The 288358-nt window shown below is 43.8% G+C and overlaps 1 protein-coding gene across 1 annotated transcript; it reads left to right on the forward strand.

Moving 5' to 3' along the window:
• Positions 1-116203: 116203 nt before the first annotated feature.
• CYRIA (CYFIP related Rac1 interactor A) lies at positions 116204-217756 on the forward strand. The gene is made up of 12 exons (XM_069494237.1): positions 116204-116246; positions 158549-158698; positions 186171-186250; positions 202967-203088; positions 204329-204434; positions 206279-206415; positions 206889-206966; positions 207144-207260; positions 207353-207432; positions 208823-208949; positions 212744-212814; positions 214886-217756. Exons 3-12 carry the CDS (start codon positions 186181-186183, stop codon positions 214947-214949), a joined length of 972 nt encoding a protein of 323 aa, XP_069350338.1. The 5' UTR covers positions 116204-116246; positions 158549-158698; positions 186171-186180; the 3' UTR covers positions 214950-217756.
• Positions 217757-288358: the final 70602 nt, after the last annotated feature.

Here is a 288358-nt window from a genome sequence, read left to right on the forward strand (position 1 = left end):
GGAGCAGCAGCCACAGCACAAAGGACTCAAATGGGAAAATCATTTAGACAGGTCTGGCGTCCTGCCCCTAACAGACTGGGGCCCAGCATGCGCTGCACTTGTTGTTCCAGAAGGAAGGAAGGAAGGGAGGGAGAGGGAGGGAGGGCGGGAGGAAGGAAGGAAGAAGGGAGGGAGGGAAGGAAGGAAGGAAGGAACGAACTAAGAAAAGGCTGAATTTTTAAATAAAATAGTGCAGAAATTAAATGAAAACATATATACTAAAACAAATAAATAAACCACCAACAAAAAACTATTTAGAAACAAGTGTGCTCATAAAAGAAGTAAATAAACAAAAATGACTAAAATCTTAATGTTTATAAAAATTGATGCTGGAATTTCAAAATTGCCTATAGGATGACAAATGCCACACAGTCTGATTCTCTCAAGACTGTGTTGTAGAAATATCTGAGGTTTAATCTCAGCCTGTGTATAATTTTATTTTATATGAATTTATATTTTAGTTTTATTTCATTCCATTCCTTTTAAATAAATGTCACATGGTTCTGTAGTTGATATTTGTTGTAAACTAGTGTTATTGTATTTGGTAACTCTCTCTGCAACACAGACACAGACACACACACACACACACAAACACGCGCGCGCGCAAACCCCCCCCCCCCCAAGTTATTTATGCAAGACAGAATGATAGACAAAGGCTGAGTTTGAAAAGTCAAACTGGTCTACATTTGCTTCCTGGCTTTTCCCTTGTCAGTCTCTCTAAAACTAAGTTTCTCATTTACAAAATTGGGAACATAGTATTTGTGTTATGAGAAAGTCCTAAGGAAATACTTATTAATTCCACAAATATACACAGGTGCATCCCAGGTACCAGGCCCCATGCTAGCAGCTCAGGCACACAGAAGAGCCTTACCATTTTGGAGTTTACATTCTAGAGAGGAAGAGACAAAGCAAAAAGGCAACAGATAAATATTGCAAATAATTACAGATTGTACTTAATAGTCAGAACAAAATAAACAAGACGTTTCGATAGAAAATAATAGAAGGGTCTACTTTATTTTAGATAGTGGGGTCGTGAAAACCCTCTCTGAAGAGATGACATGGAAGCTGGATCCTTAGGTGTGAGATGGCCCCACTAAGGAAAGACAGATTCAGGCAGGGAGAACGGGGACACCAAGGCCCTGGGGCTGGAGAATTCCTGACTAGGGCTGGGTGCCGAAGAACAGAGAGCAAGGAGAAGCAGCAAGAGGCGAGATAGGGAAGAGGGTCCGAGTCAGCCCAGGCAGAGCCTTGTAGACACAAAAAGAGTATGGATTCTATTGTAAGGGCAAAGGAAGGCTGTTGAAAGTAACAAGCCTGGGAATGGCTTTATCTGATCTATATTTTTGAATAATCTGGCTTCTGTCCAGAGTATGGACAGCAGAGGAGCAAGAATAGTAGTGGGAAGACAAGTTAAGACACAAATTATATCAGATTAGGAAGAGAAGATGAGGACATGAGCTAGGAAGTTGGCACTGGTGGAGACAGATGCATGCATTTGTCACATACGGTATTTTGGACACAGGATGGGTAGATCTTTAGGATACAGGATGGACAGAACTAGATGAAGGATTGAGTATTAGAGGTAAAAGAAAGAGAGAATCCTAAAATGCCCCCCAGTTCTGCTTTCGTGGATAATCTGGCCATTTACTAAGAACACCTGAGGAGGTGCAGGTGATAGGTGCAAATGAGACAATGCCTACCTTGTAGGAAAAGCACTTAGCGCCGTTCCTGACATGCAGTGTGCTTTCCCCAGTGGCACTCAAAGAAAATGCTCCTCTTGTCTTATAATTCAGGCCCATTAGTTTCCCTTGACAACCCATTACAATTTAAATAAAATCCTCCAAAAGCATTTTCATTTTCATGTTTCTCGGGTTTCATTGTTCACTTTTCAATAACTAAATGTTCAAAACCTATATATTCCTTATTTTAAATCCCATGTTGTAATGAAGGCAAAATTTTTCATTGCTGTCCCTCTCTTTTCATTTTAAACAAATACTACACGCTACATGCTGCAGTGCTTATTTCCAGCTATTCTTACCTTTCCAAGATGACAGTGAGCTTCTTTAGGCATCTGCAATAAAAATACTTCCCGGGCCAACAGTTCCTCTAGTCCAGTGACCTGTGACTGGGGAGGTCAGAACTTGAGCAATAAAATCATTAACACGTACAGGGAAATCGCCGCAGGCTGGACACTGTGCCTCAAGCACCTTACAGCAAGGGCAGTCTCTAGAGTGGGCAAGTTGTGCATGGCATAGCTCCAAGGGATTTCATAGTCCTTCCGGATTTATATAGCTATTATACCAATTATCTAGCAGAGGATAATAAAAAATTTTACAGAAGGGGGATCTTTTACTAAATCGTGAAACTGCTATTGGGCTAGAGGTTGGGCATGCATTAGAGACTCATAACCACTCCATCCTTATCACTCCCATTGTGCAGATGAGGAAACTAAGGCTTAGAGTGACAGATTGCCCAAAGTCAACCCTAGAAAATGGGAGAATTGGGTTTTGATTCCAGGCCTGTCTCTGCTCAAAACTCATGATCTTAATTTCTATGCCATACAAACTCCCCAAAGACATTTCTGATTCCCTTTTATTCTCTCTCATACTGTGTAAGATATTTCTTGAATATAATTTTAACTGTTTTATACTTTAGAATAATATTAAGTGTAATTTAATGCCTGACATAAATATGAAGGATTATTAGAGTAGTAGTGGCTACTTCATAATTGATATCTAAGCCTACTTTAGTTGGTACATAACATAATGATGGATTAATTTGGCGATTCTCTCTATAAAATAAACAAAAATGTCATCTATCATTAGACTCAAAGAATCACTCTTTTTTTTCAGTTATTAATTTTAGAGATTAAACTCTTGCAATAGGCTTTGACCTAAAATAAAGTCATAATCAGGGCACATTTGTCTCCTTCTCTATTATTTTACTTCAGATGTATTTAACATTAAGTACTGATCAGACGTTCTGCAAATGATGTTTTGATCAAGCAACACAGCAGTGGAAAAAATAGAATTTTAAAAGAAAACTGAATTCACTTCCCCTTATTCAGCAGATACGAAGGCCCTTGTGATGAAGGGATATGTACACCGCTATTGCAATTTCAGGAAAAAGGCAAAACATAAAAGTGGGAAGCAATGTAGTGTGGTGGAATGATCTGATCACAGGTTTTTGAGGACAACCTATTTCATATTCCACATCCATTGCTGAGCTATTCCCAGTAGAAAAAAATTCACAGTACTAAAGAAATATGCATATATTTTTATTTCTGATAAAACAATATCCGATAGAGCCCAGCACAGTGAGGGCAGCTGAGGGAGGAGAACTAACAGCCCCGTGTGAGCTAAACTGTCCTCAGGCAATTCATTTTTCATAAAAGTCATAAATCCAAAATTTCAGAAATACAAAAACTACAGCAAACTTAAGAGAAACTTGCTGTACACGTGTGCCTTGTAACAACAGCTTTGCTTCTTTGCGCTTGTTTTTCTCTCTTCCCGTAATTTTCTTTTCTACCCAGGGAATTCCTATTCATCTTTTAAGGACCCAGCAAAGAGATAATCATCATTTCAAACAAAATGAAGACGTAGATAGACAAGAATTGTCCTATAGTCCAGGAACCAGACACTCGAGCTGAAGCAGGTTAAGAGAAAAGTCTAGAATATGGTCACACAGTAAATAGTGAGATAGATGAGATAGTTCAATGGACTAAGGAAAAATCTTGGGCTGCCTTTGTCAAATAACAAAGTTTCAAAAAATTGAATTCAAAGACCTAAGTAGCTTTCATTAGTGCTTCCTGAATCCAGCACTATTTCTCCTGCTGAGCAGAGGCAGTGGACTTTATAAGCAGAAAAAGGCTGAAGAAAATAGAAATAAGGAACAAAAAGCAGACTGGTTAATATCAGGTTACTGCAGGTTACTTTTCTTGTGTGGATTAAAGCAGAGGAGACTTCCATATCATGTCAGCTCAGGTTAACTGGGCCCCTTTTTATTGGTTGCTGAGAATCTCCTAGGTTTTGTTTTTGTATGGTTTGGTTTTGTTTTGTTTTGTTTTTGTTTTGTTTTGAAAACTGGCCTGTTCGGGGATTTGGCCATCATCTCTCTCCTGATTTCTCAGAAGGTCAGATCTGACAGGTAAACAGCTTCTGTTTCAGTTTGGTGACGTGGAAACTTGACATGAGTGAATTCATTTTGGGTTGGTCTGTTGGGACAGAAACTCAGTCCAAATCAATGGCCTCCCATAAATTTTATTTAACACCTTCAACTCTTTGAAGGACTGCTGGGTGGAAAAAAAAGAAAGAAATATATATGAATAATACTACATATATTAATAGAATACTATATAATATATATACTAAATATATAGAGTACAGTTTTATATAGAAATATGTAGATGATCTGGGCATCTAAAAGTTCTGACCCTGGCAAAGAGTCATGTTGCATCACTTCTGATGGTCTTCTAGGGGAAGACCTGTCATCAGTTTTAACTCAGTTTTCTTCTTGGGCTTAGTCCCTAGGCTGTTTGTGGTGCGTGGCATGTAGCAATGGGTGGTTGGGATTTGAGGATTAATTCTGGTAGGCCTGGGACTAGCTTAGATGGTTTGCTGAGTAAAATTTTTATCTTCATAGTACTTACCCATGATCAGAACAAAAAAATGTACTGATTAATACTATTACTTATAAGCATGGGTCCAACGGACAGTTTTTACCAGCTTGTTAGTATTGTTTATTGATAACAGCAAGACGGATGATTTGCACCAGGTGTTGGTGAGATCCTCCCCTCAGTGCCCCATCCAGAGACTTTGGGGCTGGTTATGTAGCAGGAATATGCCTGTGTAACCAGTAGGGTATAAGAGGCTGTAGCCAAGACTAAATTTTGGTCTCCCTTGTTTCAAGGTACTAATTTTATGTTCCTCTAATTTTGTCTCAAAGTCTCTCTCTGAAGAGGACCCATAAGCCAAGATAGCCACTTTCTAGGGGAGCCCTGACCTGGAAAAGAGGTTCAGGTGGGTTGATCAGGTAAGACACAGAGGATGCAGCACAAGAAAGCTGGTGAAACAGCAGAAGCAGTTTTGTTGCTGACAGTTACCAAGGAGGAGGCAGCACACCTCACAGGGCCAGCAGGAGGTGGGAGCCGGCCAGGACACTTGCATTCAGCCAGCAGGTGGGGAGGAAGAGGAAGAGCGAAGGACCTGTGAGCCAAAACCTTTTCGGAGCCCAGGGCGTTACCCAAGCAGGTTCCCCCTGGGAGTTCTAACCAGTGGGTTTGAAACAAACAGGCGTGAGTTCCAGGTCACGCTGTGACTGGGAAGTGACCACTGTGGTGCATCTGCATAGTCCATGCAGGGCGTAGGAGGCAGTGGGCCAGTCAGGAAGGCTGTGCTCCTCTGTCCCACGTGGAGGAGGTCACCAGGAGGCAGCTGTTCAAGGCAGATGTCTGGGTCGGCCACACCGAGGAACTGGCAGGGAGGAAGAGCTGGAAACCCTTTCAAGGGTGACTAAGCCCCGCTTCTGGTGTGAGAAAGTTAAACTTATATCCAAAATGGATGCCAAGGAAGCATAAAATTATAAAAATTCCCTATAGTGCTGTGTACACTTGTCGGTGGCTCTCGGTCTGAGAGGAAGCCTGTGTGAAGCGGCCCTGCAGAGCAAGGACAATTAGAGCTTGTGCTCAGCCTCCCCAGACCCTTGTCAGAAGGCAGCCTTTGACGGCGAGGCGCGCCCTCACTTTGATGCTGCTGCTCCCTGGCACCCTTTCCTGTGATAATCTGCACCCTTTCCTGCGACGCCCTCCAGACGCACGCCACTGGGACTTTTCATCCTGTGGATCTTCCCTGGCAATTAGCCTGTCTGACTCCCACCACTCGTGATGGATGGCACTCTTACCAGATTCATGGGCTCCCGTGAGCCTGCTGAGAGCCGTGCAAAGGTGTGGTAGGTTGAATAATGGTCCCCAAAGATACCCATGTCCTAAACCCTGGGACTTGGCCATGTTAGCTTATATGGCAAAAGGGACTTTGCAGATGTGATTAAGTTAACAATTTTGAGATGGGGGATTATCCTGGATTCTTTAGGTGGGCCCAGTGTAATCACAAGAGGCCTTTAAAGAGAAGGCAAGGAGAGATCTCACTGCAGAAGAAGAAGAAGGCGTTGCGAACGTGGACGCAGAGGGGAAAAGACAACCTGAGGCAAGGAAGGGACAGGCCACGGGATGCAGGCAACTCCTAGAAGCTAGAAAAGCAAGAAAACAAATTCTTCCCTGGAGCTTCCAAAGGAACTTGCCCTGGGGACAGATTTCAGACTCATTTCAAACTTCTGGCCTCCAACTGTAAGAAAGTAAATTTGTATTGTTTTAAGCAGCTAAGTTTGTGGTGATTTGTTACAGCAGCTGGAGGAACCTGCCCCACGAGGCTAACAGGCAGCCGTGTAGCAGTTGCTTTGTTAGACTCCGGAGCGTGGTGTTACCGTGGGGTGGCGTGACCTTGTCGGCAGGACTTGGAGCTCTGGAGACCACCATTGAAATTCCTGTGTGTGCTGGCACAGATGCACTGCTGACCCAGCAGAAAAAATGGCCAAGGGCTGAAACAAGGAACTCAGAAAGACATTTTAATAACCAACAAGCAGAGGAAGAAATATTCTACCTCATGATAATCACCAAAAAAATGTAATTTAATTACTAGGAAAGTATGATAATATCCCCAATTAACTGGGAAAATTAATATCTGTTACAGCAAGCCTTGGCATGGATGAGGGAAAATAAGAATGTTTATACTTTGCCAATGGGAATGTAACTAAGTACAAACAGAGTAGTTTGCTCTGGGAATTTCACGTCTAAGTGTCTAATGTGCAGGTGTATTTGTACATGAGCACAAGTGGCATATTTGTACACATTTCATGTAGCTTTGTTATAATTAAAACAAAGGTGGAAAAATCACAACAGTTCCTCAATAAAAGAATGTATAAATAAGTTGTGATTAATTTGTACAATAGAAATATTATGGTTACATTTGAAATTGACATTTTAGATTAAATTTATCAACAAGAATAAATTTCAAAAATGCAATGTTGAGACAGCATGGGTGGTGATGGATTTGTTAATGAATTTGATTGGGGCAATCATTATACAATGTATACACATGTCAGATCATCACACTGTACACCTGGAATATATACAATCTTTTTCATCAACTAAATATTTTTTTAAAAAGAAAAAATAGGTTAAATGAAAAATCAAGCTATAAATTATATGTACTTTAAGCAAGGCAGAAGCACTATCCATAAAACACTGATAAATTAAATTTAATTAAAATTAAAAATTTCTCATCAAAAGATAGAACTTCAAAGAGTGAAAAGATTTCACTGACTGGAAGAAGATATTTGTAATGCGTATAACTGACAAAAAAATAGTGTCCAAACTAGATAAATATCCTTACAAGTCAGTAAGTATAACAGCCCAACTTGTTAAGGGGCAAAATCTTCTACCAAGCACTTCATAAAAGAGAATATCCAAGTGGCTACTGAGCCCATGAAAAGACACTCAATGTCATTAATCATCAGGAAAAAGCCAATTAAAACAGTGTGGTGCCACCACATATTCACCAAAATGGTTAAAATTAAAAAGACTGACAAGACCAAGTTTTAGCAAGTATGTAGAGCAACTAGAACTTTCAGACGTTGTTGGTGAAATAATCAGCTAATGTTTAACATAAACCCCCTCTAGGACTCAGAGATTCCACTGCCAGGTCTGTACCCAAGAGAATGAGTATGTCTGTAAACACATGCAAGCTATCCATGTGGAAACCACACAAATATCCGTCAGCAGTAGAGTGGATATATAAGTTGTAGATTTTCTTATGATGGGATACGGTAAGCTGTAAGAAGTATGAACCACTGCGACTCACAACATGATATAACGTCCAGTAAGAGAAGCCAGACGCAAAGAGTTATGTGCTGAAACAAGTTATGTTTCTTGTATGAAGTTAAAAGCAGGCAAAACCTTATATGTTGTGTAAAATATCAGAATAGTTGTTACCTTGAGAAACGGAGTGGTCTGTGAAGAGGCACGATGGAACCTCCTTCATTAATGTTTCCCACATGCGAAAGGTATTGTGCACTCAAGATTAATGCACTTTAATACATGAAAATTACAATTTAATAAAAAAAACTAAAGAATGTACAGAATAAGATACCATTTATGGGAATTTTAAAACTTAAAAACAACACTAAATATAATATATGTAGATGTAAACATGTAAAATTACAAAACATATGCATTAACCATTCACATCAACTTCAGGATAATGGTAATTTCTGGGGAGGGAGGGTAAAAAGTTTGGTCCAGGGAGAGAAGACTTTAATTTTATTTACTTTAAAGAGAAAAATCTGAAGCATAAATGTCCAAGAGTTAACATTGTGATCATTCTTTTTTTTTACATTTATTGCACACTTTATTTCTATTATTATTATGTTGTAGTATATAATGAAATAATTATACAACTCACCATAGGTTGGGAACCATCGATGTACATTATATTTTCTTTTGGACAGTTTTATTTATTGTTTGTACAAATTTATGGACTGCATGTGAAATTTTGTGACATGTATATAATGCGTAGTGATCTAATCAAGAGTATTACGGGTGTCCGTCACCCAAGGACAACACATTTTTGCTAAGTGTGGTCACTCTGCTACCAAACGGTGAATTTTTTTTTTGATCATTCTTGGTAGTGAATATATAAATGGTGGAATGTAATATGCTCTATTTTAATGTTTTGCAATATTTCAAATATACAAACTTTCATTTTAATGAAAATGATAAGAAATTACTGTCAGTTAAAAGGTGAAGGGCAAACACATAACCAGTAGTTCTAATTTGCATCAGGTGGAACTGCACTTCCCTGGTACCCACAGGTGCAGCACCTTCTCCAGAAGGCCTTCCCTCCTCAGGTGCGTTCAGCCCAGTTTGTTGTCGTCAGATCTCCCTGGAGGGGTCCACTGCCAAAAGACTGTATCAGCAGGACAGAAAGCTGTATCTCCTGTTTTTCAAGTCCATCTCGGGCTACAAAATCATGCCAAGCATGGGGTGTCTGGGCCTCCAGTTTCATACTAGAAATGCTGAGACTTTGCCAATGAGTTTAGAATTGGAACCTTCCAGCTCCCGGAATTGGTTGTGCTGGAGAAGCTATTCTGCCACCTCATCCTGCTGTTCTTTTCTGTCCCCGTTCAGCTGAGCAGCATCTTGACCCACCATGTGAGCAGCGGCTGCCGGGCATCACTGATTACACGGTCACTCAGCAGCCCTGGAAACCTCAGGTCAAGCAACGCTGGCTTCCTTTTTCATCTCTTTCATCCTCCAGTGCCAACCTGACATAATGGAAAATGATATAGGAACATATTTTTTCCCTATTGTTCCTCACGTTTGCCTTTTAGGACTTAGTCCCTTGAGGGGAAAAACAATTGCCCAGAGATGTTTAAAAACATATTGATAATCTTTTGTTGTAAAAATCTTCTTTGAATGCTCCTGTACAAAAAGCCCTTCTGTTCAAAAATAAGAAAGATATTTGATAATTAAACCGAGGAAATAACTTCTGCTTTTTGAAACAATTTACTTTCAATGTGATTCAAGTTGCTAGAACAGGAATGGTGGGATAATGAATGGAGAAGAGGACACTCAGCATCGGGAGCAAGTTTTTGCCTGCAGCCGCTGAACACGCGTGACAGTGATGTGGTTGTATTAAAAAGCCCCAACAGGTACACAGATAAAAGTTTTCTCACTATATGGGCTTTAAAAACAGCTTCATTGGAGTATAATTTGCATAACACAGAATATATAAATGATGATATTTAGTAAATTTATAAAGTTGTACAATCATTATCACAATCCAGTTTTAAAACATCTCCATCATCCCAAAAAGTTCCCTCTTGTCCACGTGTAGTCAATCTCTGCTTTGACCTCGTGCTCAGGCAACGACTGCCCTGCATTCTGTCTTTGTAGATTTGCCTCTTCCCCAAATTCACATAAATAGAATCATACAGTATGATTTTTGTGTATCTAGTATCTTTCACTTACCATGTTTTTCAGATTCAACCATGTTGCAGCATGTATCAGCAATTTGTAGTAATATTTCATTGTATTAATATATCATATTTTGTTTATCTATTCACAGTTGATGGAACTTTGGATTATTACCAGTTTTTCACTATTATGAAAAATGATATGAATATTTGCACACAAATATTTGTTTGCACATATGTTTTCATTTCTTTGGGGTAGATCTCTAAGAGTGGAATTACTAGATATGATTGCATGTGTAAATTTAATTTCTTAAGGAATTATAAAACTTTTTTTTTCAAAATGGCCATACTATTTTACATTTCAACCAACAATGTAAGAGGGTTCTACTTTTTCTGTGTCTTTGCTAATATTTGATATTATCAGCCTTTTTACCTTATAGTCACTGTAGTGGTTGTGAAGTGGTATTTGATTGAGGTTTTGTTTTATTTTCCAAATGGTGACAGAAATAGATGCCCATATGTGGGTGATCTCATGCTGGCCCCACTCCATAATCACAATAAGAACCCGGAGCCTGCATCCTTTCCTCTCAATCTCCAGCAATTTCAGATCTCCTCGAGGAACTGTCCTGCTCACCCATGATCTCCAGCTTTTTTTTTTTTTTCATTCTTTTACTTTCTATCTATTAATATTTTGTATCTTTCAATCTGAAATCTGTTTCATGTAGATATTATATATTTGGGTCATGTTCTTTTATCCAATCTGACAATCAGTATTTTTTGATTGGAGTATTTAATCCATTCACATTTAATGTTATTATTGATATAGTCAGAATTATGTCTGCCATTTTACTTTTTGTTTTCTACATGTCTCATATCTTTTTTGTTCCTCTATTAGTCCTCTACTGCTTTCTTTTGCATTAAATTGGCCCTTTTAACTTTTTGCAGTTATTTTTCTCTCCTTGTTTAATTTTGGACAGTTTCTATTGCTGTATCTTCAAAATCACTAGTATTTTCTTCTGTGATGTCTGATTTGTCATTAATACCATTTTGTTCATGTTTTCATATAAAGCACTGTATCTTTCATCTTTAGAAGTTTGATTAAGTTGATCTTATATCATCCATTACTTAACTTTTTGAACATACGGAATACAGTTATTATAATTGCTTAGTGTCCTTTTCTTCTAATTCTGATGTTTTATCTGCTTTGGGATGGTTTCAATTAGTTTCTTTTTTTCCTTGTGATAGCCATATTTTCCTGCTTTTCTGTGTATCTTTTATTTTTTTTTATTGAATTCCTGTATTATGTATTTTTACTTTTTGGGGTATGGATATTTTTGTATTTCTACAAATATTCCTGAGTTTCATTCTAGGGTTCATTTAAGTCATTTGGAAACAGTGTTAGTTTTTGCTTCTTGCTTTAAAGATTAGGTGGAGCAAGAGCACTCTGGGTATTTTGGCCAATGTCCCATAAATTATGAAGTTTTTGAGACTGGTTGGTGAAAACAAGGCATTATTTCTGGTCTTGTGTGAGTGCTGGACACAGTTTCCTCTAATCCTAATTTCCTCTAATTTAGTTGTTCTTTATCCAGTCTCAAGTTGTTTCCTCAAATAATTGCATTGATTGCTATTAAGAGGAATATTCAAGGGCGATGCTCTGCAGGTTTCCAGAGTTCTCTTTCTGTTTATTCTTCTGTTTTCCAGTACTTCATGCTGTGCACTCTACCTACCTCAGTCTTGGGTTCCCCTTCTCTGTGCCATGGTCCAGACACTCTCCCAAGGCAGGAAACTAGAACAGTTGCACAATTCATCTAAATAGTGTCCCATCTCTGAGGTATCACTGTCCTTCAGTGTATATTCTCCAGTATCTTGAAAACAGTTGTTTTGTATATATGGCCCAGAATTTTATTTTGCTTTGTTTTGTCATTTCAAATGGAAGAGCAAATTTGGTCCCAATTATTCCATTTGGTCCAGAAGTGGAAATCTGTTGATTTTTTACCCCATTTTTGAGTTATTTTCTTACTGGTTGCCCTGGGGGTTATAATATGCCTCCTAAATTATCACAATCTAATTAAGGTTCATACTGATTAATTCCAGTTAAATATAGCAATTTTGCCCCAATATAGCTCCATTTACTTTTTTGTGTTTGCTATTATTTTCATATATACTACACATACATGTATGAAAAACCCAACAATACAGAGTTATAATTCATGCCTTCTATAATCTATTTCTTTTAAAAAATCAGAGAAAGAAAGAGAAAAAATCTTCATAAAATCTTTTATATTTACATATATTTATCATTTGAGGGACTCTTCATTTCTTCCTATAGATTTATCATCTGATAACTTTTTGCCTTGATGACTCTCTTTACTATTTCTCTTAAGGCAAATTCATTAGCAACAAGTTGTTAGTTTCTTGGTTTTGTTGCTATTGTTGTCTGTTTTTAATTCTGGAAATCTCATTATTTTGCCTTTAAAACAAAAATATAAAATTCTTATTTTTTTTCTTTCAGTACTTGAGCCATATCATTCCATTTTCTTAGGACTTTTATGGTTTCTGATGAGAAATTAAACATTAATCACATTTTTTGTTTCCCTATATATTATGGGTAATTTTTCTCTTATTGCTTTCAAAATTTTCTGTCTTTGGTTGTCAGCAGATCATGATATGTCTAGGTGTAGATCTCTTTGTGTTTATCTGACTTAGGGTTCATGGTGCTTCTTAAATCTATGGATTAATATTTTTCATCAAATTTGGGAAATTTTCAGCCATTATTCCTTTAAATCTTCTTTCTGCCTCTTTCTCTTCTGGCACTCCCAGTATATATTGCATATAGTCCATATACTTGATTGTCTGTATATACCACATTTTCTTTATCCATTCATCTGTCAATGGACATCTAGGTAATTTCCATATCTTGGTTATTGAGAATGAAGGTGGAATTACAAATATCTCCTTGAGATTCTGTTTAAATATTTTGGATAAATACTCAGAAGTGAGATTCCTGGATCACATGGTGATTCTGTTTTTTAATTTTTGAGAAAACTCCATACCATTTTCCACAGTGGCTGCATTTTACACTCCCATCAACAAGGCATAAAGGTGCCAATTTCTTTACATCCTTGACAACACTTGTTATTTTGTTTTGTTTTATTTATTATTTTTTATGTCCATACTAAAGGTGTAAGGGCTCATTGTAGTTTTGATTTGCATTTCCCTGATTATCAGTGATGTTAAGCATCTTTTCATATACCTGGTGGCCATTTGTATGTCTTCTTCAGAGAAATGTCTATTCAAGTCCTGTGCATATTTTTTTAACCAGGCCATATTTTTTTGCTATGGAGTTGTAGAAGTTCCTTATATATTTTGGATATTAATCCTTTATCAAATGTATGGTTTACGAATACTTTCTCCTATTCAGCAGGTTGCCTTTTCTTTCTGGTTATTGTTTCCTCTACTGGACAGAAACATTTTAGTTAGATATAGTCCAACTTGCCTATTTTTGCTTTTGTTGCCTATGTTTTAGATGTCTTATACAGGAAATCATTGCAAAAGTCAATTGTGTTTCTATAAACTAACAATGAATAATTTGAAAGTAAATTAAGAAAACAAAACAAAAAAAAGAAAACAGTATTATTTACAATAGCATCTAAAAGAATAAAATATTTAGAAATAAACTTATCCAAGGAGGCAAAAGATGAGTCTCAAAATGAAAATATTTTAAAGAAAGGAGAGTTTGGAGGGTGTGCCAGTCCCTGGTTCTGCCTCTGCCTCCTGCCACAAGAGAAACTGATTGCAGAGGTGATAAGAGAACAGGCTATTTTTTAGACTAAAGCAGGAGACACGCTGACAATGAGAGGACATCAAGATGGAAGATTTTGATTACAAGAGCTGGGAGACAGGATTCATTCATTAAGAACTTTTCACTTGACAGCAGCAATTTTAATCACAAAGTTTGCTGACCCAGGAACACAACTAGGGCTCTTGTGTGAGTGTGTGTGTGTGTGTGTGTGTGTGTGTTTTCCTTGCAGTGTATAGTACTTGACTTTTAAACTCCTTCACTTTAAGAAAAGAAATCCTGATACACTGGAACCATTAGATACTTTAACTGAAGTTTTTAGTTCAAACCCTAAATATGAGTTTATTAAACTTCACTTTAAAATGCATGTGAATTTTTCAGCTTATCTGCATTACTTGAGTTCTATATTCCATTAAGCATGTTGCTGTGTGAGAGGAGTAAGCCTCAGTTCCACTTTCTTTAAAAAGACTTATTACAAATGGAGAATAAGATATCTGTAACACAAAGCAGACCTCAGAAGCCAGAAGACATCCACAGAAATAGAATTCAGAAGGGGGACTCACCGAGAGAAGTGCAGGGGCGGAAGTATTACTTTTCTTACCTATCATTAGGTTCATGGCTGAGACAACCATAACAAGATTCAGATTAATAAAAAAAAAAAGCATCCAAATGTATTTAAGTTTTATATGACATGAGAGCCTTCAGCAATGAAAGTCCAAAGAAACATGAAACCTGTATCTTATGCTACATTTGATGGAGAAGTGGATAGTTATGGAGAAGTATGATTGGACAAAGTGAGTGTGATCTAATGGTGATAAACTGAGGGGAAATATTAGCAAGGTCTGTTAGTTCTGATTCTCCTTTGGGTTCCTGTACCTTCAGAGTTAGGACTTTCCTTTCCTCTGGGAATAGGGGGAGCACCTCTCACATGAGGGTCTTATGACCTACTTTAAGGGAAGGTCAGAAAATTCTTTCCTAGAATTTTATGGCCTGCTTCAGGGGAGAAGAGCAGGGAAGATCAGAGAGTCTTCAGGCTTCTGTGGTTTTCTCAAATGCCAAGGGATCATATTTTGGGGTAGCATGTCCTGAACCCCACCAGGAGGAAATTAGAAATAATGCTTCCAAAAAATGATTAAGGATGACAAATAAGGTGCATTATTTTATATTAGGAGCAAAACGTTGTCAAATTTGATGGCTGGATCCTGCAGGCAAAGTAGAAAACTTGCCTTCCATTTTGCAATTATCTTTTCAATAAAGGAAAGTGAACACCAAATGATTAGAGGGTGACAAAAATAGATACAGGAATCATATGTCAACGTCTCACATGAGACCCTTGAGGACAAGACAAAGATATATAGGCAGGTGCTGGTACAATCTCAACGACTGCTTCCAAAGGATACTAATGAGTAAATTAATATCAATCTTGAGCAAAACAATATTGTCAGGAAAGAGCTAATGAATTTAGGGTTTGGGACTATGCAAATTCTATTCTGTCTCAGTGTTTAGATGTTTAACATTTACCTGCCACAAAGTGGCCACTTGATGAATGATTTATTAAATACAGAAAGAACAAAGCTAATCATTGTGGTGTGCTTACCATCCTAGCCATCATGCACTATGGAATATTTACTCAATATTATTCTATGCTTACCTTACTTTCTGATTTGACTGAATTAAACCCTTACTCATTAAATTAGGTTTTTATATAGTACATAAATAATAATTTTCTCAAATATAATATTTTATACATCTTTTTATTTGATGTCACAACAGTTCTATGAGGTAGATAGTGATTATTGCTCCTGTTAAATTAAACTGAATTTGGCCTCAGGACCCCTCTATACTTTGAGCACATAGCCAACTGCAACCTAGTTTAGTACACAAACTAACCATCAGCCTGAATTAGGAGTATAATTTTGTAACAAATCGTAACAAATTACAGTAGCCAAGCTTCAGTCAATCACAAGAGGCCAACTGATCAGACCATGTAACGTCAAGCTGCCTTTCCTGCCTGCCCAAGATTTATGGAAGGGAGGTCTCTAAATGTCTTCTGGTTCTTGGTGCTGCCTGAATCACCAATCATTCTTTGCTCAATTAAACTTTACTAAATTTAATTTGTGTAAAGTTTTTTTTTTAACACTCCTATTTCACAATTTAAGAAACTGAGCTTCAGACTATGCTATACACAAGCACAAGGCTACACAGCTAACAAGTATTTGAGCTGGGATTTAAAACAAAAGGAAAGAATACAGAGGTGAGGAGATTAGGTACCTTTAAGCAAATGTTGCCAAGTGTCAGGACTTTTGCAAAAGAGTTTCGGTGGAAGCTGAGCCTACAAAGTCTCTTGTCTTCTGGCCCTTGTTTTGCTCTCTGATTTCATCTCCTGCATACGATATTCCCCCTTCCACTCTACTGGCAGATCCTGAAGTAGATCTTGCTTTCTGGCTTCCACACATGCTGACCCCTTGCAGTGTTCACCTGATCACAAACAATGGACTTCCATTTCTCAGCTCAGGCAGCTCTGAATCCCCACAGTACTCTGGGTTTCCAGCCCTTGGCACTCCTCACATGAGGTGTGAGGGTCCATTTTCTTGTCTGTCTCACCACAACTATGAGCCCCTGGAGTACAGGGCTGTGTCTTCCCATCTTTTTTCCCCCATGTTTGCCCCTTTAAAAGTTTGCTTGCTTAAATGAGTGAGTGAATCCATGTCAAGCATGAAGGAACACTCATTTCTGCGTTGCTCTTGTTAAAGTCTTGCAGGTGTCTTCATAAATCCTTCATGCATAATGCAGTACATGATGAAGTCCTGTCCTCAGACAAGACTCTATCCAGATTATTCAATTAAATAAAATAGTATTTATAAGTGATGAGTGAACAGTATTTATATACTATGGGGATTGTTATTATGCACCTGCAATAGGAACTATTGAGAAATAAGCACAGCAACTATAACTTCATTGGAAGATTTTTACAAGGCCATGCTGGGACTCCTCACTTTACTCCCTCCCCCCTTACATTCTTCCTCCCATTACCAGCTCTTTCCTCACTTAAGTATCTCCTCTCTCTCTCTCTCTCTCTCTCTCTCTCCCCCCCTTCTTCTCCTCCTCCTTCTTCTTCTTCTCCTTCTCTTCCTCCTCCTCCTCCTGCTTCTCCTCCTCCTCCTCCTCCTCCTCCTCCTCCTCCTCCTCCTCCTCCTCCTCCTTCTTCTTCTTCCTCTTCGCTCCCTTAGACCCTGTTCCTCCCTGTCCCTCTCTTTCTCTCTCCTCCTCTCAGTCTCTCCCCTTCCTGTCTCTCCCCACACTCCCCACACCCAGCCTGGAAGTCACCCATCCAGTGCCCCAGGAGGGAGCTGTACCTCCAGTAGTTCTGGTTCCACTGGGGGCTTCTGGGCTGTGGAGTGAACCCTCAGACATACACAGGGCTGCCTGCTGGCTTTTACTCAGAGGTACTTTCATAATTGATCTGTGATCTTACCTTCAATGCCCAGGAGGAGACAGGCTGAAGAGGAAGGAGCTCCCCCTAGCACAGAGGCGGTATGAAGCTGCCATTGGATTCACACCCATATACCTTCTGGCATTTCTAAGAAACCTTTACTAAATGAGATACTTGTGAAGGTATGTCATAGACTTCTAACCAAATACAATGTCACTATTATTTTTCCACTAAACTGTAAATCTCTTTGCAAGTAGGGCCTTTAGTTTATTAATTTTTGAACCCTTAGGACTTAGCATAGCACCTGGATCAGAGTAAATTATACTTAAAACATACATGGAATGAATGAGTGAATGAGAGCATGATGAGTTAACAACTAGCATGAGTAATGAGTCATCAATAGGATTTAAATGCACTTGAACACTTTGCCAGGCATTCAAGGCCCTGTGTGATGACAATGGTCCGTGGGTGTTGTGTGCAGGTGGGGCTCCTGAAGCTATCCTGGGGATTTTTGTTTTAATTTCATTAGAAAAGGATTAGGTTTGATTATCTTGTTTTTAGTTAAATATCGGAAAAAATGAAAATCACCAGAAGACAGAACTAAAGAGTATTTTATGTTCTCTTATTCTAAAATATGTATTTTTTTGAAACAGGATTTCCTAGAGTTTGGTACTAACCTGCTCTAACACACAGTGATGAAGTGTCTACACACAGCTGGGTTTCGAGGAATTTGCCGCAGCAGCTGAGTGGGGTCCGTGAGCCTGTGCACTTGTTTCATGGTCTCACTATAGTGAGCACTGGGGTTTGTTTCAGAAAAGACAAAGCAGGATAGAAGAGGAATGGCCTTGTTTCCTGAGCTGCACAGACAAGCCTCCCTGGCCTTGCCACTCAGGGTCCTGGGGCTAAAATCACAGATTCATAGTGGCTGTAAGAAACTCCCTGCAGCTTTCTGGGAGCTGAGAACATCCTGGCACAATTCTGATTGTTCATGACAGAGGAAGAACACCCCCTTAAGAAGTTGGATTAGGGATGGGGAGGAGGGCTTCCGTCTGACATTTCCAGGTTCATGAGAATCATGGACAAAATCTACAGCCAGGAGATCCTGCCTTGAGCATCTACTTTCTTGCCAATTTGAATAGCAGGTTACCAATTATGGGTTCTTTGCAAACCTCCTTAGACCACACTGTGTCTCTGTAGGCATTTATATTTTATTTGATGGCAGTGACATTGATGCATAATAGTTTCCACCCCTGCAAATGATTACAGATTCTATAGCTGATAGAGTAGAGTGATATTGCTGCAAAATTTAACACTGTACACTAAGAAAGAAACACTCTCTCTTGTGTGCAGTTTGTACATTCAGGATCTTATGCCTTATTCCTGCATTTCATTCTCTTTATTCTATTAAATGATCAGTATTTAGGGGAGGTCTCTCAGGGATTTTGCTAGAAATTCTATTCATCCTCTCTTAATCCAGGATAGAGACCAGAAACAGTGTCTGAGAGTCACTGAGCAGGTGCTCCCTGCCATGGTCCACAACGCAACACAGAAAGTTGAACATTTCCCAAACTGCATTGCTAGAGGTTGATGGAGGCTGAGATCAGAATGTAAGAAATTTGTAACCATTGCACCATGGTCCAACAGGAGGGACAGGGAGAGAGCTGGGAGCCAGAACTCCTAGCATGTAAGATTAGAGCCCACCCTAATGACCTCACTTAACCTTAATTATCTCTTTAAAGATGCTGTCTCCAAATACAGTCACATTCTGAGCTACTGGGGCTTAGAACTTCAACATATGAATTGTGGGGGAGACATAATTCCCCCCATACCTCGGGCTGCAATCGATGCGTTGGCAGGGCCGAGTTGCCCTCTGCAGGCTCTAGGGTGGAGTTTCTGTGCCTTTCCCAGAATCTAGAAGCATCTACATTCCTTGGCTGGTGGCCTGTTTGCATCTTCAAAGTGCATCATGTTAACCACCACTTCCATCCTCGTGTCACCTCCCTCGGCCTGGCCTCACTGCTCCTGCCTTACAGGGGCCCTGCAATTTTATCAGTCCCACCCAAATAATCCAGGATGATCCTCTCATCCCAAACCCTTAAGGTAATTACATCCTCAAAGTCTCTTAGTCTCTTTTACCATATAACATAGCATATTCACAAGTCCCGAGAATGGGTGTGGGGAGCAAAATTCAGCCTGTAATAACCACTTGGTGTTTCCAGGCCTTTGCTTGTAAATCTATAAAATGTGAACTAACAGTCTGCCTGATTGTCATGCAGGGCTCCTATAAGGATCAAATAACACATTTGGTATAAAAGTGCTTGTGGATGTCAGGGCCACCACAGATACAAGGCACAACCAATCACAGATGTTTATATTGTTCATTTCTTACTCCCTAACCGTACTGTACCTTTGTAGTATGAATATGTACAGATTAGAAACACAAGTATTCAGTAAATTAAAGGCATATGCTGTTATTTCTTTAATTTATTTATTCTCTGAACATTCAAAACAATTTAACAAAAGCAATATAGGGATTCCATAAAAATTTGTTGATTTGGCTCACGTACCCTTTGTTAGCAAGGACTTTGTTTTTGTTCATTTGTAGACAGTAGGCACTCTTGTCTATGGAAGTCTCCAGCAAGCTCGCCACTTCCAAACACAGTGGAGAATCAGAAGAGAAATGAACACAGCCACTGAAGAGCCACAACGTGGATCACAATTTCCAAGCACTTTATCCAGAGAATGTATTTAAGTGACCATTTGAGGCTTGTTTAATCCTGTTTCATAATCTATGCTGTTTTGCTTTTCTATTGCCACATAACAAACTACCCTAAAACTTGGTGATCTAAAATAACAATTGTTTTGTTATATTGAATGATTTTATAGGCCAGGGATCCTGGCAGGGTGTGACTGGCCAGTTCTGCTGCCTGTGCCGTCGACTGGACTCCCTGGGCAGTGTCCAGCTGGCAGCCTGCCTGCCTTGCTGGGTCCAAGACAGCCTCATTCTCTGGCCAGAGGCCATGGTGAGCCGGCTGATAGGCGGGGCTCAGCTGGGACCCTCTCACCCCCCAGGCAATCTCACACGCTCTCCTCGTGTCTCTCCAGCAGGTAGGTGGGCTTCTTAACTGATGTTCAGGACTCCAGGAGAGCCACACGGAGCAGAAATCTCTTCCAGTCTCAAGCCTGTGCCTGGAAACTGGCATGGCCAGGTCCACCGTATTCCACCGGCCAAAGCACTCATGGAGGCTGCCCAGGCTTAACAGGTGGGGAGAGAGACCCATCTCTCCATGTGACAGGTGTCACAGAATGTTCAGCTTTCTTTAATCTGCCACAAATGCTAACAAACTTGTGTTCCTCGTCCTCTACCCACAAGCGATCAAAAGCAGACAGTCAGAAAGGAAAAAGATACTGTCACAGGCAAAGCTGTTAAATATTTTGATCATTACTCCTAGCGGGCAAGCGAACTGCACAGAAAAAAGACATGACTAGAATTATCACGGGAGAAGCAAGAAAAACATGAGATGGTGACACAGTAATTAAAAAGGGATAGCAACCAGGAGCTAACGTGCATAGGGTCAGCTAGCCAAAAGGCTGAGCAACCTTGAGGGCTTCGACGGTTATAGCACACAGGGCAATAAGGGACACTCACCCACCTATTTATTCAACTTAGCACGTCCTGGGCATCCACCATAAATGAAGCACTGAGCTGGTCATGATAGATAGGAAGTTCCCTGACTTCCAGGGGCTTAGAGTCTCCTGGGGAAGAAAAATGTGACAATTGTTAAATGTAGCATAATATGATAATGCTAAGAATTATATTCTCAGTAATGACTTTGAATTAGCAAAGTTAGATTGTATTAACCCAAATTATTTAGGGAATGAAAATAAATAAATAAATAAATAGATGAATTTTACATCTATTTGATTTTCTTTGCAATTACTCCTTAAAATATATTGATCCAAGGGAACTTGATTGGTGAGTTCCCCCGATATTCTGAAAAACTCTGATATCAGCAATTACTCATTTGCAGAGGATATTACTATTTTCCGGTGGCATTTCCTGACCGAGCCGTTCTCCAGTATTGGATACTGGATACTGTGACATTCCAGGCACAGTGCTGGGAGCTTGTATTACGCGGACAGCGCAGTCCCGACCCTGGAGAGCTTCTCGTTCTATTTGGCAAAAGAGACACAAGGAACTCCTCACCCATCGCTCTGCTGGAACAGAGAATGCAGATTTAAAGATAATCCTGTGAGTACTGAGTTCATTTGCTGCAAGCTGCCCTGGAGGGCTGGGCTACCTCTGACTTTGACATCCAGGGAAACTCTGAGAACATGCTCCAAAGCTCTCTAGTGTTTAGGTTGGAGGGAGTGTATGGAAATGCAGCGCCTAACGAAGGCTAGAATGGATGTGCGATATTAGTAAATCCTTCTGAGCACTATTCCTCGGGACTTTATCTCACACACACACCTATAATGTTCTCTCTCTCTTTAAATTTGTGCAACTGGTTCCACACTGCTTGTAGGATAGTCTCCCTCCTTAGTATGGCATTCAAGGCTTTCCCGGATTTGGCCCTACTCTCCTCCCATCCCCATCTCCCATGATTCCCTAAGCTCTGTCCAGCAGCTGAATAGCCGGCACCTCATTGCTTGAGCATGTCAAAAATGCAGCCACCTTTAACCATCTGTTCATTTAGCAAATTTTAGGCAAGTCAATTAATCTCTCAGTCTAAGTTTCCTTTTTGGTAACACCTATCTTGTCAGGCTTTGTAAGGAAAAGTACTTTAAATATAAGTAAATATTGTTCTTATATTGCCAAGCATACTGTCAACACTTAAAAAATAGAAGCAGTTCTTATTTTTCTTATTATTTTATTAACAAAATTGCTGTTATTTCCAGAAACTTTTGCTTATTATGAATATTAGGAAAATATAGGAAAGAAAATTAAAATGCCCCCAAATTCCATCTCTCTAAAATATTCTGTTCATTTCCTTGATTACATATCTAAAGATATCTATGCACAAATTTATGAATTCAAACTGTATATGATTTTGTTTCCCAATTTTTCCACACAGCATTATGTCACAAATTGTCCTCGTGTTACTAAAAGTTTCTCAAAAGTAAGACTTTTAGCTATATATTATTCTACCTAATAGATTTACAGATGTACTTCATCAATCCCCAATTGTTGGCTATGGAAGCTCTTTTTAAAATTTTCTGTTATAAATAAACTGAAAAAAGCTTCTTAAGCTTTTATTATTTCCTTTGGATGATTCATAGAAATTGAATTAGTGGCTTCACACATATGAACATTTGAAGGCTCTTTATACATATTGGAAACTTGTTTTCAGAGAAGTGGTACTGATTTTGCACCCTCTCCCTACCCCTAGCAGGGTTTAAAGTTCCCTTTTGGCCACCTCTCCTCCAGCCCTGCAGCTTTGGGAGGACATATATTAATGTCTGCATTTGGAAACCATAACCCAGAGCCTTGTCTTTTCCAGTGAGTGGAGACTGGCCCCTCCAGATGCATGGACAAGGGCACTGACCTAAAATTCCTAAGTCGCTGCTCCCCACCACCCCGCCAGCCATCCTTCGTCCCCCAGGGGCCTGTCTGCGGTTGCGTGGCTGATGCTAGACCCTGGTGCACATGTGATGGTTAAGAGGGCAGGCTCACGGCCAGATGGCTTGGATCAAATACTGCCAGCACCAGTTACTCACTCCGTGTCCTCTGGGCAGGTTACATGATCTCTGCACTTCAGTTCCTCATCCGTAAATGGGGATAATAGTGCGACCTACCCTGTAGAGTTTATGGTAAGGATTAAGAGAGCAAATAAAGTGCCTAGTTTGAATATGGAATGATTAGAACAGCTGCATTTTCTCGAGTTCAGTTCTGTTATTGCTCTGTTGATGCCCCTGAAAATTGCCACAACAGAATGACTTTCTGACAGCACACCCCTGTCACAATAGCTACAGCAGGTAGAAGAATGTCACAAGCAAAGCAGACTCCACAACTGATGAATACAAACTTTTCCTGCATTGGATTGTGCAGTCCTGGAAGGAGAGGAAGGTAGAGAGGTCTAAGACAAGCTCTGTTCTAATGTTCTTTGTTCCAAGACTCAGATTCTAAAATTAAACCCCATCTCCAGTACCCCAAACTGCCTTGTGCATTTGAGTGTCGCCTGTATTAAGAAACGTTTTTCATCTGATCTCATTACCATGGTTACATTTCCAAGAGCAAGAAATATATGGCTACAGTTTTTGTCAAATCAGGCCCACTTTCGTGTGACTGCAGCCCCTTGCTGCAAAGTGGCTGACGGCTGCTCCCCAGAGGAGCTCGCTGAGATGGCACGAGAGGGACTGGAGATGAGGAGGGCGTGCCTGGTCCCGGGATGCACAACAGCTCCCTGGCTCAGAGATTGAGCTCCGACTTGCAGTGAGCCCTCTGATGTGTCAATCAGTTCATGGTATGTTTCAAAGTGGAGTCATTTGGAGAGATGGTGTCATGGAGAGATGGTGTCATGGAGAGATGGTGAAGCCGAAGCCGTGCAGGTGTCCATCAGCCGGGCCCAGAATGCAAGCCCTGGCCACGTGGGGCACCTGCCCCAGAGTCCAACAAGGTCACAGACACACAGAGCAAATGCAAGAAGGAAACAGAAAAAGCTGGGGCTTTAGGGGCTCAAAAAGAACACTCACCTTCCCCTCTCAGTCTCAGAATCGCTAAGATACAGAAATAAGAATCAAGCAGACAGAGAGCAAGGTAACACCTTTTTTTGAAGAAATGGTTTGGAAAGTTTGACTTAGGTCTACAGAAATGTGGGCTTGCCAATATGTCATTAGACAGACTGATGTCATCCCTGTAACAACTGGAGACCACAGGCCCCTTCCTAGCTGGGCAGAGACCCCTCACAAGCAGCTCCCTGCAGGCAGGCAATCTAAGCAGAGAGAAGGGGTGGAGTTGAATACGTATAGCTCTGTCTTCCACACTCAACATTGGGAAGAACTTGATCTTCCAATGGAGTTTAGTAAGAGCCCAGCAGTTTTACTTTAATCCAGGGGTCTGCAAACTTTTCTGTATAGGTCAGATACTAAATATTTTAGGTTTTGTGGGCCACATGTGATCTGTGGCATATTCTTCTCTTTGTTCCTCCCATGTCCCTTTAAACATGTTAAAACAAACATTGCTAGCTCCTGAGCCAGACAAAAACAGGCGTTGGGCCAATCCTTCTGCTAGCCTCTTGATACTCAAAGTGCATTTTCTTGAGTTCAGTTCTTTCATTGCTCTGTTGGTACCCCTGAAAATTGCCACTTTCTACTGGCGCACCCCTGTCATGACAGCTGCAGGTTGTGGAAGAATGTCACAAGCAAAGCAAATTCTACGACTGATGAACCAGTAGCAGCAGCACAGCACAGGTGATCAGGAATTCGGAGTGCAAGGCCCCGTTCCAAACCTACTGAAGCAGAATCTGCATTTTTAACTTGAACTCAAGTAAACTTTGAGAAGCACTGATATGGAAAATTCCACATGAGTAGTTTGGAACAAGTGTCTTTTCTTTTTTTCTAATAGCAAAAACAAGAAACAAAAAAAACAAATAAAATCATGGAAACCTGTAGGTACTGAATGAAGTTCCCCTTCAGCAAGTTATCCATGTATTACAATCTGCCCTGTGGTAGAGTTTCTCTGCATTTCTCTCTCCCACCACCCCCCTTCTCACTAGACTGTGAATTCCCTGGGGACAGGGGACCTGAACTTGCCTACCTCTGAGCTCTCAGTGCTTCCATGCACAGGGAAAGAGCAGCACAGAGAATTTGTTTGCCTTACTGGGTGAGAAATCCCCTTCTACCACTTGCTATGATTCTTTTGAAGCCTTAGTTTCCTCCTTTGTAAAATGGGGCTCCAAATGCCTTCCTTCCAGGTGTTGAGAGAATTAGGTTATGCACAGAAAGGGCCTCTTCCTGTGCCTGGCTTGTAACTGGTACTTAGCAAACAACAGCCATTGCAAGGGTGATGGGTCCTGCTTGCAGGGAAAGCCCTGAGAAGGTCTGTGGCCTTACACTGGGGGCAGGTCTCCAGCAGAAGGGGACTGCAGAGCAGCTGGGCTCCGAGCACCCCCCAGTGCACATTCTGGCCTGGGATGGGCAGCTGATGTCGGCAAAGTGATGATCTCAAGTCCTTCTCCGCAGGTAGGAATTCCATGGGCGGGATCATCCAAGTGGCAGCACAGCTGTGTCACACGACGGTACCAGAGCCATCAGCAATCACTCACACAACAGAAGCAGCAGCATTCTGTGAGTACCCAGAATTTGAGATGCTCTGTGCTGCACCTGCTATTGAGTGACTTGCTGGGAATGAGCGCCATCTCCTGGATATAATTAGAAATACTTTGAAGATTATCTTAAAATCATTGTATCCCAGATCTCTAAGCCAATGTTCATTAAATATTTTTCTCCAGCACTCGTCATTAATGGATGAGATGAAAAATATTAATGTATGTGCTTGGAAGTTCTAATATTTTCTTTTCACACCCCAGTGGATCACGACAGCATTATAGAGATCCAGGAAACAAAAAAAGATGAGTATCCACCTAACAGTATGTCTACTGTGTTGCTAAATCATATACATATAACTTCAATATTGTATTCTGCACTTGATGTAAAATATAGCCATTCATTCAATCAATTCTTCAACAAATATGTATCAAATTGATTGAGTTTCTATGATGTGCCAGGCACTGTGTGAGGGAGGTGGGTAATGAGGGCAGGTTGATGAAATAACACTTAAAGGAGAGCTGAGAAGGTAAGAGAGTTGAGCAGGACGATGTCTGGGGTTCAGGCACCTGGGTCAGAGGCACCTGGGTCAGAGGGAACTGCCAGTGCAAAGGCCCTGAGGTAGGGGTGTGCCTGGCATGTTTGCAGAGCAGAGAAAGCCTCTATGGCAGGAGTGGAGTAAGCTGCGGAGAGTAGAAGGACAGAAATCAGAGAGGAAACTAAGGGGTGTGTCCAGTTGGACCTTAAGGACTTTGACTTTAACTGGGAAAAATGACAAATCACTGGAAGACTTTAGGAAAGATGTGACTTGACCTTACTGACATTTAAAAAGTATCATTTGAGTTGCCAAAAGGAGACTAATACATTGGGGCAAGGCCAAGGGCAGAAGCAGAGTCCATCAGGAGCCACTGAGTCTATCCAGGAGAGAATGGGAGGAGCTCAGAGCATGGGGATTACTGTGGTGACTCCACACCCAAAATTAAAACTTGAAAACCATCAGTGGATGAGATAAAAGAAATATGTAATTAAAAGTTCTATTATTCTCATTCTACACCCTAATAAATCATGACAGCAAGTAACATTGAAAACCACACATCCAGGCATAGGGAATTGATTCCTTTGATCTAATATTATCTGTCAATGGATAAGGAAAATGTGATATATACACACAATGGAATACTATTCAGCCCTAAAAAGGGAAGAAAATCCTGTCACTTGTGACAACATGGACGACATCATGTTAAGTGACATAAACCAGGCACAGAAAGATGAATACTGCATGATCTCCCTTATATGTGAAATCTAAAATGGTCAAAGTCACAGAAGCAGAGAGCAGAATGACGGTTACCAGGGGCTGGGAGGTGTGGAGGGGTACGGGGAGATACTGGTCAAAGGATACAAAATTTCAGCTGGACAGGAGGAAAAGATCATGAGATCTATGGCACAACATGGAGGCTATAGTTAACAGCAACGTATTTTAACTTGAAAACTGTGGAGAGAGCAGAGGGTACATCTTAAGTGTTTTCACCACACAGAAAAAGAGAAGCATTTAAGGTGGTACATACGTTAACTAGCTTGATTTAGCCATTCCATAATGTATACATATTTCAAAACATCACTTTGTACACCATAAATATATGCAATTTTATGTGTTGATTTTTTAAAAAAATAGTTAATAAAATGAAAAAATATTAAACACCTGCATATCAAATAGTTAACACCTGTGTCACAAACTTCTTGTGCCTAAGCATGAGACCCCACCTTGGAAATTCTAGCTCAGGAGGTCTGCAGTATAGGGTCCAAGTATCTCCACTTTTACAAGCTCCATAAACCCCTCTGATGTAGGATATCTGAGGACCACACCTAGAGAAAAAAAAATGCAATAGAACACACGAGTAGAAGAGATGCTCCCTAAGAGTCATCAGATTCACCGGGTACAGAGTTGGAAAGGTTTTGCTTCTATGTCAGAGTTCCTACTGCATCCTAGATCAATATCCTGCCAACTGCTGGTTCAAACTGGAATAACTGCCCAAACAGGCTCACCAAGATCAGCAGAACAAAACCGCTCCCTCAATGTGTAGACTCATGAGCAATAATAGTTGGGTATTATTTTAAGACATTGACCTCTGGGGTGGTTTGTTATAACAACAGTGTTAATGTGGTAACAGATAACTAATATAGATGCTAAGAAATGCTATTGGCTTTCTTTGATATTTTGTCTCAGATATAACTTAAAATAACATTTTAGGGAGATTAGAAGAGGAGACAAGATAAGAATCTGCTTAAATTCTCAAGCATTTTATGTGTCCCAAGTTTTTATATGTGTTGGATTTGGCCTTCTGGAATAATCTTTCATGCTCAGGCCTCCAGAAAACCCACCTCATACCAGAAGTGGGTCACAGTAGTGTCACCCTGATGAATGGGCAATTAACTTATATGTTTGAGAAGCAAATATCTGTGCACATAGTTGCATAATAGGCTTACAGTTTAGATCAATAACACACGTTTCTTTAACAGTGAACACCTGTTCAACAATCCATGTGTGTGTAACCCCAGGGCATTTTTATCTCTGACAATGGTAAGTGAAAGGAGTCCAATTTTGTCTTATGAATGTATGCTGTGAGCTTAACATTGAGTAATTATTCATGCTTGTTTCCCTTCTGTCAGAATTCCTGCAAATGCCCCCGTTTTATGAAGTAATTTTAGTGAAATTAGACTTGAACATCTCAAAGTTGTGTAATTAATTATATTCAGCTTCAATAAAGATCACTAATTGATTCAAGACACCAGCAGGACCCCTGGAAGTGTCAGTTACACATTACAAGTGGCCTCATGGGGCCTAAGTATGATAGCTAATTAGATTTCCTCATTTTTTAATTAAATTCTGTTTGACTAGGGTCAGACACTTTACATTTAGTCCACAGTTGAATGTTTAATGCCCAGTTTTAAGTTAATATTCATTGAAAAACTTGAGTTATTATAGAACCAAAATATAATTAAGAGCTAAAATGTATTAAGTGTATTTCCAAATTTGGATAATAAGGAAAAACAATAATTGTGTGACTTTTCAATGCCATCTAGAGCATTTTATAACAAGCCTGTCTAAGGGTTATCTAACTGTCTTAGGAACTGTAACTTTGTTTGACTCACTCCCTGTTCACAACTGATTAGGGCCCAGACTTTACCAAGTCAGAGGTTAACTCATAGAAAATTGGCAAAATCAGGCTTTGATTGGATTTGTTGTCCTAGACATTTGAGGAGGAGGATGGGCACCAGAGGGTTGGGAAGAAGACATCGTGGAGAATGTGGGCTTTGAAACGTGAACAAACTTTTGAAAGTCAGAATGAAAAAAGAGGGGGCTCCCACAGAGGGGTCACAACATGAGAAGTGGCATGGAGGTGGGAATGATCTTCTGAGGGCATGAGTTAGGGGCCTTGAGTCACCATATGTCTAAATCCTCCGTGGCTTTAAGCTCATGCTAAGAACCCAAGTCAGTGCTGAATGAATGATTGCTCTGAGTGAAAACCACAGAGAATGGGAGATGTCTGGGTGGGAGGAGGACCACAAGCAAAGATCCACTTAGGCCACACTTTGCTGCAGCTGTGGACTGAAGGAGGGACCATGTGACAGAGGATCAACACATTATGACAGCACCTTGGTTTTTCATTTGAGGAAATGGTAATATTTTTCACTTCTATATCATTCCATGCCTGTAGAAGGACGTGCTAGGTTTATTTAAAAAACTCACAAAGTGGAAATAATTTACCTAAAAGTTTCAAAAGCATATTATTAATTACCTACTGCTACATAACAAATTACCCCAAAACTTAGAAGCTTAAAAAACACACATTTATTGTCTCACAGATTCTGTGGGTCAGGAATCCAGGCATGACTTAGCTGGGTCCTTTATTTCAGGGTAGTTTGCAAGGTTGTATTCAAGTTGTCAGCCATGGCTGTGGTCTCCTCTGAAAGTTCATCTGTGGAGGATCCCAGCCAAGCTCGCTTATGGGGCAGTTGGCAGGATTCAGCTCTTTGTGTCCTTGTGGCTGTGAGTTAAAAACCTCAGTTCCTTGCTAGCTGTAGTCTGGAGGTTGCCATCAGTTCTTTGGCAGGGGGGATGCTCCAATATGATACTTTATTTCATCAAAAGAATGCAAGCTGAGAAGGCAAGAAATAGTGCAACAAGAGAAGGAACTAGACTAAAGACTAAATCATAGTCATTTTTAGCATAGTCATGGCAATGGCGTCTCACCACGTTTGCCTTATTCTGTTCCTTAGAAACAAATCACTAGGTCCAGCCTACACTTGAGGGTGGAGGGAGTTCCACAAAGGGTCACGAGTCCCCTTGCCCTCACAAATACTATGAAGACGCGTGAGTGCCAAGAGGCAAGGATAATTTGGCCACATTAGAAGTCTGCTGAACACAAAAAAGGCTCTGATAAGATGGAACCCCTCATATTCTCCCGATAAAATTGTAAATGTGCACAACTCTTTTGCAGAGCTACTTGACAATATGTGTTCAAATGATAAATGTGCATATTAATATTTTATCATCCAAATATTCTAATGATGAGACTATCCTAAAGACATGATCAGAGCTACATAGCAAAAATCTGAGTACAGAGAACTTAATTAGGGCCCTATTTGGAGAGATGAAACCTAAGAAGCCACATAATTGACTCCCACTAAGGCTCAAGATAAGTAAAACTATGTTTAAATTTGGGGATCAAGGAATTGAAAATGAGCTTTATTCACTTACCTATATATCTTAGGGATAGTCATACAGAGGAACATATAGGTCCACTCGTCTTACTAATTATCTCAGACATTATAATGATATCAATACAGTCAAATGTTACTTAACACTTGTCTGTATAAATATGACATAATTATTTAACCTAACATTTAAGTAATTAAATATTTTGGTTGTTCTCAGTCTTCAGCTTTCACAAACATCTTTTTAAATGAGCTTTATGTGGAGTATAAATTCCTAATTATGAAATTTCTTGGGCAAAGAATTTATGTATTTTGAATAGTATGACTAAATTAAGTGTATGGTAATAATATTAATATTGTGCACATCTACATAGAGCAGGGTGAGGACAAGCATCTACTGTGATAGCAACTTGAGGCCATTGTTTCCTTCCCAGTCCACCCAGATCCCTGACAGGAAGACTGAGGGAGGCTGTGCCACAGGGAGCCAAGCACAACTGGGCAGACTGCAATCGCCCATGGAGTGTGGGTGCAGAGGGACATCTGTGGGTGCCTGGACTTTTCGTGTTTGCTGAACCACATGGTGCCACCAGTTCTTGGGCACAGGCTCACAGGAGAAGGATGTGGCCTTCCAGATAGGAGTGGGCAACAAATCATCAAGTTTCTAATGGTTCCCAAGTGGAATGGCAGACAGATGCTCTGGGGCTGTGGTCCCCAACCCTGGGAACCGTGGACCAGTACCAGTCTGTGGCCTGTTAGGAACTGGGCCACACAGCAGGAGGTGACAGCGGGGCCAGTCAGTGAAGTTTCATCTGTATTTACAGCTGCTCCCCACCACACCCATAAGCTCCGCCTCCTGTCGGATCAGTGGTGGCATTAGATTCTCATAGGATCGTGAACCTTACTATAAACTGCACATATGAGTGATCTAGGTCGCGTGCTCCTTGTGGGAATCTAATACCTGATGATCTGAGGTGGAGCTGAGGCGGTGATGCTAGTGCTGGGGAGCAGCTGCAAATGCAGACTATCATTAGCAGAGAGGTTTGACTGCACAGTAAATGTAATGTGTTTGAACCATCCCCAAACCATTGCCCCTCTAGTCCATAGAAAAATTATCTTCCATGAAACCGGTCCCTGGTGCCAAAAAGGTTGGGAACCACTGCTCTAGGGTTCTGTAGCCTGGGTAGAAGGCACACAGAGTAGATGGGTGTGGGGGTCTGAACTTTGCCAGGTCAGAGGGAAGCTGGCACTGTGCAGCCAGGTGGGACTCAGACTGACAATTCACACCCATCTCTCCAAGGGATCCCAGATGCCAAGGGAGCTACACAAGCCAGCCCTGAAATGACTGAACCTGTATGCCCACCCCCGACTCCACCCCCACCCCAGTTCCACACCCACCCACCAGCGGCCTCTGCTGTATGACACACAGAAGACTGCGAATGCTCCCTACCTCCTCTGTTAGCAGGACAGAGCACACAGTACTGACAGGGCCAGGAAAGGGATGAAGAGAGCAGAACTGTCCCTTTGTGCTCTCACACACCTGCAACCAATATTTCTGGAAGAACATAAAAGGAACTGGTCTCATTGAATGGGCAGGACTCAGTAGGATAAGCTGGGGAATTATTTTTTTCTCTCCATTGTCCCCTCCATCTGCCCTGTGGGTGAGGTCTTTCCCTGTCCCTGGATGAAAACTCAGGCAGATCACAAAGCTTTTCTGGTCACATTCACAGAAAGAAGTGCCCTCTGGTCACTTTCACACATGAAAACAGTCTCATTTTGATCATTAAAAAGCTCATCCCAAGTACTAATGAAAACATCAAATTCTTATCCATGTTTGATATGTCCTTGTGTCCCTGTGCAGATCTGACCCAGACTTAGAAACCTTAACTGGGTGAAGAAGGGCCATAGACATATACATACAACATATACACACACATATACATATATGTCCACACGTGTATGTACCTGTGTGTATGTCTGAAGAAGGGTCACAATTGCCTTATGTGGATATAGATATAGATGCACATATGTTTTGTTTTATTGTGTTCACTCCTCCAGCTCTTCCACCTCCCACAGGCTGCTATCCGGGTCCACTGGGGTTGGAGGCCCTGGAGAGGAGAGAGGCAGCAGGAAAGGTCTTAGCGGGCTGTGACCTGGTGCTGAGCCCTCTGTGCATGGCAAGTGCCCCTCCCTCTTTGGTGGGATGCTGTGTGGCTTCTTAGTGATTCCCCAGCTGAAGACCTCCACCCGCGGTTCTCTAGATGTGGGAGATGCCTCTGTCCCTACCACTGTGCTGGGCCATACAGTCCCCACCTCCACCACCTGGCATTGTCCCTGCACGTAGATATTCCAAAGGACTCCAGCTTCTCCATCCCATGAGTCCTGCTGGAGCCTTGGCAAGTTCCACCACCTGCGCCGCTGCCAGGGTGGGGAGCAGCCTGCTCCCGGGCAGTCTCGGCTTTCTCACCCCTGCTGCTTCAGGGACAGACTGTCACCTTTGCTCTTAGCTTCTCAGGCATGTTACAGACCCTAGGCCCTTCCTGTCCCTCAAACCTCAGGGAACACAAATAAAGTTCGTCAATTAGACCCTGAAGCCGAAGGCTCTCACTTGAGGGGAGGGAAATTTGCCCCCTTTCCTCTCTCTGGGGCAAGTGGGGAGGGTGATGTTTGCTGCTCTCTGACAACTCTCTCCACCCTTGCACGTGCCCAGAGCAAGTCTTCCCAGGGACTGGGGGCTGGCACTGGCCTGCCTTGGCAGAAGTGGTTTCACTCTCTCTCAGCACGCCCTGCATGGTGATCTCACACCTGGTTTTAGGGGGAGAGGTATTCTGCTCCTACAGTACTGCTATCAGCCTGGGACCTCTGCTAAAATGGACAAAGACCCATTTTAGCATTGTGTTCATCAGCATCAATACCTTATTCACCATAACTTCCTTTAGATGCTATAAGATTTAAGAAAAAACCATCCATGTACTATTTATTTTTAAATAAAACAAAGAAAAATAATCTTTATAAAGAATAAGCATTACAAGGCCAAAAGCTTTGGATGCAACTGTAATTTTTTTTAATTTTAAGTAAATTTAAAACAGTAAACTTTTGAAAAGATAAATGCAAAAAGTTTCAACATGCAGGAAAAAAAACTGTATTTACTATGTAAAAAAAACTCACAAAATACAAAGGAGAAACCATCTGTGATGTTCAAGTTATGGTTTTTTATCTTAATATTTTCTGAAGATGGAAGAATTTTATTTTGTAGGTTTCGTAAAGTAGATAGTTTATTTTCTCATTTTTGTACTTATTAGAAGTCTCTAAATTTTGTTACTCAATAAAATTTTCTTTTCTTATAACCAGAAAATCTAGGTTGCAAAATGTCCATGGCTTGAGACAGAGCCCAGGCTACTGCTATCACCCAAGGGACATATCAGAATATGTAGGCCAGAGCCAGTCAGCCAAGATTGGCTTCATTCTGAAATGATGATGCGTGACAAGACGGTGCCCTCTCCCACTGGGCCTGCAGGCAGATGTCTGCTCCCCTCTGCCGTGACAGAGCGTCGGTGCAGCTCCTGTGGAACATCTAACTGAATACCCCTGGGCCGTATGTGCAGATCATGAACAAATTAACGTCTGATTCAGACTCAGTGACGACTCTTTCAAGCTGGGGAACTTTGTCACAAGATGATGATCAGGGCTTTGGTGAAATTCCATTTAAACTGTTCTCACCAAAACATTGAGCAGGAAAAGTTCTACCAAACCTGATCTGGGAAGGAATATCTTTATATAAGGTTAGTTACAACCTCCTTCTAGGAAGAAATTAGAATTTCCGGTAAATGGTTAAATAATTTTCTGGTAAACTTTCATAGGACTGAGAACCAAATGATCTTTAACCAAGAATTCTTTTTTCTTCAATCTAGTTTGACAATAACTAGCTAACCACTTACATGTTCCAAACCTCTTTCAACAGGGTTACTAGAGGTCTCCACTCTTTCAGCAAATTCTCTGAAATAAAAATATAAAGCTCACAACCTAAGTGTTCAGAAACTCTATTTAACCAGCTTTAACCTTTTCGTAAGGTTCTCTCTGAATCACGTTCACGTGACATGCTTTCAGTGCGGAGAAGAACTGGTGTAACTGCTGTACCAAGGAAGCGACCTCCATTTTGGTGGAGAAGCGCAGTGATTGGGTAACTGAGGGGTAAACAGGACAGAGACAGAAGAGGAGGAAACAGAAGAAGAAAGTTTAGGAAAAGGAAAGAGAAGGAACAAATTGTTCCTATTCCCAGGAAACCCTGGAACCCTCTTTTTTGCAGAGGTTCTTAATCCTTATAGAGGGGAATGGAGTGAGCAAGGAGGGAAGGATGAAGAAATCTGATGAGTCCCCCGAGTCAGATCACACCGGGCCCTAGAAGCCTGCGAGGGCCTGGGACTTTCCTCAGCTCCTGGGCAGAGAAGAAGCCGCAGAGAGGCAAGCGTGGACACAGGGAGACCAGGTAGCAGGCAGAGGAACAGCCCGTGAGGGCGCGACAGTGGCTGGACCCAGAGACTGCATCAGAGGCAGGGAGACGGGACCACCTGCGGTTCTATTTTCAACTCGGAGACACCAGCCATATAATTTAAACTCAGGAGCTACAGGAGTGGAGCAAGGGCTTTTCTCCCGGAGTTTCAGGGCCACTTCATTGTTGAGATAACATTCAACTCTCCTAACAAACTAGCCGGCCCTGCACAGTAAGCACCATGTAGGAATGAAATACTGTTTCTTCTTTACTTTGCTTGTTTTTTTTTTATGTTTGTTTTATTTTCACTTCAAAGACTCTTTCATCATTTGTCCCCTGGCATAATTTCGTCTCTTTCTTAATAAGGTTTCAAATCACTCTTTGCAGGAATAATAACGACAAAAACAACAACCCTTAACAAAAACTGCGGGCCAGGTGCTCTTGTAAGCAGCATCAGTAACCCAGCAGCCAGGTACTATTAGGATCCTCACCCTACAAAGAGCAAATGGGCACAGACAGTTAAAGAACTTGTATAACGTCAGAGATCTATTGACGGAGTACTAGGGGTCAAAGCCAATCCCTGAACCTCAGGGCCCTGTCACCTTCCAACACAAACCTGCCTGTGTCTGCATACTTGTAATCATGAAGAGGTCAAATTATAAATTGAAAAAGTATAAACAAGCTCTAGTTTTAACACAATAAGGGATAGCTTGATAGACAAAACTACAATGTGAATTTCAGTCTTCAATCTGTTTCTGGAAATATTTCTTTTTCAACTGCCTTTTTTTTTTTTTTTTTTGTATTTATCCCTGTCACATTCTAAATTTAAAAGACTCGAAGGTGCCCAGGTTCTTTTCTGATCTGAGAGCACCCACCAGAACCTGTTTGACCATTGTTAACAGCTCCGGGGTCTTAGCCCTCTGGAAGGTAGTGGGGACAGTTACTTTATTTGGGGTCAGGGCCCAAAGAAAGACATCATAATCCCATCTTTGCAGTGTTGCCACCAAGAACTTACAGCCCACACCTGTGCACCCAGAAGCCCGGCCCCCAGCAGGAAGCTGAGCCCGACGTGGAGCCGGCCGATGGCTGGTGGGAGGACTTCAGACACCAACGCGATCACTTAAGGCAATAATTTGCTATGCTGAGGGCAGCTGCTACCCATGCATGGTGCCGTGGGGTGGAAATCAAAACAAAACTAGAAAGAACAACACTGGATTTGAGAGTCAAACAGACTCTCAGATGTTGGTTGCATCACGTCCAAGGGAACCACGGAGAGGCGCGTCAGCCATGTGGCACTGCACAGGGTGGCCTCGGCAAGGAAGAGGCAGAGACGCCGAACAGGGTGCAAGTCATGGCCCTGATTATAATCCTGGTCCCTCGGCAGCTCCCTGAGACCATCAGTGCAGGAGGCCACTGCTACATGTTGCAGATGAACAGCCTGAGGCCTTGAAAGATGACAGGAGATTTAGTCTTATTTACTGATGTTGGCTAAAGGAAACGACCAAGTAACCAAATCATCCTTTTTTCTTCATTCATGTCTCCTCCAGCCCAGCCCTCCTACCTCAGGCTTATCTTGCTCCCTAATGGGATCCCCTCTCTCCTGAGTGTCCCCATTCAAAGAGTAATGCACATCACTGCCAAAGACCCTAAGAGACTGGGACCAATGCTATTAGTAGCAGGCCTGAGAAAATACCCGGGAATGATATCTACTATTTGCAGGGTAGTTATGTAGAGTCTTCCATTGTTATGCGATTTTTTTACATATATTATTTATTCATAACAAAATCCTATGCAGTATGTACTATTAGCGCCATTTTGCAGATAAAGAAACTGAGGCATAGGGATACTGAATGAGTTGTGCAAAGTCGCACTGCTACTAAGTGGTAGAGTGAGTCTCTGCATGTAGACAGCTGGTTCCAGATCTGGACTCTCCATCACTGTGTCTCTAAATGTAGGATCTACTTTCTGGTGAATTTAAAAGAAACACAGTTGGTTGGAAAGCAAGGTGGTTGGCTCAGTGACAGAGACACAAAGATGTTCACACCAGGGCCCAGAGGAGGGACACCTCCCCCGACTTAGTGGGTGAGGAAGGACTTTCTGGAGGAGACAAGGTGGCATCACGGCAGGAGTTCTTAAGCAGTGACGCACACGAGACTCACCTGAGGTATAAATAAGGTCATGCCACTGTCTTACTTAAGCCTTCTAGTGACTGCCACTGCAAGCAGCGTACAAACCCAGCTCACACCGATCAGCCTCCCCTGACTTCTCTGTTCCCATCATGTTGCTCCTCCCTCGTCCACTAGTCGACCACCTCTCTTGCCTTTCTGCCCCCTGGACCTGCCAGCCTTTTTCCAGGCTCAGGGCCTTTGCACTCACTGCTCCTCCCGCTTGCAGTGTTCTCCCCTCCTAAGTGTCCCTCTCTCATCCCCCTCGGCAGCTCAGCGCTCTTCAGAGCAGCCCTGCTCAGGCCTCAATCGCAGTCACTCTTTCTCGTGTTGCCCTACTCAGCATCTTCAAAGCACTTGCTAGGACCTGAAACTCTCTCCCCATCATCTGTGCACCTCTCTGTTTGTCTGTCTGTCTCCTCCGCTGCAGTGTAAGCGCCCGAGGCAGGGCCGTGCTGTGCAGGCTGCAACCAGGTCCAGGTCGGGCCCATCCAGCCCTGGGTGAAGGCTGCTGCCCGGGAGCGCCAGCAGGGTGATGTCCAACCGCTCGGGGAAGACCCCCTGGAGGACAGAGGACTGGCGCGGGGACCCAGTTGACAGAAACTTGGAAAAGAGGAAGGAGAGTCATACTGGAGTGGAGGCTGCTGCTCTTTTCTTCTAAAGCAGCAATTCAATTTTTTTTTTAAAGTACATCACTGTGAGGTGTTCTGAGGTGCTAGAATGAATGAGCATCAGCAAGGAGCCCGGAAACCTGCGTCTCGTCCTGCCTCGCCACCCAGTTTATTGCAAGACATTGGCAAACTCCCCTCCTCTCTCTCAACCGCAGTTTGCCCATCTGAGAAACCAGTGGGTGGGACTTTCTTGGTCTCTAAGCCACCTTTCAGCATCCTTGCCCAGTCACTGCCTCTGGCTGTGGGCACACACACTCAGCCCTGCCACCATGGAACAGGTGTCTCAGGGGCAGCGGGGCCTATTCTGAGCCTCACCTGGGACGTGAACCCTGCAGGAAGCCAGCGCACTCCCTGCGTCTCTGGTCTGAGAGTGTGGCTACAACTCCATGTGGCCACCAGGTGGCGCCCCGCTCCAACGTACTGTGCGTGCACTGGAAGGTCGTTTGAACGCCCTTGGAGCTCAACCACTTGCAAAAAAACAACCGTGGCTGATGTTTAGTAAATATGCTGGGGTGCTGGCTCCCCGGGGATGAGAAGGCATTGACACATAACTGGATACAGAGAAAAAGTGAAACGTGGGAAAAGAGCTGAGGAGAGCCCTTCTCTCGGGAGGAGGTGGGCAGGTGGGAGCTGGGACTCCCCCTCCGGGCTCAGTCTGGCCTCCGTGGTCCCCACGTCCCCACCCACGCCCCCTCGGCCCCACCGTTACCCCATGCAGCCTCCTCCCACAGCTGTGAACTCAGGGCCATGAGGATGTTGCAATCCTCATTTCTGGAGAAAACACAAGACAGTTGTTTCCCTGACCCAGGGGCTTTGGCCTGTGGGCCCTGCAGCTGTCTCCACATGGGGCAGAGCAGGCCGGGCTGGAGAGAGCACTGAACAGGGACCACCTCAACTGAGATTCGTTCTCGTTCTCTGACAAATTCAACAAACATCCCCTGAACCCTTCATCTGTGCCAGGCCTCCCTGAGACAGCGCTGACCCGGCCTCCAGGAATCTCCCGTCCAGCAGGCAGGCAGATGGATAGATACACAGAGAGGGGGGACAGGGCTCTGCAGATGACGGAACACCTGGTCTACCGAGGGGAGAGCAGCTCACCCTAACTCCACTAGGGGCACGGGCTGTGCAGGAAAGGCTCACGGAGCAGTCGTGGACTGACACTGCCGGAAGCCACCAGGAAGATGAGGCTCCAGGCAGGGGGAAAGTAGGAGCAGAGGGGGCCAGAAGAGAGCCTGGTGTGGAGGGCTGGAAGGGTGCTGGCATACCTGGGCTTCGGTTTTAAGGGAAGAGGCAGGTAGCAGACAAGACCTGCATGTGAGCAGCTCATCATGCGAGGGCCACGCGTGGCCGGGCAGGGCTTTCACAGCTGACCGGAGCGGTTGGACAGTTGAGCAGAATGGCCACGGCTGTGGCTGGATGCTGGGGTTGTGGGCGGGCTGCGTGGGGCCAGCCCCAAGCCGGGCTCACAGGTGGGAGCTTTGCAGCAAGGTGGTGAAATCTGGCTCAGGGCTGGGGGCTCAGACAGAAAGGAGGCAGTGAAGGGAGATCGCCGCCTGGCAGCAATGTCGGCCATAGAAAAATAAGCCCCCATAGTGGGTCCAAATCTTCCTTTTGATAAAGCCACAGGAGAGGAATCCTCGAGATGTAATTTATGTGTAAATCAGCTTGTGTTTTCACTGGCTAACAGCAGAGGATATTTGAAGATCTTGTCATCCTCGTTCTTTGCTCACTGATTTTTTTTCTGATGAAACTGTTTGAAAATCCCAAGTTTAATATGACTCAGGATTGTCCAAACCTCAGCTCTATGTGTAGCGTCATTTCCCATTTCTCAGGAGTAGCGTGGCCTCAACAAAGTACCAAAAACAAACAGATGAGATGAAGCCAGAATCAAAAGGCAGAAAAAATGTGATTATGAAGCAGCGTGGGTCATGGGACCAGTTTCCCTTCACAGTTGTTTCTACTTACTGTTTACATCAATTCTGCAAGCAGTGAGGATCGCTCCCCTCCCGCCCACACTCGCCCTAACCAGAGGCAGCTCGGACGCAGGGAGGCAAGCCAACGCCTGGACACTTTGGAAGGGCTCCTTCCAAGTCCCTTTGCTCTGCGTCTGCTGGATCCATCTGGGCCTGAGCTCTTTATAAGACCACTGCATGGGCAATGGCTGCGCCTCCGCCAGCAGAGCCCTTCTGGGAGGGAGGGCAGTGCCCGTCCTGCAGGATGGATGGTGATACCCACCCCTCTCTGCAGCTCCATCGGACGTGGCCACATCCACAGCTCAGGAAGGGACAAAGAGCTGAGCCTGGCCCCTGACACCTGGCTCTGTTCTTGGCAGGACCCCAGAGGTATCCATGGGTAACATGCCACTGAAAAAAGCCCCCCAAAACTAGGTGACAAGAAAAGGGGAATATGGTCTTTGAAAAGCATGAATAGGGAACTAGTCTGAGCCCCAGGGGCTTCCCTGTCATGGGCTGGGAGCCAAGCCTGTCGCCCGGTAGTCCTGAATGGATTGCCACCCAGCCGTGCAGACGTCAGCCTGTTACTTACATTCTCTGAGGCTTGGGCTGGTTTTTACCCATGCCCCCATGCAAGTGAGGGGGTTTAAGTGGATGGTCTCTAAACTCCTTCTAGCATAGGATTCTCTGATTCCCTGAGGAATATTACAACTTACTGATTCAGTGTGATTGTTGGGCTGAGGACAGGTCAGGTTCTGATCAGCACATCAGTGAGCGTGCAGGGCCTCTCCCGACAGTCTTCTCAGTCCGGCTCGGGAGGACAGAGGGCGGGACAGTCCTGAGCCTATCTATACCAGGAGTGATTTAACCAGGGGTCACACGACTGGACCCCAGAACTCTGGAATTCTAAGTTCCAGAAGGAACCAGAACACTCAACGCTCACCATGGCAGGAGACTAACACCTGGGGCAAGTGGTCACAGGTGGTGCAGCTCTGTGAGGTTGGAGGACAACTTGTGAGTGGTGAGAGGTGACCCTGGGGAGAGAAGCACTGAGCAGCCCGGGAAAAGCCTGCACATTAAGGAGGGGAGAGCTTCTCCTCAAAGGGGTGTGACTGAGGAAATGTAAGTGGGAGAGACAGGGAAATACCTGCTCCTTAGGATCCTGGCTCCAGCTGAAATGTGGGGCAGACTGGTACAAGTGGGATCAGATACAGGCTCCCTCTGTAGCCCACATGAGACGGCTGGTAGTGACAACTGATGCTTTTAGACCACTTACTGTGCTAACAACACACCATCTTAAGTGTTTTGCATCTATTACCTGTTTACCTTTTAACAACCTATGTTGGCGCAATTATTAAAGGACAAGGAGACTAAACACTGCAATGTTAAATAACTAGCTGAACTGAAAGCTGGCCACCCAGGATCACTAACTCCAGAGCTCAGCCCTTGGACCTGGAGCTGTGACATAAAGGTGGGAACAAGACAGTCCGGCTGCAGAGAGCAGATGAACCTGAGCATTCTACAGCCTTATGTGAGGAATCAATGCTGGGAAATCATAAATCTTCAGTAAGGGGGTGGAGGAATTGCCCCCGAGCACACATGTGGGGACAAAGAAAAGAGGATTCGGGCAAAAGAGACATGTCACATTAGGGCCAGGAGAAGAACAAGGAGCTTATAAAAATCCTGAGAAGAAATGGTGCAAGTGGCTTGAGACTAACCCAGGAGTGACACAAAGGAAGAGAGGGGACCAGGAACAAAGGAGTGAACATGGTGACAAAAGCCACAGAGCGGCCAGTGGGAGACGTCGGGAGAAGTGGCTGCAGGATTTAGCTCCACTGAGACATCTGGAACCTTAGTGAGCACGGTTTCAGATGAGGGTTGGGGCGAAGCCCACGTGGTGTAGACAGAGGGAAGAGAGGCGGGTGTGTACAGAGGTGGACAAAAGATGGACATACTTGGAGCTGAAGGCAGGGAAAAGGTTCAAAGGACAGCCAAAGAGAGCGCAGCGGGCGGGCGAGGAAAGTGCAGGCGTGAGCGAGGGAATCGGATGTCAGGCAGAGGTTCTAGACTTGCGGCACCAGAAGAACAAGGTTTTCTTCTGGCTGCAGAGAGGGAGTGTTAGAAGGGTGGGGACGGGTGTAAGCAGTCTGTAGGTGTGAAGGCAGGAAGCAGAGAAAGACGGTATCGGTGCCACCTCTCTCCCCTGTGCAGTAGGGAGAAGGAGGTCTGCGGGAGGGGGTGGGAAGCGGTGGGTGGGAACTCTGAGAATCGAATCGTCAAGAAGGTTTTAAATAGCTACTATGGCTAAGAAAGTTGACTCCGGAAGCAGATTGCTTGTCAGCGCCTGGCTGAGACGGCGCGTGTGCCCAGGCTGCAATCTGCACAGTGTGTGAATCTCCCCAGCGGTCCCTGTGGCTCAGACAGTGACACCAGCGCAGTGTCAGGGATCCTGCGGAAAATACGACAAAAAGATGACAAGGAAGAGACTTGAGGACATGACAAAGAAGGTTGCTGAGATGGGCCCTAAAGCCGGGTTGAGGTAGGAAGGCAGGAAGGGCAGAGTGGGCTTGACACGGGGTTGTGGCAGCACCAGGGCCCTGGTGGGTTCCCTGCAGGCAGGGGTGAGGCTGGGGAGAGAGGGAGCTCTGGAGGCCGTGGGCTGAGAGCTGTGTGTGCAAACTATGCATCAAGGATGGCCACAACCAAGTGTGACAAGCTGTGGCCCCACAGAGCAGGGAGGATGCTGTCCTAGCCAGGTTTCCTAGAAGCAGAGCCCGAGACCAGCTCGCAGGTGAGAGTGATTTGCAGAGCAAGTGCTCTCAGGGAAGAAAGTAGGCACGTGTGTGGTCTTGCCTGGACACTCGCGTCAGCCCGGCCCAAGGGCTCTCTGGACCACAGATTGTGTCTTGAAATTGGCACACCTGGCACTGAGGCCAGGGCCAGCCTTTGGTAGCCCTTGCCAGTCCTCCGGTGGCCCTGTTTGGTCAAAGGAATTTCCAGAGAGAAAGGGCAGCTGTGAGCAGTCGGCGGCCCACCTGTACACACTTAGGGACTGTCACCCAGTGTAAATGGGGGATCTAGGCCAGGCCCCGGCCGCATCTACCCCAGATGGATACAGCCCCACCTCCCAACCCGACTTCAGGGAAAGTCAGAACTGACACAAACGAAAGCAGCTGAGGCTGTTGTGTCTTAGGGTTAGTCAGGTTTCCACCACTTCAGGAGATGGAATTTTCCGTGAAGAATCGGGAATTGTTTCTCACAGAGCAATAGCTCCAGAGGGCAGAGGGACACAGCCCAGCAGGAGAAGGAGTGGTCAAAGCGTGGAGCACCCAGACCACGTGTCAGGACAAGGGAAGCCCAGAGTAGGGGGTGCATCTGAGAGAGGATAGGTGACTCGGAGGGTTTGAGCTTAGACAAGGAACACAGAGCTAGAAGGGCCTGCTGGTCCATCTGCTGCAAAGTCTCGAGCTGAATCCGGCCTAGCTGATCTGGTGGGAGAAGGGGCCTGGCCCTGTGTGAAGATGCTGTGAAGACGTCTGTCCACCCAGACTGGGTCATGCTCCGAGGGAGGGAACACTCACCCTGGTGGGCAGGACAATAAATCAAGGGATTGGTCCCAGAACTGCTGCCCATGATGTTTTGTTGCTAAGGACCACTCCAGAGCCTGACACTCCATCCTGGACCAACAACTTTCTTATGCTGGGACACAGTCCTCTGGAGGAAGCTACAGATGGCTCAGGCCACACAAAGGAAGCTACTGCTCACACTCCATCTGCCCTACTTGCCAGCCCATCTCTCCAGCTGAGCCCAGGCAGGGCTATCTTCCCAGGGTCGAGTTACATGGCTGAAGATCTGTGTTCTAGTCCAGGTAATCAGAGGAGGCAAGAAGTTGGCCTGAGAAGCCCACAGTGCACCAAATGGCAAGAGTGCCATTGGATGTACCAATCCAGTACACTTCATGCCCCTGGGACCCAGCCAGGCATGGGGAGGGGCATGAGAGTGGGTAAACTGTAGGTGTTTGGGGGTCTATTATAGTTTTTCTCTTTGCAGCATGTGAACTTGTCTCTAGTATTTGTGAGTGAGCAAATCTCTAAATCATAAAATAGCTCCATAATCTCTAAGTGCTGGGCTGAAGAACATGCTCTCCTGCTGCACGTGTGGCTGTGGGTTTGGTCCTCACTGGACTTCCGTACCAGCCTCAGCTTGGCCTGGTCTCTGAGGAGAACAGGCTTATTGCAAGGCACTCTTGCAATCACCCAAACCAAGCCTCATCCCCAGTCACTTGGGAATGCAGATTATTTTTCCTAGAAAGTCTTTCCTTTTAGAAGCACTTTTTGGACCTAGAAAGGAATTGCTTGGGAGAGCTCATGCAAAGATAGCAATCCCATCCATTTGCACATCTCAGCCTCATGTCATTGGCTCATTTGCGGTTGTTGGGTGAGTGAGTAGAGGAAGGGGTGGGGATCTTGTACCAGATGTCATGGTGATGGACAGAGCAGGCTCTGTGTCTCCTCCCAGCTCCAGGCGTTGTGGGGAGACATGAGGAAACTCCAGGAAAAGCATTTTCAGAATCGGTGAGCAAGTGAAGAAGGACTTTGCTTTGCCTTTGGTCAGGCTTGGTGGCCAGAGGCTTGTCTATCTTCCCTGAACTACGACAGCGCAGGCAACCTCCTAACTCACCTGCCACCATGACCTTCCTGGGCACTGATTTCCAGGCCTGAGATCCAGGGGAAAGACCATGAACCCCTACATGTCTGAACCCAAGGTACCAGAACAGCCAGGGTCCCAGAACCTGTGATGCAGAGAAACGGGAGTCGATTGTGACCAGCTCTGACTCAACAATAGATCAAAACTGGGGAGTGGATTGAGGGGGAAATAGATAAATGGCAAAACCCCAAGTCCCTTTTCAGACGAGAAGTAATCTTTGCAAGACTACTTGGGGGGCCACCCTTGCTCCAGGCCAATGCTGCAGGCAGCCAGACTCTCAAAACGATCGTAGCCGTATAGCAGCTTGCTAGGGCTGCCGTAACAAGTACCGCAGACCGGGTGGCTTAAACATCAGAAAGTCTCCCACAATTCCAGAGGCTAAAAGGCCAAGATCAAGGTGTCAGCAAGGTTGGTTTCTCCGGAGGCCTTTCTCCTTGGCTCGTAGGTGGCCGTCTTCTTATGGTTCCTCACATCGTCTTCCTGTGGGCGTGTCCTCCTCATCTCCTTTGCTCATAAGGGTACTAGTTACACTGAATTAAGGCCCACGGATGTGACCTCATTTTACCTTAATTCCCCCTTTAAATGCCATATCTCCGTACACCTTCACATTCTGGGGTACCAGGGGTGACAACTTCAATGTATAAATTTTGAGGGGACACAATTCCTCCCCTGACATGCCATCATCAGTTTGCTGAGTGAGCCGGCACAGCAAGGCACAAACCCAAAGTCCTTTCCTTCCTTCTCATCACTCCTCCCGAGATGCTACAAGTCATGACATTTAGTGTCTCCAGGTTTCCCTCCTACCCTGGGTGAAGTATCAGGCTGGTCTCAACTTGTGTAGTCTCCCTCAATAAATCAATCAATAAAAAGTCCATTTCAGCCTAAAATGAAAGCCCCCAGACTCTGCTCAATTTCAAGCTTCTCTCCTCCCCTCCACCTTCCTTCCCCTCCCAGCATTCGCCACCCACCCCCCCTCCCCCTGCCCCACAGGCTGCAGTGACACTCAGCAAACCTAAGTTCTCTCCAAAGAAATCTTCCCTGACCCCTCCCCTACCTCCTTTCAGGCTACGGACTGAAGATCTGATTTTGCAGTTTTTCACATGCCTTGCATGGTTGTCTGCCACCTAGTTTATTGGTGTCATCCTTTGGGGCCTCTGCAGAAACTGACACAGAAAGTCGCAGTTTTAGGACTGTATTTCTCTGCATAATTTCAGAGCCCACAGACATCTCAGAGAATCCTATAGATATAAGGCAAATCTCTGGGAGAAGTGCCTGGCCAGAGGGTTCCAGGAGGTGAGTGACTGAAGCAGGTTGACAGTCCTCATGTCATAGATGTCAAACCTCTCAGGCTGGCTGTGGTCTTGCCAATACCACACAATTATACTGTAACTGAATTGACGCAGTTTCAGACCCTTGCTTTTCAAGTTGAATAATACATCGTTAAAAATATATTAACGCAAAAGCTTATGTTTAAAAAAATGCCTCCAACTCTGTGTTACAGAAAGCTTTTTTCTCCATTTCCCTAGGAATGCTGTTGTCCCAAAGTGTCTGGCTGCAAGGAGAAGAGGGGGAATAAATCACTCTTAAGGTCAAGATGAGCTTGGCTCATTAGCAAAAAACCATGCTTTGCAGTTTGTCCCCAACATTTTAACCCCTCCTAGGTTAAGGATTGTGTAACTTTTCCCTCCTCTCTAGCTTGCTTCCCTCTCCTTCCCTCATTCTCCACCTACCTCCCCCCAACACAAGGATGTTTAAATTCTGCAAGTAGAGCTCCCATCTGTTCACGTCTCCTCCTATCGCCATGGTTACTGGGCCCAGAGTGGTCTCTTTGGAGACAGAGGCAGAACAGTAACCAGGGACGACTACATGGAAAGAGGCTATAAAAGGAGGGGTTTTTAACCCCCAGTTATACTGGCATACCCATACTCGGGAGATTATTATTATTTTTTTTTTTGAAGTGACGTGTCAGATTTTAAAATCCTTTTTTAGACAAAAAGATAAAATAGGATGTGGTTCTATAACTCACTATGACTAAATGTTTTTTTAAAAAAATCAATACTTAGGGTGTGCTCCATCTGAAATTCAGGGGTGAACCGTGCGGATGGTGGGAAGGTGGGGGCCAGATATCAGGCCACACCCCATGGAAGGTGTCAGAGATGTGGCAATCCAGGGTCCAGGTAGGGCCAGAGAACGGGGGAGGGGATAAATTTAATACAAAGGACAATGAAAAAAGCCTTTGATTATAATGCCTGATCTTCAACCATTTGATTGTGCAACCCGGAAGAGCCTCAATGACACCCCCAGATTCTGTATCTGCCGTGGACTGAATGTTTGTATTTCTCCCCCGCCCCCCCCCGCAAATCTGTATGATGAAACCCTAATCCCAACGTGATGGTGTTAGGAGGTCAGACCTCTGGGAGGTGATCGGGTCATGAGGGTGGAGGCCTCATGAGTGGGATTAGTGCCCTTATAAGAAGAAGCCAGAGAGCTGACTAGCTCTTCTCAGCACGTGAGGACACAGTGAGAAATCATCTCTGCTCTACGGCTCAGAGGAGCCTGACCATGCCGGTCCCCTGATCTCAGACTTCCAGCCTGCAGAACAGTGAGAAATAAATTTCAGTTGTTGATAACCCCCTAGTTCAGGGTACTTCATGAGAGCAGCCTGAACCAAGTGTCCACAACTGTGCTTTGGGCTCAGAGGCCACAGGTGGAGGGAGAATGTCGACCCTGATGTGACCAGAACGTCCATACAGCGGGGATGAGCGTGAGCCTCAGAATGCCCAGGGTTTCCCCTCCAGGCGAGGCTTTGCTTCTGACTACGTGGGGACTCACACCGGTCATTTCTCTTTCTGTGAAGCGGGGTGGGGTGGTAGGATGTCGGATCACAGCAGAGCATCCCAGCCCGGGCTGCATGTCGGAACCAGCCGCGAGTGTGTGAAAAGTGTGAATATCCTGGCTGATCCCCCGACCCATTAAATCAGGTTCCCTGAGAGAGCAGCTTAGCCGTATCTTTAAAACTTTCCCAGAAGAGTTTAATGGATCAGCAGTTAAAGTCACAGACCCAGCATTGCTCCAAGATGCCTTCCAGCACTGTAATTCTAAAGCAAACGAGATGGGTCTTGTGAGCAAGAGGAAACGCCCAGGGTGAGCCACACACAGGTGTGGCCAGCTGGCGGGGATTCCCCTGACTCTGCCACCAGCTCGGCACCTCCGCATGGCACAGCCAGGGCTGAGTGAAGACTGGGCTGGCACCAGGAGACCTGGGCTCTGGCCTGCTTGGCCGTAAACCAGCTGTGGGGCCTTAAGCAAGGCTCTTTCCGCTCAAGGGCATAGTTTCTTCAATTACAAAAACGAGGGAGGCAATATTTTGAAAAGGTTAAAATGCAGATTCTGGAGCCTGTGTAAATTCAGACACAAGATGTACTAACTCACTGTATGGCCTTCAGCAAGTTACTTCACTTCTCTGGGCTTCTGTTTTCTCACCTGGAAAATGGAAAGTATAATAATCATACACAGCTTGAACCATTGAAGGATACCCTGAACTAATTCATGCAAAGTGCTTATCAATGCCTGTCTTCCGTAGGTACTCAACAGATGTTGAAATTTACAAATCAACATTATAATATTACCAATTAGAGAGGTTGGACTAGATGGTGTCTGAGGGCCTTTCTCTGTCACTGATGCTAAGCCCTGAGGAACAGACCTTGGCCCCTGGCAGGTAGTGAGGGATGAACATTGCAGAGAGGAGAGAAGCCAAGAACACTGAACAGGCCTGGGACTAGCAAACGGGGTGCACAGACGACTGGGAACATGGGCTAGAGCCGGGGGGAAATGGGATTTACCATGGGACAAAAGCGTGGGGAAAAGTTATAAAGACCCTCAAACATTAGGGTGTGGAGTTGAGGCTTCTCATGTACCCTAGTGATTCCAGTATTCCTAAGTAGTGAGTTTCAACTTCAAACAAAATCTTATAAGGAATCTGATTGTGTACTACAAGTCAATGTAGACATTTATGAGTTGCAGCCCAGATGGGAGTCAGGATTCCCTGGTCTTGCCGTCCTCGTATCACGGCTGGTCCCTCAGTCACCCTCTGGGGCTCCAGGATTCTGAGGAGCACATTTAATATTCACCACGATAATGAACTAGGAGTTACTTGGACACAGGAACCTTTTTTTTTTTGGATTCCCCATGTTCTGTGCTGTGTGCATTCTGTAGGTTAGTTAGTAAGGGTGAGGAGCATGAGAATAAAAACCCAATCCAGGCCGGGCATGGTGGCTCATGCCTGTAATCCCAGCATTTTGGGAAGCTGAGGAGGGAGGATCGCTTGAGGCCAGGAGTTTGAGACCAGCCTGGGCAACATGGCAAGATCCTGTCTCTACAAAAACAAACAAACAAACAAACAAACCACCAACAACAACAACAGCAAAAAAAAAAAAAAAAAAAAAAAAATCCAATCCTTGGGATCTTTATAAAGTCAGACACTGAATCTTGAGCTGTAGAGTCCTTGAACCTGAGTAACTGATGTGTTTTCATGCTGGTTTCTGTCATGAGCCTGTCCCCCCCAGAGCAGTTAAGGGGCTTCCCGAGTTTACCTTGATTGAGGGCAACGATGTGTTATGCAGATACTGCTGCAAGCACGCTGGGTACACGCAATCCCAAATGTCTCACTGGCTTTTTGAAACAAACACCACGTCACATGCACAGGTGGACAGGCTAGCTGTGACACAGCTAGCATCTGCTGGGATTGGCTGAACTTGGCCCTAGAAAATGGATTGGGTTTAGGTCCACTGAACGTGTCTGCTCATCCTAGGACCAGCATCTATCCAGGGCATTTTTCCTCTTATAGTGAAGAAGAGGGCTGAAGATAACCAGAGTCTTGCCAGGACTCTCAAAGCTTCAGATCAAAGTGGCACTGGTCACCTGCACCCACATTCCATTGACCCAGACACTTCCTATGACCAAGGTCAAAGTAGGTGAAGCAGACAACATTCTGCACATGGAGAAGACTTGGCAATAGAAATAGAGAAAGGAAGAATGGTCAAGAAATAGTACTACCTAGCACAGTTGAAGGTGATGGGGGGGTAGCTTTTTTACTCTTCTCGTTCTTCCACGTCCAACCCATATTCTACTCCCTCCAGTAAGCCTTCCCTGGCCACCCAGGTTGAAAGGGAGCTTTGATTCTCTGACCTTCTCCAGCCTTGATTTGACCCCTCTGTTAGCTGTCTCCAAGCAAGACCATCAGGTGGGTCCAAACGTTGGGTGCCTAGCACACTTGAGCACACAGTAGTTGCTTAGTCATGCAAACTGCTTGGTGATGGATGGAGACAGGATCCAGGAATCCTCCCTGGGAGAATGAGGTTGGATGATCAGTTCAGAGGGCCCCAATCTCACTTTTCATACCACCAAGAGCTGCCTTTAAACATGGCAGAGTGATGGAAAAAATAAAGGCTTTGGAGTAAAGAGAATCAGATTAAAATTACAGCTCTGCCATTCACCAGTCAGTCCCATGACCTTGGACAAGTTGCTTTGCCTTACAGGGCCTCCTATTTCTTATCTGTAAAATGGGAATAATAGCAATTATAATACTTTGCAGGATAGTGATTATTTTTCAAACATACTACTCACTGTCCTGCCTCAGGACCTTTGTACGTGCTGTTCCTCCTGCCTAACACACAGTTTCTCCATTTATCTGTGTAGACCAATCCGTCATTCCAGGGAGGTCTTGGCCAAAATGCCATCTGATTGGAGAGGCCGTCCTTTATCATTTTGTACAAAATAGTATATACTCCACTATCATACTCTATCTCCTTGCCCTGTTTCGTTTCTTTATTATACCTACCAACACTCAACATTTATTTGTTTGTTTGTTTACTTGCTCAATTATTGTCTGTTTTTCATCCCAAACATAAATGTAGACTGTAGAAAACTAGGACCTTGTGTTTTAATCATTTTAATAATCTCTGTATCTACATTGCCCACAATGATGACTGGAAGCTGTTTATTAAATATTTCTTGAATGAAAGAACTGTGAAGATTGAGTGAGATTGTGTGTGTAGACTCCAGCACAGCGCCTGGCACTCTCAGTTAATAGTAGCATCTATTTCTCAGTGGCCTCTGCTATCCTGTCCCCATGGAGCCCAGCCTGTGTCTCCTGCTCTGGGCCAGAGGGCACAGCTGACAGACGGAGAGCGCTGTGCATCTGGGCACCTGCCTGGGTGCAGACTTGGGCACATATTTAAGAATTTTCAAGCCCTTGCACTCTTCCTCCTTCCTTAGGAAGCAGAGGAGCCTTGATCTTGAGGGGCCGAGAGTGTCTTCTACCATCTCCACTTCCTCTGCGGGCCTGGACATGTCCTCACCCAGACTCACCATGTGAATCACAGGCATTCAGCTCACTCCTAAATGCCTTCCTCTGTGTGAGGCAGACAAATCAAGCCAGAAAACTGAACTCTAATTAAACACATGCACGATTCCATTTTCTTCTATTAGAAAAGCCTCCATAGTAGAATATATTGACATGAATCGTGTGCCTGAAGCTATTTTACATGCAAACAAAAAAGTATCACCCTGTGGCGATGCCTTTGCCCCCTACAATATGAGATTCATACAACCTCTGATGAAGTGTGATAATGCTGGGAAAATGAGGTACGAAAGCATAGACATTTCTGTGAAAGAAATTGAAATTCAGCTCAAAGTTCAAAAACTCTGCTTCGTTCGTGTTATTTCAGATTTGGGGCACTTTGCTTAAAACAAGGAGTAATGAATCCACCCTGTAAAAAATAAACTGAGCACAGACATAAATGCTTTATTGAGTTAAGCTTAGCCTGAATCCTGTGTGCTGGCGCTGGCCTGGATCCTGGGGGGACACTTGTACAGAGTCCATGTCCTCAAGGACCTGCCTTCCATAAAGGCCCAGCTGTGCTCACAGCGGGGGACCCAGCGAGGGCCCTGTCATAGGAACTGTGCCTTGTCACAGCTGTGACCCAAAGGAGGGGGTGAGTAACCGCTGGAGGGAAGAGAAGTGGGAGAACCTTTATAGAAGTCCCTTGAGTTGCATCCTGGGCAACTCAACATGCAAGCCAAGGAGGGAAAAGTATTTTGGGAAAAGGGAACAGAATGCACAAAAGCACGTGGGGGCAGAGGACAGCAGAGCCATTTCAGGGAACTGTGCACTATTTAGTAGGGTGGGGAAGCTAGGGCTTCTGTATGAGGTCGTTTTCTCTCTGCTCTCTTGAGAACAGTACCGAACATTGTCACATATCATGTCACAGGACAAAAGTCTTTCAACTGTGTATTTTTTTTCACAGGAGTTTTGAGAGACTGTACTGTGCAGCCTCAGCTCCTAAAACTGACTTTTTCGGAGGCTGTGCCTTTCAGACACATGGGACATCCCTGGGAGAAAGTCTACCGGCCTTCAAAGAGACCCCAGGGGAGAGAATAAGCCCTCCAGCCTCTCCTGGGCTGAGCACCACAAGTATACACACACACACACACACACACACACGTCTCTTTCTTGCCTGGTTCAATTTATACATGTATTTTCCCATCTTTCTAATCTGAAATTGGATCACGCTATTCTCATTTTTCAAGTCCCTCCGTAGCTCCCTGCTGTTCATCCAGGACAATGTCCACACCACTCGATCGACCTCTGAGGCTTGTTGCCACCTGGATCCACCTACCTCCCCAGCCCATTTCTGACCACTCCCGCCTGGGACTTCCTGCTCTCACACGCACAGCTTCTAGTTTTCTGCACATAGGCTCCCACTTCTTACTTCGTCATTTCCCGTGTTGCCTGCTCTTCCCAAAAGCACCTGCCCACCTCTGCCTGCTCAACTCCTGCTCAGCCCCAACACTTGGCTCAAGCTTCACCTCTAACTGCCTTTCCTGGGCAGGATAGCATTACTCACTGACCCCCCAAGCCTTGTGGAAACAAGAAACCCTGCTCCAGGTCCCAGAGAGCACCGTGCACCCCCAGTGCTTCACGGCTTCCGCTGATACAGCCCCTCTCCCCTCACCCAGGGCTGGCTTTTCCACTAGGTATGGTGGCTGGGCCCATGATACTTTCAGGGACTGACAAAAATGTTTCGGTCTCCTTTAAAATCAAAAGACAAGCTGAACAGAGTGATAATGACATGTAGTAATGCATCCAGCCCAGATTGTTTTCATCTTTTATGGCTGTGCCAATGCAGTCATAAAATAGATGGTAATTTTCAATGTTTAAATGTTCATCTTAACAGGAGAAGGAGCCCATGAAGGCAAAGTGCCTAGGGCCTTGCCTCCCCCTCCCTGCCAGACCATAAGGTCTTGGAGACCCTGTTCTGGTAGCTCCATTTCCCCCCAGCATCCAGCTCAGCCCCTGGGCATGTGCCCATTCCAGGTGTGTTGGAGAAACTGGGCTGTCTGTGGGAGGGGAAGAAGGGAAAGCTGCCGTCAGCATCTCCATGTGGGCATGAAGTTCTAGGAAATCGATCCCTGTGACCCTAACACTCTATAAGAGCTGAGGGAGGAGAACTGAGGACAATCTGAGATATTGGGGAAGTCCCAATACAACAGGCATCCAGACCTAGTCTGTTCCTGGGCCTCAGAGTCAATCGAACGGTTCTATATTGTGATTATGTGGAAGAATTCGTTCTGGCTGGGTCTCCAAAAAAAAAAAAATCACGTGGAAATGCATGCGTCATTCCTAAGGCTCAGTAGTAGACTGAGCAAAGGAGGCAAGCCTGTATGTCCACAGGAAACACGAATAATGGGAGAGATATTTCTATTTTGATGTGATTTTTCAAATGTGTGGCTCGTGGAATAATAATGACCAGTAATCAAAGTCCTCCTGCTGTCTACAGGCAAACCACTCAATAACAGATACAAAAGACACAGCTACGTTAGTTTTAGTGGGGGATCAAGGATTCCCATCACCTTACTGGAAATCTTTCTGGCAGTTTCCAAAGTAGGAGATAAATTGTAGCCAATAGTAAAATCAGGAATAAAAAGTTCCCCATCACACAATCCTAGACTTTTACACTGAAACACACCTTAGAGAAAGGACATTCTACACCCTCCCCCACTATACAGATGGAGAAACTGGGATCTCCAGTGGGGAGCGACTGGCCCAGGGTTGCCAGCAAGGCACCGAGCGCGGCAGAGCTGAGAGTGAGCGTGGTGGCTTCAGTCCCTGAGCGCCTGTGCCGCAACCGCTGTGTCACGCAGCATCTCCAAACAACGCAAATGAGAGAAGGACCATGCAAATGTCCATTTCCCTTTTGAAGTTTTAAGCTGTTTAGATTCTTTTGGTTGAGGGTAGCTGTGGGAGAGTAGAAAGCTGTTTCTGATTATTACAACGTGAAATCAGGTGAAGGGGGCTTGCAGCTCCGTGGGGGTCCCTCTGTGTCCAGTAGTTCTGGGATTAATGCCACCAGGAGAGTCTCAGGCAGAACTGCTCTACAGTCCACAAATCAGTTCTGGCTGCCAGCTCAGAGTCCTCTGATAAGATTGCAGAGAAAGGGAGGCTAGCAGCGGAGGCAGTTACGTCCCGCACCTCAGGACAACACCAACAGTGCGGGCAGAATCCAGCAGGGCTCCCCCTTGCTCCAGGCTTCCCCCCAGTGCTGTCTCACAGGGAGGCCCCGGCCCCCGCTAGCACCTGCCCAGCAGACTGCAGATCCTCCCTGCCTCCACCTCGCCTTGCTGCCTTTTGGGAACATCCCTTGCCACACTTTCTGCATAGTCCCTCAGGGCACGCAATCGCCAAACCAATGAGCTCTGAGTACCCTTCTAGACCCCATAAATCTGCTAGCAATTTCTGAATCTCTGAAAGAAGGACACTGTCTTGCTTTAAGTATCCAATTTATAGTAATCTGCCTGGGATATCAGGATGACCAAGTTCAATACCTTGGTTCTGTTGGGGCTGGGGGGAATCTCCAGTTGCTGGATTACTGGTTTTAAAAGTATATTATATTGTTCATGCAGCCTGTTTTGATCAAGTTCCTACTTTGTGTCAGGCACTGAAATTAAAGGATGAAGATACCATAGTTCTTGCTTTTAAGAAGCTCTTGAGAAGAATCAGACAAGTAAACACAACATGACAATTGTTGTGATGAGTGTTAAGACTGGAAGAATTTTCAGGGTGGAGATCCTATTTCTGACGATATGATTGACTACGCACTTACAGAAAAATCTGCAGTAAAGCAGGGTTTAAATGAACTTAAAAACCTGTTTTGATGTGTGCCTGGGGTAGAGGGAAAGGAAATTCCTCAGGAGCCATAAATGAGGAGGAAGCATAAAGCATGAAAGCCACAGGCTGGACCAGTCCAGAAGCCAGCGCGCTCGGGGTGTATGCTGATTTCTGGGAGCTTAGAACCTGGGTTTTAATGAGCAAGAAATGAGATACAAGACAAATCTGGGCCTCTGGCAAGTTAAGTAAATCAAAGATACCCACAAAATCCAGACCCCTTTAAGGAGAAACATGTTAAGTGGGAAAACAAAGAGATAAAGCTCTCCCCCCAAAGTATACAGTGAGGCCATGTTCTGATTAAATGGGACAAAAATAATTAATTAATTTTAAAAAATATTTTTTCTATAATACCTAAACTTGAGCTTATGCTCCTATAGATTTGTGATCAAAATTAACTTATCTCTGTAGCAAAAAAGAAAAAAAAATCCAGAAGAAACAAAAACAAAAACCTCCAGGCTTTAGCTTTTAATGATCCTAGATTGTTGCGGTTCTGAAGAAGCAAAGGGCAAATCCTCTCTGTAGAAATATATCTTAAGCCAAGTCCTCAAAGAATTCACAGAGATAAAGAACTGAAGAGAATGAGCTCACCATCGAAACTCGCTAAACGGATGAGGAGAGATGCCACCATCGAAGTCAGCATAAATAATAGAATTGGATCAACCAAGACTGCAGGTACTCCAATTATAACAAGGAAATATGAACCAAATATCTTTAATGTTTCTAAAACTAAAAAAAGAAATCAAAAGTATAAGGAAGAAATAAGATACTATCAAAACTGATCAGGCAAAATAGAAAAAAAACAAGCAAATTTGACTTCTGGAGCTAAAATGTGTATATGTGTTTAAACAAATGGCTACATTTAATTGAAGATTGTATTGAAGAGAAAATTCATGAGCTAGAATATTTATCTTAAAAAATTATCCAGAATATGTACCCAAAAGACAATAGAAAAAAAAAAAAAAGGAAAGTTAAGAGATATGAACAATATGAGAATGAGAAGGTATTAATATGTCTAATTAGAGTCCCCGAAGGAGAAAGGAGAAAGACTGGGGGGAAAAAATGGCTTAATATTTCTCATAACTGATGAGAAGCAACAATTCTCAGATTCAAGAAATCAAACAAATTGTAAGCACTATAAATAAGTAGAAATTCACACTCGGATATTTTTCAGTCAAATTGCAGAACAACAGAGACAAAGAGAAAACCCTAAGAAGAGATATAAAGAAAAGCCAAAATACTAATAAAGGAATTCAATTAGATTAAATCTGAGTTTTCAATAGTAATATTTAAAATCAGAACAGTATCTTCAAGATTCTGATAGAAAAATTCCTGCCAGCCTAAAATTCTATATCTAGTTCTTTAGGAAAAAATATAATAATTCCAAAAGGAAAATTGGAGAACAAAAATGGAATAGTAAGCAAAGAAAACGTTAAACACATGAGTAAATATGAAAATATTTACTGCATTAAACTATTATAATATGTGTCATTTGTGCAGCTAAATAAACAGGAAAGAGCCAAAACCAGGACAATAGCATATTATTTAGAATTGGAATGGTCGAAGTTAACGTATCACAAAGTTACCTTATTGTTTGGAAGAAGTTAAAGATAGTAACTAAGTTTAAACTTTAAATTAAATACATACCTCCATTTATGTATAACTTCCACAGTAGTTGAAAAAAATCGAAGTATGGGGGAGATATGTAAATCAACCCAAAAGAAGGCAAGAAACAAGCAAAAAGGCAAAAAACCTGAATACTACAAACAGTAGTGAAGGAAGGATAAACTGGTATATTTGCTTTTGAAAAAAATTTTGCATTGCCTAAAGGATTGAAATGTGCATTTTTTGACACACCACAGCCATTTCCAAGTTTATAGTTTAAAAACACTTGCACTGTATACTAGGAGAAATGTTCAAAAATGTTTATGAGCATTTCTTATAAAAACAAAAAAACTGTGCACTATGCCGATCAGGTGTCCGCACTAAGTTCGGCATCAATATGGTGACCTCCCGGGAGCAGGGGACCTCCAGGTTGCCTAAGGAGGGGTGAACTGGCCCAGGTCGGAAACGGAGCAGGTCAAAACTCCTGTGCTGATCAGTAGTGGGATTGTGCCTATGAATAGCCACTGCACTCCAGCCTGGGCAACATAGTGAGACCCCATCTCAAAAAAACAAAAAACAAAACTACTCTATCACTGGGAGAATGGATACATAAATTGTGATGATTTATACAGCTGAGTCCTATATAGAAATGAAAGAACGTGTGGACTTTGTCCTTAGGCATCATCATGGATGAATCTCAAAAATATAATGTTGAGTGGGGGAAAAAAATCAAAAGAAGGCAAATCATTTGATTCATGTTTATAAAGTTCAAAGATAGGCAAAACTATGTGCATGGAAACAAATGGGGTCGAACTCTATGGAAACAAAAAAGATGATTTAAAATTCAGAAAGTGGTGACTTTTAGGAGGAGAGGAAGGGAATGAATTAGGGAAAGGCACACAAATGTTTCCAAAGTTTGGCACCTAAGCCGGATGACGGGTATCTGGGAGTTCACTTTATTATTATTCTTTAAAGTATACGGATATATCGTAAATTTTAAAATTTTTTAAAAAAACAGTAAAATAAAGGGAATGGGAGAAAAATGGATGCCAGGGGGGAAATGTGGGAATCTCATCCTGAATAAGCAGCAGTGTTATCTAGGTTTCCCCGAGGACAGGATGCCTTTTTTGAAGGATGAATGGAAGATCCCCAGATCGAGTGGACCCAGCTCAGGGGCACTGCAGAATGTGGCCGGTGGAAAAGTACAAGGGACTGTGTTTGTCTGAGGCCTGGGGTGCTCCAGGAGCCCAGGGGAGGCCAGGCTAGAAAGTGAGGCAGGCGCCGGGGCTTGCTTGGAGCCCTGGTCATGTGCTCGTGTCACGAGCAGGAAGGCATTTAGCAGACTTGGAATTTCCTCTCAGTGATGGCCTGAGATGTAATATTTTATGTGGGTGACAGGGATGAGATTCATTTTAAGTGAAGCACACATAAATCTTTATTCTGAACGGCCTCACAGCACTCTCTTGCTGCAGGATAGGATGTGAGCCGCAACCCAGAGGGGACGGGAAGGGTCTCTGGGGTAGGAAGGAGATGAATGTCTCAATAGACACACTGTCAGCATTTCAGCAAAAACAAGCATACAAAACCTTTTTCCCTAGGTTTGGAAAATTATCATGATGATATTAAGTCCTTATGCTTGAAATGTATTTCTGCTTTCAAGTGCAGTATCTTATTTGATGCTTAAAATTCAGATGGAGAAAGTGTGGCCAAGGAAATTACCCGGTATCACTCATAGTCAACTAGAACTCAGGACTCTTGGAAGCTCTAGGATAGATTAAGAATCTGGAAAAGAAAAGTCAAGAAATGTTGAGTGTGAACATTAGGGCTGACCCTCTCTGCACTGTGAGGTCGCAGGCAGAGAGAGGCAGATCTTTCATTCTGGGATCATTGGTGCTTGTCATACGTGGAGGCCACATTATACGGTGACTTAAAGGAGGAAGGAGAACAGGGTCCCATAAGAAGAGAAGATTGGGAGAGAACATGACATGGCTCACAGTCTTTCCAAGTGGAAAATGACCAAACACCAATCTCTAAGGGTCTAAGGTACCAACTGCCTTAAAGAGAGTTCGGGATCATTGTGCAGCACCTGTGAAAGCAAATTTCCTCCATTTACCCATTTGGACAACCCATGATCAACTTTCCTCTGGCACCTTAGTAATGAATGAGTACACTTCAATGTTGAATGCTCCTTCCCTCTGTGGGCAAATAAAGAAGCAAGTGGTGCCCATTTATTTTCCTTCTAGACATTCTGCCCAGGAATCACATTCACTTGTGCTCAAACTAAAGATGCCCTGAGCTGAATTTTTCTCTCCTTTGTGGGCCACAGGTGGTCTCAGATCTGTTCTGGCTTTGATGTCTGTAGTTCTTTTATGTTACAAGAAAGGTGGCTACATGTGCAAAAGAGACTCCCCCCCCGCCCACACGCTGATGCAGAGCTAGTATTTACTGCTGCATCATTCTGCTGGAGGTCCTCAGGTGCAACAAAGTCAGACAGAGACCCTTAAAATAGCTCATCGACTCAGAGTGAAACCCTGGTGAGACAAAGTCACAAGGAATGGAACGACTCCCAGACAACTGGCAGAGCACTCTGCAGAGCGCAGTGCTTTGCAGTAAGTAAACATGCAGGAAACAGACACTTTTATTGCCTCTAACATCTCAAAATCATGACAGGAAAGAACCTGCCTCTGAAGTTTAAGAAAAACAAACAAAACCTGAGGTTTTATGAAAAAGCTGATGCTCATAGACAGTATTTGCAGGATTTATCCATACTTACAAGGTGTGAATCTCACAGGAATTCTGTGGTTTTGTTTTTTGCTGATTTATTTTCCCTGTTCCATAAAAAAAAGTGATCAAAACAGACGTACTTTGAGAAGAAACACAGTTAGCTTAGTTGTTGAAGTGCCCCTCAAGTTCTTGTGTCGGGATGGAGACGTACGTCTCAGACGCTCACACGGGCCATTGTCCTCGGAAAAGCACTTGTGAGTCTGGGAACAGATGGCTGCTTAATCCCAAGCACAGTGTCGCTGGGACAGCCACAGAATACGTAAGTATTTCAAAGACGGCTGCGATGCTGGGCCTTTTGACACTAGGTATTTGCTTATATAAATGCCATTATTTGTATTATCTTGAAATTAATTTAATGTTAAAATTATTCCTAAAAGGAATAGGATGTATGAAACATTTTTAGAAAATACATTCTCCTCTCCTCTCCCCATTGGTAGAAGCACTTTCCTATATTCCTCACACCCTTGCCGACCTCCCAAGTTGAGTGCTGTCGTAGGATTCATTTGTGGGATCTCTTGTGCTTTAAATAATTGAGCAGGATTGCCTTCTCCAGCATGACTTGGTCCCAATTACTAATCGCATGTGGTCACTCTCACTTCCATTCTCCACGTTCGTAATCATTTCACAGTCTTTCTCTTGGACAAATTCCTACCTTCTGTCTTCTGGGCATTCCTTTTCCCCAGCTCAACAATCCTGAGTACTCATATTTTGATTTTTTGGCAGTTTATGATCTTTCCCTTGGCAATGTTGATATGAAGCAATTCCAAAACAAGCAAATCCTAGTATGGCTCCGTGTTCCCGGAAAATATCACGATGCACTCAACAACCTGTGTGTGTTTTGTATCCGGCAAAATCCAGCTGACGACTTTCATTGTCCCCGCATTCTTGGAAAGTTGGAGGTCACCCTAAGGAGAAGTAACTCTCCTTATGTCACCCAATGAGCTAGAAGAACTCTTGACTCCCAGCTATTGCCACACAGTGGTGCTAAGATTATGGGTATTTGATGAGGTATCTGTTGGGTGTTGGACAAGAGAGTTTTGACTCAATTCTCTCTGGTCTCATCAGGTCCTGATGTTAAATGATCCACTGTGCGGACTTTTGTCACTCACGGCTCCCTCCCCTCCCTGCTTCCAATAACTCTATGTCCTCCATTCGGAGCAAACCCTGTATAGGCACATGGGTGTGCTTGTGGTCACACACACTCATCATCATCATCGTCGTCACACCTTCCACCCCTTAGACCCTGCTGCTCTCCTTCCGCAGTATCAGGGGAGCATCAGACAGATACGTGGGGCTTCTTGGTGTCCCTTTTCCACTGATCACTTCCCATTCTCCCTCTTGCTTTCAGGGCTCCACTGAATTCAACCGGTATTTGCCGGAAACTGTACTCAGTCTTGAGAATACAAATTTGAGCGGGATATTCACCTGCCTTCTGGCTCTTCACAGTTTAGTAGGAGAGGCAATCGCGAAAATAAATAATTAAAAATGCAACATGACCAACGAGAAAACTGAAAGATTATGTGACTTCTCTGAAGCCACAAAACCAGTGGCTAAAAGAGAAAATAACTAGAATCCAGGTTTCTTGTATCCTAGCCAGGGACTTTAGCAAGGTTTTGCAGAAAAAAAACCAAAAAACCAAACACATTAGTTTTCACTATGATAAAGCAAAAGTGACTTAGTGAATAAATGTAATTGCTAGTATCTGTGAAGAGCTTTAGAATGCTTTGAGGAATAGACAGGGGCAGAAGGATGAGAATAAGGAGAAGGAGGAGGAGGAGGAGAAAGAAGAGGAGGAGGAGAGAGAGGAAAGGGAGAAGAAGAAAATAACTTTAAAAAATAGAAAGATATATATTCCAGTAATCTATTTTAAGAAGGCGGATACCAAACAGTGCTTGCCAATTATTCTTGCTCCAAGCTTGGAAGGAGGCAACAAAGTCATCTGGGGTCAGCGTGACTTCCGGAAGAGAGTTGGGAAATGTGGGGCATGGGAGGTCAGGAATTGGGCCTCTCAGAAACAGCAGCTCCTTGGGGATCTTTCAGACAGGGAAAGTGGACTCTTTCCAGAAGAATCAGAAGAAGCAGGGGTCAGGTATTAGTCGTGGTGTCCTCCACCTGGCCCCAGCAGAAGAAATATCGGACAAGTCCCCAAAGACAGAAAGGGAATGTATACTGGGTGGAAAAGATGAAATGTGATGAAATAGAAAAAGCCCAAACTTGGAGTGATAGTACCTGGCTACTGGTCCTAACTCCTCCACCTGCTAATGGCAATGTCAGTCACATCACTTTACTCTCAAGTGCCTCAGCTTCTTGTGTGTAACAGGAGAATAACGATACCTCCCCTGTTAGCCTCCCAGGATGGCGGTGCAGTCAGGATAAGACAAAGAATGTGACAACCAGGAATTGTGAAATGCTCCAAACACAGGAGGAATTATGGAAAAACCACCACAGCATGCAACAACTCATGCATCACAGAATCATAAACCCCTTCATTCATTCATTCAGTCTGTAGGCTTTTACTGTCTGCCTTCTGCCACGCACCATGCTAGATACTGAGCTTCAGAGATGACGAAAACATGCCACCTGTTCTCAGGGAGCTCACAGTCCCATGGAGGAGGCAGACACTCAAACAGATAATCAAATAGTGAATGCAAGGGCAAGGGCTGCACACTGAAGAGATTATAACCTCAGCTGCACGAGGCAGGCTAGTGTCTCACATGAAGAAAAATCTACAACTGACTCTTGAAGGGTGTGTAAGGGTTGAGACTAGGTTTAGGATTAGAAGGGCAGAGGCAGGGCAGGAAACACAGCCTTATGCAGAAAGATGAGTCCAGGCTGTGCTGGAACTAGAAGACAGTGAGCCCCCCCGGGGTGCCTGCCTCCCGGAGGGCCTCCCGCTCTCCCTTCCCCAGTTTCTGACTCCAGCACTCGGGGATGTATGCTCTCCCATCCTCCCACTGACATGTGAGATGCAGAATTTAACTCTCTGCCATTGATCTGAGTGTGGTATACCCTTCAGGAGTGTTGAAATGGTGAAAGTATTGTGAGAGCCACTGTGCGTGGTACTTGGGCAAAACATCTGTGAATGTATTTCTGTATAAGCTATGAATGGCTACAGTTTCATCTACATACAAAACCCAGCAGTGTCATCAGCCACAAAGAAAGAGCATGGAAACTGTGTGGTCATGTACTGAAAAGTTAGGCATCACATCCCGTGCCGGGTCCCAAGCACAGGCTGTGTCTGTAATTACCGAGATAAAAGAAGAGCTTCTTAAATGGCTTATGTTCCTAATCCCGGTGTCTTTATTCAGGAACAGACCTGCAATTTCCAGGCTGCCTTACTGATGCTCTGAGAAGGCAGGCTCCGCGAGCTCCCAAGAATGGCTCGGTAGGAAGTATGTCTGAAACCAAGCTATGTGCAAAGACGGGTTTTAACTCCAGCTTCCAACCGCCTCTAACTTCTTCCCTGCTTCAGTGTCCTCTTCTCATGCAAAACACTGTCTGTGCCCACTGCACACACACACACCCCACTCGTGTGTCCTGGACAAGTCTTACCTCTTTGGGTGAATTCCTCCCAGCCACCACCCCATGGCCACCATTCTCCTGGCGTAGAGCCAACCCTTGCAGTTCTCACCGTGACATTTGTCCCTCTTGCTATCCAGACCAGTGCCCAGCAAACATGTGTCTTGTTCTCCTCTCCCCACCTCAAGAATTGTCCTGAAGTTCTCAGTGGGACAGCTCTGCCTGGCCAGCCTCCCTCGGTGCCCTCTTGGTCTGTCTCTCATCTTCACCCAATCCATTGGTCCTCATCATCCTCACCTACACACCTTGCCTGTGCCCCCTGAGGTTCCGTGCAACCCGTGATGTGCTATGTCAGGATGTCCTCCTGTCATCAGAAGTGCCATATCCTAGTCTTCCTCAAAGGCTCAGCTGGAGCTTCATAACCACAAAATGTTGCCCCAACTCCTGGTGAACTTCTCCGTGGCGTGACTCCCTGCTGGTTTGCCAAGTGGAATTATTTCTTAGTTACTTCCTGGGCTTATACATCAGCTTTTTAGCAGGCTAATAAATTTCTCCAGGATAGGGATAATAAATTATAGGTGTGTCCCTCTAGGCCTGGCACCTAGAGGACACTTAGCAACTGCCTTTGACAAGTTTTTTGACAACCAGTTTAAAATAGATTTTTTTAAGAAAAAGAAAAACGTACATATCATCCTACAAATTGGGGAATTATGCTATTAAAATAATAGAAATTATAACAGATTAAAAAAAATGTAGGCCTCAAAGCTCATTATTGTGAATACTTTATCTTACAGATAAATAAAATGAGGTCCAGGAAGAGGTTAATGGTTTCAAGGATTATTATAAAACATTTACAAGGTATGATGTAGAGACAAGGGTGGGGGCGATTAAGTCTGAATGTGCTGGTCGGAGAAGATGTCACAGGGGTGGTGATGGACGGGCATGGGAAGCCCGTGCTGTCCTTGCAGCAGAAGCCATGCTGACCCACCCACATCCCTTAGGCTCACCCTGGTAGTCTCAAGAGAGGGACCTGGATGTGCAAAATGTGAGAGTCTGAGAAAATACTGCCTATTGGGAACAGCTTTCAAACTTCATTTAATCAGAAACTCAAGTTAAATTTCTACACATCTGCTTGGATCCTTTGTTCTGCCCTATTAAAGAGAATCTCAAGAGCGCATCTAAATTGCTCCTCTGTAATGCAGAATCCTGCAATGCCTGAAGAGTTTCATAAAGTGTCTTCGTCCAGGCCCAGGGAGAGAGCTGCCCACAGCCTTGCCTCCTGCCTCCCGCCAGTCACACTCGAGTCGTGTTCTTGATGCCTAGTAGTTTTCTTATTGCTGTTGGGTTCCTTCTCGTTCTGGTTAATGAAGATATGGGACCTGATGCTCAAAAAGAGGAGTCCAAAGTTCACAGCCTGGTCAAGCTACTACGGCGAGATTAGTTGCCTACTTCTTCATATAAACAGGTTCTTATGAAGGTGCCATGAGGGTGTGTTTTTCTTACTCACAGAGTGAGCGCTCTGTGAAATCTTGGAGCATGTGGAGGAGCAGAGTATGAGCAGAGAAGGAAGCCCATGCAGTCCTTGCGGCAGAAGCCATGCCGACCCCCGCGTCCCTGAGGCTCCGTGTGGGAGGGCGTCAGCAGCTTGGTGGCCGGTTCCCTCAAATGCAAAGCACTTCCTACCTTGAGCACCTGCACTTCTCCATCTGAGAGCCCTCCCTCCCCCCAGGAGCAAGCTGGCTGGGCCAGGAGCAGAGCAGATGTGGCGGGAAGTTAATACCCCCAGAAACAAGTCTTCACCAAAGAGGAACGAGCATTGGAGAATAAATGCCTTAGCTGTCTTGCCTCTAAGTGGACAATTTTTGAACTCAAAGCCTTACCTCATGGTCTTCTCTGGGGACAACCTAAGCTAAGACAACTCTGTAAGCCATACTAAAGAGTTTCAATTTTACCTTGCAGAACTAGGAAACCAATGAAAAATTTTAATTAGGGAAGTGACATGGTTACACACACACACATATAAAGTATATAAATATTTTAAATAGATGTCACTTTGATGGCTGGGAGGGGGAGGAATTGTAAAGGCAGAAGAAGGAACCCCAATCGGGGACTCGTGGCCAAAGTCGGGGGTGGGCTCCAAGGTGGTCACGACACAAAGCCTGAGTTCCTGAACTTCCGGTCCCAGCCTGTGTAGCCACAGCTGCTCATCTTTGCCTATTGGTAGTGACTTATGTTTCCAGAGGGCTGCACACCCACTTTTACTGGAACCTCTAATTGCAGAATTACACATATGTTTTCCAAGTAGAACATGCTGCCTCCCCACTGACTCATGTTCATTTATCCCAGGCAGAATAGTAATATTTTAGCACTCTTTCCACCATTCTCATCCCAAAATGTACCCTGGGCCTCTCACAGAGCCCAAGCATCTTGGTTTATTAGGAACAAACATCACTTGAGGCTAGAAGACGTTATTTCTAATCTTGGCTTTACCTCTTACTAGCCCATATGAACCACAATTTTCTCATCAGGAAAATGGGTATAAAAATCCTCACCGAGGCTTCTGTGTGGATGAAAGGAAACAGCTAGTTGCTCTGGGTGCTCCCTGCTGGCATGAACCCAGTGAAAATGTGGCTGTCCCTTCCTCAGCTCCGGGCCGAGCTCGTCAGGCCTCCTCAGGCCTAGTAGGGGATTCATTCATTGACGAGCGTCCCAAGGTCCACGTGAGAAGGGACAAGGCCCACTCACCTCTGAACTCCCCAGTGCCCACTGGGGGTCTAACATGTACCAATTCTCATTAAATGAGCAAGAAAAGAAGGGTCCAAAGGAAGGAGACACAGAGCCCGGCAGCAAGCTGAGGCTCCGTGTCCTCAGAGGCTCTTGAGAAGAGGAGGGTACAGGGAGGCTTGGAGGGCCAGGACCTTGCTTGGCGAAGCATCCCAGGACAGCAGGCCAGGTGTGCCCCGCAGGCTGAGAGGCTGGGAGCAGCCCTGAACGGGCTCCAAGGTACCTGTGATGCACCTGTACTAAGCCGGACGGTCCTGAGGGAAGAACATAGAAACAGGCATCCCTGGTCTTCCTCAGGGACCTGCTGGAAGGCTGGATGACACGACCCATGTATGTGAGGACACTAATGATCCCTCGGGCTGAGAGATGTTGGCGAAAGTGGTCAGGTGGGTCAGAGGGGACTGCCTAGATGTGGGACACCTTCAAGAAATGCCTGCAGATGACATTGCCTCCTCTGCTCTCTCACATTCCCGATGTCCTGCACTCCCACTTCTAGCTTTCTGCCTGGCAGTTGTCATCCGGGCCCTATTCTTATCCCTCTTGCTCAGCTGTGGGTTTTTGACACACAGCACTTACAGAGTACCCATGGGTTCTTGCTCAGCCCAGGATGTGACACTTAAAACAATTTGACGCCTGGTGTTATAGGGGCTATTGACAAGAACCCGCAAGACCGGTAAGACAAATGCTTTCATAATCCCCAACTTACAGATGACATTGATGGACACAGAGTTCTAAAAAGTCCTCCAAAGTGACGCCACTTATCTGTCGGGGAGTGGGGGCTTGAACCCAATCTCCTGATCCTACCTTCTATCAAGAGGTTCTCAAATTGCTGATAGTTTTTCAATAGTGAGATCAGATTAGGATACAAGAAACTCCGCTGGCCACTGTATAGACTTCAGATGGCAAATTAGGCCATCCCTTGTCAGAGAGGCTGAGCAGGACATCTCCGTACCAAGTGGGCAGTGGAAAGGGTGACCTCAGAGCAATTGGTCTCTGATCTAAAGAGCGCATGAGCTCAGAGCTACCAGCTCAGTTTAGCTCATGGGAATCCTGAATCCAGCTCTCCCTGGAGAAGGCAGCCAGCACGTCCCAACGATCCAGTGGTGACACTTTGCATTGCAGTGGAGTTTCACATCCGAAAGGTCTGTGAGCCTCCCACACCGTCCCACAACACCCCTGCAGGGTGTGTGCTGAGCATTCTTGGCACCATCTCTAGCTGAGGACGCCAAGATGCTGTGATAAGTGACTTGTCTAGCAGGGAGCTGACAGCTTTCCAGGGCTCCTACCCCCACTTTCCAAATTATTTTCTTTGACAGAGAATTATCTGGAAAAAAATTAAATAAAAAAATGCACACACACACACACACACACACTTGCACACTCCATCCTCCCGGGAGTGCACTTGCTGTGTGACAGACGGATTCTATTTCTGTTCCTGAGAACACGCGGCACAGTCAGCAAGAACACGGCCCGAGCGGCAGCGGCGCCCGCTCAGCCTGGCCTGTGTTCACATCACGGAGCAGGTTTTGGGGATGGGCTTGGAACTCCCCGGTTGCCAGTCATTTCTGATGAGCTGACACTTCACAAATGCTGTTTCTTTCTGATTCTGGGAAGTTTGTGTAGCTACAAATGTCCTTATGGCAAGCTCACAGTGTGGGAGAAGGTGTGATTTTTTTTTTTTTTTTTTGTTAAAAATAGATCCACCAGAGGGTCAGAATTTAAAGGTACCTTTCAGCCTTTCGGTTAATGATTTTGCAATAGGACATCCAGAGAGACCAAGGATTTGGCCAAGGACACACGGGAAGGAGCCCACAGAGCAGGTGGGAAGCACACACGGCCCAGCACAGGGCTCTGTCCAGGGAGCTACAGCCCCTCTCGGTTTTCTTTGTGAAGGGAAATAGGTGCCTCGGTGGAGCAATCACAGCCACTGCAGCCTGCTCTTCCCTTGATTGCTTCCTGCAAGGTTTCTGATTCCGTACAGAAAAAAAAAGTCTATAAAACAAAACCATCTTTTGTTTCTACCGAACACATCTTTGTGTTCAGCTTTGTGAAAATTCTCTGTCTTTGCCTCAGTCTCCCTCGTCTCCGTTGTAACTTTCCCAGTGGCTCTGTTTCTCTGACTCCTCTTGCTTCTGGAAGTTCCCACCCGTTATTGATCTATGCAGTGATGAGGAATATGGCTCACAACTCAGTCCCCAGGAGACCCTAAAATTACGGGCACTGCCCCCTCCTGTGCAGAGCAAGCCTGGGACAGAGGCCTGTGTGTAGGGCCCCAGACCTGTTTCGTAAGCGCCTTCTCTGATGTACCTGCTCCGGGAAGCTTTGTTTGACTCCAGGAGAGGTGATCCTTTTTACAAATGAGCATCCATGTTATATTCCAGGCCAGCTTCCTCATAAGGAACCTTGGGGACACGCCCGCTTCATGGCGCTGCCTGAGTACCGGGAAACACACAGCACCGCCGGCCCGAGTCAAAGCCAAGTCCACGCAGGAGCCTGTCTGTGACATTATGCCAATATAATCTCTGTTTGACCTTCTCAGGGTCACCTGCTAGCCAGACTGAGACAGCATTGGCCACTTGGCAACTCCCATGGCCTTGGTCTTAACGCTGTTCCCAGCCTCTGGGTTCCATCACATTCCATAGCCTTCCCCATTTCAGAGTCTCAGCCTCTCCACCCTCCTCTTCTCCCATCCTCAAAATATCCAGCTCCCAGGAAGGGCCACAGCTCTGACACTGTGCAGAAGCCATGAGGCAGGAGTTAGGAGCAGGAGAGTCAGAGTGTCTTTCTGGACACCCTGAAATTGCCCAAGTGTGTAGCCACCTCCTCCTGTAGCCCGTCAGCCTGGAAGGCAGCCTCAGAGAGTGGCCAAAGTCCCCAGACTTGAGGTCCAGCCGGAGGGCAGAGCCAGCCCCCCAGGCAGTGGTCGAGGGTGAGCTCCTGGCATTGGGGGGAGGGGAGACCTTTCACACCAGGCCCTCTGCGTGACCTCGGGAACATGGGAGGAATCTCTCCAGTGACAGAGCTATTTGAGGAGGGGTGTCACGTCTCATGGCTGTTTCATCACATTCCACAGAGTCTGAATTCAGGGGCTCAGGGAGTGTCGTGGTGAGCTCGCAGCAGCGTGACTGCTGGCCCCTCTGTGGAGAATGGAGCCTCTGTCCTAGAACAGGGCCCAGCCCCAGCTTCTGCCCTCTGAATCCCTCGATGCCAAATCATCCCTTTTGACCCCCACAGCGGGGGCTCTCCCTTGTGAGAGGTCCCAGAGGGGCACCAGGGGTCTCGGCCCCACTGAACCCAGGCCCACTGTCCCACTGGGTGGAGGTTCTGCTCTCGAGAGTGTTGGGCAGGTTCCCAAGGGCACAAGTTTGGGGCCCAGAAATGCCCTGAACACAGAGACGGAGCAGAGCCAGGGCTCTGGTGCTCTTGCTACCTTCGGAGCTTTACACGGAAGGTGGGCAGCCTGGAAAACCAACACAGAGATGAGCTCTCATAGATGTTGGCGGGAAACACACAGAAACCTGTGAGCACAGGTGTGTCTGCACGCACGGCACATACGACCCCTGTACACACAGCCCACACACGCGTGAACACACACATACACAGAGGCAACATTTAAAACACAAGCACAGGAGGCAGCAGCGTCCCAAGATCTAAGGCTGCCAGTGCAGAGAAACCAAACACGCTGGTAAGAAACAGGGAAGCAAGTCGCAGGGAAAAGTCGATTTCACACACCCTCTCTGACTGTTCTGTGATGTGTCACCCAGGTCCCCCGTGGGGCTGAGTCACTCACTTCCCCAGCTGCTGGAGTGTTGGTAGCAGGCGGCTCTGAGTTCCTCTGAGCTCAGCTGAGTTCCTGTCCCTGAATCCCTGAACTGCACCTCCTTCAAGAGGATCACCTTGCCCAAGGTCACACCCTTTCCTGGAGGCAGTTCACATCCAGTGACTGGTCAGCGAGAGAGTAAAAGGGCCTGGACCCCTTCCCTCTAGTTAACACAAGTCCTCAGGCTGTCCCAGCTCCAGCGCTGCCCGTGCCATCAGCTGAGGCCTTTCCTGCCACCGCCTCGCGGCAGTTCTCCTGCACAGTCCTGCTGCTCTCATGCCCCCACAGGGGCTGGGCCTGGAAAGATTCCCCAGTGATCTTCCTGTTCTAGTTTCAGAGGCTGGTTCCTGGGGAGACCACCCCTACACACCAAGCCAGACCCCCAGCTCAGTGGCGAGGACGCACCAAGGAACAGGGTAGCTTCTGCCCTTCAGGAGCTCCTCATCTGCGGGGGAGGCAAGAGTGTGACAAAATAACTGTACTCAAGTTGGGAATGACCTGGATTTGAATCTTTAGTTCTGGTTTTGCATATTACTATCCACCCCTTGGAGCTCCAATTTCTCTATCTTTAGAATAGTTTTAACAATATGCGTTGCGTGGGGCATGTGAATATCACACAAAAGAGTAAGCACACGTCAGAGTGCTGGTGAGCTGCAGAGTGCTGCAGGATGTGCTGTGGAGTGAAGCCTGGAGAGTTCCAGGAGCCCAGGGAGGCGGGTCAGGAGCGCGGTGCTCCAGGACAGATAGGTCAGGAGCAGGGTGCTCCAGGAGCACACAGGTAGGTCATGACGACAAAGTGGTGACCATGCAGTCGTGTATTCATTACTCTCGCACACAATAGTTGAACAAGGCTGAGGAAGAGCTGGCCATGCGGATGGTAGGCAAAAGACTGAGAAACTGGTGCCAGGGGAGCTGCAACTCTTCAAAGAGCACTGTCAAAGCCCTGTGTCACTCAGGTTGTTTTGTTGCTCTACTTTCGGTGGAAAACGAGAGTTTTTTGTTCAATGGTACATACAAACAATTGCATGTATGACCACCTTTAAATTGCTCAAACACAGCGATACAAACCAGGTATCAACTGCAAAGGGTGGAAGAGACCAGTGTTCAGGGAGACCAGTCTCCTCCTTCCCCATTTCCAGACCCATAAAAGAAAGCTGGTTCAGTTCAGAGTAGCACCAGGAGTACGTGCTCATCATGGCAGGCTCGCCGGGAGGCAGCAGGCTGTAAAGCACACTCTCAAACTGATGTCCCCTTACCACTTTAGAAATGCTGAGACAGTAGATTTTAAATATTTTCACTACCAAAATAAAAAAATATATATAAGAATATGAGGTGGTAGATTTGTTCACCAGCTCGATTTAATCATTCCACAGTGTAAACATAGATCACATAGTGCCTCACACACAGGTAACACGCCCAATCCAAAATAATGCTAATAAACAAAAACTCAAATCCCTTTCAAATATTATATGTTACTTAATACCACTTTACGAGGGAGGAAATGTGTCAAAAGTAATGATCACTCCTATTTTATAAAAGACTCTGGCTCAGAGACGCCAGGGAACTGCCCTCAGATCGTGGCTCAGAGGGAGCATAGCCGAGTTTTTAATTCTCTGCCACAATGTGAAACCTAAACTCGTTACACAACAATATACAGTTTCCCCCACACTTCAGGTCATTTATTACAGGAGTGACAGTCAAACATGACATCAAAGAAAGTAAACACGAAAAATCTGTGCTCTCAAATAATTTTAGTTTGGGCCATACTGATTCATACTGGTGACAGGAAATCAGAATCTGGTGGGGCTGGCAAGGCACTTGGAGGCCTCAGACACATGAATTGGTCACGTTGAATTCTGTCATCAGATTCCGGGTGTATCAGTGGTGCTTCATTTGCATTAAATGAAAAGGAGTCCAAAAATACACACTGTTGCTAAGGCTACATCTTGCTAGATGCAAATGAAGATGTGTTTGTTCAGACCAGTTAAAAATATCCTGGCACTAGCTAATTTCCCCATTGGCATAAAGGGAATTATCAGCAGCCTATAAACTGAGAGGTTAGGTTTACCTTACTCAGCATGAGGGATCTGGGAAGAGCATTGTTTCTGAGTAATATTAATATTTTTTAGAGCTTGCAGAAACTACTGTAGCCTTTTTTTTTTATTAATTCAAGTAATAAGTCTAGTTTCAGTAGGGCTATAAATATCATCTAATAACAGGACCTGCTACTGCAAAGATATAGATATGCTTTCCCCAGGTTCCAAAAAAGCCATCTGCATTGATATTTTTGGAATCCAGGAGGAAGTAGGAACAAGCAGCGGTAGGGATTGCAGTTCGGCAGGTTAGGTAAAGGAGGATAATTTTCACCTTGCTGAATCTTTTATGTGCATTATTTTACTTAATTCTCACAATAATCCTGCAAGGCAGCTGTTATTATTTCTCTTTTTAAATTTGGGAAACTGAGGCTCAAAAGGCATTCAGCCACTCTGTAGTAGGTAGAAGGGCTGAAGGTTGAATTTAGATTTAACTCTGAACTCATGCTCTTTTCCCTGTATCACACTGCTTGCATAACCTAAGATGAATTATGAGAGAAAAATTTAAAATCTGAATTAAAAATATGAGCCAGAAAAGCAGAAGTTTTGACAATTTTTTTTTTAAAAAAAGGCATTATTCAAAATTGAAGTGGTTTTGATTTCTTAACCCAATTTTATAGCCTTCCTAAATATGTCTCAGCTTCCTGTGAGTCAAGAACAAATACTTCTGTTCCCCTTTACTCCTGGGGATAGCCCACCTCGAAAATCATTGTCTCACTAGTTATCAAATCCTAAAATGTCAGAGCCAGAAGGGACCTCAGAAGTCATCCCACCCACTTCCTTGAGGCAGAAATCCGTGTTACCACATCCTGGGAGGAAGGTCCTCTAGCTATCTTCCTGCGATCCTGAATATAGATATCAGCTCACATTTATTGATTGCTAACTCAGTATTGGACACAAGGCATGCTTCTAAGTACTTTCCCCATTTTAATTCACGGGATCCTCATGACAACCCAGGGAGATAGGTATTATTCCCCTCATCATAAAAATGAGGAAAGATACACATAGAAAGTTTAAACACAGTGCCCAAGTCCACATAGCTTCTAAGTGGTCAAAATGGAATTAAATCCCACCTAATATTACTCAAGAACCTAAACTCTTGATCACAGCATTTTACTTTCTCAAAGTATTATAACTCCCTACTTCACGAAACAGCCGGTGCCATTGTATTTATAGAAAGGTATTGCCTACATGAGTAATACCTCTTGTTTGCTTTATAATTCTTTGAGATCTAGAAAACTGGCCAGGTGTAGGAAGAGGAAGCCAAAGGAGGGAGAAAAGAAAATGTTGGGAGATAAATGGTAGCCTAGAAATTATGGGCTTCAAAAGGGGACACTTCGAAAGGAGGTATTGGAAGTATCTTCAACTCTTTTCAGGGCTATTGTAGGGAAAAGAAGACCAACCTAATAAGTACTTCAATTTTTCCAGCATAACGTATAATGTGCATTTTTACTAAACTTCACAAGAGCCCTGCAAAGTGTCACTATCTCATTTCACAGTGAGGAAAATGAAGCTCACAGAGGCCAAGACATTTTTTCCACAGTCACACAGATAAGAATTGGTGGTCCCAGGATTCAAACCAGGAGCAGGGCACCTACAAAATGTGTTCTCTTTCCACCATGCAATCTGTTTGTAAAATTTCCTTTGACCTTTTTTTTGCATGTTTTCCAGAATTAAGAGCTGATACCAGTATGTAGAAGTAATATAGAATCAGATTTAATTTTAGATGTGAGAAAGAATTTCTATAGTTACTTAACTTTCTTCTAAAAACACTTTCTTCCTGTGTCACCATGCTGGAAACTTTTCCTCCTACTTTTTTGGCATCTCCTTTTCTGGTCTTCTCTCTCTGTTCTCTAAGCATTTGAGTGCCCTGTGATCTTTCTGGGGCATATTTTCTTCTCTATCCACATTTTCCCCATAGTTAAGCTCTTTCTAGTCTCACGCCTTTGTGTATTTGATATCTAAATGTTGGCTGTTGCCAATTTATATTGCCAGCCCTGGTCCCTGGACTCACTTATCCAACTATCTATTCAACGTGTTCACTTAAATGTCTAATAAGCATTTAAAATATAACAAATAAATAAGTCCTGTGATTCTCATGTCCCTCAAAACATCCTATAATTCCATCTCAATTCCCCACAAAGAGGACTCTGTATCCCACTCAATGGCCCTACAATCCATACAGTTACTTAAAGCCAAAACCTACGCCATTCTCCTCAGTCCCCAAGTCTTTCCTCTCACAAGTCATAATGGCTCCACCTTTGAAATACACCCTGAATCTCTCCACCCTTCTCTGCTGATGCTACTTATCACCCTGGCCCCAGCCATGATAGTGAGCTTCCCAGATCATTTCAAAGTTCCATCATTGCTCTCCTACTCTCCACTCTTACTTTTCAGAGCAAGCAGAGTGATTTTCCTAAAATGTAAATCAACTCTATTCTTTGAAAAACTCCAATGGCTTTCAACTGAATTTAGAATAAAATCCAAACTCCTTCCCTTGTCTTAGGATTTCTCCCTTGCATTAGCCTCATTCTGTGTCACTGTCTATGTAGCCCACTCGTCTCCAGCCACATTTGCTTCTGTGCCTCCCTGCAGCGCTCCAAGGTATTTTTACTTGCTGTCCGTTCTGTGTGCAAGACCTTTCCCGCTTATTTTCATATGGATGGTTATTTCTCATCTCTTGGATCTCAAGCCCAATGCCCTCACCTCAGATGAGCTTTTATTCACCATTCAATCTAAAGGCATATTCTCTGTAACACTCTATCACATTACTCTGTTTTCTTTCAAAATACTTACCAATATCTAAAGCTATGTTTTTGTTTACTAGTAGCTGTCCATATCCCCTTCATCATCTGTAGAGTATCCTCAGCCCTGCCTGCCAGATAATATCCTCCTTTGTGGCACACAGAACTTGCTCAATAAGTATCTGTCTAACAAATGAATGAATGATGAATACTACATCTCTGTAATTTTTCAAGCAGATGTTGAATGAAAAACAGGACAAGGATTGGGGACATTTCCTGGATCATATGAATTCTATTAATCTATTAGTCTGTGAATTCCAATTCATAATCCATGCATTTTTACACGAGAAAATCAGAATAAAAGGATACTGGTCATTTGTTCTCAATACCTGTCTTAGGAAAGGCTGTAGAAAGGATTAGTCACAGGCCCAGAGGGTGGAGCATTAACCCACAGAGGATTATTTCCAGACCTTAAAACTTAATGGAATCTGCCTTGCCAGATTTTGAAATTGTTTGGAAGCAGAGAACCATTTTTTCCTTCTACTTTCCACTTTGGGGGATGGGAATATCTGTAACAACTGCAAAAATCGACCCAAGAATCGACCCAAGTTCCCATCAATTCACGAGTGGATTAACAAAATGTGGTATATGTATACTATAGAATACTACTCAGCTATAAAAAATGATGAATTAATGTCTTTTGCAGCAATTTGGATGGAACTGGAGACCACTGCCCTAAATGAAGTACCTAAAGAGTAGGAAAAAAAAAAAAAAACCACCACATGTACTCATTACTAAATTGGAACTAACCAATGAGCACACATGTACATAGAGGGAAGTAAAACTCAATGGAAATCAACCTGGGCTCGGGTGAGGAGAGGACAGGTGAAAACCTATCTAATAGGTACAATGAATAATATTTTGGTGACAGATACTCTTATAACCATGACTCAAGCATTATAATAGCTATTCATGTAACCAAAATACCAAAAGTATTTGTGTCCTATAATATTTTGGAATAAATAAACCAATATCCCCAGAAGGAGAATAAAAGATGTTGCATTCTTAGAATACAATGAAAATGCTATAAAAAGGAATATTCTCCAAATAGATATTAGAAATTAAAAACATAATAATGCAAATGAAAAATTCAAGGAAAACCTGACAAAATAGGAATTTTGAAGGAAGAATAAAAAGAGAGAGAGAGAAATTAGAGGATTAGTTCAGAGAGTTCAACATACGAAGTATAAGATTTCAAGACAAAGTTAGATGGAAAAAAATTATCAAAACATAATTTTAAAAATTTCCCAGAACTGAAAGCCTTGAGTTTTTGAAAGAGTTGACTGTGTACCCAGCACGATAAGTCTCAAAGGACCAACACAATGTAAAGGATCATAAACTTTGCCACACTGTACATGAACACAATCCTAAAAGCATCAAGAAAGGTGAGGGCAATAGGGAAGAACATGTTTAATCTAGGGTCAAAATTCAAAACTTTATGACAGAATCACTGGAAAGGAGACAATAGTTAAGCAATGTCTTCAAAACTAGGAGGGAAAACAATGTTTCCAACCTGAAATTTTATGCCCAACCCAATGTATAGGGAAGGAGGGAAAACAAGCAGGTCTACATCAATTCACATAAAATTGCTAATTCTTTGCCAGAAATAAGTTCTCCTTACTTTGGAGCCCCAGGCATTGAGGACTCCCAGGCTTCTGAAATGAAGACTGTCAGTGGATGCTGTTCACCACACACATGGCCTCCGGTCATGCCTCCCATCCCAGGCAGAAGTCCACTAGAGAAGCTGACCTCCTCCAATCCACAGAGAAAGCCCATGGCAGCTACAAAACCAAATAACCTACCTAGGCTTTCATTCATATTTTAAAATGGCAAATCAAAGATCAGAAGATGATGGCCATCATGAATGGAAAGTCTAAGAGCAGGCACACAGTAACTCCAGAGAAAACAGATAATTTAAGAAAGAGAGAGAACATATGAAAAGAGATAAATTAATATCCTCGGAAGGCATTGCATTTATAAAACAAGAACCAGTACTACGAAAAAGAACCTATTGGAAAATAAGAAAGGGTTTTGGGGAAATTAAAAACATGATTCCTGAAATTAAAATTCCAATACAAGGATAGAGTAATGGACAGGAATGAACATGGACAATAACCAAATCAATGACTAAAGATAAAGTTGAGAAAATGTCTCAGCGTGCAGAGGAAGAACTGGCTCCAGAAGAAGAAATGGGCTGGGTGCATAGTTAGCCAGTCTCTGCCACAGGAGGGGCAGCAGTTTTATAACATGCCGGCAACTTTTTTGACACTTCTTTTGAAAGGTGGGCCTCTGTCTCCTCCCTTTAAATCAAGGTTGACCTTAGATTTATTTGCTTGCAGTCAGGAAAGTTCAGTGAAAGCGACACTATGTGACTTCTGAGGCTAGGTCATGAAACTCAATGGAGCTCCTTCCTCGTTCACTAAGACACTGGCCTTGAATCCCTAAAGCTCCGTGTACAAGGTCCAACTACCCGGAGGCCTCCATTCCGGGTGGAAGTCATGTACTGAGAGGCCACATGTAGGCATTCCAGTCAGAAGTCTCAGACTTCAAATCCTCCAGAGTAGCCACAGGAGAAAATAAGCTGTTCCAACTACTATGGCTTGTAACACATTACTCCAAAATTCAACGATATAAAACAACCGTTTATTATGATCACAGATCTTCTGGGTCATGACTGCAGACATGCCCGGCAGAGCTATGACTGGCGTAGTCCGAAGCCCACGTGCTCACATGTCTGGAGGTTGATACTGGCTGTCATTTGGGGGCCTTAGTTTCTCTTCATCTGGGCTGTGTGGGCTCCCTAATAATGTGGTAACTGGCTTCCGAGGAGGTGTCCCAAGAGAAAACAAGAGAAAAAGAGAAAGGCAGACATCATATTCCCTTTTCAGACCGACTTCAAAAGTTACACAATGTCACTTTGGCCATATTCTCTTCTGTAGAACTGGTCACGAAGTCCTGACCAGCTTCATGAGGAGACGGAATAGATTCTGTTCTTGATGGGAAGTGGTAAGGTTCTGGAAGACTGTGTGGGAAATAACTACCACGGGGGTTTTCAGATGATTCCAACCTCCAGCCCCAGACCTCGTGGAACAGAGACGAGCAGTTCCTATCATGCGCTAAGCAATCAGCCAGCTTAAGTAAATGAATGTTTTAAGGCGCTGAGTATAATGGCAATTCCTGAATTAGCAATAGTAATTAGAACATTGTTATGGGCTGAATTGTGTCTCAGCCTCAAAACTCATATGTTGAAATGCTGACCCCCTGTACCTCAGAACGTATTCATATTTGGAGATAAGGTCTTTAGAAAGGTAATTAAGTTACAATGAGGTCTTTAGGGTGGGCTCTCATGCAATATGGTGCTGTCCTTATAAGAAGAGGAGATTAGGGCACAGACGTGCACACACAGAGGAAAGACCATGTGAGGACACAGCAAGAAGGTGGCTGCCTGCAAGCCAAGAAGAGAAGCTTCCATAAAAACCAATTCTTTGGCACCTGATCTTGGACTTATTGGCTCCAAAATTGTGAGGAAATTAATTTTTCTTGGTTAAGCCACCCAGTCTGTGGTATTTTGTTATGGCAGCCCCAGAAAACTAACACAAAGAGTATCCTAGGTAAAAAAAAAAAAAAAAAAAAAGAACAAAAATCACACAAAGAAATGTATATGTCCTTTGAAGCATTTTTTAGGAGTAGGAGACATTTGGAAGCAGAACTAATTTTCCTCAAAAGGGAATTAGACTGTGAGTGATACATCCTTATCATGGAATAAAAGGTTAACATTTAAAAATATTTAGGTACTGCATATCTATTTGTGTTAACATAAAAAAGAATCAACTTGTTAAATAAAAAACAAGTTACAAAACATTACTTATAATCACATACGTATGTTTTTAATATCAACATATCCATATTTGTATATAAAGTTGTATGTAAATGTACAGCAGAAATTGCACACTTTGGTGGAAGTGAACCACCAAACAGTTAATTGTGGTTTCTTCTGGGGAATAGAGTGGGTTGCATACAGCTATGAATGTGTTGGCCTTTTACTTTTAATTTGGTATACTTCTAAATTGTTGAAATTTTTACTTTGGTTACGCACTCCCATACTAATGTAAAAATAAAGTTGATTCCTCCATTAATTCACTATATGTTAATTACCCCATTATAATGTCAATATTCTGTTTGCCCAGGCTCAGCTCGTTCTAGAGCAAGATTGCTGCACAGCCCCACAGTGTGCTGTGATCTAGCAGCCTCTAGCACGCCTCAGCTGTGTGGGAAGCACAGCTCAGGTCTTGAATGCCTTAGTTTGAACAAAAATGCTAGGACAGCAGAAGATAATGGAAATTTCATTAGTGGACTGAATTACCAGGACCCAGATTGTTAGGTTTGGAAACATCCATGCTTCTCCCTGGGAACATGGAGTATAAGGTTGCTACAGTGGCTGGAATAGTTGTTTCCATGTTGGATGCCTCCCAAGACAAAGAAAAGAGATAGTCTTGAAAATGTAATTCTTTGAATTTGAAAAAACATTATTTCCCAAGTACCTACTATGTGCTAGGACCTATGCTACAAAATGCATTAACAAAGTTCATTTAATGCTCATAAAACTGTGCCAAGGTGATATTAGTGCTCTAATTTTACAAAAGGGGAACTGGGGCTAAGAAAGTTTACTTCACCGGAATAATTTTGAGATCCTTCAACAAAGATCTCAGCATTCTTTTAGGAGAAAGAGAAAAGGAAAATGTGCACTACCCTCCCTCCACCATCTTCCCTGATATTCATTCGTATCTTCTGCTCTATGCCTTTTGTTCTCTTATCCCAGGACGCTCTTCTCCCCCATGTGCAATTGATGAGGCATCTGGGCAGTGACATTGCACCCCCAGCCCATCCTTTCTCCCCTGCGAGGTTTCCTGAGTTCTTCCTTCCCCTCAACACGCTCAGGAGCCCCATTCTCTTGGCACTGGTACCAGAGAGGAAGGAGCCAGGGGAGGCAGTAGAGGGAGACCCAGGCTGCTCACCGTCCGGAGAACAAGTTAGCTGGAGCACGTGGCAGAAACAGAAAGGTTGGCTTCAGACCAAGAGGGGAAGACGCTAGAGGAGGTGTGAGGGCTGGGAAGGGAGAGCGGTGCTTGAGCAAGGTCTAGAGTCGCAGTGCTGGTGTATTAACCACATGGTCTTGCCTTCTGTGTTATTCAAAGTCTGGCACCTAGGCTTCCACTAACCGAGCAGAGACTGCTCCTTCTAGGGCTAGCGAATTCTTAGAGGCAGCAAAAGATGTTCCTGGGTGAGCAGCTTTCACAGGCATTCTAACCAATCCAGAGTCCATACTCCCAAACATCTCCTCTGTGCACCCATACCTTACAGCACACCAGGCGATATTCCTCTGCCCTACTCGCCCCAGGGCCGGGTACCAGACACCTAAGAACAGCCTCTTTGCCCCACAGACCTCTGACATTATTCAAAGTCGCCAATCCGAAACCTGCGGTGCCTTGCCTTTCCCTCAGAAGCCACAAAAAAGACTCTGGCGGATGCTTTCCTTTGCCGCTTCCTCCGCAGACCCGCCGTGCGGGCCCTCCCTGCCCCGCCAGGGGACGTCCGTGTGAGTAAGACTTCTTCCTGCATGGCCGTCAGCTGTCTGCCTGCATGTCCTGCCATGCCTGACTGAAGCAAATTGAGCAGGTGTATTTTAAAATAGTTGGTCAGGACAAAAAGATAAATATCAAAATGCTCAAGATGCTTGCCGGAGAGGAATGAGGGGCGGTGAGGGTGGTCCGTAATGGCTCGGCTCTGCCGTGGAGCCCACCGCTGGGCACTCAGCTTGAAGATGCTCTGCCTTTTCTCTTTATCAAAACCAGCTTTCTAAGATGTGTCTCCTCAGTCACGCAGAAGTCGGCATTTACTCTTTGATCTTGCTGGACTTTCCTGGGAACGTGGAATCTTTTGTCCCATGAGAAAAAATAGAGAGTTTAGAACGGCACATGCAGGTGGGCTGGAAAACCTGTATCCGCATCCCGGGGGCGTGAACAATGTCAACCTGAGACAGCTGTTCTTTTTTAAACTGGTCTCAGTGCAAGCAACGGAGTCCTAATGAGGGTTTGCTTTTCTTTCTCTGGGTGAGTAGCGAAGAGAAAAGGTAACTTACTAACTGAGTGAGACACAAAGAAAGAGGTTAACAAAGCATCTTTCCAGCTGCTATTTTCCTAAGCACACATGCAAAGTAGGATCTCAGTACTCAGGAAGCCGCTCCCTTTTCTTTCAGAACAACCACATTTAGATGCTGATCCCCTGAGAACTATAGAGCTTTTCCCTCTCTGTTCCTCAGTTTCCCCATATGTAACAGATTGATAAATGAGTTGATCTCTAAGGTCATTTCCAATTTGCAGAGTCCATGATGTTCAACTGAAGCATTTAGAGACAAGTTTAGCTTTAGGCAGACTGAGATGAGTCCCAGTTGGACCAGGAAGCTCTTCTTTTATTGCAGATGCCTACTCCCTTAATAGTGCATGACAGCTGGCATGAGTGCACGTACACACGCCCACATGCACACACGCAAGAAAGAAAAAATCTGGTTTACTTATTGGCTTTTGTTTCTGCACATTAAAAGCCAATACTTTATACTCCAGACATCTCTTCCTGGGTTGCAGGCCATCTGGATGGCTCCCCAGACACTGATCAGATCCACTAATTATCAATACTAGGAAGACATGCACCTAACCCTAGATATCGCAGGAAGCGCATGAATATCCCATAAAGAGCAAAGACCCTGGGCCCAGGATATTCTAATCGGTGCAGGTGCAAAACACATTTCAGAAGGAGCTAAGTCAAGAAAAGCTGCTTTCATTCCTTCAACTTAAGAAACTTTTCTTGGAGCATTGATTTTAAACATCCAGAACCAAACAAAGTCATCATTAATTTTCACTTCAAAGCCCTCTTCTATGAGCTTTAATGGGACAAGTGGATTAGGAAGGCATTGACGGTACTGAATTTGCTATTATTCCTTTTAATGTGATGCATCCGACGTGCTAAATGCACTAAGCACCTAATAAACTATATATTGAATCGAAAACAATTTCATTATCTTGTTCAGAGATGGGGCTATCCATTAGTTAATTCATCCATTTGCAAAATAAACAACTGACATTTTAAAATTGGGAGAAATATAGTGTACATTTTTTTAATAGAAGAAAAATAGAAATGAAATTTTCACAGCTGTCAGTAAGAGTAAGTCAAGGTAAGTTCTTATGAGTAACTGTACTGAATATATAATTCAGGAGCTAAGATTTGAATACCTATTAAAAAAAACTGAAAAAATATGGTCATGTGTATGTAGGGGATTTAGAAGTGGCCTCATTGCATAAAATAATGTGGACTACAGCTAGAAATGATCTACCCATTGGATAAGAAGCAGGATGACTTAATCAAGGAGGAGATAGAAGCACAAATTAAATTCTAAGACTACAAAGGACGCTATCATGTAGCTCGTATGAACACTTTTTAGAAGGTATAAAATTTTCTGAGTTGGGAAACTATTGTCAAAAGGCACCTGATTCTGGTTAATCTCATGGATCTCCAGACAACTGCTTCCATATATCAATCTATAAGCTGGACTCCCACAATAAGGAACTCTACTGAATATTACAAACCATGTGAAAACACTGCCATGTGATATAACCAGCAATTGCAAGAAAGATGGGAATTTTTATCTTAAAAAGAGACTTTAATCAAGAATATTTAAAGTGTTCCAAGGAGAAAATTAAGGAAGGAAAGACACAAAATAAGAACAGAATGCAGTGAAAACATATTGGGCAAATTTCAAAGAGAAAAAATAAATTCTAGAAGAGAAAAATAGGGGGCCAAAACTGAGGGGGTGGGGGAATTCGATGACTTGGCTTAGTAATTGATTAATCCAACCCCTCCCCCAAAAAAAACATCCAGAATGCAGAAGAGATATTCAAACTAGACCATAGAGCCTAAGAGACATGGAGACCAAGACGTGAAATTCTGATCCAATAGGTGTTCAAAGAGATTGCCCTGTATTTACTATCTTGAATGAGCTGTGACTAATTTTGGTTTCAAGGTTGTAATAACCTCACAAAATGTGTTGTTCGTTGTCCCTTTGTTTTCTATTCTATGGAATATTTTCCATAATATAGGAGTTATCCGTTCCTTGGCAGTTGGTAAAATGTCTACCTTTGGCCATATGGGCAGGGTAGTGTACAGAGTCGAATTGTAAGTGGTTGAGCATTTTAACTAAAAATGAAAGTTATTTGATGGTAACTTTTTAGAGTTTTTATTTCTTCTTGAGTCACTTTTCATATTTATATTTTGCTTTAGAGTTTGTTCACTTCAGTCATTGGCATAAAGTTGATTAATTCATTTTTAAGTGCACATTTGATAAAATCCAATACTTATAATATTGAAAAAAAGTTCAGTAACCTAGAATTTGATGAAGTCTTAATATGATAAAGGTATTCTGCTAAAATATGTCTGCAATCATCACATTTAGTATGAAAGTATAGAACAATTTTCCCCAGAGTAGAAATGAGACCACAATACCTACTATCACTAATTTATTCAACATTGTATCGGAGGTCCTGCTTATATAAGCTACAAATAATAAAAGTTTTATTTTATTCTTATCAAATCTTTAGGCACCAAAAAAAAGAAGGAAAAGAAAAAAATTGATAAAAGATTTGATAAAAATAAAATAAAACTTTTATTATTTGTAGCTTACACAATTTTGTCAATAGTAAAAAGTCAGAATCTTCCAGTAAGCTAACAGAATTTGTAAATGATTTTAGTTAGGTCTCTAAATGGCAGATCAATGTATAAAAATTATATTTTTATATACAAACAACAAAAAATTTCAAATGAAATTTTAAAATGTATTCCTTTATAACATAAAAATATCAAATACCTAAGGATATATGAGATATGTAAGCACCATATATAGAAAGCTGAAAAACATTATAGAGATAAATAAAAGAAGATATATAAAGAAACGGCTACACCGTATCATTGATTGAATGACTCAATGTTACAAAGATGTCCATTCTCCCCAAATTTACTTGAAGATTCACTGGAATCAAAACCAGAGGATTTTTTGTTTGTTTTGTATTGTTTTTCTGAGAAAATTGACAAGCTAATACTAAAATTGAAATGAAACTACAAAGGACAAAAAAAGCCATGACAATCTTGAACAATAAACAAAATTGGAGAAATTGCATTACCAGATAGCAAGACTTATTTGAAAGGCACCATGTGTGGCATTGGCTTTAGGACAAAGAAGCCAGTGGAGCAATAGAAGTTTCAGCAACAGACCTTCATGTATATAAAAATTTATTTATGACAAAGTGGTTCTCACAGCCATGGGGAGGAAGCAGCCTTTTCAATAAATGGTTCTAGGTCAGATAGAATTTCATATTGGAAAATATGAATCTTGACCTTACTTTACATAATACACATACACAAACATTAATTTCAGCTGAATTGCTTATCTAGATTTGGAAGGTAAAACAGCACAGTTTCTAAATGATAACACATACTAAATAATACACATATTAAAGGTTGTAATTCAGCAAAAAGACAAAGCCAGAAAAACGCAACAGTGAGTTAAGTTTATAAAATATTTTCATGTCTAAATTTTATTGCTTATAAATATTAAAACCTAAATGTCAAAAAGTATATGCAATTGGATGTTAACTCAGTTTAAATAATTTATGTGTTAAAGAAAAAATAAATTAGAAATAACTTAATATTCTTAAATGACTAGGATAAATCACCACACTTTGTGAGACATAATTAAAGCAATACTTAAAAATACGAGGCTAAATGAATTAATTAGAAAAGGAGAACCACTGAGAACAAATGAGCTGCCAATGAAGAAGAGTGAAATAAGAACACAGGAAAGTCAAAGTAAAAATTTTAAACAAACAAAACAGTAATAGAAAACAAGCAACCTGCATTCTATTAAGTGAAGTATCCCAAGAATGGAAAAATAAGCACCACATGTACTCACCAGCAAATTGGTTTCCTTGATCATCACCTAAGTGCACATATGGGAATAACACCAATTGGGTATCAGACAGAGGTGGGGGCTGGGGGGAGGGGATGGGTGTATACCTACTTGATGAGTGCGATGCACACTGTCTGGGGAATGGACACGCTTGAAGTTCTGACTCGGGGAGATGGGGGTGGAGGGAGGGGATGGGTGTATACCTACATGATGAGTGTGATGTGCACTGTCTAGGGAATGGACATGCTTGAAGCTCAGACTCGAGGGGATGCGGGGGCATGGGCAATATATATAACCTGAACTTTTGTACCCCCATAATAAGCTGAAATTTAAAAAAAGAAAAAAGAAAACAAGCAACCAAAATATCAGTAATGGTTATTCTTTCTAAAACCTAATAAAATATGAAAAAATCATCTAGAGCAAAAAGTTGAAGCCTAAAATTATTGCATAAAAATAGAAGGTACTGTAGATATTTGGTGACTTTTAATTGTAAGAGAACAGGAATAACTATGGACCAAGAAATTTGAATTAAAAAAAATAGAAAACTTTTTAGAAATATAAAAATGATAAAAACTAACTCAGTAAGACTATTGTCAGGGCCATTGTGCATTTTTTAATGCACTATATTGATTTTGGTTTGTGGGTATTGTATCTGGGAATTTTACATCTATAACTTAAAAGTGAGAGAGATCTGTGGTTTCCTGTTGGGGTATTATCTGTGTTAGGTTTCGTTTTTTTTAAAGCCAGGATTACAATAGCTTTATAAATTAATTCAGAGATTTTCCATATTCATCTATGCTTCAGAACAGTTTATCAATCATTGTAACTGTGTGTTTTTTAAGTTTGAAATAAATCATGTGTGAAACCAACTTGTCCGAGAGCTTTTAGTAAAAGTATATTTCATAAATCTTTAACATATTTTGTGCTTATTGTTCTATATAGAGTTTCTGTTTCTTGATTCAATATTGTATATTTATATTTTTAAGGAAAAAAACTTACATTATTGATATTTTAATTATTAACACAAAGTAAAATATTATTTTATTATTATAATTTTCAAATCTCTTCTACGTCTATTACTCTAGTTTCTTATTTATAATTTTATTTTTGTGTTCTCTCTTTTTAATTGGATCAGCATCCATTTCTCAATTTTAGTGATCTTTAAAAATTATCTCTTGGATTTATTCATCAAGTTTCTTTATTTCTGTTCTTCATTTCTCAGCCTCTCCTTTGTCTTTATTATTTTATTTTCTTTCTTTATTTAAGTTTGTTCTCTTCTTTTTCTAATATCTTTATTGAATTTTTATTTAATTTATTTTTCTTTTAATAGTTAAGTTCATGAATTTTTCTCATAGTACATTTTGGAAAAGATTATTTTGAAATGTGCTTGTCAGAAAATAATGACTTTCCATAGTTAAAATTTATGGGAACCTTGCTAAAAAATTCATACATTGAATCAATCAAATCAGAAACTTGGGAATAATCAATCCTCTACCTCTCCATCTTTCCCCCAATTTACACCAGCCCAATTTGGCCTTGAATTTTTTAGTCTATTTTTTAAAATCGTATTAGTCCTGTACTTTTTCTGTTCCCATCCTTGCTGCCACTATCAGAAAGCTATCCATCATTTCTACCTAGATTGTCACAATAGAGTCATTAATCTTCCTGTCAACAGTGCTGCCCTTTTCAAATTCATTGTCTGCAAAGCTGTTAAAAATTTGTCCATAGTTTTCCATGAACTGAATTTTGTCCCCCCCAAGATTTACATGTTGAAGCTCTGACCACCAAATTGATTATATATGGAGACAGGACTTTGATGAAAATAATTAAGGTTAAATGAAGTTATAAGAGCAGGGCCCTGATCTGATAAGATTAGTGTCCTTGTAAGAAGAGACACCAGAGAGTGCTCTCTCCCAACCATGTGAGGATGCAGGGAGAAGGCCGCCATCTGCAAGCCATGAAGAAAGCCCTCACCGGAGCTCCACCATACTGGCCCCCTGATCCTGGACTTCCACCCTCCACAAATGCGAGAAAATAAATTACTATTCTTAAGCCACCAAACTTGTGGTATTTTGTTATGGCAGCCCAAGCAGATTAATACACAGTTGGTCATGAGTCATCCTCATTTAAAATGTTAATGGCTTCCTAATGCTTTAAATCCAATATTTTAATCAAGGCTCATAAAAATTCCCATGATTAGTTCTTACATTCCCCTCTCTCTCCCCGCCTCTCACTGCCCCTTAATCACCCTAGATAACCATATATGCAGTGAGGTTGGAAAAGCACTGCCACGTACAGAGTACTCGGTTTCCATCCTCTTCTACACAGACCTTTCCCAGCCCTGCCCCACCAAATTCTAAGTCTCACAAATGAAATGGATATATCTTTTTAACTGGTTTTTTTCCCGTTGCCTAACACCATGCCTGACATATAATAGAGATTCTCTGACAGTCTGTGGAATTGAATAAAACTGAATAATAACTATTTTATTAATTGCGTTACACACTATATTTTATGGAGCATATATTTTGCTTTTTATTCACTCTGATTAAATCACTCATTTTGCAATTCCATGTCCTAATTCAAGCAAGAATGTTAACAATCCTGTAAGAGAAGAGACAGAAAGATGCTGACTAAATAAAATTCCAGGCCTGGGGCTACTCCATCCACAAATCTGATTGCCAGGTAGTGTGGACATAGACTGGCCATTGAGTCCTAGGCATTTTTTTAAAAAGTGAGTTTGTCAGAGGAAAGTCCATGCAAAGCCTAGGCCAAAAGGAAAGCTGATGAATATCTCCGCAGTGCTGCTTCCCTGAGTAAAGCCTTTGCTTCTTTCAGTGGCCAGAGGTCATCATTAGAAAGTGATGATGGCAGGTGGCCATCAGGACACTCCAGGTAACCTTCCGGAAGGAAGGATGCACGTGTGAGCATTCGCTGTGCTTGACCCAGCATCCACCAACAGCAAACATGTGGGCCTTTGCTGAAATGGCCACTCTTAGCCCTGCTTATAGAAAAGGGAGATGCCTCAAAGTGGTCAACTGGACACACTGACAAAATAAATGACACCCAATGAAGCAAGGACTTAAGAAAATAAAACCAAATCAGTTTTCTAATTTTTTTAGGGCAGACACTGTCGGAGCTCCATCCAGATCCCCTTGGGTCCTTTGTATGGTTTTTGTATTGATCACTCTGCAACAAAACAAGAAATTACTAGCAAAAATAACACACATAAATTTAAAAAAATAAATTAAACATCACTCTGCTAAATAACTTTTGGTTTAAGGACAAAATTAAAACTGACATCACATATTACCAATGAATTAAATGCAATAAAAGCACAATATTAAAGAAAACCTATGTAATTCTAAAGGAACTCCACAATCTTAAAGATTTTTTCATTACTAAATAAAAAAGACTGAGAAGAAATGAAGGAAGCATCAAGCTCAAAAAGTTAACTGAAAGAAAACAAAACAAACTTGGAATAAATTTATAAAGATAAAGCCATATTATCTTGTGAATTAGAAATCAACAAAAATATTTTTACAATTTAGAAAAGAAGCAGAATGTTACTACTATATATGCACATGAGTGTTGATCAGTTTATGCCAATTTGATGGTGCGTACAAGTGGTGCTTGTTTTTCCATTCTTGTGATACTTCACTTAGTAGAATGGGTTCCAGCTTTATCCAGGATATTACAAGAGGTGCTATATTACCATTGTTTTCTGTGGCTGAGTAGAACTCCATGGTATACATATACTGCATTTTATTAATCCACCCATGTCTTGATGAGCAGGTAGGTTGTTTCTCGATCTTTGTAATTGTGAATTGTGCTGCTATAAACAATCGAGTGCAGATGTCTTTTTTATAGAATGTCTTTTTTCCTTTGGGTAGATGCCCAGTAATGGGATTGCTGGATCAAATGGTAGTACTACTTGTAGCTCTTTGAGGTATCTCCATATTACTTCCCACAGAGGTTGTATTAGTTTGCAGTCCCACCAGCAGTGTATGAGTGTTCCTATCTCTCCACATCCACATCAACATTTATTGTTTAGGAACTTTTTGAAAAAGGCCATTCTCACTGGAGTTAAGTGATATCTCATTGTGTTTTTGTTCTGCATTTCCCTGATGATTAGAGATGTTGAGCATTTTTTCATATGTTTGTTGGCCATTAGTCTGTCTTCTCTTGAAAAGTTTCTGTTCATGTCCTTTGCCCACTTTTTGATAGGGTTGTTTGATATTTTCTTGCTGATTTTCCTGACTTCTATATAGATTCAAGTTATCAGCCCTTTATCGGATGTGTTGCATGCAAATATTTTCTCCCATTCTGTAGGTTGTCTATTTGCTATCATGATAGTTTCCTAGGCTGTGCAGAAGCTTTTTAAGTTGATCAAGTCCCATTTATTTATTTTTGCTGTTGCTGTGATTGCCTTTGGGGTTGTCTTCATAAATTCTTTGCCTAGGCCAATGTCTGTGAGAGTTTTTCCAGCATTTTCTTCTAGAAAAGTTTAGTTTCATTCCTTAGGTTTAAGTCTGTTATCCACCATGAGTTGATTTTTGTGAGAGGTGAGAGGTGCAGATCCTGTTTCAGTCTTCTACATGTGGCTATCCAATTTTCCCAGCACCATTTTTTGAATGAGGATTCTTTTCCCCAGTGTATGTTTTTGTCTGCTTGGTCAAAGATGAGATGGCTATATGAGAATGGTTTTATATCTGGATTGTCAGTTCTGTTCCATTGGTGTATGTCTCTGTTCTTGTGCCAGTACCATGCTGTTTTAGTTACTGTAGCCTTCTAGTATAGCTTGAAGTCTGGTAAATTGATGCCTCCCAATTTGTTCTTTTTGCTTAAGATTGCTTTGCTATATGGGGTCTTTTCTGGTTCCATACGAAGCATAGAATTCTTTTTTCTAGATCTGCAAAAAAATGATGTTGGTATTTTAATAGGAATTGCATTGAATCTGTAATCACTTTGGGTAGTGTAGACATTTTAACAATGTTGATTCTGCTGACCCATGAGCATGGTATGGTTTTCCACATGTTTAGGTCCTCTGTTATTTCTTTCCTCAATGTTTTGTAGTTCTCCCTGTAGAGGTCTTTTACCTCCTTAGTTAAATACATTCCTAGGTATTTTATTTTCTTTGTCACTATTGTGTTGGGCAGGTGAGTGGGGGAGGAGAGAATGGGTATATTCATACCTAATGGGTGTGGCGCACACGTCTGGGGGATGGACACGCTTGAAGCTCTAACTAGGATGGGGAAAAGGCAATATATTTAACCTAAACATTTGTACCTCCATAACATGCTGAAATAAAAAAGGGAAAAAAAGAAAATAAAAAGAAAATAAAAAATCATGCATATTAAAAAAAAAGAAGCAGAATTGATGGAAAAAAGCAATAACAATTTTCTAGCAAATTATAGCCAGTAAAGAAGAGATAAGGCAGAATTAAATAGCAACCAAAAGCATTTTTTAAAAATTTAAAATTATAAAGAGAATAAGAGAATTCTCCTTAAAAAATTATAAGAGAATTTCATGTTTAACAGACTGCTAATGAATTTGAAAATCTCTTTTATTTTAATGAAAATATAAATTGCTAAAACTAGCTTATGAAGAAAAACAAAATCTGAAGGGACCAATAACTTTGAAAAACACTTAAAACTCAGTCACTAAAGCTAGTCTCAAAAAAATGACATTAGAGCAAAATATTTTCAAAGCAGATCCCTTAGCGATCTCTGTGCTATTTAATGTTTTTAGAACATGGAAAAAGATGGAAATTTTCCCAATTATTTTTATAGCTTAATGCTGATATCAACATGTTATGAAGGTACTCAAAAATAAAACCATAAATTTAATGTGTTTGAAAAAAGTACATAGATAAATAACTTATTGCAAATCAGACCCTATATTTTAAGATTTTAAAATAGGGCTGCTCTCTAAGTTTACTCAGGGCAGAATGGATATTATTTAGTGAATAATCTTAGCAAATGGAACAAGTTAGTTATGCAAATGGAACATTTTAGTTATGCAAAGGTAACTCAGCATTAGGAAGTCAAAGTTATTTAACTACATCAATAAGATGAAGAAAAAACTGTATGATAATCTCCATAGACAAAATTGATATCCATTCCTAAATAAAACAAGACATCTTTTCACAATAGAGTTAGAAGGCTACTTCTAAATGTCATCTACTTGGGAACCACAGGTGAGCGGTCCTTAGTGGATAAAGACTCCAACAAGGTATGATCCAAGGGATGGAACAGTGCCCATCGCCCAGACCCAGAGCATAAACCAGGCTGCCGAGTGACCAGTTTGAGTAAGAACTTTGTCTCCTCACTACTTCTCACTCCCAACCTCCAGACTTGATGAGTTAGAAAACAAGCCAGTGTAGGGGTGGAGGAGTGCAGAGGAAGGGATGGGGTAAGGTAGGGAAATAAAAATCATGGACGTGGGAGCCTTCTTGCCTGAAACACATTCGAGCTGGGGGAGGGGAGAAGATTTAATCCTAAATCAAGTTTGGAGTTTCACTTAGTATCTTGGACTTCAAATTTCTAATTTTTGGATTGAGATTGTTTACAATTTAAGTTGACCATAGGACTATCTGTTATCTAAGAGTGAGGAGAAAATTATGTGTCTGCTGGAGTTTTCATCCAAGAACAGAGCAAAATTGCCTCCTTTAAGACATTCAAAGGGATTTGGGTTTTTACTACGTCATGAGTTATGCTTAGTTAATTGTACTGGTTACATTTCTTTTCAATTCCATGTGAACATTTGAATCAGCTTGTCAACTAACTTTAAAAAAAAAAAAAGAAAAGAAAAACCCTGCTGAGAGAAGCCAAGTAGGGTTGCATTTAATTTATAAATTGATCTGTGGTGAAGTTACATTTTTATAACATTAGGTCTTTTCTACTCAAATGTTCTTTATATATCCTGTAGTAGATTGTTTATTTTACTTCATATAGGCTAATGCATACTTTTGTTAAGGTTTTTCCCATACATTTTTAATTCATTTTTGTAGCAATAGAAGTTCATGTTTTTCCCTTGTAATTTTCCAAGTAACAGTTACTATATATTGGAATTGATTGAGCTTGTTTGTTGGGCTTGAGTCCAGCCACCTAACAAAATTCTTCGTTCTTATGTTAATTTTATTGGCTACATAGTTAATGGTCTGCAAATATTTTTTTCTTTTCTAATATTTATGACTCTTTTTTTGATTTAATGAATTTTAGTGGGTGAATTGTGTGACTGTGTAGATTCACACATTATCAAAGTGAGGATATTTTCTCACATTAGCTTACTGAGGAGTGTGTGCGTGTGTGTGCCTGTGTGTGCGTGCGTGTGTGCATGCCCTCGCACGTGTGTTTATGTGTGGTCAATCAGGAATGTGTTCTGACATCTGTTAAGATAATCCCATGGCTCTTGTATTTCTATGTATTAATAGTGAATTTCATTAATTGGCTTCCTGATGAGGAACCGTTTTTATAGGGCAAGAATAGAGAGGAAAAAATCTTAGATATTCATGATGCATTATGCTTTTAATTCACTGCAAAATTCAATTTTATTAGTGTGCTACTTCTGAGTTTTGTGACATTGTCCAGGATTTGTGAGTGTGTGTGTGCACATGCATGTGTGTTAGCTTTATTCAGCTTTTAGTATCAGGATAAAATTTAATTGGCTGTGAAGTGTTTCTCTTTTTCTGTGCTTTAGTACAGCTAGTGTAACACAGAAATTACTTCATTTAAAAAAGCAACCTGGGTAGGAGTCTTTTCTAGACCTTGGCTACTTTTTTTCATTTCTCCCATGTTACTAGACCAGTGTGCTACCTTTTATTGATTTGACTTTCCTAAGTTATGTGTTAGTAGAAAACTCACCCATATTTTCTAGTTTTTCAACTTTTGCCCCCCAAATGAATGTGTTATTCCTCTATCATTTTAAGTCATTTTTGTTGATCATTTTCTAATCCCTATATTTGTTCTTTTTCATTTTTTTCTATTTTTTATTTTGGGGTATTAATTTATCATAGATTTTCTATTTTATTATTTTTTTTCCAAAAAATAAACACCAGCACTTCATTTTATTGTTTAAGTTTGTTATCTTTTAAAATTTCCATATTGTTTGGTTTCATCTTTTTCAAAATAATCTTCTCTTTTTGTGGACTTATTTTGATTTTTTTCCCTACCTTTGCTAATTGTATGCTTCTTTTACCCTCAATGTTTCTTTATTTCTTATCTGAAAGTAACACTGCCTATGAATACTACTAAGCCAAAATTCTACAGCTTTTAAAATGTGGTAGAATTGTAATTTATTTTTAAATAAACATTTAAATTTTCTCTTTAATGAAAAACTTATTTAAAAATATTTTATGTTGCCTTTTTATTGAATTGTAACATACATACACAAAGGTGCACAAAAAGTACCAGGAGAAATTTTTTAATTGGAAACCAATAATGTTTTTAAATTGCAAGACACCCTTTAATGTATTTTCTGATTTTATTACATTATAGCCAGAGAATTAGATTTATATAATTTTTGGAAATGTTTTATTAAGGTTTTTCTTTAAGATATAATACACTGTCATTTTCAATATTTATGTTTTTAAAAGAAATGTGTTCTTCTTTTTTGGTACATAAGTTTGGTACATAAAGTTTCACAGAAAACACATGCACATACGCATAATACAAATATATATATGATACAATACATACACTATCATATCATATATCAAATCATATTTAATTATCCTTAGTTGTTCCAAAATTTGTTCAGGTCAGAGCCCAGCTCACATAGAAATTTATTTGTATGGCAGGCTCAGAAAATGAACAAAGCTGCTTGAAGCCTGAGGTAATTGGTTTTAGGCTGTGGCTGCCTCAGGTCCCACCAGGCCACCCGATGGCCACATGGATCAATATCTCAGCACTTCAGTGAGCCATCTGCGGCACACCACTGTGAGAACTCTGCTCTCAATCCTTTATTGTTTACTTAATCCTCTGATTTCAGAAAAATGTATATTAAATTACCCTACATGAATGTGTATTTGTCTGTTTCCCTTATTATAATTTGTGAATTTTTTCTTTACAAGGTTTGAAGCAAGATTGTTAGAGGTCTAAAAATCTATGATTCCTATGGATTCCATGATTCTTAAGGATTATAATTTTTATTAATATTTTATCTCTATAAGGTCTCACTTAAAAAGTCTCACTTTAGATTCTCTTTCCTCTAAAATTAATATTGCTATTTTGGCTTTTGTACTATAGCAATGTGCCTAGTATACATAAAAGGTCAATTTAAATTTTGCATTTTCTGTTTCAATCTGTTTATGGTGTGCCACTTGTAAATAGCATAGGACTGTCAGCCAATCTCAGGGTCTCTTTCCTTCATGTTCATTTTAATTATTAATATTTTTTGGACTTATTTTCACACTTACAGTTTTTATTTAATAAGCTTTCTTATTGTTTATTTTTATTTCCCTGTCCTGTTTTTTTAATTGAGTTTTATTTGTTCATTTTATTTGTCTAGTATTTTAATGTTTGCACATACTATTTAAATTTTATAGGTGAAAACCCTTAAATCATTGTGCTACATATAAATCTCTAGAGCCAATCAGTATTCATATCTTTAATTCAACAAGATATAATTTTTAGTGAAGTTTCATTTCCTTCCTCTTTCTAACCCTTGCCTCCTTCCATATTAAGATTCAGATTGGTACTACAATATTTTTAAATTATGCAAAAATAATCACTTTAACCATTAGTTTTATTGGTTGCTGGGGTTTGTGTGGTATGGTTTTGTTATGATTTTTTTTTGCAAGGCAATTTTTCTTAAAAAACTGCATCATTCTCTTTCTTGAATTTAGTATTTATTTTGTTAGACTATATGCTCAAACAAGTCTTTTGGAAAGTTCTTTGAGTTCTGAATTTTATGATTCCTCGAGTTACCAAGAACATATTTACTTTGCCCTCTCATCTGAATGTTAGTTTGGTCAATTCTAGGATTCTTGTTTTGAAATGATTTTTTCTCATAACTCTGAAAAAAATTGTGCCATTGTTTTTAGCATTTAGCACCCAACAATGTCAAGGAGAAGTTAGGTGGTAATCTAATCTTTTTTGATTACTTCTTATTTCTTTTCTTTCTCTGTAACCTTGAAAGATTTTTTTCTTCTATGAGCTTTTACCAGCACATGCCTGGATGTCGATATTTATTTATTTATTTATTTAAATTAAGCCAAATTAGCACTTTTGGGGTCTTTAGGTTTGAAGACTCTACCCCAAAACTCTTACTCTTTCCTGGAGGTAAGATGTGACTTGTCTCTTCTCAAAAGATGCACATTCCTCTGTCAGTCCCCTGGAGAGAGGGCAGGTTGTTGGATAGGAAATTGAGGGTGGGAAGATGCGGTAGACAGAATGGCCACTCAGAAATATCCTATTCTAATACCCAGAACCTGTGAGTATATTGAGGTATGACTGCCATGATTTTGGTGCATTACGTGGTGCAATTGACTGTAAGATGAGGAAATTATCTAGGTGGGCCTGATCCAATCTCATGAGCTCTTACCAGCAGAATGCTCTCTCTGGATGGAGGCGGAAGGGGAAGTCGGAAACACTGGATGCACAGAAGGACTGATGTGCCAGCACTGCTTTGAAGATGGAGGGGCCACAGTTAAAGGAACGTGTGCACCTTGAGGAGCTGAAGGCCGTCCAGGATGACAGTGAGCGAGGAAACAGGTGACACAGACCTACAACTGCAGGGAACTGGATTCTGCAAACAACCTGAAGGACCTTGTGGATTTTTCCCAGGGCTTCCTGATAAAGACCTAGCCAAGCAACAGCTTAATTTTGAGCCTGTGAGACCCTAAGCAGAGAACCCAGCCATACCTACTTAGACTAGAACTGTGAGATAATAAATAGTTCTCAAAAGTGGGATGATGATGATGATGATGTGTGTGTGTATGTGTGTGTGTAACTTCATTTAATATTTACGACAACCTCTTTAGGTAGATATTATATCCTTGTTTAAAATTAGAAAACCATGGCTCATAATGAGGAAGTGACTTGCTCAGAACTACACAGATAGTTATAGTGGAGCCAGGATTTAGATAAAAGTCTGTCTCTTGTCCTGAACCCCTGGACCTTCATTCACTCAAAGCTAACACTCCAGTTCAAAGGATTAGACAGCTCTTTTCTGAGCCCTAAGTCCCCAGACTAGGACCTGACCCTGCCTGGGTCCTGCCACTTTCTTCGCTTGAGATCTGCATCTCATTCTGCTCAGACTGGGCTTTCACGGGGAACCCCACTGCCTCCTTAATACCGATATGGAATCCCCTGGTGTTTACCCCAAGACCCCCTAACAGCCCTACCTATTGACTCTAGATATTACATCGAGCTGTGTGCTCTGCTTTCCCCTCAAAGAACTAGCCCCTCTACACTTTTTCCTCTGATTCTAAACCTAGGACCACACTCCAAATCTCCTGAGATGGGAACAGAGGATATTTGTAAATATATGCATGTCCTTTTTTAATTGTCACATGAATGCAGGGATGCGCAGTGATTCAAATCTACAATTCCTACAACTCATGGGTCTGTTCACGTAATGAAGAACTGTTTTGCCCTAAATACTGGTAGCACCTCAGCTAAGAAACACTTGCCTCCGGCTGTTTTTCCTCCCCACTGAGCTGAACCTGCGCCTCCTGGCTGTGTCTCCACGCAATGCCTTCCCCGATCTTGTCCCATCCGCCTTTCCAGGATTAGTTTCTTATATAAATGTCTCAGGGCATTTTATACTCTCCCATTTCTTTCTGCCTTAGAATTCCTACTCCCCTGTCCTGTAATATCAGCTTTCTTTCCCTTGTCGGCCTGCCCGGTGAGCAATCATTTATCCCAAAAGTCTCAACTTAAGCTCTCATTTTAGAAAGTTCTTCCTAAGTCCCTGAGGCAGTGTCTCCATGAGGATGGAGTTCTTCTCTGTATCCCCAGCACTTAGTAAATAGTCTGACAAAAAAAGGAGTTGCTCAGTGATTATTATGCAATAAATTAGTGAATAAATAAATGAATTCTATAACTAATGGACGACTGAGTAAATGAGCAATTGAATGCAAAGAAAAAATGCTTATATGTTGCTATGTGATACATTTCACATCATAAATGGCCTGAAAGCATTAACTATCACCTATTATCTGATTTGACACTGAACTCAGGCTAAAACAGAGCTCTGGATGCATTTTAGGATGACTTAAAGAGTCCCCTCCACTTATGCATACATGCTTTGCTTGCTAATGGTTGTCCTCTGCACAAGCGGTACTTTGCCCCTCGTTGGCAGGCTGGTGGCTGGTCTGGACCATGAGGCTCTCCCAACGAGCCTGACGTCTGGACCATCAAGGACAGTGATCAGAAGAGCCAGCCAATGAATGCCCACTGGCTGTGCCTGGGTGTCTGAGTGCCTAAGGGGGTCAACACAGCTCCTGGCACAGCTGTCTCTTGGCTGTTCCTTCAATCTATAGTCCTTCACCCAGAATAGTAACTATAAAAAATTCAAACATCCCATTTTAAATAACAGAAGAGTTATTTTGAAAATACTGTAGCTCTGCATAAAAAATGGACTATCCTTTTAGTTCAAGGGCAGTATTACAAATGAACCTCAGGAGATCATGTGCGTGGACCCATAGGTCCATAGATGGGGATGTTAGAAGCCAACTTCTTAAAACTGAGAAGTGAGTATAGGAAATTTTGTGCTAGGGGTGTGGAAACTCCTACGAGATGGACTCATTCATTCATGTACCACAGACACAGCATTCCCTGCATATCAGTGATGTCCCAGGCACTAGAGTCTGAGCAAGGCCAGCATTGTTATTCTCGAAGAGTTAATGGTCTAACACTGGACACCAACAATGCAATTGGTGAGGAGAGAGGTTGAGGCCAGCAGGGGTCTGACCTCACAGAGCAGACATCCTTCTCTCCCCCAGGGGAGGCTGGAAGTCGGGGAAGGAGTTAGGGGAGATTCCCAGGGGAGATCAGTGCCAAATCTGAATCTTGATAGACAAGTCGGAATGGACCAGACCAATAGAGGAGGTGTTCCAGAAAGAGGACCAGCTTGTGCTTTAGAAATGCAAAAAGCTATCATGATTATTGTTCCTATCACCTTTCTTATGCTTGCCAATTTGTGAACAACACTCGCCTGATTATTATGATATTAATAATAGTGTACTCATTTTGTTGTTTGCATGTTGTATCATCACAGAATGCTGCTTTTTTATTGAATTATTAGACTCTCACTTGTTTATATATTGTCTCCGTGAAGGTCTATGTTTTTTTCTTTTCTTTGCGTCCTTAACAGAACTTATTCAGAAACGACCCTCATCCCCTTCCCCCAATCTGCTCCCTCTTCTACCATCCCTTCTGCAGCACTCAGTCACGCAGACTCAAGGCTGCGGATTCGTCTTTGGTATCTCCGTTCCCTCTCCTCCTTCCCCTTCTTTTCTCCCTAGCCTCTCAAAGGCCCTGGTTATGAAGGCACAGAGATCGTGCCTCTGTAATGTTTCCTCATGACTCCCTACTCCAACATTTACTCTTCGCCTGTTCAGGCCAGCCTGAGCCTCTCTGAGAGGTCTAGGGTCCTCAGTTATTGCCACAGGCTCTGCTCTGGCCTCCGAGACTCCAGCCTTGTCCTTCAGCTGTCCCCATATCCAGGCCAGATGACTGCACTCCCTGTCTATGTGCGTCTAGTGTTGCTCTAACCCTTTCAGTCCAGGAAGATGGACACAACATCCCCCTCTCATCTTGTGGGGATGCAATGAGACTCGAGACCCAGCTAGGAAGGTGTCAGGCACAGGGAACTGGGAAAAGGGAGGTTTTGAACATTACCAATGTGCTTGTTCTTTGGCCTTTCCATGTATCCATGTATTCTTTAATATGCTCCAGAGATTTGTGCAATGTGTGTGTGTAAGTGAGAGAGAGAGACCAGGTTGCAGAGTGAGTTTTTGACAGGAGGAAGGCAAAAAGAACAGAATTGACAATAGTCCCCCAAGCCAGACTATTGTCTTCAGAGAATTTTTCTGAATGTGTTTTCCTTTCATGCTGGCATATTGAAAACCAAATTCGGGTAACTGTATTTATAGATTTCCCCCAAAGTGCAGAGGAAAACACTCTTCTCTCCCCACTAAGGTTTACTGCGGTTGGAAAAAAGGAGCCTCTGACACAGAAGGAGAAGAAAAGCTCAACCCAGTGTGACTTTCCTCGCCTGCCGTCTGTTCCAGGGGGTTGATGGCCTCAGATTCAGGGACCCATCGTGGCAGAAAAAAATTAAACCCCAGAAGGAGCTGGGGCGGTGGGAACTGGATGGGGCTTTGACGGAGGAAGGCAGAGGTGCATGGCTCTGCTGCCTGCAAGAGCTGAAGGAGGCTGACTCTGCAAAGAGGAGTGACAGTTGCCCCTTGGGAGCATTGCTGAAGCCAAAGCTGAGGACAGTTCATCAGTAGCAGCTGCACCATGGTGGTCACCAGAGCTCCTGACAGCCACGCAGACAACAGACATGGTTCTGACACCAAAAGGTGCGACCCCGTGCAACTCTGAGGATCCGAGGAATCCCAGGGGCCTCTACCCGCCCAAGGCCAAGAGGCTGCGTTAACTTTCTGTCCCTTCTACTCAGACTCCGTCTTGGGCAGAGGAGTGGGGCAGGGAGAAAGGGTCCTCCCCAAATGATGTAGCAGTTTTTATCCACTGAGAGATTACGCCTCAAGAGATGATTTAAATTTCAAGATCAGACAAGCTTTATACTGGATTGGAATTGAGGTTTTGTTAGTTTTTGTTTTGTTTTATTTCATGTGTGTATGTGCATGTTTGGTACGTGTGTGAGTATGTTCTGTTGTATTCTGGCTAAGCAACATGTAGAGATTTGGGGGAAGGCCATTTGATGACACACATATTTTAAAAAATATTATTCCTTATCATTTTCTCTGCAAATCCAAGTTGCTATGAGAGTTGTTTGTGTCTTCCTTCTGCCGTAGCCTTCTAATAACTTGTAGTGAGGAGATTGTTGAAAAAGAAGAAAACAGGGATACAATCCCAAGAAATTACTTATCCTGACATTTAACTGACTGCATGATCTGTCTCAACCTACCTTCAAACTTTATTTCTGAATTATTCCTTTAATCCACACAACCGCATTGCAAGGATGATTTCTTCCAAATTTAGAGTCTGTCTGAAGGTGTGCCACAGCTTCCTAAGTAGAAAATTGCTCTTTTACTTGAGCAGGGGCCCCCCTCTTCCCACCTGTCTGAATGACTCTCGGAAGTCTGTGTTCTTCCCTCTTTGTTCTGAGCTCACGGACTCTCGGTGTCCAGGGCTGAGCCCCAGTGGGCACAGAGAATGAGACTGAAAGTGGAGATGAAGAGAAACTAGAGCGCCGGCCAGGCAGAGACAAGGGATCAGATAAGAGCCAGAGAGCAGAAACAAAGAGAAGGGACTCTCTACAAGTGACACAAAAATGGCCTTTGTGTGGAACAGCCACTGCTGGGAGTTGAGGAAGTAGCCTCGCTGGGCCATTTTTGGGAATTCCAGAACATCCTCTCAGTGGCCTCTGGCTTTGTTTCTCAGCTTTCTCTTTTCCCAGGTGTCAGGCTTCAGGCCAGCATGGGCCAGGGTCTCAACAACAGGTGCCTGTGATGGGGAGAAGAAATCTGATCATAAAGCAAGTTTCATTATTAAAACAACTCAAGAAACCTCTGAGTGTTGGCTGCTGAGTGCCTGGCCTTGTGCTGGGAGATTCAGGCGGAAAGAGGTTTCGTCAGAAGGCACCTGTGCCGGTGAGTGTGCACAGGGGGTGGGATGCATCTATAAGCACAGGTCAGAGTCAGCTAGCAATGGCTCACATGCCCCTGTTGGCACCGCGATTTCCTCGCTCATTGGTGAGTTTTCATGAAGCTCCTTCTGAATTACTACCAAAACAAGTCTCCATGAGCAAATGCTGTGCAGGCTCTGCCTAAATCCTTCCACTCCCACCCTTGTCTTTCCTTTGTGCCCCCATGGAACCGTGCTTTTCCTCTATGGGGTCCATAGTATTTGGTCTTGAGGATTATGAGGCAGTTTTTGAGATTCTCAAGAATATGAATATGGTCACTTTAACAGCTATTTTGAAAACCATCAAAATTTAAATTGTTTTTCTTACCAAGTAATGGCAGAAAAAAATGCTTTCATCCAACCTTCAGTGTCATCTCTTCCCAATGATTATGCATCCCTGAGCCCCTAGGGAAAGTTTCAGGGTTGACATCGGAATCCAGGTGCATATTTTTAGGCTTCCAGGTCTAAAGGACATACCCAACTGGCTGCATCAAAATATCCTGCTTCCATTTGCAGATGGGGCCTGGTCCTTGTGGCTGCTTTGGGACTTTGGGGCCTGATTCCTGATTATCTTGAGTATATGGGCCAGGTCCACGTATAAGCCTGAGCTCCCTGTGCCAGGACTGGTTGGGCTGTGGCTGTGCTCTGCCAGTGATGCCCTGGGCAGCTTTACAGCTTCTGTAAAGATGTGTGAAATTAAATCATAAACCAGAAGTTCTATCCCACTGCCCAGTGAACTTGGCAGAGACAGAAGAGTTCATCTTCCCTGTGTTGTGTTCGCCCACACGAGTCTCCCCTCTTATTCCTGGAATGGCCCCGTCATCCTCTCCTTTTCCTTCTCTATGCGAGTTCCTGGCCAGTTGGCTCTGCTCTCCCGTCACAGCCTCACCAGAATCCACCTTCCCTCTTCATTAGCTCAGGCAGCCCCAGCTGTCTCCCACGTACCGCTGACCACTTTGATCTTCACGAGGGTCCAACTCCTGTCTGCGCCAGCCCTCCTCAACCTGCCCCTGGGTTGTCTGTCACTACGAACCAGAGAACTTCAACAATGAAAGGAGTTGATCTAGCATAGAAATTATCTCCTTCTACAGCCTTGAACAGAGGCCACGCAGTCCAGCCTGTGTCCAGTGACAGTGGACTCCCGGGCACACTCACTATTGCTCTCAAATATACACATCTCTAACAGAAAGTGCTTCCTCAAAATCAAAGAAAACTAAAAAGGGCCTCCTAAAATTACTGGAATATGTTAACAAATGTATCATGGTGCACAAATCAAACCTGGCTGGAGAGCTACAAAGAACCCTCCAAAATCACACAGCAAGTCAGGGCAAGTTCAAGGCTAGCATAGCCACACCGCCTTCCCATCAAGGAGCATGCTGTGCCGCACAGCCTTCCTAAGGTCTAACTGAGCTCCGCCCCACCTCCCCACAGTGTCCACTTCTAGTCTTATCCTCTGGGGCTACAGGGGACATCGCACAACTGCTCTGATGGGTTCCTGGAACTTTCTCTTCCTCAGGGTCAGCTCCCCTGTGATTGATCCATAACTTGACGGCAGCCCCTCCCAGGTTTTTAGACATGTCTTGATCCAATCTGGATGACTTTTTCTATTGCTTCATATTTAGCCCTTCTGTCCAGATACAATTTCAGTACCTCTTTCTGGAAGCCATATCTGATAACTTGTCTTCTACTGCTACTTTATTCTGTAGCGGTTCAATAAATGTGACCAGAGGTCTTTCTGCCATTGCTGTGGTCTTGGCCATGTTACTTGTGGCTCTTTGTTTTTCTTGAATAGACTGAGCTTCTTGGAGGCAGGACCATGTTTTATTGCCCACATGTAAAGAAACCATATTTGAATTTTTTCTTCAATGACTATTTTCTACCTTCTTAATTATGTCTGACATCACTTGAGGAAAGTAAAGCCCAGGGGGATTGGGAGAGTCCCAAGGTACCTTGGCTGAAAGCCAAGAGAGCCAGGACTGAAACTCAGGTCTCCTGACTCCCATTCCCATGTTTTCTTCCAATATATCCCCTTTGCCTATACAATTTCAACAAACAAATTCTTTATGTAAATTGCTTAACTGTTTGGGTGTTTGCATGTCCTCTGAGTACCATGATTATTCCCTGTCTAGCTTTAATAACATCAACAAATTCGTGCATCATCTCTAATTGGCCTTTTTTTTTTTAGCTTTTATAAAGAACTATGTACAGATGATCACTTAATAAATTCTTTTTTGATCATGACAGTGATTTTATCAAAAGCCTTCATTTAGGATAAATGCACAACGATAGGGAACAAGGCTACAGTTCCTATTCACATTCCCACATTCACTACAAGCTACTTCAAAAAGATTCTGCAGTTAGAGAATACCACTATATTCCAATTTAAGCTTTCTCCAGTCATTTCTCTGCAACCACACTCAAATTTTCAATTCCTCAAATAGAAAATGAACTGAATAGACATTAACAAAGTAATCTCTCTACTTTGAAAATTGCAAACTAGCTGAATTTTCCTGTGATGGTTGATAATAGCCATGAAGAAACCAATCATCATTCCTTCTCTGCAGCCTCTGAAATACATCACTTGAAAAAGTTTCCCTTATTGGGTAATAAAATGTGGAGAAAAATCATATTAGAGACTAACGAACTCATATAGTGTTATTTTCATCACTTAGGAACCTCAGGGTATGAATAATTTTCTTTAAACAAATTTTTAAAGTGTGGATTAAGGGACACATATCGTTAAAAGGCTGGAGTCACCAAACTACAGTGATAACTTTTTTTTCAAGTTTATGAATTTTGAAACATAAAAACAGTCAGTCTTTTACAACTTCATCTATCTTTAACTTCAATCCCACAGTCTAGCTAAAATCATTAAGCCCAGGAACTGACCCAGATTGAGAAAAAAAGGGCATCAATGATAAAGGCATGAACATTTAGGACAGTAATTGTGGCCACAGCTCAAAGTGGAGGTGGCATGCTTTCCCATAGGGATGGACAGAGAGCTTCACACAGGGGGCCAAGCACAAACTACAAGCTGAGGCATCACCTAAGGATCCACCTGGGCACGACCCAGAGTAGACATTAGCTGGACTGATCCTGGAGAGTCAGACACAGCCTTCAGTGACTTTAGAAGCCACAAGAAAGAAGATGTAGTGGAAGGGTTACTTGTGTAATCAGGTAGGGCTGGCCCTTTGCTAAATATGTGGAATGATTTGAGAGTCAAAAATAAGCCACCTTCATCCCAGCGCTTCCTATGCACCTACAGTGTCTGGCCTGCCCACCGGAGAGTCTTCTTTTTTACTAAGGTTTTGTGTGTTCCTGTCAGAATATATATGCCTTTGTGTCCTCCGAAAAATAAGGCAAACTGAGCTGATGTGGAAGATACACCCGTTGCTCAAAACACCACAGAAATGCTGGATTAAAAATAGAAAAACAAATCAGCTAGCAATCGTAAATTCATGGCCTGACTTGAGACCAAGAAAGGAAAATTTCCCATTGAGAAAAAATAAGGGAATCTCAAAAATGGTAAGTGAGAGATAAAACTGAAAAGTGTTACAGGGGAATCCGAACCTGTTATAAGCCTTAACAGCTGGGACTAGAGATTAATGCCACACAGAGATGGAAATTCAGCCAACAGCCCCATGTGTGTGGGCAGCCAAAACTGGCCTGAATTGATTCTGCAGCCATTTGTAAGAAAATCACTGACTACCTAATTCAAGAAAGCTATAAGGAAGCTTCCTATCCACCTAGGCCAGTGAATGGAAATATACATACTTATAAGAAACCAGAACATAGGAAGGGGTCCAAATTTAAGCCACTTGAGTAGTTCAGGTCACATCCAAAATAAATTAACATAAACATTAGTCCACCACACTTACACCCATAAAGTCCTAGGAGAAGCAAATGAGAAACTGTCACCCAGAGCAGGTCACATGGATTTCCAATAGCAAATATCCTCACTAGCAATGAGCTCATAGCCAAAATTATAAAGCATATAAGAAAATGAATGACCAGGAAGCACAATGAAAAGAAACAATAAATAATCCTGGAGATAATAGCAAAAATCTAAATAAAAATATAAGCAATTTGAATCAATAGCTTCAATTAGGGTTGCCCCCAGAATTTCAAACATAATTCAATGACAGAAAATCCACCAGTATGTTTTATCACATTAGAGAGATAAAGGAGAAAAGTCATATAAGATGTAGAGAAAGCATTAGATGGAATTTACCATCATCTATGATAAAGATCCTTAGCAAACTAGGAGTAAAAGAAAATGTTCTTTTTTTTTTTTTTTTTTTTGAGACAGAGTCTCACTCTGTTGCCCGGGCTAGAGTGAGTGCCGTGGCTTCAGCCTAGCTCACAGCAACCTCAAACTCCTGGGCTCAAGCGATCCTCCTGCCTCAGCCTCCCGAGTAGCTGGGACTACAGGCATGCACCACCATGCCCGGCTAATTTTTTTTTTGTATGTATATATTTTAGTTGTCCATATAATTTCTTTCTATTTTTAGTAGAGACGGGGTCTCACTCTTGCTCAGGCTGGTCTCGAACTCCTGACCTCGAGCGATCCACCCGCCTCGGCCTCCCAGAGTGCTAGGATTACAGGCGTGAGCCACCACGCCCGGCCAGAAAATGTTCTTAATTTTATAAAGAACAACTACTAAGAACTTATTGAACTACCATGATTAATCATAAAATTCCAAACATATTCTCAATAGAGTCAGAAATGACACAAGGGTGATCCATATATGCACCATTATTCAACATTGTACTGAAAGTTTTAGCCCATGTAGTAGGATAAGAAAAAGAAATTAAGAGGAATAAGGATTTGAAAGATATAGTCACAGCTAGCCTTGGCTGTAATTGATTTTGATTGTCTACATCAAAGGTTGAAAAACCTTATCAGTAAAGGACATGAAGTAAATATTTTAAACTTTGTAGACCATATGGTCTCTGTCACTACTACTCAGCTCTGCTGCCAAAGCATAAATACAGAATAATATAATACATAAACAAATGAATGTGGCCCTGTTCCAATAAAACTTTATTTATAAAAACAGATGGTGGGCTAGATTTGATCCATAGGTCATAGTTCACCAACTCTTGGTTTATATAGAAAAAAATAAACAAAAACAAAGAAATAATTAAAATTAATAAAACATTTCATCAGGATTGTTGAAAATAAGATTAAAATACATAAAGCAGTAACTTCTTACATATTGGCAATAGCTAATTAGAAACACCTCATTTACAATATTAAAATGATCCCATTCTTAATAGCAATAAAATTATTAAGTACCTGAAATAAATCTAAAGAATATGAGTGACCCTATTATAAACAAAATTATTGAAATTATTAATGACTTAAAAGAACAATAAATAAGGCGATATACTATGCTTATAGAAGGAACTATAAAATATCATAAATGTGCTAGTTCTCCCTATATTCATTGGAAAAAAAATACATTCCTATTAAGATGCCAGTATGTATGTAAATAAAATGTGTGTGTGTGTGTGTGTGTGTGTGTGTGTATTCTAAAGTCCACATCAAAGAGACAATTCCAAAGAGAGTCAAGAAATTTCCTTAGAAATTAGGAAAAAGTGGGCATATTGACTATCAGAGATCAAGAAGAATTATAAAAATAGATTAATCACAACAATGTAGTATGTGAATGGATATAGATGTGAAGTTGATCTATGTTAGAAGAGATAATTAGAAAACAAAGTGGATGGTGTTGGGACAAATGGCTTTTTCTGCAGAAAAATAATTAAATTCCTTTCTTGGACCATTCTTTCAAATATATTTTATATAAACAAAATGAAAAATAAACTTTAACACTATTAGATGGAAATACTGAAAAACATGATTTTTACTTTGGGTCAGGAAAAGCTTTCTTACAGAAAAACAAAAAAAGCAGAAATTATAAAATAATATAAATTGACTTCATCAAAGTTAAGTCCCTCTAAGAAGACACCACAAATAAAGTTAAAAAGGAAGCCACAGATTAGATAAAGAAATTAGCAACACATACAGTAGGCAATGGATTAACATTCAGAATATAATTTTCTAACTCCTACAAATAGCAACAGATAAACTATAAAATTATAAATTATAAATGATATCATAGATATAATTGCAGAAGATGTGTTCAGATATTTTACAGAAGAGAAACCCTGAAAAAATCAATAAACATATGAAAAGATGCTCAGTCATTCATTGGTAATCAATGAAACATTAATGAAAATAATAAAATTAAATTTAACAAATAAAAAATACTAGAAAGCTTAACAATAGAAATGTTGGAAAATATATGGAGATGTCAGCACACTGATTCATTGGTACTGTCAGTATTAAAATAGTAGAACCATTTTGAAGAGGAATTTGTCAATATCTGCTAAAATTGAACATGTATATGGTCTAAAGAATTATATAGTTATTGTGACAGATAGTTTTAAATCCATACTATTGAGTGAAGAAATCTAAGAGTCAGAATATGATAACATTTAAAACCATGCAACATGATACTATATATTAAATATACATACTTATTCAGGAAATGCATAGAAAATGTAAATGGAAAGATTCCCAGCAACCTCATGATAGTAATTCTCTGGATGGGAATGGGGCTGGAAGGTGTGTCAGTTGAGTTAAGTAAGGTTATAACAACTTCAAAATGCAAAATGTTGGAGAGTTTCACACTGACCCAACCCAGCAGTGACTTAGGACTGCCCACAAACCATTGCTCAGAACTGGTCACATGATCCTGCACAGGCTGCAGGGAAATGTAGTCCTCCCTGTCTCAGAAGAAGAGAAGAACCAAAGTAATTCAGCATTGTAAGTTTCTACTACCCAGGAGAGCATTACAATTTTTAGTTGATCATTCATATCTTATTTAACAGAAAAAAATTGAAGCACAAATAACAAAATATTAATATTTTGGATGACAAGAACATGGATGCTTATTACATTAATCTTTGTCTATGTATTTTTTGGAATGGGTAAGCACCTATCAGTCATTACTCATTAGTGCGAATTCGACTATCAGTGCTTGGATCAGGAAAGGAAAATAAAGAGGAAATGGAAGTATGTTGAAATCAAACTTTAGTTACTGAAAAATTCTCTATCACCTCCAATGACTAGTATAAACTTCTTAGAAAATCAGAAAATTTCTCTTTAATGACCACCCTCTAAGTCTTCCATCACTTCAGTCAAACCAAAGGATTCACAATGTCCTGAGTAAACCAACATCCGGATACATTTGTTGTTATTTTTAACTTTCCCCCTTTTCCCCCGGGTCAGTTCCACTCAGCCTAAATATGTGAAAATATAAAATTTGTTCCAAACATCAGTAATATTTGGTAGGAAAAAAAACCAGGGCCAAATAAAACCTGACCACCTGCAGGAAATTAGCATGCATGCCACTTTGGCAATAAACAAAGGCAAAAATATTCTTCTGTGTTTCTGCTGCTACATGAAATAATGATTTTTTGTTGTTGTTTAGCTTTTTACAGTCTTTACACATCTGTCATTTGATGTGATTCTCTCAACATTCTTGTAAAGCAGGCAAGAGAGGCATTTGTCCATGGAGAACAAATGAAAACATTGAGAAGTTTGCAGACCTGCCCAATATCATGCAATGAATTCAAAGTAGAACTGTTCCTAGAACCCAGGTCTTTGGCCTGCAAACTCTTCCCATCAGATCACTCTGCCTGTTTAGAATGGCAGTTTCTGATTCTTGTCCCCAGAGTTGGCCAGGGCCTTCCATTACATGCACTCATCCCTTCTGGGGACAACCCAATGCAGGCCAATGGAATCTGTAAGAAAATGAGGAGGAAACTGGACAATTTGCAAACATAAGACTAGCGTTCTAGATTTGCAACAAGTGGTAAACTTTAATGCTCAAATCAGAAGGTGGGGTGAATGTTTGTCCAGCATCAGGGAGTGCAAAAAGCACCAGCCTGGAACCAGCATACCATGTTTTGAATCCTAGCTCTGCCATTTACTTACCTCATGGCTTTGGAAAAATCACCTTCCCTTTCTGGGCCTCAGTTTCTCCATGTGTCAAATGTATAAATTGGATTAAATTATCTTTAAGGCCTCTTCTGCTCTGAGATTCTTTTAAGACCTTGAAATGCTTAAATATGTAATAAAAGGTAACGTTTCTTTTATTTGTAGAAAAATAAGCCCACATTAGATTCACTGAAGTCTAGATACAGATGCAGTACAGAAATCAGAAAATTAACTGCATTTATGTATTAAAACATAAAATTCACCAGATTTTCTACAATCTCCCATTTCCTCTCCCATTAACAGATGGGGAGCAGTTTTATCAGATGAAGCAGCTGCCACCCTAGCATCGCACTACGTGAGTGACACTAATGAGACAGGTGAAATATTCAAGAGCCCAAGACTCTCCTCAAGAAACCACAGCAGTCCTGCCAGGGTCATATTGGGCATGCTTGGGGGTTAGTCTCTAAAAATAGACTGTGTAAATACTGTTTCTTATAATGATGATGACTATTATTTATAGCTTGCCCCAGCCTCCCAGGCAAATGTCCCAGGAAGAACAAAAGGACGCTTAGTATAATTAAAACAAAGAAAATGTAGAGGTGTTGGCATATGAGAAAAGGAAGTGTTTCGACATCAGAAGCCAAGAATTATTTGTTGGATTCGATTAATAATCACTAATGTGGATTTTATTTTAAGATCACACAACATTGTGGGAGTTTTGTTTTATTCACCAAAAAAATAAAATAAAATGAAATGCATCCTAACATCTCTCTTCTATTAAAAAGTTCTTACATTGCTCTTCCAGGCTTGATTATACTTTATTTCTCCAGAAATAGTTTTAGAGGACAGTTTTTCTAATTTCTGGATTGTGAGGGATCCAGTCTAACTCAGATGGACTCAATGGCTATTTATTAAGTGTACATTGAATGTCGAGCATTGAGAACACAAACATTGTGTGTGTGCTTGTGTATTATATAATTCCTAAATTCTAGGAGCTCAGGAAGTGGTGGGCAGAATTCAAACACCATGAGATAATGTGTGCGAGTGTCTGGGCCTGGTGTGCCAGGGTCAGGGTTTAGAAAAGACTTCATTGCTAGGTGATAGTTCAGCTGCCTGAAGGATAACTTGGAATTATACATTTGATAATGGAGAGGGGGCATTCCAGGGAGAGGAAAGCAGGTACAGAGACAGAGAGGAGGAACATAATATTTTGAGTTAAAGAGCAAAAGAAACGCAGCAGAAAGAACAAGTGGAGGTAGATTATAAATGGCCACGTGAGTCCTGCAGAGAATGGAAGGCTTGTCCTAGTGCGATGGGACATGAAGGGTCTGAATAAGGGGCTTCCGTAATCAGAGTTGCCTTGTAGAAAGATCACTGGGGCTGCAAGGTGAACAGTGAATTGGGTGGGCTAAATATGAAGGCAGGGAGACCAAGCAGAAAGCTGTGGAAATGACTCAGGTGAAGGCTGACAAGCGGTTGATCTGGGCAGTGGCTGAAGAGAGGATAAAAAGGAAGATAAATATGAATTCTAAAGATATCAAGTTTCTTGAAAGCGTCACCATTCCAAGGTGTTTCTCAAGTGGTTAAAGTGTTAAAAGGCAAACACTATAGGTTGAAAACCATTAAAAGGGCCATTTATGTAGTTGTTACATGTAATAATGTGTATTTAAACATGAAACATCCATGTATTATTAGCACAGCTTGCAAAGAAGCTTTAGAATCGACCATTCTGCTGGATGAGAGCTTTAACACTGTCTTAGTATCCAAAGTTTTTTTTTTTTTTTTTCTTTTTCAGCTGCCTAAATTGGACAAAATCTGTGATAGCAAGCAAAAGAATCCTGGCCTATGTCTGAATCAAACCTGCCCACATGCTTACTAATATAGTTCCTGAAAGGCACAGGAACTATTTGCAAAGGAAAGGAAGAAGATCTGGTTGTCTAAGGAATTCAAAGTTTGGTCCTAAACTGTGAGCCTTGACGCTTTTGTTTTATTTTCTTGGCTGTGACTGTAACTCGGTTGATGACTTGAACAAGTTACATCAAGTCTTAATTTCTAGGCTATAAAATGGGTATAGGCATAAGTCACCTCTACTTACCTGTTTGTGTAGCTACGTAGATGACTAGGATATGCCTATAAAATGCTCTCAGCCTTTGCCCAAAGGCTCCCACACACGTGTCATTACTTTGTGAGTAGTGATTTTGGAGACTGTGTGAGCTTCGCAGGTGGTGAGTTTGAGTCCCCTAAAGGAGCTGACTCATTTTGTCAAAGGTGCCAAAAATTGATGCAGTCAGCAGATTCTGGGTTTACCTGGGCAGCCAAAGACTGAGATCAACTGACCTATCAGAAAGTATCAGAGGATGTGGACTTAGAAGAGAATAGAAGTTATACGTTGAAACCTTGCAAATAAGGGAGAGACAGAGAGAGAGAGAGATATTGATGGGTAAAAATACTACAATGACTTTTTAAATTTGGTAGCTGGGTTACATCAGACCCTGGGCCAGGTACTCATGAATTACCCGCACATTCATGATCTCACTCACATTTCTGTCTAGAACACAGTAGACACTCAATGAACGTCAGCTGCATAAACAACCCTTTGTGGCAAGTCCTATTATCACCATTTTATATATGTGAGAAACAAAGCTGAGGGAAATGGAAAAACCTGCCCAGAGTCACGCTGCTCTGCTCAAGTGGGAAGGAGCCCGGAGTTCCATCCGGGCCTCACTCAGAGCCCCTGCCCGGTCACCCTGACTTCCCCGCCTCCAATTGTCCACTTTCCTTTCCTATCACTGCTGTGTCATCAGCGTCCCTTTCAGCTTCTGGGCTCTGTCATTTTTCTCCTTGTTGGCTGTCATTTGACTCTGTTTTTCCAAATCTCAGGAATTCATTGCCCCCACTTCTGTTTTTGGGCAAGATGAGTGGAGGACGGTGCTGTTTCTACTCTTTTACTCACGTCAAAGCCAACGTCTGTTTTATCCAGATTTGTTACATGTGAGGAATCTACTCCATGTGGAGTGCTCCTTGCATTCAGAGTTCAGAGCTTTTGTCAGATAACTGACAAGAAGCAAATCAGGTCTTTAACATTTGTATGGGAGAAGAACCAGCAACATTCTACCTGCTTAATGTCAGTTTGTAAATTGTTGGTAAATATCTAAAGAAATGCAAGGCTGGATTGAATGGTTCACTCATGTAACTGGCATCTACCGAACATTAGTTTTCTATGTATCAGTTTCTCTTCAAAGTGCCGTGAAGATATAAAGACCAACAGGCACAGATTCTGGCCTCAAAGAGCTCATAGCCTAGTGCTCTGGTCGGAAGGTACATATAGTTGATGATCATTATTCAAGGATTCCATATTTGTGAATTCACCTACTTGCTCAAATTTATCTGTAACCCTAAAATCAGTACTCTCAGAGCTTCTGTGGTCTTTGCACCAAAAGACAAAACACTTGAGTCACCTGGACATGCATTTTCCCAGCTGAGATCCAACAAGGCCATGCTCTGCCTTTTTGTTCCTCTTTGGGATCTATTTGTGCCTTATTTTTTCCCATTTTTGTACTTTCTGTTGACGATTTCACTGTTTAAAATGGCCCTCAAGCACAATGCTGAAGTGCAGTCTAGTGTCCCTAAGTGCACAGAGGCTGTGATACTCCTTACAGAAAAAATATGTGTGTTAGATAAGCTTCATTCAGGCATGAGTCATAGTGCTGTTGACTGTGAATTCAATGTTAATGAATCAAAAATGTATATTAAGTGAAGTGTCTTTAAACAGAAACATACATAAGCAAGGTAATGTGTTGATCAGTTGAGGAGAATGTGGCCTTGCAGGAACCTAACTCTGTATTTCTCCAAGAAGTTATGATTCATTATATGCTAATTCCGTGATCATTGTGACTTTCTAGAACATAGCTACTGCGTATAACGTGAATCAACTGTATTTACACTGATCCAATCAACACAGCTTTGTGAGTGCTACCGTAAATGTGTGAATGCTACACTATGAAAGCACACAGGAAAGAGCAATTGACCTGGCCTTGGAGAGTTGAAAGAGTCATTAGAGAAGAGTTACTTTTGAGCTGGGTTTCAAAAAAATAAGATGAAACTCAAAGAATGGGCCAGGACGGAAGGTCATTCCAGGCAGTGGGGAACCATGTGCAAAGGAAGAGAGGTCTGAAAAAGCCTGACACCCTCAGTGACTAAAAGCGATTAAAGTCAGAGCTCTCTAGTCATGTGCTCCAACTCAGCCATGGGCAAGGATTTTGAGCCAATACAAAGTTTCTCTATACAGTTTGGGCTGTGATTTTTGCAATGAGGAAGTGTGCAGCATGTCAGCTGTGAAAATTGGCTCAATATTCATAATCAAATCTATTATACTCCCTCTGAAGCCTGGGCCATGTTTCCGTAGAAACCCCTAGTTACATAAAGGGACTCTGGCCAGTAATTGGCAAGAAAACCCACCACCTTTGGAAACCATTATAGTAATGCCAGGGGGAAAACACTATATAATTCCTGCTGGAGATCAGTGAGCTGGGAGGGCAAACATGAAAGCAAGTCTGAAATGAGCACTTCCCATGTGCCCAGCACAATTCAAGGCACCACGAGGCTACACACACACACACACACACACACACACACAAATGCATACACATGGATGTCTAACATTTTACACACCTTTTCTTTTACAAAGCAGTTTATATTAGCCTTCACATCAACCTTCCCAGGTAGGTTTTCTTACTCCTATTTTATGGAAGAGAAAACCAAAACTCCAAACAATTAAGTAACCTGTTTTAAGTGTGTACAGCTAGTGAGTGGCAGAATTAGGATTATGCTCAGCTTCAGCTTTGACTCTAAATCTTGTGGGGGTTTTATCTGTGTCTCGGAAAATATCCCTGTTCTTGAGAAACTTGCATGGGTGAAAAATCCCCAATGCTGGTACTGAGACATGGTTGTCACGCATGGTGCATCAGAGGAGTGAGTGGCTCAGACTGTCAGTTTCTAGGACTACTCAGAGGACAGAATTCTGAGCCCATAGTGCCATGCTGTTCCCCAGGCATCATTAGCACTGGAACAGATGAACTTTGATAGCTGTAGATGGGGGAGGAAGCCATCCCCCATGGGTATGCCCACAAAAGTTCAGAAGCAGAAATAATCCTTCCAAGGAACAAGGAAGTCAAGGGAGAAAGGGAAATAGAATTTGTTGAGGGATTTAGAGGGAATGTTCCAACTGCTCTAGGATGGGTCTCAGTGGGCGAAGAGGAGCCTCAGATGGGATCAGCCCTTATGGCTGTGTCCCCAGAGGGCAAGTCCATCTTCCATGACCCTATCATTCATTCAATAGTATTACTGGGCACCAGTTTGTGCCAAGTATTGTTCTCAGCACTGGGAACCCTTCAGAGAATGTGTTTTTAAATGAGCCTGATTCATGGGGGGTGCCCACAGCTCCCGGGCAATGATGGAAGTTCTCTGCTTACCATTTTCACTGCTGCCTCCTCTTCTTTCTCTATCCCCTGTCCCTAAGGACCGTTAACCTATCATCCGTCCCCCAGGGCTCCCAGGATCAAGTGTACCTGATGGTCCAGTTCTCCCCTCTCAGCCTCATGTAGTACAGTCCCCCTGATACTGTGGCCACACCAGGCCACTCCCCATCAGGGCTTTCACTTTGTCCCTCTACCTGGAGTGCCTTTGTCCCCATTTCCTGCCTATTGAAGTCTAGCTCACCCCCTGGGGTTTAGCTTAAAAGCTGTCCTCCTGGAGAATCTGCTCCTACCTTCCCCCAATCACAATGAATTCCTTCTTTTCCTGGGTCCACACAAATAGCTCTATTTTAGCCTGTTTCCTATTCTGCCTTGTCGTAGACTGGGGCTGGCAGCCTGTCTGTGTTCTCCTCAAGGCCAGGGAACATGTGTCCTTAGTCTATCATTCAGCACAGTGCCTGGCACTTTGTCCCCCTCAATCAATAAAATAAATACATAAAGAAGATGCCCTTGAAACTAGAACATTTCAGTTTACGTTGAATTTAATGAAGATATTAAGGTTCATTTTAGCAAACATATTGTGAACGAAAACCATCTGAAATTCAATCTAAACTTACCTGCCCCCAAATGACAGTTTAATTTCACTGTAATCTTTATTATAATAACCTCTAAACTTGTTATTAGTATTACTGATGAAGTCAAAAGACTTTCATCTGGTTATTGTGTCTTAGGAAACACTTAATTATCAAATTCCACACTAATAATTAGAAAACCCTATTATTTTATAATGGGTGAGGCAATACTATGCAGGTATCCCTCAATTACTGAAACAGAAGTCATCTCTAAGTGTGTGGAAGTGAAATCTCATACATCAAATGGTCTACTCACCAACTTAAGCTGTATTATTAGAGACAGACGGGTGTGAAGTATAAAGTCCTTCTATGGTCTGAAATGATAGTGTTTTATGGGTTGAATGGCGTCTGTGGCTGACTTGTCCCTGCCCTTCCCAAAGCCTGGCCAAGTTCAAGGTGGACAGTGTCAACGGAAAAAAAGCCAAACTCTGTAAAATAATTTTAAAGAGATTTATTCTGAGTCAAATTTGAGGATCATGACCCAGAGCCACGCCCAAGAGGCCTTGAGCAAGTGGACTCGCTGTGGCGGGGTTACAGTTTTGTTTTACACATTTCAGGGAGACAGGGGTCACAGGTAAAGTCATAAATCAATACGTGGGACTCATACATTGGTTTGGCCTGAAAAGGTGGGCCATCTCGAAGCGAGGGGTGGGGCTTGCAGGTTATAGGTGGGTTTAAAGATTCTTTGGCTTGCAATTGGTTAAAGACATGAAGCTTTGTCTAAAGGCTTGGGATGTTTTAACATAGTTGCTGTTTATCGTAGGTAAGCCACCGGACATAGATTTGTTGTGTAAATTGAGGGCCTGTAGGTTCCCGACTTGCATACCCTTAGGCTTGTTAATGGGTTACAAAGGATGTCCCCAAGAAGGGAGAGGGACATGATGAGGCATGTCTGACCTCCCTCCTCCTGGCAGGCAATTTAGTTTTAGGATATTCCTTTGGCCACGAGGGGGTCCATTCAGTCAACCGGTGGGGGAATGGGGTGAGTCTTAAAATTTTATTTTAGTTCACAACAGTTTAAGCCAGAAATTTTGGAAGGTGTGTGTTCATGTGTGTGTTTGGGGGGAAGGAGGTGTCGTTTGGCTCTTGACAGGAAGGATTTTCTAATGGAGCCACTCAAAGATAAATTGTCTTTGCAGGGCTTGACAACAGAGGCTGGGCCAGGGCATGGGGGAAACTCAAATGAAATATGGGAAAGTGTTCATTCTGGTCCTAAGACCCCCTTCCAGTTAGGAGACTACCTCTCTCTGACTAGGCTGCGTCCTCCTGCCCTCTGTGAATTCTTGCCAAAGCCCAGACCAAGAGTCTCATAGGCAGTTCATGAAAGCCTCTCAGAACCCCAAGGGAGCTTGGGCAGCATCAAGTCCTCCATGGGGACATGCTGGATCTCAGAAAGGGAAGGGACCCACACAGTTCTCCCGATGCCTCCTGCACTCGGAGACCTGGGTTTTGCCTCCTTAGGCTGCCAACCCACGCACTCCCCAACCAGTGCAGCTACCGGCACGCTGCTTGGCACATTATAGGGATTTCATAAATGTTTCATGATGTTCCGGCTGATTGACTGGGAAAGGAAGCCGCCGAAGCCCTGCAAGAGCCCTCCCTCCCCTCCACAGGAGCTCTGACTCACAACCTGTTTGGCACGGCTCAGTCTTCTCCGGTTTCCTGAATCTCCCTCTTTCTAATGCAAAAAGCCTCCATGGCAGATGTTTTAAAACAATGATCATGACAATGATGCTGTAATCCACTACTTTCTCCTGCATCACAGAATTTTTTAAAGTGTTTTTGCAGACTTACTCTTTAGGGTAATTACATTTTTCGGACTAAACCTTTGTGGTTCCATCAGATAATAGCGGCCCCCAGGGCTGGGAATCTGTTAACAGGATGGGCAGGAAGGGACTGGGAGTAAGGCTGGGTCCTGAATGCAGAGTAATTTGGGAGAAGGGCTAGGGCTTGGGATGGTCTGGCTGGGTGCATGGGCACTAATTTGAGGGTGCTTGTGTGTCTGCAGATTGCGGGGATTTTGTCCCTTTTTCTTGGAGGGGAATAGTGGGTATGGAGGAATTTGGTGTGTGGAAACAGCAAGGGCTGGCCCAGGCTTCCTCTGGCAGGGCAAGGCCATGTGGCCAAGGGTGAGAAGGCCCAGGGTTGGCATGCTGGGGAGGGTCAGTGCCAGCCCCTGGGTGCGGAGGGCAGAGCCGGCGAGGAGGGGGCTGGCCCGGCGAGTGTGAGGACGCGCGGGTGACAGCGGGGGTGGGGTCCCCTGGGGCCGGGGCGGGGCGGCGCAGGCCGGCTGGGGGCGGGGCGGGGCGGGGCTCCGGGGCCGTCTCGCAGGCTGCGGCGGCCGCGGGAGAGGCGTCCACGGCGGCGGCGGAGCGGGCGGACGAGCTGGGCGGCGGCGACTCGGTGAGCGCGGCGCGGACGCGGCCGGGGGCGCGGCGGGAGCGCGGGCGGGGGTCTGCGGGCCGGGGGCGCGGCGGGGCGGGGACCGGCGCTCCGGGCCATCCTTCCCTGCTCCCGACGGCCCTGCAGCCTTCGCGCGAGGGAAGGAGAGCAGAGCGCCGGATCCTTGAGCCGTTCTCCTGCGGTCGCCGGCCGGAGGTCCTCCTTTGTGCCCCGTTGCCCCCTCTCTCCGAGGACTGCCTCCTGACTGTGTTCCTTTCCCAGATCCCCCTCTCTAGTCTCTCAGCCGCTCACCCCGGCCCCCAGGTATCTTTAGCTCCAAAGCCATTCTTGCAGGAGACCCCGACCCTCCGCTGCCCTTCCCAACACCAGAGGCCCCGGCTCCTCACCGCTTTCCAAAGCCCCAGAGCCAGGTGACCCCCTCCCCAGCCCCGCACACCTGGACCCTTCTGATGCCACCTGCCACAGAGGTTCCCAGCCAGCCCGCAAGCTGCTGTGCCTGGGACCCAGCCCTCCTTGCCACCCCGCCCCCCCTCCTCCAGAACCCAGAACCCGAGGCTGGCAAAAGGGACTTTCCGATACTGAGCTTTGGGAACAATTTGACCCACTTCCCAAAAGGCTGGTCCCAGGCCAGCCATGCTTTTTGGTGGAGACACCTGTCTTGTCTGCCAGTTGAAGGGCCAAGAACGCCTCTGTCAAAATGGGCCAGGCGGTCCCTAGGTTCTTCTCCAAGCTGCCCTGACTTGTTGGCCAATGTCCCCAGAGATCACGGCCAACAGCTTTGTCATTTAAGGTCTCCAAAGCTATTTCCCCACCCACCCCCAGATCCCCATAATTCCCCCAGCCACTGAGTTGAGGGTACAAGGTCCAGAACCGATGGGGCCATCTCTCTGGGCTCTGGGCCTGGTGTCCTTTCCCACACCCTGTTTACCTGCCTGCCCCCCAGGGAACCAGGACAGGGTCAGGGGGCTGGAGTTCAGGTCCTTGGCCCCCCTGCAGCTTCGTGGCCCTCCTTTTTTCTCTATTAGAAACTTTCCCCTCTGCCACCAGCCACCATCTCCTCTAGATGGAGCCTGGACCATCTGCAAGGCGTCAAGTCCCCAGGGCACAGAAACCTGGGCTGGGACCCTGCAGGGCTGGGACCTCTGCTGGGGCAGCATGAGGAGCGTGGCTGCTAGCCAGGCCTGGGCTTGGGGGCCACGGGTCTTAGGGTGGGTCGTCATGACTTTCACTGAGCTCCAAATGGGGCTCGAGAGCTTGGTTTGCAGTGAAGACAGGAGGCAGAGCAGGGGCTGTTTTTCCTGCATGTTTCTGACTGTCTTGTGTTGCTATGGTGACAGTTTTGCCTGTCTTCCTCCTTCTGACTCTTCTGGGAGCTGGTTTTTATTGGTCTGTTGTCCTGTCTTTTATGGCTCTAATTTCTCCTTTCTACTTGCTCTGAAATAAACAGTCATAAACATGGGCACTGGGCCCAGGCAGGGGGCTGGCAGGGCTTCACCTCCTGCTGGCCCTGGGTTCCTATGAGGGGAGAGTAGGAAAGTGAGGCAGGAACAGACCTGCCCACACTGCCCCCTGCCTCTCAGCTCTGGGAAGGGGCACACAGTGGATGAATACTGCCTCGGTGCTGATACTAGATGCCAAATGTGGCAGAGGACCTCACTGATGTTATTTCCTTTCATCTTCACAATAGCCCTGTGAGGCAGGGTCTGTCCCCACTTTGCAGATGAGGAAACTAAGTCCAGAGCAAGTGGACTTTTTCCCTAGGGTCACACAGTCAGGCCCTGGTGTTTGTTGAATGAGTAGGAGAGTGATGGAGCTGGCATACACACGCCCTGCTGGGCTCCCTGATCCTGTCCCAGAGGGACCACAGAGACTGCCTTAGTTCAGCCCCCTAAACCCACACTCCAGTAGGCTCCTCGGAGAGTGTCCCCACTTTCCCTGCCCCTTGGGGGCACCACTAGTCTCCTGTGGAGGCAAGCTGCCAGGGAGCTATGTCCTGTCCCGGGTGCACCCTTGACCAAACTGCAGGGGACCCAAGTGGAGAGCAGAGCATAGCCACTTGTGACTTCCTGTTTTTACTCCACACCAAAAAGAATTCAGTTTGCTTTTACTCCCAGGGCCTAGATGAAACTGGATAAGCCAGGACGGTGAGAGCCAAGTAGAGCCTCACCAGGCTAGCCCTGGACAAGGAGTTCAGAGCTCACTAGGGCCATAGGGTCACCCACTGTCAGCTGTCAGTGACACTCTCCAGTGAAGCTATCCCCTCCCTTCCCTGCTGTCATTTCCTTCACTGCACTCTCTTCTCTCTCTTCTCTCCTTCTCTCCCTTCATGTTGCCATGCTCCAGGTTTGGTAATAATAAGCTGAAAAAGTATTCTGGCATCATGAAAAGACCAGAGAATCAGCAGCCTCAATGTCAAATATTGGCCCTGGGGAAGTCATATGGGTCTCAGTTTGTCAGTCTTTAAAATGAAGTTGACAGCATCTGTCCTATTGGCCACATTTGCTTGTTCTTTTAGAATGGAATGGAATAGCCCCAGGGGTTGCTCTGAATGCTTTGAAAGACTGAAGAATCCATAATGTCCTAGTCCTGTTGGGAGATCTCAGTGCTAAAGGGACCCCTGAACCACTGTCCAGAAACTGAGAACTGATTTAGAAATAATTAAGCCATAAACTCTTATTGTTAGAGACATTCTCCAAAGTCATCTTTTCCAGCCTTGACAAGGAATCCACAAGTTCATTTATGCACCTTACATTTGTTGAGCACCTACTCTGTACCAAATACGGTTTTGGGAACTGGGGATTTTAAAAATGAACCCTACTCCTGTTTTCAAAGACTATAGTCTGGTGGTAAAGATAAACATGGAAAGAAACCCAGGTAATACAGTCAAGGAGGTAGAGTGATAAAAGGAAGGGCAGGCTGGTACAGGGCCCAGAGAGAGCCACTAGATGAGGCCACTGTTAGGGTTGAGTCAGGTGGCCTGTGCTTTGTGGCTGAAATACAGTTGTCCTTCTGCTGCCCAGTTGATGAGCTCTAGTCTGGCCCTCCCAGCAGTGGAGAGATTGCTGGAGTGCCCCTCATCAGCTCTTGTGAGCAGGCAAGGGACAGACCCGTGGGAGGGAGCCAGTCCTGCCTTTCTCCCTGAGTTTTGATTCATCCACTCATAGTAGCCTCTGGTTCCTACTTCATCTTGGTTAAAATCCTTTCTCAGGAGCTGCGTGAATTACCTGACAAAGCATCATAGTGATTGCAAAGAGAGTGGGCTTAGGAGTCAGGCAGGAGTTCAAACTCCCCTACGGCGGTGTCCTAGCTGTGGCTGAAGGTTTATCTGACCTCTCTGAGACTCATTTCTTATATCTGTAAAATTGTAATAATTATACTTGCCTTCTAAGAATTAAATGATTTTATGTATTTATAGGGTCTGGCATGGTGCCCACCTCACAGTAGACTTGTTGTTATTTAGTTATATTGATTAGAAAAGAGTTCTTGGTTACTGGGCCTCTGGGTCCTCTTAAAACTGTGGTAGAGAGAGCTCTTTGGATGAATTCTAGCCTTTGGAGATCCATTCATTATCTGGGAGAGTTAAAAATTGCCCATGCTCAGGCTCCTAGCACTGCTGGTTAATCTTCAAGTTATCTCTCACCAGATAAGCTATGTTCTACAATAGCACAACAGCGGGCCACTCACCAACACTTTTGTTTTCTCAAAGGGGAACGAATTTGAAATGGAAACAGACATCCTGACTTTCAGAAACATACTCTATCTACGAGAGTATCTTAAAATGAATGCTTCATATTTTTTATTCTGGGCACATTTAACTTCTTTTTCTTAAAGTTACAATAGATAACATGTATATATATTTCCCCACATTAGTCCCACAACTCTGTCATATTCATATTATTGTCCCCATTTTACAGTTAAGAAAACTGGGAAAGTAAAGTCACTTGCACTGTGTCTGGCAGCTACTAAGTGGCAGGACCAGGATTTAAAAGTAGGTTCTGCTTGCTGTTTGTGCCACAGTACACACTCTTGTCATTTCCTTGGCTGGCATGTCCATGACCTAAAATAATTGTGTTTGGAGAATGCAGGCAGATTTTAATGGGGTGGAACTGGTCAGTGTTGTAACTCAGACTCATAGTAAATATTTAGAGACTTTATTAGGATTTTACTCTCAGCACAGCCTTAACAAGGGTTTCTGCAGTTGGCTGAGGTTTTCTTCCTATGAGTGATGAATGGAAGAGTTTCATACATCCGAGTTAAGGGAAAATGTTTGATGATGCTAGAAGTAGCTTCCTTTGCACAAGAATGGATTGCTGGTTTGTCATTGAAATAAACTGAACCTCTCGACAGGCCAAGATTTTATGATTGAACTTGTGAGTGGAAAGCAAGACAAGTGCTTCCCAGGGATACGGAAACAGGAGAAACAACAAGGTCACAACATATGGGTGGGTGGCTCTTCAAATGCAAGGGTGATTTGGATTAAATCTATCAGTATAACTTGCATCTAGGAAGGTGGAGGTATTGAAAAGCAGTTATAGAAGTACTCACTAGCTTTTCTTGGGTAATTTAGGAGACTAATTTCCCTGGTTTAAGAACCCCATTGCCCCAGTGAATGCAAGCGCTGAAAATGGGGACCATGTTTCTCAGCAGCGTGTTTACCAGGTCCAGCTTAGCACTGCAGACAGATGCGTTTCTATTTGCAATTATCTCAGGGCCTGAGCCTGGTGTCTGCTTATTTAATGACTTCACTTTCTAATAAAAATTCTGTATGGCATAGATAATTAGATTTTTAAAATGAAACTGGGGAAATGGAGTGCCCCAAAGAGTTTAATTGCAGTTTTATGATGGATCCAGCATAAAAATGAGATCATTCATTCCTTTAACAAATGCGTACTGGGTGGGTTCTTGCCCTGTGCTGCACCAGGCTACAGTGACCAATATGGCATTGTCCTTGCCCTCAGGTAGCTCTCCCTCCACGGGGGCAAGCAGGGGAGGAAACATGCCCGAGTGGAGCTTGGCCGGTGTGATATGGTGTGCCGGGGAGGAGGGGAACATCATTGTTTCAACTCTTGCTGCAGCAGAGCCCATTTCCTTCCACGTGGATGTTATCCATGCGCACCTGAATTATACCTGACATGCTGCACAGAGAGGAAGCGTGAAAAGCACGTGTCCTGGAAAGCTGCCGACCTGGGCTCAGCTCTCAGCTGTGCTTCTCACTTCCTGGTAAGGGAGAAGAAAGTCTCTGAGCTTCAATTTCCCTCTTGGTGAAATGGGAAGGTTGGATGTGATGCCTTGAAAGGTCCTTTCCACATCCAGCCCGATGATTCTAATAGGCCCTTGGGCTCCTTTTCCCCGGCGACAGGTGAAGAAGCAACCCCTGGCAGTCTTGGTTAGCGGGTTGCCTAGAGCAGGCTGGGGTAGGGGGACAGGGAAGCCAAGCGTGTTGTCAGGGAATCTTCTCAAAGAGCCGGGAAGCCTTACTTCCCTGCCCAGCAAGGGAACCACTTTCTGATTGAGCACCCTGACAGATGACTGAAAGTGAAAGCTGAGGACAACAGGAAGAGACGAGAAGGGACGCAGGAGCGGAGGAGAGGCCCCAGCTTGCTCCCATCTTCCAGAATCTTCACTAAGATGAATGTGGAAGGAGTGAGCTCACAGGTGCCTTGGTTACTGCAATGAGTCCTTATGCTTTAAAATAATGGCCTTTTAAAAACAAACAAATAAACAAACAAAAAACCCAAAAAAACCCCTTCATTTTTGTTTGATGATTCCCAGGTTTCAAAATAGATTAAAACACACAATTGTTTTGTGATCATGAAGAACACACCTATCCCAACATCCTTAAATTCTCTCACTCCCTCTGGCCTCCAGATGCAGATTCTTCCATTGCAGTAGCAATGATGAGGCTGGATGCCAGTCACCTTGTGTAGCGAGGCCCGTGGGGTGGTCAGAGTGAGAACAGCCAGAGGGTCCAAGAAGACCCGGGGTCTCGTGCCCACGCTGCACACTCACAAGCAGCCTGGGCTTTGGCAAGTTGTCTCATCTCTCTGAGCTTGTGTTCCCCTCGGTAAAATGGGGGCGGCAGCACCTACTGAGCAATATAGGGTGTTGTCAGCAGCATAGTAATAAGCATTTCATACCCACTTTTATCAGTCTTCTGAAGAGCTTTTGAAATAGACATTATCCCCATTCTATGAGTGGGGAAGCTGAAGTCCAGAGGTGTGAAGGAACTTGCATAACATCACCTTGTTAGGACGGTGGTATAGCTGGTGTCTGAAGCCATATCTGTGTGCCTTCGAAGCCTGGTCTCGCGCTACCACCTGCACTGTTAATAAGAGCCATGCATATGTGATGGGCATGAAATTAATAAGCATATGTCTTGGCTAGAATACTCATTGCAAAGAAGTCGTAAATTCATGCTAGCCAGAGGGGCCTCCGTACCTTAAAATTGAATAAAACAAAATAAAATATAGCTTGTGTTTTAAGTGCTTCCCTGTGCCTGGCATCTCTGTGTTTGGCTGGCGTCCTTCAGGGTGTCCTTTGCTCAGCCCACTTCACTGGAGAATGCCACCCAGCAGTAAGGAGCTGAGCCTGCAGTGTGCGCAGCATATGGCCTTGCTGAGCTGTGGCTCCCTCCCAGTCGAGGCAGGTGGTGTATGACTTACTTTTTAGACCCTTCCCCGGGACAGCTTGCGAACACAAGAGAGCTATGTTCTCAGCTTGCAGAATGACATACTTGTGTGTGGATGAACACCTCTGCTCTAACTCCTCTGTTCCACAGAAACTGAGGGATTAGATAGCTGGCTGTCTGGATGGATGGAAAGAAAAGGAAGGAAGGAAAGAGGGAGGGAAGGAAAGAAAGAAGGAAAGAAAGAAAGAAGCAAGGGAAACTGAGACCGGTGGCCTTTCCAAGGCTGGGGCAAGAACCCAGTTGTCACCGCTCTTTGAAATCTGGACAAGTGACATGTGCTCCTGAAAGTTCCGGAGCACGTGTTTGGAAGCAAACAGATCTGGGTTGGAATCTTGGCTCTTCCCTTGGACAAATTCCTTAAGCTTGCTAAGTTTTCCAATTTGTCAACTCAAGTTAATGAGGTTTGTGTCTCAGGGATATGGTGAAGGATACATGAATTAAATATATATCTGTCTTCCTTTTTGCCTGAGCTTTGAATAAAATTTGTTTGATGGTTTTTGCTATGTCTTCTAGGTTCCCCTTTATTTGTTGTTCTGGGTGGGAAATGACGTGGAACTTCTCCTTTCTCTGACAACACATTCTGAATGGCCCCTGACAAAGCCCCCAAAAGTCCACTCCTCTGAGCTTCTGTTTCTAGCCTGGGAGCCTTCATTTTGTACCTGAAATGAACGGCGCTGTGTCACTCGCTGGGCTGTAGCGAGGACAACGATTCCAGTCAGCGTCAAGCAGTGCACATGCTCCGTGGTCGCTCTCCCCATCCCCAGTCTTTTTCTTGTCTTTTAAATGTGTTTTTTTTTTTTCTGGAGTGTTGAGTTTTAAATCTGGGCCCCCAAATACCTTCAGAAGTAATAAATGGGTCGTAAGCTATTTTCTGACACATACACATTCCCTTATTTTTAAGTCCAAAATTCAAAAAGCTCTGAAAATGGAAAGTTTTTTTTTCATCACTCATTTGGAAGCTAAAGCTGGCCCAATCTTACATGAGGCTATTTATAGCTTCTATTTATCCCACTCAAGATGAATGAGTGTTTTTGGTAGCAAGATGAGTGCTCCATGCCCTGATGGGGATGTACATAATAAATGGTTTATGTACTGTTTACCTTTCTAAAATTTAAAAGATTATGAATTTGGAAGCACATCTGAGCAAAAGGTTTCAAAGAAGAGTTTGTAGACCTTCTGTTGCAAGAAGCCTAAGGGAACTCACAGGGCCCGTAAGGTCGAGACGTGAATGGGCATCCCACCTTTGGGTGGTGTGCTGACATGGTTCATCTCGTGCTTATCAAAAGCATTAATGGCCATTTTTATATTTTGTCAATTTATATAAATAATAAATAATAGGAAATAAATGATAAATAATAGGAAATGAATGATGTGACCTAGCTTGGCACAAAAACAAAACAACAACAAAAACATTTAAAAACATGGGGTTTCAGTGTTTCACTGGGACAAGGTAATTTTAAAAGGAAACTTCCTGAGAAGTAAAAATAAGCTGGGAATTTTTGACTGAGTGTGGCTTATAATCAGATTTCGTCAGTGGCCCTGGAGGGGAAGGTAGAGGGAATTTTTAACTCTGACTCATCATTTTAGTCGTGTGAGGGGGAACCAGGGTTGAAGAGCGAGCATGGGGAAGTGAAAAGCCCCACGGAGCGTGAGAAGGTCTTGGTTCTTACCTTGGTTCTGCTGTTGACTTGGTTTTTTTTTTGTTTTTTAATTTTTTATTGATACATAATGATTGTACATATTCATGGAGTACATGTTATATTTTGATACAAGCATATAACATATAATGATCAAATCAGGGTAACTGGGACATGATTCACCTGAAACATTTATCATTGCTTTATGTTGGGAACATTTGAAAACTTCTAGCTATTCTGAAATACAATAAATTATTGTTAACTATAGTTGCCCTATTGCACTATTGAACACTAGAACTTTTTCCTTCTATTTAACAGAATTACCCCTTCACCAACACATCTTCCTTACCCCTCCCCACCACCCTTACCAGCCTCTAGTAGCCACCATTCTATTCACTGCTGTTGACTTGTTGAGTGAGCTTGGGCTTTTTACTTTCCTTCCCCGGCCCCTAGGCACTGAGTTTCTAAGTCATGACTTCTTTCTACTCTCTTTGAGGGTCTAGGCCTGGGGGTCAGGGGCCCAAAAAAGACGGGGGTGGGGGAAGGTGCAGAGCAGCCTGCCTGGCGCCTTGCAGCCTAGAGGGGTGTGAGAAGCCTCCCTGAGCTCTGCCTTGGGCCCCTGCACTGACCTTGCTGTGCCTGCATCTGGTCTGTGGCGGACGCCTTCTGGCCCCAGCATCCCTGCTGCCATCGTATCACTGATGCCCAGTCGGCGGGGGCCAGGGGGCTTGTTAGGGGCTTGGCCAAGATTTGTGTGTGGCTGTGGCCCTGACAGCAGTAGCCACCCCAGTGGTTGCTCTGCATTTGGGGACCTGTATGTATAAGCTGATGCTAAACATTGTTGAGGGGAGGGTGAAAGTTCTCTGTTGAAGAGCACAGGACCCCTGTAAGATGTGCCCGAGGAAACGGAATAGTTTGTTATTGTTCCTGTGTCCGTATGGACTAGGTATTTAATACAGAACATTTAGGTAAGCAGGAGTGGGGACCAACCCACTGACCTGCCTCTCTCTTCTGTCTCATTTTCTCTTTCTTAATCTCTTTGTCTTTTGAGTTGATGCTTAATACATCATAATTCTGACTCTTGGCAGGTTAAAAGCGTAACAGTTCTTCCAGAATCCAGGGAGGCTTAGCAAGTGACTCTACATCTCCCTGAGGACCCGCCCTCCTCCTCTGGAGGAGAGTCTCGCCCAGTCATAACTCGAGATGGGAACCCGGGGGCTTGACCACAGACAGGTGGTTTCCACCCGGGAGCTGTAAACAGGGTTCACATCAGGGTGCACTGAGATGCGGGTACCCCTGGGGACGGCTGGTCCCTATAAATTGGGAGGCCAGGACTCCTGCGTGTGTGAGAGTGAGATGTGTGTGGGGAGTGTGTGTGGTGTGAATGGATGTGTTTGTGTGTGGTCTGTGAGTAGGTGTGAGTGTGAGAGTTGTATGTGTGTGCTGTGTGGGTGGGTGTGAATGCCAGTGTGAAATGTGAATGTGCCTAGGTGTGTGTGAGCATGTGTGTTTGCATGCGCATGTGTGTGTCGGGAGGAGCCTTTCGGATCCAGGAAGGTGCTGCCCAGGGCAGGGCCATTTCAGGCACCCTCTGGGCAAGGCTGTGCCTCAGGCCGACCTCTGGCCTTTGCGTAGCTCGTGGATGGAGCAGACTGACTGCTTGAGTGCCCCTGCAGACCCAAAGACCTTTTGTCTTTCAGGGACCAGTGACCACCAAAAAAGGCAATTCTGAAGTTAACTGGCAGAAAGCAACTAAATGACATTTCCTAGGGAGAGATGTCCAATCCTTCTGCTTCAGAAACACAGAACCTGTAAAATCTTATTCTGTACGTATTCGAAAGCACACAAATCATTTGAGTATGCTACTTTAAAAATAAAAATAAATGAAAGAAAAACTTAGTAATCAAAAAAGGATTAAGAATATATTCAATTCTATTTAATAGTCAGTTGGTGGAAAGTAGGAAGAGATTGTGAGGAAGAAAAGGAAGAGAGGGAGGAGAAACACGAAAGGAGAAACTGTGTTGCAGTGGTCTTAGCCTCTGTGTCATCCTGACACACTCTCGTTTCCTTGGGTTTCCCACTCCTCGAAGTTCAAGTTCTTTCAGGTCAGCTCAGACGGGGCTTAGCAGAGAAGGGAGACTGGACGAGAGGGAGGAGAAGGAACGGAAGAGGAGGTGTTAGGGACGGTTGCACAGTTTTGCTCGCTAAGCTGCTGAGAGCAGGAAGCCCACGTGGCGATGGAGAGAGACCCCTCCCCCTGACTGCCTGCCTCACTGCTGTGATCCTGCTTCCCTCCCTGAGCCTCAGTTCCTCTGTCTTTAACGAGTGGGTTTGATGAGATGAAGCCTAAGCAATTCCAGGGGAAAGCCTGGCCCCACACTGGAGGCCCAGACGCTCTCTTGAGATGGGGAGGAGATTGTTCGTCTCTGGCCTGCAGTTACTGTAGCCAAGAGCCCCCTTCCCCATGGATCCAAACTGGGGCTTCCTCCCACACGACTGGGGATGAGTGTGTGAGCTCGTGTCCTTGCGGATGCAGCACTATGTGCGTAGCCCCTGTGTGTTCCTCCCTTTAAACCACTTGTGTTTCAGGGCCCCATCCCTCCCTCTCCCTTTCACATTGTACTTGCAGTCAGTCAGCTACCGGTGAGGGGTGAGGCCGTGGGTTGTGTAAATTTATCTGTTAAACCTCAAATTCAGGAAATAGTTTGAGTAGCACATATAAACTAATATAGCTACAGTGCACTTGCTATTTTGTGGCATATTCTTGTGAATTATTTTTTTTTCTAACCAGTAATTTACAAGTTACCCAGTCCCAAAGTGGCCTCTAATTTTTCAAAGTATTTCCAAATTTTTAATTATATTCATAACGATGAAGTATGCTATCCAGCATGCATTTAGCATTTATTAATTCTATTTTATAATCTTTTTGTATACATTTATCGCCCTACAGACAACCTTGCAGGTTGATATTTTTATTCCTCTTGTGTGATGTTAAAGACACTGAAGCTAAGAATGTTTTAAAAATTTGCTCTAAGTCATAGGACTGAAAGTGGGGCACCAGGATTTGCTTGAAGTCTGCCTGGCTCTAAAAGTTCTACACGTTCCCACACAACAGAGCTCACACTGCTTCCAGGCCACAGTTTTATTTTTTTAAGAAAATAAATCCTTTTTCCTGCCATGACTAGCGTCTCTCAAGCCTCAGAAAATATAATCATAGCTTTATTTCTTTGCCTTTTTCCAGAATGGAGTCCCACGGCTCTCCCTACCTTAATGTAAATTTCATGCAAATAGTGTATTCTATTTCTGTTTAGCAAACTTCTACCATGTGCTTCCAAAGTGCTGGGCGCTCTTCTAGAGACTTCCACATCTGTTATTTAATGAGAGAATAAGTTGTGGTCTACATTGTAGACAGAGCAAAACTAAGACTCAGAGAGATATAATTATGTACCCGAAGTCAGATAGCAGATGAAAAGTTGTGGCTTGCTTTATGAATTAATGATTCACAGAGCTCGGTTCCATAGGGTGTTTGGGATTTCGCCTTGGCCTGGAACTCAAAGGCCCCCTTGTTGAACTGGGAGATTGAGTCCAGCTGCCCCATCAACTCCTACCTCACTGGGCTGGGCTTCCCCAGTTTCTGTCTGGTGGTCATAACTCAATCTGGTGGTTGTGGGGAAAGGCAGCTTCCTCTTGTCTCTTCCCATGTTGCGTCAGCCTACACCACCGCTGTCTCATTTTAGCTCGCCCAAACTCCTCTTCAGTTTCATGGCTCATCACAGACTTGCGAATACTGTGTATTAGCTTGATATTACGGAAGAGAAAATGTGAGTTACCCACGATTGCACATGAGCTGCATCCTCTTTCCAAAATGCCCTTTCTTTATCTGGACAGATCCTTTGAGGGTCACTTCTGGTGTGACATTCCCCTGGAAATCTTCCCCAAGTCCCCACCAAATTCATCCATCCATCTTTCCACCCATTTACTCAACAAATACTTATCGAGCACCCGTAATGAGTCAGGCACGTCTCTTCTGGGCCAGATTCTGGGGATTCACCAGCGAACCAAACAGGCAAGACTCCCTACCCCCATGGAACTTATCTTCTATTGCAGAAAGAGGGACCATGAACACATAGACAAGTTAAATGTATATTATGTTAGATGGTGATGAGTTCCATGAAGAAAAATGGAGCAGGGCTGTAAGTAGCGGGAAGGGGGAGGTTTGGGGAAAGAGTCTCTGTTTTCAGTAGGGTGGTCAGGGAAAGCCTCACCAGAAGGCAGTGGGAGGAAGAACCGTGTGGACAGTCAGGGGACACCGTGTTCCGGGCAGAGGCTCACAAGTGCTGAAGCAGGGGCAAAGTGTGCCGGCCTGTTGAAGGAACAGCAAGGTGCCAGGGGCTGTAGCTGATTGTACAGGTGTCCGGCGGCAGGCAGTGAGGTCAGGGAGACACCTCAGGCCAGCCTGTGCTTTCAGGGTCCTGCTGGTGTAACCTCTGTCCAAAAGCATGTGCTGTATCCGACTGTCTCTGGGCCACTGGCTTGTGTCACACTGGCCTGTGCACCCCGCAGGGCAGGCCTGGGCTTAGCCTCAGTCTTCACACCCCCAGCACATAGCACAAGGCCCAGGACAGAGGGAGCTCTCAGCTTTTATGAACACTCTGCCCCCCCCTTTTTTTCTTTTAAGGCCAATAGTCCTAGTTAAAGATGGATAAACATAGGAATTTTGAAGGAACGCTGGCTCTAAATCCCAATTACCCAGTTCCTTTCTGGACAACCATCAGATGGATGGAATTGCTAAGGAAAGAAGATGGTGCCAGGAAAAAGCTCGAAGCGAAAGTTGTGGAGAGGAGAATGTTAATTGGAGTCCAGAGGAAGAGGGTTTCTCTGAGTCCCCAAGGATTAATAGCAGGCCCCGGAACCCTGCTGGGGACTGGTGTTTATAAAAAGTGACCGCAGGCTGGAACAAGGAGGCTCTCAAGAAACCCTCAAAGCGTGTCAGGATTTCAGCCAGGACGTTCCACTCTCCACTTTGCTGACTCAGAGCAGGGGGAGCCCACGAGACCTGGAGGGCTGTGTCTCTGGAGACCTTTCCAGAAAGAAAAGTGCCTTCTCCCCTCACAGAGCAGAATGCTGGTCTCGGAGACATTTGAGTTTCTCCTAATGTGGGGAAAAAAAAAAATCCTAGGAAATGCAGAGAGGCTAGAGCGAGGGAGGGAAGAGGGCTAAGGGCTAAGAGCATTATCCCTGGTGCCTCTCCAGGGTCAGGGGCCTCTAGAGGCTGCTTGCTCCCACCTTATATCTGCTCCCAGCTGAATCCTGCGTTCTCAGGTGGAAGGGGCTTAGAGCAGCCTGTACCAACTTAGAGTAGTAGGGGGGACAAGTTGCTCAGTAGGGTCAGGGCGAGGCAGTGATTAGTGAGGGTGAAGCTGGAGGACCTCCTGCAGTCTGGGGAAAGCCATTAGGGCATTTTCACAAGGCAGTGATGAACTTGGATTTCCAACCAGAGCGGGGTGTGTGTGTGTCAAAGTGTGTATGCCCTAGGTACAAAATTGTGGAGTGTTCATTAATGAGAGTTGGGGAGAGAAGTAATTTATTTTCAGCTGGTGAGTCAGGTGGGGGAGGGGTTGCTTAAAAATAATAAAAAGGGGAAAAGCAAAGCTTTGTCTTTTCCTTTTTTAGCAACTGTTCTTTGAGAACTGAGCGTTTTCAGGCACCGTGATAGCATGCTGGCGTCAGTTTACCTGGAAAACCTGCCCCTGTGGGCTTTCTTGAAGAATCTTATTGGGAGGTGCTTGGGATAAGATCGAGGAAATTTCCTGGATTCAAATGCATGTTTTAAGTTTTTAAAGTGGAGAAATTAAAAAAAAATCACAATGCCTAATATTAAAAGAAAGAAGAGTTCATTTTTTGTCTCCCAACGACCTGCTTAAGGCAAGTCTGCGGCCTTCCTGGGCCTGCATCTCCTCGTCCTCTGCTTGTGCTAACCTTTCCTGCCTCTTTCCCTCTCAGGGTTATTTTGAAGATAACAAGCTTTGAAAACACATTAAAAGCTCCGTACAAATTGCAGGGTGTGAATAACATGCCTATGAGGGACCTCTGTTCACAAGGTGGTACCTGGTGAGAGGTTTCCATGAAGGCAAACATTTGTTCACAACTCAATTGTCATCAACTTTGCTTCTCCTGGGTTGTCCCCGACTGTATGTTTGGATTTTTCTTCCAGCTTTCGGAATTAATTTTCCTGATTTTTTTATGAGTATTTGATTTCTGCAATTCAATGCAATGCTTTGAAAACATACACATGTATATGTTTACCTAATTACTAGAAGGCAATTGTTTCATTTAATTGCTATGACACTAAGGGAAGGTGGTGGCTGGGATTGTTGCTCCAGATACCAGCAGGCTGGAGGGCTGAATGAAGAAAGCATCTGTGGGCACACGGGGGCAGGAGGTGTCAGAAGGCAGACTAGCTTGGGTGGGGTAGGAAACCAATGGTGTGAATTGTCGTGGAAAGCCACATGCAGGGTGGCGCCCAGGCCCCCTCGAAATGGCTGTTGAAAATAGAGCTTTCTGGTAAAAAGATCAGCTGCTGCAGAAAGCCTTCCATATATGTCAGCAGGCTGGGGCAGATAGCACACAGCCAGCCTGAAATGTGTCTAAATAAATGATCAAGGTGACTCACTCGCCCCTGTTGAAAGTTTTTTTTTTTTTTAAAGTAAAAGTAAGAGGAAAGGAAGAGAATAAAGCAAAGAAAAAGAACAATAAGGTTTGAATTTAAAAAAATACGAGCAAGAAAATTGAATTCAAGTCACTCATGTCAGATCCTGTTTTGCTGCTACCTCCCTGACTAGGCGTTAAGGTCAGGGTCTCTTTATGTCTGAATTTGCTGGTGAAATGACACACCCTTTGGTTGTTGCCATTCCCAGTAGCGGTTCCAGGCGTATGATGGGTTTCCCGGGAATATTTGTCATGGAGCTGCTACAGAGCCAGTCTGTTGATAGCAGCAAGCCTTCTGTGGCCGGAGAGGAGCATCCACTCTCCCTGAGATGCTTTAGTGGGACCACGTGGAACCCCTCAGCCTTGGGATACAAGAGCTGAGGCTACCAGCTCATTCAGTTTAATGGGATGGACGGGCTGTCCTTTCGTTGTGCATTTCATTTTATTGTATGCGTCTTGTTTTTTTGCTGCATCATCCCTGATATCAGGAACTGGCCTAGAGACCAGTGAAACCTTTACAGTTTGCTAGTGTTTTAATCCATTTGCACTTTGCAGAAAGGATTTTTGCATTAAAGGTGAGCCAGTCTTGTTTTTAATCCCACTTAGCTGCGCTAAAGTATGCAGTTTTCTTCCTCTTGCTTTCATCACTTTGCTGTTTGCTCCTGGAACATCACTGAACCACTCTTAGGTCTCAGGAACATCATCCATAAAATGCACATAATTCCTTCCTTACTGACCTCAACATAGTACCTGTGAATATAAAATGATTTAATCTGAGAACATGTGGTGTATGTATTAGTCAGTTTTGCTGCAGTAAGAAATAACCCCTGAATCTCAGTGATTGACAGCAACAAGCATCTCGCCGTGTCACAGATCAGGACTGCAGGTTTGGCTTTGGTGGCACTGCTCCACATTTCTCATTTTGGAACCTGGGCTGAAGGAGAAGCTGCTTCCTGGAATACATGCTCGTGACAGAGAGAAGAGAGCAAGCAGGGTGGCAGAAACTTGAGGCTCTTCTTGAAGCTTCTGCTGGCATGAGGCATTCTTCATTCTACTCATTCAGTTTGCTGTACAGGCAAATGTCCAAGGCCTATATCAATTGTATCCCCTCCCGAGGGAGGGGAGGTGGTACATGCAAGTCACATGGCAACCACCAAGGCTGTACTGAACAGTTGTCCCTCAGTATCTGTGGGGGATTTGTTCCAGGACCCCCACTCCCAGAATACGAAAATCCCAGGATGCTTAATTCCCATATACAATGGTGGGATATTTGCATGTAACATACGCACATCCTCTCACATACTTTAAATCATCTCTAGACTGCTTATAATACCTAATACAATGTAAATGCTATGTAAGGAGTTGTTATACTATGTTGTATTATTATTTGCGTTTTTTTATTGTATCATTTTTTATTTTTTCTGATGTTTTGTTTTCTTTTGTTTTTTTTTTTTTTTTTAAGACAGGCTCTCTCTCTGTTGTTCAGGCTAGAGTGCAGTGGTGTTATCATAGCTCACTGCAACCTCAAATTCCTGGGCTCAAGAGATCCTCCTGCCTCAGCCTCCTGAATACATTCGATTATAGCTGCGTGCCACCATGCCTGGCTAATTTTTCTATTGTAGAGACGGGGCCTCGCTGTGTTGCTCAGGCTGGTCTCGAACACCTGGCCTCAAGCAAATCTACTGCCTTTGGCCTCCCAAAGTGTTAAGAGTACAGGCATGAGTTACCACCCCTGGCCCTTTTTTCCTATTAATAATATTTTTGATCTATGGTTGGTTGAATCTGTGGATGCAGAACCTCTGGATATGGAGGGCTGATTATATAATCTTTTACAAATGAGGAAATAACACAGTCTAACTCATACAGTGTAAACCTATTACACAAGATGTGAATATTATGTTCTTAGTAAAATAATATTTGAGGACATACTAGGAATGGAGTTTATATCTGGTATGGATATTTCAGTGAGAAATAGCACATAGAATGTAGCAGCTCCATGGTGGAAGAATTTTTGTGTCATCTACCCCTATATCTTCAGGCTAAAGCCTGGACTCTGCCCGGCAAGGAGTAGGCATTCAGCACACACTGGTTGTTCTGCATAAATTCATGAGGTCGCAGCTGCTCCAACACTCTGGGAACCCAAGAAAGTCAAATATGATTAAAGTCTCTGTACTCTATTTAAGATTAGAAAATTTGGCAAAGCATGCATTTCAACTGTGTGCTAGAGAGATAAAGAGGTTTATCAGTTTATTTCTTAAATTCAAATGGAATCACATCCATAAAGCCTGTTTTCTCCTTCCTCCTGGAACTCATGCCATAATATCAAAGAACTCCAGTGGTGCAAACTGAACTCAAGGTCCTCGGCATTGTTGTTGATCAGTGTCCTTGACAGCGACAGTGACCACACAGTGCTTTTGACCATTGTTGCCTCTTTCTTAGCGGCTGTCCCAAGCACTTGTTATTCTTTACATTCTTGTTGTTGTTGTTGTTGTTCCTGCTCTGTCTTCCTGGGAGCAGTGGTAACTCCCTAAAGTTAGAGAAAAGAAAACTAAGGCACTAAGATGTGAGGACAGGGCCAAAAGCCACGCAGTGGGTGTTTCTTCCAACAAGATAAGACCACCTAGGGCATGGCTTCTCCACTCAATAGCTGTGTGACCTTGGGCAAGTTACTCAATCTCTCTGTGCCTCATTATTCATATCAATGAAATGAGAAGAAGAAGAATAGCATTTCCTCTTAGGGGTGCTGTAAGGATTTAAAGAGGTGATACCTGTAAAGTGTTTGGAGCCTGGGTGCTTGGGGACCAAGTGGGCTTCCTGGTTGGGCAGGGCTTCCAGTGAGTTCTGGCTGTGGGGCTCAAACTGCATGGTGGTGGCTCAGGAAGGAGCATTCACAGGGATGTTGTCTTTGTCCCGAGCCTCTGGATTGGACTTCACGTGACAGCCTGGGTCAGACAGTGCCAGGCCAGTCCGGCAGAGGTGTGGAGGTCTCTGGGTGGGAAATGCAACTCAGGAAACATGTCGAGAGCTACGTCTCAGGTCAGCGGGCTCACGGGATTGCAGGGGGAGCAGTGCAGACAAGCCCGGTCTTCCCAGATAAACCACACAGTAGGGGGCACCTTCTACATGTGTAATATCCTCAGGAGTCATTGCACGCCATCATTAGCTATGTCCCTCTAAGACCTTGATTAGATAGTGTGCTAAAAGGCCGGCGTGAACTGCGTGTGAACTTGAAAATAACAAGCTGTCATTCTGATTTTTATTCTATAATTGAGATTTACCTTTTCTTTAGCACATTTGCTAGAGAAAATGGTGTGTTTTAGTAATAACAAGGGAAATATAGGGCTTATTTACATGTTAAGCATTTTCCCCTTCTGTGAGCATTAGTGGGGAAAACACTCTGTGTACGGCTCTGAAGATATGTGTTGTTCAAGGGCGGGAGGGGACTGATTTTCAGGTTTGTTCTCTACCTACCTTGTCTCCCTCAATCTGCATAGCAATCCTGGGAATTGCATCTCATTGTCTGTGCCTATTTTGTGGAAGAGAGAACTAAGGCCCAGGGGCCTGCACACTTGGTAGAGGCTACATAGCTGGTAAGTGGAGGGGCCAGGATTTGAACTCCTGAGTGTGTGCAATCCAGAGCACGTGTCCTTGGCATTGCATAGGATAGCGGTCAGTTGCATGATGATCTGAGCAAGCTTTCTGAGGACACTTTATTTTCCCAGATGCCTGGGCCAAAGTGGGTGAGGCCTTGTGTTTATGAAAACCTTTATGATGTGACCCAAGGAGATTGTGTGAGGATGGTCCTGGTGGTCAGGAAAGGTCCACTATACAGAGCCACCCTCTCCTGGCCCACGCCCACTAACGATGCAGTAGTGTTGGGAGCACAGGTAACTCTGGGCTAATCCAGCCTGGCCTCCTTGGTGGGTGAGTTCTCCTCATCATACCTGGTGGTCAGCTTCTACCCAACACTGAATGTCTGCCCTTTCACTTCTGAGCATGCACGGTAGCATCTGGGCTGTGATGACTGAGCTTGGTTCATTCATTCATTCAGTTCTCCCTTCAGTCAACAAATACTGACTTGGCATCCACTATGTTCCTGGCACTGGATAAAACAATGCCCAAGCTTTTATGTTCATACATATTAACATATATAATATGTGTGTGTGTATGTGCATGTATATGTGTATGTGTATATATATATAATGCTAGGCAGCGATGAGTACTATGAGGAGAAATAAAGAATAAAGTTAGATAGTGGAGGCAGAGAGTGGAAGGGGTCCACCTTGATACAGTTGGCTCAGGGAAGGCAGTCTGATAAACAGACACCTGAAAGAGGTGAGCGTGTGTGCATGTGCGTGTGTGTGTGTGTGTGTGTGTGTGTGTGAAGGGCAGGGTGGGGGAGCCCTGTCCATATCTGAAGGAAGAGTGTGAATGGTACAAGGCAGAAGAGAAAGAAAGAGGGGCAAACGGGAGTCGAGAATGCGCTTTGCTAATTCAATGTGTGTGGGGAAGAGGGGATGAAGCCAGTGGTGGCCAGGGGCCAGAGGGAGGCTGGACAGAACCTGTGGGGCCTTGGAAGACGGGTTTTGAACTAGGAGAAAGGAAATTAACATTTAGTGAGGACATGTGTGCTAAGTTCCGGCTGGGTCTAATCTTTTTAATTCTCCCAGAGCAGCTGGTACAGGTGGAATAGGTGAGAGAGCAGAGCTTACGTACTTGTCTGTATCAGGCAGCTCACAGATGCAAACAAAGGATGTAGACAAGGTCTTGGGTTTCAGAGTGTACCCCAGACCTGCTTCAGATTTAGAGATTTGTTAATTATTTAGTGTTAGAATATACATGTTCATTTCTCTGCTTCATATCAACTGCAGTGATATAGGGAGGCTAAATTTCCACTCACTAATTTGCATTAACACAATTAATGGCTGTAAAACATCTTTTAGGAAGGAAGACTGTGCCAGATGTGGTTTGATTGCTTGAGCAAATTAATATGTCCCGTTACCTGGTATGTATTACTTGGGGCTCTTCAGAGAAATAGGATCAATATGAGATATATGGAGAGGTCTAGATGTATAGAGATTTGTTTAAGGAATTAACTCATATTGTTATGGAGGCTCAAAGGTCCCCAGATGTGCATTTGGCAAGTTGGAAACCTAGGAAAGCTGATGGTGTCGTTTCAGCCTGAGTCTGAAGCCTGAGAACCAGGAGAGCTGATGGTGTAAGTCGTGGTCCGCGTCTAAGTCCAAGTGCAGGAGAAGACCCGTGTCCCAGCTTAAAGACAGGCAGAGAGAGCGAATTCTCCCTTACTCCCCTGTGAGTCTATTCAGGCCTTTGGGGGACTGGATGAGGCCTACCCACATTCGGGGTGGGGGGAGGGCAGTCCACTTTACTCAGTCTGCTGATTCAAATGTTCATCTCATCCAGAGACACCCTCACAGACACACGCAGAATAATGTTAAATATCTGGGCACCCCATGTCCCAGTCAAGTTGCCACATAAAATTAACCATCACAGAGACCATTTTTATAAATGCACATATGATTAAAGGAAACAGAAGTTACCATGGGGAGGCTCTAACACTGCAACGTGGCTTCTTTGGTCTTGCAGGGAGGCCTGAGCTCGCCCACCCGGTGGCCTGGTGGCCTCATCGCTCCTCACACTAACTGGCTTCTCTGCATTCCTGAGACTCTTTGCCTATTCAGCCCTCTCCATTTTCAGGGAAACACTCAAGCTCCACCCCATAGGTTGACCAAACAGACAGGATTCTTTGAGATGATCTTGACTAGGAATTTTCAGCATGTTCTGTGTCATGGCCAAGTGAAAAATGGTCCTATTTGTACAGCACACAGAGGAAGTGGGTGAAGCTGCCTGTGGCCCCAGGGTGGTGGCCTGGGGGAGGTGGGCCTCTGGACACACGGATGCCACCAGCTGTCTCCTAGACTGAGGGAATAAATTAGTGCACCTTTGCTACATGGTTAGAAAAATCTGATTTAAATCAAGCCATACATTGTACAGATGGAAATACTGAGGCCCAGAGAGGGAAAAACCAGAGCCAGTTGGTGACCACCTGAGACCTTCCTGTGCACTTCTGGTCACACTGTAGCTGCCTTACCACTCTGGTCACTTCCAATTTCTGAATTATTCATTGGGCATTTGTCACTAACTGTCAGGGACTTGTGTGCTTGTGTGTGTGTGTGTGTGTGTGTGTGCGGGCGTGCGCGCACGCCCGCGAGTATATATAATCTCTTCCCAATTAGTCATAAATTATCTGGAGATTGGGTCTTTGTCATGTTCTCTTTCTTTTCTTATACTTTCCAAATTACCAAGCATATCAGATTGGACTTTTCTAAGTATTAACGAATACATGACTGATCCTCCACCATTTTCCCTTAAATTAAACTGTTGCTTCCTCCTACTTCAAGTTTCCTTTCTTCCAGAGAGCATTCGCTTATGTCCCTGGCTGTAAATGATTTCTGCTTTGTCTCATCTTCCAAAGCATTTTCTTTGTGACATCTTAGAGCTTTCACTTCTTTCCACCTTATTTTAGAGTTGTAGGTGAGTGTATTCCATCTCTCCAATAGTACAGCCACCTTTAAGGTAGCATACGTGTGGTTCATCTAATAGAGTGGCATTTACTTAACAGGCATTTCATTCTGACTCAGCATTTTCTGAAGGTCTATTATGTATCAGATACTGCACTAGCTGTTATTGCAAGAGTTCCTTTAAACTCCACAGCAGCTAAATGGGGTAGGTACTGTATATGAGCTTCATTTTATTGTAGGAGAAACTAAGGTTAAAAGAAGGGAGGTGCCTTGCTCCAGACTGTATTAGCTGAAGCCCACTGGTTCTAAATGCCACACCTGTGCTAGCCCCGCATACTTCCTTGCTTACTTAGGCAAATGTTTGTGGAATAAACGTAAAAGCCAAGCATAGGCAAGTTAATTCTTTTAGAGGATAACAAATGCCCATTGCAAGTCATTTATGATTTTTTTTTTTAGTGGTTGTGAAAATACCCTCCTATTGGAAAAAATGAAAAGAATGTTGGTTCTCATGGATCCGTTCTGCTTGCCTGCGGGTTGTACCCTGGAACATCTGCAAGTTCCATTGAAATGTGACTTTCACATGAAAGAATGCTGTCACTGGCCCAAGTCTTTCGGCCCTGATTTCTATCACAATGAAAGCAGAAATAAATATATTTTTTCATTTTAATGTTAATCAGTTTTTCTGATAAGTCTTGTATTTATGAATGAGGTAAATCCAATCAGCTGCTGACCTCTGAGGGTCTGGGTGGTTGTGGCTGTACGTGTGCGTATGTGTGTGCGTGTACATGCACATGCAGGGCACAGGGCTGTGTACGTCCTGCTTTATTTTCCTGCTCTACTTTATTCTTATTTCCCATAGCAATAATTGCCCCCCTTCCATGTTAAAGGCTCCCCCCAAGGTAGAAGAAAGCTTGTCCAGTGACGCTGGAATCATCTTCATGTGATTATCTGAGTGTGGCCTCCAAGGAAGTTAGTTTTGGAGCCCACTTAATCCCTGACTTAATAAGAGCCTGAAACCCGCAATCATGCTTCTGAATTTGGTAATGGCGAGTCTCTGCACACACATCTGGGAAGCAAGCATGCTTAGAGGAAGCTTTGATAGAAAACAGTAGTTAAGCTACAGCAGCCATTTGACAGATGCCTCTTGAACAGCATGAGACGCTCCAGCTCATGGGAGGACATGACAAGGAATGTCCCCGGGAGCAATGGTCATCTGAGGCCGGAACACAGTGGGGTCGGTCGTCACAGGGTCTTACAAATCCTTACCACAGCTGTGTGGCACGAGTGCGATGACATCCTTTCTATCAATGCAAACACTGAAGTGACTCAGCCTGTCCACTAAAGGGACTGGTCTTAGGATTCCATCCTAACCTCCCGTGTGGAAGGAAGGACACTGCAACTAAGTGGGGTGATTGACTTCACCTGTGTCATCCCTGTTGCTGGGATCGAGCCACAGCAGTGGAGCAGACAGTCCTGAGATGCTGGCGCAAAAAGTTGAGCAGTGCCCTTTACCACATCCAGGCCTGCAGGTAGATGAACTTGACTTTTAGTCATCAGATACTTATGAAATGTCTGCTGGAGCAGGCACTGTGCTAGGTGCTGGGAGGGATGTGTTGGCTAAGGCACTGTCCGCCTGGAGGCCAAGTCTAATGCAGAGCTGCGTCTCAGAATATATTCTTACATCACGGGACTGGTCCTGGCAGGAGGTGTTCGGAGGCATTCATTCATTTCCTCATTCATTGAACAAAGGCTTTGAAAACACTATGTCTTTTTACAGGGTGGGTGCTGAGGACTTAACAGTGAGCAAGACTGACATGAGCCTGGCTCTGAAAGCATGTCTGGGGGCATCTAATTGTGGGCAGATAGATACAGCACGAAGGATATTGTTTTGGTAATATTTTAGGGAAAAAGGTGTGAAAAAATGTGTAATGCAAACAAAATTGTAGAGGATATGTTTATACACAATTATTTACCCACTTTGGTGTATTTCCTTTGCAGTTGGACTGTATGTATTTTTTAAGCATAGCTGCATGTTAAAGTCCCTTGAAACTTTACTAGGCCGGTCTGGGCAAGTTTGAAACTGCTCGGTGGTGCGTCCTGAGTGGTACTGTATAATTCAGGTGGGTCTTTGCAATACTGTTCACCTTAAAATGTTGAAGAAAACACTATTTCCAGTCCCTTGTGCCTCAAGCTCCCCCTGCCTGCCCCTGCCTTTCGGCTGCCTGGCTCCATGGCTCAATGGCATTCATTGTTTAAGCTACAGGTCAGGGAAAATCATTTGACAAATATTTATTGAATGCCTGCTTTCTGCCAGGCATGGGTCTAGGGGTGGTAGGGGTATGATACTGATGCATTAGTGAAAAAAAAAGTAGATAATAATATAATAATAATAGCATTATTAATAAAGTAATATTAATAATAGTATAGTAATACATTAAGATAATGGTAATAGTTGTATTTATTATTATTATAAATAATTATAATCATTATTATAACATATAAGTAATAATAACTTTAAGGTAAAGGAATATTTTTTACCTTGCGTATTAGAAGGTAAAAGGGTCTATGGGGAAAAAAGGGAGCTGAGCAAAGGTGAGACAGTTGCTTGGAAAGGATGGTCAGGGCGGTTTTCTCAGAAAGGTGACATTTGAGCAAGAAGTATTAAAAGGTGAGGGAGTGAGCACACACTACCTGGGCAGCGAGAGAGGCCAGGTGACTGATGTGGCTGAGGACAAGCAAGGAGGCCGGTGCGGTGGGCCCGATGGAGCAGAGGGAGAGTGGAAGCAGGTGACATCAGAGAGACCACGGGGGAGGACTTGGACCTGAGTCTGAGGGGAAGGGGCAGCTGCTGCAGAGTTTGGGCCACAGAAGAATCATGGCGGGACTTGTATTTTAGTGGCATCACTCTGGCTGCAGTATGGTAAGTGGGGACAAGGGTGGACTCAGGGAGACCTGGGGGTGGATGTTCTAGCTGGACGCAGGGATGGAGGGTGAGGAAAGATGCTTCATGTATTTTAAGGGAAAAGGCAAAAGAATTTCCTGAAGGATTGGATGTGGGGTGTGAAATTAGGAGGAGGCTAAGGTGTCTCGGTATTTTTGTCCTGAGAAACTGGAAGGATGGAATTGCCATTAGCGGAGCCGAGAAAGGCTGTGAGTAAACAGGATGGGAGGGACGACGAGGAGCTGCCTGGCGCCTGCTGAGTTTGACTTCGGCATCTGAGTGTAGCTTCTGAGCAGAGGAGAGGTCAGCGCTGGAAATATAAATTTGGGATTTATCAAAATAGAGTTGATATTTAAAGCTGTGAAACTAAGGAGAGATCACCCAAGGAGCGAGTCCTGACAGAGCAGAGAGAAGCTGAAGGCTGAGTCCTGGGAAATGCCAATGCTAAGAATTAGGACAAAGAGAAGGACAAGGAAGCAACCGAGGACAGCCATTATCTAGGAGGAAAATTGAGGGACTACGATCTCCTAGAGATGATCAGAGACTTTCTAGAAGGGACGGTGACATCATTGCATCAAATATTGTTAACGGGTTTAATAAAGATGAAGACTGAGAGTTGACCGTTGGCTTTAGCATCATGGAGGTCATTGTGTCCCCTGCTCTGGTCCCCAGCCCACCCAGCCTGCCTCCTCTGCATGCCGTCCTGACACGACCGGCTTATCAGCTGCATGTCCCACATAGTAGCTTTCTGTCTCCTGTCCTGCAGACAGACCAACGCGTGTGCTCATGCGACGCTGGCGGGCACCTGCTACATCAGCACTGTGCTAGGTGGAGTGAGCACAAGGGTGAATGACCTGGGTACTCTTGTGCCCTCGGATATCTGACAGTCCAAGGAGAAAAGCAAGGTGCACAGACTCTGTGATGGCAGGAGAAAGTGGTTGAGGTAGAGTGAAATGATGAGCATTGAGAGGACAAAGAAATTTTCTCTGGGGTCAAGATTGAGTTCATGGCTGAAGTGGCCTTTGAATTTGGTATTGAAGGCTGGACTAGACTTGGAATTAAGGAGATGGAAGGGAGAGGAGAACATTTTAGATACAGGGAGGTGTGGGGGTCTGGGCATGCAGGCAGGAGGCTCAGCAGGGCCCTGGGGGACAGGGGAGGAGGAGGGGTGGAAGGGGAGGCGAGGGTTTGGCTGGAGGCCTGATGAGAAGGCCTAGAAATTAGAGGCTAGGCTTTATTTCTTAATCAACAGGGGGGTCGTTAAAGGTTTTTGAGCCATGGAGTGACGCGGTGATAACTATGCTGTTTCAGGAAGAGTCATCTGGCTGCGCGTGCAGAACAGTCCAGGAGAGAGATAATAAGGACCTAAATTAGGCAGCGGCAGCCGGAGCAGAGAGGGGGGCAGCTGTGAGGCGTGGAGGAGCGGGCTCCAGGAAAGGGCGTACGGGGTGGAGCTGGGGGGCGCTCCTGTCCTGAGACTCTCGTCAGTCTCTGAGGGCAGTGGCCTGCCTCCCTCCTGTCCTTCACCCCAACCCGCCCCATCCTCTTCTGAGCCTGTGCCGTGTGTGTGCCCAAGCCTCGCCTCATTCGTGAAACGAAGCTGCTTATTTTGGGAACTCTGTGATTAACAAGGTTTCCGCGTTTGGGAAACAAAAGAGCCCTGTGCATTTCAGGACTCTCCACCTGCACTGTGCCCACTTTAAAGAGGTGAGAGCTGGCCCATCCAGGTCACCTCTGGCCTGCAAGCTCTGCTCTTCTCTTGCACTGGATCTGATCCATTGCATGCAGCATTGTCAGGAATTGTTGAGCAGAGGCAGCTCCAAGGCCCAGAGAGGGCAATACAGGGTGCCACCCGGCCATCAGCACCATTGGAAAGGCCAGGCCACCAGGTGGGGCTCTCTGCTCCTCCTGGATAAAACTGGGCCCAGGCATCCTGCCTGCTCGTGTCCCTAGAAAACCAGCTGCAGAGGCATGGCCATCGTGCCAGAGGTTGGAAACCTTCCCAATGCCCCCAGGCAGTCTGGAGCATGGTGGCCATGGCCCCAGGGGGGTCAGCATTGATGTCCGGAGGAGGCTGGGCTCCCAGTGCGGTGGGGGAAGGGCCACCAGTCCCAGCATCCCAATTCCTGTGGCAGCGCAGGGGGAAGAGCCTGTGTGGGGGCGAGGTTGGCTTCCTCCTGAATCTGCCCATAAAAGGATAAAAGTGCTGCTATCTGGTCGGCATTGGTAGGATTGCTGATGATAAATTTTTCAGAAGTGTGGATTTTTCCCCCTCTCTGTGAGGACGTGTGTGCGTGCGTGCGGGCGCGCCTGCTTTCACACGGTTCGCAGCCTGTATGTGCTAACAGATGGGTTCCGGTGTTACAGAAGATAAAGCTCAAACTGGATGATATGCTGCCTCTTCAATTTAAGAGAGAAAAAATAAAATAAAAAAGCTCTTCAAGGGAAGCCCTTATGGTAGGAAAGAGTGGTCCAAAATATTGCTGGGCTTTACTCAAAAGGCGAGCACAGCAGAGCCGTTTGAGAGTGATTTTTCTTCCTCCCTCCGCCCCAACTTCTCCAAAATACATCATCTCTGTGTCAGAAGTAGGCCACGCTTTAAGGCTATCATGAATTATATATCAAGGGACATCATTTCCCAGGAGTCTTGAACAAATGCCCCATGGTTTAAATTTTACAGACATCTTCCCCCCCAGTGGCAGTGCTTTCTGTCACTGCGTCTTCCTGAGATGGAATGGGAGAGTGTTTTGCAAACTCACAATGAGACGTTATGCTAATAAAGGTAATTGTGCAATGGTTAGAAACTGTTCCTTCCTAAAAGAAGGCTTTCACCCTCCACACGCTGCTCCTGCGCTCTAGACCCTTAGGTTGCTCGCGCTTGTCTTGTCTTGTTTCAGCAGGAGTCAAAGACATCCAGGGTAAGGGCAGATTGAGAGGGACCCTGAAATCAGCTGGGCACTTCTGTGCTCACCCTTTAAGGCCAAGACCCTGCCACTTCATTTGACTATCAAATATACTTTGCCTACCTGTTTATTATTAAGAGTCAAGAAGAGCTTTGTGAGAAATCTTTCTTTTATCTAAAATTGGAAGCATAAATTCATTGGATAAATTAGAAAGGTGGGTTTTGGGGTCTTGGTTCTTTGCCTCCTTGCACTATTGCATGGGTCAGAGTTAGCCCATAACACAGGAGCTGAGGACAAGCTGTTACCAGGGTGCAGTGCTGGCCCTTCCAGAGAGTGACATCTCCGGCTGCAGGAAGTGGCCTTCTCTGCCCCAGGCACCCTAATCACCTCCCAATTCATTCTTCTCACGTGGATGTTTTAAAAGTTCCGAGTTCTCCTGTGTACAGCCTTGAGAGAATCCAGATATAATTCTTTATAGAGGCTTCCCATTTTTTAGTCTTTACTAATCTTATTAATGATCTCACTTTATTATAACACTTTTGGGGTATGGAAGAGACATCATGTTTTTCCCATTTTAGAGATAAAATAATTGACAAAATGGAAAAGTAACTTGACTAAGGTCACTGCTGCTAGATTAGTGATATTACGTGTATATCACATGTAGATCAGCACACACACACACACACACATATGATATAAAATGCAAACATGACAATGTCACTCTGTCCTTAGCAAATAAGAAAAGGTAAAACCCGAGGTTCAGAGTGTAGACTCCTTTGTGAGGATGTGCCTGGCCCTCTGGTCTTCCCAGCCCGGCCTCATGTTGCAGAGAGGCCTCTCTTCCAGGCCATCCCATCATTTTCTTACATCCCAGCCATACCCAATGACACATGGTTCCTCACACCAGGACCTTCATCGCTCTCATCCATCTTTAGTGCCTGTGTCCTGTGCCCAAGCTCCCTCCTCCCAGTCTAATGCCCCCCACTTGCCTGGCTTGGTGCCACGGGGCGTCCAGGCTCGCCTTGGGCCCTGGCCCCTCCAGGAAGCCTTTCCCAGCCAGACCCCACCATGCAGGTGAAGTCCGGTGCCCATCCTTGGTGCTTCCCCATCAGCCTGTCATCCGCCACACTGTATTTACATGTCATCTCATGTGTTTATGTTTCTGGTAGCTCATGAGCTATTAGCAAACAAGGACGAGAGGTCACACTTGTTCTCACAGTCTTCATCCCCAAAGGTGGAAGGTTGCAGGGTGGGCTTGATGAGATTCCTCCTCCCTATTACTGTCACCAAACCCTCCCTGGTGAGTCAAGTCTTTGTCTGGGGTTTGGTGACTGTCCTGTGTACCGTTCAGGTGTGTGGCTACATCCAAACCACAAGATGAGGTCACAGCTGCCACCTCATTCATCACCCCTAGTGACCCAGGCCTCAGCACCATGCTCAGCTGACACGTGAAGAAGGAAATTGATTTCCAGAGTCTGTGCTATCTCATCCATCACTGAGCCAACACGGCCCCCAGTGCAGAAGCAGGTCGTTATGGGAGAACGAATACAGGATTCAGAATCAGACACCTTTTTGCCATTGACTGGCTGTGTGATCTCAGAAAATTCACTTAAACACCCTAGGCCTTTTTGTGTCTGCATCAATAAAACAAGAAGAGGTAGATTCTACATGAAGCTACTTTGATAATGAGAAATTATTTTGTATAGTGCTTGGTACCTAAAGGATATGCGTAAATATTGGCCATCATTAGTATGAACAAATTTAAGTTTGCAATCCAATGAATCAGAGGATTATTAATAATATAGAAAAATGATTTGTCCTTACTGAAGAAGTCATTGTCTTCTTTTGTCATTGTCTTCGTCAGTTCAGGATGATATAACAGAATGTATTGACTGGGTGATGTAAATAACAGAAATTTATTTCTCGTAATTCTGGAGGCAGGGAAGTCCAAGATCAAAGCGTGGCAGATCTGGTGTCTGGTGAGGACCCCCTTCCTGGTTTGCAGATGGCTGTTTCCTATTTGTATCCTCACATGGTGGAGACAGAGACGGTTCATTTCTCTCATGGCTCTTCTTTTAAGGTCACTAATGTCATTCATGAAGCTCTATTCTCATGACCTTATTCTTCCCAAAGGCCTCACCTCCAAATACCCATTACATTGGGGATTTTGGCTTCAACATATGAATTTGGGGGGATATAAACATTTTGTCCTGAATAGTCATCAAATTGTTGGTTTAGGTGTTACAATTTTAAATAAAAAAGATAAGAATTTGTTTAAGGTGTGAGCATTGGGTGAATCAAAGAAATCCATTAGCTGTTTGGCCAAGCATATTTCTTTACTTCTCTAAGACCTGCCTTGCTGGGGTGTGGATGTGAAGACAGACTGAGAGAGGAGGGGTGGAAAGCTGGCTTTTAGGATGTGGTGGTTCTCAAAATTTCTTTGCCTGATACTGTTTTATTTCCATCCTGTGACCTTGGGTCCCTGTTGGATTGGAGCCAGCTCGTTCTGAGCTCCCCATGAGCCTCTACAGGGAGTGTAGAGACCTCAACAGAAACCTGCTCTCTGACCAGGTGTGACTCAATTCTGGACACCTCAAACTGCACTCCCCTGAGAATGAGTAAGAAACTCGGTGTCAGGCCTGGGCAGCCTGCCCCTTTCCCAGGCCACGGGCCCCTCACCCACCAAGGGAAGGGCGGCAGACGGTTGCTCAGGTGGCTTCCAGCTCTGGCATTGAGTGAGTCTAATATATAGTTGAGCAAGTTGTCATTCATACACCAGGAAGGTCAAAATTATCTTCATTAATCTGCTTGCAGTTCTGGTGCATGAGAAGCCACTGGGTCCTGCCACATCTAGAATTAGCTCCGAGCCGTTGGGCTTTTAATTAAAGGGCTTTGTGAGTCAGAGGGTTCATGGTCAGATTCAGGTCTTCAGGGAGACACAGAGGGAGGTCCTCTGTTCTGTCATCTACTCGTTTAGAAATCGTCTGCCTCTCCCAGCAAGCACGAGGACTTGGAGTCTGGAGTCTTGCAGGGGACTTCCAGGAATGGCTTGTGGTTGAGCTACACTCCCCACTTTCGCTGACTCCAGGCCCCCGAGGCTCGGGGGCAGTAGGTATGTTGCATGTCATCGCTTTTTTCCTTGTGAGTGTCTGAGCTGTGCCAGCCTAGTGAGATTCTGCTGCGGTTCCCGTGTAGCCACAATGTCAGTGGTGTTTCTTACCCAATGCTGTTTCCTCTTCGGGTGGTTTGTGCTAAATGCATTTTCCATCCCAAGTGGTACAGAGAATAAAAGGATTGTCTTAAAAAAAGTGGCTTTGAATGTGTTGAAAGCAAGGTTGCCTGCTGCGTGTTTTTAACAATTGCCTCCCTAGAGGAGCCTTTGAAAACCTCACCTTTCAAGATGTTTCAACTCCTATTAGAAAGTGACTTAAATAAAACTGCTCTTCTGACCATTGCTGTTGTGGTTTCCAGGCTAGTGACTGTTTGTCTAGCCTGAGTCTCCAGGGCTAGAACTTCACACCATTTCTTCTCTCTCACTACCCTCCCAGAGGAGGTGAAATCACACTTGTCACATTCTTCTAAGTGGTGTCACTGGGCAGGGGGTTGGGAGGTGCACACACTAGAATGTGGGCTTGCTAAAGAGATTGCATTATGGTTTCAACTAGATACATTTGCTTTTCCCATAAACTACTAGTAGGCACCTATGGTGTGCCCAGTACCACGTTAGGGCAAGAGTTCTGTCTTACAAGTGCATTGTCAACCTGTAGCATACATCACGATGTTCTGCACCCATTGGCCTTCCAGGGTTCTTGTGAGATGACCCCAGTATCTATTAATTTCCTTCTGGATGCTTATGTGTTCAAGGTACTTGAATGGGTCACTGTGTTTGAATGTCTTTGCATCCGGATTTCTCAACCTCGGCACTACTAACACATTGGGCCAAGCAGGTCCCTGCTATGGGGGTCTCTCCTGTGCGTGGTAGGATGGTTACCCACATCGCTGGCTAGTAGCACCAGACACACCTCAGTTGTGACAACCAGAAATGTCAGCAGACATTGCCAAATGTCTCCTCACCACTTTCCGTTTTCCGAAGTGCCCTCATGTCCTTTACAGATAAGGCCAGGAAGAAACTTGCCCAAGTCAAACAGCAAGGTGGAGACAGAGCTATAGCTACAACTTAGACCCATTCATTGGTGTGCTGGTAAATGTTTAATAATTAATTCTCTGGGATAAACAAAAGCAGAACAAACTTGATTAGGAGCATGTGCCAATTTCCATGGTGTAAATACTCCCACCATGGCTGGTTTCACACTGCTTCCATGACTTACCTGAACAGGCAGTTGGGAAGAAACACGTACAGTTGGCTCTGGTGAGCTGGTGCTAACTGGCTCCAGGGTCCCCCTGGGTTCCTGTGTGCTGCTGTTCACGTAGTAGTCTTACTCTCTTCTGGGCCTTGTTCTTCCACCTCCAAATGCACATACTTGTCACTGGATGTTCTGTGGAGGGAGCGTGAGCCTGGTAAGGGTGTTTGATCACCTCTTTGGGAAAGCATAGAGTGGAATTTTCTCTCTTTTCTGTTAAGTGAAAGTTTCTTCTTACAGCCTTTCCATGGAAGGAGTTGTAGAAGGAGTGGGACAGCTTGGGCCTTAGAGTAGATCCCTTAGGGATTTCACCGTGGCTCTCCTGGAAGGACTCAGCCTGAGCATCAGACCTGTGGCGTGTGAGGTGCTTGGGAGACATCAAAGTGACGATGGCCGGTGGGCTGTTAGATATGCCATTGTGGATGTAGGAGAAAGGTCTTGGCCAGAGTTTTAGTCCAGATAGGAGCTGTGACTACTCTGAGCCTTAGTTTCCACACCTGTGAGAGGAGAAATACTGCTCCTCTTCCCACTGTTGACATAAAGAGCAGATGAACTATCTTATACCCAAGCCTCAGATGCTTCCTGCCTTGGACTCCTTGCTCGGTGGATGGGCTGGTGATTCTAGTAGTGTAAGCTCACCAAGCATAAGGACTTAGTTGGTCTTGGCTTTTTCACTCTGGCTGTAGTTCAGCTGCATTTGCTCCTAGTTATCTTACCTGTGGTCCAGCATTAGGCCTGGGACTGAGGGAAGAACCCTCAGCTGGGTGTCAGGAGATCTGCATTCTCATTCTTCCTTTGGTGTCACCTCATTACATAACCTTGGGCAGTGGTTGGTGTGACTGGAAGGTGGGTAGCCCCAGGGGAGGGGTGGCAGCATGGTGGGGCATTTGGATTTGACCATGAAGGTAGTGGGAGGTGCTTGAAGGGTTTTAAGCAGGGAAGACACATCATGAGATGTGTGCTTTAGAGAGTTCTTCTGCAGAGTTACAGGGCCGCAGCCCCAGCAGGATGAAGCTAGTTAGGAGGGTGGTGCCACAGTCTAGTCAAAAAGGGATGAGATGGGTACAATGAACACTGTCTGGGTAGTGGACACACTTAAAACCCTGACTCAAGCATTATAAAAGTGACCCATGTAACCAAAAATATTTGTACCCCTATAATACTTTGAAATAAAAGAAAAGGGATGAGGCAATCCCTGGATGCTAAATGCTGAGTGACACGGATAGAAAGTGCTGTGAGCGTTAGAAAGGGAGAGGCCAGTGTGGACCATAGTGAATAGGGGGATATCGGAGAAGACTTCATGGAGGACGTGAGACTGTTGGTGGCAGAAAGAGGGCAGGTCAAAGTCTAGGCTGTGGGATAGGACGAGTGAGCACAACGCTGCAGTAAATCACACTGGGCTTCGGCCGAGAGCTTACGTGAAGGATGGGTCTCAATTAGTGTAGACTCCTTTACGGAGAGTCGAACCCTAGGCTTGGGAATGTGGATTTTGTTAGAAGGTGGTGGTTGTACGTGGAAAGTATGTTTTTCTGTGTCCGTGTCTCTGGAGATCCTGTCCTTATTCATTCTCATGTCCACTGCGCCCACTTCCCTTTCTCCCATGACAAGCTGTGGGGTGCCTGAGGCCCTGGTGGGGGTGCATTCGCTCCCCCAGCCCTGTGCTGTTGGGGAAAGCAGGCTCCCCTTGCATCTCGAGGATGATTGCAGCCTGAATGCGGATCATGTGACTCCTGCTCTGCCCACAGCAGGGAGCCCAGCACGGACAGCAGCTGGGCTCTTCTATGGATCACTTGCCGGTGTTTGTCTGCTGGGGCCGGGGGTGACTGCTGTCGGCATTGTAGATGAGTCGGCTCCCAGCTGTCACAGGTATGTCCTCAGTCAGTCCTCATCCTGTTGACTCTGACGCTCTCCCTATTTCTAAGAAGGATGGAAGTGTCTCGTTTCCCCGATGCCTGCCTAGTGAGGGTGTGTCCGGCTCTGTCCAGGAAAGTGAAGGATGGCCAGCTGCAGGTGTCCAAGTGCCATGAGATTGGCACTTTCCGTGAAGTATTAAGAAACAGAGTGTGCTGGGGAATAGTATGGGCTGCAGTCATTGCCTCTGAGGTTCCCATGGGGACACTGAGGCCCAGAAGTGTGAAATGACTCACCCTAGGCAACACAGAGGAATGGGTCAGGCGAGCACTAAAGACCAGGCCCCCTCTGGACGTCAGTGCGTGACGGTTGGTTTTGCACTGGAGCGTTCTGTAGGACTCCATTGTCATGGTATTTTTAGCATAATAAAATTACTTCTTTAAGTTGCAGTATGTATGACAGGTTACGCTCTTACAGAAACACTCCATGGAAGGGCAGCTCTAGGCATTGAGAGTCTGAAGTTCCAAAGACTGCCCGGCTGAAACCCCTTCATTGTGCAGGTGGCAGCCAGCGACTTGCCCCAGTGTCTTCAGAGACCTCAGGTCAAAGCTGAAACTCTCTGAGCCAGCTCAGATCTTCTGCTTCTCAGCCCAGAGAGCTTGGCCTTCCACCCAGCCTTATGGCATAAGTGGGGTCTCTATGGAACACGCAGCATGTGTCACCTAACAGTGCTGCTTGTAGATGGTCCTGGAGGCCAGGGCCACTGGGAAGTTTTGAAGTGGTTTGTGGGACTTAGGTAGTGTTTGTTGTCATGTGAGACCATGTGGCTTTGGGGTACATGAGTGCCACAGGTGTTTGCAGGATATGCTAGACCACACCAGAGTTGCCGGACACCTGGACAACAGGTGTCTCTGGCCACGCTGGCTCTAGGTTGTGCTCACTGCAGTATGGCCATGGCACCGTCTCTTAGTTGCTCACTCCAACATAGCACTGGCCTGGAACCTCTCTAGCATCCATAGTCCAGGTCAGCTTGGCCCTGCTTCTTTAGGGCAGTCATATTTGCTGAAGTTCAGATAGGTGCCAAGTTCTACATGGTCACTTTAAGTGCTTGGGAACCCTAATGACCTTGAAATGGGGCTGTTGTTCCCATTGTGCAGATAAGGCCACCAAGATTCAAAGAACTTACAGAGTTGAGACTGGAGCTCACAACTGCTGGGTTTGAGACCCCGGGCTCTTTCCACAGCCCCATCCTCCCACTAATACTTATAAAAGCCTTTGATGTATCAGCTTACTGTTCAGCCACAGACTGAATTTAGAAACATCAGTATGTGTAAGTCCTCCGCAGCCTGGCACCAGCCTCTTTTTCTGCTCACTGTGTCTCCGCCACCTCTTTCCTTCCTCCCCAGCTGCACTGAGCTGTTCCCTGCCCTCAAAGAAGCTGAATTTTACAAATTCAACCATCGATACTTCTCATTTTTGCAGGGCTCTAGGTAGTTACAATATCTGTAAAGATGAATAACACATGACCCCTCCTCTTAAGAAACTTTCCACCCAATGGTGGAGATAAAACATGAGCACAAATAGCTCATTTGATTTTCAAAGTGATCCAAAGAGGCTTGCTGGTATATATCTCCATATGATCTGCATTTAACAGGCGTTGTGTCTGAAGATCAGAGAGAAGTGACTGACTGAGGGTCACACAGCCCAGCCAAGGCCAAGGGGGGCTAGACCCAGGCCGCCTTGCCCTCCTAGAAAGCAGTCATGCTCCATCCAGGCATCCTCTGGCTTGCGTCACCCTGGAGTGGTCAGACTCAGAGTCCACCATCTGGAATGTTTGTTTCTGTCTTACTGCCGCCTTCCTGCTGCAAGCAAGGCAGGCTGTCAGCTGCTGATGTCTCAGACCTGCTTGAGTTGTGCCTTTTACTCGTCCCTAGAGGTGACGTTCCCGTGATTGCAGCCCTGGGGAGGGAAGAGAGAAGGTGAAAATGCCCTGGTGTCCAGGGTCTGGTTGTACTGTTGCTCACGGCTTCAGACAGGGGAGGCTGATCTCACTGGGTTTCTAGTGTGTCTCCCATCCCCCTACCCAGAGGAGGGCCTGGAGGAGCTGACATGCTGGAATGCTGTCTGTCACCTGCGGTTGTGTTGAGGTGGTACAATGTGAACTCCTTGAAAAGCTGGGTGGAGTTTCCTGAATCCTCCAGCCAGTTTGACAGGTGTCCTCCTGCCCTGCGCACCAGTGCACTCACCTTAATGGCTGTGTAGGTGTGATGAAGATCACAGACAGATGTTAAACCGCAACCTTGGGAAATGGAACAAACGTGGGCTCAGGAGTAGAGATCTGGGCTCTTGTCCTGGTTCTACTACCATTTGCCCCCTGCGACTGCTCTCCCCACCCTGGGGCTCAGACCCACCATCTGTGGGGATGGCCTGGATGCCCCTGCAGTGGAGCACAGTGGTCAGGGCTGGGGCTGGGGGCGCCATCAGACATGGATCCAAACGCACACTTCACTGTCTACTTGTCATTAACACAGGGCTGGTCACTCGGCCTCTCTGAGTTACTCCCAGTTCCATTCTGTAAGAGGAGGATGACAGGAGACCACGTTTCCAGTGGGACTGACACGAGGGCTGGGTGAAACACTCCCGTGGTGCCCAGCACAGTGCCTGGCATGTAGCCAGTGGCATTCTTCTGCCCCATCACCATCACCATTGGGTCATTGACCTCCGACCGTCCAGGATTGCCTGAGTCAGGGTCACTCCTGTCGGTCACCATCTGGTTTCTGGTCCCACGCTGGGGTTCCCACTCTGGGTTCCCCAGTGCAGGAGGCCACATACTGAGATGGAAGAAATCTAATAGTGAGTCAGGGAACGGTTCTAGTCCTGGCTTTCCCACCTCCCTGCTGGACGAGTCCTTTCCCTCTCTAGGTCCCAGGTGTCCACTGACTACCACTGCTGCTCACATTCATAGTAGTAATAATGACAGCGGTGGTGGGTTGGAGGGCAGGCCTGGAGAATGTAAGGCCAGGCCCTAACTTCCGCAACCTATGCACGTGACTTCATTTGGAAAAAGGGTCTCACCTCTGTGGTCATGTTATTCAGGCTGAGGGCCCAGAGCCTTGCCGGTTGGTGCCTCCAAGAGCCGTGTCGGGGTCTCTGGGGCTGCGGGATTCTCTAGGGCCTCAGAAAATCCCTGGCCTAGAAGCCCTGTGATGCTCTGTAATTAAATAAATGCCAGAAACAGTCTGTGCAGAGAACAGACTGATGCCCTTTGCCTTCTTGTCAGCACTTCGCTTTACCTGTATTGATGTGCGAGTTTGATTCAAGACCGATTTCCTGATTTTAAAAGAACAGCAGATTCTTTCTTCCTCTTGGCCAGAGATTCATAAGAAGGCAGATTCTTAGGGAAAGAGTAAAACAAAAGCAGGCTTTAAATGCAGCCTCCTTCCTCCCCAGGCCTAGAGGGAGGGAAAGGGGAGGACCCCTAGCCAAAAACGCTAGAGCTGCTCACCCTCCAGGCAGGGTCGGTGCCTCTGGCCGTGGACAAAGGCCAGGCCTTGTCTCAGAGATATGCCAGCCCCTGAGGAAACCGGGTCTGTGTCCTCTCAGTGGACGGCGGTTTCTCCAGCGGGGCTGGGCAGCGGCAGCTGCTGCCACTCCCCAGGCCGATTGCCCGTCCACTGGCCCTAAGCTTCCCCAGATGGGCGAGCCGCAGAGTCCCCACTTCCAAGGGACTAACTAGCTGGTTGTCAAAACAGCCAGGCACTCAGGTTCTGGGCTGTCAGGGCACCAGTCTTTTAAAATATATTTTTAAAGCTAGTCATACCCTCCTTTCTCACATCATAGCATGACTGCTTTATAACCAAGTTGCATCAGCCGGTTTTATCTATAAGGCCTACGAGCTCAACAAATTTAGCAGACAGCCTGGGGAACAAAGGGAGAATGAATTGTTACAAAGGAGCGTTTGTGTGAATTGGAAAGCAGTGCATTGTCCGGGAGAGTTCTCTGCCAGCACAACTGGGCATGGGAGTAACCAGCCCCAGGGGACTGTGGATCGTATTCGGGTGACCATGTGTCCTTGTGTGCCCGGGACAGTCCAGGTGTGTGCCTGTTGTCCCAGTGGTATTATTAAAAGGACCCCCTTTCACTCTCAGAAGTATCCAGGTTGGATGATAAACCATTAAGTCACCCTAATTGTATGTGACTGTGTACGTGGAAGTGGTTAGTGGCACTCAGCACGGCCGTGTAGGGTGGACAGAATGTTTCAGTGAAAACCTGAGCTCGTGCGCTTTCAGAAGTTGGCTGTGGGTTAGCACCGTCTCATGGTCATGGGTAAGTCACTTAAGCATTTCACAGCACATGCGGCTTTGAGGTGAGATCATGGGCCCAAAACTCCCATGAACAGTGGTTCAGATCCTCTCTTGCCGCCTGCTAGCTTTGACCTTTGCAAAATTACTTAGCTTTTCGAATAAACGTATGAACCTCTCAGAGTTGGTGTTATAGTTATTAAATAGTCTATGTAAGACGTCCAGCTTATTTCCTGACGTGTAATAGGCCGCCGGCAAATGGTGACCGCTGCCATTATTGTTACTATTGTTATTCTGGGACTGTGACTGTTTTGGCTGTAGTCTCTTCATCCGGGAGCTGGTGAGAGATGAGTCCTGTCTTTCCTGCCTTCCAGGCTGCAAGAGGCCGGAACGGGGCGGCATCCCAGAAGCCTGTGTCCAGGAGCGTGTGTACTGGCGGTGCCGGGGGCTGTCGGCAGAGCGCCGCTGCCCGCCCAGCCGCTCCATCCCTCTGGTAGATGAGAACGGGGTTCCCAAGACATCATCTCCTCCACCCACCTCGATGACTGTCCCATCTCAGGCCCTCCCTCTGTCCCCTCTCCAGCCCAGCCACTCCCTCCTTCCACAAGTGGTGTTGTGGAAACACCAAGACCAGGATGGCATTTACTGGTGTCAGCTGACACTGGTGGGCTGCCACCCAGGGGGCACCAGAGACCAAATTCGGGGTCCTGCCTGCACAGCACCTCTCAACAGTCCCTGCCTGGAGACTTCCCTCTCTCCCTGCTCTCCTTGGGAATGACGGTGTCAGCTGGTCCTAGTGTCGCTTTCTCTTTCTTTCCACTATTTTGCCTCACAGAGTTCGAGCCAAACTGCCTAAATTCACATCTTGGCTCCATTTCACAAAAGCTGAATCCCTTGGACAAGTGACTTAACCAATCTGTGCCCAGTTCCCTCATCTGCAAAGCGGGCAATAGCAATCCCTACCTCGTATGGCTGCTCTGAACTTTTGGGAAGTTACTAGATGCACAGTGCTAATCAAAGCCTGGCATACAGCAGGTACTTGATAAGTGTTAGCTATTCTTATTATCTAAACACCTGCCCCTTCTGATATTTCTTAATGTTGGTCCTGCTCCAGGTATTGTAAGAAAGAGGCCACTGTTTCGGTCTAAGCTCTGCCTCTGGTGAGCTGTGGGACTTTGCACGAGCATGCTCCCATGCCAGGCTTCAGACCCCTTGTCTGCCCAGCCGGAGGGTGGGAATGGGTTCTCTTTAATCCTCCTGCCATCTGTTTTGCCTTCTCTTCGGTTTGCCCCAGCCCTGCCTTCCCGTTGCTGGAACCATTCAGAAGTAGAAGCCAGGTAGCTTTTTAAGCTGTTCCTCAGCCCCTCCGCTGACTGGGTCGGGGGCACATGACATAGTGAAAAGGTCACAAGACTGGAAGTGAGGTGATGCCAGTTCAGGTCCTGGTTCTGTTCTGTGACCCTGGATACGTCATCTCATGTGTCTGCATTTCAGCTTCTCTGCTTTCAAAACAAGGCGATCTCTTCTGCTTTGTATCCCTCTCGAAATGGTCAAAGAAGACGAGATCTGGAAAAGCACTTTGCCGGCCTCCACGCGCTGCAGAGGGCAGACCTTCCTGCCTGTCCGCGGCGGTGTTGGTCCTGCCCGGCACAGAAGAGAGGGGCTGTGGGAGGCGCTGGCCACGGCTGCTGGTGCTGGGTGAGGTGATGCTGCCTGCAGAGACCCCCACGGGAACTGGAGGTTTCCTTCCATACTTGATCTCTGTTTTCACTACGGGACATTTGGCCCGTGGGTGACTCACACAGCAAAAACCACCAGCAATCACTTCAAAAAGCTTGGACTCCTCTCCAACATATACTTACTTTTTGTTTCTCTGTGTTTGTTTGGATTGGGAGTGGGGGCAATTTACAGGCTGGGGGAAGATCCCAGGGAGGCTGTTCCCTGCGGGACCTCGAGTGAGCCCTGCCCTTGTAGGGCCTCTGTGGCCACCTCTATCCGATGGGAGGAGGAGGACGGTGACGGCTGAAGCAGGGCACGTGCTGTCCGAATGCCAGTCCGTGGACCAGAGCCAGGTCGGGGACACTGAAACCCTCCCAGAAGATTTTTAACCATACAAATTTCCTGTCCCCTACTCTGGGCTGGGTCTGTCCTTTTTACTAGCTTCCCAGATGCACAGCCAGTTTGGGGGACGTGCTGGAGGGGTGGGATGGTATCCAGGGCCTTGTCTGCTGGGGGACTCTACATTCTCTGTCCCCTCCTGGTGCCCATCAGGGCCGTAAGGCACCAGTAGTATTAGTATTAAAGTATTAGGTTGTTATTGTGTAGTTGTTCACCTTACCAGGTGACGGCCGTCCTTAATGATGTGCATTTGGAGTTGGGGACCTGTGTAAGCATCTGTAAGTAGAGTAGACACAATGGATAAAAAGCATGCAGGAAGTACCTTAGGATCACGATTTGCAGGAGACTCGGTGTTCTGCGGAACTGGCCCTCTCGGTTCTGCGGTGGATGATGGCAACATTCTTGCTGGGCCCGCCTGGGCAAATCGGTCCCAGTGGCCACACTGAAAACGGGTTATCATTCTGAGAACATCTGAGAGAGGAAAGCAGTGGGGCTGGGATGGCTCCCCCTGATACCTGGTCACGTCAGCGGCTTCTCTCTTGCTTCCAGATCCTTCTGTGACACACCTGGCCTCACAGCCAAGAGGTGAGGGATGTGCTCTTACCCCAAGCTCCTCCTCTGGAAATTCTCCTCCTTGGGTGTCGGCTGCACCTGAGTGTGTGGGAAGCAGCCGTGTGCCAGGCGGGCTCTGTGGCGGGAAGTGGAATTTATGGGCGCCCACCCTGAGTCCCCGGGAAACAAACTTCTCTCTCCCTCTATTTCCCCGTTATCATTGTGACCCGGTTTCCCAAACTGTAAGGCTCAGCTCCACAAATGTCCCCTCCAAAGTGACTTTCTCATCGGGCCAAGGACGTTTCAGAGTTGCTGTGTTTTCTCTATCATTTCCTTCCCTCCTCCCCCCTTCACTTCCTGTTTTTTCTTCCTCTTTCTCCACCCCCACCCCAACTCTCCTGGCATGTCCCTTGTTGTCTGAGAACAGGAACAAAGCCCAGAGCCAGGGAGCATTGATAATCGTGACTTCCTGAGGTGGCCGCTTGCTGCCAGCCTGGCCTCTGGGGGCCTGCGCGTCCCAGCTGGGAGCCGGGCAGGAAGTGTGGTCTGTAGAGCCCCCTGTCAGAAAGAGGATACAATGAGAATAATCCCTCATGTCTGTGTAACAGCTCCAGCTTCCGAAGAACATTCTCATGCATTTGAGCTAAAACTTTTAAAACTTTGGAAAAAATAGACTATTCTGAGTATTGTGGCCTAGTAACTCACCATGGTCCAGTTTAGATGATAGAAAGATTTAGGAGTTAGACACAGGTTCGTGTTTGGTTCTGTGTTGCCTTCCCTTTATGACTCGGCACGTCATTCTAGCTCTTGAACGCTTGGTTTTCTACCTCTTTGGAAAAAATGAAGTTAATGGTATCTCACGGGTATTTTTTGAGGACAAATTAAGAAAACATATCTATAAAATTCTCATGGTATGCCTGGCAGATATTCGCTTAATAAATGTGAACTCTCTTCTTTTTTTCTATGATTTTCTACACAGAGGAGTGTATGTATGATACAAATGTATGATAGCCAGAAAAAGATCTCGTGGTAAATGACACTCATGGAAGGGGAGCCCGTATCTGTTACTGTTTCCCTGAAACATGGGGGCGGGGAGAGAGAGAGACACCTGGGTGCACACATGCTTCTCACCGAAACGCAGAGCCCACCCCCCACTGTGTCCCTGTGTGCCTGGGTCATGTATTCCACAACAGTGTTTTTCTAATGGAAAACAGGGAGAAGCATCCCAACCACATGCCTGTGGTGAACTGTTTTACTAATTTAGCTCCCAGGGGTAAAACTGCAAAAACAGCAATCTGGAAAAAGTGTCACCTCCCTATTTGAAAATCTGTTTTAAAAAACTGATAAAAACAATAAAAAAAAAACCTTCCCATTCAAGGTCAGTGACCACTTGTTTGAGAAGTCAGCCTGACCATGTGTCTGCATTTTAAAAAATTCCACAGGCCAAAGAGTCAGAGTCACATTTCAGTGTGGATTCTACTCCCAAATTGCTGGAGCTGTGAATGAGGCTGTTTTGTTCTCTGAGCCTCGACTTCCCCAACTATAAAATGAAAGAATTGGATAAGATTATCTCATAGATATCTTCCAGCCGGTAATCTATGATCTTGTGACTTTCTCTGCTCTCCTTAAAAAAATACATTGTGACTGGAGGAGAACAGGAAATTGCCTCTCTTGGTGACATGACTTGCGTTCTCTCTTAGCAGGGTACCAGCTTCAGGACAGAGAAGCTGCAGGACTCCCGGAGGCCACAGTCGTAATTTGGGGAGCCGGACGTGCCTTGGCCAGAGGCTCAGCTGGTTCGTCCCATCAGCCTGGACTGGTGAAACTGAACCATTAAGAGATATTTCCAGGTAAGAAACAACTGACTTTGGCTATAGCCTATAGCACAATAATAACCATCATTGTAATGGAGGGGGTACGTAATATGCACACTTATAGAAGACTTGAAACTATTAAAGATGTTCATTTGACCCAATTTGTCTTCTTTGATTAGAGGCCATGCCTCCCAACATCACCGTACATCTAAAGAAAGACAAGCAAAAAAAAAAAAAAAAAAAAAAAAAGGGACATAAATAGTAATTGACAGGCACTTTAAGTTGGTTGTCATCTTGAAGTAAAGGCCCCTGGGTTCTGTAGCTGTATTCTGCGTGGGATCTGTGCCATCTTGAGTCTTTTGGGTGTTTAGGTATAAAATAAAGTAGCTTAGAGCTACATGTAGGGGAGGAGCAGATTGGAGCTGTAGATCTGGGTTCCTTTTTCCTTGCAGAATCCATTTAAGATTGAGCCAGTCAGTGCTCCTTCCTGCCCATGCTGGCCAGTCAGATTTAAACAAACAAGAGAAGTCCTTCGGTAGCCAACCTGAGATGCAATGTAGGTCTCATGTTAGAGACCTGACTTGCACCCCACTTGCCATCCCATTTTTAACGACAAATTCAGTTCATGAAGTTATCATCCAAGAGCACTTGCAGTGGGCAGGCTACCGCTAACCACTCCATTGCCCTCTTCCCCGACCACCACCATGTTGGTTCTGTCTTGTCATCGTCCTCCTCCTCCCAATCAGTTATGGACACTTTTCTTCTTCTTTTTTTTTTTTTTTTTTGAGACAGAGTCTCACTCTGTTGCCCAGGCTAGAGTGAGTGCCGTGGCGTCAGCCTAGCTCACAGCAACCTCAAACTCCTGAGCTCAAGCGATCCTCCTGTCTCAGCCTCCCGAGTAGCTGGGACTACAGGCATGCGCCACCATGCCCGGCTAATTTTTTCTATATATATTTTTAGCTGTCCATATAATTTCTTTCTATTTTTAGTAGAGGTGGGGTCTCGCTCTTGCTCAGGCTGGTCTCGAACTCCTGAGCTCAAACGATCCGCCCACCTCGGCCTCCCAGAGTGCTAGGATTACAGGCGTGAGCCACCGCGCCCGGCCACTTTTCTTCTTATGTGCAAGAATATGGCCACATCTACTTGAATGTCTTCATTGGACTTGCAGCTGATGTAGGCTGACATTTCTTCCAGGTGGCTGAAGATCTGTTGAGGGTTCATCTCCTTGAACTCAGGTGTATTAAACACATCTCCCTTAGGCAGAAAGAGAAATGCTTTGGGAATTAGACAGATTACTTCAAATCTCAGCTCTGCCATTCATTGGTTCAGTGATTTTGCTTACATTGTTTTAAACTCCTGAGCTTCTGTTTCCCCACTGTGAGATGGGGACGGGACATTCTGTGTTAGAGGCTGGAGGTGAGGATTAGACGAGATCACACATGAGCATAGTTTATTACTTATAGGAGACCTCAGCAACTGTTAGCTCCTTCCCCACCCAGCCTTTTTCAGAGCTACTTAAATATAGCTTTGATCTCATATCTGGATCCCACTGGAACCTTGTGCCTAAAATCCAGGGCCAGGCCTTGTCCATAAACACCGTTAGTCCCAGCAAGTTAAAGAGGAGAGAAGCTGTTAACAGGCCTTTGATTTCAGAGCCCCTTCAACAGCAGCCTTTCCTCGCCTGGGGTTGGTCAGCTTGTCTCTCTGGCCTGGCATTGGAAAGGTTGCTCTGTCATATCCAAATTTAGGCCACTACTTCCCTAGCCCCTTGACGCCATCCTTTGGCCCATGAGTTATTAGCTGAAAACTAACTCCCTCCCAGTGGCTTTTTCGCTTGAGACTAGCATACTTCCAAGACCCAGAGAAATGGGCCAGTTGATTCGGGGCAGGCATCATGGCCCAGCACTCAGCCAGACAGTTAGGGCTCGAGCTCGTGTGCATCCAGGGCTTTCCTCCTCACCTGCTAGCTTTCCCAGGGATTGCATTCATCCGGTCATCCATTCAGCCAACAAATATTCATGGAGCGTGGACTGTGCAGCACGCGGCAGGTGCTTTCTTGGTGCTGGGGACACAGCACAGAACAAAACCAAGTTCCTGTTCTCATGAGCTTGCATTTGAGTAGGCTCAAGGGATTGTCAACAAGTAACAAATGTACATATATGACATCAGGTAGTAGAAGGTGTTATGGAAGAAAAAAGGAAAAAAGGAAGAAAGCAAGCAAGCAAGCAAGCCAAGCCAAGCCAAGCCAGAGAGCTAGGAGTTGAGGGAAATGGGCATTGCTGTTCTATACAGGGTGCCAGGGAGGGCCTCCTGGACGAGGCATTACTGGAGCAGGACGTGAAGAAAGTGAGGGAACAAGGCAGGAAGGAAGAGCTGGGACAAAGGCTCCCGGGATGGAATGTGCATCTGCTTTGCCAACCGCAAGTGGCTGGCAGGGCTGGAGCAGAGGGAAAGAGGGGCCTGTGGAAGGAGGTGAGGGCAGCAGAGGGCAGAGGGGAGCGGGCAGGGACCTGAGTACCTACCATGTGGCAGACAGTGCTGGGCCTGTGAACATCAAGACAGATCTGACACTGTCAGCACTTCAAGGAGTTCATAATCATGTGACAAAGACAGATGAGCCACCAGTCAGAGGAGAAGATAGTAGGCAAGAACCCCAGCATGAGTAAAGTGATGTAGACACAGAGGAGAGAGCATGTTCTCTGCCCAGGAAAGTCAGGGCCAGCTCCAGGAGGAGGAGCCATGTGAGCTGGGCATTGCAGGATGAGTAGGAGTTGGGAGCTGAAAGAGCGGTACTCCTGGTACAGAACCACGCTCTATAAATAGGAGCCAACATTCCATTCTCTGTGATGGGTGAGGAGGAAATAGCCAGAGTGCTCATCATGCACAGATAGTGCCTCAACTCTGCTTTTTAAAAATCCATTAGTAGCCACCTCCTCATCCTCCCACTTTGTTCCCAGCAGTGACTAAAGAGAAGCAAATTAACTAATTTGAGTTATCTCTTCTCTGACCCCCAGGCAAGTGCTAGTGAGCAGAATAGGATAAGGGGACCAAGAAAAGAAGTAGGTAGAAGAAAGGGAAGAATCCATCTCCATCATCCGGAAGCCCATGGATTGCTCTGTAGCTCTCTGGTGGCAAAATGCTGCTTTACAGAGAACTGGGTCTGCTTCTTCTCAGTGAAACTGCATCTGTCTTGCCGCCTTCCTCTTAGAAGGGGGAGGGGGAAAATATGTATACACACACACACACATATATATATACACACACACACACATATATATATACACACACAGACACAGAGATGTGGGTACATGTATGTATATGTACATATAAACACATGTGTATATATATGTGTGTGTGTATGTGTATATTGTATAGAATTCATTCTAGAACCCAGCACAGAGCCTGATATAGTTGACTCCTGTCCCTCTTGCTGGCTGGAAGTTGAATGGATGTGTTGGGACCAACCGTGCCACCTGCACACTTTCCCCAGATGTGCCAAGGCCTGTGTGCCTCATGGTGCTGGATGTTCCTAAGCACGCCAGGAGGGAGCCTTGGGGCCAGGCGTGGGAGATGAAACGAGTGCAGAGAGATGAAGTGGCTTGCCAAGGCCCCCAGCTAGCAGGAGGTCAGGGTTCAATCTCTTTTCTCATTGTGCGTGCTGCGTATCTTTACATGGAGGTGGGGCTTCAGGAGGACCAAGGAGGAGATTCTGAAACTAAGAATTGTCCTTGGACATGGTTCTCACCTTGACTCCAAAATGCAGAACTGGGCAGAGCAGTGGCGTCCTGTCATGGGGTCAGACAGGCCTATGTCTGGAAGCTCTCTGAAAGCTACATCTGGCCTTGCAGCTGTCTGCTCGCATGCTGCAAGGACAGGGAGCTCACTACCTCACAAGGAAACTGGTTCTATTGCCAGCTGCTGGGCAGCTGTCCCTCCTAAGAGAGTCATTTCTGAACCTAACCAGGCCCCATTTCTGGCTGACATAAGCATCCCAACAGTGAGGGGCTTCCAGGTGGGTGCTTTGCTCTCATGGAGCCTTTGGAAACACAGGCGGCCCCGGGACACGCCCTCCTCTTCATTTTTCCTCTTGGAGATCTGGTTGTCTTCACCATAGCCAGGCTGTCTTGTTACTTGTTCCTGGGGGGCCTTTTGTTCTCCTAAATGGGCTGGCGACGAGACTCATCATTGCCTGAGCTGCTTCTCTTCTTCCTTGAAGAACTTTCTCTGACTTTTTCTTTAAAACCCTAGCTGTACTCAGGGGCAGTGAGCATTTCCTTTCACATAAGGTGAAGTTCAAAAGGATTTTTAAAAACGAAACAGAAAGAGAAGATGCTGGGAAGAGGGAGTGAAGGGGGAAGTGACAGTGTTCTCCAGGGGCAGCACCCTCTGCCCCTGCACCTACACGCTGGCCCACTCCCCTGCCCTGACCTCCTGCAGTGCTTTGTGTCCTCAGAACCCACTAAAGGGCCACCTCTTCAAGGAAGCCTACCTTGATAGCACAGCTGGAAAAAGTCACTTTCTCCTCCAAACCCCCACAGTGCTGCCTCTCTTTGGCACTTCTCACTGCAACAGGGATACAGATGTTAAAAAGACGATGGAAGGGAGGGAGAAAAAATGACCATGATATCTGGGGTTAACTTGGGTTCTAGCCCAAACTCTGGCACTGACTCGCCATTTGACCTTGGACAACGCTCTTCCTTCTCCATGGTAATTGTGCGGGAATTGGGCTATGTTGTCCAGCTTCCATCTCTGAACTGGTCTTTAGGATGCCCGGCCCCCAAAAGAGTCCTTGAGTCCTGCTGAATCCCATGTGGCCTGGCAGGACCCCAGCGAGGGGTTCGCATTTACACCCCCCACCACCAGGAAGCCCCTCTGGAAAGAGAGAAATGACCTCTCGCCCCTTTGTGACATGGACGGCCTCTGTAAGCCCTCGGTACGGAACAGCTGACCTGGTTCACCGAGTGCAAGGGGCTCGGCCCGCACCCCACCCTCCTGCATCGGGCCTTCGTGGAGACGGCTGCCAGCCCTGTGCAGGAGCCCCGGTGCAGCCACAAGCCCTGTTCAGTTCCCTGGGTTCAGTCCTCTCTCTTCCTTGCAGCTCTGTCTCTGCTCCTACTTTGGGTTGGGAACGAGGAGAACCAGCTTGGAGGGCTCTGGCCTAGGTCTCGTGGTGAGGCTTCCTTTCTCCGTGTGGGCTGGGAGCTGCCGGCCACCGGCCCCAGTAGGGAGACTGCACTGACTGACCTGGAAGCAGGTCCAGGGGCGGGGCTGGGTGCACACCGGCGGAAGAGTTAGGTGGAATGGTGACTGCCAAAAGCAGCTTGGCCAGTGTTTCCTCTGAGGACCCCTGCTTGGCCATCAGTGCCCCTCGCAAGACCGCCTTCCCATCACATGGGCTCTTGCTCGACTCTAGGCCTGGAGCCCTGATTATACTACTGGTCAGGGAAGAAGGGCGATGGCCATCTATTCTGGAACAATTGTCGTCAGTTGCTGTAACGTGGAATGCAAGGAGCCCAGCAATTTGATGCCCCTTGCAGAGCAGCACGCACCTAGCTCAAGGAATCCCACATAACGAGTGTGCATCTTAGTACGGTCAGGTGAGGTTTGCTTTAACTGTGGCCATCATGCGATTCTGCGTAGCGTGGGTCGGAGCATAGAGTCTGGAGCCAGTTGCCTGGGTTTGAATTCTCTTCTGCCCGCTACCGGCTGGTGCACTTGAACAAGTTGTCAAACCTCTCCATTCCACAGTTTCCTCATCTGTAAAATGAGAAAACTAATAGCACCAGCCTCCTAAGGTTGCTATGGTAATTAAATGTACGTAAGTGTTTAAAACGGGGCCCTGGCGCATTGTAAGGAGTCAGTACGTGTTAGCTATTTTTATTTTGAACTAAAGCCTCGGTTGAGTTTTCTGTTAGAAGTTAGCTTCTGGGGTAGGATGTAGATTCAATCCTTTAATGACTATTTATAGAGCATCTCCTGGGTGCAGAACTAGTCTTAGACAATGGAGCTACCAAGCTGAGGTCAGTGATGAACAGTGGTGAGCACACGTCAGACATCGCTAGGCTGTGGCACTATCTGTGCCCTCAGAACAACCGAAGAAGTGTCTTAGGACACAGAAGCAGGAAAGCTCTCTGAAGGAGGAGGCTTCGCAGAGGAGGCGAGGAGGTCTGGGGTCAGGATGGGGACAGAAGCCTGGGAGAGCCCATGGGCTGAGGAGTTGGTGAAGGGCGACTTAGGGAGAGGGTGTCATCGTGGATGGGAGGGAGGGAGCCTAGATGAGGAGAGAGGAGTCGTTCAACAGTGTTTTTTTTTTTTGGTGCTGGTGTGGGCAGTAAGTTCTGCTTGAAGCCTTCTCAGTGCAAATGCCTGCAAGCCCCAGGAGCAGATTCCTCCACTCTGCCCAGCTCTGGAGTCGGGGGAGGATGAGGACATAGGACGTGCAAGTGGCGGGTCCCCACTGCCACCGTGAGGGACCGAGCAGGCCCCGGGGCTCCCAGGCTGAGCTCACAGGCGTCCTCTGTGCGGCCCGAGCCCGGCCAGCCTCATCCCCTTGAAGGGCCGACAAAGACGGGCTTGTTCTCGCCTCACATCAGACCTCACCCTCGGGATTTCTCTGTCCTTCTGGGGCAAGATCTCACCCAGTGATAATAGAGTGACAGGGAAGAGAGGAATCAAGTGAAGACTGTCCCAGGCGTCACCATGCCAACCCGCCAGGCCTGCGGAGGGAGGAAGGTGGCTCCTGCCGCCTGCGCCCTCTGCACCTCCCAGTTTGTGCCCGGGGCTGCCCGAGCGGCCGTGCTGCTGGGATCAGTTCAGAGAGTTTTGCTGCCCGCTCAGCAGGCGACAACATAGTACGGTCAGATTCATCAATAGCTGCATACAATGGGTGGATTGTGTTCTGCTTTTGCATTGCGTTTTACAATCCAGATTTTCTATTATAACAGAGACTTATGTGGAGAGTTGTGCCTTGGAAATTTCATGAAGCTTACTTTCAGAGGGATCTGAGGGATCATCTGGTCTAGGTTCTCTCTGATCCTTTTATCCGGTGAGGAGACGGAGGCTGGGAGAGTCGGAGACAATAGTGCTCATGGAACGAGTGAAGACTTTGTAGCCGGCTAGCCCCGGGCTCAAGGATTGAGAGAGATACTGTGTGGAAAGCATTTTGCACCAGGCCTGGCCTGCTGTAAATCCTATGCCTGGTTACATTTCAAACTTCATCTGTGCCAAGTGGGGTCAATAAATTAGCCCACTTAGAAAACAAAATGCATACTGGACCGGTAGGAGAGGAACTCCCGATGTAGTGCCCAATCCTAACACAACTTTCCTCATGCTTGTGAGATGCAGGAAGAAAAGGGGGCCTGACGCTGGAACTTCGGATCTGTAGTTGAGAGCAGTGGTTCCCCAGCTTGGGGCACCTGCAGGTTCTGTTAAGATGCAGACTCAGATTCCGAGGTGGAGCCCGAGCGTCTGCAGGCTCCCAGGGGGGCGCTGACGCTGGCGGTTCCCAGACCCCACTTAGAGCAGCAGGAGCCCAGAAAACTCACAGAAAAAAAAAAGCCATATTGCATTTCAGGATTGGAAATTAACAAATTATGGAAAATTGAGGTCCTTTCTGGATAAGAACGATGGGGACCTGTTCGGAGCATGATGCAGTCCGTGTAATGGAGCCACACAAAGTGCGTGGTCTTGACGAGTTCCAGAATCCTGCTGGGCCTTCGTTTTCTTTTCTGAAGAAACTTGGCAGTGGGGTTTTGAGGATTCGGAAGAGCCAGCAAAGGAGGAGGCATCAGTAGGCACCCAGGCAAAAGGACAGCTGTGGAAGGGGAGATGGCACCTTGCCAAGGCCATACGGCCAGCAAGTGACAGGTGAGCCGATGTCCCCATGCCCCCTCTTCTGTGTGTTTTCCGTCCTCCGCTGAGCCCCAGATGACCTGTGTTGTGGAGCTGGGTTCTCACATGGTACAAACTGAGGAGCAGCTCTAGACCTGGTGTTTGAGTAACGATTTGCTGTCTTCAAGTGGAATTAAGAAATAGCCTAAACAGTGCTTGACCTGTCTGTGAGGCTCACCAGTCCTCAGAGGATGAAGAGCAAAGCTTTCTGATGCAGAGAACTGCGTGGCCATAGACACCAGCCTGGGAAGCTCGGCTCCAGGGGAAAGTTTAAGTCAGGATAGAGCATGCCTGCGTCATCCGGTGCAGGGCCGGCCTTCGGCATGAATTCGGAGATAAACTTTGTGAGTGTGTTTGGTTTGATTGTGGTGTTGGTTTATCCAAACAGGGAAGTTCTGCAGGGACTTCGCTGCCTTCTCCTGTGTATTGCAAGTTTCCTGCTGGGGCATCCTCTCTGGAAACAACTTTAGGGTGCAGATCAGAAATTGAGGATCTCCATCTCTAATTTCCATTTCCAGAGTATTTTGCAGACCCCAAAATATAACTTTAAGTGGAAGTTTTGTTAACGTGAGCTATAGGAACTCATTTTGATAAGCTGGTAGGACCTCAACCTTTTTTGACTTGTAACACTTTGCAACTGGTGAAAAGTTGATTCGCCCACAACACAGATGTTTTCCTCAGTGGAAAACATCACTTAAGAAATTAGTTAAGAGGGCTGGAGAGGGTAATTACTAAGCCAAATGGCTGAATCTATTAATTTTTCCTTCTCAAATGTCATGGCTCCATATCTGGCAAAGTGGCCAAGACTAATGCTCTTGAAATGACCTTGAAGCAGGAATTGAGTTACTGCTTTAAGTAAGCATTGGCCGTTACATCGGTGACTTTAAACACTTTTTGCTACTGAGGAGAATAACGTTTAGAAAATATTCAGGATGTTGAAATTGATCCCTCTGCCTTTTTTTTTTTTTTTTTTTTTTTTTTAACAAACTTCTGCTTTTGTACTAAGTACCTTACCTGACCAGGTCTGGGCATTTTTAATATGAGATGATAATGCCCCTTAGTGGATAAAGTACTTAACTGCAGGCTCTTACATTGCCCAAAGAAAAGCTCTCCATTGTAGCAGGAAAAAAAAAAAATATGCACTTCAAACTAAACTACTCACTTGTGAGAATTATCATGAGAATTAAATGAGCGTATTTGTGTGCAGCACTTAACATAATGTTAGGTGCAGGGTGTTCAGCAGATGCCTGCTGCTAGCATGTTCATCTGATAATGAGAATTTGACAGCTGAAGGCCTGCATGGAAGTGGGGGGATGGGTCTCTTCGCCATTTCAGTGTCAGGGCCAGGAAAGGAGACGAAGAGTATGGTGCCCTCACTTGGGACGGGGCTCTCCACTGGCCCACCTACCCAGAGGTGGAATGCGGTAAGTACCACTTCTGAAAATGCACGGAGGTCTCCCAGCCTTCAGCATTCTCACGGGGCAGGGATTTTGGTTTGAAGGTGCATCCACACAATGGGAATCCACCTCTTCTGGGTGGGGAAACACTGCTATTTTGCCATGCCCGTCCCTGGAGTTGGACTCCGCGCAGCTCGGCCTCCTGAGGCTGATTGGCAGTTTCCAAGGCGGGAACCCATGCGGAGATGGTTTTGTGGGCTACTCTTTGTGAAAGTCAGTCTCTGGCCATCTCATCCCAGCAGTGGGAGGCAGGCTCTTCTCAAATCTTCCTCTGTCTGTTCTCAGAGGTGAATTTGTGCATCACTGAGAACATATTTCACTTTTCTTATGACTCAGGTTTTCTTTCTTTTACCTTTGAAGCATTGCGTGGAATCCCTGTCTGCTGCTTCATGTGCCTGGAACTAGCTGTGTCTTTATCAAAGCAGGAGTGAACGTGGTGGGACAATTTTTCTTCCTACCTCCTTCCTTCTCTCTTTCTCTTTCCCTCCTTTTCTCCTTGCTTCCTTCCTTTTTTCCTTTCTTCTTTCCTTTTTCTTCCTTCTTTCCTTCCTCCCTCCCTCCCTCCTTCCTTCCTTTTCTCTCTTCCTCACTTCCTCCCTTCTTTCATTTTTTCCTTCCTTCCCTCCTCCCTCCTTCCCTCCCTCCCTTCCTCTCTTCCTTCCTCCTGTCCTCTCACTCTTTTCTCCTCTTCCACCCACCTGCCCTTCCTTCCTTCCCTCTTTCTCTCTTTCTAGGTAATTGCCTTGAAGGGCCTCAGACAGAAGGTGCCTGGATACCAGTTTTGGCATTCACACCATCACTGTTCCCTCATTCTCTCCTTTATTCAGCAAACACACACTCCCTGGGCGGCCTACTATGGACTCAATAGTAAGGAAGTCCCACTTCCCATCCAGGGGGTCTTTGCCTTCTCGGAGGAGAGGCAGGCAGTAGACAGGTGTGGCCAGGAACACAGAAATGTGCTGGGAGGACTTGTGGGGCTGTGGCAAGGGACAAGTGTGGCAGGGAGTTCTCCCCACACGCAGATCTGGGACAGGCCTCATGGCCTGGCAGGGATGCCTGTACCTTCAGAACACATTTAAGAGCCACACAGGAAAGCTGGTCTCACCACTCCTTCATAACCCAAAGACTGGGAGCTGCCAACAGAGCTCAGAGCCAAGCCTCCGACAGCTGTCACTCCAAGGGCCCCTTGTCCCTGCCCACCCCCAAGCAGGCATAATCTCAGCAGGGCCCAGAGAATTGAAGGGCTTCAGCCTCCTTCTTCACAGCTCACAGACTTGGACTTCACAGTGCTGGGACGCCCACTGGGTGCGCCCCCGTCTTCCTGCAGGAAATGTCCCAGGTTATTCCAGTCCAGATGAGTCACCCTTGGCACCCCTTCCCCAAACACTTTGCCTTTACCTAGGGAAGGTCCTCGCTGGATTCTTCCTCCCGTCTCAGTTGTCTTTGAACATGGCTTCTCACCCTTACGGTTCTGGACTGCAGGGCCCATGTTCTCTTTAGCTCTAGTCTCTGAGGACAGCGATGCCCACGTGTTTCTCCCTTTGCCTAGTCTCCGGCTTTCTGTGCTGTATCAGGAGCGGTGCTGGGTGTGGAGGATGAGCAGTGCCTAAGACCTGTCCTCAAGGAGCACAGCAGACCTGTGCACACATTGTATTTCTGGTAGACATATATACAGGATATACAGGGTATGCATATTGGGGCCAAAAGAAAGAAGAGTCAGTCCTACCTTGGGGGCAAATGGCCCAGGTGAAGGGGCTGTTGGATTTGGGTGGGGGAGGGGACCAGCTGAACTGAATTCAATGGGAAGTGAAATGGGGCTAGAGAGAGAACTAAGCAGAGCCAATACAGTTTTGCCAATGGTACAGAATTTTTGATTATACTTATAATTTCTGGAAACTTTGACAAAGGTTATAATGTGTTCCGACTAAATGCCACAGTGTAAGTAGGCTTCCAAAGCCTTGAGATCTTTATGATCAGGATTGTTTGGTCATCTCATGGAATTTTTGGGAAAGCCATTAGATATAGCTTTGGTATTTGCAAACTGTCTTCAACCTAGTGCCTGATATTACAATTTTACTGTTATTCTAGTTGCAGTGAGAGCTAATTTGGGCTCCTAGGGCAGAGAATGTGGCAGATCTTTAATTGCTTCTGAAATTCCCAATGGGAAGAGTCTGAATTGGAGAAATATCATATTAGATTTTTGAGTACTCATGGTAGATTAAACCAGGCTGTCCAAGTATTGCTTCATATAGGTACTGTGGGTCCTGCTTTATTGTATATGTGAAAATGATTTGTAGTTAGCATATTGGTGCATTTTATGACATTTAGTGCTTTAACAGTACAAAAGGACTTGAGAGCAACTTCCCTTTTGTAGTTTATCCATTCCACCTGATTTCTGAATTACCACTTTTTGTTTTTGAGAAGGGTCTAGCTTTGTCGCCCCAGGTAGAGTTCAGTGGCATCCTTGTAGCTCACAGCAACCTCAAACTCCTGGGCTCAAATAATCCCCCTGCCCTACCCTTCCGAGTAGCTGGGACTACAGGTGCGCACCACGACACCCAGCTGATTTTTCTATGTTTAGTAAAGACAGGGTCTCGCCCTTGCTCAGGCTGATATCAAACTCCTGGGCTCAAACAATCCTCCTGCCTCAGCCTCCCCGCCCAACTGAATTACTACTTTTTCACAGAGATAAACTCTGTAGCATTCCCTGATTGTAGCAGTGGCCGATTTGGATATAGCGTGCGTGGTATACTCAAAAGTGCTGTAACTCTATCATCCTGGTCTTTCTCAATCACTTGAAATCCAAAGAGCTTGAAGGAACAAGACCACAGATGCTCATCAGAAGTGCTGTTGGTGTGCAGTTCTATTTCTTAAATCAGAGTTGCATCTCATTTCTAATTTACTTAGCTCATGGTTTGCGTTAGATGGCACGAATACATATTTGGGGATTGTTGATGTTCTCATTGTGTGAAACCCTAGACTGCTGGGACAGGAAGGAGTTTTCCCGATCATCTAGCCCAGTCCTGTTGGGTTCCAGATGATAAGGATGAGACTGAGAGCAGGGGAATGACTTTACCTAAGGTCCTGTAGCAAAGAAGTGACTGCAGTAGGATTGGGACACAGAGCCTGTGACTACAGCCACTGGTCTCTTCTGTGTCCTTCAGGATGGGATTACACAGTTACCTTCCAACCTGCCTAAAGGGCCAAGCCGCATTTCTGGTCAGGAGTGTCCTTTGGTTAAAAGGTTTTACAATAACCCTTAACCAATTTTCCTGACTCTCTCCCGTGTCTGGTTCCCCAAAGCACAACTTGTTTCTGACATGACGCTGTCTCTCATTAGGACAGTGCTCTCGTCCCCTGAAATTACTACTTCTCTCCCATTCTTACCCAAATGAGCCTCCTGTGAGTTTCTTAAAGCCCAATTCCTATGTTAGCTTCTCCGGGAAGCTTTCCCTGGCATCCTCTACGCTGATTTGGTCTTAGAAACCTTACTCAATACCAGACAGTTCAACGCCCAAGCTGTTTAAAAGTTCCCTGGGTGTGGCTTCTGCAACACCACCCTCTGCCCTGACCAGAGGCCACAGGCCATGTCTTAAGCAATTTTGTTTTCCCCAGAACATCTAATAATAGCTCTGGAGTATCTGACAAGTGGATAACACAATGGCTTAGCGTGGGAATTTTCTGGTATGATGGGCTATGTTCAGATCCCAGCTCTGCTGGTAATTAACTGAGTAACCTTGGGCAAGTTATTCAACTTGCTTCTGTGTTCTCCTTTGTAAAATGGAGATAGTAATAGCACATATGCCATGAGGTTGATTTGGGGATCAAAGATGACAATATATGTAAAGTATTTAGCACAATGCCTAGCACAGAATATATACACTCTATGGCAGTTATCATTATCCAGCTCACTAAGTAAGCAATAAGTATTCACTTTCATATTTTGTTGGCTGTAAATCAATACATATTGGCAATGTATTATGTCTGCCAAAATTCCTCAGTACCATCTTGGGTTGCATCAGTAGAGGTGTAGTGTCCAGATGGAAATCAGATGGAGTGCTGCTGGTCAGACCACACTCAGGGGCCCGGAAACAGTTCTGGATACTGCACAGTAGTAGACACTTTGACCAGTGAAAGTATGTGACCCAAATATCAGGATAATCTGAGAATCTCTCCTTTCCTGTGATATGGAGAGAGAAATTTAAATTTTAAGAGGAGAAGCAACAGAGGAGTCATAGAAGATGTCTTCATGAATGGATGTCTTCATTCTGCATGTACATATGGCATTCCTATGATGTGTCAGGCCCTATTGTAAGAGTTGGAGGGGATACATAAATCCATGGTGATCGATACTAAAAAGAAAAGTAAAGAGAGTGACTGGCGGTGCAGTGAAGTACTATTTTGGACAGAATAGTTAGGTTTGGCTCCATTGGAAAATAAATACTGGAGATATAAAGAAAAGCCGGGTAGATATATTGGGGAAGATGGTTCCAGAAAGCAGGACTAGCAAGCACAAAGGTCCTGTGGCAGAAACGTATGTGATCTCCAGATAGAACTTAAGATATGAAGGGTGAGATTACTTATCTAATGTCCAGCTTTCCAGACTCCTGAGCTCATGCCTACAGCACTGCACTCTGTAGAAAGGGAAGGGAAAGAAGAGCCTGGGATCCTGAGGGTGCTCTGCTTTATCTGCTCAGTTTCCCTAGCATGCAGTTCCAGGGATGACCAGCAGAGGGGACCATGCACCGGGTTTCTGCAACCCTCTGCTTGAAGCCATGTTGAATGAGCAAATGTCTGCAACCAACTCTGTGAGATCTAAATGTCTCCTTGGCAGGAAATCCGCGAGGAGCACGGCGGGGTTGTGCAAACAGCCTTACAATGTCCGCTTGTGTGTGTGCACTCGGCTTCGCCCGCGTCGCCCACAATGCTCTGTTTTTTTTGGATAATGGGGCTCTGTGGACCCATGCGCCTTGTCATGCAAAGGGAGTGACCTGTGTTTGTCATAAATGGGCTCTTGTATGATTAATAGCCATGCGAATGAACCCACAGCAGCCGTTCAGCACCCAGCTTACCTCTTCACTGAGGCGGTGGTCTGAGTCCACTCCAGAACAGTGCAGAATTTATTGCTAAAAGGGAAGTAGCTTATTTGCTTTGTGGTTGCAATCTTTTAGATGCAAGGCAGGGAGTGCAGATAACTACTATTTGTTGTGTGTGTGGGGGGGGGGTAGCTATAGCATGCCAGATACTACACCAAGTACTTTACCTACATTATCTTACTTAATAACAACACTAAAAAGAAGTATTTTGATTTGCATTTTACCAACAAGCAAAACTCAGATTCAAAGAGTAGAATGACTCTCCCAAGGTCTCCAAAGCTCATGTCGTTTCCACTAAATGATTCCCTTTCCTTTCCAGGGTGGCTTAGTCCCAGGTCCACACACTTGGAAACGCCTTCCTTTGCTGCTTGGCCATCTATAAACTGAAATTTGTGATTTTAAAATAGGTGGGGGGTTTCTGTTCTTGGGATTCAGCGTATTGATCATACATGTGTGCATTTTCCTGAAAAAGCCAGTTTTTATCAGATTCTCAGAGTAGTCTGTGATCCTAAAACAAAAGGGTCAAAGCACCCCAAAATGTTTATATTTTGGGAAATGCTTATTTTCCTCTGGCCTGTTCCTCATACCAACGACTGTCTTCTCTGCTCAGTAGCGACGTCTACGTCTATGCAGTGACTGCTCCTCCAGCAGTTGCAGCCCATTTCAGTGGCCATAAACGAAAAGTGCGATGTGCCCGGCCTGTGCGTAGTGCCTGCATGGAGAGGAGTGAGGAAGGGTGGTTGAAATGGCAACACAATGAAAGTGAGCCAGACACAGCCCTTGAAGGGATGCGCAGCAAGCAAGGGGGATACTGGGAGGAAATGCCGCTTGATTTGGTTGAAAGACAGACAGGACACCCACAGGCAGAGGGAAAAGGTGTTCCCGGCAAAAGAAACAGCATGAGGGAAAACCTGGAAGCAAGAAGCAGGCGAGAGCCCTTGGCACTGTCCATGTTCTGGTGTGACTCACGTACACGGTGCTCAGAGGACCTTCACCAGAGGGACTGAAACTTGAAACGAGAGCCTTGGACCAGGTTTTACAGCCTGGGATACCAAGTAAAAAATTTTACTCACCTTTATTTTGCAACCAGCTTAGGAAGTGTCTATGCTAAACATGCCTGTCTTCTACCAGCAGACTCCATGTCCTCCTGCCCTCCCCTATTCTGTCTCGGCTGCAGCACCCCCACCCCCTGCATGACAAACCCGCCCACCTTTCTCGTCCCAGCCGCAGGTTGATGGTCTTCACAGCTTGCTTGGGGTTCAAGCCAGGGCTTTTGTTTTAGGATATGAGTTTTGTTTGCAGTGAAGAGTACCTTGAAATCAAGGCAATTGTGCCTTTCAGAAACTAAAAACAAAGGCAGAACCACACATGTCTCTGAGACTTCAGGTGAGGTGTTGGCACTTTGGACATTCTTGATGCTCGAGATTTCACAGAGCATGCCAACCTCCCTTGGCCTCAGATCCTTCAGGTTTTCGGCATGTGAACTGGCTTTTGTTGGATTATTATTTTTTGTGCTTATATAATTTTTGACATCCCCCAGCCCCCAAATAAATTTGACCTAGGATCTAATTCCCTTGATGTTTTGACATGTAATTCCAAAGCTTACTTAGGTACCCTGGTGGGCCCCAATTTAAGAAAACTCAGCACCTGAAAACCTTGATTTAGAAACCAAGTCAATCCATGGCCCTGGGGATATCGAATTCTTCAGGGGCTTTCACTTCCTAGGAGGACTTTTCAATAGCACCTCACCTCCCTGTGCCTTGGCCTGCTGGGTTGTATTTTACCGCCTGACGGAGAACTATGGAGGCAGAGAAACTTCAAGAACAAATACACGATGCAGTTGCAGGTAGAATCCAAGCCAGGCAGACATAAAGAGCACACTTCTTTTTTCTTTTTTGTTTCCACTGGATGATAACAGAATGGAAGAGATTTAATTCACCAGCATTTATTTTATATGAGACATTCTCTGTAGCATGTTCAGAGGCTGATGAATGATATGAGGGCCTAAAGTATCCAGTGTCAGAGTGGGGGGAGGGGAGAGGGAGAGATGAAGGTATGGACTGGAAGTGATCAGGACCAATGGCACTAAGAGGAAGGCCCACGGGAAGAGGAGGGGACCCAGGGGAGGTGTGGAAAGCTAAACTGAGAGTTTGGTGGGAGAAGATCTAAGGGGAGAGGCAGGTGGAGAAACCTCACATGATGCTCGGGTTTTGGGCTTATGCAATTGGATGATGGTGCTTTTCGTTGGACTAGGGAGGAGGAGGATATTTGGGGAGGGCAGAAAGTGAGGGTTGCTGCACTCATGGGATCTTCACCTAGATTTATGGTCCTGGAGCTGGGGACAGAGGTGTGGGGCCAAAGGTTGGGAAGTCATCAGCATATGGGTGGATGTTGGACTCAGGAGGGTCTCAGCAGAGAGGGCGAGAAATGGCGTGAAGAAGGAACACAGAGACCAGCAGGTAAAAGTCAGGTGGAGAAAGTAGAAACATAAGGAGGAGCACGCAGGGAGATGAGAACGAGCAAGGAAACAGATCCCAAGCGTCTCAGGGAGGAGGGCTTGATCAACTGTGCACGTGGCAAGCCGCTGCCTGCAGCCCCGCTGTCTGAGCAAGAGGTCCTGGCTGTTGTTTATTTAAATACCCGAGAAAGAATTCTGGAGAACTCAGAGGTTTACAGTCCAAGAGAACTGACAGTCTGTTAATCTAATTCACTGACTGTCAGAGCAGCCCAAATTTGAGGCAACTTCTTAGGCGTTCCCTTTCATTTTCTAGACTGAAGTTAGCCATCCAAGAGAGGTGGGACCGCTTGCCCGACATTACACAATAGTGAACGTCATTTCCAAGACAAGCAAGCGTGTCCCTGGGGTCTCTTTCCCTTTGAAACTGGGCAGAAGTCGCCTGGGTGGGCTGAGACCGTCAGCCTCCTAGGTGAGAAGCAGACTCACCAAGCAGTTTGCTCATAAGCATGTTCTTGATTTCACAAGTGACAGGGAACAAATCCACTAATGACTTCCCAGCGCAGGGCTGGGCCAGAGCTAAGCCCCAGTTTGATTGCTTCCATATTCACTGGCGTGTGAGATTGGGGGAACACACTGACTTGCGTTCCCTAAAAAAGAATCTAATTTCTTGGATACCTTTTGCTGCTGTGATATTGATGTTTATGGGAAAATTAGCTATGATGAGGTAATAGTCTATTTTAGAAAACTGAACTGAGATACTGAAGGAGCTATTTTAAACCTGTACTTAATTGTTCAATTCCATAATGGTCTCTTGGCTTTTTTTTTTTTTTTTTTTTGAGAATTCCCATGGATTGCCTTACAACTGGACTCTAGCAGCTTGTGTTCCATAGGGAATGCCAAGCCCTTTTGAGGGACACCATGGTATTAATGATCGATGAGAATATTCAAGGCATTTTCCCATTTGAGTGCCATTACTTGTAGTGTTAAAACGTTTTGAAAACACATTTTAGCCATTAACTCATTTTTATTGTCAGATGAAAGTGCTTAATAGACTCACTCCACTTCAGTTTTCCTCCTTCATCGTGGAATGAAATCATCTGTTGGATTCTTGGCAACACGTTCGACAACGGAACAGAAATCCTCATGACTTCATTGCAGAAATGGCAGATGGAGCAGGGGATTATGGCTCAGCCCAGCTACCAAAAACTGCTAACCTTGTTCAGCAAATTCAGGCTCCTGGAACTTATAAGCTGAGCTACTTCATTCCACTAGTACATTTTTACCCCCATAAAAGCAGTTGCTTATATCATTTAAGAAATGTACTTTTGCTTTAGTTGAGAACTATTAATATTTTTAACACCACGTGTTTTGTATCTGATATATAATAGGTTGATGGCTAACTGGAAGCCAGTAGCTTTTTGTTTTTTCTTGTAATTCAAAACAGTCAGGTAGTATAAATGTCGTATAAGGGGCTCTGCGGTTACCGGGAGAAAGTGTGTCTGGATACTGGATGCCTCAGGGCCACCCCCTCGATGCCATGTGACGGAGCATGGGAGAAGCCAGCGCTGTTGCCGGTTTGCAGAGCATGGGGAGTCTGGAAGCCGCTGGTGTCTCTGACAGAGGTGGCCATCCTGGCCGCCCGTCAGGGTTTCTCCAATGCTGAACCTTGTTGATCAGCTTGAAAGGTAGATTGTCATAACCACCTTCCTAAAATCACACCGATCCCAGAAACATTGCTAAAGCCAGCACTGGACTGCTTTCCTCCCCTCTCATGGGAAAATCTTGGGGCTCCCTTGTAGGCAGGAGGTGAGAATTCTGGGGACACCAAGTGAGCAGGTAGCTGGTGCCCCTGAAGGCGCTGGCCCAGGCCTGAAGAGACCAGGTCGCACTTGTAGCTCAGCTCCCAACCCTGGGCAAGTCGCTGACTAAGCAAGTAGTTCCTTGGCTTCTAGATGTTATAAACTGATAAAATTTCACAATAAACTTTGTGAGTTTAGAATACAGCTATCACCATCATTTTGTAAGATAAATAAAAACACACTGCAACATAGAAATGTTTGAATAACTAGCTTTCCCAAAGGCTCTTGACATAGGCTGTATTTTTCTCATTTTGCATTAGAGGGGCTGATGCTTGAGAACCACTGGGCAGAACAATCCTAATGACTTTCTTTTCCGGTGCTTTCTCCATGCCGGGCCTGGCTCCGAGTGCTAGGAATACAGCGAGGTGTAAAATACAGCCCTGCTCAAGGAGACCTTGTTCTGAGAGAGACAGGAGAAAGTGTATGTAATTATGGTTTGCATTGTCACATGGCAAACAGCGTGTTAGGTGACAGAAAAGAGCAGCTCACTCAAGAGAGTGGGTTTTATTTGGTTGGCATGGAACAGAAGGGTAAAGGGGGCGCAGGAGATTCCAGGTGGGGAGGGAGAGAAGTGTGCAAGATGGTTCCGACCCACCTGTGAGGGTGTCCCCCTCAGGGAGCAGTGGGAATTCTGAGTTCAACGTAGCGAGACCCTTCCAACAGGGAGCAGAAACCCCTACTGACAGCAATTCACCTTGCATTTTTATGTCTTAAAATGGAGTTGACGTCCCACTTGCTTCTTGTGGTAGTGGACAGAGTGCGAGATTGAGAGCCACACATCTCTATTCTAGTCCCTTCTTTGGCCCTAATGTGCTGTGGGTCCTTGGCAAGTCTTTTCTTGTACAATAAGGGATTTAAAAAGATGAGCCCAGTTCTAATGTGGAGTGTATTCTGACGAAATTTAGGGGTATAGTGGGACTAACTACCAGGACCCATCTGGAAGATCTTGGGAAGAAACTGAATACACCTGTGTTGTGGAGTTCTTATCTGTAAAATCTGTAAAATGAATGTCATGATCATTCTGTGGTTTATATGGTGTGTTGCCAAAAATAATTGTATCTGTCAGGACTTCTTAATTCCTGAAACAATGAGTTATAGGTAATGTGAGTCTTTGATTTTTTTTAAGTCCTATCACCAGAGTTACTAAATATTGTAGATTCTGGAAGGTTATGTTGGTTCATTTAAAATGCTAAGAAAACTTAAGGCCTAAGACAAATACTAGCATCTTAGATCTTAAGGAAAAATATTAGAAAATAAACCCTGGTGGGGCTGCTGTTTTATTTATTTATCTATGTATTTATTTATTTATTTTCTTACCTTCTGTTCTTTATTGATAAAAAGTGGTGTTGGCTTAGGAATTGTTCTTTCAAATAGTCATAGCCAAAAAAGAAATCTTCTAGGGGCCAATCATGAAAACTGAGCATTGAAATTCTGATGGACACAGGCAAAGGCCAACATTCACATTGCTCTGCATCCCGGGCCTTTGTTGTTTGTTGTACCTTGATTACAGAAAAAAAATTTCTCCATAAATGATGGTCATATCTTTTCAAAACAAGCCCTGCTTTATTTCACTTGTTTTTTAACTCTGGGAAGGCAAATATCATTTAATCTCTTTCTTTCTAAACAAAAATAGAGTTCCAAACAGGGGAAAAAAGCGTGTGTGTATTAATTCTCTCCCCTTTTTTGAAAGTGGAAATGTTACAGTTAATTATTCCTTTAAGAGAGTCACTGTTTCCCACTGAGTGGCCTTGGAGCCACCTCCCGTAGAAGTGGTTTTGAGCTGAGAGCCAGGAAAGTGATCATAGGAAAGACCATGTGCACATCCAAAACTGTCACCCCTGGACCATGAGTGCCTCCCTTGGCAAGGACATGCAGGCGGCCTATAGAGGCAGAGCCACCACTCCTACAGTGACTAGAGAAACACCCTTCTTCTAGACTATTTGGGGAAAAAAAATTAAAGGACCCACTTCAAAATACTAGTGTAGTAAATGAATCTTGAGGAATAAGTCTTCTGTTTGTGAAGGACTCCATGAGTCACCCAACTTGTACCTTTTGTTCCCTTCACATTCCTAACCTCCCCCCAGCTGGAGAGCTTCTCTCAGCCAACCCAAATCCAAAGTATTCTTCAGGTCTGGGCAGTAGCCCACTTCTTCCATGAAGCAAACTTTTCCAGAAATCTTCACCTCACATGGTTTTCTTTCTTCTCTCAATCCCTGGAGAACCACCTCTCCCTCCCTGTACGTGCACCAGTGGAGAGCAAGCCCCTTTGGAATCTAATGGAAGCTGTAGACTCTCCCCAGAAAAATAAGCATCTGCATTCAACAGTACAACATCCTGCATGAGCTCTCGGCGGACCATGCGTTCTCTGAAGTCCCCACGCAGGGACCTTCTAGGGGTCTGGAGCCCTAGGTCTCCTTCTGTGCGGAAAAGAACACAGACTTTGGATTCACAGACTTTCAAAGTCAAATGTGACTCCATCTTTTATTCTCTTGCAGCCTTTGGAAAGTTGTTTAGCCATTTTGAGCCTCTTTTGTTCCCCCAATTGATGTGAAGATATAATAGTTACAGCTACCTGAAGGTTGCTGTAAGTTTCGAATGAAATAAAGTGTGTGAAAGCTGCCAGGCACACAGTGGGCACTCAATAAAACGCTGATGTTGTTATTTCTCCCATAGGTATGAATAATAACTATACTCACTCTGATTGGTACTTAACATGTACCAGGTACTTACTGTTTCTTTCACATTCAGTTAACATCTTTGAGCACTTACTGTTTATCAGGAATGTGTTATGTACTTTTAGATGGATGACATGGTTTCATTAAAGATGCGCTGTCTCCCTAAATAGAATGTGCATCACCTGAGCACTCAGGCATGGCTTCCCTCACTGTACCCTCTGCTCACAAGTACCTTGTGTATTGCGGGTGTACAAGGAGTGATTAATTCATTCTCTTAGGGCAGTTGTTAAGCATGGCATTTTTGTGGGAAAACCAAAAGAAGAAGAAGAAACTTGCTACTAAACTATTATGGGATTACCTTTTTCTGGGATAGGCATTGCTTTGTCCTTTTATTCTGGTAGGTCCCTGTCACTAAGAGAGTCGGTGTTGAGGAAAGTGAACCAGATCTCCTGGGACCAGAGTGGGCGGTGATCCCAAGTCCCCTTTTGTTTACAACACTGGCAAATCTTGCGTTAACCCTTTGCTCTTTGGCATTTTATTTCTTTTCAATAGAGGTATTAATATTTTATGAGCCACGTTGGGTTTTCTTCATTAGATATTTGTGTTTTCCTTAGACTTTATGCTGTATTTACGAAATGCAGTAAACAGAACACAACTGTTTGGTTAAAAATTAAAATCTTTGATGGTCACGTTGAGCATTTACTCAAAGAGTGGGCTTGCCATTAATATTTTCAAAAGCAATAGTTCATGCTTGGGAATTTTGCATTGAAAATGGGTATTTATATAGAACTGTCTGAAGACCCCAGTCTCTAATTATCACAGAATTATATAAGTATTGTTCTTTTGAAAATTTAGTTTTCTTTCATAAGAACTTATATTTTTTTCAATCAGCTTCTATGCTTAATTTTAAGTTTTCTAATGCCTAAAAAAATCCTCCCCCAGGTATATTTTGAATATGAAATAAGAAAATGTATCTAAAATACAGTGTTTTGCATGTAGAAAAATCTCTTTAACTATTAATACCCATAGGCATTTGCCTGATTATAACTCAATGTGAAAGAGATGTACATAAATGATCATGGATCTTGGGAGACCAAACCTGAAAGATAAAGAAAAATGCAAGTCATGTGATTCTGGAGATGTTGAGATGTTGCATACATTTATTTGATGTCCTGCCTATCTGAAACCATAAGATGAGTTGTAATGTTGAATAATTATAGCTAATATTTGCACAGCATTTTATAGTATACACAGTGCTTTCACACTCATTCAGTTAGTCATTGCAAGAGTTCCATGCAGAAGATGCTGTAATGTTACCGTTTTGCAGATAAGGAACCCCAGACTCACAGTTACAATGACTTGCTCTAGAATAACGGGGCAGTTAGATGGTGCCTTACATTTGTGAGGCTCTTTCAAACACTTTTCTCTATGATCTTATTCATTTACTACTTATACTATGCATCTTTTGAAAGCATCAGTTGACCATATTGTTATTTTGACCTCTACTCTGTGCTTCAGATTCTCAAAACTGTCTTAATTTTTATAAGTCAGTCCTAGCTTGCAATGCCATGGGAAAATAGGCCCAGCTAGGAGCTGAAGCCATCATGCCCAGGACCCAGTGACCCACCCACCTTCACTTTGGTGGAGAAGGAGCAGAGTCGTGGAAAATCCAGGCATGGAAAACTGGTGCCTTTAAGAATCAGAGTTCGCCCAGAGTGGTCATGGATGCAAGGAGGATGGCCTTCCAGTGCCATTTTTCAAAGCAGAGAACATCCTAAGTAAGGGACTCAGAGAGTCTATTTCTGGGGCCCCATCCCTTCACAACTACATATCCAACTGGTGTGTCCTTTCCTGTCTCTTCTGGTAGCCAAGACCTTGTACAAGTTGAGTATCTTATATCCAAAATGCTTCGGACCAGAAGTGTTTCAGATTTCAGATTTTTTTCAGATTTTGGAATATTTGCATTATATTTAGTGGTTAAGCATCCCAAATCCAAAAACCTTTGCATGCACTTCTTTGAGTGGCATATTCATGCTCAAAAAGTTTGAGATTTTGGAGCATTTCAGATTTCAGGTTTTGGGATTTGGAGTACTCGACCTGTACTCTCTGTCCTTGCCCTGCCCCTACCTTGTTCTCCCTGCACGAAGGAATTTAGATGTTGGAACCATCACATGCACCAGTGGAGCTACATCATGTCCCAGGAGGACTTCACTTTAGAAATGACCTCTGAATATGCCGAGGAAGTCTGTGTGTGTGTGTGTGTGTGTGTATGTGTGTAAATTAAGCTTAAACTTTACAATATAAATAATATACTAGTTTTAAATAATGAACTCTACAAATAATAATGCTCTACAAATTACTGCTTGAACTGTTTTATGCCTGGAATACCTGTTATCATCCTCCTTTATGGATTCTATTTCTAATATTTTAGTATTTTTGCATCTGTGTTTTTTGATATACTTCTCTTCTTCAAATCATTCTCCTTCTTCCCTTTTATTGTCAGAAAGACCTTTCCTATGCCCTGAACTTACATAAGCAGCTTCCTTACCTATGGAAAGTGCCAAGAATTAACATCATTTTAAGAGACTCAAGTTAAGGTCCTCTGAGTTAAGGCTCAGAGCTCCCGCTGGATTGACATGGCCCTATGATATAAGCTCCCACACTATAGGGAAAAGTGGCAAGTAGCTGGCATCCGATGAGACAGGCGTGGCAGCTACATTAGGCATGCAGCCATGGAATTCCTGAGTAGAATGTGGAAACCAGAGTTCCCAGCTTTCCAGAGGACACGCCCAGCCAGGCTGCCCTGCCACCCGTTTCACTGTGAAGCCACTGCTTTGCCCACGGGAGCTCTGAGACTCAGCTCGTCCTCAGATGTGACTTCCTCTGCGGAGCATCCTCTCCTCTTAGCCAGGGAAGGTTTTCCTTTGTATTCACTCTCTCAGCCATGTTTCCTTTTTCCTTTTTATTTTCTGAACACCAAATTTTGAAAGGGACCGTTTTTTTCTCCTTCGCTTTGGCATCCAGAAGCTCAGCTCCACACCGATGCGCCGTCTCTGGCCTGGGTGGCCTGTAACTCCTGCACTTCTTGCCTGTCTACTGTGGTCTTGCTGTTCTATTCCCCCCACTTCCATTATGTATTTGCATTCTCTAGTAGTGTATAATAACTTATCTGACATTCTTTTATTGAATGAGATAAAATAATAAAAGATAATCTCTATTAATTAGCTAAGCCATCTCACAAGTACTATGGTACATGGCAATTTGTTTTGTGTTCGTTTAGGAGCTGCTTGAAAAGATTGGAGAGTCTGTGTCTTGAAGAATATGGGTGAAGGACCTTTCCAAGTGGAACTCTGGGTCCAGTTAAAAATAACCATGATCTCTATTTGGTGGCCTTCTGTGCGATGATGTACCAAGTCACTTTGCAGACTTCCCTAGACCAGAAGATACTCCCATAATTTTTATTGACCTTGGAGAAGGCTTTCAAGTTTTTCTGCCATGAAGAAGATGAGATTAAATATCTCTGTACTAATTCAGGGAGGCTGTATTGAGTTTGAAACACATTTTCTAGGTTCCATAGGACTAGACTTGAACTCTAATACTGTCATTACACATGATGTCCCATAGTCATTATTCCAGATGTTCCTGTTTGAGAAGTGACTTATCTAGAATCCTGCAAGTTCCAAGTAGTGGACCTTGGTTGGTGTTAGAATGATGTTCCAAAATACTTGACCATATCAGCCAGCAGACTCAGATAACCTTTTGAAGAGATCACATTCTACAGCTAATATTTGGATGTATTTCCATGTACATTTATTTTAGTTTGTTATGAATTTCAAAGGCTTGGCATGTTTTTCACCCAGGTACTCTGTCAGTAAAATCACATACAAGACAGAATTTTAGGAGGAGGCTGAATCCATGCGGGTCTCTTGTGACACATTCATAGCACAAAACTGTGGAAATTAAGAATATTTAACTTCCAGTAAGGCACTTTTTATGAGAGTCAGGGCCACTATTAAACAGTAAAATCATCTGCCTACAAGATGTGCCTCCAGGTCTCAGCTGGACCAGTTCATCTGGCTGGAAACAGATTCTTTCCTAGAGACCCAGGAGGGTCTGTGGGTGCTGCCCAGTGGCAGGGGCCGACTATACCATGTCCAAGAGGTTTAATTTGGCAGAACATACCTCAAACAGGGCTTTGCTCAAAAATATCTTTTATCTTAAAAGGAAATATACATAAAGGCAGGGAAGAAAAGGAAAAATGACAAAAGGGACAGAGAAGATTCTTTTGGAAGAGAAAATATGGTGTTTGTCCCCCATTTGTGTGTGTGTGCGTGTCTAAAAATATTCATATACCTCAAGGTGGGACATGTCTAAGAAGTATCTAGTCCAATCTTCTGCCCAACACATAACTCATTTTTATAACATTGTTAAGTGCTGATATAGCATATTTCTACTTTGACATCACCAGTGAGAGAAAGCTCATTAAGTCACAAGGAAAACCACTCAATATTCAGACAACTCCAGTGGTTAGAAAATTCTTCCTTGTTATTTCTCCATTGGTCTTAGTTATCTTTCCCAGAGCCACATACAGCCTATCTAATCCATCTTCCAAAAGCTAATCCTAATTGAGTATTTGAAGGCTGCCAGGATAATCATGATGACGATGATGGTGGTGGTAGCTGTCACCACCATCATCAACAGTAAGAGCACGTAACATTTCTTGACACTTCCGGTAAGTGCTGCGGTAAGCATTTTACATTTTTATCTCATTCATTCTCACAACTTGATTAAACAGATACTTTTTAGAAGTTCATTTTACAGGTGAGGAAACTGAGGCTTACAGAGATGAAGTTGCTTGTCCTGGATAACAGGTAGCAGGAAACAGCTGGGATTAGACGCAGGCATTCTGCTGTGGGATAGACTCCTTAAGCAGTCTCTTCTCTGGTTTTCCATTAGTGAGTTATATCATGAGCATATCTGCCAATGTAGGAGTGTCTTCTCAGCGCAGGATTCGGAGACCAGATTCCGCCACTTGCTACATACTCTCGTGCACAGAGTCATCCTTGTTCTCTCACCACATCTTTCTTAGAGTAGTATATTTTTAAAAACTCAATGTATCAACATAAAAACTGTTGGAAGCTCTATGCATAGAGAATTACAGCCCTGCAGTTCCCTTGCACTGGTCCAGTGACTTTTCAAATTGGTCCTTCACAAGCCGAGGTACCTGAGTCACAAGAGTTCATGTATAACAGACTTAGAGGAATGCCTTCCCAAAAGCACAGTGCCCGACATCTAATTGCTGTTCCATAAGCACATATTGAATGAATTAGTAGATGAGTGACTTCTCTAAGAAGATAGTTTAATGTCTAGAGCTGAGAGCAGTAGAAATTTTGCTGTTTACTTAAAAAAAAATCTACATTTTAGCTACTCTTTTTTTTTTAGGTTGAGACTACAAATATGTAACTAATTTATATTTCTCTTTGATTTGACTCACCTTTGCAAATAAATGTCTTAGGCTGCAGTTTCATTGAGAGTAACTTTTTGGATATTATGCCTTTTCATTTTTATGCTTCATCAACTACTCAATCTCATTACCACTGAAATGCTAAATTAGAAGAGCCTCTAACTTGCCTGTGAGCCAGACCTCTGAAAAATTGGTCGTCCTATACATGTTAAAAGGAGTCCCTGCAACTGTAAATGTGTGTTGTCTAAACTCTCTTCCTCATGAGCTTTTAGAAACTTACCTTTCTGGACAGATATTTTAATAATGCCCACTGTGTTGTCTTTGTTTATTGGCATTATATGTTCCACGTCAATGGAAAGCTTACACACTTTCATCGTTGTCATACTTTGTATGGTTTAGGTGAGATGTCCCTAGGTTTTAGAGACCCAGTGCCTCAAGGATATTAATCTGCCACAAATTCAGAAATGAGTTGCAGTGTTATTACTCATCCTCTGGGATGGAGATGCTTTCTTTCTGGTCTTCAGAGGTAGCTATATGGATTCCAGTGGTTTCATGTAAGTCTATTTTTTATATTGCTAATGACATTTGGTTTTGTGTTGTCTTTCCTAGGTTTGCTGGGATGGGAAACCTGCTCAAAGTCCTTACCAGAGAAATTGAAAACTATCCACATTTTTTCCTGGATTTTGAAAGTAAGTGCCAAAAATTATAACATAATAATGGAAACTTTTCACATTCTTTATGGCTTATTGATAAGGAAGTTCTAAAGATTTTATATGATACTTAAACCGTATCCAAATGCCACTGTGCATTTCTTTCTGAGATTATTTCTAATGTCATTTTCTTTCTTTATTTTTTCTATTGTTTTAGAAACATAATGGAACATCTTTTTAATGTATTTGTGATTTTCTTTGATTTTAGAAGTGATCAGCTTTTGTAGGCCTAGCATAAATCATTGTGTATTTTTCCTAAAAACTTTCATGAATTATTGTTTCATATTCCAAATGAAACTAGTAAGCACAGTAATTTATGCAGATTAATATAAAACAAATATCACTATATATGAAAGAAAAATGATTAATAACAGAAATAAGGCTTACAGATTTTTTTTTAGTCATTTCCATTTCTTCTATATATATTATTTAACTGTATGAACCATTTTAGGATTTTGAGATATACCCCTGTTATCCAAAATGTTATGTTTCTTTTATCAAAAACTGTAATATTTTTTTTCAGGTAAAATTGCTTTGGAATCATGACTGAATAAGCCCAAAAATTGTTTCTTATTTATTGATTAAATATATTTACAAATCAGTGGTACATTCATGTCTAATCAAACTAAGCTTATGTTTCCACCTTCACTTTTGTATTTCCGTTTTTTATTATTAACATAATTGCACAAAGCAAGCACAGTTAAATGCCCTTTTCCCCAGTATTCACCATCTGTTGCACCCTTTAATCTGCTTTCAACTTTAATTTTCCAAGTATTTTACCTATATTAAAAATAATAGTTAGAACTTCGTTACATATAGATTAAACCTTCTAACAGATTTGCTAAGTAAATCCTAGAAGACCCTTCCAAGATGCACCAGACTGAAAGGTGAAAGTTCCCTAGGTGTATCTTTTTAGTGTCCTAGGTGTGTTTAAAATAGCTACTTGAAAAATAAAGGTGTCCCCAAGGCTCATATGTTCTGAAAAAGATTTACTCTAGATTATGTTCAATGAAAGATGCCTCACTTTGGATTTAACTCAGTGGGCTATGTTGTTGTTGCTACTGCTGCTGTTTGGCTTGGCTTGCTTTGGTTTGGTAAGGGGTGCAGCTATAGCCAGATTGATTTGATATTTTAAAAGAAATGGGCTTTTTTACTGGTTTAACTTTTGCTACTCCTCTAAAATATACATATATATGTGTGTGTGTATATATATGTATGTGTGTGCATATATAGTTGTTTTTAAAAGAATGATTTATTAATAACTTTAAAAGTTTTTTACAAAATAAATTGTCTATAGTGGTAAACCATTATTTTACTATTTACATTTTTCATTGCTCCCTTCCATTTCTTGTCTCATGCATTTTACATTGTTGCATTCAGCACGTACAAAGGCCAAAATAGTGGTAAAATATCCCACTCATTCACAAGTGTGGGGGGATGTAAGCACCTAAGAGAGTTCCATGCTTGTTCCTTCTGGGAACGCTGAATCCCATACATACCTGTGCGTGCTCACAGGTGCCTCCCAGAGTTCAGGGAGTCCACTTGCCTATTAAGCAAGCTGTTCTTGGATACTTGGCTTTCCATGCTTCCACAAAGACCAGTGTTGAGTTCTTGGTCAGGTCTAATCTTAAAAAGCCTTTAAAGTGATAAAAGTAAAATTTGCAGGGATTTAAAACAGTAGTTTTCAACTGGTGTTCTCCGGGGTTCCAGATGTCTGAGGCTATGCCTTGGGATCCATCCCCCACCACTATGGCAGTCAGGGATGGGTGGAAAGGGGCCTCTATTCCTTTCCCCTTGTGACCAAAGCATTCTGGCCTGCTCAGTCTTATACTTTGGACATTTTCTTAACATTTTATTTAAAGAAAGGTCATGGTGGCTAAATAAAGCACTTAGAAATCTTGAATTGTGATGATAGTTTATGGTATAAAAATTTCATTGGTCGATATATTATAATTTCTTCTCCAGGAGGAAGTGAGGACTGAATTCCCATATCTGATGGCTCATTACTAGGGCTAGAGCTGTAATATTTAAGGAAAACACAAAACCATAAATTTATAAAAACTGCCAGGTATGGTGGCTCACGTCTGTAATCCAAGAAACTCAGGAAGCAGAGGCAGCAAGATCACTTGAGTGCAAAAGTTCAAGACCAGCCTGGGCAACATAGTGAGAGCCCATCTCTAAAAAAATTTTTTTAAAAAATCAGCGAGGTGTGGTGGCATGTGCCCATAGTCCCAGCTACTGGGGAGGCTAAGGCAGGAGAATTGCTTGAGCCCAGGAGTGTGAGGTTGCAGTGAGCTGTGATCACACCACCACTGCACTCCAGCCTGGGACTCTATCTCTAAATAAATAAATAAATTCAAATAAATAAATAAAAATGTATAAAATCGTGTTTATTTCCTCATTGATTCTAAGGAGACGATCACCTTTATTCTGCTGAGACTCTGAGAAGGTAAATAATTGGGTTGACGTCACACAGGAGTGACCAGGGAACACAGCTGTCTTTGGCTGTCCTCATCCTGCTGCTTTGCTTCCCTGAAGGGCTCAGCACCAGCGGACTCCTAGAGGGGCCACAGCTATCATTCTATCCCTGAGTAGAGAGGGACATCTTAGTTGTCCACAGACTAAGTCATCTCATAGAAAAGAATTGATTTTGATTTCTTGATCCTGAAAACCCTGTTTCCTAAAGTGGTTTTCAAGAAACATTGCTGATGGGCTGGAAGGATCGGCAAGGTGGGCGGCTGTCATGACCTCTCCATGCACCTGCAGATTTCAGCTCCATCCAGTAAGGCTACGTTGAGTAGGGTCACAACCGTACACGTAAGCCACGCGACATCAGGGATGCAGAGCTAAATGAGAGCAGTCACGGCCTGATGAAGACCCAGGCTAGAGTGGAGGACAATACAGGCACATAGTCCAAGATGAAATAGAACAGATGACTCCAGGGAGGCACAGTGTGGCATGGGAGTGGAGAAGGAAAAAGTGTACACCTAGTTTCTTGAAATGGAAGACTACTGAAAGAATCAGAGAAGTCTTCTTGCAAGAGGTGGCATTTGGAATAGGCTTTAAAGAATGAGTAGTTTTTCTACAGCACAGATGGGGAGAGTTTTCCAACAGATGGCAACAGTATAATTAAAAGCAGAGACTGGAATAGGAAGGGCATGTCTGAAGAACATAAGAGGTTTGATTTAGACAGAGCACCAAATGCTTGTTGGAGAGAAACGGGGACTGACATGGAAGCCTGGCTTGGGTCAGGCAGTTACAGGTATGGCTGCCAGGCTGAGAAGCTCGGGGCTGGATGTCCGCAATCAGGGCTCATCTCCAAAGAGAGTCGCCGACATCCCTGAGGGAAAGCTGGAGGGCAGACAGAGCTGAGCAGATGGGAGCGAGAGGCGTGCTTATGCTCAAAGTGAGCTTGAGCAGCCAGAGGATCCAGGAGAGAGGCCACACTGGACAGGAAGAAGGACGCCTTACTAGACCGAGATTCCTGAAGGCAGGGCGTGAGCTCCACTCACTTTGCTGATGCAGCATTTAGCCCATGTAGAGCGGGGAGCATTGAGCACCCAATGAACTTCAGTAACAGATGCTGGTCACTTGAGGGCACAGAGTGGAGCAGGCTAAATCCAGGCAGTCAGGAGAGCACAGGCGCTCAAGGAGGAGGGAGTGTAGATGGATTCAGTGCTGCACAGCACTCAGGAAGGGTAAGGCTTGAAAGGGGGCAGTGAGCTGCCTAATCACAGTTGGCCACAGGGAGGACAGACTCAAGATTTGTTGCTTTGCGTGCAGAGGCTGGAGTGTGAAGAGTTAAGGAGGAAGGGGTGGAGGGAGGAAGAAAAGCTGAACAGCGTGTAGTAACAGCGTAAATGAATTTGGCACCTCTACTTTGAGTGCTGAATATTCTTTTTGAAGTTGGTGATGGGATATAATTGAACTGAGTCAAATAGATATAATTAAGCCAGGTCAAAACATAATACAAAAGTAGACACATCTGTCCTTAGGTTTTGCTGTTGCATAGATCTGATTGAAATTCTTGTCTGGCCTTTGCAGCAAGTTCTACACCTTATGCTCACATTTCTCCACAACCACTTAACACCTTTTTTTCATTGTTGTTTTTCTTCCCTCTGCTTTTTTCTTTTTCTCACTCTACGGCCTCACCATGTCTCCATTTCCTCTTTGGAGGCTGGGAGACAGGGGAGGAATGACAGATTATCGCAGGTCCCTGACCTTTCATGAGTGATGGTTGTAGGGACAGCGTAAGGAAGCAGACTGCCTGGAGCTCTGTCCAGGACTGCGTGGTCAGATCCACCGTATGGCACCCAACGTGAGCAGCAGGCATTCGTCTTCCTGAGAAGTTTAGTAGTTCTCATGATTCCCAGATGGAAATGATCATTTAAAACACCTAGAGAAACTTCTTTTTATGTAGCTACCTGAGCCTCACCCAAAAATTCTGATTCAGTGGTTTACTCCCAAGAATCTGCTTTTCCACACATTTCCAGGTACTTCCAATGATCAGCCAGTTTGGGAACCTTTAACTAACCCATCCAAGTGAGGCACTAGCTCACCCCAGTGTTTAGGACAGGGAGCTAAGCCGTGCAGTTTTTTTGAGTTCCAAGACCCAAAGCTTGGAGTGGGAGGTCTTCAAGATAGATAGAAATTCAAGTAGACTAAAACCTATGCTAGAGTACCTTGTTTCAAAGAAATTCTTCTTTAAGTCTGTTATCCACCGTGATTTGATTTTTGTGAGAGGTGAAAGCTGTGGGTCCTGTTTCAGTCTTCTACATTTGGCTAACCAATTCTCCCAGCACCATTTATTGCATAGGGATTCTTGTCCCCAGAGTATGTTTTTGTCTGCTTTGTCAAAGATTAGGTGTCTATATAAGGATGGTTTTATTAGGTGTGAAACGATTAGAACTCTAGAAGAAAATGTAGGAAAGACTCTTACAGACATTGGCCTAGGCAAAGAATTTATGAGGAAGACCCCTAAGGCAACCACAGCAACAACAAAAATAAATGAATGGGACCTGATTAAATTAAAAAGCTTCTGCACAGCCAAAGAAACAGTCATGTGAATAAACAGACCACCTACAGATGGGAAAAAAATTTCACATACTACACATCAGATAAGGGACTGATAACAAGAATCTATTTAGAACTCAGGAAAATCAGCAAGAAAAAATCAAACAACCCTATCAAGAAGTGGGCAAACGACATGAATAGAAATTTTTCAAAAGAAGATATAAGAATGGCTAACAAACATATGAAAAAATGCTCAACATCCCTAATCATCAGAGAAATGCAAATCAAAACCACAATGAGATATCACTTAACCCCAGTGAGAATGGCCTTTATCAAAAAGTCCTAAAACAACACATGTTGGCGTGGATGCGGAGAGACAGGAACACTAATACACTGCTGGTGGGACTGCAAACTAGTGCAACCCCTGTGGAAAACATTATGGAGATACCTTAAACAGATTCAAATAGACCTGCCATTCGATCTAGCAATCCCATTATTGGGCATCTACGCAAAAGAATATAAGTCATTCTGTGACAAAGACACCTGTACCCGAATGTTTATAGCAGCACAATTCACAATCGCAAAGATGTGGAAACAACCCAAATGCCCATCAATTCAGGATTGGATTAGTAAATTATGGTATATGTATGCCATGGAGTATTACTCAGCTATAAGAAATAACAGTGATACGACATCTCTTTGGTTCTCCTGGAGAGAGTTGGAACCCATTATATTAAGTGAAGTATCCCAAGAATGGGAAAACAAGCATCACATGTACTCACCAGAAAATTGGTTTCCCTGATCATCACCTAAATTCACATCTGGGAATGATACCAATCGGATATCAGACTGAGGTGGGGGGTGGGGGGAGGGGATGGGTGTATGCCTACATGATGAGTGCATTGTGCACCGTTTGGGGAATGGTCACGCTTGAAGGTGCTGACTCGGGGAGGGGAGGTGTGCGAGGAGGGGATGGGTATATACCTACATGATGAGTGCAATGCACACTGTCTGGGGAATGGACACGCCTGGAGCTCTGACTTGGGGGGAAAGGCGGTACATGGACAACGTATGTAACCTGAACTTTTGTATCCCCCATAATAAGCTGAAATAAAAAAAAAAAGTAAAAAAAACCAAAAAACAAAGAAATTCTTCTTTTTTTCGATCAGCAAACAATTTGACCTATTAATGGTTCATTTGGGATCTGAGTAGACATTCCTCCCAAGAAGATAAACAAATGGCCAGTAAACACATGAAAAGATGATCACTATCATTAGTCATGAGGAAAATACAGATTAAAACCACAATGAGATAGCATTTTACACCCACTAGGATTGTTCTAATCAAAAAGGGAGATAATAAAAAGTGTTGGTGAGGATGTGAATGTAAAATGGTACATATGCTTTGAAAAACAGTCTGGAAATTCCTCACAAGGTTATACATAAAGTTACTATATGACCTAGCTATTCCACTCCTAGGTTTATACCCAAAAGAAATGAAAATACATGTCCACACAAAAACTTAACACATGAACGTTCATAGCAGCGTGATTCATAATAGCTGTAAAGTGGGAACAACCCAAATACCCATCATCTAATGGATGGGCAAATAAAATGTGGTATATCCCTTCAATGGGATGTTATTGAGCAATGAAAAATGAAGTACTGATATAAACCTTGAAATCACTGTGCTAAGTGAAAGAAGCCAGTCACAAAGACTACCTACTGTATGATTCCATGTATGTAAAATGTCTAGAATAGGCAAATCTGTAGAACCAGAAAGTAGATTAGTTGTTGTCTAGGCCTGGGAGGTGGGGAGAGTGTTGGAGAGAAATGGGGAGTGGCAGTTAGTAACGGGTACAAGGTCTTTTTTTTTTGCTGGGGGGTAGGGGGAACAGTAATGAAAATATTCTAAAACTATTGTGGTGATGGTTACCTAGCACTGGGAATATATTAAAAACCATGGAATTATACATTTTAAATCGATGAATTGTATAGTATATGAATTAAATCTCAACAAAGCTCTTATTAAAAAAATAAAAAAGATTCCTTTGGAGGATCCAATTCTTTTTTCTTCTGGGTAATGCTGACACTATTCTATTTGCCCAGAATATACCATTTCTCTTCTTTGCCTGATTACACCACTTTTTAAAATTTACTTTTATTGAGACATAATGTACCTGCACTAAAATGCAAGTGCACGTTGCAATCAGTTTTGACAAATGCCACATTCTGTCAAGACACAGGATATTTGTGTCACTCCAGAAAGTTTCATCATGCCACTTCCCCCGGTCAGTCTACCCTCCACTCCCCTGAAACCACTACTGATAGATCCAATTGATACCTCAGAAGATTAATTTAGCTAATCTATAAGGTATTGAACTTGATGTAAATGGAATCATACAGTATATTTTTTGTATCTTTTTTATCACCCAATATAACGTTTTTGAGATTTGACCATGTCATTACATGTATCAATAGTTTGTTCCTTTTTTGTTGCTGAATGCTGTTTTCTCAAAATAGCAAGTAATAGGGTTTTTTGGTCTGATCAGGATTGAAACCAGTTCATACAATATATTTGATTGGTTTTTCTTTATTCTTTTTTTTAATTGTTGTAAGAACATTTATCGTGAGGTCTACCATCTTTTCTTATCTTTAAGTGTACAATGCAGTATTTTTAACTGTAGGCACATTGGTGTATAGTAGATCTCTATAACTTGTTCATCTTGCGTAACTGAAACATCATACCCCTTGACTGGCAAATCCCCATTTCCCCCTCCCCCAAACTCCATGCTACTCTCTGCTTCTCTGAGTTTGACTTTTTTAGATACTTTATATAAGTGGAATGATGAAGTCTGTGTCCTTCTGTGACTGGTTTATTTCACTTAGCGTAATACTCTCAAGGGTTATCCCTGTTGTCACATACAGCAAGATTTCCTTTTTATAAGACTAAATATTCCATTGTGTGTATATACTACATTTTGTCTGTTCATTTTAAATAGAAACAGAACTCCTGACTATAATACTTTTGGTTAAGTTTTTCAGGTTATCATGAAAGGTATTCTATGTGCCAGGCACTCTGCTTGTTGTGGTGTGAATAGCTCCAGAGCTAATAGTCTACTTAGGCTGACAGATGTGAAAACCACCATCTATAATGCAGTGGTGGTGACTAGACTCTAACAGAGTCACAGCCTGTGCTATAGGTTTCATAGGAGAGAATAACTGATTTGCTCTGTGATAAGATAGAAGAGATAGTTGGAGAAGGACCAGTCTGGAAAGACTTCAAAGAGAGAGTGATACAATAGCTTCAGTGATGCCATATTAAATGTCGTCTTTTCTGGGAAATCTTCTTAGCCTATATTGGTTGCTCTGGGGAAATGTCTATATATTCATTGCCATTTAGCTTTCACTGCATGGTGACTTTGCTTATATTATTGTATTAACATTATTGCTGATGGATTGTAACTTTAACTTGCCTTGAGGACATCAGGCTTATTTTATTAATTGCTTTATCTCCATGATCACCTGTGACTGTGGCAGGCATATATTACAAAAAGTGCCCAGTAAATATTTTCTGAATTGAATGATTATGTCCTCACCTTTCTAAGGTCCTTGAGGACAAGAACTGTATATTTGGTTCAGTATCTCCCAGAAGTGCCTAGAACTGCCATTGGCACATAATAGGCACTCACTAAATATGTTTGATTGATTTCTCTATTATCTCATAATCTTTTACTGTCTGTTTGCAAATCTGGATTTTGTCTTCCTCTTGTACCTTGATGGGCACTATTTTGGAAGTGTAGAATATCTGGTCAGTGTGTTAGAATTAACTACATGGAGAAGTCAGACTGTTAGCCCCAAGTACCATGTAATCATCCACTGTCTGAGATACTGTCAGGGATCAAGGTTTGCTAGTTTTCTTCTGCAAGTGTGTATTTGCCTCCTCACTAGTGTACTTCTCCCTGAGGATTTGAATGAGTGACAACTTATGCATATATTATTCTGTGTTTTGTCCAGTGTCCAGCATAGGGCTGGGCATAAAGTATAAGCCTAGAAAATTTGGTTTTGATTAATGCTAATTAAGTAATTATATACAGAATACGCCCTGCATTCCTTGGGCAGAAACAGCAACGGTAGGGATGGGTTCTTAGCACGGTGGAGAGGCCTGGAGGGAAGAGATATGGCACATAAATATATGAACATTAGAAGAACATGACCTCTTCTTCAAGGAGCATATACTTTTATTGGAGAGATAAGAGGGAAGCACCCTGCAGAAATAATAGTACAGGTAGTATGGAAGAAATCTGTCATAGAACAGAGAGCAGATGCTATGCCAGCCAGAAGTACAGGTTCTAGATCGTCCTGAAAAAAAAAAAAAACAAAAAAAAAAACGTTTCTTAGAAGATAGTAGCTGAAAAGTGGTTTTCTTATAAGACAAACCCACATTTATTAACATAATAGAAACATCAAGATCAATAATGGTCAGAGGGTGTTAAGAAGGAAATTCTAAAGTCTCCAAATCATTGTACTCTCAAAAAAGCTCTGAATATTTTGACCTGTTAGGACTATAGACTCCTCCTCTTTGAAACAAGGGGGTGGGGTCGATGAGCCTACCATCTGGGATTTGTTTTGGTTGTTGACTCAGGTCACTTCCTGCCACTCCTGATCTCTTCTTTGATCTGTCCTTCTCTGCATGGTGTCTTTAGCCTAAGATAACGTGAGCAGAAGACACAATCTATGTGGCGATGTCTTTGGTTTTGAAGGAAGTCCTGGCATTTCATCAGTAGGATGTATCATTAACTGTGTGCCCTAATGACTGTCGTCTAAACACTCAAGAAAGGTACAGCAACCCTCACATCTGCTAAGGCTGCTCAGAGGAGGCTAGATAATCTTGGAAGCGGGTGGGAATGTCAGAAAATATCAGATGTCCTTTGGTCTAGTATCCTCACTTGACAAAAGAAAAAACACAAAAAAACAGAACAGACCTGGGAAGCAGTTTTATATTAATATTTATGGCAATTCAGGGATTTGGTGACAATGATGCCTTTAATTTTTTACACTTTGGCCTTTTAAGTGCTTTTAATCTATGTCATCATCTTTGTTATGACCATAGAGATAGGGAGGAGACAAGCTATTCTTAGCTTCCCTCTCTTTTACCAAGAACGAGCCTGGGGCCCAGAGACGTAACTTGGCTTGCTCTCAGGTCTGATATTCAGCGGGTGGCAAAGCTGGCGGTAACGCCATCCTTGGAACGTCCCCACCACAGGGATCCCGTTGCAAGTGAATGAAATAGACAGCCCTTCAAGAACCTTGACCCTCCAGCTCTTTTCAGCCCTGGTGTGGTTGTTCCATAGGAAAGGGCTTTGGGCTCTGATGTGAGATGACTAATGTCCTGTGTGAATAAATATGTCAGGCTAGTCACACATATTTTCCAATGGACCTTTGCAATTTTATGCTGTTTCCATAAGCAGTTAATATTCTGCTATAAATAAATCATTACCATTTTCCATACCCAAATGTTAATAATAGGTAATTATTTACGTTTCTTAGTTTATCCTGAAGGGGAGAGGGATTGAAGGAGTGAGGAAGTGGGTGGAAAGAAGGGCATAGATTTAATTTATGGCTTTGGCAGATCCTTCTTGCTGGACCTTTCTTCAGTGTTTATGTAGCAGTCACTGGGGCACAGGGGTAGCTATATATCCTACCGATGATATGCCAGGGCTTCCTTCAAAAGCAAAAACATCTCCGCCTAACTTATGTCATCTCACATTATCTTAGGTTGATTTGATTCTCTGTCAAATTTTCCATACAGTCCTAAATAGGTTGTTAGGAAAGGGTAAGGGTGTTCCTGGTGCTTTTGAAGACAGGGTGAGTCCTTGGCTGATCTGCAAAGATAAGAACACTTTGATTTGAAGGCTCTTCTCCCATTTGAGGCTGTCAGTGCCCTGTGGTAAGTTCTCCAAAGACCTTCCTGATAAACACAGCCACTTTCCTCTCCATTAGCACAGTGGAATGCCAAGCATTTGCTTTAAATAAATATCGCAGTGCTCCACAAGGCAATCTTCCACCCTGCCTCTGGTGACACCAAAATGTCGGCAATTAATATTCACCATCACTAGCAAATGGAGCCCTAGGAGGAACAATATATTTTCTGCAAACAAAATTAATGCTATTTAACCATTTTAATTGATGAGAAGGTATTTTTTCTATTAAAAACTCTGAACACTTGGAATGTAGTGAGTTCTTGACAATAACTCGGTGTGTGCAAGGTCGCAGGGCACATGATACATTTTCATACTTTCTGCAATAGCAAGTTCAGAACAGAGCTTTAAATCATCGCCGGGATAATGGCCTGGATACACTTGTTCCAGGGCTTCTAGAAGTATTGGTTTCTGAAATTGCCTGTGTAAATCACCAGGATTTTTAACAGCTTCATTGTTAGACAGGAGTAACCCCAGCTTTATGTAACCATTCTCCTCCATCTCAATGAAATAATTGGCAATGATAGAAGTTTACAGTTACAATGTGGTTCTTGGAAGAAACATTCCTAAAGAATTTACTGGCTGCAAGTGGAAATAAAAACCATTTTCATCAGTAAGATTATTGGTGTGTGTATGTGCGTGCATATGTTTGTGCCTTTCTTTGACTAAAGGTCAATCTTTATGTTAAAAATAGAAAAGCAAAGCCCACAGTTCAGAGTTCCTGTTCACTCAACAAATGCTTTAAGGGGTTGCTGATAGGTTAAATATAGTAACCTTTTCAATCACTAATTCTTCAAGGTCCTATTCAAGATGTCTTTCTTTGACATCTGAAAACACAATAAATTTTAAAAACATGGTCACCGCTTGTATCTGAATATGGAGAATGCCAGAAGTGTAGACTCCAAGGCCTCTCAAAGGGATTTCCCAGAAGGCAAAACGGTAACAGCTCTAGGATTAAAAGAGTAAACGTAAGTGCAGTTTTTCACTGTGCCAGACTCAACAAATACCCTATTAGTGTGTTAACCACACTGAGGAGACATTGAGGCTATAGATGAATAATGGATGATTTAAAAACACAAATGTTAGGGAAGGTGTGAATAGCCAATTTTATTATAGGTGAATACATATATCTTTTTTTTATTCTTATTTTAGCATATTGTGGGGGTACAAAAGTTTAGGTTACATATATTGCCCTTGCCCCCTGCCCCCGAGTCAGAGCTTCAAACGTGTCCATCCCCTAGACAGTGCGCATCGCACTCATTATGTATGTATACACCCATCCCCTTCCCCACCCACATCTGCCTGACACCCAATCAGTGTTACTCCTAAATGTGCTCTAAGGTGATGATCAGTGAAACCAATTTGATAGTGAGTACATGTGGTGCTTATTTTTCCATTCTTGAGATACTTCACTTAGTAGAATGGGTTCCAACTCTTTCCAGGAAAATATAAGAGGTGCTATATTACCATTGTTTCTTATAGCTGAGTAGTACTCCATGGTATACATATACCACATTTTATTGATGGGCACTTGGGTTGTTTCCACATCTTTAGAATTGTGAATTGTGCTGCTATAAACATTCGAGTGCAGATGTCTTTTTTATAGAATGTCTTTTTTTCCTTTGGGTAAGTCTCTACCACCTGGCCAGTTTCCTCATTGATTCACTGATTCATCACGAGCTTATTGTATTGTGTGTCCCAACGGCTATCTCAAAAGATCTCAGAATTCAAAGACAGGCAGACAAACCATCACAAAACACAGTGTGAGAAGTATATTTATATTATCCTTTCAACTATTTATTCAGTGAATTTTTCTTGAGCACCTACTATGTGCCTGGCATTTTGTTAGACCCTGGAAATATAATGTCAGATGAAACAAACATGGCCAAAGTCCTACAGTCTAACAGATAAGATTCTCATTAATGAGTTCTGCCTGTCTGATCATTTAGCCAGGGGGTGAAAGTAGGATGAATCGTGGAATTTTCCATAGGGATTTGGACCAATTTTCAGTGTCACCTAGGGTTACACAGCCCTTTTCCCATTTGAAAAGAGAGACAGACAGATGGACAGACTAGAGTTTCTTCCAGCTGTCACTCTCCACCTTGGAGACTGACTTCACTTGTGATTTGAGTCCCCTGAGAGTCTTACGCACTTTGGCCCAGAAGGCAGGGACCGTGCTGGCAGCACCAAGGGCCTAATTATAGCTGGAAGAGGAAGTGACTTCAGTTCCATGACAGGGAAGGAGGAAGAAGTTGGACATCCAATAAGACCAACAAATTATGGAAGAAAATGAGCCAACGCGTTTTTAAGCCCAGATGAAAAAACTAATGATGGATTGGGTTTCTCCCACCCCACGCCACCACTGGTAAACCACGCAAGAAACATAGCTAATAGGACACGGGGAAATCAGCCAAAAGGAACAGCTCCCAGAGAGGGAGGCCGGGGACTGAGGGTCCTGACCACAGATCACCCCGGCTGGCAGGAGAGGTGTGCTGTGGGGCGCAAGGCATCCCTCCACCAGAGCCCCCCAGCTCTGCCTGCTCTGGGAGAGAAGAGACACCAGTCCCATGTTACCTGTCCCACTCCTTGTGGTCATGTAACTGTCCACATTCATTTGTACTAGAAAGTGTCCCTTTGTCTGGGATGGAGGGTGGAGCTTGCCTGTCTTGAGCCCCAGCACCATTTTGGGGCCACCTTAGCAGAAACTATCTTATCTCTGAAGCATTTAAGAACAGCCTCTATTTTAAAAACTGACTTGACATCTTTCTCCTTTTGTGTTTGAGTAAACATCAACAGGATTTGTTTATTTGTTTGTTTTTCCAGCTTTCCTCGTCTTGTCCATTTAGTTTTAATTCTGTTTTGTCTAAAACTTATCAAGTGGTGACTTGCTAAGCTGGAGCCAGGTGACCATCAAGATTAGAGGCTTCCTCTTCTGGCCTCCAGGTGCCTTCTCCTTTCATCTGCTGCTTTATAATTCTATTCAAATAGTCTTAACCCTCAGCATCCTGGTCACAGACTCTACGTTGCTCTTCTTCTTCTCCAAATAAATATTTCTTTGGGAAATTGTCTTTGTTTAACTTGTGATTTTTTGATACATTCATCAAAGGGGGAAAGAGTCAATGAGTGTTTGATTGTTATTTGTTTTCTAGGTTCTTTGCTTTGCATTTTTTTTTCTTTTGTTTTCTTTCCTGACACTTTTCTTACCTGGAAACTGCCAGCCTTAAGCTGGGATTCTGTTCCACTGAAACACTTTCTCCAGTTATAGCCGTCTTAAGTGTGTGGGTTCTTAAGTTTCTGTTGAAGACACCTGTATCACTTAGAGAAAAGTTGGGGGAGGCAGGAAAAGATAAATATAAAATGATTAATATTGTGAATAATATTGTACCTGAGAAAATGCTCCAAACGTTTGAGGGAAGCAGTGAATGGGTATGAAAAGATCAAGGAGTGCAGGGTGAGTATCCCTTACCCAAAATACTTGGCACCAGAACTGTTTTGGATTTTGGATTTTTCCAGATTTGTAAATATTTGTATTATTCTTACCGATTGAGCATATCCCAAATCCAAAAATCCAAAATCTGAAGTGCTCCAATGAGCATTTCTTTTGAGTGTCCTATCAGTGCTCAAGAACTTCCAGATTTTGGAGCTTTTTGGATTTGGGATGCTCAATCTGTAATAAGTTTCTTTTTCCCCACTCTCTCCCAGTAGACTGTCTTCCGGCCTGGCAGGTCCTTTCCTCTCCCGGGCCCAGCCGTGCTTTGTTCAGCTGCCAAGCCTTTTCCCATGCCGCACTTGCTTCTGCCTTCCATCCACCAGCTCACGTCCCATCCCTAAGGTTTAACTTCTCCACTCCTCCCAGACCACACTCATCTTCTTCTCTGACTCCTGACGCATGTGCGCTTCAGTGCCTCCTTAGCCCGTAGCTGAAATGGTCTGGTTCCTTGAAGATAGAATTTGCAAAGTTGCAAATTTTCTTGACAGCCTACAAGGGCCTGTGATATTCTTTTAATTTAAAGAGAATTACCATACATTGATGAATTTCACCATTCATTTCCTGAGAAATTCTACCCATTTCTTAGGTGTTAGGTCATCACGATGAGTAAACTAGTTTAGAAATCTCCGTGGGCTTCACTTCTCGAGTGTCCAGCTGTGGAGGGTGCAGCTGCAGCAAAGGGTGACCGAGCCACCCGCCTCAGCCCCTCCTTTGATCCCAGCCTTCCTGAACACCCGGTCAGCGCGGTCAGTGCCTCTCGTCCCCAACACTGGCCTTGTGCATTCTGTCTTTTATACCCCCAGAGTCACACCAGCAAATGACCACTCTTCTGTGAGATTAGCCCTTTGTACTCTCACAAAGATTCGTGAAAACTGGGATGTGATTGGAGGAGTGTTAGACCAGACTCTTTCCTCACCCCCATTGGCAAAGTCTGCTGAGAGCATTCAGTGCCTTAGGATTTGGATACTTCAAAACAGAGTTTTATGAGATGACATCTCCATGAGCCTTTGTTTTAGATGGAGCGATGAATTTTCTTACTAGCCCAGGCAACTAACCTGTTTTATAGGAACTGTGAGATAAATAAAACCCAGTTTTTACCACCTCTCTCCCTCCACCCACTAGCCCCCTTGGAATGCTCTTGGGTATAAGAGCACACATTGGCTCCAGGGATATAATCAAGTGAGAATTCACTGAAGAACTAAGGGGTGTTTCTGTGGCTGTTAGAACACTGTCTTCATTTATTTAAGCTTGAATGTGTCACTTGTTTTTGTGGATAATATGGTTAAGACCAAAGATAACAGAACAGGTGTCTTTAACATGAACTCCCTGCATGTCTTTGTGAAAACTTTTGTGCATGAGATCACGTTCAATGAGAAATCTCAGTGCTTTCTACACACCCCTGTGTTCATGAATGACATGCCTCTGTCAGGGCTCTGAAGGGTTAATTATCTAATTTTTCAGCATATATTTTTATATGGAAAGATGAGGGGAAGCTGTTTTCCCATCTATGATACTCAGAGTCACAGATTTTCAATCATAACAGAAATATTCAGTCACTTCTCCTATTAAAATCAGACCCATGTCGGTTACTTATTGAAATGATAATATTCTTGATATATTGGGTTAAATAAAATATAGTGCTGGAATTGTTTTTAAAAAGCAGATCCAATCCAGAGTGTTAGTTCTACAAGATGAAGAGTTTTGGAGATGGATGGTGATGATGGTTGTGCAACATTATGAATATTTAATACCACTGAACTGTATACTTAAAAATGGTTAAGATGGTAAATTTTATGTTACGCATATTTTACCACAATAGAAATGTTAATTTAAAAAAAAATAATAAAATGACAAAAAAGTAGACCCCAAAAGACAATGTTTATTCTTTCTATTACCCAGTACACTGCTTTACACATAGCAGGTGTACACAAAAATGTGTTCTACGTAAATAAATGAGTGTCTACAATAATTCCAACATGCTTGTTTTAATGTGTGTGGAAAGATCATTGACTATTTTGAACTGAGTTATGGGCAGAAGTTGTGTTAGTTTTCCCTTCCTAGCATCGTGGCAGTCTATTAGGTTAAAGAGTAGATACTGAACCTGTAGAAATACGGTGAGATTGTCCAGCAGTTAGAACTGAATGCTCATCCTCTTCCCAAACCTATTTGTAAACACCAACTCTCTGGATCTCTTGGTTTCTCTGCTGTGCAGATGCCCAGCCTACAGAAGGAGAGAGAGAAATCTGGAACCAGATCAGCGCTGTCCTTCAGGATTCTGAGAGCATCCTCGCAGATCTGCAGGCGTACAAAGGCGCAGGGCCGGAGATCCGAGACGTATGCCAATGAGAACACTGCACTGACAACACCCTGGGAGGAGGGAAAACCACACATGCACACACACAGCAAGATTAAGTAATAGTCCTAGTATTTCCTAGAGTACTAGGAAGAATAAGGAGGGTAATGTGCCCTTAAAAAAAATGTATGAGTGGTCCCTTTTGTTCTAGTGCATTACTCGGAGCACATAGCGCTGTAGATCATGTCAAGTATGAGTCATTTTCTTCTCAGACATACATTTGATATTATAGGACTCTCATTTGAACAATAGTGTGTCAGTATATGACTTCATTTAAGGGAAACATACATACGTAAAGTCTATGAACAACAGCTGAAATATGAATCAAGAAGTCTGGATTGACATGTGCTTTCCAACATTTTGTAATGATTTTGGCAAGTTCCACCAGTGACACACACAACAGCCAAAACCACCTTGCTTTCAGTAGACTGCAGGTCTGTCATCCTAAATGTCTGCTGAGATTTAAAAAAATAAATGAAAAAGAAAACAACCACCAAAACAAACAAAGAAAAATCATCAGGTTGATTTTTGAGACTTCACAATGCCTTAAAAGCAAGAAACTTCACGCTCCTTTTATTTGAAAGCATTAGTTTTGTGGAAATAACACACACACACATGCACACATGTACACACACAGACACACACACTAATGCTACTGCCCCCATCCTTCTGAAAAGATCACCACTACTGTCATCATCCTCAGGCTGCTAGAACCCAGATGAAACAGCATTTCTGAGAAAATAACAGTCTATTAAAAGGTGGTTTTTCTCCTTAGGGATCACCATTTAATTTAGGTAATTTAGGTAACATTACAGACCAGCAGGAATGCAATACACATTATAGAGAAAGGAAAATATCTACAGAATTGGCACTTCATAATGAGCACTAACTCCACTTTAGAAGAATCAAATGGTGATGGTGAGGGCTGAGTTTGTTCCAATCTAGAAGTGCATCTTTTTGTATTCGACATAACAGAAACAAGTAGGATGGCACAGGATCTAATCATAGAGCCATTTGCTTATGTTCAAGTGCTAAAATTTCCATTTGAAATGAGCATCTTGGGGGACGGTCCAATGAACTGATGTTGATTTAAATAGTACACATTAGCAAAGCACTGCAGGGATTGTATTTTTTAACTAATATTTTTCCCAACATAAAAGCATTTTGATGTGGAAGGTATTGCTTCTTTTTAATCAGACAGTTCTAACTATGTTTTTGTAGGCAATTCAAAATCCCAATGATATCCAACTTCAAGAAAAAGCTTGGAATGCAGTGTGTCCTCTAGTTGTGAGACTAAAGAGATTTTACGAGTTTTCCATAAGACTAGGTGAGTATGTGTTTATAGTTTTCATGTCCCACATGTGAAGTTCTGTGTCAGTGTTTGAAATGGTAGCAGGAAGAGCTCAGCATATTGCTAAATGCCCCACGGCCATCCACTGTGACTAAGAGAGGCCATTCACAGATGACTCTTATCACTTCTATTTCTTTCAATCTGTTGCAAGTTTCTTCCCCTGAAGTTACTGGCACATTTAGAGTGTCTGTAGTAGTGGGTGCCCCTTTGGTCTTGTTCTCATCTGTGTCTAACTCTTAATAGTTTTACTGTAAGCTGATCACATTTCTGAATAGCAGAGAAGTCGGAAGATAGGGGTTACCTGCTGACCCAAAAAGAACTTGGTTGGCTGGAGTCATGTGATAAATTTAACATAGTAAAGCACAAGGAAAACATTCTTTCCTTAAGCTTAAAAAAAAAAAAAAAATCAAAACTGTACAGGTACAGTATGGCTTTGTAGAAGTAAGAGTAATGCCAAGTCTGGATGGCAACAGGCTCAGTGTGACCAGCAATATGATACAATGACTGTCCCCAACAGTAAAGCTATAGGAGGTGTCATGAGTTAAAATAGTATATCCAGATCGAAGAAGGCAGTAGTCATGTTCTGCTGTACTTTTTCTATAAAATGAGGGCCACAGTTTAAGAGGAAAACAAAAACATTGAACTGCTTTGAAGAATAATGACTATGATGTGGAGAGGACTAGAAGCTGAGACCAAGGGAAGCTGCTGAATTAATCAAACCAATGTTATAAGAAGAGAGGGCTCCTGAAGGCTCTCGGGTAGGATAGGGAGCAACTTCTCTCTACGTTTCCTCCTTGGGTATGTCTAGACCCAGTGAACTGAAATCCTAAGGACCCAAATTTTAGCTCAATGGAAGGGAAAAGATTCATCAGTCAGAGCAGGCCTACACAGAACTGCCTGCCTCTGAAGACAGAGTGTTCCCATAGATGGAAATGTTTTAAAATGGCTAGAGATGCTGCATGAGGCATGTAAGAGCTGTGCAGAGCATATGTGAGCAAGCTTTTCTGTAAAGTGCCAGATAGTAGATATTAATATTTAGACTTGTGGGCTGTCCTGTCTTTTTCACAACTACTCAACTCTGCCATCATAGCACAGAAGCAGCCCTAGTCAATACGTAACGGAATGAGTGTGTCTATGTTTTAATAAAACTTTATTTACAAAAACAAGTGGTGGGCCAGATTTGGGCCACACTTTGCCAACTCCTGCTATAGAAGATTGGTTAAATGATTCTGTGCCGTGAAAAATATATTGAAGTAAAAATTATAGGGGATGTTTAGAAATAGACAAGTTGGAGTAGTGAAATTGTTGTAAGAATAATAATGGAGATAAATATGGCAGTAGGTTTGCAAAAGAATATTCCTGGGATTAGGTTAGAGTGTAGATATAAGAAAAACTAAAATAAGAAGTCTTTCCCTGCAAAGCAAGTAATCTAACCCACGTGTCTAGGGCCTATCTCAGCTCGTCCTGTATCGTGAATGGCCGTCTCACACACATGATCCGGAACTATGTATCTGTGGGTTTCTCACAGTGTCAGGAATTGGAACTGCTAAACATGCGAGGGTCACGCTGAGCTCAGAGACACGTGCACAACACACTGTGACCGTGGGGGTCTTCTCACAGGGGAGGCAGCCTGGTGGGCACCTGGGGCTCTTCTCCTCCTCACCTACATGCAGCACCTCTCACACCGTCATCGGGACAGACATGGAGAGTAAAGACCCAAGCAGGGTATCTCTGAGATTGTCAACTGACCTGAGGATTGTCCTTTTCGAAGGATCCTGTGGGCCACCTCCAGTGTATCTATTTATCCCTTTGGCTTTCAGAAAAAGCTCTTCAGAGTTTATTGGAATCTCTGACCTGCCCGCCCTACACACCAACCCAACACCTGGAACGGGAGCAGGCCCTGGCAAAGGAGTTTGCGGAAATTTTACATTTTACCCTTCGGTTCGATGAGCTAAAGGTCAGGCCGAACGTGCTGTGAACATTCAACAAACTTGTCCTGAGGACCTGCTGTTTACAGCTACTCCGTTAGTGCTGTGGGGTGGGTGGATAGAGACGTGAGTGAGATGTGGCTCCTCCGTCCCTAGCCGGGCATATAATGTGGTGAGAATTTGCATTCCATGTGGTAAGAGTAATTTAAGACGATGATTTGTATATGGAAATATAAAATCTGCCAAATGAAATCAGAGAAAACAGAGTGTCTGTTCCTCATTGAGAACAAATACACTTTCTCTGAAATCTAGTCTATGGTAAAAACAGGGCATATTTTAAAATAATGAAGCTACGCGTCCTTATTTTTAACCAGAAGTTGCTTTGACTTTTGTGTAACAAAGAGAAGTCATGCCGTATTTACAAAATCTAGTGTCTGGGCTTGTAATTACCTCCCCACCGGATGCTGAGAGATGACCTTCTTTCCTCTCTTCTGAATTTCAGATGAGGAACCCGGCTATTCAGAATGACTTCAGCTACTACAGAAGAACAATAAGTCGCAACCGCATCAACAACATGCATGTGAGTCCCTGGGTCTCCTCGGCCTTTGCCCCCTGCCCCCTGGCTCGTTTGATTCCTGCATCAGGCAGAGACAGAGAGAAGACAGAGTCCTTGTCTGTAATTCAGTTTCCAGAGGAGAGTGATTGGGGATTTTGACTTTCTCTTTATACTTGCATCTCCTCTTCTTATTTTCATCAGCTAGACATTGAGAATGAAGTCAATAATGAGATGGCCAATCGAATGTCCCTCTTCTATGCAGAAGCCACACCAATGCTGAAAACCCTTAGCAATGCCACAATGCACTTTGTCTCCGAAGTAAGTGAAGTTGAGCAATAAGGTGCTTTTTTTTCTTACTTGCTCTAAGAGCCACTAGCGGGGCTAACATACATTTTGTGTCTCCCGTTTAGAACAAAACCCTGCCAATAGAGAACACCACAGACTGCCTCAGTACCATGACAAGTGTCTGTAAAGTCATGCTGGAAACTCCGTAAGTTAAATCAGACATGTATTTGTGGTTGAGAGTTCACCCAGCCAGGGTCTGTTAAGATGGTGATGGTGATGATCATGATGGGTACCACTGGATCAGCACACTAAGGCTGACATGTATATTATCTGCTTTAACTTCAAAAAGAACTCCACGTGTCAGGTGTCATTATCCCCATTTTATCCTGGAAGAAACTGAGGCCCAACATGGTCAACTGACCTTTCAAAGATTGCCTAGCATATTTGAAGCAAGACTCAAAGACATTACAGAAGATGCACAAGGAGCAAATGGGATAATGTGCTAAATGACTGGGTACCATGACAAGTGTATTGTATAAAAGATTTGAGAGAAGATTTAGAACCAGGAGTAGAAGTGGTAAGATGGTGATAATAGGGGTCTCTCTCTCACTCTCTCTTTCTCTCCCATTTCCTTGTACCTAAACTAGTTACTAGTTGCTAGGTTTAAAAACAGTTGAGCTCACCGAGGAGGAAGCAGCGTGGTTATGGGGAAATCTGCACTCAGAAGCCTAGTTCCGCTTATGTCTGTGGCCCCTTCAGTGCCTGTAAACAACCGGCCTGATCTGCTGAGCCTCCATTTCCAGTCTAATGACGTTCCCACATGCCGTCTGCTCTGCAGAGTGTTTGGGGAGGCCAAAGGCATCAAGAGCACCTTATGAAATTTGACGCTGTGTTCAAATGTACAATGGCATTAATTTTAAATATTTCACTTATACCAAAGCTAAGATCTATTCCAAGACAGAAAGAGTAGTCATCTTCATAGTGGGGCCAATTCATAAGGAAATAGTTACTAAAAGAAAGCTTCTAGAATTAGCCTGAATTATCGGAATCATCCGGGACCCTGTCAAGGTAAGTGAACAAGATTCAAACTTCACAAATACTCTCAGTTCAATGAATGACACATAATTTTTTTAGGTTTCTTTGTCAATCCAATTCAATCTGCAGCCTGTATCTGAACAAAGGAAGTTACTGTGACCGGAGACATGATAGCTGCTCTGCAGAAATGAGCCTGGTTCTTTTTCTCTGTAATGAAGCCATTACTCTCTATAATCTTGGACAGCCAGAGGGACATGCTATAAAACATTCAAGATTGATGGGTGGGGGAGTGATGTACAAGACCAGCTGGCCCACTGAAGGGCAGAGAGAAGAGAATTGACTGCCCTTTAATTTCCCTGTTTTTGCCCTGAATTGCTGGTTGAATAGATGGAAGGAGAATTATCATCATGGGTTTCTTCAAGAGCATGTTAACTGGTTGTTACAGGTCTGGACTTGTTCTCAAGAGAGGATTGGAGGTGTCTAAAGTAGCCAGTTGTGGAGCCGAAATTGCACACGCTCTGACAAGGAAGTGACGTCGCGCCTTTTTTTCTCTCTTCCAGGGAGTACAGGAGTAGGTTTACGAGTGAGGAGACGCTGATGTTCTGCATGAGGGTTATGGTGGGAGTCATCATCCTCTATGACCACGTCCACCCCGTTGGAGCTTTCTGCAAGACGTCCAAGATTGACGTAAGAATAGCTGTGAAATGTGCTTTCCAGATACGAGCACACGAATGTTGCCAAACAGCCCCTGCTTCTCTCCCTCTGGGCTCTGTCCCCCACGGAGCATGATCTCTCTGGGACGCAGAGCCCACCGTGGCAGCTCTCCTGAGAAGAAGAAGCCCAGACTTTGGCACGTGCTTAGGACAGAACATCCAGCCTCAGAATCGTAGCAGGAGCACAGCGATGCTGATCCTGGCACCCTCTAGGAGAGTGGAGTGGATGACAGTCACTCAGCTGCAAGCTGCCCCTTCATTCCCTTTTGCCATACAAATAGATCACTCCTTTTTTATATGCATCTTAAGGTGAAAAGAGTTGGGAGAAACTGGATTACAAGACACCATGTCCAAATCCCAAATGACCTTCCAACTTCCTCTCCTGCCACTCCCCACCTGCTGCTCACCCGATTTCCAGGCCTTTCCCTGTCAGTTGAATATGTGCGAGCCCTTTTCCCTGCCCAGAGTGCCCTTCCTCTCCCTCTCTGACGGTGGGTTCCTTTTAGAAACTCTTCACATGTGTTCTAGGGACACATGTCCTGCATGTGTCCGGCCTTTCTGCTCCCCTGGTCCCCAGTGCACTTACCATTTTGTATTTTCTGACTCTCCGACAGACTGAGTTTTTTGACAAGGACGGAGACCGTGATCTGTACACCTAGTGTCTGTGCTGCTGCCCAGCACAGTACCTGGCACGTAGTGGGTGGCACTCAGTAGATGCCCTGCAGAGTTTTTACTGAGTGAATGAATCAATGAATGAACGAAAATAATTGGAAAACACATGATCTTGGTGTGCAAGTGTTCTGTTGATTGTGGGACAAAGCACGCCTTCTGTCAGCCCAGAGTGTGCCTGCAGCACCAACCCAATAGTGGCCCCCATGTGTCAAATTAAAGCCTTTTAAGTGCAGAAAAGGACCTCTGTGGTGCTAACTTATTCTGACCTGGCTAAATCTGGGTGACGCCCTCTGTGTCCATTCATCTGCACAGGGCAGCATCGTGATGCTCTGACACTGTGCAGGAAAGAGTCGCATGCCCGGAGGGCCATGAGTCTGAAGAATGCAGGACACATTACCAATGGGAAATGTAACTCAGATTGCTCCATTTTGAGGTTCTGGGTTCCCAGCTTAGCTAAGCATGATTCTTCATAGAATGTTCATGGTTTTTAATGTAATTATTGCTATTTACCAAGAATATAAATATTTATTATAAATAGCTTTTGAAATGTAGGATATCAAAATATGGGAACTTGGCTGGGTATAGTGGCTCATGCTTGTAATCCCAGCAGTTTGGGAGGCCGAGGCAGGAGGATTAATTGAGGCCAGGAGTTTGAGGCCAGCCTAGACAACATACCAAGACCCCATCTCTACAAAAAGTTTTAAAAATTTTTAGCCAGGCATGGTAGCATGCACCTGTAGTCCCAGCTACTCAGGAAGCTGAGGCAGGAGGATCACTAGAGCCCAGGAGTTGGAGGCTGCAGTGAGCTATGATTGCGCCACTGCACGCCAGCCTGGGTGATAGAGTGAGACTCTGTCTCCTAAAAAAAATATATATAGATAGAAAATTATATGTATCTATAATAACCTCACCATAAACAGATGACCACTGTTAATATGTCAGGCTACATATGTGCCTTCTTTTTATATAGATGTTCGTGTGGATGTGTGTGTAAATGTGTGTGCAAATTAGGGCTCTGTTATGCATGCTACTCTGAAACATATTTTATTTGCATAACAATATATTATAGGCACTTTTTATAGCAATAAATAATTTTATTGTATCCTTTGTAAGGCTTTAACATTTTCATACCATAGATTGAGTATAAATAACTCTTCGAATAACTATAAATATTGTTTGAATACGGATTGAGTTTCTTACTAGTACTCATAAGATATTCTCATTTACCATAGTCATTTGTTAACTTGTCACAGAGTCAACAATTAAAATATACTGGGTACAATTATGCCTTGTATCCTTAACCTTTAAAAAGCTTGACTTAACATGTCGTTTACTGAGTCTTTCTGTTGAGGTCGTAAATAGTTTATCTTGTTCGATCTTTGCACATAGTCTTGATGAAGTATATTTTTGTTCATGCAGGTCTCACTAAGAAAGGTTTGTTCATATTGAAGTTTGCATGTGCCTCTAAGAAAGTTTCAGGTTTACCAGGCACAGAATATATTCAAGATGGGCCTTTTTTTTTTTTTTTAATGACATAAAGGGACTCCTTCCAGGTACCAGTCTGCTTCTAAGTCAGCAGTTATAGGCAGTGGGTTTATAAATCTTCAGGGCATCAGCATCAGCTGTGAAAACACAAGTTTCTATGTGAGGCCCTGGAATAGGCACTGTGTACGCACATGCAAAGGGCAACCTTGGAATGCAGAAAGTTCTGGAAACCCAGGGGAAACCCAGAGGGAAGAAACTCATGCTGCTGAGAAGCAGACACAGGGTGATGTTTGAGGTGGACGTTGAAGAAGCTGCAGGATTTCCCCCAATGGACCGAGGCAAGGAAGCGAATCATCGAAGCAGTCATGAGGCCCAGAGCGGTATGAGCCATTTAGAGAATAGATGCTAGTCTTGAGTGCCAGCACAGGCAGGTTAGGGTGAGGTGGTGTTTTTGGAAGATTTCCTTGGAGTCTTATGAAATGACCCAATAAGGAATTACTCCTTAACCTCTGTCCCCATCCCAGACTTCACCCAGAATTCCAGACTCCACTTCCTGTGGACACCTGAAATGTGGGCAGCCCTACACCAAAGGTTCTCCTTTCCCTACAAAGCTGTTCCTCCTCCCAGGTTTCTGTCTCAGGTGTTTCACCATCCTCCAACCCCATCTCTTAAACCAGAGCCTAGAACTGTCCCTGGGAACCTAAAGATTTTCTTCTTTACCCCTATATCATAAGTCCCAAGTGTTATGGATTCTTGCCTCACCAAAAAGAAACTACAGGGTATGCATAATATAATGTGATCTATATAGATGTAGTTTTCATGCACTTCCCAGATTATGAGTAAGTTGTATCCCAAGGGCACAAAAGCTAGGACACTTGACTAGGTTCATGCAGATACCAAACAAGCAAGCATGGAGGAAACCCAATCGTTTAGTCTCCATGAGGTTCACATTCTTAAAAATTGCCCTTTACTGGTCCTCTCAAAGATGGTTAGGACACAGACCTAAACCTCCAGGAGCTCCTGGTCTAGTGAGGGAGACAAATTAATCTGGACACTAAACTCCACAGAGTTCTCTGATCAATGCCAGAGTAGTCTTGGGAACACAGGGAGGTATTTGTTGCTTCTATCTAGTGAGGGTAGTGAGGTCAGAAGAGACTTCTTGGGGTTGCCGATCTTCAGCTAAGTCCTAATAGAAATAATTTGTCAGTCAAACAGGTGAAGGAGAGAAAGCATTCTGGGAAGAAGGATGGCATGAAATTATTGGGTTTCTAATACTTTCAGTAAATCTCCACTGAGCACCAAGTAGAGGGAAAGCCCTGCGCTTGGCTGTGGAGAACAAGACAAGATCAAAGCCTCAAGTCTTTGTCCTTAAATGCCTGGCAAGTAAAATACACAATTGCAGTAGAGTATGAATTAATAATGATTGTGATCATACAGAACCATCTAGAAGCCCAAAGGAGCAACTTACCAACCTGAGGGCACAGGAAAACCAGTTGATCCTTTCTGTGCTGGACTTCTATGGGCAGAAATAATGTGATGTTATTATGGATGGATGTTAGTATGTACAAGATGACTAAGATATTAACAGGACCTTGTGCTTTCTCCCTCTAGATGAAAGGCTGCATAAAAGTGTTGAAGGAACAGGCCCCAGACAGTGTGGAGGGGCTGCTGAATGCCCTCAGGTGAGCTTCCGCCCTGCAGTAGACGCACCTGGGGCAGCAGCCCTTCAGGTCTATTGCAGATTTAAATGCTGTTGGGGACCAAGGGGTAGAAGACCAGGCTTAACCCTTTGCATATTTTAACCTCGTAACCTACGTAAGAATCTGTTGAGGTCAGCACCATTTTTATCATCCTCTTTTGGATGGATAAAATAATAGAGAAGGCAAATAACTTGTTAAAAGTCACACAGTAAATGGGCAAGCTAGGACCTAAACCCGGGCCTGGGTGACCCCACAGGTCATGGACCTAATTCTCTGCCACACTAATTTGTGGTCGCTGGGAACTCCCCAGAGCAAGAGGCTTCCAGGCTCTCACGCCTGCTTCACCAGTGGTCCCCAAGCCTGAGTGCACATGAGGGTTATGTGGGCAGCTTTTGAAAACACTCTGACCTAGACCAAGTGGATCCAGTCTCTGGGCTTGGGGCTGGGGCAGCCACTTTGTGTTTGTTTGTTTGTTTGTTCAAAAGCTCCCCAGGTGCTTCACACGTGCATTAGCCAGAACTGAGAATCCACTGTCTGGCTGCCTAAATATCCGGCCAGCTGTGCCGTGTTCCAGCTCCCCACTGCTAACAAGTTATGCCCAAGCAGCAGCTCACTCCCCACAGATGAATGTGTTCAGTTCACGTCAGAGGGGGATTCTTATTCTTTGACTGTGACACATCTACACGGATCTGTTGAATCATACTGCTGTGTAAATCATCCCAGCACTGGACTGCAGTCTGGAAGATTTACGGTCCCTCTTGTCTTATTCATGTTTGATTTCCCTCAGTTCCACTCAGTGCTGTGGATGCAGTAAGTGTTTAATAAATATAAGTGGGGCGGATCAATAATCCTCTGCCTATGTGCAACATTCATGTTTGATACTCCACTTACAATCACATTGTCTCACTTAATCATCACAAGTCAGAGAAGGAAGGTTCATCTCTCGTCTCCATTTAATAAATGAAGAAACTGAGACACACATGAAATGAACAAACTGGACACTGAGGTTGATGCCATTTTGCTGAGTTGCTAAGTCATCATCCTTCGAAACAAATGTATTATTAACTTAAGAGCCTTATATAGTGTATGGGTAAACCATCAGTGTCCACGTCACACCAGGCTGGCTTTCTACATACTGTAAGAGCACTTTAACTTCTGAATTTTTTTGAATTTACCAGCTTCATTCAATCAAGCTAAGCACTGTTTTAGCTTGTGGGTCTCTTCTGAGTGGTTGGAATTTGTGTCTCCTGGAGACACTGTGATGAAGTTGGAAGAGCACAGGCTTTCGAGGTAGCGAGATCTAGGTTTGAATCAGAAATCACAAGTTGTTCAATCAAGTCTTGAATCGTTACTTAGTGATCTGGAGTGGGTCCAAATCTCAGTGTTCTTATCTGTAAAATGAAGGCAGTGACTTTGCCTTCAAAGAGTTATTATGAGCGAGATGAAAACGTACATAGAATGCCTAGGACATGGTCAAGGTTCTACTACATGTTTATTCCCCTTTCTTTTCTTTGTGTGAACGATTTCTCCACCAGGTTAATGGGAGGCTACAGATTATACAACTTTTGTTGGTTGTTTACCTGCATTTCTGCCCCCTTGTGGTGGCAAAGAGTTTAAGCGTTGCCATGAAAGTAGAGAGAAATAAACATTCAAGTTTGGGGGAATGTTGCTTTGCAAATCCCTATTTTGAAATTTGTGACTGAGTAGGGTAGCCTCAATCAATGGTCCAGATTCTGCACTCGGTCATGTGAAGTCTACCTCCCTGGAAAAGGAGATTGCTTGTACTTTCTCTGTGTAATTTGATTCAGTTAAAAAAAAAAAATCTACTTGTTTTATTAACCTAATACAAAATTCCTTTGGAAGGAAGAATGAAATATTCAGTCTGAGAATACTGTGAGCATTGAAGTGTGGCTCTTTGTCTAAAGAACTGAGCCCACATTTGATTTATAAATATCAATTGTTTTCCAAGGTAAAGATGGGCCTGCGAGTCTTTATTGAAGCTTTCGCAGAGTGCTGTTTGCACGTTAACCTCTGTTATTCTCTCCCCATCCAGGTTCACTACAAAGCACTTGAATGATGAATCGACTTCTAAACAGATTCGAGCAATGCTTCAGTAGAGCTCTGCTCCAAGAAGAGGATCTATGTGCTGACCTCAGAAGATGTATATGTTTACATAATTTAATACAGATTGATGTTAATACTTGCGTATTTACATAACCGTTTCCTTCTTGTCACTGAAATATATGGACCTTAATTTGTATCCTGACTGACTCGACCCAGCAGAGCATAAATTGACTTGAGAGCCTTATCTTTGATGTCTGAAATGAAACTCCCCTCTCCAAAGGCAAAATTTGGAGACTTTGATCTTTGCTACCGGAGTCCTGTAGTGACACCTGTAACAATCAGAAATTCCTAATAGTTTGTGGTAGTGTTTTAATTCTAGATGTGTTATCTCTCTGGGAAGTATAGTTTATAGAAACACAAAGTATTTGATTTCCTGTGTCGGCTCAGCTACAAGAAACACAACTGTTATCCTGACAGAGGGAGAGAGGAATCCAAGAAAAGAAAAATGCATGTGGAGAGGCAAACCCAAGTGTTTTGAATTCAGCACATCCTCTCTCTGTCCTCAGACTGCAAACACATGTGCAACTTTTCTGTTTGCACGTGTTTTATTAATCAGCATATTCCCTTTCTGTCTGGATTTATACCCTCTAACATTCCCTTTTAATTTTGCAAGAGGAAAACCACGTGTATTTTCATCAGTTAGTGGGAGAGCATCAGGAATAGATAGGTGTGCTATTGCAGCTGGACAGATGAAGGTGGTTATCTTGGAGGTGGGGGACAGGTTAGAGGAAGGGCACCCAGGCAACAGGACAGCCATCTGTCTGCTTCAACTCTCTGCCTACAGGGACAGGGAAATGGAACTCTGGCTTTGAAATTACAGGTAAGTTTGCCAACTATCCATGTGTCTGCAGAGTGCTGAGTACACAGCCCCTCCTACTAGGAGCCCTGTTCTCTGTAGACCATTCAGTGGGAACAGAGGTCTCAGGCACCTCATTAGTTACCAGAAAACTGGGGGAATGTAGAGGGAAAAAGAATCCATGTGTTCTGGTTCCCTGGTATTTAAAAGGCAGCTCTTCCCTGACCCCACTGCTAAATCATTGCACTGGTCTGAGTACCTGGATTTAGTCCTAGCCCTACTAATGATTCATAGTGTGATCGTGGGAAATTTGTGTAAGCTCTCTGAATCTCAGCTTCCTCATCTATAAAATGGGCAATTAAAACAGACAATCTTCAACAACCCAGTAAGGCTTGGAGCTGATAAAATGACTGACTCTGCCCTTCTTCCTTACTAAGTATAGTCCAGTAAACATCGCCCCACCTTGTGTTGTTGATTAACAATATTAAAAGACCTGCAGTAATTATGAATGTAGATCAGAGCTTAGAATAAAATCTTAAAAATCTTCTATTCTGACCTCCAGCGGAGAAATGGGACCAGAGGATGTGGTCACACAGGATGGCTCCCACGTGGGACTAGAACCCAGGGTGCTTCTCTCTTAATTCCATGCTCTTCCTTTTTACCAAGTGGCCTGTGAACACGTACTGTGGGATGGGACTCCACCCTTGTACATAAATCTGCAATTGGCCTATATTATCAGTTGCTTATTTTCACTAGAAGGAAAGAGTCACCCAGACAGTAAACGATAATCCTGGAAGTTGGAACTGGGAACACCAGGATTTGGCATCATTCGCAGCATCCCAGAAATGAGCTGTAAGATACCATTGCTTTCTGGACTTGAGTGGCCAGCTGAAATTCCCTTGGCTCCTCGAAGAAAAGGGGACAAATAGTTGTTTTGTTTTGTTTAAACAAAGAAATGTAGTCAAGTGGCAGGAAAGATTCCTTATATCTAAGCATCAGTCAAAACAAAAGGCTCTTTTCCTTGGAGCTTTTCAAGCTCAAGAAGTACAACTGCATGGGTGGAGGTTCTCGTCAGAACAGAAATATGTTAGGTGGCCTTCAGGACCTTTTCAAACCTAGGGATTTTAACACCCTAGAGGAAGCCAGAAAAGGTGGTAACACCAGGTGAGCAAAGTTACTAAATATTTAGCTTAAGAACTGTTCTATTTGGCAGCCCTGTGTTATGCTTGAGCAACAATTCTCAAGACTAGAAACATAGAAGCACACAATATTTGTCATCATTGGTTCCATTTTCCTTCTTTAGCAGGTGAGGAGATTAAGGCTTGTAGAGAGGAAGGTTTGCCAACCAGCACAGGGCTCACAGGGCTCAAGTCATGTGTCTGTACCATGGCTGCCTCTCAGCTGGCTAAGTGAGAAAATGTTTGGGATTATCGGTCAAGTTGTTAAATATATTTATCTCAGAGTAAACAGTTAAGCACAGTTATAATTTTAAATTAGACATTCTGTCCAAGGGGACCAAACATACAGGAGGGGCTGCTGTCCTGCCCCAGTCTCGCCAGGCCGCCTTGTCTCAAAGCCAAGACTTAGCAGTACGTGGATGCTGAAAGCCCAGGGTCGGAACTGTCGCCTCTGATTATGGAGAGGACAAGTTAACTGAATGTCTGTGATCACTAACAGGTGATGGGCCTTGGGTCCACTCCAGAGCTACTGTGGGAGACAAATTCTTTTAACAGACTGTCCGCCAGGCATCAGGAGTCCTTGAACAATCACGGGTTGTTTTTTCTTATGCTGCATGCACACGTGTCCAAGACTTATGGGTGGTTTGGGGGAAAGTGCTAGCAACAGTGTCAATGTTAATGTTAACTATATTTCATATTTGAGGTCTCATAGTTTTTAAATAAACAGTGTTTTCCATAACTCAGATATTTATTTTGGGGCAAGCAACAAAGTGAAAATTATGTTTCTCAGTTACCTTGCTACTTTGGCATTAAAACTCTGTTCTCAGAAACCTTTCACGCGCCACTAGGAATTAGTAATAAAAAACAAGTAGAAATGGATATTTTAAGTTGTGCTAATCCTTTAGGACTGGAGTGTTAAGAACTAGAAAGAAAGGTTTGCATATTACCTTTTATCCATTAATTAATATCATGTTTCATCAACATTTGCTCCTAGTCATCACCATTATATCAAATCATTAATGGTAACCTGACGTTTGATGTATCATCACATTTAAGTAAAAATAATTTCCTGCTTTTCTAAAAGAAAGGTCTACTCAATCTTAGGATCCAATTGTGCAGTAGAATTCAGAAACATCTCATTCAATGTCATATCCTGGACAGCTGGATTTTTTTAAATGTTAATAATAAACATTGGACTTTTATCTTAAAGAACCCAGAACCATGGAACCCAGTTTTCCCAGTACATCTATAAAGGCTGTTGCATACCGGAAGCTGTTTTAAAGTTGTTATATGTTGTTTGCTGAAGTCATTGTAATTTTTTTTTTTTTTTTGCCTGCTTTGCCTCTTTTTGTACAGAAGTTTTGAGTGTGAAATGAAAATTAAAGTTTGGTACATATATTTAAAAATATCTCTCTACTTTATATGATGTTCAAGGTTGAGTGGGTGACAAACATATGATGATTAGTCCACATAGATATGTACTAAATACCTGCTCTGAGGAAATTACACCACCTGCCCTTCGCCTCTCTACACCTCAGTTTCTTCAAATAGAACATATAATACTCAAAATGTGCTACTGTTGGTACCAGGTGTCTCTTACTCATTTTAGCAAGGACCCTTCATTATAAAAAAGGCAAAAAAGGAAAAGAGACATATTGATATCTAGATATGCGTGAGACCTACTTGTCCAGGGATGCTAAGATACCCTAATAAATATTCTTTTATTTTCTTTTGAGTGCAGTAGCACTTTATAGATTTGGCAAGATCAGCAAATAACTTATTCCACATTAAGTACGTTTTTCAGACAATGTAAGCATTAAAACAACTCTTAACTATTCATCATTGAGGATTTTCTAGAGAATTACTTTTAATCCATGCAGTTTTGAAGCTGATCACCTAAGACCTAATTGTATTTGCTCTCAGTGGGACAGAATCCCCAAGAGAGACCTTCCAATGATGCCCTGTGCAAAAGGCATAGTCATTAGGATTACTTGGGACAAAAAGTGAAAAGAATAGAAATGGGAATTTTTCTGTAAATTGTCAAATGGACAAATTTAAATTTCTCCAGGACAAAACCTGGAAGGATAGAGAAGGAAAGGGGCCTCTGAAGAGTGTGTATGTGGCCCTAATTAAATGAGTGTTGAGAGTCAAAAGACATGAAAAATGAAGAGGAGAGCATGTGTGTGGTTATCAAGAGGAAAACAGCTCGTAAGGAACTGAGGAATGTGTGACTCAGAATACCCTTCATACTGGCAAGAAATTTGGCTGTTATTTATTTAGGGTTCTCTTGAAAGGATGGGGATAAGGAGCTTAGCGGAACCACACTCCTGAAAGCTGGGGAATATTTGCAATCTAACCCTAATCCTAACCCTAACCCTAACCCTAACACCTGATTTCAGACTTTGGCTCATCAGTGAGTAGGTAGAATTTCTAGGTGTTTGCTGTTTGAAAGGTCTATATTGTATTTGGCCATCACAACTTAAGTGACTGGTTAAATAATATTGATTGATTGATTTAAACTATTCAAATGCATGAAATGTTAATATATTAATCTATCAGTACTCAAATGCTGGTGGAGACTAGTCTAAAACTATGCCAATCTCACCTGCATGGTACCTCTTACAGAGTAAATAAAGGGAGATCTTGGCCATCTGCTTCAGCTCAAAAGTCAAACTCCTTCAAAAGGAGTTTTTCTGCCCTGGTCTCATCAAGTTCTCAAGGTTGTGACTTTGGTTCTGTAGCTCTGCCCCTGCCTGTTTCTCTTACACAAAAGTCTGGAAATCCCAGATCTGTTGGAAATGGATGCCCTGAAAATGCATTGTGCAAAATACCTCCATCAGAATGCTGTTTGAAATTGTGCTATGTACAATTTTAGATATATCTCAGAACTTAGTTTTAAAAGAGTGTTTTCAGGGGACAGTTTCTGAAAACTTACTTGAAAAATTATTTTCTCTATGAAATCTTCCAATTTTCCCCATCAAATCTCACACTTCCAGATTCTTCTTCCTCTCAGCCTGCATTTTTATTTTAAAATTTCCTTTGTTTGTACCATGACAGGCTTTGTTTCAAGTTGAGAACTACAATTTATGAACCATTCCTAAGCCACCCAAGTGCTAAGCTTGTCAGTGCTGTGATTTGAGAACCAGAAGTTTTAAGAGGCTCCTTACACCTTTAAGAACATGTCTCTAGACAATGTCAAAAGTATTTGGTAGAGGCTATCAAATTATTTTCTTCCAAATATCCATATATTTGAAAAGGATATTTCTTCCTTTTGTATGAGAGAAAAAATACAATCACTGTGGGGAAGGGTACAGGAGTGGTGGTATTATATGTGCAAATGGATGGGGAGGATGAGCTACACTGTGCACAGAAAAGGTAGAGAGCTCTAGGCTGAACCAGGTGAGTATTTACTATCTCCCAAATGCATTTCCACTCCCATGATTCTGCCATTAATGCACAGCCTCTTCCTCTCAGTCTATCTGAATTCCACCTGTACACCCTGGTCATTGTCTACTCCCTCCATGAAGCTTCTAACTACCCCAGCCCCTGCTAATCCTCTCTCTTCTGGGTCCCTCATGCATTTCATTTATCTAAACTAGATATAGCCCTTTATAATACTTCAAATATGTGTCTGTTTTCTCACCAGATTTTGAGTTTTTCAGGGCACAGAATGTGTCCTTTAGAAGACTGGGCTCAATATAGGCCAGTGGCCCATAGAAGCTGCCTACAAAAGGGAAACTTCAGGGTCCTGAAACCTGGTGTGCTGAAATGAAACTCTGACAGTTAATTTCTACAGCTCACCAGAAATCCACAATAATAAATTATCTGCTCCCTTGGCTGGTCAGTTTTATTCCTGAAGGAAATATTTACCTACCTCTCAGGATGATTTTAACCTCTGTGGACACACAGAGCTTGCAACTTGTGGCTGATCTGCCAGGAGTCCAGATGAGAAAATCAGGCTCTTGTCTTGATCAAAAGTCAGAGTCAGCTAGTCCTGGTAAGGGCATGTAGCCAACATGCTAGTCAAATGACATCTTGGGATGTTAGCATGGACAAGGCTACTACTCTGTCAGAGAGCAGAATTTGACACACTCAGAGAGAGGCAGAAGGGCACCAGTAGCAGAGTTTCAGATTAACCAGACAAATCAATTCAGCACCTTGGATAGCGATCTAGGCATCTTGCCCTAACACTGCACAGCCATTTATCCTTGCCTCTATAAGCCCTATTAGTGAATTAAACTTTGTCTCTAGAACTCTGGTTATCAAAGATAATATGTTCCTTCCAATAATGAAGTTATTAGGTAGCTGGAAAAGCATTTTTCTTCTTCCTGGGACTTCTGAATGTCACACAAGATGGGCAAAAAGTGGTTTTGAAAATGCCCAAGAATCTTCTTGAGTTTTCATACTCATGGTGTTTTTAGATTCAAGCCAAAGTCATACGAATAGCTCTTCCTTCTTTTTTAGCTCCACACTTCCAGTCCTAACATGTATTCTTTCTAAATATCTCTCAAAATATATCAACTTCTCCTAGTCGGTTTTGTTTTATTTCCTCCAATGATCATCTCTTCCCTAAAAGATCACCTGGCCCTTACTCTTCCTCCTCCAATCCATTCTCCACACAGCTAACCTTTCTATGACATACATCTGACCATATTTGTATCTTTAGCAAGTTTTCTGAAATATATTCTCAGAGACGTTAATTGGTGTTCAATGAGGGGGTGTGAGGAGAGAAGATGTCAGTTTTCAAGTATTTGTGAAACAAGGTTAAAGAGTTCATTTTATTTACTTATTTTTTTACTACCATATTTTTTATACATTATAAATCTCCATGGGAGGGTAGACAATATGATATATCAATTCTGAAATGTATTTGTCTACAGACTCTTTTATATTTCACAGAACATCTATAATTTCTTATGGACATTAGCATTCTGCAGAAACACTACTAAATCAAACCTAATGGCTTGAGATGTAAGGCCTTCCATGAGATAACCTGTGCTTAGTTCTCCCGTATCACTTACCTTCCACCAAGCATGAATCCCATTTTCACATGCTATGAAACTGTTCACAGTTCTTTAACATATCATCTGTTTTTTTCATATTTATAGGTTTCTAATAGTGTTGCCTCTTCTGCCTTAAATTTTATTTGTTCTCATCTGCCTTATGAAATTCTATTCATCCTTTGAGAAATTGCCCAAATGTTTCTTCTTCTTTGAACCTTTCCATGCCCAGCCCAAAGAGTTATACTCTTTCCTATGTATCCCACCATATATATAATATATAGTATTTTAATGTTGTATTAAAGGTGAGTGATATTGGAGAATTAAACACATAAAGAAATAAACACATAGATGCAAAACATGATGAACATCCCATCCATATACATAATATATAATATTTAATATTATATTTCTTAAAATATAATATTAAAATGTAATATTTAATCTTATATATAGATGTCCAGCATAGTACTTTTTACTTATGTGTTTATTTATAGCTTGCTCACTGGACAATGGATTCCTTAAAGTCAGTATCTTTATCTAATTTATCTCTCTAATCTCTCTGGTCACATCATCTAATAGGATGGATGACACTCAATACATGCTCGGGGCGTATTTAAATGCATTTCCTCCTCTCACTCAAACCTGAAGCCCAAGCCATCCCGCCACCCCAAGCAGGATGACCTCATATGCTTTTGCACAAATGTAGTTCTGCCTGCTGTTCTTCTTCTGGTGGCATCTTCAGTTTGCCAAGGACTCGAGCTTAGAACCACTATGTGTGGTTCAAAATAGATGCTATGGCAATAAGGGCTGTAGTCTGCCTCTTGCTCTACTCCCCAAGCCTGCTTTTAATCTTGCACCAAGAGCAAGCTCGTGTTTCACAAGGCAGACAATTCTAGGGCATATAGAATAGTATTACCATCTTGTAAGAAATAGAAGAATAGTTCTGTACTTTCTTCTTATTTAACAAATGGCAAATAATTGTTCATATTTATTTGACTAAGTGTTTCTTTATGTAAAACTGGAATGCATTAGTAATTTCCTGAAAATGTATTGTCTTCTTTCCTCTTATTACAAATAATAACACTGATCTGACAGAGTGACTTCTTATCTAGGTAGAAGCAATAATCCTGTAAGAGAATTATATTTGTAATATTATATGATGAACGGGGAAAACTTGATCACCTCTCTTTAATTAATACACATGTAATTTTGTTCTTTGGTTTCAATATAAATTATTATTATACCTTCTTCCACTTCTGAAAAGTCATTCCCAAAAGATTTTGGATAGTCTCTTACAATGATAAAGCCAGCATAAAATTAATTGTGGCAAGTAAAAAACATACACTTAGAAAAACAGAAAGGCGAGCTAAGTAGAGTATATATAGAACATCTAAAAATATTTAAGACAGATGATGGATTAACACTGCTACTGGTAATGGGGGATCTTATGTAACATAAGATGTTACAGATGGTAGGAATTGTGGATATGAAAGGTCTCACTTTGACAGACTTTGCTAGTGTTTTTAATAAATGTCCCATTCTAGCCTTAGACAGAGTTAGGTTGTTTGAGAAGCAGTCATACATGGCATGTTGACTTAAACTACCTGTTATTAACTCATCTTGTAGCCTCAAGATAGCAAGACTGTATGTGCGGAATTATTGTTTTCTGTGCACCATTTTCTCAGAGCGTTGTCAAATTAGCAACTCTGAATTCCTGCGGTTGTTGGTGAAGATCATTGATCCAGGATAAAAGGAGGAAGCTTTCAGTGGAAACATCCTTCATTTCTTCTCCTGACCTCAGTCCCTTGTGCATTCACTGTGTGGTTACTGAGTTACTGATACTCTGTATAAGATCATGTGCTGATTGCCAAGAATATGGTTATGAAAGTTAGAGGATTTACATGCTAGTTGGTGAGGGGGGACAAAAGTAGGTTCAATGGTTCAATTTGATAATGATTATACTAGAGATAAACACAAAGTTGTGTAATAGGAAGGATATGGGAAACCTAACCTAGCCTGGGTGAGGTTGGGGGGAAGTCAAAGAATTTGCCCAGGCTGTGGCAGATGAGCTAAGCTTTGAAGAAGCCAGGAAAACGTCCAAAGTGGGGAGGATGAGGGGTGACTGTTTCAGAAAGAGGTAGCAGCATGTGCAAAAATAAAACAGTCCTCAGGGCTGGAGCACATTGTCTATTTTGTTTTATACTATGGGGGGTGGGAAGAGGGTAAATGGTGGGAATCCAGTGAGAGGTGAGGCTGGACTATTTGGTAAAAGGATATATAAGGGTGACAGAAAGACATGAAAAGATGTTAAACTGAAAAGTGACACAGTCAAATTTATGCCTTCAGTGATTATTTTGACCATTAGGTTGGAGGATGACTTGGAAAATATGGCTTGGAGAGAAGAAAACAGCAGTTGAGAATAAGAGAATAATTAAAGACAAATGCCTATATGGCACCCACCACGAGTTAGACCCAGGACATGAATTATGTATATTAATCTCTCTATGTGATCCCTATTATCTAATAAATCCCATTTTTACAGAAGAGGAAATTGAGATACTATAAAGACTCTCTGCATGACCAAGCCCTACATGGCCTCCTTGTGAGCTCTCTGTTCATCTAGTTCTGAATTTGGACTTCCGTGTTCGTCTCTGCATTGTTTGATGCTAGCAAGAATCCTGCTAAGTCAGTTTAATCAGAACTACAACCTTCGATTTCTCATCACCTTTGATATCTAATCAGATTCCTTATCCTCTATCATCCCCACAGTGATGTCTGGTCACCCTGGGCTGCCTTCAGCAAGAATTCTGTTAGGTTTAGCCAGAATCCCCCTTAGTAATTTTCTATCTACCGACACCCACCCTGTGCCTAGACTACAAATCCCCATCTGTCCCTCCTGCATTCAGAGTGAGTCCAATCTCTTCTGCCTACTGCGGTAGTTCTCCCCCAGGAATAAAGTCGGCCTTATCATCTTCACTGAATATGATTTTTTAACAGCATGAAGATGGTAAGTAAGTTCTCCAAGTTCTCAGAGCTGTAAGTGGTGGATCTGGGATTCTAAAGCCGGCAGCTGAGCTCCAGAGCATGTGATCTCAACCACCGAGCTGTAGAAAACTGAATTTTTATGGGCATCCACTCAGTGTAGACAGCATGTTACCCACTTGCCATACATTATCCCAATTACTCCTTACAACAATGCGTGGGGGTAGATAATCATATTATCTCATTTTACAGATGAGGAAAGTGAGGTGCAGGGAGGTTGGTAACGTTTCCTAAGGGAGTTCAACATGAGTCCAGAATGAGGATTTGGACCCTTCATAATTGCCCAGTGATTCTAATTACAGAAGCTGGAACTTACCTGATATTAAACTGTCATAGAGCTTAGAAACCGAAGGATCCAAAATGAATGAAAATAAGTGTGCCATGATCAGAATCTCTTTGCTTTATTTGATGTGACTGGACTTGCCCATTTCCTTGACTAGAGTCTTCCTCACTAGATTCTGAGCCTTTCAAAGAAAGGGACTCTGATTTGTTTATCTGTATATTCAAAGATACAAAATATTAAAGAATTTGAGATAAGCACATTAATTAATGCTTCTCAACCTGGGAATGGTCTAACATAGCCCAAGAGGTCTCCGAACAAGAAAAGAAAGTGTATCTGCCTGTTAAGGATGCTGCAGGGCAGACTCACCGAGAAAATGTTGGACCTATGTCACCCAGGATAGTAGCCACCAAGTGCATATGGCTAACTAAATTTAAATTAGGTAAAATTAAGTGGAATTCTAAATTCAATTGCTCTATCATACAAGCGAGGTTTCAAATGCTTACTAGTCACAAGTTGTAGCTGCTCTAGTGGACAATGCAGACAGAGAGCATTTCCATCACACCAGAAAATTCTGCTCAAGAGCCTTGCAAAGTTCCCCTTGAAATGTCTGTATTAAAATCCCCTGAACAGCTTTCTACAAAGCAGATTTCTGGGTCCTATTCCAGACCTGCTGATCAGAATTTCTTTGCAGAGAGCCAAGGAATTTGCATTTTTGATATTCATCTTTATGATTTCTCTTAAGAAAAGCTGGCCTAGATCTTTGATTTTTAATATTTTTGTCTAAAAATGCCTTTGTTCAAACAAAATCTTACCAAGAGTTCCAGCAGGTAAAACAAAGAGAAATAGAAGTGGTTGAAGTGGTGGGAAAATGGGCTTGGATCCCTAACTAACTGCCCAATCTCCATGGAACACGAGAGAGCAAAGATATTGAACTTCACATTCTGAAAACTACCAGTCCAGAGGTTATGGGAACTTCCCAGCAGCTCCAAGATTCTAACTCCCTAAAGAATGGGAAAATTGATGATGTAAAGATGCAGCTATCGGAGCCACCTCTCTAGAGCCCAGGATCCATAAACTGGACTTGGAAACATGGGTCATATTTTGAACACTGGCATCTGAACAACTAATGTGCAAAGGTTTAGAGGTAGATGTGTCCCACAGTAAGCCAGGCTCCGTGGTGACTCATCCTGGTGTTGTTGGGAAGTGAGGGATTAGGTACACTGGTACTCGCCCAGCCTACAGTTCTGCATGGTTCTCATCACACATGTCCTGGTGTTCTCAATGTGCTGGTTTTTGGCAGCTGCTATGGCCCTAAGTAACTTCTTGGAGTTTGTGGTATCCACAGACTAGAGATTGATATGTCATAGAGAAAGGGGAAGAGACAACTTCATGAGATGGTGAGGAGATAGGAACAGAGGGTTGAGAAGTCAGGACTTCAGTTAATGTCTGATGTTTGAAGACTGGATCCAGTAGACATTTCAGCTGAGGTGGTGTATAAAACTATCAGCTCAATAAGGTGCAGGTTTGCACAGGAGAAGAAAAGAGAATCCTTTACATCTGGACATACTGGCTGGGTAGCAGGCCACACCCCTCAAGGTCAGAGTAATGCCTCTTGCTGTGTTCCTGAGGTTGGGCCACCTTCGTATGGGAGCCAACATTATTGCATCCATCTCCAGCGAGCCCTGGGCTGGAACTTTTGCTGGTTAATGAAGTAATGTTTCTAAACTTACTTTGCAATCTGTGAGGGATTATTGCCACATAGTAATGGGGGAGGCAGGCATCAGATCCTCCTCATTCTTACACCCTAGGCTCCGCTTAACACAGAATCATTGGCAGGTACACTGAGCAACTCATCCAAATATGTCAGATAATGTCTATAGTGCCACCATTATAGCAATCACTTTGTAGATGAAGTCTTCTATCCTTAGTAAAAATGCAAGTGTTTTTGGCATAAAAGTCAAAGTTTTTGGCTTTTTCCTCTGGGTGTGCCATGGTTGTGCCATGATTGAACACTGGAGTAGATGATCATCAATGCATGCAATGATGTTTATTGAATTTCATCCTTTGTTCTGGATCCTTCCAGCTCTGACATTCAATAGCATGCATATCACATTAAGCTAAAGAGAGAGCATTGAATGAATGAATGAACAAAACAAAGAAAGAATGTTATTCTTTTAAGCTATTTCTTATTTTGGGGGTTTCATTTGTAAACTACAGGCTATACTGTATTTACTTAGCTTAATCTATCAGAATGACACTTCATTAAATTAAGAAATTTTAATTAACTAATGAAGATTTCATGTGTCTTCCCTTTTCATGTTCAAATTAGGGTAGGCCATTTTGGTGACAACTTTTATAGCTGTAATTAAATATTTCTAATAGATTTAGTTAAAATTTGCAAATAATAAGGAATATTTCATCTTTATTTTATCATTTAATGACACATCCAATTTAGCCTTGTGGCAGTCACCCAGGCTTTCTGTGTCTTGTCTTATTTCTTTTCACACATCTGTGCTTTACTTAAGGAAGCAGCTTGGGGTTCCAATAGAGCACAGTTACATCCATGAAATTCAGAGATGGGTCCACAAAGGAGGTGCTCTTTCCCCGCTTTGATATGTGGGTAACGTCACCCCAACTGGCCACCACACATATATATCTCACAACTTAATCAGCATAAATCCAGATAGTGACAGCTCGGCATGTGTTCTCTGGGTTTTATGCTGGTCAGAAATGCCCTTTTGTGACATTCTTAGGAGGTCATTTTGCTGATGTCTGCACACCCTGGTGGTGGGGAGCCTATGCCTCTAAGGCGACACTGGTTAATTAACTGTTTGACATTGATTTGTAATGTTTATATTCAGCCAAAATACATCTTGTTTTTACCTCATATTTATTTAATTCTAGATCTGCCTTTGAGACTCATGCATTCATTCAAACATTCATTTACTCTCTGTTATATCCCATAATGGATATAAACTGGAGCCAAACCAAGCAAGGTTACCCTCTGTTCTCAGAGGTCCGAGGACAGAAATGAAGCCCTGTCTACATTTCTCTTTCTTCGGTTCTCCCTCACGTGGTGTGCTGTCCAGCGCCGTTACCATCCTGGGCTTTTTCCTTCGGTTTGTGACAATGCCCTGCCTACTACTAAAAGCCAGATCCTTGCCTGTTTTGTTTTTTTTTTTTTGTCTGTCTCCCAAACAACATACCACTGTAAGGAGCTTCCTTTATTACTGAAAATATGTATCAGATCATCTGGGGCCAGAATGAGAGGGGATCTCCTGGTGGGGAAGGTCAGCCGGCCTCCTCAGCCCGTCCGTCTGTCCCACTGAGTCACTCTGCGTGGTGCTTGTTCTCCTCCCTCCAGCTGGACAGCAGTTCAGCTCCCAGGGGATGGACCCAGAGTCAGACTGCATTGCTTTTAATGTACCCCCGTCAGGTACAAATACAATGCATACCCTCATCTTCCCAGGCACTTTGCCCTGTGAGCTTTGCAGTTCTTTTAGCAGCATTTTTGACTAACCAACAAATACAAATGCTCAGAAGCCCAAAGTGAGGCCATGCTGAGACTGTAAGGGTCAACAAACAAACAAACAAACCCAGTAGAGCCCCCTGATTTTTCTTTCCATGCTGATTTCACATGAGTGATCCCTTCTGAGAGAGCTTGGCACCCCTCCCCAGCTCACTGTTTCCAAGACTCTCCAAGAGACACCTTATATGGACTGGGCACTAAAGGTCACGGGCACAAGAATCCTAAACTCTCAGAGGTAGAAGGGGACTTATAGGTTGCCCAGGGAATGTCTCTCATCTGCAGGCAAGAAGGCAGGCTGAGCCCAGGGCTTGATCAGAACCCCTGGTCACAATACTCTTGTATCTTATTAAAATGGAGTTTAAGGTATTGGTGTGAGTGTTGGCCACACCCCTATGGGTGGGAGAAGCTTCTCTCCTGAAAGGCACAGATGTTCCCAAAATGCAGTCACCTCAGACAAGAGGTCCGGTCCTCAGACAAGAAATTAGAATTGACAAGGGAGAGGTTAACTTGCAGCTTTAGTGATTCCTATTCTTTTGAGGCTTAATTTTCCTAAATCCAGACACTGGGCACAGGCTGAAGACCATTCAGTTGTACTTTGTTGGGAGTCAGTGCCCTGTTGGGATCTGGAGCTGCCCTAGACATCTGTGGGGCATTTGTCAAGCTCCACGGATCTCAGGATCCCTGACCTGTGGCCTGGCCTGCACTCTTGCTCTAAGCCTGCCCCTCCCTGGCACCCAGCCCCACCGCATCGTCCTGGCCTCCCCAAACCCGGGCCAGCTCCAGCCTAAGCCATCCCCTTCAGGGAATGGTTTCCTTCCCCCCCCCCACCGTCCCCTAACTGTCTCTTCCCTGAGCACCGCAGTGCCGCCATTCTAGCTGTTTATGCTGCTCATTTTGCTCCTGTTCCAGTGCTGTTGCCTTCCTGAGGGTGTTTTCGGTTTGTTGTTGTTGTTTATTTTTTTAGATTCCCTGTCCACATGGATCTCTGTGTCTTGCTTCCTAGCAGAGTTATAGTCTTCTAGGGGGAAGGGAGGAGATGAGGCCCCAAATTGTCTGTATCTCCCTGCTGTTGCAGATCCCTCCTCTCCTGCCAACTCGCAGAGGCCCTGTCCAAGGCGGGTGCTTCGTGATGCAGACTCACCAACCGGGACGTGGAAGACTGGAGCCCCTTGCCTGCAGGAATGGGGAAAATGGGAAAAAGTTGCTCTGTCACTGGCGCACTGGCCCAGGGCTTCCAATGCTGTTCTTGACTCTTTTGCATGGGCAGTGAGATCTCTGGAGCCTGGAAACCAAATATCTTTTCTTATGGTCTCATGTCCCCTTCCACTCAGTTATTAAAAGCCCCCTTTCCAGTGGGTGCACCTTCATGGACATTCACTTGGGAGACAACTCACAGTCTGTGTTGATTCTGTGCAGCCCATTCACATACCTTCTTTCCCAACTTTCTTATCACCTGTTTCCATCTTATTTCCAGCTAAGCTGTTAGCAACTGTTTATGAATCAGTATAGAATGTTCACTTATGGCATTGGGGACAACCAAATGTACTGCTCTCTGTTCTACCCACTGATGGGATTTACCTCCCCACTGTCTCAGGGTCACCCTGAGTGAGGCTGTGGTGCTTCAGCCATCTACTTTTGAGTGGTTCCAGCATAATGTGTGGACACATCTGGAAACCAGCCTTGGATTTTCTCCTCCTCAGTCAACTCATCATAAGAAACACCCCAGGAGGCCATAGTCACGGATTGAGAGAGAGAAGATAATGCAATAGAAGGCAATTTTGAAAGAGTCTGGGCCACCTGGTCATGTAGCCTAATCTTGCCTTCTAGACCTGCCCAGGCTTTCTACCATATACAGTCTCCATTTGTTATTAGATTGCTGTTTGCATGACCAACTGTGTGGCTAGATATGTCAGACAATACTTAACTGATGATGGGACACTCAGGTCTCCTGTCTCCTGAGGGCCAATGGCTGATTAATCCGTCTCTACCAAACCCAGTAGCAAGCCAGAAGCTGTTTCTCAAAAGAACATTAATGACATGCAGAAGAGGGAAAAGATCCGTTCCCAAATTCTAGAACTCTGTGCTGTGATTCTCCTACAGGTGCTTTCCAGAGGCTCCATACAGATTCACTATCTTCCCACAGACACTTCAAATATCCTTGGGTCTGTTGGATCATCAGGAACAAGTGGCAACACAGCTCTTGCTGCAAACTGAGCTTGCTGATGAGTTTCCTGCTGCTCTTTTCCACTCTCTGATCTGGTAGCTTCCCAGCCTTCTGGTGATAGGTCAACGTAGCACACTCAGACGTGGTGCGGACTGCCTCCATGATCCAAAATGGCCTTTTAAATTCTGTACCTCCTTTTTCATTCTAGGTAGTCTGAGGTCCATCAACTTCTCTTTTACCTTCAAGGGGATATTTTCACATAGTCTATAAGAGTTAAAGAAAATTTACTAAGTCTAAGATGGTGGACCTGTGAATTTTTATGGGGTTTGTCTCTACTCATTAGTTTACATATGTCTTCCTAAGGCATCTAAAATACTTGTCACTTTCTGCTCACAAGATCTAATCAAGAGAAGATTGTCAGTATAGTGGATATGTGTGACGTTTTTTGGAATGTCAAATGACTCTGTGGACTAGAGAAGCAGCATAACCTCGAGGCAAGACTGTGATGGCATACTGCTAGGTAAAATCAATTGGCTGTAGTGCTCCTGGCAAATTAATATAGAGATAAATGAATTATCTACTTCAGTAGACTTATATCAAGTGCTAGGAGCTGTGTTGATTTCCTCTAATAACAATGCTACATTTGGGACAGCAGCTGAAGTTGCAGTTAACACCTGATTAAGTTTACATACTCTAGTTGTTCTCTAAGATCCACCTGAGTTCAGCAGAGGCAAAATTGCTGAGTTAAGTGGATACGTAGTGGGTAACACTTCTTCTCTTCTCCCAGGTCTTTGATGGTGTCCTTAATCTCTGCAGGTACGCAGTATTGCTTCCAGTTTAGGATCCTGGTAGGAAGGAGAAGTTCCAGGTACTTCTAGTTAGCACTTCGAACCATAATCATCTTCATCCTTTGGGTTAGAGAGCCAACATGGGGATTCACCAGTTGTCAAATATGTCTATTCCAACTACAGATTCAAGAAAAGGGAAATAATCACAGGGTGGATTCTGAACCATTTAAGCTCAATGAGAGTTAGACTTGATCTAAGACTCCATCTATCACCTATTCCTCATAAATGCCCTTTTTTGACTCATGGGACACAGTGGCTGTTGGGATCCCAGGAATTAGCATCAGTTCAGAACCAGTGCCTAAAAATTGTCAGAAAATCTGAGTATTCCTATTCCACAAATGCACAGTCACTCTAGTAAATGGCCACAGTTCCTTTGGGAAATGCTTGGAGGAAGATTTATGGGATGCACTTGCAGCAATAGTTTAGGGTCCTTTCTCAAGGATACCTGGCTTCTTTTCAATCAATGGTTTCTGGGGCTGTAAATTGACTTAGGTCTGGAAACTGGATGAGAACTTAATGAAAGTCCATGACCACCCACTATGGCAATGAAAGTCAAGTTTTCTTTTTCCTTTTTTTCTTTCTTTTATTTATCTTTTTTATTTCAGCTTATTATGGGGGTACAAAAGTTCAGGTTACATATGTTGCCCATGTACCGCCTATCGCCCCAAGTCAGAGCTCCAGGCGTGTCCATTCCCCAGACAGTGTGCATTGCACTCATCATGTTCTTTTATTTATCTTTATTTGCAATCAGACATAATAGAGCTTTTCCTCTTTTGCACATCAAGCAATACCTGGTGCTGTACTAAATCTTTGCCACTACCAAGGATCTCTGGACCAAAGCATTCTGAGTATCCTGCTCCCCTTTGTGGTAGAGGGGTCCATCTTGTTCTTGGCAGTTAAGTGCAGCCGTTTGGTCTCTGTTTCCACAAGAGTCCTACATCCTCACTCAAATCAGAGAGCCCGTTACAGTGGTGGGATTACAACTGGCCTTTACATGACAGTGACCACAATTTTTCAAGGATGGAGGTGCTCCCCTTACTAGTGCATTTGTCAGCATCTTAGTGAAGGAATTATATTCTAGGCCTCCTCACAGAACATAGCTGGAAAACGGGTGTCCAGATCACACATAATAAATTCAGTCCAAAATCTATAGGAAACTATGGCATCTCATCATCATTAAATGTAACCCAGGGGTCAAGAAAACATTTCTGAAGGGTCACGGAGTAAGTATTTCAGGCTTACAGGCCATATGGTCTCTGTTACAATTATTTAACTATTGTTGTAGATGAAAACAGCCATAGACAACACTCAAATAGTTATGTGTGTCTGTGTTCCAGTAAAACTTTACTTATAAAAGCAGGCAACTGGCCCACAGACTGAAGTTTACTAACCCCTAATAAAGCCCATTTTGAGATCAAGTTTTGGTCAACAAGTCAAGTAAACTATTAGAATCACCTCTAGATGCATGAGCAAACACGGTATTTGGAATATCTAGTAATAAAGAACTTGGCCCAGTCTACCGTTGTATTCTACCCTCCTTGGTTTAATGCTCATATAATCCACTGCCGCTCATGTTCCCCAGGTTTCTGCCAATATTTATTAACACAATGTCAATCCTTTTTGGTGTAAGCTATTTCATACCTGGGCCTTAGTATGTACCTGTATCACTAGAGCATAGAGAGATACAGCCCTAGCTATGGGTCTAGTGGCAACAGGGAGTGGTTGTGATGGGGTTTGAAGAGATTGATCATCCACTATTAAGGGTTTTACCCCAGGTGAGATTATAATAAGGTTTTTCAGGGAAAAGAAGGCTAGTCTTCTAAGACACAGCAGGGCAAACTAATTTTATTAGCAAGGGAAACCCAGAGAAACTTGGAAGTTTAAGATCGTCAGTTTCATCAGGGTCCAATGAGATGTTCTCATTCTAAGGTTTAGTATCCTAACCTTTCCCAATTAATGTCTTAACTTGCACTTGAGAAATTTGGGAAGACTCTGAATTCAACTGTCATTGCAATTCAGCAACTTACACAATAAATTTTTTGTTGATTTTTAGCAATATCATCCTTGTGGCTATTAAGAAATAAAAGCATATTTTAGGGTTGTTTTGAAAGCTCTCTGATCCCCAATCTGTGACTTGAGCTGATAGTTAAAAGAACCAGAACTTTGTTATTTTTTTCTCCTGTAATTTCTCAAGTTCACTCAGAAGATTCCATCCCACACCACTGTCCTTGTGGCCATCATGACTGCCACATGGTGAAGTAGAGTAGCCACTTGAGCTCCAGACGTGTGTCTTCAGTGGGCATTTCATCACGTTCAACCACAGGTGATAGCTCAATTAATCGAGGTGCCACGGCATGTCATTGAGTACTAATATCTTGTTTCCTACTGGCAAAAAATAAAAAATACAAAACACAGCACTACACTCCAAGTTAAAAATACAACCAAACCAATTCCAAATCCCACCTTTGTGTCTCTATCTCCTGAGACCACTCCTAATAACAATTCTACATATATCAGTCAGGGTCCAATTAGGAAACAAAAACCATACAGTTATTTGAACAGAGAGAAGTTAATATAAGGAATTATTAGCTATTAATATAACAACAGTTATAGTTAATCTATAAAGGAGTAAAGAGTACTGCACAAAATTCCCTAAGATTGATGGACAGTATCTAAATAAACTTGGAGAAACAGCCTTGAAGGGCAGAGGGCCGTCTCCCAGGATGGAGTCACCTCTTTGAAAAAGGTGGGATTTGCATTCTGCAGGACGGCATGGAAGTTCGCTGGGTTGCCCGGGTAGGAGCTGGTCCGTAGACACCAGGCTGAGGGGAAACAGCAAAAGGAAATACCCATTCCAGGACAGGCAGCCTGAGACAATGGGCAGAGACCCACAGACAGAATTGGAAAGCAGGAAGTGCACCTCTGGGGTGAGTGTGGGTCAAAGCTGCAGGCATTGAGCCACAGCCGTGACTGGCAGGCTGGAACCCCCCCCAGGTGCAGGCGGGGCTAGGAAGTCGGCCTCTGGCGTGACTGTGAGAACCCCCGAGGATCCGCCACAGGGGTACCATTGAAAATCCACAGGACGTTGTTCGCAGGGGTGCCACCAAAACTGGATGGGTGTGAGCACAAGTGGATGTCCACTAAATGCAATGCTGGCAGCTGTATGGTAGGAGCAAGAAACAGCACACTAGAATCAAGGAACAGCACAGGAGAATCAAGAAAGAACACTTCCTCCTGGTGTGTCCCTTTAGCGCCCTCTACTGAGAGAGCTAAACATTGCACAAACTGGCAAAGGAGCCGTGCACAGGGTCCCCCTCTATTATCACAGAGCAAGCAATGAAAGGTGGACGTGGAGTCGAGGGGCAAGAGATTGCTATTTGGCACAAGAGCATGAATCATCATGATAATAATTAACGTTTTATATAGTCTTTACATTTTGTCAGACACCTACATATTTATTGCCTTATTTGATCCTTCAATTATTAACTTCATTTAAAGGAGGAGGAAAGTGAGGTTCAAAAGAGTTGACTAATCCAGAGTCCCACAGCTAGTAAAGAGAGTTGGCATTCAAACAGGATTTTTGGATGCGACATGAATTCTTCCTACTGAACTCACTGCCTTCCCCTGGGGGGGACTAGAAGGAATGGAGAATTCATCGATTATTTCACTAGACCAATATTTATTGAACACCCGCTATGCGCCAGGCACTGGGTATGCAGGGTAGATAAAAGAGACGTGGTCTCTGCTCTCATGGAGCTCACAGTGTAGAGCAGGGTCAGCAAATTTTATCTTAAAAGATAAACATAAATATTCATATTTTAGATGTTGCAGGACCAAGAAGGAAAACCAAGGCTATTATGTAGGTGCTTATTATAGATAGACATTTGAAAAGTAACCATTTAAAGTGCAGAAATCATTCCTAACTGGTGGGCAGTGTTGGGCGTAATGAACAGTTTACTACACTGATAAATAGCTCGTTGATCCCTGGTCTAGACAAAGCGAGAGATAAAAAATAAATACATATGTGAGCGCAAAGTGCCAGAAGGGCACAAACAAAAAGAAACGGTTCCAGGGGATAGGTTGACTGAGACTGAGAACTAGGAGACATTAATTATGACTGCGGAAGGACATTTGAACCAAGATCTGAATCTGAACCAAGATCTGAAGAGGGAGTTGTTAGTCGGACACGGAGTGGAGGATGGAGTGTTCTGGGCGGAGGCAACAGCTCTGAGGGAAGTAAAAGCTTGGTGCATTCAAAGTCAGAACACAACATCAACAGCAACAACAATAAATAGCAGTCACACACACACACACACACATACACACACACACACACACACACACGCAAGGGTGGGGGGAGCAGGATGCATGCAGCAAAGGGAGAAAGGCATGGAGCTAGAGAGGACGGTGGGGCCGGATCCTGCAGGCTCTGGTGAAAGGCCAGTCCGGAGGACACCGTGCCTGGGAACAGCCAGAAGTGCAGGGGAAGGTGGGAGAGACGAGGGCAGCAAATGGAGGGGTAGAAGCCTGACTCAGCGGCGTGGACTTCACAACCTCCCAGCTGTGCCGTGAAATGCTGTTATACACGTCAACCTTCAGGGGAGGCCCTGCCTCTCGCGCCCCCAACCTTCACCAGCAAACATTCCTTTCAGGTCTGCACTTTGATGCATTCAAAGAGAATTCAAACCATCTTTCCCTTTCATAATTTAATCTGTTCCCCAGGCCTGACAGAAAGTGCCGGAAAGCAGCTGACAGCCTCCCCCTGCAGACATTACGGCAATCCTTGGTCCTGGAGAAGGACCCGGAAGCAGCTGTCAGGAGACCTGGGTCTCTGCTCTGGCTCACCCCGGATCTCACCTTTCACCTTTGCATCTGGGTTCTAATTGGTCACAGAGACAAGATAATGTCATGGTTAAGTGCACAGGCTCCAGAATTGAACACTCCAGGTTGAAGTCAAGTCTCTGTTCTCTTCCAGCTGCATAATTCACTCGTGCTACCTACTGTCCCTCATCCTGAGAACCGGATCACTATTGTACCCAACCGGCAGAACGACTGGGAGTATGGATGAGCCGCGTGAACGCCTGGGACGTGGGTAGTCACCCTTCCATGACTGTATGATATAGGCAGGGCAGTAATTATTATGCCACTTTTAGAACTTTATTTTATCTTTTAATTGACACATGATAACTGTACATATTTATGGGGTACACAGTGATGTTTTGATACATATAATGTATAGCGTTCAGACCAGGGTGATTAGCATATCCATCACCTCAAACATTTATCATTTCTTTATTTTGAGAACATTGAATATCCTCCTTCTAGCTAGTTGAAACTATATCCTAGATTATCATTAACTATAGTCATCCTACAGTGCTATAGAGCACTAGAACTTTCTAACATCCCATTTTATGGATGGTGTACTTTAGGCACAAGACAACGTCTTGCCAGACATCATGTGGCAGAGCTGGTTCTCAAATTCAGGTCTTCACACTCCCAGGCTCAACCCCTCCAACACCACACCCCCGCATGATTACCTTGGGCAAGGCACGGCAGCCTTGGGGGCCTCAGTTTACCCAACAGTAAGATGAGGGGGTGAGGATGGACATCATCTCCATGTTCTCTTCCCGTCCTGACCATCCACACACCTATAATCCGGTCTGGGACCTTGTCATTTTCAAACTAATTCTGGCGCTGCTGGTGTGCCGTTCCCAGTTTGCCGCAGGGACTCTGCGTGGGGACTGGGCCCGGCCTGCTAGACACCAGCACTTTCCCAGGAAAGGTCTGTGTCAGCTGCCAGCCCCTGCACTGTGCGCCTGTAAGTTACCTTGTCACATAAAATTCTCCTCTGACACTGTTTCCCTTTAGAAAGAAAGTAAATCATAACTTTTCACTTAAACATTTCTGCTTCTAGTCAGACCTGCTCTAGCCTGAAGTTGAAAAAGAGTATATTTGGTGGGATCACATTTCAACTCGGTCTAATAGATATTTGCTTAAGGGGGAAAAAGGTTGAAGAAAAAAGGGAAATGTCAAAACGGAATAATAAAATGGTCTATAAACAGAAGCAGGTTTTCTGTGATACGTTACCCCGATAAACCCGATAATGGTTCCCAAATGCACTGTCCTGGGCCGATGCCAGGCTGGGCGGCGGGGGGTTCTGGGTTATTTTTAATTTTACTGTTGCCAAACCATGACCTCATCCTGATGGAATTCTCTCCCACCAAAGAGCTGTATGGAGTTATTTGTCGGCCGAAATTCATTTGTGTGTGGATTCATCGGAAACATGTGTGGCTGCAGAAGCAGCCGAGAGGGAAACCTGGGGGAGGAAAGAGTGGAATTTTCAAGGAAACCCTTCCCTTTGTTTTAACGAAACAAGCCGGTCCTTGCGGGGCCTCAGGCCTTTGATAGTGTCGGTCCTGGGCCTGCTCTTCTCTGTGACCGCCCTGTGCCCTCCGCAGTCCACATCAGACCCCCTCGCCCCAGCAGAAAATGCGGTGGTCCCTCATCACCCACCTGGGGCAGGCCCTGGGCAGCCGCCCTGTGGGATGGACTCAGGTGTCAGAGTGTCAGAGCCTTGGCCCACGCCCAGCTAACTAGGAGACACTACTTAATGATGGCATCAATGACAACAGCAAGACCTGCTCCTTATCAAGCACCCACTGTGTGTCCTGTGGAAGTGCTTTGCATATATTAGCTCTGATCCTCACAACCAAGTAGGTGGTATGGTCATTCTCATTCTCCGTTTCACAGATAAAAACACTGAGGCTTGAGATGTTAACTCCTTAAGAGCACATGGCTATTTAGCGGCTTAATCAAATGTCAAGGCCATGAATGTTTTATATTAATATAAAGCTTCCCCTCTAACTACAATGCTTCTACAAACAGAAGTCTTAAAGGGATTCAAAGAAAAGAAAGATGCCTTTAGACTGGCAGAGCAGGGAAGGCTTCATGTAGGAGGTGGCATCTGAACAAGATGTGAAGAACAGGCAGGATTTGGACAAAGGGAGCTACTTTCTAGACAGATTAAGGGGAGGCTTCAGGAAAATGAGAGCTGAATCCCGCAAGCAGTGAAGCGCCTGCTTTGATTCCAGAAGGAGAGCAGTGGGGAATGACACAGGAAATGTCCCTGAGCTTGCAGCATGGACAGCAGCTGATTTTAAATGACTGGACAGGCTTGACCCAAAGGAACACAGAGATTCATTGACGAGCCTTGAAAAGGAAAATGGCATGAGCCACCTTCTGGCCTCAGAATGGAAAGGGACAGCATGGGAGACCCAGGGAGGGGTCAGGAGAGAGGGCGCTCGCTGGCTGGGGCAGGCTGGCAGGGTGGGTGGGAGAATAATCTAAGGGACTTAGTGATGGATATGTGTGGAGAAAAGGGAGGGAGTGACCCAGGACGAATCCCCGTCCCTGGTCTGAGTGGCTGGGTGGGGTGCAGGATCACTCACCGAAGTGGGACTGAGCCGTAGGCAAAATGCTTTTGAACATGTTCAGCTTGAGCTGTGTTATTTCTGTCGCTCCGGCTCCCACATGGATGGATGAAGTCATGCTCCTCTTTGTTCCCCTTCCTCCCCGCCACCCTGGCTCCTCGCACCGGCCTCAGCATGTAGAATGTGCCCAGGGAGAAGCACCAAACTGACAGACCGCACCGTCACCCCCCTACCCCCCCCCCCCCCCCCCCGTGGCCTGACAGAATCAACCCAGCAAGAGACCTGAGTATGGCCAAACCCAGGAGCACCAGGGCATCAGCTAAAACCATGTTCTAAATGCAGACAGACCCAGAGGGCAGCTGTCTGAGACTGTCACACGGCAGCATTTGGGGTAGGAAGAGATCTGGCACCAGCATAGGCCCCTGCCTGTTGCTACTGCCAACGTAGAGATGGTACCAACAAGCCATGCTACCAACCAGCCGTCACGGCCAAAGAGCTCAAAGGACCAGGAAGAAAAGCCTGCTCAGAGCAGATGGGAGGTAGAATCATCTATTTTGGTTTTCAATCAAGCTTTTTTCCTTGCACAAAGCAACCTGGTAGGAAATTCATTATTCTATTGCTTTCTCCAAAATGAAGACTCAATATCATGGAGAATGTTTTCCTATAAGAACAATGGTTCATGTGTCTGGGAGTATCATAATGTTTTTCTTGTGTGTTCTAAAATAATCATCATAGATACTGAATACGAGTGCTGTCTGGAAAGTATCCAGCCATAAATGTGTCTATTTTTCATAGTACATGACTGTATATCACAGAAAGCTTAGAAAAACAGGATTGAGTACCTCATAATGTCCCAGTTTGACAGTCTCTCCTTCCTTGTGGCTCTCTGGTCTGTGTCCACAGGCAGATGGGGTGTGTGTTGCTCATGACATGTGGTCTCCTTTTACCAGGGCCATGTTTTCTCATTGGCCCTGTGTAAACCACAGAGCAAGAACACAGTGTACAGGAACACACCTGTCCTGGGGTTCTTAATTTCTAAGAAGGGATGCTCCGTTCTGAACTTGAGAGTCTTTAATTCTGAAAAGACACAATTATAAGCCACATGAAAAAGAAAGTAGTACAATGAACTTCCGGGTACCTGTCACTGAACTTAAACACTTATCAACATTTTCCCATTCTTGCTTCATCTATAACTCCCCATACACTTTGACTTGCTGTGTTTCCCAGATTATGATTTGATTGTGCCAGGCAACATGCCATAGCAAAGTCTTAGCAGAGTCACAGGATCTCTGCTGCTGCTGGATTAGGAGACCTTGATGGAAAATGTCATATTTATCTTTGTACCCCCAGGGCTCACACAGGACCTAGTAGGCAGTTGGCACTCAAAGAATGTCATGAAGACCCCTCACTTGGCTTGTGATTTTGGAAACATTCTTTGATCTCTTCATCCCCATAGTTTTCATCTGCAAAGTAGGAACAAGAAAAGCTGCCCTGGTGAGCATTAAATCAGACAACGTGTGGAACCCGCTTAGCCCAAAGCTAAGCCCGTTAGCAAGCTGCTGCGTCTTCCTTCTCTTTGGCTGTAGGAGCTCAGGCCTGCCTAAGACATAGGAAGTAAGATGGGTAGGTAGAAAGGAAGAGAAAAAAAAGAAAGGCAGGGTTAAAGTAACAAGGAATAAAGAAGGAGAAGGCAAGAGAAAAAAAAAGAAAACAGAAAGCAACATGGAGTTAATAGAAGGGGAGCGACAGAGGAGAGCTCTCCCAAGGACCCTGAAATCCTGCTTCATGACAGGTCCATGGGAGAATTGTTGCATGCTAGAAAATGTCTCTCTTGGGTTCCCCATGTCCCCTGTTGAAAGAAAGCCAAAGGCCTTGGCACTATTTGCCCCAGGCAACGTCCCTCCCCACCCTAGCCCTCGGGGTCCTTACGACCCTTCCCCAATTGTGCCTACAGGATTTGCTCCCTAGAGAGTCCCTGGGGAAGGCTCCATGTTGGAGTGTGGAGGACAGTGGGCTCTGAGGCATCCGGGGAGCGGAGGAGACGTGTGTTCTCTTTCACCCAGTCTGTGTGAGTCCCGGGCACAGACCAGCAGCGCAAGCTGTGTTGCAAACTATGGCAGAGCTCAGCTGCTAAGAGGTGGCTGCAGAGAGGTCCCCACAGTCTGAAAAGACTTCTCTCGGAGAGTATGGGAAGTTGAGCTGTATCTCGAGCAGTGAGTAAATGTTTACCCAGCAGACAGAGCAGAGGAAGATTCTATTTTCAGAAGCAGTAAAAGTCCTATATTTGATTAGTCAATGGGTTAACCTGATTTTTTTAAAATTTCATGCACAGACTCTCATTAGCCGGTAGGTATAGCATCACCCCTATACCACGGACTTCAAATTCTTTTCCTCACCATCCACTCTAGCCTTGGGTAACCCAGGACTGCTTCCGCACTCTAGAGATTAGGCAGCTGAGTTTAGGCCCTGTCCCATTGCCTTGTGAGACTACAACTTCCCAAGTTCCAGCCCAATGGTTGCCTGTGACCTGGCTGTCGGGGACCCCTCTATGGGGCAACCCTGGATCTAGAGCCTGCACCTAGCACTTTTTGCGCTGGGTATAATTACCTGTGACCTTGTCACCCATTCCTCTAGCCTGCGAGTTCCTCCATGGTAGGAGTCATTAATCTCCATATCCTCTGCCACCAACACAGAGTCTAGTAAAATAGTGGTGTAAACAAACGTTTGTTGAGTTTAAAGTAACTGAACCTTAACCCAAGGATAAAAAGTGAAAACTGCAACAGTCACCAGATGGTCTGCATTCTTTTGGCAAATGCTGCCATGTGAGGAACACCCAAATATGTGGGCTGGCTTTTGCATATTCCATCCAGATGTTTGGCTTCAGGTAGAAGCAGACTAGGAAATCCTTAATGAACAGACTAGCGTTTCTTAACATGTCTAACCTCCAGACCGCCCTGTTGTCTCCTGTACTGAGTGAGGCTGCAGCTAACTCAACATTCTGAAATGGGCAGCAGAAAGAAGTGCCCTGGATTGGAATTGTAAGGAAGGAGGGAAAGGATGAGAGAGCAGAGGCCACCAAAGTCCCTGTGGCAGGAGAACGCCTGTGGTGCTACAGGGAGAGGGAGGAGGCATGTGGCTGGAGAATGGGGCGCAGGGCAGGTGGGGGGAGAATGGGGCACAGGGCAGGAGGGGGAGAATGAGGACTGAGGGCTGGGTCAGGGCAGAGCTGCCTGCCTGGCCTTCCTGGTCATTGTAGGAACCGGGACATTTACTCTGAGTGAAATGGTGAGTCACTGTAGAGTTTTGAGCAGAGGTAAAAAGTACATAGTATAACTTAAGTTTTCAAGAGAACACTCTAATGTCTTTGAGCTCAGCCTGTGAGGTGGGGTAGGGGAGAGAAGGAAAGTGGCAAGAGGACTTAGGAGGCCACCACAGTCATCCAGGTAAGTGGTAGTGGTGGCTTGGACTGGGGCAGTGGCGGCAGGAGTGGCGAGAAATGGTTGGATTCTGGATGAATCCTGCCTTCTACTTCCTGATTGCCTGTGGTCCGACTCCAGACAAGTGCCCTTCCAAGAATGCTGCTGTGCACCTGAAATCACACAGTAGGGCAGCAACTTTTTTTAATCCTCAATAAATGAAAAAACAGACAGCTGTGCCAGATCTGGAAGGATCTAGATGCTGGTTCTCAGAGACAGACATGTTCCCAGCTATCTCACGTTGGCCTTAATCTGCCACTTGGACAGGCACAGATGCTGAAGGAAGAGAAAGTGAATTATGCCCATGGCTATGGTGTCCAACAAGAAGAGCTGTTTTTGAAAAAAAGAAGAAGAAGAAAGAGCTAGTTGAAGTCATTTTTGGATGCTTTTTTCAATTTGTGCAAGAGACATAACCAGAGGGGATAGAAGAGGTAATTTTGATCCCCTGAATGTAATTTAAGAGAGAGGTCAATACCTGTGGGAAATGCAGGCAGCACTGAGGGACAAAGGAAGGCTGATTGGGACAGAAACCACCAGAGAGAGGGCGCCATCCAGAGGAAACCAGCAGGCACCTGGCTCTCACAGGTCGGGGAACTGAGGATCTGGCCTCACAGAGATGGGCTCCTCGGGGCGGTCCTCTTAGCTCCCCACACTCTGGTGCGATGCCAAGCGCTGTCTCTCCTCACCTAGCCAGCCGACTTTCGGTCAGCATGAGCAATTTATTCTGCACAGAGCACACAGTGGCTCCGTCCGCACTCTGCTTCACCTCGCAGCACCCCAATGAGGCAGGAGTTATTATCTTCATTTTACAAAAGGAACAGAGGCCGAGTTTGGAAGGGGCACAGGAAGAATCATGCAGCAAGTTGAAGAATCCCAGCCCGCTGGTCACACTGGAGCCTCCTCTCTGCAAGATGATCTGGGGCCCCCTGCGGGACCAGCAGGTTGGTTTGGATGCAGGGCTAATGAGGGGACTGGGATGGGTGGGTGTCAGCAGGATGTCATGGGAAGGTCCACAGGGGGACCAGCGCCGGACAGTCATTCCTTGCCACCCCCCGTCCTGTAGAAAGCAGCTGGCCTCCCTTTCTGGAGAATGTAAGCTAGATCCATTTCAGTGAGCCATTTTGATAACTATAATACTCCTTCTAGAACAATAGCTCCTAACTTTGGCTGCACATGATATCATTGGGCAGCTGGAGCAAATACTGATGCAGGTTTATCTCCCGAGTCTCTCATTAATTGGTCTGAGGCATTCTACTGGGGAGTTAAGGTGAAAACACATTACTCTAGAATGTCTCCTTTTAGTCTACACACATGCTGCCTAAGCAAGAGTTAGGACAACTGAAATCCTTAATTATGCATATATTCATTAATACGTGAGCTATTATAAATACTGTTGCAATTTTAACATCCCAAAATATAACATTTTTTCCAACTAGTTTGGATTCTTTCGGTAGCATGAATTTCCAAGAACAGAATTAGCTTACCGAATGAGCAAAATTAGCTGATTGAAGAGCATGAACAATTTAACAGCTCTTGATCTATATTGATAACTTGTCCTCCAAAAAGAGTGCACCAATTTGTGTTCTCTTAATTTTTTTTTATAGGAATTCCTACATCCAACTTCCAAATCGCCAGAGCTCTTCAGTCATGGAATGGGCTTCCTTGGGATGTGTAGCGAACTTCTTGTTATTGGAGGTATTCAAGCATATTTAAGGCCACTGTGCTGTTCCCTGAGTTTGGGTAGGCGGGGCACAGAGAAAGCATGTCTGCAGCCTTGCCCCCTGGTCCTGGCTGTTTACCACTGCAAGGAGAGCGTGCAGCCGCAAGGTGCTGTCAGGCAATTGGTGGACAGATCTAGGGTGGGAAGGTGGGTTTACCGTGTAAAATGCTCAGGAGTCGCTGGGACCCCTTATTGTGCAGGAAATACTGCTGGAGTCCATGCGCGTGAGAATGACAATGATCAGGACAATGAGAGTGATGAAATGGGAAGGAAAATCACAAGCTTTCTAGGCTTATGTTACCCTTCAGCAAGGAGGCGCATCCTTTTTATTATCGTTATTAATTAGAACATTTTTATATCCTTCACTCTACAGAGGTGTTACATGGTGAGAACAATGATAATCATTGTCATCATAATAACATTGATAAGAGCAACAACCTACTGGGGACCCACTATGTGCTAAACGTTTTATATTTACCTGCACTTTAATAATTGTCTAAGCAGTTTGTTTACCTTCATCAAAAACACACAAATCTTACAAACTAGATAGAGACTGTATTATAAATGAAGAACCAAAAGGTCCTAATGATTTGTCTAAGGGCATAGAGAAAGCAAAATGTTTCTTTCTTTTTTTTTTTTTTCCAGTAAGTAAATTGAATCCTACTCTGTAACCTTTAGGTCCTATAATTTAAAATATTGAGGTAGTAAATGTTTTTGTGATATAATTAAGATGAACTTACAATAATTTTTAAAACAAGTTTCAATTCCATCTGTTTTAATTCCATCTTTTCAATTGTTAGAATAAGATCTAATGTTGAAGATACTAGTGGGGCTCTCAGCGTCTCTGCTTTTGGGGTCTTTCCCCTACGCTCCAGGAAGTTTCGTTATTGACTCCAGACTCCGGTAAATCCCCAGAGGCCAGACGTTTCACATGTCTGTGGTAGGGAGAGACAAAAAGCCTGTTTCCCAGGCCAGGTTCTGTTTACACTTCCTTGATCAGGGATAATGATTTGTTTACAGGAGACATTCCGTCTTCATTAAACTCACTTCTGGACAATCAATAAAGAGGCTAAGATGACAGGGTGCATGTGTGTTTGAAGTTGACGCATCCTGCCCTGCTCAAGAGGGACCAAGGCTCAGCCAAGACTTTTCTCATACTGACATCCAGGATCAGGATATCAAAAGTTCTACTTGAATTAATAAAGGATGACCTTTCCCCAAAGGAACATAAACAAAGGCTCAACAAATGACTTTGCTAATTATTATTCTCCGATTCCTATCAGAGCATGCGACAGGCCTTGCTTAGTCTATTTCACGTATAATGCAGCCTGCCTTCCCTCCCCATTAAAAAATCATATTTGAAAGTGTTTAATAAACACAGTAGTGGCACTTTTGTAATTAGGTGCTTATCTTTGCAAGCTCAATACAGAGAAACATCCACTTACTTTAATTGGCTGATATACTTTATAAATTTCAAAGTTCATGCTCTAATTTGAGATTAAATCAGAATGAAAGAATTTATACTTATCTTTCCTTAAAAAAAAAACCAGAATATTTTTAAAGAGCTAGGCATAACACTTTTTAAAGCCTCTCATTTATGGAGATACTTTTTTTTAACTACGTAAAGTTAAAAAAAATAAGGACAGTGTAGTTCCTTTGTCATTAATCACTAGCGTCCATCACTTGTTTGTCCTCCCTAGTTTTCTTCTCCAAGCTGAAGTATCATTCTTCCTTCCAATTTGCCTTCAACCTCATTATTGCCCACCTTATGTGTTACAGCCATTCTAGTGGGTGTGCAGTTGCATCTCATCGTGGTTTTAGTTTGCGTCCCTCCAATGATGATTCATGCTGGGTGTCTTTTCTTGTGCCCTTCTACTATGTTTTCTTCTAAAAGTTTTTATTGTTTGAGCTCTTGCCTGTAAGCATATGATCCATTTAGAGTTAATTTTTGTGTATGGTTTGAGGTAAAGGCCTAAGTGCATCTTTTATGTGAATATTCAATTGTTCCATCCTCATTTCTCAAATAGACTATCTTTTCCCCAAGAATTGCCTTGGCATCTTTGTCAAAAACCAGCTGACTGATAACATAATGCTTTTTTCTGTACTTTCAGTTCTAGTCCACTGATTTACATCTAGACCTATGCCTCTCTTTATGAGGGCCACACTGTCTTGATTAGTGCAGCTTTATAAAAGTTTTGGAATTGGAAAGTCAAAGTCCTCCCACTTTGTTCTTTTTCAAAAACATTTGGCTATTATGTGTGCTTTGCATTTCCATGTACACTTTAGGTTTTGCAAAAGCATCCACTGGAAGTTTGGTGGGAACTGTAGTGAAGCTAGAGGTCAATTTGGGGAGAATTGTCATCTTAACAATATTGAATCATTTAATCCATAAACAGAGAATGCTTCCTCATTTATTTAAATCTTTAATTTCTGTAAGCAAAATTTTGTAATTTTCAATGTATAATTCTTACACTCCTTTTGTTAAAGTTTTTTTTTTTTTTTTCTATTATTCTTTTTTGTTGACATTGTGAATGGAATGCCCTAAATGTCTTTAAAAAACCCTCTGGTTTTGGCAGGCCTGTCACCTGCCTTCCTCAGTAGCCAGTAGCTACCACACTGGGTCTTCCTTATTTGAGTTTTAAAAGGATCGTTGTCTCTCAGGTAACAGAAGCAAGCAGTGAGCCGAGGGCAGGGGAAGGATGATATCATGTCTCCTTCTTTCTGCTTCTGCCCTTTCTGACTCTCCATGCACAAGGCAGAAGCAGAAAGAGCACAGATTATATATGATTCCTTGGGTACGATTACTCATACCTGTTCTCTCTCCCTCTGGCCTGTAATGGCTTCGTGAGCAGGAAGCCAGCAAGTCAGTGGCAGAAGGCGACGTGTATATATCAAAGCCCCTGACTAGAGAGGGACCAGCTCTCCACAGCACCACAGAGTGACCATCTCCGTCACTTTACTAATTGGTTCGAGCTTCTGTCCTCTATTCTGGTCACTGCTCTATTTTTGCCAGCAGGGCTTGTGAAGACCTGTTCATTCCTCCCCTCCAGTGTTCTTTGGTGAAAAGAGGGCTAATCAGGACCAGGACAGCTGGCTGTGAGCCTTGGTGAGCTCGCTTAGACAAGTGACTGCACCTCTATGGCTTCGGTTTGCCTTGTGCAGAATGAGGAAATTTTACTGCTTGAACCCTAAGGATTTGCTTAGGTCTGACATCCTCGGGTCAACTGCACAGAGGAACAGATTGATGCATTCAGAAAGGCGATGTCTTGTCCACGTCTTGTAGGCAACAGGAAGTGTTTAATGCAATTGCACTGGGCAACAATAACCTGGGCCCAAAAGGACAGAGATTCCCTTGACCTTGTACTCAACCTGAAAACCCTGTTGAAGAAACTCTCTGGACTCTTTTTCTCTTTATGCCTACACTAACCCTTTCACTGATGCAGGTCTGAAAAAGATGTTTTTTTTAAAAAAGTATGTTAATGAGTACAGATGACCTAGTACTGACGGAACATCCTATGGCTGCCCTCAACCCCATCTAGGCATAGCATCCAGGTAGCTCACAGTCTAGAAGGCCCCAGGGATCAACGGCATTAACTGCAGCCAGGGGCAAGGTGGTAGCCTGCATAGCTGAGCAGTCATCTTAAGTTTGGACCAATGGAATTGTCCTACTGGGAACAATTAATGTGCCTCTTTAGATCTAAATTAATGAGGGCCTGATCCATTCATTGGCAGCCAGGATGAAGAGACCCCGGTACCCAGTGATAATTAGGAACAATGCCAATCTGGGCTCTGTGCCTAGTGGGCCAAAAGCATCATACCCATAGGAAGGCACCTTGGGGTTCGCGTCAAACTGCATCCCTAAATATACACAGTCAAATCCCACTGCGTGGGGCCGTTGCAATTGAGATTAAGCAGCAAAGGCCAAGAAGCAAGGATATTTATTAGCTTCTGGGAACTGGAACTAACACTCTGGTTTGCAGAAATGTGGCTAAGATCATGTGAATGGTCAGATATGGAGTCAGGGTTTTAAACGAAGTCTTTATGACAACAAACCTGAGTTTTTTTATCCCTTGCCACAATCTATGATCAAAAGGCAAGTGGGACTGAGGTGTGGGGGAAGTTGGGTTCTTGCTGAGCCACTGGCCAGTGGTCTAAGCTCCTTTGAAGTGTAATAGTACCAAAACTTCACTCTTGAAAACATCAGGAAGCAGCCTCATCTGCAAGGCTGAAAACCTTCTTAGCACTTCACTCCTGGCCAGGAAAAACAATGGGGATACACAACTTTCTGCTAAGAGATACGGATTCTAATGCTGGCTCCATCATCAAGCAAGTGTCCCTAAATAAGACATTCCAACCACTTGTGTCCCAGTCTCCTTATTTACAAATTAGTGACATTAATTTGTACCCTACATATTTCTCAGTGATAATGTACTCAAAAGACAGTATCTGGAGAGGGAAATGCTTAATCAAAGAGGTTCTATGATACATAAAATTTTTTTTGTCTAATCCTGGCTTCATTGACATTTCTGAGTAGCTACAGGAAAATCACCCTTCCTCCCCGGGCCCCAGTCTTCTTAACTGTATAATGGAGGGAATGATTCATATTTCTTTTGGGGATCATCTAGCTCATGTTTTTTGGCAAGGCCCAGCACATTTTGCCCACTCACCCTGTAGAAATGTGGACACCCTCCAAACAAGAGGGTGGATAAGTTCCCCCATTGGATCTGCCAGTGCAGAGAAGGGAAGTTGAGGGTCTCACTGGTTTCACTGGATAGCCAGTTTTGGTATACTCGGTCAGTTGGTGTGCCATGATGCCCACCAAAGGTCACAGTCTTTTTTTGGGAATCAGGGAGCAAAACCAGATGCATTGGCTCCAATACACATTTGCCAGAGTTTGGGGGATGTGTGTATGGGGTGGGGCAGGGAGCTGTCCTTTAAATCATACTAGAAGTAAAAACACCAGATCTCCAACAGGCTGAAGTGTGGGTCATACTTGAGATGGTAAAACTCCCCCACTAGAAAGAATAATAATGAAAGAAACAGATTTGAGAGCCAGGCAGAGCTAGACTGGAATCCCAGCTCTCCCACACACCAGCTGTGTGACCTTGGACGCGGCTCTCAGCCTGCTGCCCCACAGCTTTTCTGTCTGCTGTGACAGTGTGTCTGGGAAGCAAAACTCGTTGTTTGTTTATTTATTTTGGTGGGAAGAGTGGCAGGTCTTTTCTATCTGATGGCCCAGGGATCTTCTCTGCCTTGGTTGGCCAACTAAAGGGAGTCTGGGGACATTTTCTGGCCTAACAAAGCTACCCCTTCCTGACAGTCTTGGTTAGTAGAATTGACAAGTAAAAAAGCAGTGGACACATTTTCACAGGGGCCAAGGAACCTTCTGGAAAGAAAGAGGCTGGGATTTTAACTCCTGTTTGGGGATTTACTGTTACTAGATCCTCTCTGGGAAAATAAGGCAGCCCCTACTCAGTCCATTGTCAGGAGGGTAGGAGGATCTCCGTGGCCCAGACTCGATACCAGGTGTGTTGAGAGGGAAAGGTGAAATCTTGCAGGACATGTGGCTGAGGATGGATGGAGCCCCTGTAGACCCAGCTGTGGTGGCCGAGGAGATGGCATTTAGTTACAATGACTGAGCGTGAGTAGCAACTGCAAGAGCTGTAAGCTTGGGAGCACTGGGCCAGGCAGGATCAGGCCAGTAAGGGCGTCACAGAACCTGCACACTCAGTCTGTCCAGGGCCAGTGTCCCACGGAAGTCCACACTGCAGCTGACCGGACTCATCTCTCTCTTCATCTGGCATTTGAAGCAGAACCAATCCCTTTGACCAGAGTAAAAAAGTTTTTTGAGAGGTTGTTGGACAGCTGGAGGTGAGACAAGAGTTGGCTTTGAGAAAGAGATAAGGAACTTCCTACTAAGGTGGGACAATGGAGGTCGGATAATTCCCTCCAGTGAAATGGCTCCTATCAGTCACATGTGCAGTGGGATTCCTGCAATCTGCCCGTACAGGTGTGTGGGGATGATTTCTCAGTGTGTCACCTGGTTCTGGCAGAGCACCTGGAACATGGTATTCCTCAACCAATGTTAGCGCATTAAGCCCCTGGAGTAACTGTACACAAAAGGAAAGAGTTGAAGCCCAATGAGAATAGTGCTATCACTTCAACAATGTTTCTAGAAAACTCTCTCATCAGCAGCATTGTGCTGGGGTAGGAGCAGGGCAGAAAATGAACAGAACCACCCAGGATCTCAGAGGCTTACAGTATCTGGGGGCAAGTCTCATCCCCAAGCCATGGTTCTGAGAAAGGACAAATGGGCGTGGGCTGCATGAGTTAGGCTGCTGGGTTGTAAGGAATAAGGTCTCTTTGTTTACCCGACATGATGGGGGTGTATCAGAGCTACTGAGCATTGCAGAAGCCTGTACCAATGACAGGCCCAGCATTTCCCAAGGAGGCTTGCGCTACAGGGCACATCAAAGCAAACCCAGCCTCACAGGGGAGGGAGGCAAGGTATTCTCACAGGTCTTAGCAGCCACAGGTTTACTGTCAGGAAGTCTTTGAAAACAGGGTAAACAGGGGTGCCAAAGACGCCCACGGAACTGCCAGGGAGCTGGCCTTAGCGAGACGAGATGGATTAAGGCAGCTGTGGGAAGATGACCACACATGCCACTTGGAGGCAGGGCGTCTTCACCTGTCTCAGCTTTCGCTGCTCTTTTTGCTAAAACCCAACCTCTCTGTCCACCCCCACATGCCCCCTTTGCCCCATACTTCTGCTTGTCCATGCATGTGCCAGCCTTGCATTTAGAGATGGGATTCCTGTGCCTCTGGGTCTTCTCTTTTCCAGAACAAACCTCCCACCTCCTTCTTCCTCAGGGTGGGGCAACCTCCACTGGGGTTTGGGGGTCTGGTGCTTCAGACCATTCCAGAATCCCCTGAGAGCACCCCTGCCCAGGGGCTCCCCGAGGACAGCAGCAGGCAATGGCTCAACACCGCGGGTCTTGGTTCCCCTAGGACTGCAGCTCTGAGAAAAACGTCTAAGTTTCTTTGTGCCTCAATTTTCTCAGTTGTAAAATGGAAATAATGACACAGGCTGCAACCTCAAAGCCAGGGTCTAAAGGAAGTTTGCCTCTGCCTGGAGGCTTAGGGAGCTGCATTTGTGGGGAGGATAATTTGACAAGTTTATGGAGTGAGCTCTTTTTTGGAAAGAGGCCCTTTCTTCTTGATCCTGACTATGACTCACACTGTCTGATTTACCTGCTTGGACTGAATTTTGACTTAGAAACCTTCCCACGGTTGACACACGCGCTTCCCTGGGAGCAGAGACAAAAGAAGGCCTTGGGATGACCCCCAAGGTTAAGAGACACAGTTGAGTTTCAAAGAGGTCATGTGACTTGGCCAAGGTCGTAGAGAAAGCAGGCGGCAGAGGACAAGCAGAAGGACAAGCTGTCCCACAGCCCTGTTCCTGTACCAGGAGAAACTGCCCTCCCCCCGGACAGTGCTGCAAAGAGGCTAAATGCATTTAGCCAAATGCACCTGGTTTTGATCCTTGGTTCTGCCCCCAGACCTGTTACGTTCCTTAGGGGAAGTTACTTCACCCCTTAGAGCCTCAGTTTCCCTCCTTGCCTGTCAGCTGCTGTCAGATCATTAAACTTGGCGAGGGGATTAAAACGGCATCACAAGCGAGGACAGCTGAGAGGAGCGCACATGGTTATCACCTCTGAGCGAATCCGGGAAACTGAGGCCAGGGCTGGAGCAGCGACTTGCCCAAGGCCACGCGGCTGCCCACGGATCCCCGCGGAGCGCTCCCCGCACGGGCGCCCCGGCCGGCCCCTAGATGGCGCTGCTGCACCGGCCACGCCGCGCCCTGCGGGCCAGAGCCCGAGCCCAGCCGCCCTGGACGCCGTGATCGCGGGGCCGGGACAAAGGAAGGAGCGGCTGGGGCGCGGCCACCTGGCGGCCTCGCGGGGACCCCTGCACTGCGGAGCAGCGCTTCTCTGCCGAGGGAACTGCCTGTCTGGGCAGGAGCGGGAGGGCCTGGGGCGCGGGGACCCCGGCCACGCCCTGCCCGCCGCTCTGCCACCAGCCTTGCAGGGCAGCAGGTGGGCTGAGCCCTCGCTAGTCTCTGCAGAGCTGGAGTGCGACACTCCTTCATGCCAGGCCCTGGTGGTGCCGTGTCTTTAGAGGCCCCTTCGTGACAGTCGCCAACCCGAGTTCCTCCAGCTTTCACCATTTTCTTGATTATTGACCCACAAAATCTGGGCTACAAGGGACAAGCCCAGTGACTCAGGGCAGAAGCTATGGCCAGCCATGCGGTCCTTTCAAGGCCATGAGCGTCAGTCTCCCCACCTGTAAAACGGGGATGAAGATGCCTGCCCCACGTTGTTCGCTTCTACACTCTACCTTCCCCGCGCTCCTGCTCACGGCGCCCACAGCGCTGGGCTCTGGGACTTCCCTGGCGAATGAGGCCCAGCGCTGGCCCTGGAGGAGGCTCAGTGGAGTCGACGGGCCAGAAGGGGACAGGAGCTTCAAAGGCACGTGCCCAGACAGAATGGGTGGCAAGAGGAGACACTCCAGGGCCAGGGAAGATAAAGAACGCTTGTGCAAATGCCCTGGAAACCGTGCGGCCACGGTGAACGTTGTTACTGTCCCTAATGAGGGCGAGTGCGCCTCATTTTAAAGCCTCTTTCACAACTCACCTTCTTCCACTTCGAGTGCACAGGATTGGTATTCAATTCTCACACCACACGGCTTCTCTGTGGTCAAGTGGTATTGGGAGCTGATTAACAGAACAGCTTCCAGACTGGATCAGATTCCCAGCTCCACCCCACTTGCTAACTGGGTGACCCTGGGCAGGTTAATTCACCTCCCCAAGACTCAAATCAGCTGTAAAAATGGAGGTTAACAAAGGCTATGTTGTTAGCGGACCCAGTGGATTTGCAGTGATACATATTGCATTATGTTTTGTAACTTGGGGATCAGGAAACATGGATCCTACTCTGACCTATTTGATCATCTAGTTGATGGGCCTTGGAGAAACCTCTTCTTGGCAATCGGATTTACTCACCCATGCAAGCTAGACATACAAGGGGCATGAGACACCTGGTGGCCCTCTGCCCCACTCCCACAACCTGCGTTCTTACAGACAGCTTTTCCATTCCATAAGGGCACAAGCAGTGTAATGATTAAGGGCTTTACATATAGCATAGTGGTTAACGGCATGGACTCTAGGGCCAGACTGCCTGTACTTCCCTCTAGGTATCTGACCTTGGGCAAGTCACCTGTGCCTCAGTTTGCTCATCTGTAGGATGATGATAATAATAACAGTATAAAATGTGTCTAGACTAGGCTAAGTGGTGGTAACAAATTCAAACATGCATTAGCTCAAGGTAAAAGAAGTTTATTTCTTATAAAATAGGCCAGGGTAGTTTCAGATGAGCTGGGGATTCTGTTTCAGTCATTCAGGGGACTCAGGCCGATAGTCATTCCATCAACTGGGACACTTGATTTCCAGAGACCCTCCAAGGGAGAAGACTGTGGAAGGAAAACGTGGGAGCTCCATGGCCTGTGCCTCCGTGGAGAGGCACATGTACCTTCAGCTCCCATTCCATTGGCCAGCACCAAGTCACATGACACACCTAACCTTGGAGGAGGCTGGGAAATGGAGTCTCAGCTGCGTACTCAGGAAGACGAGGCAGATGGATTACAGAAACCAGCCAGCAGCTTCTGTCACAATAACCTATTTTCTAGGGTTATTTTGTGGACAATAATACTAATTTAATATTTGTAAAGTACTTAGAATAGTGCCTGGCACATGGTCTATACTACCTCAGTATTTGCTGTTATTAGTTTCATTGTTATTCTTGTCCCTTAAGAGTTTGTTGAAGATATAAACTGGGAAGCCCAGCTAGAGTTCCAGCCAGTGCTGTAGTGGGTTGTTTAGGAAGCCTCGGGACACACTCCCTTGTCAAAGCCCAGCAAATTCAGGCACAGCATGGCCACGTGAGCTTCTCCCTAAGATGTTTTGTTTCTGTACCTACGGGGAAGCTTGCTGGAAAACAGGTTCTTCCAGAGATTCTTCATGTCCTTCTGATGCCTGAGAAGAGCCTCTAGCTAGTCAGCACTTTGCCTTCACCTTTATAGCCACATACGGACCATGGGGTATAGCCACACACACCACGTTCCCTGGGGTACCAGTTCTCTCGTGCTGCCTCCCTCATGGTGCTACCAGGGCAAGAAGACAGGTGTTAGAATCAGAGAGGCCCAGAAACAAAGGCCAGCCAACAATTGGATCTCACAAATGCTGAGTTGGATATTAAGTGACTTAACACCTTTGCTCTTCAGTACTTATCTGTAAAATGGAGTCAGAGGATAATGGCTGCCAGAGAGCTATTTAAGGTGAAAGTTATTGTATATGAAGCCCCAAGCACTGAGTAAGGTATAGCATGCGCTCTTACTAAGTAGTAGCTACTTTTGATTGCTCAGTCTTAGGTTGTCGACTCTGAATTTATAGAGTGCTTACTGCATACCACATAGAGAGGTAAAATAGGTTGGAGCAAGGGGGATTCCAAGAGTTTAGTCTTTAAAAATGTCCATCTGCTTGTCCTGGCATGGAATCTCCTGCCCAGGACACCCAAGCCTTCAAGTGAGAAAGTGAGAGCCGTTCCTGGAAGGCGCTTCTCCTGGCCTGCTCCATCCTTTCTGAGCTCTACCTCCCGGCCCCCACCACGTCCCTGTTTCTACCCTGCTAGGAGTCCTCCAGGTCAAAGACCACTGTCAGAAATTTTTATATGGAGATAAGAAATGAAGACTATGTTATGAAGGGAGTAAAAAGCATTGGCAATAAAACTGATAAGGACTTTAATATAATCTAATAACATTATGGAATCTTGATATAGTCTTCAAATAACTTAACTATAGTATCTACTCTGAGGGCCCAATGTCACAAACAGTGACATTATGTAAAAGCCTCCGTATATCTATCAAGGAAATGATGATCCTAAGAGCCAGTGTACGCTGGCAATATTTACCAACCACCTTTCAAGAAAAAAAAAATGTATGTGTATGTAATTTTCATATAGATAGATGATAGATATATAGATTATGAGTTTTACTGATATAATGTGTAGTACACAATTTACAAATATTTAAAAATAACATCCTTTATTATAAATTCCATATAGCCAACTGATGCTCAAAGAATGCTTTCCTTAGATTTTTTTTGTATCTTTATTGGTAATAATTAAAAACTGAAAATAATCCAAGTGACCATTGACAGATGAACACACAAACCGTGGTAGGTCCATGCAATGAACTATTACTCAGCAGTAAAAAGGAACAAACTATGGATGCAGGTGATAGTCTGGGTGAATCTCAAGACACTGTGTGGACTGGAAGAAGCCAGAGCCAAGGGTGCATACTGTGTGGTTTCTGTTTATGTGATGTTCCAGAACATGCAAAACTGGAAATCAGATCATGTTTGCTTGCAGGGGCTGTAATGTAAGAACAGAGGGATTTGGGGGGTTCAGGAGAGGGAGAGGAGTCAAGGGAAGTGACACACTTTCATTTATTTTTGCCAAACTGTTTGTTGCATATGTTGCCAACCTATGATATCTATTGACAAAGAATGCATGTAGTTTAGACCTGAATATTAGTTGATATTCTCATTTGAGTTAATGAACAAGATGAAAGTGAAATAATAAAGAAGTATGTTAGGGTCTTGTTCGTTAGTCAATGGCATGGGCAACTCCTCTGTTGACTTAGATAATTGTTTTGGAACACTAAAATAATATTTCCTCAATTTTTTGTGTGTGCTATTCACAGTGTATCTACTACAGACAAGGCACACTTCAAAATTTGATTTGCCTTTTCTAACATTTTATCCATCACTCTCCTGCATCTAAACAATTAGCAAAGCAATAAAGCAAGCCCTGATCTCTAATATGTGCATTTTTCATGGTGTAAATACTTCCGACAATTTAAAGCCACCAAGGTAACTTCACTGAACACAAAGGTGGAAAGATTATGCACACTGCTATATAATATTGTCACCATCCAGATACAGTGATATAAGTAACCCTGAGCACAGGTAATAGTGAACTGCAGAAAAATAGCTAGGAAGTGATGATTCTGACAATTTATGACTGTTTATTTCACTATTATTGAATAGTAAGTGACATAATTTAATTTTTAATAACGGCTGTGTGTAAGAACCAGCTCACAAAATTTCTGAAAATTTAGTAATCAGCTCATGAGCTGGCTTGAGCACACCACTGCCAAGAGTCTAATTTATTTTCACTGGAAATTTGGTAAAAAAAATATACTATTTCTTGACATTGTTCAGTAAAGTATAAGGAAAGAGAGAGACAAACAAAGCAGGTGGGAGGAAAGGGAGTTTACGGACAGGTTCAACTTCAACTGAACAGACCTCATTTGTGCCAACAGAAACTATCAGTGTAGGCACCAAACACTTTGAAAGTCCTGCCTCAACAGAAGTCCGTTCCATGCCCCAATTTTGCTTTTGCCCAGACGTGTATAATAGCTCTGCCTCTGGCTACGGTGGCTACCGGCTTTCCCATTTGCCAGTGTGGAACTGGCCAGAAGGCACAGGATGCCAGCTGGAGAAGCATGTGCTTCTTCACGCCCACCTCTGCCTCCACTGCCATCTCCTGCCCCCTCCGTTCCCCTTGCCAAGGCTGAGAACACAGGGCCAGGCTGCCGTCCTTTATCCATGGTGCTGTGGTTGGGATGTTTGTGTCCCCTCCAAAATTCATGTTGAAACCTAGGTGATCAGGACATGAGACATGAGATTAATGTCTTATAAAAGGGCTGAAGGGAGCTAGCTTTGGCTGTTTTTGCCCCTCTGTCCCTTCTGCCGTGTGAAGACACCTAGACAGTGTCATCTGTCAGGAACAGAGACCTGCTCGAGCTTTAATCTTGGACTTCCAGCCCCCATAACTGTGAGATTGTTTATGAATTACCCAGTCTCAGGTATTTTGTTATAGCAGCACAAACGGACTAACACACATGAGCATTCTGTCTTCCACAACCAAGACTTTCTCTGTGCAGGTAATGAGGCATTCTGTTCCTCAAACTCCAGGGAGCTATGAGTGATGCCATGGGCCACAGAGAAGAAGGCCTTGTCGAGGTTTCCCCCTGGGATTCCCAATTCCCCATAGATATCCTCTGAAGACTCCAACCTTTTTAAAAATAATTTTTAGTTTAAAATATTAGGGGGTACAGGTATTCTTGTTACATGGATGAATTGAATAATGCTGAAGTCAGGGCTTTTAGTGTACCTGTCACCAGAATAGTGTACATTGTACCTGATAGGTAAGATTTTATCACTCACCCCCCCATCCACCCTCCCCCTTCTTAGTTTCCAATGTCATTTACACCACTTTATGACCATAATACCCATCGTTTAACTCCCACTTATTAGTGAGAACATGTAGTGTTTGTGTTTGCATTGCTGAGATACTTCACTTAGGATAATGGTCTCCAGTTCCATCCATGTTGCTGCAAATGACGTTATTACATTCCTTTTTATGGCTGAGTAGTACTCCATGGTGTGTGTGTGTGTGTGTGTGTGTGTGTCTGTGTGTATCACATTTTTTGTGTCCACTCATTAATTGATGGGCACTTAGGTTGATTCCACGTCTTTGCAATTGTCAATTGTGCTGGGATAAACATTTGGATACAAGTGTCTTTTTGATATAATAACTTATTTTCCTGATCCCAACTTTTTGATTGTGTGTCTTGCACTTTAGAAATGAGCAGGAAAGCAATGGAAGAAACATCTAATGAAGAAAAGCAAAAAGACCAAAAAAGACCAGATGAATCTCCCTCTATTCACTTCTCATTGTTAATCAGCCCACTGGAATTCGGTTTCTTCATACGTTACCATTGGATTAGAGAGGGAAAGGACTTTGAGGAAATGCTTAGTCAATACCCCCGGCAGATGAGAAAAGCCAGACCCTCAGAGCACTTCCCAAATGACCTCCCTGGCTTTTTACAAAGTTGGTGGCAAGAAAATTCTTCAGAGTCAACTATTTAAACATCTTGAGATTCCCTTCTCTCTCTTCCTTTCATTCCCAGAGGCTCTGGATGTGCCGCTGTTACAAGCTTCCATCATGTCTGGCTCCTAGAGCTGGATTCAGCTCTCTAGACTCTGACCCCTTCAGTGACGTAAACCATATCCTAGTCACCTCTGATGCAGTAGAAAGAGCACAGGCTTGGAATCCACAAACCTGGGTTTTTAATCCCAGCTCAGCCTTGCTGTGTGGCTTGAGCAAGCTGTTTTCCCTCTGTCTTGGAGCTCCAGTTTCTATAACTGGAACGGGAAGGACAGTACCTACTTGCAAGATCTTCTGAACATCAAATGCAACAATGTCTACACTTCCTATTATGATGGCTGGCTCCTGGGAGCCACAAACCAAATGCAGCTTCTCAGGATGTTTGTATCCTTGCATTTCCAGTGGATGTGGAAGAGCCCAGCAGAAAGAGCTCAGGAAAAGGAACTGAATAGACGAAATTATTAAGTAATAAAAACTTGTCACCAAACCCCTATCATTTTTTCCTTCAAAGCATCCCTGTTTCTCCTTCATCACCATCCCTCTGGTGACCATCCTCATTTAGTCCCAGACAATTTCTCACTGACGCTACTACAGTCAATGCACACTGAGTTTTGCCTTCAACCTTATGCCTGTTCCAATCTGTCTTATATCCACATCTGAATTACTCTTCCTAATGAGTAGCTGAAGGTCAGGGGCTCTGTCTTACACATCATCTCTATGATTTCCAAAAGTGTTCAGTAAATACTTGATTGATAAATACACAAAGTACACATAGCTTTGTCAATGAAACAAACAAAAAAGAACCATATTTTTTTTATTCTCTCTTCTCCTTTTCATTCTATTCCTCCACGTTCTTTATATATTACCACTTAAATACCATCTTCAGCACTAGTAAAAGTTTAGCAGGTTTATACAAACAATAATAATCGCATTTCTGGTACTACTCTAATCCCTGTATAGGCATTATCTCATTTAGTTATTATAGCAACACTATAAGTTATGGTTGCAGGAAAGATGTCACATGTGTTCTCAGCATGTAAACGCTCTTCACAGAGGTTCAGATAAGTGCTGGGCAACAGTGGCAGATGCAGGCTTAGTCACTATTTGGTGCCCTAAAAATGTCCACTAGAATATGGAAGGGTGGGCAGGGATGGACAAAAAGGTGCCTTTATGGAAACTCTGTGTCGTAGAGGGGCCTTGAGCAAAAATGTCTACGTGGGCTCTCATTAGCATCTCGCAGTTGACACAATTTACCACCACTCCCCCATGCATTGCTTCATTGAACTCTTGAGTTCCTTGACGCTGGAGGGATGGACATCTTGGCCATTACTTGTCCCCAGTAATATGCATGGGGAGGCCTCAAAATTTTGGCCTTTGCAAATGTAGTAGGTGTTATATGCCCTTTTTACAAATGAAAGAATCTGAGCTTCAGGTAGGTGAAGCCCCATAACCAGGATGAGATCCCAGGACTCCTGATGTCTACTCAGGTCCTGTTTAATTCTTTACAATTATCGAAGACTCTTTGGAGAATTCGCTGAGAAGTTCAGAAATCATTTGGAAAAATAGGACACAATTTTAAATATAATTTCATGTTCTCCTGAAATTTCTTATAGATTCACAATGCATTCATTCATTCAACAAATATTTATTGAGTTATTTTATATTCCAGGAACTGTTTGAAGCAGGGGGATATGGTAATAAAATGAGAATCTCAGCACTTAAAGAATTAATATTCTGGAGGCTGGCAGGGGGTCGGGTGGGGTGGTAAACAGTAAACAGGTAAACAAATGCATATATAAAGAATTAGTAAACACCAAATGAATAAATAAATACATAAAGTATTCCTGGTGGCAAGTTCCAGAAATAAAAATGAATCAATCAGAGAGGAATGTGGAGTACCATGAAGGTCCTATTTTGCACAGATGATCAGAGGAGCTCTGTCTGATGAGGTGACATTTGAGCAAAATTAGAAAGAAAAAAGGAAAGAAAGTATGTGGGTATTTTGGAGAAAAGAATTCCAGGCAGAAGAAAAAACAAGTGCAAAGGCCAAGAGGTGGCAAGTGCTCAGCTGTATGGAGGCCAGTGTGGCTGGTTTCTAAGCAGGGCAGAGTGGAAGGAGAAGGGGCCAGATCAGACAGGTTTAGAAGAACATAGCATTTAGAGACATGATTTGTGTGAAGCTGGTTGTTGGAGAGATACTCAGTGACAGTGTATTTTCGGTAGAAAATGCTGCAAGGTGTAGAGCACTCCACATAGGCAAAAGTGCTTCTGCTTGGCCTTCATTTTGCCTCGATAAGCACTTCCCACCTCTCTGGTGTATTCCAAGCCCAAGGCTCAGTGTAGGCATGAAAGACCCAGTCCCTGACCCTGAGGCTGGCTGACACAAGCAGAAGGACCATCGCCAACACGTGTTATTGAGATGCAGTGGGAAGACAGAACTTATTCCATAAAAGGGAAGTCAATGCTTGAACCCAAGGCTCTGTAACACTCAGGAGACCAAGGCTCTTAGTATAAGGAGCATGGCCACATGCTGCTTGTGCAATGGTTTTGCTAACTTTGAACTTGGGGTATTGGGTGACTGTTCCCACAGACCCAATGGGAAGCTTTCAGTAAGGTTTGAGAGGAGATCCCCATTTCAGTCTGCAGCTCAGAGGAGGTTGCTGGTCCATAGGGAGGTTTTGGAAAGGAGCAAAATGCTGTGAGCTCCCAGGAATTCATGTTGCATTCAAATTGAGTGAACACAGCATTTAGAGACACGCTTTGTGTGAAGCTGATTGTTGAAGAGACATTCAGTGACAGTGTGTTTTCAGTAGAAAATGCTGAGAGGTGCAGAGCACTCCACATAGGCAAAGGAGTCTCTACTTGGCCTTCATTTTGACAAAGTCAGACTCTCTATTAATGACCCATCCCTATCTGGCAATGTTGGTGGAGGTAGCTACCAGAAATTTTTCAGGCCAGATTACAAAATCAATCGAGGGACACTGACATTATTTAGTATGCATTCCTGCTCTTCTGAGCAGATCCCGGATGCCTCTGGGATCATCTGGCCCAGAGTGGAGGGAGGCATTATCCTTGGAATGTGGGCTAAGTGTGGGCACAGTCAGCTTTGGAAGCATGGTCAGTTGGAAGTTTGGTGTCCTGAGGACTGTGAAAAGTGGGGAAGGCAGAAGAGGACAGGAACCTTCTGTCCCAGTGCAGAAGCCCCCGGAGTTGTGCTTAGGGGGTTTAGTTCCTCACAGGTCACTATTGTCACTGACTTTGCTTTATTTATTTACTCATCCAGGAAGGTAGATAAGTTGTTCATGCCTTTTTTGGCATTTTAACATACCTTGGCCTAACCCAGGAAGTCTAGTGTGTTCTTTCACTGATTCTGGTCCTTGGACCTGGAAGCAATTTATGCATTCTGAACCTGTCTCCTGCTGGCTTTGTTCTTGGTCAGCAAGTCTGTGGGAGTTTCCTGCAGGTCACCTTTCTTTTCTTGTGTCCAGCCTTATGCACTCGCCGGGAACGAAGGGAAGAAGAGCCTGTTACTGGTCTCAGGAACAAGGAATGGAGGTGTGAGGCTGGTGGACAGGATGATCACAGAACTGCTCTGCGAATTCCCCCATTTGTCCCTCCAGATCAATTCTGTACCTTCTTGTCCCTGCTCCATTCCCTGGGGATAGACATCACTATTCTGTTTGACTTTCTGGACCACAGGCTTCCAGTTGGATTGGTCAGGAAATTAGTGAGCAGCAAGAGAGGGACAGCAGGGACTTTATCACCTCCACCACCGCCACCTCGGGGCTGCAGGTATGAAACTGCCTGTGTCCCTCTATCCTAAGCCATGGCCATCCCTCTCCTATCGCTACAGCTCTCAGATTGCAGGGCAGACCACCCCTCCTTTTGTGTTTTCAGGCCTACAGATGGCATCATCTTTCCTGTGCTGGTGATCTTGGGAGGCTTCACCTCCCTAAGTGACTCCCTTCACCCTTCTTGTGCATCTATAAATATTGCATCTCTCTCCAGCCTGCTGGGATATGGGCAGATTGTGTACAAGCACAGAGGGAAATGGGAATGTACAGGATAATTATTATATAATATCACAGGATAATAATGACCCTAAACTGGGAGTTAGGGGACTGGGATCCAGGTTCCAGTTTCAGCTCCATCAGTCATGCTGTGTCACCTTGTTCCTCTAAGCCCTAGTTTCTCCATCTGTGAAATGAAGGAATCGGACGTTTCTGAAATGAAGCCTCCAGAGGAGGATCCTGGAGAGGAAGGCCAGAGCCAGGCGTTCTGCGGAATGCAGTCTGTGCACTCTGCTGCCTGCTTCTCAGGATGTGGTTGGAGGAGGCGACAGAGAGGTGGGGATTTCAGACAGTGGGCACCCCACCCTCATGCAATGCACACGTGGCCATATGGTGGAGACTAGACCAGGTAACAGCCTCACTCTCCTGTCAGCTTATTTGTTTCTTTGTCCTGCCTGCTACGTCTAGATCTGGGTACTTCTGCCCAGCTGTCAACAGTCCCATAATCTGATGCTCTATGTGATGTTATTCTACCTGTCACTCCACCGAACTCTGCAGGTGTCACTTACTCTTGTCGGTTCCACCCCACATCCTTTGCTTGAGTGGCCTCCATCAGCCAGAGAACCTTCTCGTCCCCTTTGCTACTCTTGATCTTCCCCAGTCTGCAAGGGTTGGTCCAGCTCCCACCTCCTGCAGGAAGTCTTCCTTCCCTGTCTCTTTCAGTCTGGCCTGACCTCTCCCCCCGCTAAGGGCCTATAAGCCCCCGTGATCTGCGCCAGTCAGCTGGGTGCTAACTTGCACTCTGACCATTTTGGCTCTGCCAGCGTCGTCTCTGCTTCCATCAGAGTCCAGCCTTGGATTCATCGTGGCGCAAACTGTACCGTGCTGGGCACGTGACAGCATTTAATCAATCTTGTCAGTCCATGATTTGAGATAATGTCTCATTCGTCTAGCATCTTGGTCTTTTCCAGATAACTGAAGTTGAGCTTGTCAAACACCAAACAAGTATAGTAAGCTCTTTTTAATAGACATCTTTCTGAAATGAATTTGACATTTCCAGAAATTCTGAATTCCCATCTGCCATACAGAACGACGTAATTTCAGAATCACTCGGAGATGTCATTCTAAATACCCATTAGCATCCTGAACAGTAATGCAGTTCTGCATCCGGTTTTAGGTCTTTCGTCCCTTCCTTCAATATCTCACAATGCCCCCTGTGATTTTGCTTAGGACTCACAAATCTGTCTCTCCCAAATGCCTTCTTCAACGATTCTCTCCCTGGGTGCCGTGTTTCTATTGCTAAGGTCTGGGAAACCAGATCACTAGCAGTCTCCAGAAAACACTCCCTGCATGCCTGCTTGGTGCCGGGCTCTGTCCCGGGGAATAGGGTAACGCAAGCCTGACCCTGACGTCAGCAGGCTTGAACACTCAATCGGCGTAGCCATAATACAGAACGGCAAAGGCTGTGAGGGCGGTGCCAAGTGGAAGACAGAACAACAAACTCTGTGGACAGCAGGAGGGTGTAGGAGCAGCTTAGGAGACATGGAAATTTGAGATAAGCTCAAAGAACATGCAGGAGTATACCTCCAAGAACAAACGGGAAGACAACTTAAATAAGAACCCAGACTCTAGGAGGCTTTGAGAGAGGCACGAGAAGCAATGCACACAGTCTGTAGTGCTGGAACTTTCTGGCAGCTAATGTGGGGACTCAGGGGACTCTTTTGATGAGTTCAGGATCAAAAGGTCCTGATGAGTCAGATTGCTGGGAAATGGACCTGGGGATAAATGGGGTCTAATTGTGGTCTGGTATGTTGGTTATTTGAAAGGACCTTGGCCGTGACTGTGGCAAAGAGCAATTTTCCTAAGGCTGCAAACACAATGGTGCTTCTAAAATCAATTAACACGAGCCAGTGGCAAGAGGAAAATAGCCTAAGAGAATATTTTATGATATTCTAGGATGTCAGAGTTGGAAGGTCTCTTGGAACTGATTTGTTTTACCCTCTTTATTGACGATTTGGTGATTAATTGAAGGTGCAGATGGAGAATGGGATATGCCTGAACGGATGCAGCTGGCGCCAGCATTCTAGGCTGCCTGGTGCCTAGTCCCCTGTGCTTATTCTACTAGTAAAATATGCCTTTAAATCAGTTACTGCATTCGTTACCTAATTTAACAAACATTCCTTGAGTGTATGGGGCCGTGGGCTGGATATGAAAGGCCCGTGTCCCTGGCTGCTCGTTGCGCGTATAGTGTGAATGAAAGGTGCTTGGCCGTGGCTCCTGTGACAGCAAGTGTCTCCCAGCGTTCTGAGCATCGATAACTACCTGCACAATGACTCATCCTTCCCTGTCACCTTCTGAGTTGCCTGAGCCTGGTTTCTTCAGCTGCTTCAGGCTTTGTCCAATGCCATCACCCCCACCCTAGGGTGCTCTTTCCCGGCCAACCTTTCCTTCTCATTCACCAGGGGTCAGTTCCCAGACCAAATTAGGCTCCTCCCCTCAGTATTTTCATATCTCTTAATATACTGTTAATCTTTAGCCTCTGAATTTACAAAATGATTTGTAGTTATCTGTTCTTGCATTTGACTCCCCTGGATTTTGAGCTAAAAGACAAAGAACTTTAAATTCTTACTTCCCAGTGGCTTGAATAGTTACTATCACAGGATACTAGGGGCTCAGGGAGTATCTGAGTTCAACTAAAAATTGGAAAAGGATGTCAGCGACAAGTTAGCCGTACTATCCGCAGTGAGAGGAGATTCTGAACCGAGCTCCCAGGAGTGGGGTGGTGTGTTGAGCCGTCTGAACTCTGGCCTGATTCACCTTGCAAACAGCAGCGGGCGCTTGCAAAGATGGCATTTAATTATGCCTTCAGAACTATTTATTTGCACCGGCTAGACGGTTAGGGATATAGTAGTGGAGAAACCCACAAGGTCCTTGTCTTCATGGAACTTACATTTCTTGGGTACAAATGTAAATGCCTACGTATACAACATATATGCATATTTTGATATCCACTATAATTTCGGGACACTGGTAAATGCTGTGAAGGAAAATGAAACCAGAAAAGGAGATAAAAAGTGACAGTGAGAGAGGGAGTTCCATGTTAGATAAAATCATCAGGGAAGGCCTCCCTGAGGAGGTGACACCTAGACAGAGACCTAAATGAAGTGGGAGTGGAGGGGTCCAGGCAGCTGTGAGGGAGAAGAGCACACCTGGCCGACAGGTGGGAAGTGCAGGGGCCTGAGGTGGGAGACTGCGTGGCGTGTTTCAAGGACAGTAAGGCGCCCATGCAGCTGGGGCAGGATGAACAAGGGGAGAATCTCAGGAGAGGGTCAGACAGGGCGTGGGTGCCAAGTCAGGAAGAACCTCTGGCTGCAAGAGGAGAGTAAAAGACAGAGAAAAAAACATTCCTTGACCAGGGACCCGAAGTGTCGGATTACAGTATATTCTGTGCCACCAACTTCCTGAATGACTCTGAGCATCTGATTTTTTATCTATCTGATGAGGGAATTGGAAGTGATGACTCAAGGGACCTCCCAGCCCTGTGGTCTGTGGACTTTTTTAATGCATTTCAGGCATACCCCTAGGGCAGACAGGGGGACACTCAGCGGACACACAGCCTTTGGTGTGCATTGGTATCAGGAACTGCAGCACGGGCTAGCCATGCTCTTGAACTTTCCAGAACTCTCTTTACAGGCAGAGAAGTGGCATTTCAAGACACCAAAACTCTTTCATCCATAGATGTTCTTTAACAATTTGAGGCATATTTGCGGTGAATCTCAGCTACCAGTGGAGGCTATAAACGTGATGTGGGCCACCAGCAAACAGCTCTCTTGGTGGGATGTTACTGTACGTCTCCTTTGATAATGGGTGAAATTGCATCTTTGCAAGTTGTGCATCATCCGTGAAGACTTTCTTTTTCTAATGATAAGCTGTCACTCTGTCTTTGTAAGGTGGGTAATGGAATTATTTTTAAAGCTTTCACTTAACAAGCTTGCATTTTGTAAAAGACCTGCTTGAGGAATGCAAGTGTCTTTAGATAGGGAAGTGACAACTCTCTGATATGAAAAAGATCTTTTCTTACCTGTCCTGTTAAACATATGAAAAAATCACATACCTCCTCCACATGACAGTGGTTTCAACTTGTACTATACATGGAAGAGAGTATGGCTAGACTGGGAGGGACAAAAAGCTGGATCAGGGTTATGCTTAAAGGCCTTTTAACTGTGTGCTGTCTGAAGAAAAAAATGCTGCCTCTGGAGGTTATGAGATTCTCGTTACTGGAGATGATCAAGAAAAGACCATTAAGCAGGATGTTAGAGACAGAAAGTATGTGTCAGTTGGCGAACTGAACAAGCTGTCTTCAAAAAGCCCTTCCCGTTCTAAGATCGTCTCCCCCACTAGCATGATCTTTCCTTAATCTGAATTTTCTATTATATAGGGGCAGATCAGAAGATTGTCAATGCCACTTTAATTGCCATGAGCCTTTGCCGATAAGATAAGGCCTAACAAGATCTCACTGAAAATGTGGGTAGCCAAAGAAATGGGTTTGACATTGCATGCAGTGGTTAAGAGGAGCCTGTCACCCCTGGGGAGAGAGGAGAGTGTGTGTGTGGCACATGTCTGTGTGCATGTGTGTGTACGTGTGTGTGTGTGTGTGTGTGTGTAACTGACTCCGTCTGTATTTTCTTGTGCTGGGTTCTTTGTCTTCTAGGTTTTATTTTCCATTTTTAAAAATCACTGGATTTAACTGATCTTGGTAGTTTATACTCAGAAATGTTTCTGGTACTATAATTTAGGTCTTTTCCAAATGTAGTATTACCTTGGGATTAAATACTATAACCCATATTTTAAAATGTTCTTTCCTCATAATAAACTAATTAGTGGCTGCTATGTAGTAAATTATGTCTCCTCAAAATTAAGGTTAAATGAGATCATAAGGGTGGAACCCTAACCCTATAGGACTGTGCAGTTATAAGAAGATTCCCTCCTTTTCTTTCTCTTTCTCTCTCTCTCTCTCTTTCTGTCTCTATCTTCCTTCCATCTTGTAAGGAAACAATGAGAAGGTAGCTGTCTGAAAGCCAGGAAGAAGGCCCTCATCAGGAACCAAATCAGCCGGCACCTTGATCTTGGATTTTCCAGTCTCTAGACCTTGAGAAATAAATCTATGTTGCTTAAGGCAGCTAGACTGCGATACTGTATTCTGGCAGCCTGAGTAGACTAAGACACAGAACTATGAGAAAATGCCAAAGACTTTATAGAATCCCTTCAAAAGTTTAATTTTTTTAATAATCGGGGGTTTTTGGTTCATGATGGAGACCTGAACATACATATTAACCTCCTCTTCCTTCCCAATTTCTGTTGGAATAACAAAAAATAAACATCAGGGCATAAAATCATCATAATGTAGAAAATCAAAATAGATATACTAGAATACTTGGAAATTTACCAAATTTCTAAAAGATGAAAAGCAGATTAATTCAAAGAAATGGCTAACCCACAGTGGAGAAAGTGGGTGACCAAAACAGAGAATAAAGCTACTTGAGAGGTAGGAGCTGTTTGAAATAACAGAACCCTAAACAGGTTCAAAACTGGAAGTCAGTGCATAAGGAAAGTCAAGAATGAAGGAGTGGTGTCTATGCTATTCAATAAAAGGACTCTATGGACCATCTAAACTACCCAGTCTATGCAGAGCAACCTGCAGTGACTTTCCTCCCAACAGAGAGCACTCCATACTCCATTCCACAGGAACCGAACGCTTGCTGGGGAAAGCCCTACATGCCAAGTGTTAGACAGAGCTGCCCTCAGAGGAAGACTCTTCCTGTCTGACAGGCTACTGGCAGGTGGGAAGGTGCAGGAAAGAGCAGTCTGCTCACAACATTTAATCTAAATCTTGCCAGTCAACACACACACACACACACACACACACACTTGCACATCTAGTTCACCATCAGTTCCTCCAGTCGGGAGAAAGGTTTGCTGGGAGAACAAACCAACACAACCCTGGAAGAGGCCCATTGCAGCTATCTGTACTAATCAGTGAATTCTTCATTCATAAATGTCTCCCAAGAGTTGGAATGGCAGGGGGAAACAAGATAAAACATGAAAATAACTCATCTCTTGAAGAAGAAATGAAGTTAATCCAGGGAACAAAAAGAGAATGTGAAAGTATAATGATTATTGTTAGAGGAATTTTAGATAACATTAAAATTATTTTGAAATGAGAATCATTAAAAGAAGAACACTTGAAGAATAAGAAAAAATTTATTTGAAAAATCGTGATTGACCAAAAATATGAAAGACAGAATCAGGAATTTCTTTTTTTTTCTTTTTTAAAATTTTCTTTTATTTTTTTAATTTTAATTTTTTTTTATTTCAGCATGTTACGGGAGTACAAATGTTTAGGTTACATATATTTGCCTTTGCCCCACCCGAGTCAGAGCTTCATGCGTGTCGGTTCCCCAGACGGTGTGCACCGACTCATTAGGTGTGTATATACCCATCCTCTCCTCCCCATTCCCACCTGCCTGACACCCGATGAATGTTATCAGGAATTTCTTACAAAAAGTAGAATAAAAGTCAAAAAGAGCTAAATGAAAGAGAAAAATTAAAAGGTAGGACTACTTCAGGGTATCCACAATACAGCTAATAGGTGTTCCAGAAAAAGAAAAAAACAGAAAACAAAAAGGGAAATTTATCAACTAAGTAATAGAATAAATATTTCCGGAGCCAAAGTCCTTAGGTTGCCAGGACCACTGAAGTTCCAGCAGGATGAACGGAACACGACCCACATTATGATTTATTAACACGTAATCTTGTGGAAGTTCGCATGTTGCCTGTAGTCAGAGAACATGCTTGGATGCTTATAGGAAGAGAGAAGGAGAGAGAGAGAACATTAAATTAAAAAGAAATGAAAAAAAATTAAGCCAAAAACTGATAATCAGTTTATTAGCTGACTTCTCATCGGCAGCATTGGAAACAAATGGAGAAGTCCTAAAACTTTATGAAATAAAGGCATTTTCATTTATGCAAAAACTCAGAAAGTTACTTTTCATCCAATATTTCTGAAGATAAAATACTTGAAGGTATATTGCAGAAATACCATAAGCACATACACATCAAAAAAGAAGACATGAGATTCAAGAAACAGTAAAACTATTCCAGGAGTAAATTTAGAAAAAATAATAATAATCCTGGTTAGAGTGCAATGCCCCAGTTAGGAAAGCAATCAGTCCAAATGGGACCATTGGATAATTAGTATGATTGATTTAAAATATGGATTTTTTTTAGATATTGTAAATAAGGGATATGTTTCTTCGATAATCAAGAAAAAAAAAAAGCAACTGGAAACACCAGGAGAAACATAAAACTGTATTACAAATGTAAGAACCAAACATAAAGCAAAATAAAATATGGGATATTTTGAAGTATTTAATAAAGCAAAGGAAAAAAGAATCACTCTGAATATATTACTTGAATCATTCTTTTTTTAGCCATACAGTATTAGTGACAAAGAATTCTATATTCTTTCCTTCTTGGTTCAGATACAGTACTTGGTGTAACAGTGAATAATATTAATATAAAATATTTAAAATAATGTTTATTGGCTTACATGTATAGAATAAACCTATAGACAAAAACTGAAAGATTTAATTATAGTAGCAGATAGAATGTAATTATGTTGTAAATCTTGACAATGTAAAAGTAATTGTAGACCTGTCATATTTGACTATGGAAAGTGTTAAATGGATAAGAGAGAGTGAGTGATAATTTTCTTATTCTACCATATGAATGAAAAGATTGCTAAAAGTTGGTGGTATACGAAACAGATGTTGAAGTACATCATTTAAAGCAACTAAGTCGATAAATAAGTGAATAGAACTACAATCATAATATTTAGAATTATAACACTAAAATAATAGAAATCAGAAAAGGTTAAAAATGATTACCACTGATGAACGAACGGCCTTGGGGAGAGAATTGCCTTTCCTTCCACTAACTCTCCGCATCTTTTATAGTTTTTTTTTTTTACCATGTGCATGAATTAATAGTTTTGCAGTGATAATAATAATATTAAAATATTAAATGATTCTATTCAAGGAAGGAGGAACGTAACATTTACTAAGTCCTGATACATAGGCAATACATGCATCATGTTGGCTTACTCATCATGCAATGAATACAGTGTGGTTACATCTTCTCGGAGCCTACTTCATTGGTGAGATACAGATGATACACTGGTCATATAGTGGAAAAGTGGGAAAGCCAGTTTGACTGCAGCCTTGCCATGTGCTCTTGCCCCAACTATGCCAGGCTTTCCCAGTGGGGAACTTTACAAAAATCATGTGCCATGGCTAAAGAGACTTAGGTTTTAATCCTTCTTTTATGATATATGACTTTGTGAACTTCATGTGTTACCTCAACTTTCCTCATCTTTGAAATAAATGAACAAATGTCTAGGACTTTGTAATATTAAATGTAATCTGTTTACACACACACACACACACACACACACACAACTACACACTTAAAATTAGACCTACTAGTTTTGTAACTCTGGGCTAGCTACTTAACCTCTCTGATCCTGTTTCTTCATCTAGAAAGAGATGTCAATACATACACTCTAATCTCCTCATCGTTATTTTCAGCTGGCTTATTCTGTGTGGCCAGTTGGGGGCGTTGTGTCCCTTGGCATCGGTCAGCCAATAATTTGTAGTTGTGCGAAGCCTGGCATCTGGAGATGGGAGAGGCTGTTACCCAGGTTCTAACTCAAGACCAGAGAATCCCCTCCTAGGTAGTAGGATTATTATATGAACTATACATTTAACTTCTTGATCAAACACAAAGAAAGATTGTTCTCCCTAGAAAAGAATGATTTCATATTTTCATTAGGTTAAAATTAAAATAATGCAATAACTGGTCTCATATTAAGGAAGGAGCCACAATGGAGATCTTCTCTCACAGATAGAAAATCTCCAGAGATGTAATTCCAATTGTGCCTAAGGTACCAGGACTTAGGGGGTCTGGGCTGCCTGTTCCATGTGTATAACATAGAGGAGACCCTAGGAATGCAGCCTCCTTTCCAACTGTATTTCCTCATAAAATTGTGTAATAATTTGGTCCTGTGTGCAAATGTCTCAAAGCTCTATAGCTTTTAAGAAGATCTTCCCTGTTTTCTTAGGCTCAGGATGTGACAAAAAAGACAAGGCTTTAGCTGGATTTTGCAGCTTACAGCTTTTTCTACCCTAAACATTTAAGTAAGGGCAGCGAGACAGCAGCTGGTCCCTCTCCAAACTTCTCGATGAGAGTGAAGACCACCTGTTGCAGGTGTTTATAACTGTATCAACTAAGCCAATTTCACCCCTTGTCTTGGATTTACAGGTTGGTGTCAAAACTTTCAGAGCTGTGGCTAATGAGGCTGAATGCCCAAAATGATGCTTAAATGCTTAATTTTTTCTTACACTGTATCGTGGACTCTTCTGCCCATGGTCAGAGGACTGTCATTAGCATTTGAACCCATGAGTCTTTTGAAGAGGAGATGAATAGAATTCCTCTACCTGAGATCTTTAGAGTTGAGGTTTTACATAGTATTTGGAATCATAAAAAAATTTTGCATGTATAAGAGTTTCGCAGTCAAACTCAGGGACAACACATAAAAGTGGTTACTGAATCACATACTATAAGGTGGCAGAATTGGAAAGGACCTTTGGCATCATCTAATCACATAGACTCATTTTAAAGATGATAAAGGTTAAAGGAGGTGACATGATTTGCCCAAGTCCACAAATCCTGTATGGACTGTGAAAGGCCCCAATCCATTCATTTATCCATTTATTTATTTGAGTACTAAATAGTTTTCGAGCACCTTTGCAGTCTTAGCCATCACGTCAGGCTATGGCGATACAGATATGGGTATGGTAATCTTCTGCCTTCCACGAGCTTCCAGTCTGCAGTCTGGAGGGACAACACAATGAAGTCTAACACAGAGGTGGGAGCCAAGTGTTCTCAGGGCACAGCAGGAACTTTATTTCTTCTGAGGGGCTGGGGAATACCTCCTAAAGGACATCCTATTTGAGCAGGGTCATGCAGGATGAGAAGGAGGGGGGAAAAGAAATATTTCAGGTGAAAGAAAGAATACATCCAGGATTTTATAGGTCAAAGCAATTAAAAAATATTAGTATCCAAACTGGGGTCCTGCGGAGATTTGTATCCAGGTAGGTGAAGATGGGCCCTAGATACCAAATTCTGCAGGATAAAAGCACATCATGCTGAGATGGAAAACTTGGATGTGAGCCAGCATGGATTTATAGCGACTTGGTCACGTGACAAGGTAACCAGGGCAGGTCTTAAATGGAAGGAGAAGTGACCATTTCAGGAGATCCAGCAAGAACCTTTGCTCCCAAGAAGAGCTCTGCCTACTGCTCTCTGAATCTGTTTAACAGAATCCAAAAATTCACAGCTGCCATCCCTTAAAAATGGGGATACAGAGATAAATGCCCTGGAGGCTAGGAGCCCTGGGACACACGACCTGTCTAAGACCGTATATCAATTAATATACAGAGTATTTCAATCCCCAATATTCAAACAGGAGAGTTCTGAAATCCATCCTTTTTCTTAATCTCAATAGAGAACATTTCTATTTACAAAGAAAAGGGCTCTGTGTTAATGTTCAAAGACCACCATCTTCGGCTTTCCTAGAATGTTAAAGGGAAAGCTCTTTATTGCTGTGGTGTATAACCACAACTCTAAGTATAGTTGGAAAGTTGTATTATGTAGTAACCAAAGACAGTCGCTCTGGAGACAGGCTGCTTTGGTTTAAAACCTGGTGTGGCCACTTATAATAGTTGTTTGAACTTAAACAAGTTACATGACATTTCTGTGCTTCAGATGTAATAATAATATTTACCTTAAAGGTTCTTACTTATATAAATCCTGGCACATCATATTTACTTAACATTTTTTCTAATGTTATTACTAATTTATTTTATTACTAATTTATTATTATTTCCAAAGTGACTGGTCTTTCTTCTCAGATCTCAATTATGGTTAAACTGATCAACCAGCCAATGACCAGAAGATTTTGGTCTTTTGTTAAGCGTTAGAATATTAGTATGCTTTGTGAAAGAATCAGACATAATTTTTGCCTCAAAGAATTTATAATCAGATTAAGAGTATTTATTGTTAGTCTCTCATCCTGACAAAGTAATATAAACGAAATGAAAAATATGGCTCTTAATGTTTTCATTCTCTCTTCAATATCCCATTCTCCTTCCTCTTTGCTTATCCAAATTCTGTCCAGTCCTCAAGGCACAGTTGCTGGTTGTATCAGTAAAGGTCCAATCAGCAGAGCAAAACCACACAGCGATTTGAACAGGGAAAATCTGTTAGAAGGAATTATTAACTGTAAGGAGAGACTGGCTAGAAAAACATAAAGAGAACATTGAAGGACACAGGACTAGCAAATATGAGGAGGTGCCATTACGCCCAGGACTAGGATGGAGCACCTGAGCAAGAGGTTCCCCAGGGCTGAGTTCTGGACCTTATTGGAGAGGCCAGGGCTCACAAGACAGAAGAAGTCACTGTGGAGCCACACCAGCAAAACTTGCTGGAAACTGCTCTCTTGGGTGCCAGGGAAGCCGTTCATGGGGAGGTGTCTCATGAGAGGCATTTTACTGAGAATCTGTCTGAGGCTGGCAGTGCCAGCGGGTACAGCCCTAGGAGCTGCTGGCCTCTGTGCCTGCAGAAGCTGTGTGTGCCTTAGAAGCTCGCTGCTGTGGAAGCCACCCTGAGGCAGGAGTTTGGTGCTGGGAAAGCTGCGTGCCGGGAAGGGGCCTGTTGAACAAGGACACTGGGACCAGGAAGCAAGACTTTCCTCCTTTAACGTCTCTTCGTCTCTTCGTGGCTCTCTGATGGCAAAGTTTAGCATCCATTTGCTTTGTCAGCTGGCAAAAGAAAAATATTTAAAGGGCCCAGCCCCCTTTTCAAAGAGCAGGTGAAAAGAAGAAATTTGGAACTAAGTGACAATAAATTGATAACCAGCACTCTCCACCCTGTGACTCTTCAGCCTGCGTATGCAATGCTTCATGTCAAGGTGATGTCATGTGACTGTAACTTCCACCACCGTGGTTTTAGGGTTGACCTCTTGGACTTCTGAGAGCTTGTCTCCTGCAAGATATTCACCACCATGCTTAAGCTTACTGATGCCCACAGAGCTGAGTAGGACACGGAGCAATTTCCTCAGTGTGGACAACATTTCTCTGGTACTGAAGCATGATGTCCTGGTATGGACTTTGGCTGCCATAACACATTGGTGACGTTTATTAAGCTTACTTTCAACTAAAACTTTGAGTAATGTTTTTAGCCTTCACTGCACTCTTTTGTGGCATTTGTTTAGCTTGGACATTCATTTGTTCAATCAATTAATATTCCTTGAGTGCCTGTTCTTTGCTAGGCGAGAAAGGCTGCTTCCTCTCCGTCTGCAGAGCTGCCATGCTGGCTGGGTCCTTTGGTCCCTCCTGGGCCTTTTCTAAGCCTTGGAGGCCCATCTCCTACCCTTTATAAGAAATTACATCCTTATCATTATGGGAAATGAAAATGTCCTCTTCTCTACCACCTGCTTAAGGCTTGAAACTTCTCTGAATACTCATAAGATACTGTCATTTTCAATTTGATTGGATTTAAATCCCATGAGATTTATCGTCATGTGGGAAAAGGTGTACAAGATGTTGGAGCACATTATACCTGCCTGTGCCCATGTGAGCCTCTTCCACTACTACAAAGTGTTGTACACATTTCTGGGCTTGAGCCAGAGATTCCTCACCCCAAATTCAAAATCTGCCAAAGGCCCAAGAATAGGATCTCTAGTGCCGGAGGAAATATGTTTTCATACCATTCTCATGGAGAAGTGGGATTCCAGGAGAGCCAGAAAGGTTCCAGAGTTTAGGGGAGAGGAGGGGAGTTTCCAGGTAAGGGGGCAGAGTGGGAGTGGTGGAAGGGAAGACAGGTGATTGTTGAGAAAATGGAAAGATGTGGCCACTGGAGAGAAAAGGCCTTAATACTCAGTGGAGGGAGACAGAAAGTCTAACATTCAGAAAATATCTCGAGGTAAACTTATCCCTGTTATTTTTCTAACATGGCCTAAATTGTGAACTGTGAAAGTGTGTAGGTGTTTGCCTGAATAGCAAAATCCAAACCCTCTGTGCTTTCATTCTGCTTTTTGTTTTTTCAAATTCAAACTGTTTCTTTTGGGGAGACAGGTGTCTCTCCTTTTATGCAGAGCAGCAATAGCACAAATAGCAGGACACACTTCCAAGTTTCATCTGGCCGACTCTCAGAAGGCCCACATTTACCTCCAAGGCTTCGAGCATCCAACGGATGTCATAGTGACCCCTGCCACACTGGGGTCCCTGCTTCCCAGGCTGCCCGTCACAGCGGTGTCTACGGATGTTCAGTTATTCCCGGTTTCCTGCCCAGCTCTCTGAGATAGGAGTGAACGTTTGTGGTAATTAAAACAGTGTGAAATTTGCACTGTCAGGAAACACAGCTATTTTTTTTTCCTCTGCCAACCATCATGCTATTTATAGCTACACACTTCACCATTTATTTGCTGGGCAGTGACATCAAGAAACAGATATTAGGCAAGGAAGCTAATTTACTCCACAAAAACATCCATTATCTTTATCAACAACAGAGACTGGAAAATAATCAATTAGAATGCTTCACTTGGGAATGACTAATTGAATTGTTAAATATACAGTATTGGAGATGTCATCCTGTGAGCCTAAATATTAATTCATGTAACAAGCAAGACCTATTCTAAAGAAACTGCAAATTGATACTACTTTGCACATCAGAAGCACATTCATCAATGGGCTCAGGTTACAAATCAAAATTGTTCATTCTGAACCAACTGTATTTGAATTTGATCTTATTTCATAGGAAGTGTCATGTTTTACAGAAAGTGTGCTTGTCATGAAACATTCATTTTTATTTCCTATACACTCTATCATAAGAATATCCCCAAACAGACAATGTCCATTATCAACACAACCTAGGACGTGCGGTTACACAGGCACATGTGTACACAGGCACATACACACACACTCACGTACACATCTACACACACACTATTCGCAGCTTTCAAATACCTATAAAACTTAAGGAAGTGTATTCTTATAGAGAGAACCTATAAGGCCCAAGTAATATAGGTCAGACAAAGAGGCTGTCAAGAGCACAGAGTTTTTTCCCCACTGTGTATCTTAACAATAAATTCTTTCATTCGATTTATTAAATATGTACTGCATGCCTAGAACCATTTAAGGCTCTTGGGAAATGCAGATGTGGAAGAAACGATTCCTATCCTCGAGGAGCTCACACTACAGTGAGGAAGATAGGCTTAGAGAGTGGTCAGTACAGCACTAGTTGGCAAATGCTACCACAGGGATATGCACAGGCTCTCTGGGGATCAGCGCTTCACTGACATTTTGGATAAACCTGGCAGTGGACTTAGCTATGTGAAAAAGTACTGAAGAAGGACATTTCAGGCAAAAGCAGTACCTATTTCAAAGGATAGAGGTTTGAAAGAGCCTGGACTTATTTGGTAAATATTTTATGTGCAAAGCATAAAATTTTAGGTGGAATGTAAAAGATGTAGGAAATCCAGGCAGGACTCTGCTTGTTGTGCTATGAGCCTGGACTTTCTTCCTGGGAACATCAGGCATCTCCTGAAATATTTTAAGTAGAGCAGTGATCTGATGAGATTGTTAGGGGAAGATCGTGCTGGCTCTACGGTGGGCAATGAAAGCGGGACAGAGAGCGGGGCAAGGGGGTGGGAAGAGACTGCAGGGGGAAACCAAAGGGAACTTTTGCAAAGAAATGGAGGAGGCTGAGCCTGGTGACTGGAAGTAGAGAGGAGACAAAGCTTTTGGGAAGAGAGCAGACAAGTGGCGTGGCATGAAGAGGAGGTGGGCACCCCCCAGGTTTCTGGGTTGAGTCAAGAGGCAGGTCATAAAGCCATTAACTGAGATAAAGAATGCAGGAGGAAAAGCCATCCCATGAGAAAAGTTCATCTCTGGACATGTTGGATGTGTGACATTTGCGGGACCATCAGTAGGAGATGTGGGTGGATAAAGGCACATCAGAGCCCAACACGAGTCAGACCCAGGGGACACGTGCGTGGCCTTCCTTGAAACTTCTGACTGAACGGAGCCATAGTCCCTGCCTTCTGGGCTCTCACTCCCTGCAGGATTTCCTGTTTGTGGTGTGCCGGGGGGGAAGGAGGGGACTCCTACCATGCCTCCTCCTGAGTTAGATTGAAGATGCTTAGAATGAGAAAGGTTACCAACCAGCCCCAGCTCCCTCCAGAGTCTGGGGTGGAGCTGATGACTGCCCCCTCAAATATCCTGCTTTTAGAATAAAGACACTCTTCTTGGGAGGATTGTGTAGACAGAATAAGATACTCTACTTCAAGGGTCCAGTTGCTTTTTCATAATTTTAAAAATTATTTAGGAGGGCTCTAATTTAGAATTCAGAGGATTCAGAGAATAGCTTTTTCTCTTTCATTTTATTCAAACAGTTCTCCTCCTTCTTCTTCTTCCTTCCTCAGCAGCCAGGGCCATAACCTGTTCTGGGGCTGGGTGGAAGCTCCCCCAGGCCACCCATATTGCAGGTCCTTGGCAGAGACGCACCAGCCTCACCTGCCTCCCTGCCAAACATCAGTCCTTTTCCCTCCTTCCTCTAAGCAAAATGACCTTCAACAGAAATCACTGTTTTAGAGCTCAAAGCAAGGACAGTCTGTGTTTTGCATCTGCATATTTCTACTCCAGTAATAGAGAAATAAAGCGCTTTTGGCTAAGAACATAAACTGTGTGGAGTTGGTCTTGATTTTATTTTGTTAAGGTTTTCAATCCTCCCAGAGCACTGGAAAAACACATCCCTCTGAAGATGCCTCTGGGTCTGGGGTCCCACCGTCTCCACTTTCATTGCATGTTTTTCCAGAGAGAGATATAAAGTTTTCACCTTTCACATCAAGAAAGCACACTTCATAAGTGAGAGGGAGAGGCTGGCTCTGAATCCAGTTTCAGTGTCTTGTATTTTTTCTTGAAATTGAGAGGAAGGCAAAGGCAAACATTAACATAGTCATGAAATAAATTAGGTCGAGATGGTAGAATTTAGAGGCCCCTTCAGATCTATGCTACACCGTCACTGTTACTCATGACATTCCCTTTAAACATACCTTTGAAAGCAAAGCCAAGGTGTGAATTTAGAGTCTTAAAGTCCTTATGTTCTTTTGACCCAGCAATTCAATTCAGGGATTACATCTTTAAGAAATAATCATAAATATAAGAAAGGTTTTTGTACACAAAGATGTTCATCACACCGTTGCTTATGACAACAAAAAGGACAGTGGTAAAAAATTCCTGGAAAATATTGTGGGCAGGAAAATTATGGTGTAATGTTAAATAAAGCAAACAAAATGAAAATGTTTATCCTCTGTGCAGTTTCTGAACTGTTAGGATAAAAAGCTTGCAGGACATAAACCAAGAGTGACAGTTGCTGTCCGCGATTGGTAGCATCATGAGTTCTGAATCTACAGTGAGGGGGAAAGAGAATAGTATGAGAGCGTAAGAGCTTTTTTCTTTAAGAAATGTGAAGCATTAAGAAAATCAGCATCAAGATTGAAAGTGATTTATTAAAAACAAAATGGGTGTGTGATGAGGACAATCCATTTCTTTTGCTTTCAACACGGTAGAGATCAGAAGGGTGGAGCCCTTTCTAATAGTGCCAGAGTACGACGTTTTGTAGTAGTTCCAGAAACACAGGAGAGACTCAGGGAATATACACTTTTTATGACAAATTGAACCAGGTGCTATTAATAGATCATCAGAGGAAGATGAGAGCATTCAGCTATGACTGATTCATAGTCTAAGGTGTTGGGATGTCAGGTGGGAACACAGACAGCCACAGTGCAGGTGTCGTGATAGAAATGCAACCTAAGTTCTCCAAGGAGAGAACACCTCCACAGGCTTTGATGGATGGGAGTGGTTTGACTTAGACTGTAGGCTGTAGGACGAAGAGTGATGAAAAATCACGTTCCTCAGTTCTTACACCTTGCCAATGCCTGATACAGAGGAGAAGTGCAATATGCATTTGCCAAACTGCTGACCAGTACTCAGAGCTCTGCTGCGTTTGGCCAGACTGTGGATGTGTGGGGTTAAAATTAGTATTTAATTCTGTAGGCAATGGACACTCACTGAAAGTCTTTGAGCAGAGGAAGTAAAGGGTAAGAGGTTTGTGTTAAGAAAACCTAGCTGGCCACAACAAACAGGAAAGATTGGAGGGAAAAGGCTGAAGGCAGATGTTGGGGGAGGGGGTGATGCTAAGACAGGAGCAGAAATCATTGTCAGGTAGGTTATGAGGTGTTGTACAGATAGGATGGAGACCAGAGATGCACCTGAGACAGGTAAAAAGGGGGACAAAGCCCCAAATGACAATACAGGCACCAACCAGTACTGCATAACCTCCCTCTCATTTTGAATTTGAGTTATCTGCATATGCCAAGAGTTGCTTTTCAATTTCACAACCATCGCACTTTCCTTTGAGTCTGGAGTTGATGAGGACATGTGGATGCAGGAGGAAAACTTGCAGAGCAAAGCCATTGCCAAACAGGTGAGTTTCCTCAGGAAATTATCAAGGGGTCTCTTTCAATTTCCACTCCCACCTATCTTTCACCTGGGTTCCTGTCACACGCTGCAAGAGCTTTGGCAGAGGGATCTCACGGAGCTTTGATCCTTTTACAAGGCAGCTCGCCTGGACTTGCACACCCGCCTCCTCCTTTCCCGGGCTCCCACCTTCCGTTCCCAGCTACTCTGACTATGCCTTGAGAACCCATCACACACCATGTATGCATGACTTCTGGCCCAGGTGGTCTCTGGAGGCACAAAACACCCTGGAATCTCTCTGAATAAAGTCAATCTTCAACCCTGAAAGTATGCGAGGGGTAGTTCTGATTGCCTACCCAGAATCCCTTTCTCCCTTCACGCTCAACTTTCACTTCGATCTCCACCCATTCCCCATCTGCTTCCTACAGCTGACTCCACTCTCAGGTCCAGGCTGGGTCTGATCGGTTAGAATAATTCTACTGAAAGGTTCAGGAATGTAAGGCTACAGCTTGATCCAATGATACCTAAAAGATATTTCCTGATGTTCTGCAAGGGAACTTTCTTCACTCTAGAAAGCCACCAGAGGAGATGGTGTTTCTCTTTCTCTGGGTGAGGTTTTTGTACAGATAAGAGTCCCGGAGCAGCTGCAGCCATCTTGCTGCTAGAAGGAGGTTGAAAATACTGCACAGAGAAGAACTGAGAGAAAAATGGAAAAATGTATGGAGACCAAGGAAGCTGGATGGAAGTTGTAGGATGTTTGCTTGACAAAGACTCTTCCCTCGTCCTGCCCAATTTTTTAATGACACATTGGACTTCCAAGTAGGTGATAAACCTATCTATTATCTAAGCCTAAAGCCTGACTCCATTTTCCATACACACAAAGTGTTTTTACTTTGTGTATATATTGAATACACACTGAGTTTTCCATTGTTTAAATCAAGGGAATATTGTACTGTTGTTTGAAACTCTTCCAAGAATTTGTTCACCTCTTCAGATAATCGTGTCACCAATGGTAATGCCACACTTCTGGGGGTTGAGTTGCCAACAAAATATGTGTCCATGAGTCTGCATTTATTGCTGTCACATGGCGATTCTATCTCACAGTCGAAACTTCTGACTACTTAATTGTGTGTTCCAGTGCAATTGTGAGATATCATCTACATATTAAAATATACATATCTTTCTATTATACATTATTTTCCTTTCATTTCTCCACTATACTATTGTTAGGGTGTGATATATTTTCTTAGTTATATGATAGGTGGGTTAAATTATCTATGAATTCTATCATAGAATAGTAAAAGGGATATTACAAACTGTTTAAAATAAAAAGGAGATGTTGTGTTTGCTGGGGGTGATAAGGGAGGAGACTTATTCTCCTAAAGAATCCTAACTGATGTAGAATTAGGCCTCAAGAAGTGAGAATTTTTAAAATAACATTCCCTACAATGGGGATTTGGCTCAATTGTTAAAGTGTGTAAAAAAAAAAAAATGATAAGACTCCTCTAGGTCAGGCTGGAAAATTGGACATTCTTGGTTTTGCATTTGAAAAACTTTAGTTGTAATAACCTCCTACTTACTTTGGAAAGGCAATCGTGTACCCCCAACGCTGTAGCTCTAGAGGAGGGAGTATAAAAATTCAGAGAAGTATTGACTATGTTCTTGCAACCTTCTGACTAGTTCTTACAGAAGAGATAAAAGTCTTCAACTGACTAGCCTGCACGCAGTGTAGACAGGAATCTAACTTTACTAAGGAAGGCCTCCTCCCACTGTGGATTATAAGTCTGATGAAATGGAGTTAGCAGAGTCGGAAGAACCAAACACTACCCTGATCTAAAGTATGTGGGGGAAGAAGCAGATGAATGAGTGTCTTATATGGAGATAAAATTTGGGTCCAAGATGAACATGAGCTTCTCCTGAACATCCTCTGTTGGACATTCTCTGTCTGACGGGGGACATTATGCTCATGGGGAAGAGGACACTGTGAGACAAGCTGGTGACAAAGAGCCGATGTCAGGCTTCCCACCCCTGATTTGAAGCTACTGTTTCATCTTGTCCGGGTGCGCGTAACTGGAGGAGTCCAGATCTAAGAGAAGCAGGACTGGAAAGAGGTCAATGCTGCTCTCCTAGTAGAGGCAGTGCCCACTCTGCCTGGCCCAACTGCCTGTCTTAAGAACTCTCATTCCTGGGAATGTTTAACTCCTCTAGGGAAGACTTACAGGGAAGTGGATTTACAAGTGGCGACAACAGGATAACCTCATTAGATTATGGTAGTCACCCCACTGGTCGTCCGAAAGAACCCATATCTTTGGGAGAATAGTTGTTTCACTTTATCAGGCCCAAAGATGTACAAACCCTATCCATCAGGAATTAAATCACTAGGTATACACATTAAAGAATTGCAAGCATATATGTACCAGAAGATGTACACAAAATGTTCCCAGCCACATGGCTTGTAAAAGCCAAAAGACACAGTTCCCCTTGTCTGGGATTGAGAGGAGTCTGGAAACAGTGCTCTGAGAAGACTGTTATGAGGATGGGATCCATAGCAGGGTTGCCTGTCACACTGTGCCTGCATTCCAAGTGCAGAGCTTTAGCCTGCACTTCCAGGAATGAAGGAGATTTTCCTGATGGTGACCGTGGCGATCCTTATAATTTATAAAACACCTGTTTGGCCAGTCTCTCATTTGAGCCTCACTATAATCCTTGGAGAAAAGCAGAGTTGGAATGGTTTTTCTCATTTTATTTTTAGCACAAGAAAACATGGCACTGATAGGATAAGCCCAAGAATTTATGGCCAGCAAATGGGGAAGCCCGGACATCAGTCATTTCTTCCGAACTCAAGAATATGTTTGGCTTTTCCCTTCAACCTGTGCCTCTCTCCTGAAGCTTAGGATTTTAGGTATTTTATATGAATGTCTATAACTATCTATGTAACCATTTATTCCTATTTTGGATAGAAACATTTTACCATAGAATATCAATTTCTCATATTCTTAAAGAGATGTTACTTAACATGAGCTAATCTTTTCTTGATGCCTCGTGTTTGCCACTTGGATATTTATTATCATGTTGTGAAGCACCTTAGATCTGTCCTTACTCTGGACTTTCTTTTGTGTTTGTTTTGAAAGTCAGACCACCTATTCTCCAGTAGGGAGGGTGTCATCTCCCCACTGCCTTATTCTACATTGCTGTGAGTTGGACTTCTAACTGGCCAAATTTCCTAGAATTACATGCTGAGTAAAAATTACTAAGTCATCACCTCACATTTTGTACACTGATGCTTCGACTCCTGGAGTATAAAAGACACGTCCTTTCAGCAGACTCTTCTTCAACTAAGACTTTTGCTTTAACTCTTCACAGATAAACAGGAAGTCTGGACTCTTTTCCTTGGTGCAGATGTTCCATGAATGGAAAGAAATTCATGCTTTTTCATCTCCTTACCTCCCAGACTTGCCCCGCTCCTGACTACTAACACAGGGTTAGGCTCTCAGTAAATACCTGCATGAGCTGGAAGCGGGTGTGGCTGAGCTGGGAGTCAGCTGGATTCCTCTGTATCCTTGGGGAAGTCTCTTAACCTCACCTTCAGTTTCAGCTTTCCCCTCCATCATATGGTGACGCTATCACATACCTATATAGCACATATCAACATTGTGAGATGATATGCCTAGCTCAGGGCCTAGCAGAGAGTTGGTGCTCCAGGAGTGGTGGTTTCCATTCTCCCATTCTCTCCCTCTCTCCCCTTCTCTGGCCTCCTCTTCTCTCAGTCTCTCTCTCTCTCTCTCTCTCCCCACCCTCTCTCTGTCTTCCTCTCTCTCCCACCCTCGCTCACACACTGTACACACATGTACTCACTCACTTCACACACCATTTCCCCATTCCCCTTGGATATACACACTGCACATACTATCTCCATGGCTTTCATAGTTTTATGACCTTGTCTTCAAAAATAGTATCACAAAACTCAGCCCTCTCTTGTCACAGCAAACTGAACAAGGTCAGGTGTGGCAGTTCCCCAAGGGTGGCTCAAAGCAGTGGCACCCCTGCTGCCAGGTGAAGCTACTCTCCCCAGAGCCACCAATCTTACACAGCTTAGACAAGGCGGCCAACCCCTGAGCATGTGAGGCTACTGGGCCAGTAGAAGAAATTCTTTTTTTTTTAATAGCAAAAAACAAATGGAATCAGTGAATATGCCAATTAGAAATTAAGCTCAGATTCATAAATAAATAAGTCAGTAAGAATGATAAAAGATTTTGAAGGGAAATTAAAATAATAACTATTAATATTTCTGTAAATTTATTTTGACCACATAGTTTAATAGAGTATTTTGAGCCCCGTAAAGGAGTTGGAAATAAGACACCCAAAGAAATTGCAGAGTCTTCTGTCTCCAGTTTATTTTCTGGCTATGAGTCCTATGTATGGATGCTTTGTGGCCATGAATTTTTATAAATTAACTGAGGAAGCAATGGTTGAAGAACTTGAAATTTGTAATACTGGTCCCATTAAAGGACTGACTTGCTTTCACTTTATTCTATGAAAGAGTTTTGACTAAGATTCAGTATTAGGGTTTTCCAGAGAAACAAAAGATACACACACATACACGCGTGCACACGAACATGCACACACGCAGATTTATTACAGGAATTGGCTCACATGATTAGGGGGCCTGAAAAGCCCCACAGTCTGCCATCTGCAAGCTGGAGATCCAGGACAGCCAGTGGTGGGGTTCAGCTCGAGTCTGAGGGTCTGAGCCCAGGGCTGTGCTGGGCACAGCTTGGGCACCGTCTGACACCACAAGCCTGACAACCAGGGGTGCTGGTGTCCGAGGGCAGGGAAAAGCGGCTGTCTCAGCCCAGGCCGGAAGCAAATTCTCCCTCCTCTGTTTTTCTGTTCTACCAGGAGCCTCAGAGAGTTGGGTGATGCCCACTCACCTTGGGGAGGGTGAGTTTCTTTTTTCAGCCTCCTCATCTCTCCTGGACACACCGTCACAGACACACCCAGAAACGATGCTTTACCAGCTTCCCTGGGCATCCCTCTCCCAGTCAAGTTAACACATAAAATTAACTATCACGGATTCCACTGTTGATCTGAGACAGCATAGGATAAAGGAAAGAGTATGAGGCAGTATCAGTAACAGGCAGATTGGGGACATGTCTCCTGCTGTATCTATTATAGCTAAGTGACATCAGTAAGAATTCTAATTTGAGCTTCAATGTCCTCTTCCATAAAATATAGCAAATAACTTCTACCTTTTGGATTTGAATGAGTATACATAGAAAATAATCCAAAATAAAGCACCTGGTACAATATCCTAGCATACCATAAGCACTCAAAATATTGGTTATGTTATTATCATTATAATTCTTTCATATGACATCATCATCATTTTAATGTGCAAATGTCCCCTGCAGTCTGGGTCCTGGCCCCAAAGATGAGCTCCTCCAGCATCCTCCTGCACTGATCCTCTGGAATTCCCAAGCACCTGCAAGCCAGACTATACTTAAGTCACCTTGCCAGTTTGACATCATTTCTGTGCTGTTTTCCCATTGCACTGGGCGTTAGTGCCATCTTCAGTATGATATGGTATTCTACTTAAGAAGAGGGATGCTCCACCCTCTGTCCCTCCTAGAGTGCCTGGGAGTGTGTAAGCACCTGCTCCCAGCCTCAACTTCAAGTACAGAGTCGTGGAAAGAGCTTGTACTTGAAGCCAGAAGACCCGGGCTTGGAGTCCAGAGCTCTTTCTTCTATGTCACACTACATTTTGGAAGAACATCACCAGCAGGGGTACTTAGAAACATGGGGGTCCAGGGAGAAAAACTCCTTTAGAAATGAGCCTTAGCTACAGGTGGCCCCCTCCCTCTACTCCATACCCACCCATACCCCATGCACATGCTACACAGCACCCTAATACCTCGCACAGTCATGCCATTGAATAGATTATGCTAGAACACCAGAATCAGATGGAAAGTCCTAGTGGGGAGAGGATGTGAAAGAGGAAGGGAAGGTTCAGCAGAAGGCAGGGAGTAATAGTGAGAGGGCCAGAGAAGCCAAAGGAAGATGACAGGCCAGCTTCCTCCCAAGCCCTGGGAATGGCTCCAACCCAGCAAATAACCCATCGCAAAGGACGTGGAAAAGCCCAGCCATGTCAACTGCACCCTGTCTCTGATACCCACCCAGAGAACCTCCTACACAACTTTCTTCCTGCTATCTCTTTCTCTCAGTCTCCCTGTCTCTCCCACACCTCGACTCTGTTATCTGATTCCTCACGTCAGCCTCGGGCCCTCCTTGTTTTGACAACCCATTTGGACCTTTTCTCCAGTTTAATTATCCGCAGATCTCAACTTGCACATCCCCAAACACCTCCCCTCTACAACTGTGGCGGGAGATGCTGCCACTACTTGCCTTGACCCCACAGGCCCGTGGTGTTTGCCCGGCCTCCTCCCCTGAAAGTGTTGGGGACTTGGTGGGTGGGTGTGAAACAAGGAGGTGGGAGGAGGGAGCAGTCTACTTAATTCAGGAGCAGTCAGGAGCTCTAATAATCTCTTGCCAATTTATGAATTAGACCTGACACTGATTTATAATTGGATGTTAAAATGTTCAAACTCCTGACATTTTTTAATTATTAAAGACAATTTTTTTAGAGCAGTTTTAGGTTCCCAGTAAAATTCAGAGGAAGGTACAAGGATTTCCTGTACACCTCCACCCCGACACATTCACAGCCTCCCCATTATCAACATCCCCTGACAGAGTGGCACTTGTCACAATCAATGAACCTACATCGACACATCATAATCACCCAAAGTCCTCAGTATACTTTAAGGCTCAATTTTGGTATTGTTCTACGGGTTTATATAAGTGTAAAATGACATGTATCCATCATTACAGGGTTGTGTGGAGTATTGGCACTGCCCTAAAAATCCTCTGGGCTTAGCCTGTTCATTGCTATCCTCCTGCCCCCACCTCCTGGCTACCACTGATCTTTTTATCATAGCCGTAGTTTTCACTTTTCCAGAATGTCATATAATTGGAACCGCACAGTATAGCCCTTTCAGACTGACTTTTTTCACTTAGTAATATTCATTTAAATTTCCTCCATGTCTTTTCATGGCTTGATAGCTCATTTATTTTTAGTGCTGAATAACATTCCAGTGTCTGGATGTACCATAGGTTATTTATCCACTCACCTCCTGAAGGACACCTTTGGTTGCTTTCAAGTTTTGACAATTACGAATAAAGCTGCTATAAATATCCATGTATGGGTTTTTATGTTAACTTAAGTTTTCAACCCCTTTGGGTAAATGGCAAGGACACTGATTGCTGGATTGTGTGGTAAGAGTATGTTCAGTGTTGTGAGAAAAGGCCAAACTGTCTTCCAGAGTGGCTGTTGTCCCATTTTGCATTCCCACCGGCAATGAATGAGAGTTTCCATTGCTCCACATCCTCACCAGCATTTGGTGACCTTTTATTTTTAATCCTTGAGATTTTATTTCATCCCCTTATGCAAGAGAACATGATAGAAATGGCTTCTTACCATTCTCTCTCCTGGCCCAGGCTGTGTGGCCTGACCTGTGAAATACTGCAGAGACGGAAGATCCCAGTTTCAGGGCAGATGACATGATAACCACCACGGAACAGGTTTCTAAATTCCACAATAATTTGTGAAAAGGCCAGGTGACTACAACTGCATTTTGTCAAAACATGCAAAAATTAAAAAGGGAGACCAAGAGCACAATTCCACTTGGGAAGGGCAGGTTCAAACAGTGTCAAATGACACAGGGTCTGGAATCAATACAGGATGCAGCCTTTGCAGATTGGATTTTCAGATCCAAAGATCTGAAAGTCCACGGCAGCAGATGGTGAAGCGGCAGCATTTCCTCCTGAGCGGCGAGAAGAGGACTGTCTCTGAGATTTAACTTTTACCTTGAACAAAACTGGTTTGTTTTGACAGTGATTTTTTTTTTCCTAGAAATTTTATTTACTGTGTTTTAAAACCCATCTTTAGAGCAATTTCAATTTTTTCCTAACACCTCGTTTTCAGTGAGACCTTTATTCTTCTTGCCAACTAGGATTTTCAGCCACAGTGTTTTTCCCAGCAGTGCCCATCGTGGGGGAAGGAGTGTTGTATGCATTTCCTTTTTAGCACCAACCTTGCATTTCAGCTGAGATTAGGCCAAATGAGCCAACTGGTTAGGTTTCC

This window comes from Eulemur rufifrons, chromosome 19 (genome assembly GCF_041146395.1).
Source record: "Eulemur rufifrons isolate Redbay chromosome 19, OSU_ERuf_1, whole genome shotgun sequence".
NCBI classification, from domain to species: Eukaryota; Metazoa; Chordata; class Mammalia; order Primates; family Lemuridae; genus Eulemur; species Eulemur rufifrons.

Bases quoted from the DNA above. Each gene is read 5' to 3' on its own strand.
- CYRIA (XM_069494237.1), top strand. From the start codon at position 186,181: ATGGGAAACCTGCTCAAAGTCCTTACCAGAGAAATTGAAAACTATCCA. The intron at 208,950-212,743 runs GTAAGAATAGCT...TTCTCCCTCTAG, and splicing joins GCAAGACGTCCAAGATTGAC to ATGAAAGGCTGCATAAAAGT. The intron at 212,815-214,885 runs GTGAGCTTCCGC...CTCCCCATCCAG, and splicing joins GGGCTGCTGAATGCCCTCAG to GTTCACTACAAAGCACTTGA.